Source organism: Mytilus trossulus, chromosome 14 (assembly GCF_036588685.1).
Source record: "Mytilus trossulus isolate FHL-02 chromosome 14, PNRI_Mtr1.1.1.hap1, whole genome shotgun sequence".
In the NCBI taxonomy this organism is placed as follows: domain Eukaryota; kingdom Metazoa; phylum Mollusca; class Bivalvia; order Mytilida; family Mytilidae; genus Mytilus; species Mytilus trossulus.
In genome coordinates this window covers 56,224,875-56,503,095 of record NC_086386.1, presented here as the reverse complement: position 1 = coordinate 56,503,095, position 278,221 = coordinate 56,224,875, and the positions used below count along the sequence as shown (strand labels likewise).

The 278,221-nt window shown below is 31.6% G+C and overlaps 5 protein-coding genes across 6 annotated transcripts; 2 read left to right on the top strand and 3 right to left on the bottom strand.

The window, feature by feature from the left end:
• Positions 1 to 60,490: 60,490 nt before the first annotated feature.
• Positions 60,491 to 66,581, bottom strand: LOC134697428 (lectin BRA-3-like). Its single transcript, XM_063559706.1, has 6 exons — positions 66,326 to 66,581; positions 65,224 to 65,339; positions 64,299 to 64,386; positions 62,471 to 62,581; positions 61,222 to 61,346; positions 60,491 to 60,591 (listed from the first exon to the last, which is right to left on the bottom strand). The coding sequence occupies exons 1-6, from the start codon at positions 66,498 to 66,500 to the stop codon at positions 60,577 to 60,579; spliced, it is 630 nt and encodes a 209-aa protein (XP_063415776.1). The 5' UTR covers positions 66,501 to 66,581; the 3' UTR covers positions 60,491 to 60,576.
• Positions 66,582 to 82,214: 15,633 nt separating this feature from the next.
• On the bottom strand, positions 82,215 to 235,473 carry LOC134695646 (gem-associated protein 5-like). Its single transcript, XM_063556963.1, has 27 exons — positions 235,068 to 235,473; positions 233,291 to 233,472; positions 232,388 to 232,557; positions 231,371 to 231,608; positions 230,362 to 230,521; positions 229,800 to 229,896; positions 227,820 to 227,935; positions 226,176 to 226,261; positions 221,328 to 221,404; positions 220,633 to 220,763; positions 216,924 to 216,997; positions 194,924 to 195,117; positions 192,093 to 192,238; positions 191,384 to 191,552; positions 187,993 to 188,211; positions 178,981 to 179,160; positions 172,638 to 172,775; positions 143,276 to 143,380; positions 98,860 to 98,997; positions 96,534 to 96,681; positions 93,811 to 93,930; positions 93,163 to 93,373; positions 92,094 to 92,229; positions 91,289 to 91,491; positions 88,682 to 88,844; positions 86,878 to 88,310; positions 82,215 to 86,370 (listed from the first exon to the last, which is right to left on the bottom strand). The coding sequence occupies exons 1-27, from the start codon at positions 235,365 to 235,367 to the stop codon at positions 86,179 to 86,181; spliced, it is 5,526 nt and encodes a 1,841-aa protein (XP_063413033.1). The 5' UTR covers positions 235,368 to 235,473; the 3' UTR covers positions 82,215 to 86,178.
• Positions 235,474 to 235,704: 231 nt separating this feature from the next.
• LOC134695963 (large ribosomal subunit protein uL22m-like) lies at positions 235,705 to 247,426 on the top strand. The gene is made up of 7 exons (XM_063557468.1): positions 235,705 to 235,743; positions 240,011 to 240,050; positions 240,998 to 241,271; positions 241,932 to 241,997; positions 244,107 to 244,184; positions 245,749 to 245,818; positions 247,157 to 247,426. The coding sequence occupies exons 1-7, from the start codon at positions 235,731 to 235,733 to the stop codon at positions 247,372 to 247,374; spliced, it is 759 nt and encodes a 252-aa protein (XP_063413538.1). The 5' UTR covers positions 235,705 to 235,730; the 3' UTR covers positions 247,375 to 247,426.
• A 2,533-nt stretch (positions 247,427 to 249,959) lies between these two features.
• Positions 249,960 to 261,181, bottom strand: LOC134695591 (uncharacterized). Of its 2 annotated transcripts, XM_063556867.1 has the most exons (8): positions 259,765 to 261,180; positions 257,976 to 258,056; positions 257,106 to 257,384; positions 256,353 to 256,545; positions 255,444 to 255,548; positions 254,619 to 254,803; positions 250,985 to 251,240; positions 249,960 to 250,428 (listed from the first exon to the last, which is right to left on the bottom strand). In XM_063556867.1, the coding sequence occupies exons 1-8, from the start codon at positions 261,106 to 261,108 to the stop codon at positions 250,103 to 250,105; spliced, it is 2,769 nt and encodes a 922-aa protein (XP_063412937.1). In that variant the 5' UTR covers positions 261,109 to 261,180; the 3' UTR covers positions 249,960 to 250,102. The 2 variants fall into 2 exon arrangements, with proteins under 2 accessions (XP_063412937.1, XP_063412938.1); XM_063556868.1 differs by lacking the exon at positions 255,444 to 255,548 and having other exon boundaries at positions 259,765 to 261,181.
• A 4,106-nt stretch (positions 261,182 to 265,287) lies between these two features.
• Positions 265,288 to 265,605, top strand: LOC134697905 (mitochondrial import inner membrane translocase subunit Tim8-like). Its single transcript, XM_063560192.1, has one exon. It carries the CDS (start codon positions 265,288 to 265,290, stop codon positions 265,603 to 265,605), a length of 318 nt encoding a protein of 105 aa, XP_063416262.1.
• The last annotated feature ends 12,616 nt before the right edge of the window (positions 265,606 to 278,221 follow it).

Genomic DNA, 278,221 nt, shown 5'->3' with positions numbered 1-278,221 from the left:
ACCACAACATGAGGTGCTATTTTTTACGCCATATCCGGATTTCGAGTCAAAATAGGATTAACGATGTATATGACCTGGAGGGAAAATATAATACAAGCCCAAACAAAATAAATATAAACAAGTCTAAATTGATAACTCCGTTCAAACACCACATACGGAATTCGACAATTAATGTCTCTTCAGTTATGTTACGGATCGAAACGTATTTGGAAGGCCATGTAATTTACCTCAATTTAGGATAGACTCTTGAATTTCAATAGAGTCAAAATAGGATGAACAGTTAAAATAAACAGGAGAGAAAATATACTACAAGCCCAAACGAAATATATATACAATAGTCGAAATTGGAAACAACGACAAATTTATGATTGCGTTGGATAAAAACCGCGATTTGTATTCGTGTGCATGTAACAAGTTTCGTTGTAGAGGCGTCTTAATACACCACAAACATGGATTTCTATATTTATCTTATACCAAGTAGAAAACAATAAACTTTTTATAGTCAAAGATGGTAAACTACAACATACAATCAAATATCTTCTTCGTTTTTGATCAAATCTGAAAGGAGTTGGGGTAACAAGGCCTTTATTTGGTCCAAATGATACAACAAATTTAGAAAATAAAAACAAATTTAACGTACCATGGTAACAAACCATGTGGAAATTAGTATAATCTGAAAAAATGTCAAATTATAAAAAAGTTTCCAATAAATTATTTGTTGTTCCTTGGCTGCGTACGATGTTTCCACAATTGAAACTATGTAAATCTGCATTAATTCTGTATTTTTCATTGTTTTCACGAAAACGGCACATAATATGACGTGACTGTGATTTCATCAGATAACAAATTTAAAGTTTTTCTTTGAAATTTCCCGACTCTTTACAGTTTCAAACACTATGTGCACATTTTAAAAAGTTGTCAAATATCTTATTTTCTTCGGCCAAAGCAGGCCTTAATACCCCTATTCCTTTAAATATACAAAGTTAGTATGTGCGGAAATTATTTCATAAGATTAACATATCTTACCCCAGAAAATGGATTTTGAAAATGTTTGATACAACAAACTAACAAACAAATAATTTATTAGAGTCTTACCTCTTTAAAACATTTAATATTGAACAGTATGTAATATTAACAGATCAATTTATAAAAAAAAAGCCGCTCTAAAACGCACCTTAAAATACATTTATATTACATCTATAACATATATCAATATATCTTAGGATAAAACACCATACTATTAAAAACAATTATAAACAAAATAAATAAACAACATTATATACACTTATTACGAGTATGTATAAAATACACTTTCTCTTATAAAGTACTTCATTGCAGATTTAGGCTGTAAGATTACAAACTCTGTCATCATGAAACTATTAAATTAATGATATAAATTAATAAACTAACCTTGTTATATTTCATCATCATTCTCTCAGGTCTGCGTTTTGGATAAAACATAGGAACAACTTCAATCTTAGTAATCACACATAAGCTAGAACACACCTTAAGGAGTTCAATTTGTTTGAAAATTAACCAATTGAATTGCGTTACTGGTGATAATTTAGACGTCCTACTGTGATCGATTTTAATTGCCAATGTCTGTATATTTGGACACCGCATGTCACTGCTACTAGCTATACATGCATGTTATGTTCAAACAGTAGGTAAAAAGTATTGAGTACACAAATGTTGGAGATATAATTGCAAGATTTTATAATGAATTATATGATGGTTATAATAAATAAAACCAAATCTACTTGTGATCACAATTTTTCGAATAGGACACACCTTTTTATAATAAAAAAAAAGACGAATAACGCAACTATGGCGTTCCATAATTTCATCTTGACAACCTATTTTGATTTTCAAATGCATTCAATGCAATGATGTCTGTTTATCTAGTCACCGCCTGTCACGGCTACTAGCTCTACATTCAATAGAAAACCACCATCGTATAATAGAAAACCACCTTCGTATAATAGAAAACTACATTCGTATAATAAAAAACCGTTATCTTATTGTATAAACCCACCTTCGTATAATAGAAAACCACCGTCGTATAATAAAAAAAGCACCTTCGTATAATATGTATAATACAAAAGCACCTTCGTATAATAAAAAAAAAACTTCTTATAATAGAAAAGTCAAATAAGTAAACGATAAGAGATGCTTGTAAATACACATAAAATTATGTTCCTCTTTATAGAGTCTTCAATTGATACATAAGATAAAAAATAAACAAAATATTTGTTTCAAAATTACTACGATTTCATTTTTATTTTATTTTATTAAATACGGTGACAGATCTTCACCATCTATAAACTTTAATCAAAGCACCAAAGTGCTGTAAAGGCAGTTAATTATATTTTGTGTGTATTGTTCGTCCAGTTATATCATTATCTTACAGATTCAGAGTTCTCTTGTACCTAGTTTATCTATGTTTACAACATTATTGTGACGTCATTCTATTGTTCACTTGTTCTTTATTTCAGTGATTAGACTATCAGTTACCTGTAAGAAACCATTATGTCACCTTTAGCTGTCCAATATTTTTTAAGAATAGCCCTCCTCTTTCTTAAAAATATTGGACAATTAAAGGTAGGATAACTGATTCTTACAGGTAATTGATAGTTCAATTCTCTAATTAAAAAAAGTAGTCATTACCCAAATTGTGTTCATCATGTAAACAAAAATACAACCAACGGAACAAATGACAATTAAAAAAAACTTTTTACTAAAGTCACCTTCTAATACAACATTAGTTTTAACACTTCTAAAACTTATATCACAGCCAATTTTCTCATGTTTTTGGTTGTCTCTTTTAGGACTAGTTCAATAAGTTGATTATGCTCGTTGTAAGTTTTGTTTTTGTTGCTTGTATGAATTTTTTTTCTTCAAAAGAGTAATCCTTGTCTGTCTTTAGGCTATCAACATTGACCTTTGGTGTTGCTCTTATTCTTTCTAAGATCATTTTCAACTACAATTGAATGAAAAAAAGCAATAAGTAATGCTTCTAAAGTTTGATATAGCATGCCGCAATACAAGGGTAATGAACAACCAAAACCTTATCCTGTATACATAGTGCGAATATAAAACTTCTTTCATGAACTAGAAGACTTTATTTTTTTTATAATTGATAGCATGATGTTATCTCTTCCTTCGATAATAATAATTATATATTTGAAATAAAATTGACTGCGATGCTTTCAGAAACAAGAAATAAATAGGCGAGGAATACATTGTAAAATTTAATTTATAACAACTTGCCTTTATTCGCTGCTTTGTAAGCCATACTGAATTAATGTATCTGAATAGATTTTAAATACACATTTGTTTTTAATGCAACACAATCACTGATAACGACATATCTTTCTTCGTTTTTACATTAAGAATATACTTATCCATTTTGGAACACAAACCGTATGTAAAGGTAATCACAAAAACTATATATGAGAGGAAAATATTAGTAGTCCTTTCTCTATTTTTTTTTAAGTTGAGCTACTGTTTAAAGGGACCCCCATGTAAAGAATCTTTATTCACAAAACAATTTACATACTTGATAAAAATAAAGATTTACTTGCTTTTTCTTTTGTTTTACCTCTTTCGACGTCTTAAACAATGTTTTAAGTACGATATAAGCCTCTTACAGTCCAACCTGGTTAATACTGAACAGGTCTTCGGTCTGTGGCCTTAGACCTGTCCAGAATTTTACTGAATGGACTGTTATCGGCTTGTATTCCTTACTTATAGTCCACTGTTCTTACAGTATATATGTTGTACCTCACCAGGGTACACAGTTTAAAGACTCACAATAACTTGTCCTTGTTAATATTAATAAACAATTCTTTATTATGTATAATATATATAATAAATTGAGAATGGAAATGGGGAATGTGTCAAAGAGACAACAACCCGACCATAGAAAAAACAACAGCAGAAGGTCACCAACAGGTCTTCAAAGTAGTGAGAAATTCCCGCACCCGGAGGCGTCCTTCAGCTGGCCCCTAAACAAATCTCTACTAGTTAAGTGATAATGAACGCCATCCAAATTGTACACAAGAAACTAAAATTAAAAAAATACAAGACTAACAAAGGCCAGATGCTCATGACTTGGGACTGGCGCAAAAATGCGGCGGGGTTAAACATATTTGCGAGATATCAAATCTCACCCTATACATCAAGCCAATGTAGAAAAGTAAAAGCATAACAATACGCACATTTAAAATTCAATTCAAGAGAAGTCCGAGTCTGATGTCAGAAGATATAACCAAAGCAAATAAACAAAATGACAATAATACATAAATAAAAACAGACTACTAGCAGTTAACAGACATGCCAGCTCCAGACTTCAATTAAACTGATTGAAAGATTATGATTTCATCATATGAATATCAGGCACAATCCTTCCCGTAAGGGGTTTAGTAATATATATAAGCATATTCAATGTCTCTAATCCTATCTTAAACCATGTTCGTAATTTCTATTTGCAAGCAAGAAACCTGTGCTTGTCATTTATGATAATCCAGAAAATAAAATATGTTTTCATACTCTATAACGTATTTATATATTCTGCGAGATATATTTGTTACGAACCATATTTCCTCATGTCAGGCTTTCGACACGAAGGGTAAATATCATACCATACGGTTGTTTTATTATCAAATAGATATACTTGAAATATTTTTTTTCCTACCAATATTGTTTCGAAAGCCCCTCCCCACTGTTTCATTCATGCTATGACAAAATTTGAATCATCGATAAATATGATCATTATCATAAATGGCCCTTGTAGGAATTCATTATCCGCTTTAAAATTATTTCCCTTTTATTGTTGTCTTTTCGACATGACCCCATAATTTTTTTTTCAAATATAGTACCATATTTGATACGAAGTTTTACCAGATGAGGCTGCGAAGGATTGTATCATCCACTTATTTTAGTTATATTCCTATTAAACAATTGTTTTTACTTGTATATATCTGAAAGATTGTTTAAGGTGTATCTTAAAAAGCCATATGTATAAGAACAGATGGTAAAGTTAATTAGCATTAAGATTATTTTGGTTTCAATTTTTTTAAGAGTTTTTCCATTGAAATATTTTTAATTATTTATCAAACTTTATCTTTGAAGCGGAAACATCAAACCTTCACCAACAATATAATGTTAATGTGACATTTCATTCGTATCCAAAGGTCAACGACAATAAGTGCAAAAATATATAAAGCTTAAATGTTAAGCTTGGATATTTAGAAAACGAGAAGAGATAGCTGGACCAACACAGCGTATAAAATGAAATAAGCACTTTCAGATTTTAATGGTTTCACTCTGAATTAGAAAGTTCTACATATCAATTGATATTGCTTTTTTTTATTAGGCTTTGCCAGATGAGGTAATGTGACATATCAAGTTAAACGTTTAAATGGCCTGTATTCAAAATGGAAAAACTCTACAACCCTTTCCATCCTTAACAGAATAAAAACAGTGTAAAAGTTGTAACTTCTAAGATAGTACGGCTATTGCATATCAAATAAAAGTCAATAAGGCGTGCCGTAGATTTCAAATACAATAGTTTTTGTCCCCAAAAATGGACTGAGGAAACCATTAAGGGAAAAATAAATTGTCTTAGAAAGTAGAGTTGTTTCATATCAAATGAAAGGTCATCAAGTAAACACTACAAATATCATTATTCCGATTTCAAACATTAATGTAGATAGTGTCTTCACGTTAAAAAAAGGAAAAAGTAAAGTGGTACCAAACACCTTCACCAAAATTAATTTGGCTCGTTTAATTTTCATAAAATTTTAACAAAGTATTTACTTTAACCCTTTGACAAACATGTAAAAATTTAAAAAAAAATTTGAACTAATCATTTCATCAGAAAAAATACACTGGTTATATAGCAGTTTGACAAACACTAATTTTGATCACTGAGAAGCTTAATATTGCCTCTACCACGCAATGTAATTTAAATGTTTATCTGATTTTATCTCCCTGCAGTGTTAGGTACCACCTTAAGAGGGTATTCTTGTCGTATATCAATTGAAAGGAGGTAAAAAGTACAAAAAAATATCCGACTGTATAAGGGGAAAATCCTTTTAATTGATTTATAAATAATTTGGTAGTTGTTTTTTTGTTTGGTTAATTCCGGATCCTTTCGGTTCCAATTTGTTTTTCTTAATTTTGTTATCATCTTTACATGCAGTAAGGTCAAATGAGATTTTATTACGTCGTTAACTTTTACTTAAAATGCTCTCCTCTGAAACTACTGAGGCAAAAATTAACTAAACTTTGTAACAACTATCATCAGGTGATTTAGTTTTAAATATGTGTCACATGACCCCGAAAGCCAAACAAGATAAACACTATGGCTAAAAATAGAAATATGGGGGTAAAATACAAGTTATGTTTTTAAAACCAAAATATGACAGTTTTGTATATTGTTTTGAGAACTGATATAGGAAGAGAAAATCTTATCTGAAGCGGGACGAACTGGCGAAAGGACAAACGACGAACGGACGGACGGACGTACAGACCAGAAAACATATGGCACATGAATGGGACATGAAAGAAGCTTTTACTATACACAAATATCAGGGAGACAATATATCTAAAGAAGTCAGACGACTCCTTATTGACCTTTTAACACGATCTTTTACCATATTTCACTTTTTGATGAATATCTTATCAAAATCTTCCCCTCTGAAACCACTTGCTAAATTTAATCGAAGTTTCTCTAAATCACCATTTTGGTATCTTGTTTAAAAAAAAATGTCCAATGTTCCCACAATTGCCAGACGACTTCTTCATGGAGTAATTGCTTTTTGATTACAATGTTAACATACTGCTCAAAACTATAATAGATAGATAAACATGTAAATTATACATAAACAAAATTATTAGCAAGACAAAATTCACAAATTCTCATATTTTCAATTGAGACAGTCTGTCTGATAACTGGTTGATATTTGACTGATGCTCTATTTTTGTATCTATTTGTGTAACGAAATATGCCAACTTCCTTTATCTGAAAACGACATTTCATGTTATACATGCATCATAAGTGTTAAAACTGAATGTTCCAAAGCTTTACATTTTTTTACCTACAGCTGTAGTTCTTCCTGGTACATGTCTTAGTACAGAATAAGTAGTTTGTTCGTCCTGGTACATATCTAAATACAGAATAAGTCATTTTCAAATCTATATAAGATAAATTATTACAACATATTCATGTCAATCAACATAATTACACGTTGAAACCTTTAAATCTGCAAACGCAATCTTCGCGTTAGCTCTAATCTGATTAAAAAGACTACTAGTATCTTATAAATCAGAATCATGTCTTGTAATGATTACTTTTACAAATTATAACTTGGATGGAGAGTTGTCTCATTGCATATGCACTCATACTACATTTCCATTATCTGTTTGATAATATTGTTTGTAATCGACAAAGGAAAAGAGAAATATACCAAAGGGACAGTCAAACTTATAGATCAAAAATAAACAGAACTAACCATCAACCAACTTTGAAGTGACCATCAAAACCGTAATTTTATCAGCAACATTTAAAGTTTGCTTTACATTAAAAAAAATCATTCTATTTTAAGGTTTATTATAAGAAAAAGATCTATTGATTAATTTAAATCATTTCATTCATCACATCAGCAGTTTATGTTATAAGTGAAGAAAGAGAATTAAGACAATATTTATGGTATAACAAGAGGCAGGGGTTATGTAAATAGATGATGTTTCAGGCAAAGCAAGTGTCAATAGAGACATATTCTGTGGCATTTAGGGGAGGGTCATATTATATGTAATATTATATATATTAAATATCCCTTTCATGCATGTGACCTACCGAATTTGACTATTTACCGGATTTGTTATAACATAAACGCGGTACGACGGATGACACATGTGGAGCAGGATCTGCTTACCATTCCGGAGCACCTGAAATCACCTCTTGTTTTTGGTAGAGTTCGTGTTGCTTATTCTTTAGGTTTTTTTTGTTGTGTCATGCGTACTATTGTTTGTCTGTTTGTCTTTTTTCATTTTTAGCCATGGCTTTGTCAGTTTATATTCAATATATGATTTTGACTGTCTCTCTGGTATATTTTCCGTCCCTCTTTTAGCAGACTTGTATTTATTCTTACTCAATTGAGGATAATTATATCTTTCTGTTGGTATGATACTACTAAATTTAATTGTAAAAATTATAATTTCAAGATGGTGTATCTTTTCTAACTATACATTGCAAATATGTGGCTTAGTAGTATTTTATTATAAAATATATTATTTGCATCTGACAATTATTTGTTACATGATTTCATTGCATGTTTACTTGCCTATAGCAACCAACGATAAATCATATTATGTACATGTAATTTTCATATCTTGAATTTGTCTGCAAGCATGTAACCGTTTCTTGTAATTCTTTATTATAAAGAAAATAAGATAACTGTTTTTTTATGGTTTTATAATTGGTTTCTGTTTTTCTACGTATTTTTCAAATGCCGTGTTTGTTTTATTTCAGGCTTTGCTTTTACCCGACCTCTTACAACACGGAATTAAAATTTCTAGTTTGGCATACAGTTGACTGCTTGAGATGCTAAATACTAATATATCTAAAGTTTATAAAACGACCGAATTATACTGATCGTTTCTTTTTTTCACAATGTAAATGAAATGAAAAAAAAAGTATTTTAAAGTTTTTCACACTCATCATTTTGGTATCTTGTTTTAAATAAATGTCATATGTCCAAACATAGCTGGTCGACAAAAAATGGGATAAAATTTATTGTATTGAAATTGCATTGCATAGAGACAATCTGCAAAGAGTTGAAATCATCAGAATGTTGCGGAGATCTGTCGTCTGCCTATTTACATCAAAAGTGTCCTATAACTCATTACAAGAGCAATTTTGAATCAATGTCTAATTCTAAAACTTCTTTCATTTTAACCTCAATACTTTGAAAACTATAACAGATAAAAAGATCTACATTTGAAATAATTGCTATGTGATTTCAACGTTAACCAATTGCTAACAATTATAATAGAAAGATATACATGTACACTATATATTACAAAAACCATCATCAAGAGAAGATCAACAAATATTTATTTTTTTGTTCAGACAGTTTGTCTGATAACTGATCGAATGTTGTCTGATGTACTATTTTCATTTCTATTGTGTAACGAAAATGGCATCTTTCTCAATATGAAAACGACACTTCATGTTAAACGTTTCATGAGTATTGAAAACTGATTGTTCTAAATCTTTACACTTTTTTACCTAGTTCGTCCTGGTACATATCTTAGTACAGCAAAAGTACTAAGTTTCTCCTGGTACATATCTAACTACAGAAAAAGCACTTTAATCGAGAATGGAAATGGGAAATGTGTCAAAGATACAACAACCAAACCATAGAATAGACAACAGCAGAAGGTCACCAATAGGTCTTCAATGCAGGGATAAATTCCCGCACCCGAGGCGTCTTTCAGCTGGCCCCTTTAAAAATATATATATACTAGTTCAGTGATAATGAACGCCATTCTAAACTCACAATTATACACAAGAAACTAAAATTAAAAATAATACAAGACTAACAAAGGTCAGAGGCTCCTGACTTCGGAAAGGCTCAAAAATGAGGCGGGGTCAAATCTAAACACTTCCAACCCGCTATTCCGCTAGCTAATGATGTAGAAAAGTAAACGCATTACAATACCCATATTAGAATTTAGTTCGAGATAATTCAGAGTCTGATGTCAGAAGATGTAACAAAACAAAATAAACAAAATGACAATAATACACAAAAAAACCTGAATACTAGCAGTTAACTGACATGCCAGCTCCAGACCTCAATTAAACTGATTGAAATAGTATGTCTCCATCATACGAATATCAGGCACAATCCCTCCCGTTAGGGGTTAAGTATCATACCATAATAACATATATGAAAAGAACATAACTCGTGTCATGCAAGCAACTGATTTTTGAATAAATTTGTCTAGTCCATATGTAAATACCCTATAATTGAATCAATATTAAAGCCAACATGTGCAATCTTTAATGACCTGACAATAGTATCGTAGCTATATTCCCTGTTAATAAGTTTATTTAAAGGTTTTGATTAACTTCTGAAGTGAATACTGACATTTTGTTTGCTTGATAACGAATATTACAATAAAAGATTGGATGTGCAATACCTGTTCGTCCTGGTACATAGAATATCTAAATACAGAAAAATCATTTTCAAACCTTAAAATATAAGATAAATAATTACAACATATTCATGTCAATTTACATAGTTACACAATAAAACCTTTTAATCTCCAAACGCAACATACGCGTAAAGGGCATACGGTACAGTTACAGGGGAGGTAGTGACGTTGCTAACACAATTGTTATTTTCGCGACGTCAAACTATGACCTAACGACTGTTTTTTATCTTTCAAATTTATCTTACCTGAAAACGAGTTCAAAGAACCCTCTTTCTTACAGTGCCGTTTGGTTTGATTACGTTAGAAGATAAGTTTTGCCAATTTTCATGAAAACGTAAAGGACGTGTTTTTGTACATTCGTGAACACTTGATTATTTTAAGATATCGAAAAAATATATTGCAAACATTTAAAGGACATTTATAGAAAACAGAATTAACAAATAATTTAACAGAAAACTGCTTGTGTTAGTCTTTGAAAACAAAAACGTTATGTATTTGAATCGAATGGAGAAATACATTCACAAATCCGAATTTTGAGCTAATGTAGAAAATTTCGACCTTATCTTACTAAAAAGGAAGAATATTAATGTATATCATTTTATTACACAATTGATTTAATCAGACACATAACAGCCTATATACAAGTTGTCAGCAAAATTTAAATATGTCGTATGACCTTAATTCTAATGGAATCTTAAAAACTTTTTAAAAGATTACCAATATAAATCAGAATCATGTACTGTAATGGATTATTTCTACAAAATATGACTTGGGTGGAGAGTTGTCTAATTGGCACTCATAACACATTTCCATTATCTATTGCTTGTAACCGATAAGTCATAGAGGAGGGGCAAAATCGACTAAAGGGACAGTCAACTTATCGCTGATAAATTGACATAACTTTTTGCGGCTAAAACTGTACCACTTTTACTATGAAGTTTTGAAAGATCTTATCATAGAATTGAAAGTTTATATGAACTACAATTTGTTTCAAAGGTCAAAATATAGGGTTGTGCGGCATCTTTTCAACGTTTTTATGCCCTGAACTTCTTAAAATTTAAAATAACACTAATTTATGTTAACTTTCACTACTTCGAATGAAGGGTTACAACATATTTTAATATAAACAATGCACATATACTGGTAACATTTCCAATGAAATGCAACAAAGAGAGCATAACTGAGAACCAGTATGAAAACAAAATTGATTTCATATGAATATTCTAGATCTCCCAAAAGAGGCGCGGTTTGAGAAATAGCTGTATGTACAAGGTGAAACCTATAGACCCTGATGGCGGTCACCATAGCATTTACCACATACAATAGACAATTTATTACTTTGAATAATTTATTTCATCATATAAACAAGTTATGTTATTGTTAAAGAAAGGTTCAATAACGACAATGTTCATGGTGCAACTAAAGGAGCTGTCATATAAGAATGTGTTGCTTTCTGCAAAGAAAGTATCAATTCAGAATAAGAATTTATTCGACATACTAGTATTCTGACTGACTCAGCAACACTCATTTTGGAGATGTTTTTCACCAAATTATGTTTGATCTTCATTCAACTACTATTCATGCTTATCATTCTTCTAACTCTTTCAAAAAAATTGACAACTGACTTACCTGCGGATTGTTCAGATTGCACGAATTTCAGAAAACGAAATTTCAAACCAATAAAAGATTTTGTGATTTGTCTTTCTTTGTGAAACTGTTCTTTCAATCTTCGGCCACACTTAAATCGATTAATCCACAACTACACTTAAATCAGTTAACAAATGTTGCATCTCCCTATTGCCAGGACTGAAAAATAAAAAAGTGAATCAACCCATTTAAATACTAAAAGAGGAAAACGTTGACCTGTTGCAACCACACAATTTGGCGTCAGACACTCGTCTTACTGTCCTTCCGACAATAATAATGATAGTCGGGATTTGTTGAAGATAATCAATGACCAGATCAATATGTAGTGACAATGCAAACGTCAAAAGAGTTTGATTACGAAACATTCATATTGAATCATCATAAATATTTATAAATCACCCTTACCTTCCATCCTGGTTACTGATTACTAGAATGAAGTTAATACTAATTTTGAAATACCTATGCATAACATTTGAAAAAATAATCAAACTGTTTCTTTTCAAATACTGACCTTTATACAAAGATAGGTAACTCAAAAATAACTAAGGTAACTTTTTGACATGTTAAAAATCTGCCAAGTTTTCATTTTGTCGCCCTCAACAAACAATATAAAAATGCACAACATGTTATAATGACCTAACACTAGTAGCACTATTTCAGTATGAAACGGTCATTTCGTTCCGCTCATATCTTGATTAACTGGATTTACCGCTAGAGAAAAACATCAAGATTTTTATTATCTTTATTTTTCATTTTTATTTAATTTCACAATTTCGCTTCATTTACTGAACTGTATACAAAGATAGATAACTCAAAAATAACTATGGTATTTATTGACATTTTAAGGTTATAATCTACCATTATCTCTTTTGGGACAAAAACATGGCTGATTTTGATTGGGTGGAGTATGTCACAAATAATATTTTTTTTCCAGAAACCTTATTGTTTCTTAGTTGTAGCAATGACAAAATAAAATTTGATTCCTCCTTCAGAAATAGTTGAGAAATTATTTTCTTCCTGTTGTTGAATGCCTAAATTTTACTGTTATTTTTGTGCGAGATTGACGGTCACCCTTGACAACTGTAAATTACACTTAGAAAAGCAACGCGACCATATAATTTTTATACGACCGCAAATTTTGAAAAAAATTCGTCGTATATTGCTATCACGTTGGCGTCGTCGTCTGCGTCGTCGTCGTCGGCGTCCGAATACTTTTAGTTTTCGCACTCTAACTTTAGTAAAAGTGAATAGAAATCTATGAAATTTTAACACAAGGTTAATGACCATGAAAGGAAGGTTGGTATTGATTTTGGGAATTTTGGTCCCAACATTTTAGGAATTAGGGGCCAAAAAGGGCCCAAATAAGCATTTTCTTGGTTTTCGCACTATAACTTTAGTTTAAGAAAATAGAAATCTATGAAATTTTGACACAAGGTTTATGACCACAAAAGAAAGGTTGGGATTGATTTTGGGAGTTTTGGTTTCAACAATTTAGGAATTAGGGGCCAAAAAAGGGCCCAAATAAGCATTATTCTTGGTTTTCGCACAATAACTTTAGTTTAAGTGAATAGAAATCAATGAAATTTAAACATCATGTTAATGACCACAAAAGGAAGATTGGTATTGATTTTGGGAGTTTAAGTCCCAACAGTTTAGAAATTGGGGGCCAAAAAGGGACCCAAATAAGCATTTTTCTTGGTTTTCGCACCATAACGTTAGTTTAAGTAAATAGAAATCTATGAAATTTAAACACAAGGTTTATGACCATAAAAGGAAGGTTGGTATTGATTTTGGTCCCAACAGTTTAGGAAAAAGGGGCCCAAAGGGTCCAAAATTAAACTTTGTTTGATTTCATCAAAATTGAATAATTGGGGTTCTTTGATATGCCGAATCTAACTGTGTATGTAGATTCTTAACTTTTGGTCATGTTTTCAAATTGGTCTACATTAAGGTCCAAAGGGTCCAAAATTAAACTTAGTTTGATTTTGACAAAAAATGAATCGGTTGGGTTCTTTGATATGTTGAATCTAAAAATGTACTTAGATTCTTGATTATTGGCCCAGTTTTCAAGTTGGTCCAAATCTGGGTCCAAAATTTAACTTTATTTGAATTCATCAAAAATTGAATAAATGGGGTTCTTTGATATGCCAAATCTAACTGTGTATGTAGATTCTTCATTTTTGGTCCCGTTTTCAAATTGGCCTACATTAAGGTCCAAAGGGTCCAAAATGAAACTAAGTTTGATTTTAACAAAAATTAAATTATTGGGCCTCTTTGATATGCTGAATCTAAACATGTACTTAGATTTTTGATTATGGGCCCAGTTTTCAAGTTGGTCCAAATCAGGATCTAAAATTATTATATTAAGTATTGTGCAATAGCAAGTCTTTTCAATTGCACAGTATTGTGCAGTGGCAAGAAATATCTAATTTCACAATATTGTGAAATAGCAAATTTTTTTTTCAATTAGAGTTATCTTTCTTTGTCCAGAATAGTAAGCAAGAAATATCTTATTGCAAGATTTTTTTTTTAATTGGAGTTAATGAATAACAGTACTGTTGTTGAAGAGTTGCCACCGTCAATTGTAGATTTGACGGTCGCAAATGCAGTTTTACTGGCGACGCGTAGCGGAGACAGTAAAACGGAGATTTGCGACCGTCAAATCAAAATTGACGGTGGCAACTCTTCAACTACAGTACTGTTATTCCGATTCTAATGCATTACAAAAAGAAAAAATACGTTAAAACTTTAAAAAATGTCTAAATTTGTCAAATAAAAAAAAATCCGCGAAACATCATGAACGATTTTGGCACAAAGACGTCATGGCTTAACGTGACGTCATACAAATGAAAACTTACAAACTGGAGGTTATTACGTTACATGTACGCTTCAAATTCGGATAAAATTACATTTAAACGGCGAATTCGAGGTATGTGTTGTTTTATTTTCGATTAAATAGTAGTAATCGAACATTTGTTGATTCATCAATTCAAAATGGCGGGTCCCTCCTTAGTTACGCCTGGTCAACTGTGGATTTGACGGCAACTTTTAGCCAATGAAAAACATTGTTACATCCAAATTGCATTAGAATTATCTTTCTTTGTCCAGAATTTACTTAAATCTTTGTTATATACAATATACAATGTATATTCACTTTTTACTACCAACTGATAAATTTTAATAATCTTTACCAGTCAGTGATAACAAGCAGTTTTCTTTACATCTTAATATTTTATGATGTATTTAAATGAGTAGTTATTGTTGCAAACTCCATTAGAATATTTTAATTGAGATTAGTTTTGGAATAAGGGAAAGGGGGATGTGATTAAAAAATTGGGTTAAATTTTTCTCATTTGAAATTTCATAAATACAAAGAAAATTTCTTCAATCATTTTTTTGAGAGGATTAATATTCAACAGCATAGTGAATTGCTCTAAGAGAAAACAAAAATTTTAAGTTCATTAGAACACATTCATTCTGTGTCAGAAACCTATGCTGTGTCAACTATTTAATCACAATCCAAATTTAGAGCTGAATCCAGCTTGAATGTTGTGTCCATACTTGCCCCAACCGTTCAGGGTTCAACCTCTGCGGTCGTATAAAGCTACGCCCTGTGGAGCATCTGTTTTTTTATGAAATATGTTAACACAATAAATATTCTTTATTTTAAAAAAGGTTTTATAATAAAAAATCAACTCAATAAAATCAGTACAGCAAGAACAATTACTATTTTCGGCAATGGAAAAATCAATTGTTTTTTACATTCTATATTGGGATGAAATTTACTTTCACTTTCATTTTAGAAAAGCAAGTTGCTGAATCAGACTTTTATTAAAACGTTTTTCTGATTGTGTCAGCATCATGAAAGACTTTTATAAAGATTTAGAGGAGAGATTTCTTAAGAAAACAAAAAAAATGGGCAATATTCATGGTTGTGTAGCATGGGACGACTATGTTGATAAATTGGGATACGGTGTCATGAATGTAAACTGGCCAAGGGAGTGTGCAAAAAAAGAAAGAGCACATAAACTAGCATATATGATTAAGGAAAGAATAAGCCACAATGATATGCCAAGACTTAATGAAAACAACAATCGCATAGAATGTAGTCACTTGTGCCATAATAAGACATGTGTCAATTCAGAGCATATTAAACTTGATCCCCATGCTACAAACCAGGAACGTATTCATTGTAAAGGGCAAAATTTATGTGCAAAATGTCATGAACCACACTGTATTATATAAAAGAGTGCTTTATTTACAAATTAACACTTCTTTGTCACTGCAACTCGTGGATTTTTGGCGTAGGGATGGTCCTCGGCTTGCGTTTTGGTACGTTTTACTGGCCGCATAAGCTTGTTTTTCTCATAACATTTTTCTTCCTGATTTTTTTCATAAATTTTATACAAATGTTTCCTAGTATTAGACCTCTCCTTTTTATATTTCATTGATTTCTTATAAGCTTTCTGCATTCTGTCTGTCTTTTGTATAGCTTTAAGTTCTTTTTCAGCAGCAGACCAAGGACTGATTTCTGCTCTATGTTGCTTACAGATCACTAGGAGAGACTCACCAGGACCAAGATTTACACTATGAATAGCTGAATGGACACGACCTTCAAAGTTTTTTGTATATGTAACATTTTTTGGTAGTGATCTACGCAGTGATCTGTTAAATCCCTCGACTTTTTGAGTATTTAGGTTCAATCTCGTCTTTTTTAAAGCGCTCGGACTGAGACGATGTAACACACACTTTCTTATGGCATTCAAATTTTCATCCAATTTTCTGATTTTGACACTATTTGGTAAGAAAGCTCTGTTGGACAACCAGAACTTTTTTCCACCCTTGCAAACAAAGGAATGTCTACGACAAAGTTCATGATTGCCAGTGTAACATGCGGGTATGGCATCAACGGTGATAGAGATTTTATTCTTCGCTTTGGTAAAGTCACCACCATATTTTTCCATGGCCTGGGTAAACTCTGACTGACATCTCTCAGCTAAATCCAAAGCAAAATTGTTCAAAAGCTTTTCACGGTCTTTTTTAGTTCTACCAGGCATTATTTCTCCCAATTCTTTATTATTCTTGATGTTTTTTCTGTGATTATTTAAAAAATGCCTGGTATCTTGAAAGTGTTGTGGTTCTGTAGATGTTGTATTTTCAAGATACAAGTCATCTGCAGCTCTATAAGCAGAGCTATCTGGATCTGTTGTTAAATTTTAGCCTCAATGCCATCACTTGCAAGATCTTGAAGAGCTTCTTTGCCCAGGTGTACTCATCTCCTATGCTTTTCATAAATGTTAAATTTGAACTACATGAAGATGTACACTTTTCACCAGACTTGTTTCGATGAATTGAGCAAAGTTTATTTTTGCAAACCACTCCTATTATACTTTTATCTTCTGTTTCAGCTTCTGCAACAGAGTATACCACTTGTGTAGTAGGCTGGAATGGGGTTTTTCCAATGCCGGAATATATTGCATTGATGTATGCACCGTCAGCCTGTAGATTTACAGAACCGGGATCTTTTCTCCCTCTGAGTGTGTTAATTTCAATCAACTGTTTGCGTCGCGCTTTCATGTCTTCCTTATTTATATTTACTATTTCAGGTAGAACTTTATTTGCCCTCTTTTGAAGTCCTGAAGCAGAAGGAGCTGGCATGTTATAGCCAAGTACTATCTTCCTCAAACCATTATATCCAAGTGGTGTTTGACTTAATGCTGCTTGAGCTGATACATTTATCTTGGCTGCCTTCCTTCCTGGTTTTTTGGTTTGGACTTCTTCGTACAGTTTGAACTTTCTTGATTGATAGTTGCATTTATCACACATGGCTTCCTCACGATTAACAAATCCAAATTTTTCTTCTCGTTCCATATTCCACTGTAAAAATCCATTACTGTTGGGATGAATTCTTTGGTGTTCTCTAAATATAGAATTCCACATTATTGCATTCAGTCTCACATTAACTGTTCTATTAGATGAATCTTCAGACCTAAAATTTAATAGAAAAAAATGCCATAAGAGAGTGTGTTTCTACCTAGCCTGTAACAGAAGTTTCTAAATGTACTTCAAAATATTTGTGAATTACCTCCCTTTGGTCACAATTTTTTTTGGGTACAAATATAAAATGGAATTTCTTGGTATTATGAAGCTAAGCAAGTTAAAGTGTCAATATTTTCTTGAAATTAAGCATATATTTTATAAATTCAAGAAGGTACACCAACAACATAGGATTATTTGAAGGAAAATTTGTAGATTTGATGTACTGATAGGCATTCTCAATCCGCTTTTAGAAAAATGATTTAAAATAGAGTTAATTAATACCTAGGTTCATATTAACTGGTATTTTAATATTTTATGTTATTACTTTAATTATCATTTAACCTACCTTTGATTTTTCTTTGCTGATTTCTTTGTTTTTGGAATTTTAGGAGCAGAATCCCTTGGTCGCAACAGAACAGCAGGTTTGGTGTCATTTACACATTGAGTATCCGTATCCTTATATGGAATGTTTTGCACAAGAGAAGTCATTTTTCTGGTAAGTCTTTTATAAACTGTTTGTGTTGTGTCACTTTTACTTGGTTTTACAGTTTTTCTTTGTCTATTGTAAGGCACAGTTCCAGTTGGAAAACCTGAATTATTTCCCTTTCTAAATTTGGTCATTTTTATATGTAGAATTTATTTTTAATCAGTGAATGTAACTGTTTAAGAAAAAAGTTTGTGAAAGTTTGGTATTCTGTCTTTACTTTTATATTGAAGATTTGGTTAAAATTTGCATCTTTTATTAGAAATAAAGGCACCAAACAGAACTCTCATAAAAACTTCTCATAAACAGAGAGAGATAGCAGTACAGATATAATTTTTTAATTCTTGCAGCTGCAGTGACAGATTTGATAAGATAATTGATTCATCATCTCTGGTCAATGTCTTATCTGTTTGGTGTAAAGTTAAGGTTTTTTAGTGCATTAAGTTGTTTCATATTAAACTTTTAATACTTCAAAATTAAGAAAATTGTCATTCTTTCCTGTAGTTTTCAATTCTTGGGTAGAATCTACCCCATTTATCTGACAGCTGATGTTAGTGTTTTATGTGAAAGTCCTATCCACTAGTGTACTGCACACACAGACTTATTGCTTTTGTATATTTAATAAGAAAATAAATAAGTTTTCTTTGTCAAAAAAATCAACTCTCAGCTTCACATTTCCTCTGCCGTCATTTGGGATACATGTTGAACTTTTCTTTTTTCTTCGCTTGTAAGTGATCGACATCTTTTTCCTACAACTTTTCCATTACTAGATAAAACAAGTATTCATTTGACCTAAAATTTGCTAGATTCTGGGCCCTTTTTTTTATTCTATAGGTTATAATCTACCATTAGCTCTTTTGGGACCAGTAAAAAATGAGCATAACATAGTATTCAGAAACAAAAACATGGCTGATTTTGATTGGGTGGAGTATGCCACAAATATTTTTTTTCCCTGAAACCTTATTGATTCTTAGTTGTAGCAATGACAAAATAAAATTTGATTCCTCCTTCAGAAATAGTTGAGAAATTTTTTCTTCCTGTTGTTGAATGCCTAAATTTTACTGTTATTTTTGTGCGAGATTGACGGTCACCCTTGACAACTGTAAATTACACCTAGAAAAGCAACGCGACCATATCATTTTTTTATGAAATATGTTAACACAATAAATATTCTTTATTTTAAAAAGGTTTTATAATAAAAATCAACTCAATAAAATCAGTACAGCAAGAAACATTACTATTGTCGGCAATGGAAAAATCAATTGTTTTTTTACATTCTTAAAAATCTGCCAGAATTTCATTTTGTTGCCCTCAACAAACAATATAATAATGCACAACCAAATATTCAATATCTGTATGTGTTTTTGTTAGAATCTGATAATGATCTAACATAACATAATATTCTGATCGTTTACCAATTAAACATATTTTCTCTCAAAAGTTTTTTTTGCAAAATAAATCTAATTATTTGACATATTATCCTTCAGGATATTTGTTCATAACTCTGTCCAAGACTAGTTCATAATGCAGCAATTGCTTCCCCCAATTGTTCAAATTTCTCTGGTTCTATGTCCTATGAGCATAAAAAACAACGTACTCATGTTTTGGTCCAATGCTTTACATCGTTTACCATATCTGACCATTAACATCGTTTAGGCAATATCACTAGCTTTCGTTCTGTTCCTTGGTGTCCGGATAAATTATGTAGTGTTTTAAAAAAAATAGTGTTTTAATGTTTCTGGTATAACTGACTCTTTATACCATTCAAATCATATGTCAACTTTTTTTGTATGAAACACCAATGAAACAAATTTCTTCAGTCACTTCTTCACTGGTTTGTTTGTTTGGTCAGCATCTTTGTAGTCAGTCTAACCTACTCTACACAAGTTAAAACAACTGAAGGAAAAACATTATCACTACTTTGTCAATGTATGATTTTATCTGCAGTATAGTCAAGAAATGTTGGCATTTTCTCTGTTTGATCAGCCAAATGAATTTGTTTTATATGCATGTATTGTACATAATATTTACTGTTTCACACTTTCGTAATTTACCTAAAGAAGAACTTCGTACTATTTGTCTGATATTTGATTCAATATCTTATAGATTGCTGCTAAGTACATCTCCATTGACATTTCGACATCCTGATCTTTATTTGACCTCAAAGGAAAATGGTGCAAGTTGAAAAACAAAACATATTCAGTTTTGCAGTTTGCAAGGAACACAAAGGATTGTTATCGATATAAATTATAAATTTACATCAGAGTTCTTTTTCATTTGTAGTGACTTTCCGATTTTGAACTAATTTTGTTTTGTCTGGTTTAATTCCGTCGTGTGACATAAGTTTCCTCAGTATCTTACCTCTTTCCCAAAAAAAAATGACATTTGGACAATTTTAAGTACAAAACCATAATGTATCATTAGTTGAAATATAAACTCCAGGCGTTCTATCCGTTCTTATACTGTCTTAGGAAATATAAGAATGTCATCTATATAAATTGGTAATATTTACAACTATTTGCCATGCTTCCACTATTTTTTAAAAATATAGACGTACTATTAGAAAGTCTAATTGACATTCGAAATTACTCCTAAAGACCCCCCTTTTAACATGAAATTCTGTATAAGGAATATCTCTTTCATCGACCGCCAATAGATAATTACCTTGCGATAAATCAAAAATTGTATAAAACTTTGTTCCGTGCAAGGTTCCTAATGCATTTTTGATCCTTGAATCGTTTTCATGCCGTCTTTAACGTGTCATAAATAGCTGTCTTGAAGAAATTACATTTATACAATTCAAAACTTTAATTCAAAACCATAAAGTCTTAGTTGTTGAAACACAAGCTCCACGCGTTTAAGCTGTTCTGTCTGCTGTCTTAGAAATCTAAAAACATGATCTAAATAAATTAGTAATATTTCAAAATGTTTTTCATTCAAACATTCTACCGTTATTCTATTAACTGTAGCCACACTTTTAGAAAGTCCCATCGGCTTCCAAAGACCTCTCGTTCAAACACGATATCCCTTTCATCAGTCACCACTTAACCTTTAGATAAATCTGAAATCATATAAACCTTTGTTTTGTGCAAAGTGTCTATGTCTCGTCAATCCTTGGAAGTGGATAAGCATCGCGTATTGTCTTTTATTCAATAATCTAAAGTCAACGCACAGTCCAATAGACTTGTCATGCTTGCGGCCTATTACTTTATGCTCAGAATAAGGACTAATACTTTTACGAAAAATGTTTTAATTAAACAATTCTTTAATATGTGCTCTAATTTCTTCCATTGTATTATGGTTAATATACGTATATGCGGAATCGCAATTGGTTTTTCATCTGTTGTAAGAATTCTGTGCTATACAATGTGTGTATCCTAAATCAAAATCGTTTTTACAAAATGTATCGACATTCTTGTTTAACAAGTCTCTGATTTGTTCTATATGTTCATGCGCTAAGTTGTCCTGTTCTATTTCAAGTCATTTTAAGTATTTTTTTTATTACTCCCTATATTTGTTGGGGCTTGCTTACAAACAGCACCATCTATTTACTTTATTTGAACATCAATTTGAGTCATATGTTTATCAATGTCAATTTTGTCTTGTGACAAATCCTAGACACAACTAAACCTGTCGATCAGTTGTTTATCAAGAGTGAAAAACATACAATATAGTGAACAATTTTTCATTTTTATTTAATATCCCAATTTCACTTCATTTACTACTCGATATACATAGAGAAATAACTCAAATATAACTAGTTACTACAACTGTAATTTTTGAAATGATCAACCAAAACTGTTGGGCTTGTCTTGAGTTCTGTTTTGCGCATTTTGTTTTTGTCTTTGCCCTATCTATTATAGTGTGTTTTAAAAATTATGCGGGTGACACGTTACAGCTTTAAATGATTGTTTATAGTAAATTTATTGAACTTCAGTTTTTGGGGAACATTTAAGACAAGATTCTGTGTGTCATCGCATTCGGCAATTTGATGATCAGTTTATGTTGCGTCCGTAAAAATATCAAGCGAATGACGTTACAAAAACAAAATCGATTGACCCGGCGTTGTCACTACATATTGATCTGGTCATTGATGGTCATCGTCAAATTCTGTTTGTCTGTATCGCAGTTTGAAGGATAGTAAGACGAGTTTCTGGTGTCAAATCGACTGGTTACAACCCATTCACGTTTTTTTATTTGCAATATTCGTATTGCCTGATTCCGTTTTTCAATGTTCAGACTTAGCAATTTGGAGATACAACAACTTTAATTGCTTTGATTGTGGGGATGGACTTAAACAAAGATTTCTCGAAGAAAATTTTAAACAAAAAAAATCAATTAAAGGTTTTAAATTTCGATTTGTAAAAGTCTTTAAATATCTGGTATGTTCAATAACCACAGACAAGTTAGATATCGTTGTTGTCCCAACAGAAAGGACTATGGTTAGCATAAATATTAGTTGTATGCATATGAGGATTAATCATGATTTAGTTAAAACAAAATATCCAGAAAAACGTGTGTTGCGTTTTTAAGTCCATCAATATGTCAAAGCAAACACGGCCGAATCGCTTTTCTTAATTTAACTTCACTGGTTAGCATGAATAGTAGTTGTATGCATATTAGAATTAATCGTGATTAAGTTAAAAACGATATCCACAAAAACGAGAGTTGCGCTCTTAAGTCCATCAATATGTCAAAGCAAACACGGCCGAATAGCTTTTCTTCATTTACCTTCACTAGTACACGGCCGACACTCGGCTTACCGAAAGATTGGTCGGTTAATCCATATTGAGTATGCGCCTATACGGGCGATTGGTCTGTTAATCGGATTAGTTATACGTCTGTTAAGAGTAAAACGCACAGTTTAATGTTAAACTGTATTAAATATACAGATTTTTGGCATATTATAAGAACCAAATAAAAAAATGAAAAGTGTCTGACAAAATGATATCTATCATAGAACATTTTCCACCTGTAAAATCATTTCATAGTCTGTGCAGTTTTCAGTAAAACAAAAAGGCGACGAAGAAGTATGTAGTATTTATGCTTATACGCATAGCATTTTTTAAATAAAAGTTGAAACAAACAATTTAGATATCATTTTAAGGACACAAAATAGTATTTCGGTTCTTTGGTTTTAAATTGACATTAGTAAATATTTCATAACTGTAATATACCGTGAGTAATACCATGTTTTAATGAAAATTATGGGGGGAAAGTCCGTTAATGGGTTGGACAATTAAAATGTTGTCAGTTCATATTTATGTAGCCACGACAATAGTTTTGCTACCTTTATATTTTCCCATTGAAAAAAGTAAGAATGAGATGTTCTTGAGTAAAAAAAAAAAAAACAATATGATGCAACATTATCCTTCTAGTAAGAGCATTTTTATTTTGACTTTATTTGCATTTTATTGAAGGGTGTGTCACTTCAATATAGTGTGATATGGATTGAACGCTGGAATATGCATGAATTTATTATTAACGTTTTCAGTCCGCCTTAGTTTTTGTGTCGGTTCAAAGAAGTACGTTCTCACATCCGACTGAAAGTATCTTTATAATACAACACAACGTACACATAACTTGTTGCCGTTCACATATACACATGATATTTGTCACTGGACGTTTAACCCTAATTCGTCAGTATCCTCCGATTGGTTCTTTTCATCTATTACTAAATCATCTGTTGTTTACAAATCATTCTAAAGAAATAAATGGAAGGGAACGAATTCAGCTACATTTGGTTATCATAACTTGTATTTCCTTTTATTCCGTTAATATAAAAAGACGATGTGGTATGATTGCCAATAAGACAACTATCCACAAAAGACCAAAATGACACAAACATTAACAACTATAGGTCATCGTACGGCCTTCAGCAATGAGCAAAGTCCATACCGCATAGTCAGCTATATAATGTCCCCGATAAGACAATGTAAAACAATTCAAACGAAAAAACCAACGGCCCTATTCATGTAAAAATGAAAGGAACACAAATATGTAACACATAAACAAACGAAAACCACTGAATTACAGGCTCCTGACTTGGGACAGACACATACATAAATAATGTGGCGGGGTTAAATAGTTCCTTTCTACATAAGTGCAGAGGAGAACTGCAGTTGTCCGCATGTAAACTTCAACCATTTGTCACCAATATGAGTACATCGCAATTCGTTACTGTTTCAACATCCAGGGGTGTTTTATGTCTGTATTCTTAAGCAATTATTATTTCATCGCTCTCTACTGTCCTTATCTATTATTCTCTATCCTGTGTCTCCATCCAGATTCTCGTGTATACCACGAGGGTCCGGATTGGGGGTGTTGTTTATTTCTGTTTTCTTAAAATTGATATGTTACTTTTCTCTACAATTTTTTTTTATCTTTTCTTCCTTTATTCTTTACATTTTAGCATCCCAATATATTCTAATTACTGATGTTTAGTTCTATTACGACGTTTATCTCTGATTTATATACTGGTTACCAACGTAGATGACAAACTATGTCGTTCGTGCTAATTAAACAAAATCCACATGATATATGCGACCATTATTGGATGAACTCAATATTACTTTAATATTACAATTTTTGAAACCATTTTTATAAATTTTCAATTTCTATTGCCTAAATTGTTCATTGTTCATGTGTTGTTCCCGTATATTTTATGATTCATTGCTCATGTGTTGTTTCCGTATATTTTAGCCGCTCGTCTTGATCCTACCCATTTGATCCGATAACATTCAATATAGCAATAACATTATACTTATATTGCCATTCATAACTCTTAACAGACCGATTAACAGACCGGGTTTTATACATCCGACCCATTAACAGACCAGGTTTGGAATAAAGATTGATTTATGTCAACAAAATACAGATTTTTGTCTCGATTTTCAAACAATGATACCAATATGGTCAATCAACATTATGCCTGTCTGTTTTCATTGTTAAAAATAATTCATGCATGTAAATTCAATCAACGTGTCATTGTGTGTACAATTTATGTGTGTAAAATGTGTATAAATGTATTGATGAGTAACCCGCCTTTTCATTTTATTGATCAAACATGGCAGCTAGAAAAATAATAATTACACCACTGGATTCAGCACATTGAAATGTTAGACATGAATAGTTTTTATGCTAAACATATATTTAAAAAGTTATTTAATGAAACATGCTGAATTTTCAATGATTTTCTGGATTACACTTGATAAACAGATTTTAGCCAATCCGATTAACAGACCAACTGCCGATATAGCCACATACTCAATATAGATTAACTGACCAATCTCTCGGTTAGCCCAGTGTCGGCCGTGTAGTAACGCCCAATAAATTCAGTAAATCTGTTTTAATCAATTCATATCTATTGTTCATTTTGTCTGCAAGAATGCACAAATTATTTTAAAAAATATTATCAGATATGTTCCCTGTGGCCATGTTATTACAGGGGACCTCAATATCGTCCAGGACAGAGAGGTTAAAATCTTTTTGAAAAAAAGGACCAACATATCGTACGTCCTCCATCTAAAATAGATTGGAAAGAGTGTCGTCAAGTCTCAAAGATGCTCTTTCCTCATTTTGTAAAAAATGGTGTAAACGGGAAAAATCTGATAAAAAATCTCTTGATTTTTATTTAAATGAATGTATGAATGTGGTAGATAAGAGATTATCATATACTTAGACTAAATAACTAATAAATTTTACCGTATGATAATAGCATTAAATTGACGTAAATTTCATATTTTTCGAATTGGTGCTTAGCGGGCTAATATGAAAAGTTTATCACATGCTTCGATTGTTATCACATGCCTTTCCGTAACGTTATTACATGGCATTCCGGTGATACTCGGCTAATTCCGGAAAATAAACTTCAATGCTACGTTTTCAATGAAAAACATTACAAAGTAGTGTACACAATAATTACAATGGAAAGTATATCGTGTAAAATAATAAAAATAATAAAAATAATTTAAATAATTTAAAAACTAACAAATAATTAAATAAATGCATTATTTGTTTTTTCTGAAACATAATTTAGAAAGTTTCTTTAAAAAAATTGTCTTTTCCAAACAAGGTTCATAATTATGTATATTGTTTAATATTTTTTTTTGGTCAATTCGTATATATTAAACTGTTGGTTTTTTTCTTCTCTCTGTTGAGGCATATGATAGAAAAATTCCATATTGAATGTATCAAATTTTGAGTCCGACGTCCGTGAACGTTTTAACTCTTTAAACTTCGGGAACCACGTAAAAGGATCAATACATTAATATGTTATTTTTCTTTACTGTTGAAGCATATGATCAAAAGATCATAACATGTCATTTTTCAAATCGCATGTATTACCGTATAGCGGGTTTTTTTCGCTTATTTTCGCCAAAATAAATTCCGCCAAATTAAAAGTGTACATACAAAGGTATTAATAAAAGTTTTTAATCCGCCAAAATAATAACCGCCAAAATATTTCATATACCTTGTTCAATGAAAATCGCGAAAATTTACACCCCCGAAAATAACCCGCTTTACGGTATCAGCCCTCGGTCAATATCAGCCCTCAAGCCATGCGGCTCTTGGGCTGATATTAAACCTAGGGCTGATAATACATGCGATATGAAAGATGACATGTAATAATCTGATAATATCACATTTTTTAAAATAATTAAGAAGTAAATAATAGAGTACATAAAACACCTATTTCCAGAATAAGAAATAAACTTCAAATACTTTCAAAGTGATTTGTGTTTGTACCGGCCGAAAAAGCAGCCAACAATGTGGTTGTGGTATGACGAAAATACTACACGGACGTTCTTAAGAATGAAATTTTAAATTCATCTACATACAAGTCCATCCGCTTCACAGAGAGTCATATAGTAAACAAGCATATCACAACCACATCAAGAGGCTTGAGGCTTCTTCTGAACATTTGAAGGTCCCTACTATGTATTGGCTACTTAAACTACACAAAAAAACATTTAAATATCGTTTCATATCGGCCTCAAGTAAGTTTTCTACAACTTATCTGTCAGTGCCCAGGATGCAAACTGTGGATTCCCGTTTACATTTAAACCAACTGTCCGGGAAGCAGGAGGCTGAAAAATGTGCACTATATTATCCGAAAAAAATAGTATACATGTAATAATAGTTATATTCTTTTATATGACAATGAGTGAAAAAGGAATATCTTTATAGAATGTACTACTAGCGGTAAATAATATAACATTATAAAAACATAATCGAGTGCACCTATAAACCAGATTCACATAACATTTTAACATAATCGAGTGCATCTTTAAACCATGGATTACTGTAATCAATATAAATTAAAGAGATATAAAAAAACAGACAACATGACTGCTATCTCCTGCAAGGTATGTACTTATAGTATGAAATTAATTAATGTGTTTATTTTCTCTTTGTCTAATGTATAAATTGAAAAGTAACAGGGTACATATTTCAGATGTGTTACCATGTATGATTTCCAAAGATTTTAAATATATGTAGAGGACATTTATATCCCGTCATATTTAATTTTGTTTCTTATTTTCCACAAGGACCATTTTGTCAAAATAAAAAATAGATTTACAAGTAAATTTTGGTTCGAGTGACCACTGCTATCTCCCAAAAGCATAAACTGTTTTAAATTATCATCATCTAATTGAATATTCCATAATGTAAAAATATCGTTGATTTTACTAATGATTAATTTTGTTGTATTGCATCGAAAAATAAATGTTGCAGATTTTTAGTATTATTTACAGTTTGGCAAATATAACATTTTCCGTTTGACAATTGCATTTTTTAAGTCTACTTTCCGTATATATGATATTGTGAATGCATTTCCATTGAAATTCTTTCATTTTATTGGTGATTTTAACTTTTTTCAAATTGCCCCATACTATTTTCCAATTAATTTCCTGGCCATAAAATTCTTGCCATTTAAGTTGACATTTTGGATATATATTCTTATTAATCATGTCTCGAATATATTTTAGTTTTAATTCTTTTGATTTGATTGTTTTCCCAAATCTGTCTAATATAACCGTTTCATTAGAAAGTTTCAATTCTATGTTTGTTTTTTTTTATTAATTTCATTATCAATTTCTAATTTGTAAGAAGTCAATTGGTATTGCACTTTTAATTCTTGAAAATTCCGATATGCAGTTTCTTTTATCTACAAGTTTTTCAAATAAAGAACAACAACTGTTAAATTTGTTGGTTTCTACATTCCATATGTCTTTGATATATTTCATGTTACTATTTAGAAAGGAAGAAGAAAACAATGGCTTTTTTTTAAATGAAATTTTTGAATTACCAAATAGTCTCATATTAAGTACCTCGTTCTTAGTTTTGGGATTATCTCCAATTTTTAGAAAATAAGCCATGTAAAAATAATTTTCTGATAAAATAAAGGAATATTTTTAATATTTAGTCCTTTTATATTTGAACATTTACATAAAAAATACTGATCATTATACTTGTTGTCAAAGTGTCGAAGCCAATACTTGCCAATCGCATTCCAGCTTTCTAATGGTTCATGGAGAATGCGATAAAGAGACTTTATTTGTTTACTTCGAATGAATAAGTCTATACTAATCATGCCCATTCCGCCCTTTGTTATATCAAGACAACAAACCTGTCTTTCTATTTGGTTAACTTTCCCATCCCATATAAAATTCCAAATAACATTTTTTATTTCTTTTGAATATTTTTCAAGAATTCCCCGCATTTCAATTTCATAACTACACATGGGCAATATGAAATTTTTTACAATTAAGGTTTTACCACTAAATGAAAGTTTCCTGCTTTTCCAAATGTGGACACAGTTTTTAATCTTTTCTATTATACTTTGCCATATAGCATCATTATCAATTTCATATCCGTGATTTACTCCGAGGGTTTTTACATTACCTGTAATCCATTTAATTTTATTAAATTTTAGTTTTTTTCCTTTTAAGAGATCCTATAAGTAAACCTTTGGTTTTATCAAAATTAATTTTAGATCCCGAAGCTTTTTCGTATAGCGTTAGGACATCAAAAGATTTTTCTACTGATTTCTCATTTTTGTTAAAAAGCTGAGTGTCATCAGCAAACATGCATAATTTAGTTTCTATACTTTTACCCCCCTCACCAGGTATTTGAATCCCTTCAATTTCCTTGTTACCTCGTATTGCACATGCCATTGGTTCTGCTTGCAAAATATATATAAGGGGTGCTATTGGACAGCCCTGTCTGGCCGAACGTGTTATCGAAAAATATTTTGAAACATGTCCATTTATTTTTATACAAGTAATAGCATCATAGAGTAACATTTTAATCCATTGTCTAAATTTCCCCCCAAAATTAAACTTTTCTAAAACAAAATCCACCCATTCCCATTCAACTCTATCAAAAGCTTTTTGTTGATCAAGAAATATTATTATTCCATCTTCATCTTCGTTGTCAATATAGTCTATTATATCTTGAATTAATCTGTTAGCATCACTAATGTTTCTTCCTTTTACAAACCCTTTTTGATCTGAATGTATTATTTTCGGTAAGACTTTTTTCAGTCTCATTGCGAGAAGTTTTGCTATGATTTTATAATCGCTGTTAAGTAATGTAAGAGGTCTCCAATTTTTAATATTTTCCCTTTCACCACCCTTATGTAATAACGTAAGAACCCCTTTATGTTGTAATTTACTTAAGACATTTTTATCAAATATTTTTTGAAGGAGTGTGAAAAAATCTTTTTTTATTATATCCCAATACATAATGTAAAATTCAGATATAATGCCATCCTCACCTGGCGATTTTTTAGTCTTGAGATCTTTGAGCACTTTTTCTAATTCTTATATATTTATATTACTATCAAGCATCTCCTTATCGTCCGAACTTACCTTATTTTCAATAAATTGGCAAAGCTTTTCACCGCTATTTTTGTCCCACACTTCAGCCGTAAAAAGTATGGAATAAAAAATTACTTGTTCTTTTAATATCGAATCAATATCATATTTATACTCACCCGTTTTTGTTTTTATACGATTCCATAACTTGTTTTGGCCATTTTTCTTTTCTAAACTAAAAAAAATATTTCGTTGATTTTTCACCTTCTTCTGACCATTTAATTTTTGCCCTAATTTTCGCAGATTCTGTCAAATTTGTATGAATATCCTTAATTTCGCTTTCAATTTCGGTTATTCTAGAATTGGTGATACTTGTTTTTTCCTCCACTAATTTTAATGCTTCGAGTTGTTTTTCAAGTTTTTTAATGTGATTGTTATTATATACTCGATTTAGTGTTTAACTTACATCAATTGTTACAAATTTTATTTTACTTTAGGTAATATCCCACCATTCTTGTATATCATTATATTTGTCTTTACTATTTTTCCATCCTTCCCAAAAGATTTTAAAAGCATTTGAAAACTGCTCAGATTTAATTGTATTTAAGTTCATAATCCACATACCCGGCCCTCTTTCTATATCATCTAACTTAATTTTTGATGTAACTATTTCGTGATCACTAAATGGGAAATGAGATTTTTTAATTCAATTGTACCGACGTCATTATTTTGATGTGATGGCATTCTGTCTATTTGTTTGTCTAAAGTACAATTAAAGTCTCCTAATAATACGGTGTAGTGTTCAACGCTATCATCGTCATACACTTTATTTAAGTTGCGCAAATTTTCGTAAAAAGTCTTTCTATCGGGACCGTTGTTCGGTGTATATACATTAGTAATATGATATACAGCATTATCTTTTTTTATGTCACACATTTGACATCTTCCGTTTTCATCGTGATTTATAAAAGTTACATTTTCGGAAAAAATCTTTTGCAAAAGGAATCCCACTCCCCTTGAATCAGAAGTTCCGCAATTCCAAGCTGATTCCCCTCCCCCAAATTTTTTCCAGTCATTACCCCAGTTATCAATATCAGATTTTGAACAATGCGTTTCTTGAAGACAAATAATATCGAACTTTTTTAAAACTAACCAATAAAAATCATATCTCGTTTTTTATTGTTTCGTAAACCATTTACGTTTATAGTAGCAATTGACAAAGACATATTAAGTTCGAATAGTTTTTTTGTTTCTTTCTTTCGTCATTTAAATGTTTCACTTGAATGCTTTGAACCTGATTATATGCCAGCTATGCTGGCACTTATGGTAGAAGCATCGTTTTGGGACAAAGAACGATAACTCTTGCTAGACGACCCATCTGAAAAGTTTCGTCACTCTCGTTAAATCTCGTACGATTAATTTTTTTAATGGCTGCCAAAATTCTCGTTTTAACGCGATCTTGAAAAAACGGGACAGATCGGAATAATTTCGATGTTAAATACGACATAAATTTTTATTCGTTTGCAAAAACAAGAATTCAGAAATTTTGGCTACTTGTGTAGCTTATTTAAATTTTATTGTACCACGGAAATTACCGAAGTTATGACAACAACATCTGACGCCATGTTTCGTCTGCTTCAACATTCCATTAACAGTGAGGTCAAAACAAATGTCCTAAATAATCACAGGTACTTCATTCAAAAGTCACAAAATCATAGTTCACGAAAACAAATTTAGCGTAAAAGTTCCGCCCAGCCATGGAAACTCAGAAAACAAACTCTGCAAGCAATACATTTCGCATTTATTTTTACAAATTGGCCAGGCCGGGCATGCGGGGTAAACTCCGGTGCACTGGTTGACCATGACTCCTTATGTTCATCTGCCACATATCATTATTCCACAAACCAAGGAACAGTGATAATTATACAGTTGAATGTTATCACGGTTATTCATGTAGTCAATGGCGAATCTAGCATTTTTCATAAAAAAAAAAGGGGGGGGGGGGTGACGGGGCGCTCCAGTCATGCTTCAGTTATTCCCTAAATAATCATCATTTTTTTTCTCAAGAAAAGGGTCTCCTTCTGGATCATGTGGTAGCCCACAGACTCATTCAAAACTTAACAAAAGTTAAAACATTCAAATAATTCACAATCTTCTAATTCTGTACTTCCTAAATGGCAAACTCTCAAGACATCTTTTCAAATTTCCATTCATTGATTATGTCACACCTTATACAGTCACAGGAAATGGAAACTGTTTTGTTTTCTCTCTTAGTTAAATCATAAAAGGAGACTTGAGTCTGAGTAGTACATTTAGAACTGACTCAGTGTTCTCCCCAGGGCCTTTTAGCATCAGGGTAATGTGATGCTATATTTTTGAATTTGATGCTATCTAAAGTGATTTTCTTATAGATTACATGTATGTTATGGATGTGATGCTATAATTTTTAGAAGCAAGATGGTATTTCTAATTTCCCTGTTAACCATGATGCTAAATGCAATTTCTGGGGAGAACACTGTGACAACTGTATATATTGTATGCTTCAATATTGTCCAAAATTGGATTTTATGGGAAGATGGAGTTATTATGAAAACTATGGAACGCCAACACTGTCTTGTTATGACCATTTTCATTATATGATGTGCATTTACCTTTATATGATGTGCATTTACCTTTATATGCTGTGCTTTTATCTTTATATGTTGTGCACTTGTCATTATATTATGTGCAAAGACCTGTATATGATGTGCAAATATCCTTATATGATGTGCAAATATCCTTATATGATGTGCAAATATCCTTATATGATGTGCAAACATACTTATAGTATGTGCAAACATACTTATATCATGTGCATATATACTTATATGATATGCAAATATACTTATATGATGTGCAAATATACTTATATGATGTGCAAACATTCTTATATGATGTGCAAATGTACTTATATTATGTTGAAAGATCCTTATATGCTGTGCACATATACTTATATGCTGTGCAAATATACTTATATGGTGTGTACATATCCTTATATTACGTGCAAACATCTTTATATGATGTGGTTGTGTCATTATATTATGTGCTTGTAATCTTATATTATGTGGTTAGGTTTACTTCATTATATGATGTCGAAACGTCATTATATGATGTGCTTTCATCGTCGTTATGGTCAATGAACATGATTACGATTAGAATGATTACTGTCTACGTCATAACTGATTCCGATCTGCTTCTGTAAACTATTAACCCGGCTTAAATATGTGTCTATCGCTAGCGAAAGTGCAATTTATAGGGAAAATGAGACAAAGCAATTTAACAAAATCGACGTTTCAAAAATTTCGGTTGAAGATTAAGATCAGTTTATATGTTGACAGTGTAGGAGCTAATTGAAGAAATTCCCGGCTGTGGAGAATATCATACCTGTCACCTGACCCGTATAAACATATTTCAACTAGACAGTTACTTCCCCTTATTTGTCACCATTCAAAATTATTCCTTATATTTACGTTTTATGGGTGAAAAAGGTAAAATCATAAAAATATAAAATTCAAATACATATTGAAACATAACTTTTCATTATTTTTATATCTTTATACAATATTTAAAAAAAAATTGAAAATTATTTTTTACATTTATACTTCCTTTAACTGTATTACTATATTTTATCATACTCTAATTTCCTCAGTATATATATGGTGGTATGTTCAAAAGCTACTTAGCCCGTATCTCATACATTTAAAAATAAATTCTTGTATTGACAAAAAGTAAACATTAAAAAATATTACATTTCAAAAATAAATTCATTAACAAAAAGTAAAGAACATAAGACTGTGTTACACAAAATTATAAAAATCCTTAAAAGTGCAATGAAATAATAATTAATAGGATTTAAAATGAATTAACCAATTGAACATGCATTGAATGATGTTTTGGTATCTTGATATACATTATAAGAAAATGTACCATAAATACTGAAATTCAGCTAAAAAAAGTTCGTACGCGTTATGACCTGAGATTTGATTCTTCAATGTAGGTCATGACCTGCATTTTCATCGTCACAGGTTGACAGGTATGGAATATTATAACAAAATTTAAGAGCCTTTTATAGCTTGCTTTTAAGGCTCCGTGTTGAAGGTCGTACAATGACCTTTAATTGTTTCCTCTTACAAATTATGACTTGGATGGAGAGTTGTCTCAGTGGCTGTCATACCACACCTGCTTATTTCTATTCATTGCAGAAGACACCATTGAAATCCCAGTCTGTTTCAAAAATATTTCATAACAATAGCTATAAAATTATCTACTGATGCATAATATGGCGAGATGATTTGTTTTATAAAATGTTATTGAATAATATTAATCTGTAAATGGTAAGATGTATAATGAAGTATTGAATATGTACAATGATATTAAATCTAGAATATCACATAATCTATGCTACTAAAGGAGTAGACCGATTTCATTGAGCCGCAACTCCTCTAAAACCATACCAAGTTGGAAATATTTGTGATATGTCGTTTACATGTAGTTTTTTTACTTTTAATTTGTCTTTGAACCAATCTTTTTTTCCACAGAAAACGCCAATTATGTGAGAAAGTACCCAATTTCGAAGACTGCAAGCTTAGTCGACGTAGTGTCCGCGAAATATGAAATGGCTATGTGGGTAGTTATAGAAAAAGAAAAAGTGGTATCTTTGCTAATGAGACAACTCTCCACAACAGACCAAATGACACAGAAATTAATACCTATATGTCACCATACGGTCTTCAACAATGAGCACATATTGACATATACAGATTGTTTATTTTTAACTTATTTTAATGGAGATTTTTTTAATTGCTAATAAAATTCTGAAACATGAGTACTAGTATGTCAACAGATTTGGAGTAGCGTCAACGATTTCTGAGATACAAGGGGTTGATTCCTGATGAAGTGTTTTAGACTTAATTTTTCGTCCGATTAGATCGGATTTTCCCTTTGTGGTACTTATTTTGATTCTTTTCGGTAATGGCATCGGAATTTACGTAGACGATACAGTTATTCAGTGAAAAGGGGGAAAAAATCACTGAAATCACACTTTGCCACACTTTTTCCAATTTAGGGTATTTAATATTTTTATTTTCCAACCGAGATGAATGGGGTGATGCCCGTCTTTTGCATTTTGTTCCTCTTTTTCGTCTCTTTAAAAAAATAGAATAAAAAGCATTAACTTTGTCATTACTATGTCATCTCTCTTTGTTTCAACTCTTGTCCATTCGTTGGCATCTCCATGAATCATCGGTATAGCGGATATAGGTACTAACCAAGGGATCGTGATCGATATTTCTTCTGACACGGTACGAAAATCTTTGTTTTGTTTACATTATATCAATGTTTATTTCAATCTAAACATATTTGTTGTTTTAAGAAATGATTTGGTCGTGGGTTGGTGATTAGAGAAGTCTCACTATTTGCCCAAAACAAGAACCCTTACTAAAAACATGAACAAATACTTGCCAAAGAAGTTGGCGTTCGTCTCATCCGATATGATTCTATATTCATTGCAACTCTTTTTCTGACAGAAGGCCACTGTTTGTGTTTAATAAGTATAGCTGTTTCAAAAATTGGCATTGAAATATTTTGTACATATGTTATTTTTCGATATTTTATTTCGACAAGAAGCATTGTGTATAGCTGACCACATGAATCCTTCTGTACGGTGCATAGTTAAATGAATGTACGGTATATTGTTTTTCGCGCTTCGAAGTACCTATAAAGCTATATCCGCTGTACCGATGATACACGGTAGTAATTATAATTCGGAATACTTTGCTCGCTTGTGACAATGGTGTTCGACAAGGAGAAAACTTATCACCTTTCCTATTTTATTTACTTTGATTGACTAAAATAATTTCTTTGTGACTAGAAATATTACAGGACTTAACAGAACTATACCAGAAGATCTTAAAAGAGAATTAGAAAATATATCTTAAGTTTTTTGTTATATTGTTTGCAGATGACACGGTGTTGTTGGATGGAACAGCACAGGACCTGCAGACTCACCTCAATGCTTTCCATGATTATTGTAAGTCTTGGAACTTGAAAGGAAAGTTGACAAAATTAAAGTCTTACTGGGGTTTTTTTTATGGACGGAAGCCAAAAAAATCTCCAATTTTCTTACAATGATACTAACATTGAGATGATAAAACAATATAACTATTTGGAAATTGTTGTTACTAAAACGGGAAATTTTAGTATGAGAAAAACATTTATCCGATAAGGCTTTAAGCCATGTACGAAAACTTGAAAACAGGAAGGATGTTTTTTTCTGTTTAATCCCAAAAATGTTTAATCCCAAATTTAATCCCAAATTCAATTCCAAAGATTTCTGTAAAATGTCAACTTTAGCTTGTTCGTTTATATAAAAAAAATAAAGTCACGTGCGTTTTTCCTCCAGCTGGCTTAATATTTTTGAAACCTCTCTCTCTTGTTTTGTATATACTGTAAGAAGTTATCATTTTTATCTCTGTATACTGATGTCAAACATTGACTTTGTGAGACTAAATATATAGATTTAGAGGCCATAAGTATACCGGTATGGAAGATTGATCGACTGTAATTTAGCGCCACTTTCAACACTTTCGTGCTATTTCGTGGCGGTGAGTTTATATTGGTGGAGAAAGCAGAAGTGCCCGGAGAGACCCCCTGACCTTCATTTGGAAAACAGACAATTCTGGTCAATTAAGATTGGAATCGAGCTTAACTGCCACGTTCGGGATTTGAAATCGCACACCTAAGTGTTGACATACTAGTGATACAGCAGTTCGACTACTTATAAAAAGAAAATGTGGTATGACTGCTAAAGAGACAACTCTCCACAAGAGGTCAAAATGACACAGAAATTGACAATTATAGGTCACCGTACGGCCTTCAACAATGATCAAAGCCCATACCGCATATTCAGCTATAAAAGGACCCGAAATGACAATGTAACCACTCGACCAACTAGCGCCCATCACTTTCACCCGAATTGGATTAAAGGAGATATGGAATGAACCTGAACTCAGTGCATTATATTTACGTGCAGCTTTTTATCATGGTTTTGTGCATATATTTCACAGTTTCAACTATAGATGATTATGGGTGGATTCTTGACATCCAGCGGCAAATTGATATATGCATATTCGTACAAGAACATGTTAATGTGATATGAATATTGACACTGTTTTGTAATAGACCGACACCCTGAGCCGGATTTTTTAACATGCTAGTTGAAAAGGTAGCATTCCGAAGGAAGACATTTATATCACCTTACTCAGACACATTTTTCTGAATCCGAGCCGACCAGCTTTTGCTCTTAATCCTTAATCCCGCGTGCTTATATAATTAGCCGGGAAGCAGCATGTAACTATGAATTTTAAAGTCTTTGGTTTTGACCCGACCTCCCTTACTCAAGGCAAACATGCTACGACAAAAGTACCACCACTAGACATGCAGTAACCCGCAATATAAAAGGTTTCGTGGGAAGCCGCTCATATACTAGTATACACCTCTAGACTCAATTAAACAGGGGTACGACCATTGATATTTTTATCATGTCAGTGGGGGTGGGGGCAAGTTGTTTTGTAAATGTTTGAATCTAAATTTCTTGAAAGAGATTTTATGTTTTTCAGAGGGGGAGCGAAATAGTTTGTTTCCATTTAAAATGAGGAAAAAATAAAACAATGATGAAAGTTAAAAAAATAAAAAAAATATTATTATTAATTTCGAACAAGAAAATACACGTGCTCCTTCCCTCAAACTAGAGTCGGTGTCTAACACATTTATTTATTAATATATAATTTACAGACCATCTGTTTAAGCTTTGGATACAAGGTTCTTACAACACGTCATTTTATTTTCCTTCCTTGTGTATATTATATCAGCCAATGAAATTTCAGCCTTCAAATTTTTGAAGGTGTGTATCATTCCAACAAAAGCAGAGAAATGAGCGTTTTTAATCTGGTGTCTAAATGAACTTAAAACACTGCATTTATTTATTTTTTACTGAGACCTGTTGTTCTCTTACAGATAGAGAGTGATGTTTTGAATTTTTCAAAGTGAAGATTTACGACAGCGGCCTTTAATATTGGGCGTTTATCTTCGAAACATAATAGATTTTTTTTTAAAAACAAATAGTGCAATGTGTCTGAATTATACTCTATAGTAAAGGTTCCTTTTGGGCACTTTTGGCTTTTCAGATATGTGTTGTTTTATTTGCTATTATCTTGATTACTAATAATAGAGAAACCTTTTCTTGCAAGGTATAGACAAGGACATTTATAATCAAAATACTGAAGTATGAAAGCTGTTTGCGACTTCAGGGAGCTTAGTTTGGATTTGCCGTTTGTGGTTTCATTAATAATTACCACACCTTCATTCAATAATTGCATCAGATGAAAAATTCTCTGCTAGAAGAAATTGTTGAAACTAATTTTTCAGGTTATAACAATTCAGATGAGCGAAACGAGGCGTAAAGATTGATGCCTACGGTTGACGAAGAATTCGCCAAAACATTATACCGCGGCAAATTTATAACTATATAAAATTGAATGCCACTTTTCCATTCCTAAAATGATAAAATGAAAGGCCCCCTTTATTTCTTACGGAAGCGTATTAGCGCCACACATTTTTTTTTTTTATTTTTCTTCCTATGTTTGCGTTATAACGCAAACCTTTGCGTTATAACGCAAACATTTGCGTTATAACGCAAACCTTTGCGATATAACGCAAACCTTTGCGTTATAACGCAAACCTTTGCGTTTTAACGCAAACCTTTTGCGTTATAACGCAAACCTTTGCGATATAACGCAAACCTTTGCGTTATAACGCAAACCTTTGCGATATAACGCAAACCTTTGCGTTATAACGCAAACATCTTTATTTCAATTATTCATTAAGTTTTGTATATATGTCCGTCTGTCATTCATTTCGGATGTGATTTACTAGTAGATAAAAAAAGAAACATACATACAAGGCCAAATCATTATAATAAATATGCATAGGAATAATGGAATAATTGAAGTGCAATTATACATAAATTAAGACTGATTTGTGCATCAGAAAAGTATATAATTTTACAAGAACATAGATATAGTATATAGTCATATTAAAATTGAAAGATCAAAAATAATGTCATACAATTGTGAAACCTCCAAGTCAAATAGACAAAATGATCTTTCTGCTTTAAAATGAATTATTAATAAGGAAACATTTTTTTTAAATCTCAGAATATGATCAAGATTCTTTGATAGAAAGTCATTGAATTTTCATTTCAATATAATGAAGTATTTTTAAGATGCTTGGGTAGCAATTTGAATAGAGAGAACATAATTTTATTAATGAAACATCTTCATTCTATACATTTATTGCCAAAGGGTAGCTTGTTTGAATGTAACCTACTTTACACAGTTCTCAAACGAGAGCTTACTTTGGAAGTATATTTATATTCGGTTATAGCTATATTAGCAGGGTTGATTTTTTTCTTAGGTATAACCTCAATTTACTCAATTTTCTTTGTAATATATATACTAGTAGTAACTTGGATATCGTTTTTGGGGACCTTATAGTTTGTTGTTTAGTGTGAGCCAATGCTCCGTGTTGAAGACCGTAATTCGGCCTATGATGGTTTACTTTTACGAATAGTGACTTAGATGGAGAGTTTTCTTATTGGCACTCATACCACATCTTCTTATATTATTATGCTCATTATTAGTCATTGATATGATCTAATTATTCAAGTAGTTTACTTTGCAATTACTACAAAGGTGATAAATTTTATTATATCCAGCCTCCTCCATTAATAACTACTGTTTCCTTTGAATCTTAAATAAGGAATAAGATAAAACAAATGTTTGCGTTATATCGCAAAGGTTTGCGTTATAACGCAAAGGTTTGCGTTATATCGCAAAGGTTTGCGTTATAACGCAAAGGTTTGCGTTATAACGCAAAGGTTTGCGTTATATCGCAAAGATTTGCGTTATAACGCAAAGGTTTGCGTTACAACGCAAAGGTTTGCGTTATAACGCAAAGGTTTGCGTTATATCGCAAAGGTTTGCGTTATAACGCAAATGTTTGCGTTATAACGCAAATGTTTGCGTTATAACGCAAAGGTTTGCGTTATAACGCAAACATAGGAAGAAAAATAAAAAAAAAAAAATGCGTGGCGCTAATACGCTTCCGTAATTTCTTCCTATCCCCCTCTTTTTTTTTTGGTTACAAATGACCGGTTTCTTATATGAGCCATTACTCTATCAGAGTCGGACTTTTTCCGAATTGTTTGTGTCTATCTTGAGAATATATAAAGAGAAACTCGAACAGCTAAAATGATCAGAAAGGCAATGTTAACATAAATGACAATACTAAACTTCGTGTATTTCTAATAGAAAAAATGCTAACGTTAGGTATACCGAAATTTACAAATATAATGCCTTCCCTCGTTAAAACGATCATATAGAGCATGACATAAAAGTATTATTTATTAAATTTAAAAACCTAAACCGTACTGTAGACTTCGTATGTTTATTATTAAAAACCCGTCGATTTAAACAAAACTTTGCAATTCATATATATTTTTACAATTTTCCAACTATATCAGATGTTATTTTTTGCATCTTAAAACGAGGTACTAACATGCCAAGGTTTATCTCAAGTCTCAACCATTTTCCAAACGGTAGCTACAGATTTGATCCTAATTACTAGTATTAGTAACGGTTATTCCACAGAAGCAGATCGGAATCAGTTATGACGTAGTTAAGTAATCATTCTAATCGTAATCATGTTCATTGACCATAACGACGATGAACGCACATAATATAATGACGTTTCGACATCATATAATGAAGTAAATAAAACAACATAATATAAGATTACAAGCACATAATATAATGACACAAACACATCATATAAAGATGTTTGCACATAATATAAAGGAAACTGCACACCATATAATGATATGTACACATCATATAAGTATATTTGCATAGCATATAAGTATATTTGCACAGCATATAAGTATATTTGCACATCATATAAGGATCTTTCAACATAATATAAGTATATTATCACATCATATAAGAATGTTTGCACATCATATAAGAACATTTGCACATTATATAAGTATATGTGCACATCACATAAGTATGTTTGCACATCATATAATGAAGTTTGCACATCATATAATGATGTTTGCTCATCATATAATGATGTTTGTACATCATACAAGGATGTTTGTACATCATATAAGGATATTTGCACATCATATAAAGGTGTTTGCACATCATATGATGACAAGTTCACATCATATAAAGGTAAATGCACATCAAATAAAGGTAAATGCACAACATATAATGAAAAATGGGCATAATAAGACAGTGTTGGCGTTCCATAGAAAACCCATGAGAATAAACCATGATAGGTATATACAGGGCATGTTACTTGGAAGAATGTGGGCTACATCCTTTAAAATTCAAGCTGCAGCAGTTGCCTGCATATTTTATGCATCAGTTTATCCCTGTTCAAAACATTTTCACTCTACTAAGTACTTTATCACTATATCACTATCAGGTTCATATTTCAACCTATTTAGCAAAACACACTTATGATATAACATCAAAGTACCAAAATTGTACTCAGTAACCAAATTGCACCTATTCAACAAAAAAATACCTGCAAAAATCTTACAAGTTTTGTTTCACCATGTGAAATAATCTTATTATCACCCTTTACTCTGGTAGATTAATTGATGAGTGCTAGATTTCTCTTAGAAGAAATTTAAAGGTCTGAGTGACTATAAAATATACAGAGAACAATACCTGTTGTATTTGTTCAAAGGGACAATAGAACTGCAAAAAGTTTAAATGGACAGGTAACTATCAGGTGAATCTATTGAAAGGTTCAATTGGGTTCCAATAAAATGAGCAAATTAAATCTGTTACCATGAACATCCTTTTCTTCCAAAAATAATAGTTACAGCATGAAATAAAACAAAATCTCTGTTTATATCCCAGTTTAAAGGATTTGAAATTAACCATACATTTGGGTACTGGCCTCATTACAGGATCATGGATTGTTTGGATGTAATTTCAAACTCATTTTTCAATGACTCTACATGGACTCAAAATTAAATTGGTGTAACTCTATTGTAAACAAGGAAAGTCTACAAAATAAGCACAGAATAAACTTTTGTCTGGTACATAAAAAAGTTGGGTAAAAAAATCAGACAATTTTGATAAAATTAGGGTATTCTCATGTTAGCAACTTCACAACAGACTTACAAATTCATTTTCATGGCCAAAACCCAAAAAAAAGTACAAACCTGAAGGCAATAAAATGCTTTGCCATGCACAGCCTGATACGACTGCAGATGTATATTGAGCATATAAATAACACCAATTTATTTATGTCAGTTGAAATCAAACAGGTTTTAATTTTGAATCCTTTAAACATCAATATGGACTAATTTGAAAACAGGTATCAGGTGAACCCAGATATTTTTATTCAGCAGAAGTTTCTAACTACAAATCTCTTTAATTTCAAATGATAGCAAGTCCTACAAAAGTATTGATAATGTTTACATTTATTTTTTTTCTAGTTTCTCTCATGTGAAAGCAGTACCTTTTTGGTCACTATTTATGTGTTGCGTCTAAATAAGAATTGTAACACTTTATAGTGACTGAGCAGGTTAAACAAATACTTCTCGAGAAACAGAAAAAGAAGACAACTTGAAACAGCACCAGCCATGCAAGTATACATGTATGTATGAATAAAAACTCAGATCAGAATAGCATAGACAATATATTAGTTCTATGTCCTTGTGCATATATTGTGAGGAAAGTTATCAATAATTCTGCAGATAATGCAATTTTATAAAATGTATGGTTACCTATAGTTGTTAATGTTTGTGTTATTTTGGTCTTTTGTGGATAGTTGTCTCATTGGCAATCATACCACATCTTCTTTTTTATATTTTGTACATTTTCTGTTAAAATTTTCATGCAATCAGTGAAACATTCAAAAAGGCTAAACTAAATTTAAATACTGAAAGTTTCAAACAATGATAAGTATTTTATTTACCAAATAATTCATGTTTCTGTGAAAGAAAAAAAATCAGGTGCAATTTTTGGAATTTAAGGGAAAGAAGATCCTTTTACAGCGCAATGGCGCATGTGAATTGGGAATATATACTTACCAAATATATTTTCTTTATCATGATACTGACATTGACATTATCATAGGAAAATACACAAATTACAGATAAATATTTAAAACACCCTATTTTGAGTGCATCTTCTTACTCGAAAGAAAATTTTTGACATGCCTGTATTTCCCATTTCCATTCTCAATTTTATTTTGCTTTCATATAAAAACTTGAAAAGAAAGCTACATCATGTAAATGTAACAAAAAATATATGCAAGCAATGACATAAAACTGACTCTGAATTAGTACATGAAATTGATGAAGAACTCCCAAACTGAAGATGATCTGAAATACAAATGTTTTTTTATTCGAGTCAGATTTTTTTTTAACAAAGCCCTTCAGTTCTATCAATTAAAATTATTTAGTCAAAATATGTAACACTAGTATTATGGTTTATCACAAAAAATTGGCAAATACGGCCTTATTATCACCTAAAAAACTACTGTGTTACTGTACAGACTGACATGTGCGGTTTGGGAAGTTTTTATGTTTTTAGATATATAAAAGTTAAATATTTTGCATATCTGAAAGATAAAATTATTTTTGGTGAAGATCTGGATTCAAAATATTTTTTTGTTCTATGCCTGACAGACTTTTGGCCTTCTTTTACAATAGGGTTCCCAACATTTTTGGATTTTACTTTAGGGGTCCCAGTCCATAAAAGTTTGTGGTATGTTATTATATAAAAAAAAGATAGTTCCCTAAATACCTGTTTTAAGTGTATTAATTTTTTAATTAATTTTCCAATCTTTTTTGGTGTTTTAAAATGCATTTGCTTTTAGTAAAATGACCTAACATTCTCTTTTTTTTATTTTTTGTAATACATTTGGACCCTTAAAGTAAAAGAGTGCTATAATGCTTTCATTTACTTTAGGGGTCCCACAACCTATATACAAGCCAAAACCCATATAAAGATTATTTGATTTGGACCCTAAAGTAAAAGAGTTCTATAATGCTTTCATTTACTTTAGGGGTCCCACAACCTATACACAAGCCAAAAACCATATAAAGATTATCTGATTTGGACCCTAGAGTAAAAGAGTGCTATAATGCTTTCATTTACTTTAGGGGTCCCACAACCTATACACAAGCCAAAAACCATATAAAGATTATTTGATTTGGACCCTAGAGTAAAAGAGTGCTATAATGCTTTCATTTACTTTAGGGGTCCCACAACCTATATACAACAAGCCAAAAACCATATAAAGATTATTTGACTTGGACCCTAAAGTAAAAGAGTGCTATAATGCTTTCATTTACTTTAGGGGTCCCACAACCTATATACAAGCCAAAAACCATATAAAGATTATTTGATTTGGACCCTAAGGTAAAAGAGTGCTATAATGCTTTCATTTACTTTAGGGGACTCACAACCTATACACAAGCCAAAAACCATATAAAGTTTATTTGATTGGGACCCCTAAAGTAAAAGAGTGCTATAATGCTTTGATTTACTTATTATAAGGAGTCGCACAACCTATATACAAGCCAAAAACCATATAAAGATTAGTTGATTGGGACCCCTAAAGTAAAAGAGTGCTATAATTCTTTCATTTACTTTAGGGTCCCACAACCTATATACAAGCCAAAACTATATAAACAGTTTTAATATAACGGACATATTTAAGCCTATAATATATAAACAATCAATACAATAGAATATTATTTAATATATCAATTACAAAATGTATTCAAACACATATATATAGTGGGACCCTCCATTTTTCAACAGTAATGTTGGGACTCCTAAGGAAAAGGAAGGCCAGATTTTTTATTCATCAATTTGGGAATCAGAATATTTTTTTCAGGAAAAATACTATAACCCTTCTGCCTTTTTCAGTTCAATGTTTGTTCCCTAAACATTATCCATCTGAACTTATAATTAGATTTTAGACATAAACAATATGTTAATTAGGGAGGGGTGTATGAGGGGTCCTGATCCCGAAATCCCGGGCTTAAAAAAACGAAATCCCGAAATCCCGGACTTAAAAACACGAAATCCCGATGTCCCGAAATTCGAATAAAGAATTTCCCGGATCTCGAAAGGTTCAATCCCGAAGTCCCGACCTAAAATCACCCGATCCCGGAGTCCCGATAAAGGTCCTGTCCCCCATCGTTAATGTAGCCTAGGACATTCGTTCTGAACATGCATGAAATATTTGCCACTAGACGTTAAACAACCAACAACCAATCTATATAGAGGACATTGTCTTAGTATAAAGCTGGCATTTAAGGTAGCGCCTTCCTCATATTATCTAATTAGTACAATAAACTTAACGGATCGTTTATGTGTATACCTTTGTGTAAACAAATCAGGTAAAACTTTAATCATAAAGCGTCGTTTAAAAACCGTATAAGGTGTAATAAACAGATACTCATTCATGTTCTCATCATATAACAATACTAAGCGTCGTTTAAAAACCGTAAAAGGTATAATAAACAGATACTTATTCATCTTCTCAATATTTAACAATACAGTTTGGTATAGCTTAGCAATGTTTGCACTTTTTGCAATATATACATATAGGCATATAAACGAATTATTTTTAAATAACATATAAATACGAAAAATATGTTTAAAAAAGTGGACATAATAATTACAGTGATACATTTGTGTTTTTTTGTTTATTTTTTTTTTTTTTTTTTTTTTAAATATTTTTTTTTTAACATTAAAATCAGATTAAGTAGTCTGAGTGTTTATTCACATGGGTTTAATCATGATCTATTCCTGTCTCTTTTCTTGATACTTTGGATGTCCTGTCTGCAGATGTTGGAGTAGTTTTGTCACTTCTGTTGCGTTTTCGATCAATCGGAGTGTTTGATACGACGACGTTTGTGTTTGGGCTATTTAGAAACTCACAAAGTTTACTGTTAATTCTTTGTGCACCCTCTGTGCTGACGTGTACCCCACTACTGTCATGTTTATCAAACAACAAATGCTACAAATTGTTCTCGAACACAAAGTTTTTTCATGAAACTATTTACGTTTTTGGTTGTTTCATTTATTTTCTGAAACTGAGCGCCGTTGCCTTTTCGCGGTATGATATTGCAAAGGCCTATCTGTGCCTCTGGAAAGCTAGACTTTACACGATTGACAGCGCTCTTAAATAGTTCATTAACTACTATTAAAGAGCTCATCATGAACCATTGTAATAAAATATATGAACATAGTGGTATAAAACATTTTTGGAGTGTACAAAATTCTTTGAATGTTTTTGATAAATTACGGGCTTTTGATGGTCCTTTTGATTCTGTTAATAGTTTTGATTTTTCTACTCTTTACACTACACTTCTACACTATCTTATTAAACAAAAGTTTTCCTATTTAATCAAATGGTCCGTCGGTAAAGCTGAATGTAAATATATTTGCTGCAACTCATTTAAAGCCTTCTTCTCTAATGAGAAAGGTAAATATGATAGATATACTTACTGGAGGTGTGAAGCTGTTAATTCTTTCCTTGATAATGTTTACGTACTTTTCGGCAACAAAGTTTATCGACAGGTTGTAGGTATACCCATGGGCACTAACTCTGCCCTTTTAATAACAGACTTGTTTTTGTACTGTTACGAGTCACAGTTTATGACTAAACTCAGTAAAGACCCGTCGAAATTGCATTTAATTGATAAATTCAACAACACTTACCGTTATCTTGATGATATTTTTTTCGTTAAATAATCAAGAATTTTCTCAATATACTGCTGACATTTACCCAAAGGGACTTACTTTAAATAAATCAAATGTATTCGGTAATAACTGACTTTACCTGGATTTAGATGTTTCGGTTGTAGACGGGAAACTACACACTAAAATTTACGACAAAAGAGACGATTTTTAGTTCCCTATTGTTAATTTTCCCTTTTTAGATGGTGATGTTCCTTTGGTACCATCTTACGGTGTTTATATTTCACAACTTGTTCGCTATGCCCGTGTCTGTTGTGACGTTTTTGATTTTAACGAACGCAGCCTATGTATTACTGGTAAATTATTAAACTAGGGATATCGTTACCATAAATTACTTAAAACCTTTACTAAACTTTTCCATAGATATAAAGATTTGATTTTGGAGTTTGGTTGTACCTGTAGAAAACTTATTTTAAACAAGATAGCACATCCTCATTTTTACGGAAATGTTATTAACCGTGCCCGGAAATTTAGAAATGACCAATGTAAACTTGTTGCTCCTTTAAATAAACTTTTTCTAAAAGGTTACCTAGTCAACACTATAATAAGATCATTGAATATTGTTTTTATTGGTATAAATATAATTGATTTTGTGATCAGTAAATCAAAAGCTAACTAAATATTACTAGTATGTTATATACATATACATTTTCATGGGTCTACATTCTGTCGATACCTGTAACCTGGCATTGCATAAGGTCATGTTCTTCTCTGGCTGTTTATGACGTCTTTACACTAAATCCATTGTATGTTGGATGTGTACGGATTGAATGTTTAGTCTTAGAGGCATGATTTTTTTATTAGTTGTTAGTGGCTTTGAACTAGCTGTCAGATAACATGCGAGTACTCTCAGATATGTTCATTGTGTCTTTTTGTATCGGGATGTATAAGTACCCGGCCACGACCAATTGTAATGTTTGTTAAGCCTTATTCAACTGATTTTTATAGTTCGTTCTTATGTTGTACTGTTATACCACTGTCCCAGATTAGGGGGAGGGTTGGTATCCCGCTAAAATGTTTAACCCCGCCACATTATTTATGTTTGTGTCTGTCCCAAATCAGGAGCCTGTAATTCAGTGGTTGTCATTTGTTCATGTGTTACATATTTGTTTTTCTTTCATTTTTTTACATAAATAAGGCCGTTAGTTTTCTCTCTTAAATTGTTTTGCATTGTCTTATCGGGGCCTTTTATAGCTGACTATGCGGAATGGGCTTTGCTCATCGTTGAAGGCCGTACAGTGACCTATAGGTGCTAATGTTTGTGTCATTTTGGTCTTTTGTTGATAGATGTCTCATTGGCAATCATACCACATCTTCTTTTTTATATATTCAATGTAACTGAATTGCACGGGTTATCATGTACTAACTGGTTAACACAATTGAAGTGTTTATCTTCCAATGTCCAAAACCTCAGACAAAAAAATACACGGCACTCTAAAATGAGTTTTTATTGTCATATAGAATACAAAATATATCACAACACATGATACCGTTACCTCGTAACAACAGTTAAAATGAAATAAATATTTTTTATTAACCAAAAAGCGTTGTTGAAGAAAATAAAGTTAATTGACGGAATTACATACGTCATTTTTTATTAATTTCATAGGGATTCAAAGCTTTCATAGTTCCAATACTATAGTATATGAAACACTTCATTCAAAATGTGCTCGGTTAACGCATGTTGACACGTATATATCGCCGAAGAAAATCTCCTGCTGAGCCATTAGATAGAGTTAACTGTCTGTCTACTTTACGGACGCCATTACGGGTTTGTTGAACGTTATGAAATTTCTGTTTCGCAACCGATGATGGATAATTTTCAATTGTCTCAACTACAGTCTAGTCTCTCCCCCCGATTGTGACCATCTGAATAAAACATATCACCGATCTTGTAGATACACCAGCAACACGACGGGTGTCCCATTTGAAGCGGAATCTGCCTACCCTTCAACAGCTCCTGAGATCACCATCCCAATTTTTGGTTTCTTAATCTTAAGTTGTCTTTGTTGTTTTGTATACAATTGTTTGTTTGTCTTTTTCTGTTCAAGCAATGACGTGTTCATTTTTTTGTAGACTTATTAGTTTAAATGGTCCTATGGTATTCTTCGCCTCTCTTGAAATAAGCCCAGAGATTATATGTTGTAATTTTTTAAATGGTCTGTTCATCAAACGATCTATAATATATCAAAGAAATGCTATGCTTTTTGTTTATTTATAAAAAAACAAAAGAAGATGTGGTATGATTGCCAATGAGACAACTGTCCACAAAAGACCAAAATGACAGACATCAACAACTATAGGTCACCACCGTACGGACTTCAACAATGAGCAAAACCCATACCGCAAAGTTAGCTGTAAAAGGCCCCCATATGACAATGTAAAACAAGTCAAACGAGAAAACTAACGGCTTTATTTATATATAAAAAAATGAACGAAACTCAACTTTGTAACACATAAACAATCGACAACCACTGAATTACAGGCGTCTGACTTGGGACAGGCACATATTACCTGTCTGTTTAGAAATTCAAATTGCGGATCAGAAAATTTTTGTAGGAAAAAAACCTAAGCTGCCCCTTTCCCTTAGAATTAAATGGTCGTTCCCTTATAAGATTTTAATTCGTTTTCGTCAATGTCTTGTTCAATTAACAGCTTTAAAAACATGTACCGAGTTAACTTCCTAAAAATGCGAAAACATTTTGATATTGCTTTCGATGTTATGTTCGTTGTTGAGATCAACGTTTTGAGGTGTGTTTAACTTAGTTTATTTTCAATGTAGATAGATAAAGGCAACAGTAGTATACCGCTGTTCAAAACTCATAAATCCATGGACAAAAACAAAATCGGGGTAACAAACCAAAACCGAGCGAAACGCATTAAATATAAGAGGAGACCAACGACACAACACCGAAACGCAACACACACAGAAACAGACCAATCATCAGACAAAACACCACGAGAATAACAAATGTAACATGAAAACCAAATACATGAATTTGGGATAGACAAGTACCGTGCCACGTCTTATCTCAATATCTCAAAAATAAGAGAAAACACAAATGACTCAACGTTAAAATGCAACACAAAGAGAAACGAACAATATTATAACAATGACCATCTTCCTGACTTGGTACAGGACACTTTAAAAGGGGAATAAAAGTGGTGGGTTGAACCTGGTTTTAAGGCATGCCAAACCTCGCACTTTAATGGCAAAGTTAAATTAACATTGAAATGACAACATAATATTACAGGACTACAATACAAATAAATAGGAAAACATATGAGACACAGAAAAACATGATTAATAGATAACAAAAAGCATCAGGTTTAAAATTCAATACGCCAAAAACGCGCCTTGTCCACACAAGACTCACCAGTGACGCCCAGATATAAAAGATCGAAAGTGAAAAAAGTACAAAGTTGTACAGCACTGAAGATCAAAAGTTGAAAAGGTTTCGCAAAATACGGCATTGTTTTTATGCCCGGGATAAGAACATTCTTATAATATAGAACAATTCATGCTATTGCAAACATTAAATTTTATCAAATGAATATGAAAGAGATATACACAAAGAAACTAAAGTATTTACTAATTACAGAAAACTAAACCTGAATACATAACGCCTAGATATAAAAGATCGAACGTGAAAAGGGTACAAAGTTGTACAACTCTGAAGTTCAAAAGTTGAAAAAGGTTTTGCCAAATACGGCATTGTTTTAATGCACGGGATAAGAACATCCTTATTATATAGAATACTTAATGCTATTGCAAACAGTAAATTTTAACAAATGAATATGAAAGAGATATACATAATGAAACTGAAATATTAACTAATTACAGAAAACTAAACCCAAGTTTATCACAAAATAGACACACATCCGAATCAGTCCAGGCGTCAACGTAATTAAAAAAATTGTGACGTCACATACGATGGCGAAAAGGCAGAAACGTTATGCCAAATTTAGAAACAGCATGACGTCACATATGAAAAACTATCATTCAAAAATGAGATAGAATTAGGATTGATTTAGAACTAAATACTGATAATTCATTTAAACAAAATGCATATTGCAATACTTATTAATAGCAATTAACTGTAATATATATATATGTCCAGTTTGTTATGAATCCAACTTCAAACGTAAATAATCGTACAAAATTTAATATAATTAATAAAGAGGAGGTGATTAATTTTTCTATACGTCATACCTAGATATATAATAAGAAGACGTCAACACATTTGACAAAATCTGAAGAGAATTACAAATATAACATTAAACATGTAAACTAAATACATGAATTTGGGATAAACAAGTACAGAAACACGTCTTATAGTAATGCGAATTCACATTCAGCAAAACGGTCAATAAGTCACGTTTGGTAATTAAAAGATTAGACGACATAATGAAAACCACAATCTACCATGTGGTAAAAATGTCCTTAGCTAGTTTGGTTAAAGAGACATCATATGGATCAACCAATTCGTGATGGTGTCCACAAAATTTACGGAGTGTCAATTTTAATCTGTCCTCCTCATAACTTTGTTGGAGCAGTTTCTGCGTAAGGAGCACACTCCTGTATATGAAGTCCGTATAGTGTGAACATGCACGTGAATAACGTATCAATTGTGATATGTAAACACCATACGAAGGGGCAGAGGGTATGTTACTGCTGAGAAATAGATAACCTTAACCCTTTTTTTAAGTAAGTTAACTTATTTAAAAGAAACCACCATTCTCTAATCTATTCGTAATTGACTTATTTAACTTAAACAAGTGCAAACTAACAGATAGGAGCATCCGTTGAAAACAATAAATTGTTCCTTCGCAATAAATAACGATGCAACACTTTTATAGGGTGTTTAAGTGAATGTATTGCAATAATTGCATGTATAATCGATTTTATCGGTCTTCCCCCTGCTCAGCTCTTGATAAAACGGCATCTCACGGCCTTTTGACGTCAAATACGTTCACCCGGCCTGAATAAATTTGACCCGGACATATCAGCCACGTCATACTGTTTGAACCGACGCTGATAAGTTATCAAATCGTGTTCCGGTTGCTTTATAAATTTAATTTCGGTTATTCAACAAATGTTGTCGCCATGGCTGAACATAAAACGTGCAGGTAAAATGCATTCATTATATAATCTTGAACACCATGAGAAATATAGAAAAATATTAGGGTAAAATCCTTAAAAAAAACGTGACTTTATTGTTTACTTTGTCAAAAATTATCAGATGACTCCATCAAGGATTTACTGCATCGAATTGACGTTTTTTGTCAATTTTTGTCTTTTATCTTTTAAAACTTTGAATGGCAACAACAAACAGCAATATAACGTGACGGTACCCAAATTGCACCTATTTTGACAGTTTTTTCACCTACGTTTTTTTATGATCAGGAAAAAAATGTCCATACTGTGTTTATTTTGTAGCCCTATCCTTCTTTGTCATATAGGTACACCAATTTAATTTTTAGTCCATATTGAGTCATTAAAAAATGGGTTTGAATCAACCTCCAAACTATCCATGATTCTGTAATGAGGAGTACCCAAATTGCATCCATGCTTAAATTTACATCATCAAAAGTCTAATAACCGAGCTTTTGTTTAATTTCTTCAAATATTTTGAACAATTGGATATTTGTCCATGCTTACTATTCATATTTTACGAAATGGATACTTATAATATATTGTATTTGCCAATTTTAAAAAGATGACGTTTTGATGACGTCGCATGGTGACGTTTTCGTACATTTTGTTTTTTTCAGTAAACAGTCCATCTGTTGATAAATACTGTGAACGTTTTGTGTATAACTAAATATGTTTACCTATGTTGAAAGACGGGCATAGTATCAAATCATAAAAATACAACTTGTTTAGTCTCTAGGAAATCTTGTAAGATTTTTATTGCTATTTTTTTCTAAATAGGTGCAATTTGGGTACTCGGTGCAATTTGGGTACCCTTACGTTAGATAGTTTATTCTCATAAAACCATGCAAGTACAAAGGTTACAGAGAAGTAAAAAAAAATATATATTGATGAAACTAAGAAAACAGCCCGATAAATCGATTTTCAGGTTACTTTCATATTGATATTGTAAAATATAAGCTGCACGACACAATATGAAGGCTTTTTGATCTCGTTCGCTTCGTTTACTCAATAAAAATCTTAAAATGTATTTGTGATTGCTTTAAAATCTACAATATGAGTTGCTACTTCCTATATACAAGGTAATAGGATGTGCTGCTGGAAAAAGTCACCTTTTCATGTTTAAAAATATGTGAATGGATCGAGAAAAATATCAAAAATATATGATAAGGCCAATAAGATTCGATGATCCTGTTTTCGTCTATTAAATTTCTTGGTGTTTCCTGCTGTGTTTTTTTAATACAATGAATTTTCTCTTTTTTGACACTGGTATTCCAATCAAACAAAACACACCACGAAACCAAAACAATATGGGAAAAGGGTTACATATTGACCTTCACAATACAGATGAGTGCGGTCCTAACCTTGACAAAAGTTAACTTAGAGTTAACTTGTTGACTGCTTTCTAAGTTAACTTGAGAATTTTTAAGCAGTCAAGCAAGTTAACTTCGTCGTCGGTGGACCAGACCTACGGTCTGCTTTTTTAGGACTGCTGCAGACCTATCGACAAGTCTGCTCCAGACCAGACCTGTGGACAAGTCTGCTTTTGACCAGTCCTGAGGACAGGTCTGCCCCAGACCAGACCTGTGGACAAGTCTGCTTTTGACCAGTCCTGAGGACAGGTCTGCCTCAGACCAGACCTGTGGACAGGTCTGCTCCTGACCAGACCTGAGGACAGGTCTGCTTTTGACCAGACATGTGGACAAGTCTGCTATTGACCAGACCTGAGGACAGGTCTGATTATGGCAGATTATCGTTATAAGAGTTTTCTTATCAGACTTGAGCTTTCATTAAAATATGTAAACAACATTCGCATTGTTTTTCCACAGATATCATTTATTATTTACTCGCTAGACTCTACTAGATATTATACAAATGCTCTCTTTTATTTGATATACATGTATTCTTATATAAATAAAAAATGGCTATACGATCACACAGAGTTTTTTTTATTAGAAGGCGGATAGAAAGGTTATCCAACGCATCGGAACAATATTCTTATATCACGGGATATCGGCAACATTGTCTACGTTACTTCGTTCCCCGTTGTTTACCTGTCCCTTCTAAATTTTACTTTATGCATACATTTATACTTGCATGGATATTTCATTGATATTCAACTTGTTTTCATTGGATTTACTATTCTATTTCCCGCAGAATATTCTAACAGAAATTGTACAGTGTCCGTAAGCATACGGTGTGGTAAAACTATCAACAATCTCGTCAAATTCGTCAGATTTGTCATTGCCGATATTTATATGGGACGTCCTAAAATTATACTCAATGCGCATTTTAATGAAATAGTTGCCACTTGACGTTTAACTATAAACAAAATCAATCAACCGACATAATAGATTCCAAGAAGAGAACCTCGTATACTTTTTTTTATTTAATCATTGTAAATAGTACAAATGAATTCAGACATGTCAGTGTTGGTACTTTGATGATGTGGCATATTATTTTTTTTAACACGTACACCATCATGAACTCCTATATATGATGTGACTGTTATTATGAATAAAGAGATGAAATTCTGACATTCTCAATTTATTCAGAATATTTTTTGCATTAATAGTTTTCCAATATTATTGATTACGTGTACATTTACGGTCCTACTAAAATGTGAACAGGAGCGCCAGGAGAAGACGTTAAGGCACTCAGTACAATGGTATGCGGGTATATAGATTTGCAAATAAAAGTGCACATATGATCAGTTTTGATCAAATAGTTTTGTTTTCCAAGTCAGCATGAGGTATTAAAACTACTGACATTTTGTTACGTATCAATATTTTGAATAAAAGGAGGACACGCTGGTATCCTTAATTTATGCGAACAAAAATTTGTTGTTATTAAATTGCAATATTGCTGTCCATTGTCATGATTATATTATACATTGATTCCTGACATAAAAAATATGGCTGATTAATACTATGTGGGTACGTCATGTTGTATATAGATTTACAAATTAAAGTGCACAAATGGTGAGTTTTGGTAATGCGGTCAAATAATTTTGTTGTACAAGTCAACTGGAGGCATCAAAACTACTGAAATTTTGTTACGTATCAGTATTTTAAGTAAAAAGAGGACATGCTGGCACCCTTAATTTAGGCGAACAAAAATTTGTTGTTATTATATTGCAATATTGCTGTCCATTGTCATGATTGTATTATACATTAATGCCTGACATAAAAAAAATGACTGATTTACTGTCGGGGTATATAGATTTTCAAATTAAAGTGCACATATTGTCAGTTTTGGTAATGCGGTCAAATAATTTTGTTGTACAAGTCAACTGGAGGTATCAAAACTACTGAAATTTTGTTACGTATCAGTATTTTAAGTAAAAAGAGGACATGCTGGTATCTTAAATTAGGCGAAAAAAAAATTGTTGTTATTATATTGCAATATTGCTGTCCATTGTCATGATTGTATTATACATTTAATCCTGACATAAAAAAATGACTGATTTACTGTCTGGGTATATAGATTTTCAAATTAAAGTGCACATATGGTCAGTTTTGGTAATGCGGTCAAATAATTTTGTTGTACAAGTCAACTGGAGGTATCAAAACTACTGAAATTTTGTTACGTATCAATATTTTGAAAAAAATGAGGACATGCTGGCATCCTAAATTTATGCGAACAAAAATTTGTTGTTATTATATTGCAATATTGCTGTCCATTGTCATGATTGTATTATACATTGAATCCTGACATAAAAAATATGACTGATTTACTATGTGTGTATACATGGTATATAGATTTACAAATTAAAGTGCACATATGGTCAGTTTTGGTGGATGCGGTCAAATAATTTTGCTGTACAAGTCAACTGGAGGTATCAAAACTACTGAAATTTTGTTACGTATCAATATTTTGAATAAAATGAGGACATGCTGGTATCCTAAATTTATGTGAACAAAAATTCGTTGTTATTATATTGCAATATTGCTGTGCATTGTCATGATTGTATTATACATTGAATCCTGACATAAAAAATATGGCTGATTTACTATGCTGGTATATAGATTTACAAATTAAAGTGCATATATGGTCAGTTTTGGTGGATGCGGTCAAATAATTTTGTTGTACAAGTCAACTGGAGGCATCAAAACTACTGAAATTTTGTTACGTATCAGTATTTTAAGTAAAAAGAGGACATGCTGGCACCCTTCATATAGGCGAACAAAAATTTGTTGTTATTATATTGCAATATTGCTGTCCATTGTCATGATTGTATTATACATTAAATCCTGACATAAAAAAAATGACTGATTTACTGTCTGGGTATATAGATTTTCAAATTAAAGTGCACATATTGTCAGTTTTGGTAATGCGGTCAAATAATTTTGTTGTACAAGTCAACTGGAGGTATCAAAACTACTGAAATTTTGTTACGTATCAGTATTTTAAGTAAAAAGAGGACATGCTGGTATCCTAAATTTAGGCGAACAAAAATTTGTTGTTATTATATTGCAATATTGCTGTCCATTGTCATGATTGTATTATACATTGAATCCTGACATAAAAAATATGGCTGATTTACTATGCTGGTATATAGATTTTCAAATTAAAGTGCACATATTGTCAGTTTTGGTAATGCGGTCAAATAATTTTGTTGTACAAGTCAACTGGAGGTATCAAAACTACTGAAATTTTGTTACGTATCAGTATTTTAAGTAAAAAGAGGACATGCTGGCACCCTTAATATAGGCGAACAAAAATTTGTTGTTATTATATTGCAATATTGCTGTCCATTGTCATGATTGTATTATGCATTAAATCCTGACATAAAAAAATGACTGATTTACTGTCTGGGTATATAGATTTTCAAATTAAAGTGCACATATGGTAAGTTTTGGTAATGCGGTCAAATAATTTTGTTGTACAAGTCAACTGGAGGTATCAAAACTACTGAAATTTTGTTACGTATCAGTATTTTAAGTAAAAAGAGGACATGCTGGTATCCTAAATTTAGGCGAACAAAAATTTGTTGTTATTATATTGCAATATTGCTGTGCATTGTCATGATTGTATTATACATTAAATCCTGACATAAAAAAATGACTGATTTACTGTCTGGGTATATAGATTTTCAAATTAAAGTGCACATATGGTAAGTTTTGGTAATGCGGTCAAATAATTTTGTTGTACAAGTCAACTGGAGGTATCAAAACTACTGAAATTTTGTTACGTATCAGTATTTTAAGTAAAAAGAGGACATGCTGGCACCCTTAATATAGGCGAACAAAAATTTGTTGTTATTATATTGCAATATTGCTGTCCATTGTCATGATTGTATTATACATTAAATCCTGACATAAAAAAAATGACTGATTTACTGTCTGGGTATATAGATTTTCAAATTAAAGTGCACATATGGTAAGTTTTGGTAATGCGGTACAAGTCAACTGGAGGTATCAAAACTACTGAAATTTTGTTACGTATCAATATTTTAAATAAAATGAGGACATGCTGGTATCCTAAATTTATGCGAACAAAAATTTGTTGTTATTATATTGCAATATTGCTGTTCATTGTCATGTTTGTCATACCTGTCAACTCACCCGTTTTTTGCGGGCGACACCCGTTATTTTCACCTCTCACCCGGGAGTTTTTCTTTACCCGGCGGGTCCCGGGAATTTCTAACATTACCCGTTTCACCCGGATTTCTGACCGGAATTGTTTCCGGTATTTAGAAGTAATACGACCTTCAGTTTTATCGGTCTTTTTCAATGTAACCAAAAGTCAAAATGTAGGACTGTTTATCTGAGCTACGTAACGATATTTTCAACAAGCTACAAGATGAGTTCAGTGACTATCAGTTGACCCCATTAGATGAACTTCCACTTTGCACTTCCCCTGAAACTGACATTGGTACATTTTGGGGAGAAATGTCCAAGTTGCATGACATTTTTCTTAACAAGCCAAGATTTTTTGTTTTGTCAAAACTTGCTAAAACATTACTGGTTTTGCCAAACAGCAATGCAGACAGTGAGAGGGCATTTTCTTTAGTAAAGAAAATAGCTACAGAGTTTAGGGCTGATCTTAATAAGGATACACTGTGTGCTCTTCTTTCTTGTAAAATGAATACACATTTGCATTGCTATGAACTGAAACCAAGTGCAGTTCTTTTAAAGAATGCCAAGTCTGCTACTATGGAATATAACAATAGTCTGAAATAAACTTGTATACATGTTCTAACTGTTTCATATACATATTGACTATATAAATTATATGTAAACATATTTTTGTTCTTCAATTGAGCCCGCAAAATGTTGTACGCGTTATGACCTGAGATTTTTTTTCTCAATGCAGGTCATGACCTGACTTTTCATTTTCAGAGGTTGACAGGTATGGTTTGTATTATACATTGATTCTGGCATAAAAAATATGGCTGATTAACTATGCTGGTACAATGTATATAGATTTACAAATTAAAGTGCACATATTGTCAGTTTTGGTGGATGCGTTCAAATAATTTTGTTGTACAAGTCAACTGGAGGTATCAAAACTACTGAAATTTTGTTATGTATCAATATTTTGAATAAAATGAGGACATGCTGGTATCCTAAATTTATGCGAAACAAAACTTTTTTGTTATTATATTGCAATTTTGCTGTCCATTGTCATGATTGTATTATACATTGAATCCTGACATAAAAAAATATGGCTGATTTACTATGCAGGTATATAGATTTACAAATTAAAGTGCATATATGGTCAGTTTTGGTGGATGCGGTCAAATAATTTTGTTGTACAGGTCAACTGGAGGCATCAAAACTGCTGAAATTTTGTTATGTATCAGTATTTTGAGTAAAAAGAGGACATGCTGGCACCCTTAATTTAGGCGAGCAAAAATTTTTAGTCATTATTTAAATGAATTAAACTTTTGCTAATTGTTGCTGCATAGTTCAAGGATGTATAACTAACAAGGACGTATACACCTAACATCAAATATACTTCTTTTCAAATATATACATAATATGATTGATTTTGATCTCGGAATATATATATATTCAGTGCCTGTTATCATTGTAACCGAGATCGTTTTAATAATACATAGATTGTCAGATCACAGAGAAATTTGTGTTACGTTCTGTGCGTACTTATTTTCAAATATTTGTATTTAATCCTGTTCATAAAACGGAAGTGTATTTATTTTCAAATTACTTCATTTTCGATGTTTATACTACGAAAAAAAGATTTTTTATTTATTTTTAAAATCAACGAAGAGCGGTCCTGGTTACAAGTTAACTTAGTGTAGAGCAGACCAGTCACAAGTTAACTTGGGAACAGGTCTGGTTTTGATCGGATGTGTTCAAGCAGAAGTTAACTTTGTGGCAGGACCGGTTTCCAAGTTAACTTATGTTAACTTTATGACAGGACTGGTTCCGAAGTTAACTTATGTTAACTTATGACAGGACTGGTTCGAAGTTAACTTATATCAATAGCGGACCTGTTTCCAAGTTAACTTTTTGGCAGACATAAAAACAGTCCTAGGACCAAGTCCGCTTTTCAAGTTAACTAGATTTTGGTCCTAGGACTGGTCAGAGCAGTCCTATATTCGGTCACAGGTTAACTTTGACCAGTCCAAATGACTGGTTATCAAGTTAACTTGCTGTACAGGTTAGAAGTGCACCCATCTGTATATGAAAAGGTACATTTTTAAGATTTTTATCCTATGAAAAGGGTTGGGTAACAGAACCACAGCAACACCCCTACAATTATGTAATGAAGCCCCCCCCCCCTTTCCCCCGAGAACTGATATCGGTTTAAAACTAACATGTTAGGTTCAAATGTGAATAATGAAGCCTTGCCAAGAAACCATGGAAAGGATATATGTTTCATTGTGTTCAGAATCTATGCACATTCTTCAAAGATGTTTTTTTTTAAATAAGCTGTTTTCGGAAGTGAATTATTTATAATTTTTATGTCGGTTCATATAATACATAGGTGATTATATTGGTTAATAAAATTTTTATAGTAATATACCACTATTATAAGTCTTATATCGATTTAAATATAACAAATCGGTATGTTTTTGTCACATTAGAGGCCGCTTGGTTGTCAATAATTGCTTATATCCACTTCATTTGAGCTTTGGTGGATAGTTGTCGACTCATTGGCAATCGCCCCATATCTCATATTTTTAAATTAAAGAGATTGGAGGAATAGCTGTCACTGGTTGATTAAGGCTAAGACAAATTAAAAAACACTAACAAAATGACTCTAGTTTGGTTGGTTTTTTTTTTTGCGCTAAGGATAAGAAATATGTGTCCATTGGAACGGCTACATACACTTCTACGGACAGGTTTTCTGAAAGAAAACAACATTATATAGTTAAATTTAAATATAACAACATATGTAAAATTAGCTCATATAATTAAATTGAAGTGAAATGTTCAACAATTATCAATATAATCAAATTTATTTTTGTTCAGAAATTCCGAAAACTCCTGAGCATTATCCATCTGATGGTGTACACGAGTGATCTTACTGCAGCATGTCAAATATAATATATAAGATGTATTCACTATTTTCAATAATTTCAAAAAGAATGATAAGCAAGTTCGCTTGTCAAGTTTTTGATTTTTTGTCACATTTTCGGAATCCTCTAGTTTTACCCATTTGAATGCCTTAAAAAAAATGCCCATTGACCCCCATTTTTCTTTTTATAAATTTTTTTCATGTATTATTATATTTTTTATTTTTCAATAGTTTTTGAGAGCTTAAACTTGTCAATGATAAAGCTTAGGAAAAATCAAGAGAGAACATTTTCCCGCAAAATTTCAATGGCTTATATATCGAAAACAAGCACTTTGACCTATATTTTTTTTTGTGTTCTTTTGATTCCTATATTAATCCCCTATCAATATATACATTTGTACTAGTGTTATAAACTGCTTGTTATTTTGAAACTGAGTAGCAAACTTCTTTAATACTAACCCTTGGAAGTTCACAAATATATCGTTCATCGTCATCACAGTCATCATTTTCCCATTCCCAGTCCAAGTCTCCTGTGTCAAATTCTATATCGACACAGTCGTCCCCGATATCACCACTACTGTCTACTATAAAAAAAAAAAGTATTTATCTATACATTAGTGTTAAAGGAAGTATGGGGTTCTGTCACCACCTTTGACGGTAAGTAGTAGAGAATCTAGCAAAATTTAGAATTTGACGAGAAGTGCAATCTACTTATGTGAATTGTCATTTAAAAGTACAAATGTATAAGATTTAAACTTATAAATATTAATAATTTTACAAGAGTTCAATGTAGATTGCATGATTAGTAATGTTTTAAATTGGCATTTTACAGAACAATAATGACCAATGATTTGCTTGATAATGAGCAGTGATCACATTATTGATTTGTCGATAGCCTATGAGCCTTTTTTTGTCTCACCTGACTTTTAGGCATGCAACAGATTCAATGCCATACGAACATATCAAATAGCTTCTGACCAATGTCTGGTAAATTGCAAGGAATCCATTTAAAACTTGATGATTTCAGATTTCCAATCGTCAACTTCCCATTTATCGACAGTAAAATACCCTCTGCTTTTACATACTTATTACTGTTGTCAAATGGAACAGTTTTGACTAATCTATTACTCGGATAATCGTTCGACCGATTAACCGGTTAACTGATTGTTCATGAAGTTGATGTTTGAGGACCTTATCTTTATTATCCTACAAATTTATGTATTTAATAATACGATAAATTGACATTTGTCCCTTGACATTGTCTGTGAGGATTCCTGGCGAGGTTTGACTATAAATAATATAGTACTACCTTATCTGTTACGGCTTTTGTGATAACTTCAGGGAATTTGATGGAAGTCTAACATACTTTGATTCTCTCATGTTAAAAAAAACTGACCCACTTATATTGGCTCAGGACCATTTAGTAAAATTGAGAATAAAAATGGAGCATACGTTTAAGAGACAAATACCCGACGAAATAGCAGATAACAGCAAAAATACTGTATACTTTGAAGACTTACTGTTGAAATTGTTGTGTCCATTTGTTTGAGTAAATTGGTCATTGTTTCGTTGACATGTATAAATCGTTTTGTTCCTACTTTTAGTATTTCTTGATTACACATCCAATAACACCAGAATATTAGTTGTATAAACAGAGCATTTTAACAACACATTTCTTTACTCGATCATCTTAGATAGTAAAACTTACAAATTCCAAATGGAAGATCTAACAACGAAAGAGCAGCATTGTCCACGGCAAATACAAAATTCTCGTCATGGGTAGGACTATTTGCGCCAGTCCATATATGTACATCATTTCCTTCAGAAGAATAGAATTGTAATTAGTATCATAGGAACATTTATTATTCAAGTCAGTTAAGCAATAAGGCGACTTAACTCGATACTACATAAGTGTTCACCATTATACATGTGTTAATATTTTAATAAAAACCAACTAGATTCTAGTCCAGTCTCTTTCATGATAACCCTTATGTGTGTGTACATAGTGAGCTATATTTTCAGGCCAAACTATTAAACTGACTCTAAGTGTGTCTGAAATAGTAGAAATATCCAAATTTAACTGCCAATATAATAGTTTCATTGTACTATGTTATAGGAAATCCTACTACGCATGGGTATCCCCTTACACTTTTGTTTTAAAAGTTTGTTATCAAAAGATATAGAGTCATGAATCACAACTCATCAATGAAATAGAAATGACATTCACAAACCATAGTGAAGATGAAACGACAAACTCTCTGTTTAAAGTTTTGAAAAAAAGAACAAGTATTGTCGAGGTCAGATGAACCATGTTAGACAGACATGTGCAGCTTACAATCCTTCCATACAACAAATATATCAATTGCTTATTGGTTAAGAAAAACAGACCAAAACACAAAAACTTAACATTGAACAATGAATCGTGAAAATAAGGTTAAGTTTAAATTAAACATGTGAGACTTACATGTACATCATTAAATATTTCCATACACCAAATATATTAGACCTTTTGCATATAGTATTAACAAAAAAGACCAAAAGTCAAAAATTAAACTTTGACCACTGAACCATGAAAATAAGTTGAAGGTCACATGACACCTGTCAGTTGGACATGTACATTTTACCATCATTCAATACACTGAATACATTTTCACCCATGTGGTTAAATTTTCAGGGTACGAAGTGAGATTACTTTTCCCGTAAATAAGCAAACCCCGAGTATCTTTTTGTGATGCGGCTCCTCGTGGTAAGAAAATCCCATTTTTAACACAATAAGTTCTATGAAAATTTGATACTTTGAAAACTTTTAATAGTTCCCTAGATTTTATTCTGTGTTCCCCTACTTTCTAAATTAACACAATTGGTCAAGCTCAGTCTCTTGTTTATCATAGAAAAGTGTCAAATATCACTACTTGAGATTTTTTGTTTACACGTCCTCATTTCAAAGCGCATTAGGGATATTGTCCCAACTATGGTTATCCTATTTCTCATAAGAAGAGAGAAATTAACATTACAAAAAATCTGAACTTATTTTTCAAGTAGTCACTTAACCATGACAATGAGGTCAAGGACAATGGTTATGTTACAGAAGGAAACTTCGTAACACCAGGCATCTATATACAAAGTATGAAACAATCCTGCTAAAAAAAAGCGTTTAATAAGAAGGCTAACCCAGCTACCGACGAATTAACTATCCCTGTGTCGAGCTTTCTGCGACAAAAGTCGAAGGCTCGATAAAAACTAGCTCAATGTTAGTTACAATATTTGCCTTCAGCCCATTTTTTAATCGAGATCCTGCAAACATCACGAAAAGATTACACATATATTAATGTGTTGCAATTCCTCTTTGAAGATCCAACAATTTTCATGTTATTCCTGTATTTAATTGGTATATGTATAATACTGATACAGGATTTTATTTTCCTTTTTAATAGAATATGTTATTGTGAGTGCTTTCTAAATAGATACATGGCATAGTCAAGTTTGATTTGCATACATAAATACAACAAAAATTAATTACTTTACTCTTAACTTACCGATAGCAAACGTAGTTTTGACAGCATCAGCTTCTGCTCGTGTATTTGGCCTCCATAGGTAGGCTCCTGGTGTCAAAGTACACACCTTCTGAAATTTGAAAACAAATACACATCTGCAGTTTCATACATAAAACAAGAAATGATACATTGATGTTATGACTTAAAATTAGAAAAGCATGATCAATAATTAATGCCGTACATTTTCAAGTATCTGTACTGCGAGTATTGATAATCGAATCTTTCAGTTTATATTGTTTGTTGTTTTTGAAATCATTTTTGATTTGTAAGTTTAAACGTATTTTATTGTTGAATGGATTTGACACAAGTTTTCCATTTTATAAGTGACGTTTTCTCCTATTTGTGTTTGTACTGATGTAAACATCCTATGTCTTGTAATTCACATTGCAAGAACCTACTTGTGAGAAGCATGCAACATCTAAAGGAATGACAGAAAAGGATGTATTTGATTGTATTATAAGGGTATGACACGTGATGATATTCGACTCTAAAAATATATACATCACTTATATTCATCAAAATATATGTAGGGGTTTATACTTTTTTTCAAATAATGAAGGCGAAAAGTATCTTAGGTAAAGTCATTTATTTAATTTGTGCTATCGATAAACATTGTTGTCGACATTCAGATAGCAATGCATGAATAATAGTTAATTTGAGTTCTTACAAATATGAAAGTTTTGAAAGCGAGTATCCATGGATTAGTTTTTTTTTAATATTTTCTCATTGGAATCAGAAAAGTCTAGAATCCTGCTTCATACATTCAAAATTGATAGCTTTCATAAAACGGAATGCTGTATTCAAGAAAGATGTTTTCAAAAACTAAAAGAATTGAATTACTAGGTATATCAAATTTGATCTCAAGTTGTAATTATTTTTTTTTAAGTCCGATAAAAAACATTCTCACCAGGGCGTCGGACCAAATTTTCTGAGTATTTCCGCTATAAAAGTAACAATTTGGACTTGCAGTTTGGTCAGCTAGCAACAGATAATCTGCAGGGCAAATTGTTGGAATACATGGTGCTATTCATATGACAAAAAAAATGAGTTAAGTTTTGAACGAAAAGCAATAACATAACGTTAAATTGATATTTAAATCATCTTAACAAAGTTAAGAATTATACAAAATTCATAGGATGGATTCAAATCAAAACTTAATTATGTTAGTAAGTTATCCCTTATATGAAAACAAAAGTTCATTTGACGACTGATAATCGATATAAATGTTTGAACTATACGGCGGAGTTCTTAGAAAAAGTCAGTGCAAACAAGATCTTAATTATAAATGCTGTTTTGCATTTTGTTTGATTTGATGTATTTCGGCTGCAACTCTGACCGTCAACGTTTCCTATCAGGCAACTGTGTTGAAATGTATGCAGACCGTAACGCATGTGTTTTGGTCGCCTTTTGTATGCGAACCGATTTACGTTTACTTAGGTCCCTTTGTTTTATTATATCAAATCTGTTTGACGGGGGAAAGGCGTATTTTAGTTTTAATATGAGACAATACATCCAAAGAAGTTGTTAAGACGAATGGAGAGAAAAAGAAGTTTTTTACCCCCACAAATGTTGAAAACAAAAATAGCAATGATTATTGGGGAGGAACGGCGAATGTGGCACGAACAGAGGTATACTTAGATATAGGAAGATGTGGTGTGAGTGCCAATGAGACAACTCTCCATCCAAATAACAATTTAAAAAGTAAACCATTATAGGTTAAAGTACGGCCTTCAACACGGAGCCTTGGCTCACACCGAACAACAAGCTATAAAGGGCCCCAAAATTACTAATGTAAAACCATTCAAACGGGAAAACCAACGGTACCCAAGAAATCCAGGAAAATTTGAATTCACAGTAACTAATGGAATTAAAGAAATCAGGGAGAAGTAAGTGAATGGCCGCGGTAATTACAAGCTGTAATAATTCTTGGTTTGTCGTTGAATTCGACTAAGAATGTAAATTGTTATCTCTGCAAACTATATGGAGAGTCATTGAACAAAAATACCTACTTGTTTGTGCAGGTGCTGGTGCAGTTGTTTGTGCAGCTGCTTGTGTTGCTAGAAATGATTGCACAGTAGCCGGAACAGTTGTTCGCACATCAAGTCTTGCCGCAATAGGTATTGGTTCAACACTTGCTCTACTAGTAACAGAATTTGGCATAATCAACATTCCAATTGCCATCATTAGTAGCGCTATCGATACAAAAGGAATGGGAAGAAATCCAAAAGCTGATCCTGTGTCGACTCCACTATTATTCACTAAGCTAAATGTTGTTTCTGAAAATTTGAAATAAAGGATGTATTAACATAACGCCATTCATAAACTCCATATGTCTCAGAATCTTTTATAAGTACTAGTACCATTTCAGGAGGACATGAAAACATATGCAAACAACCCCGGTTTTGCAGTGGAATACATGTTTACATTTGTTGTTACCTTTGGCGTATTAATTTTGTTTTCTTAAATTGAAAAACAAATGACAATTAAGCTTCTTTGTATTAAATTTATTATTTGTAAATCTTACAGAGAGAAAGGCTGACGGTTTTATGATTGTTGTGGGGAGAGCGTCGTCCAATAAGCTAAAAATAGCGCCCTTTACAACAACATATAAACCCAGATTCAAAAACTTGATGATTGTTACGTTGTGTAATTTGTCTTTTCGTTTTTCTGTTACTTTGTTTGATAGTGTATAATGCCGAACTTCAAAACAAAAATCTATCCAGCCAATATTTACAGCTTGGTCTTATATTGTGTTGTTACACATATGTAACGGTTCCAACATACAAGAAGGCTAATCACTTTAAACATAATGCATTACATATGTGCATGTCCAAAGTTACATTACATATCTGAACACGCTGAAAAAGAGAAAGACAAAAGAAATTATATTGTTAGTCGAGCTCATAATTTAAAAAGGAACAAAATATGCAATGACAATGATAGCAAAATATACCAAAAGACGAACAGCAGTTTACAGAAGAAGAAAAAAACAGACACCTAAAGACTGTACAACACGAACCCCACCATAATCCTGAGTTTGACTTTGAGTGGCATGACATCATGGGAGATATATCTGAGGACAGGATAGATATTTGAAGCTCGACATATATTTATATATTTGATTTTCATGACATCAGGCAACATAGATCTTAGGACAAGTGACTGAAATTTGAAGCTCGAAATAGATTTACATGCATGATTTTAATGACATCACGCATCATAAATCTGAGGACGGGACGGATATTTGAAGCTTGACATACATATATTTATATATTTGAGTTCCACGACATAAGATCTGAGGACTTGGCGAATATTGATGCACGATGTAGATTTATATATAAAAAATAGATTTTTTTTCGTATGGAACATAAAAATAAATTATTTGAAGGAACAGCAAGGTAATCTTCAAACATGAATTATTAGATATGTTTTCGAGTCCCTTAAAAGCGACATTTCCTTCTGATGTAATTTATGTATTTCACGTCTTTATACATCCATTCGTACACATTTAAGATATAAACTAGTCGCATATGAATACTGAATATGTTGACTTGAGTTATCATTGAAATGTTTATAATCATAAATTAACCGTTTAAAATATTTGAGTTTTTGAAGTTCTAAAGTATATCTACCCCAGGAATTGATTACCTCTTTTGGCAAAACTTTTAGGAATATTTGGTCCTAAATGCTTTTCAAAGTCGAACTTTATTTGGCCTTTTTATCATTTTTTATTCGAGTGTAACTGATAAGTCTTTAATAGACGAAACGCGCGTCTGTCGCAGATATAAAATGTCTTTCCTGGTATCTATGATGAGTTAATTTACATTGGTATTACGAGATGTATTCCTAAATGTGAATCGATTTTGAATAATTTTACCTAAATTTTCACTGTCATCAATAAACACAAAATCTGACCGCTGGTCAAATGGGTTGTCCTCTGGTATGATATTTGCTTTATATGTTCTTTGAACATGGCATAGCAGAATAATAATCAAATATAGCTGTAATTAAAATTAAAATTATATAAATATTGTTTATAATCAATAATTATCAAATAAAGATAAGTGATTTAGAAAGATATTTCAAGCTTGTCAATTGTCAATGCAGCACCTTACACTAAACTATCAAAACAAAAGTTTCAAGTGCTGAGATCGAAATCATCCCTTTTAAAGTTCTACTAACACAATCACAAGCTGGTTGACCCTCTTGGAATACATGACTCTGTTTCACAGATAATGACGAAATGAGTTTTTCGCCTCGGTGTTAAAATTCGTCACGTAAAAATATTTGTTATAACGGCATTACAATTAAGAGGATGCGTAAATGACTCTATTGCTTCCTATGAACTATTTCTAACTTAATAAAACATATGTATATATAAAATCAAATATGAACAAGTCTAAATTGAAAACAACGTTCAAACCTATGGTTGCGTTGGACAAAAACCGCACTTTTTATACGTTGCAGATAACAAATGGCATTGAAGAGGGGTCTAAATACAGCACAAACAACATTTTCCAAAAAACCAAAGAGTGAAAAAAACATATTTTAACAAAACGCATTTGACTAGCAAGTCGAACAACTGATGTTCTTTAACCCCGCTGACTGTCATTGGCAATTGCCAACTAAATATATATGACAAGGTGTAACAACATAGATCTCTATATTAATTTTATACCAATTAGAAAACAATAAACTTGCGGCAAAGATGGTAAACCACAACAAGAGCTGCTTTTTTTTTACGCCATATCCAGATTTCGACAATTAATGTCTCGTCAGTAATGTTAGGGATCAAAAAGTATTTGGAAGACCATTAGTTTACCTCAATTTAGGATAGACTCTTGAATTTTAAAGAGTCAAAATAGGATGAACGGATTATATGAACTGAAGGGAAAATATAATACAAGCCCAAACGAAATATATATAAACAAGTCTAAATTGATAACTCCGTTCAAACATCATATTCGGATTTCGACAATTAATGTCTCTTCAGTGGTGTTACAAATCGAAAAGTATTTGGAAGGCCATTTAATTTACATCAATTTAGGATAGACTCTTGAATTTCAATAGAGTCAAAATAGGATGAACGGATAAAATAAACAGGAGAGAAAATATAATACAAGCCCAAACGAAATACATATACACAGGTCTATATTGGAAACAACGATCAAATTTATGATTGCGTTGGATTTAAAAAACCGCAATTTTTATACGTGTGCGTGTAACAAGTTTCGTTGTAGAGCCGTCTTAATACAGCACAAACATGGATCTCTATATTTATCTTATACCAAGTAGAAAACAATAAACTTTTTAAAGTCAAAGATGGTAAACAACAACATAAAATCAAATGTATATATCCCTACTTCATAGTTGATCAAATATCAAAAGGAGATGGGGTAATAAGGCCCTTATTTGTTCCAAATGATACAGAATATTTAAGTCAGTTATAATATACATAATTACATTTGTCATATCTAGACTAAGGTATTATGTATTTAGAAAATAAAATAAAATTTCACGTACCATGGTAACAAACCATGAGGAAATTAGTATAATCTGAAAAATGTCAAATTATAAAAAAAGTTTCCCATAAATTATTTGTTGTTCCTTGGCTGCTCAAGAGGTTTCTACAATGGAAACAGCAATGTAAAACTGCATTAATTCTGTATTTTTCATTGTTTTCATGAAAACGGCTCATAATATGACGTGACTGTGATATTATCCGACGTTTTTCTTTGAAATTTCCCGACTCTTTACAGTTTCAAACACTATGTGCACATTTTAAATAATTGTCAAATATCTTATTTTCTTCAACCTAAACCAGGCCGTATTAACCCTAAACTTTTAAATATGCAAAGTTAGTATGTGTTGAAATTATTTAATGAGATTAACATATCTTACCCTGGCTTACGGATTTTGAAAATGTTTGACTAACAAACAAATAATTTATTAGAGTCTCACCTCTTTAAAACATTTAATAAACCCTTAAAATACATTTATATTGCATCTATAACGTGTATCAATATATCTTTACATAAAACACCATACTATAAAAACAATTATAAAAAAATAAAAAAATAAATAATAATAAATAAACAACTTTATATACACTCATTACGAGTATAAAATATACTTTCCCTTCAAAAGTACTTCATGGCAGATTTTGGCTGTAATATAACAAACTAAAAAATAATGATATAAAATAATAAACTAACCTTGTTATATTTCATCATCATTCTCTCAGGTCTGCGTTTTAGATAAAACATGGGAACAACTTTAATGTTAATAATCACACATAAGCTAGAACACCTTAAGTAGTTCAATTTGGTTGATAATTAACCAATTGAATTGCTTTACTGGTCATAATTAAGACGTCATACTGTGATCGATGAATCTTATTTTGTTTGTCAATATGCATTTAATTCAAAGCTAACGTATTCAGCTGTGATGTCTGCATGTCCGGACTCCGACTGTCACGGCTACTGGCTATACATGTTTGTCATGTAATAGTATATAGTGCATTAATGTCAAAGATATAATTCCAAACATTTACACTGTACTCTATGAAATGTACTTGTAAAACTAGTAATCATAATTTTGCGATTAGGACAAACTTCAAAATGTCTTACCAACAGCGTTCAATTAAATCTTCTCGAGTTTAAGAAATTTGAAACACTGAACCAATCAATTTTTTTTTCCTTTTTTAACCAATTGGTTTATACAATGGTAAAGAGGGAATATTCCAACATATTTTATGTTCCGAATTGTTAAAATACACTGACTGATGGTAGATATTATAATACAGAAAAGAATGTACCTTAATCAGGTCATGTGACAAAAAATAAAATTTGTCAGCCCCCTTTTTCTATATAAAACAGAAGGATTTGTAATTCAGTTCCAAAATTAAAACATCCAAAAGGGTGAGATTGTCTCATATAAAGCGTAAATTTCAAATGTCGAACTTCAGTCTCCTAAAATGGATTGGGCAGGATTATTTATTGCAAAATAAAACAGATGCTCCGCAGTACGCAGCTTAATTCGACCGCAGAGGAACTCTGAACAGTTGGGCAAGTATGGACACAAAATTCAAGCTTGATTCTGTCTGAATTTGTATTGTTATCAAATTTTTAGAGCCACCAATCGTATAATAGAAAAAAGTACCTTCAATAGAAAACCATCATCGTGTAATAGAAAACTACCTTCAATAGAAAACCATCATCGTGTAATAGAAAACTACCTTCAATAGAAAACCATCATCGTGTAATAGAAAAACTACCTTCAATAGAAAACCATCATCGTGTAATAGAAAACCACGTTCAATAGCAAACCATCATCGTGTAATAGAAAACCACGTTCAATAGGAAACCACCATCGTGTAATAGAAAACCACGTTCAATAGCAAACCACCATCGTATAATAGAAAACCACGTTCAATAGCAAACCACCATCGTATAATAGAAAACCACCTTCAATAGAAAACCACCTTCGTATATAGAAAACCATCTTCAATAGAAAACCACCTTCGTATAATAGAAAACCATCTTCAATAGAAAATCACCATCGTATAATAGAAAACCATCTTCAATAGAAAACCACCTTCAATAGAAAACTACCTTCGTATAATAGAAAACCACCTTCAATAGAAAACCACCATCGTATAATAGAAAACCACCTTCAATAGAAAACCACCATCGTATAATAGAAAATCACCTTCAATAGAAAACCACCATCGTATAATAGAAAACCATCTTCAATAGAAAACCACCTTCAATAGAAAACTACCTTCGTATAATAGAAAACCATCTTCAATAGAAAACCACCATCGTATAATAGAAAACCACCTTCAATAGAAAATAACCATCGTATAATAGAAACCCACCTTCAATAGAAAACCACCATCGTATAATAGAAAACCATCTTCAATAGAAAACCACCTTCAATGGAAAACTACCTTCGTATAATAGAAAACCACCTTCAATAGAAAACCACCATCGTATAATAGAAAACCACCTTCAATAGAAAACCACCATCGTATAATAGAAAACCACCTTCAATAGAAAACCACCTTCAATAGAAAACCACCATCGTATAAAAGAAAACCACGTTCAATAGAAAACCATCATCGTATAATAGAAAACCACCTTCGATAGAAAACCACCATCGTATAATATAAAAAAACACGTTCAATAGAAAACCATCAACGTATAATAGAAAACCACGTTCAATAGAAAACCACCTTCAATAGAAAACCACCTTCGTATAATAGAAAACCACCTTCAATAGAAAACTACCTTCGTATAATAGAAAACCACCTTCGAATAATAGAAAACCACCTTCGTATAATAGAAAACCACCTTAATATAATAAAAAAGCATCTTCGTATAACAGAAAACCACCTTCCTATAATAGAAAACCACCTTCGTATAATAAAAAAACCACCTTCGTATAATAGAAAAGCACCTTCGTATAATAAAAAAACACCTTTTATAATAAAAAAAAAAAAGACGAATAAGGCAACTATGGCGTCCCATAATTTCATCTTGACAACCTATTTTGTTTTTCAAATGCATTCAATGCAATGATGTCTGTATATTTAGACACCGCCTGTCACGGCTACTAGCTATACATTCAAAAGAAAACCACCATCGTATAATAGAAAAACCCATTCGTATGATGGAAAACTACCTTCGTATAGTAGAAAACCACCATCGTATTATATAAAACCACCTTCGTATAATAGAAAACCACCGTCGTATAATAAAACACCACCTTAGTATTATAGAAAAGCACCTTCGTATAATATGTATTATACAAAAGCACCTTCGTATAATAAAAAACACCTTCTTATAATAGAATAGACAAATAAGGCAACTATTGCGTTCCATAATTTCATCTTGACAACTTATTTAGTTTGTCAAATACATTCAATGCAGTGATGTCTGTATATCTAGATATACATTCATGTTATGTTCAAACAGTAGGTTAAAAGTATTGATTACACAAATGTCGAAGATATAATTACAAGCATTTATAATGTATTCTATGATGGTTATAATAAATAAAACCAAATCGTTATCATAAATTTGCGATAAGGACAAATTTAAAAATGTCTTAAGAAGAGCGTAAAATTAAAACATCTCGTTTTATTTTGGAATTTAAGAAATTTGAAACATTAAACCAACCATTGTTTTCCTTTTTTTAACCAATTGGTTTATACAATGGTTAAAGGGGAATAATACAATATATTTTATGTTCCGAATTGTTGAAGAACACTGACTGATGGTAGACATTATAATCCAGAAAAATTAAACTTTTGCCAAATCGGCTCATGTGACAAAAATATAAAATTTGACAACCCCCTTTTCTATTTATAAACAGAAGGGTTTGTAATTCAGTTCCAAAATTAAAACTTCTAAGAGGGTGATATTGTCTCGTATAAAGCGTATATTTCAAATGTCGAATTTCTGTCTCCTAAAATGGACTGGGTAGGATTATTGAATGCAAAAAAAAACAGAAGGTCCGCGGGGAGCAGCATTATACGACTATAGAGGTTAAACCTTAAACAGTTGGGCAAATATGAACACAACATTTTAGCTTGATACTGTCTGAATTTGGATAATGATTCAATTTTTGACATGCTATAGGTTTCTGACACAAAATAAATGTGGTCTAAAATCTTACAAATCTATTGTTCATCACTGTCAGTGTACAATTGAATATTTCATCTTGTTAACTTATTTTGTTTGTCAATATGCATTCAATGCAAAGCTAACGTATTCAGCTGTGATGTATGTATATCCAGACACTGCTACTGGCTATACATGCATGTTATGTTCGAACAGTAGGTTAAAAGTATTGACTACACAAATGTCGAAGATATAATTGCAAGAATTTATAATGTATTCTATGGTGGTTATAATAAATAGAGCCAAATCTACTTGTTATACTAGTTACTATCATTTTGCGATTAGGACACACTTAAAGGTGTTTTAAGAACAGCATTAAATTAAAACTTCTCGTTTTATTTTAAAATTAAGAAACATTGAACTCACCATTTTTTCCTTCTTTTTTAACCAATTGATTAATGGTAAAGAGGGAATATTCCAACATATTTTATGTTCCGAATTGTTGAATAACACTGACTGATGGTAGACATTGTAACCCCAAAAAATGAACTTTTGCCAAATCGGCTCATATGAAGAAAAAAAAATTTGTCAACCCCATTTCCTTTTTTAAACAGATGGGTTTGTAATTCAATTCCAAAATTAAAACTTCCAAGAGGGTGAGATTGTCTCATATAAAGCGTAAATATCAAATGTCAAATTTCTGTCTCCTAAAAAATCATTGAAATTGTAGTTGTCGCATATCAGCTGAAAGGTACATTTCAAATAAAAAAAAATATAGAATGGATATTCTAGTGTTTTTTTAATCTTGGCTAATTAGTAAACGATAAGAGATGCTTGTAAATACACATAAAATTATGTTCCTCTTAGTAGGGTCTTCAATTGATTCATAAGATAAAAAATACCCAAAACATCTGTTTCAAAATTTACTACGATTTCATTTTTATTTTATTTTATTAAATACGGTGACAGATCTTAACCTTCTATAAACTTTAATCAAAGCACCAAAGTGCTGTAAAGGCAGTTAATTATATTTTGTCTGTATTTTTCGTTGAGTTATATCATTATCTTGCAGATTCAGAGTTCTCTTGTACCTTGTTTATCTTTGTTTAAAACATTATTGTAACGTCATTCTATTGTTTTACCCGTTCTGTATTTCAGTGATTGGACTATCATTTACCTGTAAGAAACCATTATGTTACCTTTAGTTGTCCAATATTTTTAAGAATAGCCCTCCTCTTTCTTAAAAATATTTGACAATTAAAGGTAGGATAACTGATTCTTACAGGTAATTAATAGTTCAATCCTCTAATTAAAAAAAGTAGTCATTACCCAAATTGTGTTCATCATGTAAACAAAAATACAACTAAAAACAAATGACAATTGAAAAAAAAAAAACATTTGATTAAAGTCACCTTCCAATACAACAATAGTTTTAACACTTCCAAAACTTATATCACAGCCAATTTTCTCATGTTTTTTGGTTGTTTCTTTTAGGACTATTTAAATAAGTTGAATATGCTCGTTGTAAGTTTTGTTTTTTGTTGCTGGTATGAATTTCTTTTTTCAAAAGAGTTATCCTCGTCCGTCTTTAGGCTATCAACATTGACCTTGGTGTTGCTCTTATTTTTTGTAGGATCATTTTCAACTACAAATAAAATGAAAAAAAGCAATAAGTAATGCTTCTAAAGGTTGATAGATCATGCCGCAATACAAGGGCCATAAACAACCCAAACCTTATCTTGTATAAATAGTGCGAATGTAGAACTTCCTTCATAAACTAGAAGACTTTATTTTTTTTATATAATTGATCGCATGTAGTTATCTCTTCCTTTGATAATAATAATTATACATTTGAAATGAAATCGATATTGTTCAGCAAGAACCTGTCTTCATATTCCATTCTTTTCTCTTTCATTGACCGGGTAAAAAATAAAACCACAGGAGAAACAAGAAATAAGTAGGAGAGGAATACATTGTAAAATATAATTCATATACAACTTGCCTTTATTCGCTTCTTTGACTATATCATCTTTGTAATCTTTGTTCTCCTATTTATTTGTATTGTAGTCCAGTAATATTATGTTGTCATCTCAATGTTATATTTAACTTTGCATTTAAAGTGCGAGGTTTGGCATGTCACAAAACAAGGTTTAACCCACCACTTTTATTCCCCTCTAAAAGTGTCCTGTACCAAGTCAGGAAGATGGCCATTGTTATATTATTGTTCGTTTATGTGTGTGTTGCATTTTAACGTTGAGTCGTTTGTGTTTTCTCTTATTTTTGAGATATTGAGATAAGACGTGGCACGGTACTTGTCTATCCCAAATTCATGTATTTGGTTTTCATGTTATATTTGTTATTCTCGTTGTGTTTTGTCTGATGCTTGGTCCGTTTCTGTGTGTGTTACGTTTCGGTGTTATGTCGTTGTTCTCCTCTTATATTTAATGCGTTTCCCTCGGTTTTAGTTTGTTACCCCGATTTTGTTTTTTGTCCATGGATTTATGAGTTTTGAACAGCGGTATACTACTGTTGCCTTTATTAAGTCACACTGAATTAATGTATCTGAATAGATTTAAATACACATTTGATTTAAATCCAAACTTTGAAATAACACAATCACTGATAACGACATATCTTTCTTCGTTTTGGCACCCGTCGTGTTGCTTATATTATAACAAATTCGGTAAATAGTCTTATTCGGTAGGTCACCTTCATGAAAAGGAACGGGATTGTAATTACGACGTGAGGCATATATCCGATATCATATGTGAAATGGTTATTTTATAACGGTGAACCAACTCATGATGGCGTCTGTAAAATTCACGAAGGGATGATTTCAACTACACTATTTTGAACTCTTGATTTAATAGCTTCCTTGTGAGCAGCAACCCTCTATTAAAAATATCATAATAGGAAATACACGCACGAGAATATCGTATCAATTGGGAGATATATATCCCGTATGCAGGTGCTGCTGAAATGTTGCTACTTAGAAATGGGAAGTTCACGATTGGAAAGTTTTGATTTCAACCGACCCTCGTTGTCAATTTCTAGATGTAAGTCAAGATATGAGGCCGATTTTACTGCATCTGTTGTATCTGTAGTTAACGGATTTTGAAAATGTTTGAAATAACAAACTTACAAACAAATAACTTATTAAAGTCTCACCTCTTTAAAACATTTGATATTAAACACTCTATAATATTATAAGATCAATTTACGAAAAAGCCGCTCTAAAACGAGTTAGGAGGGACTGTAAAACACACATTAAAAATCATTTATATTACATCTATAACATATTTCAATATATCTCAACATAAAACACCATACTATTAAAAACAATTACAAAAAAAAATAAAAAAAAATAATAATAGATAAACATAGTTATCGAAGGTACCAGGATTATAATTTAATACGCCAGACGCGCGTTTCGTCTACATAAGACTCATCAGTTACGCTCAGATCAAAACAGTTTAAAAGCCAAACAAATACAAAGTTGAAGAGCATTGAGGACCCCAAATTCCCCAAAAAATTGTGCCAAATACGGCTAAGGTTATCTACTCCTGGGGGTAAGAAAATCCATAGTTTTTCGAAAAAATTAAAGTTTTGTTACAGAAAATTTATAAAAATGAACATATAGTTGATATTCATGTCAACACCGAAGTGCTGACTATTGGGCTAGTGATACCCTCGGGAACGAAACGTCCACCAGCAATTTCATACGCCAGACGCGCGTTTCGTTTTCATAAGACTCGTCAGTGACGCTCAGATCAAAACAGTTAAAAAGCCAAACAAATACAAAATTAAAGAGCATTGAGGACCCAGAATTCAAACACAAATTGTGCCAAATACGGCTAAGGTAATCATTATATACACTTATTACGAGTATAAAATACACTTTCCCTTCAAAAGTACTTCATGGCAGATTTTGGCTGTAATATAACAAACTTTGTCATCATGAAACTATTAAATTTATGATATAAATTAATAAACTAACCTTGTTATATTCCATCATCATTCTCTCAGGTCTGCGTTTTGGATAAAACATAGGAACAACTTCAATGCTAATATTCACACATAAGCTAGAACACACCTTAAGGAATTCAATTTGTTTGATAATTAACCAATTGAATTGCTTTACTGGTCATAATTAAGACGTCCTACTGTGATCGATGAATCTTATTTTGTTTGTCAATATGCATTTAATTCAAAGCTAACGTATTCAGCTGTGATATCTGCATGTCCGTACAGTGACTGTCACAGCTACTGGCTATACATGAATGTTATGTAAAAGTATATAGTACATTAATGTCAAAGATATAATTTCAATAATTTACACTTTACTCTATGAAGGTTTAATAAATAACACAAAATAAATTTGTAAAACTAGTAATCATAATTTTGCGATTAGGACAAACTTAAAATGTCTTAAGATCAGCGTTAAGTTTAATCTTCTCGTTTTATTTAAGAGTTTAAGAAATCTGAAACATTGAACCAACAATGTTTGTTACCAATTGTTTTTTACAATGGTAAAGAGGGAATATTCCAACATATTTTATGTTCTGAATTGTTGAATAACACTGACTTATGGTAGACATTATAATACAGAAAAATTAAACCGTTACCAAATCGGCTCATATGACAAAAAATAAAATGTGTCAACCCCCCTTTTCTATTTAAAACAGAAGGGTTTGTAATTCAGTTCCTAAATTAAAACTTCCAAGAGATTGAGGTTGTCTCATATGAAGCGTTAATTTCAAATGTCGAATGTCAGTCTCCAAAACGGGTTGGGTAGGATCATTGAATGCCAAAAATACATGATACCCCGCCGCAATTGGATAAGTGTAAAAATATGCAAGTGTTCGGTAAACAGGAAGTTATAGAGGGATGAATCTGAAAACACCAAACGGTAAAGCTGACTTTTATTAACCCTGAAACCAAATTTCAGAAATCCTTGTATTGTAGTACCTGAGAAAAATGTGACGAAAATTTTCAACTTGGCTATCATGTGTAAAATAATACAAGTTTTCGGTAAACACGAAGTTGTTGAGTGATGAATCTGAAAACGCACCACACAGTATAGCTGACTTATATAAACCCTGAAACCAAATTTCAGATATCCTTGTATTGTAGTACCTGAGAAAAATGCAACAAAATTCATGGGACGGGCGAACTGACGGATGGACAGACAGAGGTAAAACATTATACACCCTTTTTTAAATGAGGGTGACACAAAATATAAATAATATTGTTGTCGCATATCATCATCTAAAAGGTATATTTCAAACAACAAATTTTTAACAATGGATATTCTAGTGTTGTTTTAACTTTAATCTGGACTACTTAGAACACAATAAGAGGTACCTGTAAATACACATAAAATCATGTTCCTCTTTAAAGGATCTTCAATTGCATATAGCGCTTATAGTGATTTTATTTATCAATATCGGGAAGCGATTAACTTCGAACTCAAACCCAAACGTTATTAGCACGAATTTGTAATAGTGTGAATGGACTTGCTTTTCTGACAGAAGCACTAAGTTTGGTTCTACAGTACAAAGCTATTAGACTTAAATCAGCCAAAGGTTTAATTCTTCGGGGATCAAAGGTGAGGTCTGATAGATATGCCCATATGAAATGCAAATGACCATTACTTTCACCAAGTCCATGATGTCACTCCATCCCAAGTTTTAAATAAAATGACAGGTGATTATAAAACAGTTATAACGTTCTAGGGCTTTACACTGCTTGAAAGACTTGTGAGCTAGTGAAAGAAATGAAATGTGTCATCTGTATTTCATTAGTCTTTGTGTAAAAGACAGGAAGTGATATGACCATCCAGTGTGAGGCCAAATGTAGGGTAGTTCATATATTTATACATTTTCGTGCAATTATTATTACTTAAAACATAACAAGAGGCTGTCACGACAGCAAACCGGATTTATTAACATTTGTTTGTGTCCTGGCAATATCACAAGAACCATTACTGATGAATGGTGAAAATGTGACCTCCATTTTGTCATCAGTATCAACATATTAAAATTTGAAAAGCTTAGATTGAATGGTTCATGTGTAAATGCAACAACGTGAATGGAAACGCCATTTTATGATCTTTCAATAACAATTTCTCCTGAACGGTATAAGTCAAAATCGTCATTATTGAACTTGACCTCCATTTTGTCATCAGTATCAACATATTTAAATTTGGAAAGCTTTGGTAGAACAGTTCATGTGTATATGCACGGACACGACTGGAAACTCATTTTTTTAATCTTTCAAGAACCATAACTCCTAAACGGTAAAAGTCAAAATCGTCATTATTGAACTTGACCTCCATTTTGTCATCAGTAACAACATATTAAAATTTGGGAAGCTTTGGTAGAACAGTTCATGCGTAAATGAACGGACACAACTGGAAACTCCAGTTTTTAATCTTTCAAGAACCATAACTCCTGAACGGTAAAAGTTAAAATCGTCATTATTAAACTTGGCCTCCATTTTGTCATCAGTAACAACATATTAAAATTTCGGAAGCTTTGGTAGAACAGTTCATGCATAAATGCACGGACACGACTGGAAAATCCAGTTTTTAAATCTTTCAAGAACCATAACTCCTTGCCGCCCGCTCGACCGCCAGCCGTACATCTTTCAAATCAATAACCGAAATTTTTGTCACAAAAATCCGGTTAAAAATTGTAAATAAATAAAATATGGATAATCTTTTATTATAATATATATAAAATATTCAAGATATAGGTAATTAATAGTATTCCATTAGGGTTCTTTCAAACGAAATCAGATAACTCCTAATACAACCTCTAACACATTGAAAATTTGAACATGCAATTGATATGCAGGCAACAAACAAAGACGTCTTCTCTCCTGAATAAAAAGTTTACATTGTATGCAGATGAAATATTTCCAAATAGTTCTTGACATCGAATAACGCAGATTTATTCTCTGGTGACTTGCATTGACTGATGGGATAAGGAGCATATCTTATCATGAGGAAGAGATGAAACCTCCAAATAAAATGATTAATGCTGTTTTTCTACAAGATGGATTTACAGAAGCCTGGTGTTGTCAAAAGTGACATTCACAATCATAACTACTTGTGCAAACATATACCAATTTTGAAAGTTTTTGCTTGTTTATTGTATTTATCATAATTCATCAAATGAATTTGCATTAAAGGCTAAAATAATGGTTGAGTTTTATTGCTTTATATTACTGACTAGTGCAATACTCAAAAAGACCTTACCAAACTGAAAAAAGCTGGAAACATCACGGAAAAATTGAAAATCATTATATACGCTTATTGGACTGTAAACTTTGGGAGTAAAAAAGTCTAATTTGGCTTTAAAATTTGAAAGATCATATCATAAACAACAAGTGTACCAAGTTTCAAGTTGATTGGACTTCAGCTTCATCAAAAACTACCTTGACCAAAAACTTTAACCTGAATCTCCCACTTTCATTTTCTATGTTCAGTGGACCGTGAAATTGGGGTCAAAAGTATAATTTGGCTTTACAATTAGAAAGATCATATCATAAGCAACAAGTGTACTAAGTTTCAAGTTGTTTGGACTTCAGCTGTATCAAACTTTAACCTGAACGGACGCACAGACGAACGAACGAATGGAGCCACAGACCAGAAAACATAATGCCCCTCTCCTATCGAAGGTGGGGCATACAAAATACTAGATACTTTTAAACTAATTTAGCCAAAGTTTGGATGAAATTGATTCAACAATTTTAATAAGCTCAAAGGAATATTTTTGAATATAAACAAACTAGATGAACAAACTGTGAAAAAAGTTCCTTAAAGAGCAATAACTCCTTAAGGGATCAATTGACAGTTTTGGCTAAATTAAATTATTTGTAGATTGTATAAATTTCATGCGTCTGAAGCCCTTTCTGGATTTACCTTCATCAGAATTTAAACATTCACAGCCAAATACTTAAAAGCCAAGAATTTATAAGAACTGGAACAATTGAACTGCTATATAACCAAAAACAATAGCCAAATCCACCTAAGGCCAACTTTGCCTGAGGGAGTTGCAACTTTAGTTCCTTTATCATTTCAATAAATTATAAACGGACAGTGTTAAATGATGTCAGTACCAACCACCAATTGATGACTAGCTGGCTGGTGATACCATCAGGATTGATAGTCATCCAGCATAGGTTCAATTTAATGGCTTTTAGCCAAAACTAGTAAGCATTCTCTTTCAGAAGCCACTCCTCATAGTAAAGAATACAAACGTTTACAAATTCAATAATTTTATTTCAGTCATAATTAACACAACAATGAAGCAGTAACAACAATATAACATGCATATCCCCATGTTTGTTTCCATGTGTTATGACATTGCCATGAGAAACAGTGTCATGACAATGTTAGGTTATTCCCATGTGTTTTGACAATGTCATGTCTATCCCCTTGTGTTTTGACGATGGCATTTTTAGAGTGAAGACACTTTTTTGTTATGGTATATTTACAAATGTGAATAACATAGCACTTTTATACTAGGAGTCTTCAACATGATGGAGCACAATACATTTGTACTATAATAGAAGTTTGTTGAACTTTAATTGAGGCAAAAAAATATACAATTTATTTTATCGATATTTTGTGCATTTTTCCTTTGATATTTTTTTGGTGATAATTTTTAATATTAATTATGCTACTCGCTTGAGATGGAAAATTATCACCAGAAACTAAGCAGGCACGTGGCGTTGCTAACCAAATTGACATGAAATTGACAACACTTCATAGGTAAACTTAGCGATTAACAGATTATCTCTGGTCATCTTAACTTGATTGCCTTTCTCACTTTCCCCGTCCAGGCTCGAACGAGAAAATCAATCTTGTTGAGATGATCAATGATAACCTATAAGTATCTCAAACATATTATGGATCAGAAATATTAAAAATTTAGAATATGGAATTCCTGGCAAGTATTTATACATGAAGAGCAATTGGGTAGAAAAACTTAGCCTGTAAAGAATTGCCCAAGCTACCTTGGGTATACAAAGGGAGTTTTAACCTAGTGATTCTGTACCTACAGATGATCTATTTATGCATAAGTAATTTAAGATGTGTCCTAAAAATTACATTTTCACAGGGAAATTGAATTTTAGAACCCATCATAGTTGTATAAACACTGAAAAAAGTGTCATATAGAAAACGTGAAAAAAATAATATGATAGTTATACAAAGTGAGCAACTTGGATACGCTAAATCAACATTCGATTGGTTAAAACTATCCCATGTGACTTTGAACAAAACTTCATATTACCTTCTGAAGGTTGGAATTGCCTTATGTGACATTACCTGCTGTTGATGTTTCAAAAGCTTGATAGTTTTTAAAGATAGCATAGCATATCCCAAAACTAATAACTGCTTTTCTCTCAAATATCTGCTTAAAAACTTTGAAGAAATTGTTTCGTTAACTTATAAAAAAAATTCTACCTAAACTCCCCAAAAATGTATTGTTTTGACAATCTAAAATAAAATAAATAATTCTTAATTTCAAATCACTGTTCATTAGGCAGAATGATGTCAAATAAAAAAAGGCACTTATATCTTATCACTTTTGTTTAATCATTTTGAGCAATACATTCAAAATTAAATGTTTCCTTCTACAAAAAAATATGATTTTATATTTTTTATAATTGGGCTTGCTTCATTTATAAGCTCAACCTTCCATAATCACAGCCTAAAAAGACAAAATACATGTATATGATTCGATAATTGCTTAAATGTACAGGTAATAATAAATCAACAGTTTAGACATTCCAAACTAGAGGCTCTAAAGAGCCTGTGTGACTCACCTTGTGAATATTAAACAAGGACACAAATGGATTCATCAGAAAATTGTTTTTAAGTGATGTGTCTTACTTCACTAAACATTCTTGCTGCTTACAATTATTTATATCTATAATGAACTTGGCCCAGTAGTTTCAGTGGAAAATGTTAGTGAAAATTTACAAATTTTATGAAAATTGTTAAAAATTGACTGTAAAGGGCAATAAATCCTAAGGGGGTCAATTGACCATTTTGGTCATGTTGCCTTATTTTTAGGTCTTACTTTGCTGTACATTACTTCTGTTTACAGTTTATCTCTATCTATAATAGTATTAAAGAAAATATCAAAAAACAGCAAAATTTCCTTTAAATTACCAATTCAGGGGCAGCAACCTAACAACGGAAGGTCTGATTCATCTGAAAATATAAGAGCAGATAGATCTTGACCTGATACACAATTGTCAAATTTGCTCTAAATGCTTTGGTTTTTAAGTTATAAGCTAAAAACTGCATTTCACCTTATCTTTAGCCATTGTGGCCATCTTGGATGGTTGGCCGGGTCACCAGACACAATTTTAAAACTAGATACCCCAATGATGATTGTGGCCAAGTTTGGTTAAATTTGGCCCAGTAGTTTCAGAGGAGAAGATTTTTGAAAAAGTTACAAAGACAGAAGACAAATGCCAAGTGATGAAAAAAGCTCACTTGGCCCTGTGGGCCAGGTGAGCTAAAACGGCACTTGAAGAAATCCAGCTTTTTTTTTACATATGTGTCAACTAATCAAACCTCAAAAGTTGGAACATCTCCCTCTTGGAATTGTTTTTTCCCTTTAAGAATTCTAAGTAGGGACAGAAAGGTGTAACACAACTTATTCAGTCAAAATTTAATTTGAAGGAAATGAAAGTGAAAAAAGAAAGAAATATGCATTCCTTTTTTTCTTTTTCAAAAGAAGAACTTTTGACTCCTTGCCAAAATATTTGTCTTTAAAGGGAAATAACAATTTTCCATTTTAATATCTAGTTGAATCTAGTGGCGGCTGAAAAGTTGACACCTAAGCTTTTTATAAAGATAACCGACGTGTATTTATTGTCAGTCAGACCTGCAAAATATATACCAAGCATTCTGAAGGTTTCAAGGGATCTCAGTGGCCGTGTGGTCTAAGTAGTTACTACTGTTATCACTAGCCAGTCAACTCTCAGGTTGATAGTTCAAAACCCCGCTTGTGCAGGTGCACTTGACTCAAATCTTAATTGACTAAGATTGTAAGTTTTCCTATCGAAGGTTGGTGGTTTTCTCCCATCACAATGGCTTCTTTCCCCACTAATAAAAACTGAGGGCCACCGAATACCCAGAATGCAGTGCTTAAAAAGTGGTGTTAAGACACCAAAATTAAAAAAAAATGTTTCATTTTTGTGGAAAAAGTTTCCAATTGATTAAATGCCTTCCCTACGCTTGAAAAATGATGGAAATATAGATGATACAAAATTACAGTGTTAAATGAACAATACAGTTTTAAGAAATATACATATAGTTTATTGTCTCTCTGACATTATTCTAAGGCTAATAACATGTGAAAATGACAGATAAATACTGTGTGACCATGGCAATAGACAGGACTGAAATTATCCTGATATTTTTTTTCATAACACACTCAAATGTTACAAAATTGTTTTATACAATGCAAAGGAATATACAAATAGTTTTATATTTTATTGTCTTTTTGACATAATTTCGTGTGCTATCAATATGTGAAAATGGGTACTGTGTAATCATAGCAATAGAAAACAGGAAAGATTTTTTTCACCCACTCATAATACACAAGATAATAAAAGTACTAGATGCTGTCTTTAAATGAAATGCCTGATAAGTGCACATTTTTTGTGTGATTCTCACTAATAAAACACTAACTCAGCAAAATAAATAAATTTGCATATATTTTCAAAAAATATTAACTATTTTTAGTCAATTTAGTAAATTGTCAAATATTTGTCATGTGTTTTCAAGAATTGTAAAAAAAAAGCATCAATTTCACATATTTTTGACATTTTTTGGTCTTCATGACTAAAAGACCATTATTGCAGTAGGCCAAAGTGTAAATAGGCTACTGCAAATTTAGAAATTATTGTGTGCATTTATTATTGGGATTTTGTCTCTTTTGCTACTAAATTGCAATTGAATTTTTTGCGATATTGAAAAAAAAATATATTTTAATTCATATACAGAATTCAATTTCAAACTATTGTGATAATAATCTGTCACATTTTTCATAATAATAAAAATTTAGCAATAATTTCTGAATTTACAGTATTAAGATAAATACAACATCTAAAATTCAAAATTTAGGTTCTAAATCCCTATAGCTATTGCCATAGTCACAGTAAATATAAGCTTTTATACACGATTGATGAATTTATGATACAATATTTTACAAATGAGTCAAAGCTTGATGCATATGATCTATTATAGAGTCTTTCTGTTGTGATGACACAGCATATTTCATGGCCCATGTGACTATTTTCTCGGCAAACATATGTCTCTCGTTTTCTGTCAGGGAATTACTCTTTCCACACATCACTAGTAACAGTTTTACAGAATCCATTGGGTTAGGAAATGGTGTCTGATAAAAAAAAAACAACATAAATAACAGTGAAAGTTTATAATAAAATATATAAGTATTAATCTCATCAACTGCGAAATTAGTAAAAATTTCATACAACCGGATTTTTTTCAAGCAAAAAATAACATGTTTTTGTTCAAGACTGACAAACTGAGTCATCTTTTTAGTTTCTTTGCTCACAAGGTAACATAAAGCAGGAATACATGTCATTTTTTTTTTTGCTTTTACTTCTGAATGTTCGGGTTTTTTTGCTTTCACTTCTGAATGTTCAGTGCTAGTTTGACCTAACCAGATATTAAACCTATGGTTAGGAAATGGCTACGAAAACACTCTGGGTAGTAAATTAACTCATGTCATCAAGTTATGGATTCTTATATGCAAATTATAAATAACTACTTGTAAGTTAATTATTTTGTAAGTGGCAGTTTTATTGTGGTGTTTGAACAGCTTTTTAGAAAAGCTACAGCTGTAAAGATTACATAACTCTTGAAGAGATTAACTTATTACCTGTATAGCATCAGGACCGTTCTTCAACTCCTGCATCATGTACTCCTGTTCCTCTTTTAGTATTGCCATAGTTACATATTTCATTGTGTATTTTTGATCAGCAGGCATGTTGTACCATTCATCAGGCACATTAATGTATTTATTAGGATTAATAATGCTGGTTAAATTTTCTTTCCCAGAATGCACAATTGCTAATGGATGATGAGGCTCATCCTCCCATAAGACCTTCCTGGACTTGATCAACCAATCAGAAGACATGTATAAATCAGGATCATCCATCAGATCTTTATCAATGCTGGAGTATTGAAGAGACATGGCTTCCAGACTTGGTTGACTCCCTGTTGATGCTGAACGATGGCAAGAATCTAGTGTCTCGTGGGGTTGAAGTTTTTGAATGACAGGCTCACTGGAATGACGTTTTTTACCCATAGCTGACCCTTGAAAATCGATTAATGAACCAACAGACGATCTTGCAGAAACAGACTCTCCACCTACTTCAGGATATGACATTGGTATTGCCTGATGGTCCATAGGAAGATTTTCCGACATGGTTTGAGAATTAACTTCCGCTTGAGAAGGTGAAGGTGAAATTGAACTCGGTTTCAAGTCCAGCAGAAGTTGAGAAATTCCCTTGTATATATAACCTAATGTTTCAGTCAGTGCATAACGTTTGCCCTGTATATCCCAAAGTAAACCGCGAGCCACATGTGAAAGCTTGGAGACACTGAGACGATACTCAGGGGTTTCAAAGGACAAGAATCTAAAAGTTTTTGGCCTTGCCCCTTTTCCGCTCACTAAACTTTGATCAGCTGATTCAGCAACTGGATTCATGTCATCATCACATTTAACGTAAAATTTAACTTTTTCTGCCAAATTTTCCTCAATATCAGATGGTTTAATGTTCTCAAGTTGACCAGATAGGCTAATGCTGGTGTCAAAACTAGAGGCCAAAGCACTAACACTACTATCAGATGTGGAAGGCAAAATTTTACTTCTCAACTGAATGCTTGCTTCTAAATTTTCTTTATCACTTTTGGTATTGGAGATTTCTTCAGCTTTTGAATTGTTATTTTCACGTTCTCCAGTACCTTGTATATTTTCAACTGAATCAATTTTAACAACCTCCTGCACATCACTCTTATTTTCACTTTTGATTTCTAAATTTGAGCTTTCACTTTCATTTTGTTCATCTTCTTTTTTGCCTAAGTTCTTTCGCAAATAATTCAAAATGGCCACAAAATAATAAGCTCTAAGGCAGTCTAACTCCCTGCATCGTAAGCCTCCATTTGAAACAGAGTCTTCGTCCTTAAGTTCGGACATGTAACGTTTTATCGTGTGCATTTTTGAAGTATCAAAGTCAATATTATTTTCCATACTAATAACTACTCTCATGGCAGTAATCTCTTGTTGTAACTTCAGCATATATTTTGGCCCTACAATATACAAAAAGATTAATAAAATATTATTTAATGGAGCTTAACTGGTTCTCAATTATACTTTCTCTTATGATTACTTCCCCTGTTTAACATCAATAGATATATTTACACTTGTATGTAAATTCGTCAACCATAATGTAAAATCGAACTAGTTCCCATAAAATTTGACATCACAATCTAAAAAATTTGATGTCAAAATTAAAAGGTTTGTTGCTTGAGTCAGACAGATATTCGGAGCAGATCTCAGGCCATTCAGAGACAAAGCAAGTTCAATACCAAAAATGTAAATAAGTTAATTTCTCACATTGAGAGGTTTGTGAAAATATCAAAATCCAGTTTGTGTTTATCAAATTATCTCCATTACTCACCTTGTGGAAGGAACAGTTTGAGCAATATTTCCATTACTTGTAAGTGATTAGCTTCATGTAGACTACTGACAGCTTTCAGCAGATGTGAGATTGCCATGGGAGTCTCAGACATCAACAACGACAGCAGACATAGCACTAGGTCTATACTGATTTGTACCAGTAACTACAATAGATAATATTAACAGGTAATGAAAATTCAGAAATTATTGCATGTATTGAGGTTTTTTTTAATACAATTTTTTTTCCAAAGGGTGAGAATTGCAATAATAAGAACTCTTGTTTGTATATTGTAAATTCAGAGATTATTGTGTGCATTTATTAATCAATTTTGTAATTTTAGATTAAAATTGTGATATTGAGAGAAATCCTGTTTTAAAAAATACATTAAACATTTCAAAATGTGAGTTTAAAATTGTCGCAATTATAACATGTATAACCCATCACAATAATTTCTGATTTCACAGCATCTGTCTGTCATACATAGATGGGAATGTAGATTTACTGCAATCGCAATAATTTAAAATCTCAAATTATTGTCCATTTACTAAATCACAATAATAAATGCACCCAAAAAATTATTGGATTCACAGAACATGTTTTTATTTCTGAATTTACAGTATTTGTCAAGCTTGGAGATCATACTGTGATTCCTAGAATTTATTTTTTTATCTATTTGTCTCAGTTATTCAATATCTTATCAGTTTCAAATTAAAACGGTTTTTCTTATATTTTATTTATTGAAGTATCAGTTGGAATTTAAAATCAAACTAAATTTTTATTCTCGATTTTTTATAATTAAAAGTGTAACTGTTTGATCAGAAAAAAAATCAATTAATGCTTTTCATGGTACAGCTCTCAATTGAAATCTTTTCACAGCAAACAAAACATTAAATTCATTTTTCTTGTCATGCATAACACTTTTTTAATTTGTCATATATCAGGCGGGTCCTTTACAGTTAACTAGTTTGCATTGTATCACATTTTGTCATGTTTAGGTCTTTTAAAGTTGAATATACAGGTTTTTCTTCTCATTGTTGAAGGCCATATAGTGATCTATCATTTAGTTACATACATCCACATCATTTGATTTGTGGATAGATGTCTTATCGTCAATCATACAATATCTTCTTTTTTTTTTAACTTTTGCACTGATGCATATAAAAAATAACAAATGACAAAATAGGCTGAAAGACAATGACTGCAATCAGGCCCGTAGCCAGGAATTTCCAAAGGGGGGTTCGTTGGCCTCAAAAACTCGACTTTAACAGTCACTATTCGAACAGAACGTTGACTTTTTATTAACAGTCATTATTTGTTTTCAAGGGGGGTTCGGACAAACCCCCCAAAACCACCCCTGGTTACGGGTATGGCAATATTTGTAATGATGTGTGGTATTCTGGTGGTAAACCACAGACATAAATTATTGGAAATTAGCTATTAAAAATAAAATCTGTCACGTTTTTATTGCATTCCACAATCATTATCGAGGTAATTTTCCAATTTTTCCGATATAGGAGGTAAACTTGTTGATTTAATCTAGTATTTGTGGATAGATAATCTGGGCAATGATCATTAAATGATACAATCTTGTTTAATTCCTGCAACAGTGTTTAATTCTGTGGACAAACTTTTTCTTTCAAAGGGAGATAACTCATAAAGTATCAGATAATTCCACAAGTTCTTTTGGTTCCAGAACAAAACATTTCAATCGATTATTTCCAATACTGTAAGTGCAGAAACTTTTGCAAGCAGTTGAACAAGAGACAAGAATATGAGATTATTTTTTTCGATTTGGGTAAGGTTGATAACAACATTGTTATAAAATTTAATATTAAAATTTTACTTTATTTCGCTGTCTCTAAATAAATTGTATGAAAATTTTAATATTTTTTCGAAATAATTTAACATATCAGTCTTAAGTTGTTGTAAAAATGCTGCTCTGCCTAAAAATGTTAGAGTTCAATATTAATGTGTCCAAGAGAAGTTTGTCGTCCAAAGGAAGAAAACATTTTTTTTTTATAGTTTGAGGTATCAAAAACCCCAGAGAAAATCTAAGTTGCACGGAAAGACTTTCATGTTAGAATGTCATGACAAACATGGCCTTATTTAGAATTGAAATGCAGAAGCAAATCATATATATTCTTGGGTTATCTTTCCTTTATACATTTGTCTACTTAAATTCCTTAAGAGTTTTCTAAGAAAGGCATGGTTAATTTTGAGGGCTTTTTAAAAGAAAATGTTAACCTCTTTTGCCTTAGTTTAGAAAAGATTATGATATTTCTGTAAAAAGAAACAGTTTTTTTTCCACGCAAATCTTCAGGGCACCTCAATTATGCGTTTTAAAGAAATGAATGGCAATGAGGAATTTAGTTTTTTAAAAAGCAAGCAAAGCTCCTTTCTCAAAACGAATCGAACCTAAACCTTACCACAGTGTGACTCAGACACACTGGGGGACCAGAAAAAATGTTGGATTAAGCAGGGTGTTGGAATATTCAGGTTTTGTCTGCAAGGATAGGTATATTTGGGATCATGGAATACTCAGGTGTTGGATTAGGCATGTTACACTGTATTTACAATGTTAATCCTAGTCTTACACTTAAGGCTTACTTGTGGTAGTTCTGTTTGAGCTTGTCTTCCAGCATGCAACACACTCAAAGACTTGTACATTTCCTCAAGACTATTGGTATCCATAGTGATGCCTAGGTTACCATACCAGATTCTCAAAACATGGTGGGGAAAGGTATGACCTTCAACGATGTTTGGTTGCCATGGTGAGATTGGATCATTCTCATCGGGGTCTAAAATGAAATCTGAAGAAGAAAGCAATTTGTATTATTTTAGAGTTGTTTGTGTTTGTAATACATATGTATATTGTAAATGATTTCATATTATGAACTTTAGATATCAGTGGGAGCAGGGCCGTCAAAGGGTTAAATAATATATTTGGAAATCTTTGTCCTTGGATCAGTCTGCAAACAGGGAGTTAACACTTTTTATTTCATGAAAAATATCCAAAATTTCTCCCTATGTTACCATTATTTCATTTTTAAAAAAGATGCTCATTACCTGCTGTCTTGAATAACATAAAACATACATCCAAGTTTTGGTTTGGGAAAACCCCAATCATCCCACAGATCAAATTCAAAATAGCAGATGCAGAAACTTATGTCATGTAAAACAAATGATGCAAGTTAGGTAATAATCTAACAAGCTTTTTTCAATTGGTCATATATTTTAAACAAACTGTTCAAAGAAGAAATAGCTGAATCCATATTTTGGTATAGATACCAGAAACATCAGATTAAAAAATTAAAATAGCTGATGCAAAACTTCATGTCACATGTCTGTGAAAGTCTTGTGGAACGTTAACTCTGATTGATATTATTACAAGTAATTCTACACTTAGACAAACCTGGTAAAATAGGAGTAACTTGAAGCTTCTCTGACCAATCAGTCAGGTTGTCCTTTTCTATGGTGAGCAAATCATCACCACATTTTGTGACCTCTACTGCTAATAACTCATGCATAGCTGTAACTGCAGATAACAACTGAAATGGAGAGAAAAAAGTAAAATGATTACTGTAATATCAGAAATTATTGCAAAAAATGCAACAGTAATGCAATAATTCAAACTCACATTTTTAATTTTTAACATGAATTAAACAGGATTTTCTAAATATCTGGAAGATAAAAATCACAATTATAAATGCATGCAATAATTTCTGAATTTACAGTATGTATATGTTTTGCTGTAGGTAACATTATTTATTTAGAGGTAAGAATTTAACTCATTAACTTTTTTTTTACAGAAAGCAGCTAAAATATACAAGACTGTCACTCTTGACGGGGAAGGACCCTTTTAAGTTGTTTTTTTGGTCATATACACATGTAGCAATTTCGACTGTATTGGTTTTGAGACATTCTCAGCTTTCAATTTTGGCTTGAGCCTTCCTAATGGAGGTAAAATCAAGAAAAGAGCTTGGAACGCATGAAATTATTAAATGTATTGTTTTCATCTGTTTGCTTAGGTTTTACTGCAGAGTACCAGTTTTTGTGGTTCATTTTTTTTCAGTCTTTTAATTTATTTTTTGGTAGACTATATTGTTGCTTTTTTTTTTTGCCATGATTTTTTCAGTCTCTCTTAATTATGCTATTGATTTTCGTTTTGATATTTTTTGCCACAAATTGCAAACAATTTTTATACTAAGACTGGTGCTTATGTGTTATTGCTCAAGCATAAATATTCTTTATTTATTATTCAAACATTTTCCCTCATAACCAAGCACAAGCGAAATAAATTTTGTTATTTTAAGAGCAAGCATCCATAATTACAAAGCACTTTGATCCGGTTGTTGACTTTTTCACACATTTCTCTTTTCCATTCAAAATATTATTTTATACCACCTGTACATCTGAAAACAATGAATATTAGTTTCCAAAAAATAAAAAAATAAATCCACAGTAATCAGTAAAAAAAATACCTGAAGATGTTTGTCTTCCTTAAGGAAGCTGTATGCTTCTTTCCATTGGTTCTGTATAAGGTACTGCTGGACTACTTTCTGGGCGTATACCAACCCCTGCTGTTTGTCCTTAGCTATCATACAGACATGGGAGGCGGTACGGAGACTAGGCTGGTTATATCTACGAGCCAGAAGGTTAGCAGCATCCTGAACCTGTCTCATAGCCAAGTGACTGAAAGGAAACAAATACAATATTGAATTGAGCAGCAGTATTAAACTTCATAACATAGGTTTCGACTGATGACATAAGTAAACCTATGACCTCCATCCTTCACAGCAAGGGTATAATAAATGGATGAAATCTAATTTCACAGCTACAACAGTGGTCCTTGTATGTCTTCACAAAATTGTTTAAAGTCAAAAAGGATTTTCAAGACCAAATATGTGTATAAAGTTTTATCTTTTCACATATTTTTGTTGACTAATTTTTATCTTCCTAAAAGATTCCAAAATTTACATGATGATGATAGAATATTTTCAAGATTTTATCTTTTATAGCAAAATTAGCCAAAAGAAACATTCACAACAATTTTCGACTTTATAAAATCTGTTACAAAGGTGGTTATCTAAAATTCAGACTGTCCTTGTTTGACTGAACATTAATCATACCATTTAGCTGCTTGTTCGTAGTTGCCATCTTTAGTCAGCTGGTGTGCCCATAGTGTGTACAAATCTTCTAACACAGGGTCAAAGGGAGATAATCTGACTTTTGCCAAAGCTATAGCTTCTCTGTAATAAATAATGTAGAAATTTAATTTTATAGAACCCATACAAGTACTGTAAAAATCATTTTCAACAAAAATTGATGGGTATACGTAGCAATAGTAATTATTTTAGAAAGAATTTCATAGGACATATGCTGGGGTAAAATTAAAAGTGTGTTAATTCTGATAAATACATTTATTTCTTTGAAAGAAAATCTTGGAACCAAAAATTTTTCGTTCGGAACAGTGTGACTTCTTCATCCCCCTTCCTATTGAATATTTAAAAAGTTGACATCAATATGTTAATGCTTACAACATATATATTAGCTTTTGAAAAATAAACGTGGGTGTAATTATATAGTGCAAGCATAAAACTCATAACAAATGATACATCTCAATTGGGCTGTTCCAACATTAGTTGTAGGGGTGTTTGGAAGGCATGTTAATTAATTAGGAATGGTAGGGGTATTTTCAAACATTTTCAAAATTTCACACAATGCATTTGATTTCGATTGATATTTGTATGGGTGGGGATCTTCTGGAAATTAAGCCGTCAACAACCCACTCCCCTAAATTCAATAATGCCATAGAAATACCTAGATTTTGTGACATGACCATATGATCAATCAGCCTCTTAAAAACAAATAACAATTACTTTTTACACCTTATGATGGATATTTGTTTTTTTATCAATAGAAATAAGCATAAACCTTTTTCACACCAAGGAACAAAACAAATGTTAATTTTATTCAGTTTTCAGTAATTGATGCATCAAGGCACATGATAAATGCACTGCTGGTGTTTCAAACGGTTTAATTTACTACAGCAAAAAAACTTGGAATAAATCCTAAAAGTCACGATTTGTTTCCTATATAAATAAAGATCCTATGTTTTATGAATTGTATCGCTTTCTGTTCTTTTTTTTTCTTCATTCAGGTGATTCTTATCTTTTTTTTTATATAAAAATTAAAAATTAGAAAGACATACATCTACATGATTTTGAAAAAATGACCTTTTTGAACTAACATGATTTCCACACCTTATTTTTGACATATTATTCTAATAAACAATAAAATATATACACTACATTTCTTGATACAAAATATAACACCTCTCAATAAAATATAGAGGTTCAACCTAAAAATTTTAATTTTTCAAAAGCTTAATCAGAATACACAGAAACATTAACTGATTGTTAAAAGTGCACATAGTGATTTTGTCAAAAGTTATAAAATAAAAATGTTCTATTTACATCTTTTTAACAAAAAGGTCCTCACCTTTGTATTTTTATATGGCTCTCACAAGAAAACGTATAGTACATAAAGATGTTATTAGAAAAATACAACCTTAAAATAACTATAAAAGTTATTTTCTGAATCTATAATTGATATTTTCTGTAAAACTGTAAATGTTATTTTCTGTGACTATAAATGTTATTTTTCTGTAACTCTAAATGTTCATTTTTTAAAGCTATAATTGTTATTTTCTGTAACTATTAAATCAATTCAGAAAAAAAAATATGTAAGAGTTATCTCCCATTTGGTGAAGCTTTATTTTAAAAATAATAATTTTTGAAAGATTAAACGGCAACAACAAAATTAAAAATATCTATAGAACGTAATAATTTACTTCTAAAAAAATTAACATCATGAACATGTCATAGAGACAAACAAACAATTTTAATCAAATTTAAATTTATTAGAATAAACTACTGGCATAGTTGATTGATTTATGAAGATATTTTATCGTAACTGCAATATTTTCAATGAATGCTTTATTGATCAAAATCCCAAGTATTCTCTTAAATCTGTAATGAATTCTTTTATTTACCATAAAAATAAATTATTTATCTTTTTTATTACGTGTTTTTACATTTGTGACTGTAATTAAGAAAGATACAATCAGTTTTCTGCCATATCTTACATTTATTAGGTTTCTTTTTTATTGAAAGATTGAATAAAATGATGTAGGCAATAAATAATTTTTCTGGTGCAGGAAAACATGACTTTGTATTACTCATGTTCAACACATTATTTTAACTTTCATGTGGGGTAAAAAAAAAACTAAAGTTAGAGAATAGAAACAAAAATTCAGAAATCTTTTCATTTGTAAAGGGGCATAACTCTTAAAACTGAGTTTAGTTGTAAAAAAGTAAGCATTTAGTATAAGTTTTAAATCATTTGGTTGAGTCAAACGCAAGTTACAGAACAGGAACTGCATACCTGCCAACTATCACTTTTTGCAGGGGATTTCCTCCATTGAGGCTCCCAAATTGAAATTTTGAACGATCAAGTTTGTCTACAATTTTAAACATTACAGTTAATTTTACAATGACTCTAGGTTTATAACAGCATGAAGAAGCCAAAAAACAACATTAAAATGTATTTGAAGGCCCCCTTGAAGGTTATTTAGGACTATGACAGCCATCTTGCAAGCAAACCCCCATGGGCATTTTGAAAAATTGGCAGGTATGAAACTGGCTTTGGAATGTATGGATGGACATACAGACTGACACGGGAAAATGCCCCATGGCTAGAGCAGGAGGCATAAAATTTTCTGTATTTGGTGAAAATATTGCTACAACATGTTTATCTTTACAACGTTGAACAATAAGCCTTTTATACAAACTTGAAGAGTCTATGTTTCTTGAAGAGGTCTATCGCATCATAGACTTTATGTGCTGCCAAAAGGTAGGACACAGCCTTGTGGTATTGTCCCTCCAATTCTAACTGTATAGCATAGTCTGTACAGACAGTTACCCATGATTCAAAGGAAGCTAAAAATAGAAAAACCCAGGATTCAAGTGAAGCTAAAATAAGAAGTTATTTTACACTCAGTAAAGTTTTGAAAAGAATGATTCCTGGTGAAATTCAAAACAATGACATTTTTATAAAAGATTTTAATTTCAATTCGACAATAATAGTACATAATTCTTCAAAATAATAAAAAATGGATATGCATTTCACAATACTCTTGTGTCCTCTATAATTGCTGTTTTATGTGTAAAAGTATTATGCTGACTGCAAATACAAAATGATTGTGTTTCAGCCAGAGGACATGTATGCTAACCCTCAAACTTGCTTTTCAAACAAAAATGGGATGGAAGAAGGGTAACATTTAATGCCCCCTTTTCTTGCTGCAGGAGTATAAAATATAACTCCATTCATTAGTAAAACCATGATTGATATCATTGAGTTGAACACCACTTTTAGCATTTCACGAGAAAACTAACAATCCTTAGTCGATTTAGACGGGAACCATTAACACTGTCATTTGCAAGAAAACAAATAAGCACTGTTAATGTTCTATTAAAGTTAGTATGACTGTATTGAAAAAACACCTTGGTAATTCCTGGCTATGGGCCTGTCAAAGGCAAATTTCTAAAAGTTTTTCTTTCTGTTCCCCTTCTCACCATGGACAGGTGAAAAATACATTCATGTGATAGTTTTGTCTGTTACAATAAACAGTAGGTACCTTTCTGCACTAACATATATATTACATGTGTACTTGATTATTGACATTTTACACCTATACCACTGAATCTATAAAACAATAAAATATACAACCCAGTTCATATCACAACATATGACACCTATCAATAAAATATACAGGTTAAACCCAAAAGGAAATGTTACCAACCAAAAATATGTCAATTTTGTTATGAAACAAACTTCTGATTAGAAACAGGCTGACCTACAACCTGGCATATCAACAACAAAGAGCCTAGTACGACCATGAACTTTTAACTTGTTTGGTATTTTGATTGATCTCTTTAGTAATAAGTTTCGACTTTAAACATTCATCAAATACCTCTTTTCCTCCAAAATAAAATCATTCACCAATTGTTTGCCAGCTACTTGACAATAAAGAGTTTTTTTTCTGATAAATTAAGACAGATGAACACCTACTAAAGAAAACTCAAGGGCGCTTTTTTATTTTTTACGAGCTTTAACCATATTGCTTTAAAGTTAGTTTATATAAAACACAAACTCAACAAACCCAATCCAGAATTTCAATGTGGAAAGGTCTGACAGAATTCTAAAGATTAACATTTGACTGTCTTCCAAAAATTGTCTTCACCAATATGTGATATTATGTTTCTTTCAGTCCATTTTTGATTGCAATGTTTTATAAATAAACGACTTTTGAAAAATTATACTGGCATTCTAATTTGTAAATTTTGAAAGCATTATATATATGCAGCATTTTGAGAATTTCCAATAATTAATTGTGATTGGTTTACATTGTTCTAAACATTATGTTGTGATTGGTTATAAAACAACATTTTAAACTCAGTTTGACTCATCATGATGTTGGGATTGCAGTTAGTAATCTTCTTATAACAATGGGAATTCAACCAATGGTGTTAGCTTATTTCCATTATTTTCAATTTTGGTGTACCAACAGTAAAATTGCCATTTCAGAATCTAGAATGAGTAATTCAATTGTCCAAATAGAAAATAACATTACATCATCATCAGTTGAAGGACCATTGATATGTTCCTTATTTTGTCTGCTTTTCCTGAATGTGATCTACTGAATAAAAATATTATCAGGTTTGTTCTAACATAAGCAACTTCACAGGTGCCATATGTGGACCAGGATCTGCTTCCACTTCCCGGGGCACCTGACATCAACAACTTTTGTTAGAGGGGTTCGTGTAACTCAAGCAGTCTTTAGTTTTCTATGTTTATCTCTTTGTCTTTTTCTTTTTAAGCCATTGGCATTGTCAGTTAGTTTTTGACTTATGCATTTGAATGTCCTTCTGTTCTCTTTCTCTCCTTTTTTCTTTCTAGAATGTATATCGCGTTATTAGCCAATATTTAATCACACCATTTTGAAGAATTCTTATAAAATTAATGTCCATAATTCATTAGATTCTGAAATGGCAAATTACACGCTATCCTTCAGATTCAGAATGTAACAAACTTATATCTTTTAAATAATACCCTACCCATTGGTGCCATAGCAACAAGCCAGTCTGAAAGTTCTTCTCTTTCCCTTGCTATCCTAAGCGCTCCAGTGATGTTTCCCTTCCAGATTTCAAGCTGATAAAAATAATCCATGTTATCATTTTCTCTGTGATACTGGCCTGAAAAAAAAAAGATCAATTGATAAATTTTTATTCACAAATAGTTGTCAATATAATGGAATTTGATGCAACTGTCTTAGTGATAGGTTTAGCTAGCTATAAAACCAGGTTTAAAATATCATTTCCTACATAAGAAAATATCTGTACCAAGTCAGGAATATGACAGTTGTTATACATTCGTTTCATGTGTTTGAGCTTTTGATTTTGCCATTTGATTAGCGACTTTCTGTTTGAATTATCCTCGAAATTCAGGGTGTCTTTTTTATTTTATTTTTTTAACTTGGATAAAGCAATTTTAAATAGATGATATGGGTAACAATTGTCTTCTGTTGGAGGAGGGGCCTCGATGGCAAGTAATCTGAATAGATCATCTACTGTTTTAACTTTATATATTGTGACAATTTTCCTCTATTCTTGATATTGAATATTCAGGCAAGCACTCCATAATGTTTATTTTCTCTATCTTTTGCAATTTGTTTTTATTTGTTGGCATATTGTTCTAATATTAGGTAAACCACCATCAAGGTCCTCTCAATATTACATTCCTTCCTCAAGCAGGGGGACAAATGCAGTAAAACAATTTCTTTAAGTTTACTATATATAGTCTAAGGTCAGTGAAACAAAGGTTCCATAACTTCAATGAATCATTGCTCTAACAATGATGAGGAAAAGGAAAAAATAAAAACTATACAAATCTAACAAATTTAGTGACCAACATATTTACTAGGGTGAGTACCACAGGCACTTGTTTCTGTCAATATGGGGTTTTCTATCCATACCCGTACATTTTTGTGTACGTGTATGGATAGAAAAACCCATATTGACAGAAACAAGTGCCTGTGGTAAGTACAGAAAGTACTTCAACAATGAGAGAGAAAAAACTCTAAAATTTCAGAGTTTCCACAATGTCAAAGAAGAAATGTCATTGAGTCCAGATCATGTTGAGGGAAGCAAAAAACTTATAATTTGCCGATCTTATATTGTTTCACTAAATATCAGACTATTAGTTGATAAGTCATATTAAAACACAGACAAAATATTACATTATTATAGTTAAACGTTATAGGTTTGTTCCATTTCATAATCTCTTATTATGATATTATAAAGTTTGTGACGTCTATCATCACTATGATATAGCTGATCCTAAGTCATTTTCACAGAGCAATAATAGCCTGCAGTAAACAATACCAGTTCAACAACCGGTCATCAATAATTTCTATCTATTACATTAATATTTCCAATAAAGTATCAGATTAAGCATAATTATTTCATAAATAATATTTCAGTAACGAGTTGACCAATTTTCTTATCCAATATTAAAGCATATTTCTTTTTGACACATTCACTATTTCAATTTTCAATTTTCCTATATGTGTACTTAATTGTGGATTCATCCGTTATGCACGTGATAACAATTTCTGTGGGTACAAGTGAACCACAAATAGATATAAGAAGATGTGGTATGAGTGTCAATGAGACAACTCGGACTCTCCATTCAAATTACAATTTGTGAAAGTGAACCATTACAGGTCAAAGAAGGGTATTCAACACAGAGCCTTGGAAATTGGTACCCATAAAAATTAGGGAATTCACAGTATACTTATAATGCACTAAAATTTAGTACTTGTAACACCTTAATTATGCTTAAAAGTTTATATGGCAAAAAATATCTGAATTTGAATCAATCTTAAAGTTTGTTTTTTATTTGAAATCAATATGGTTAGATGAAACAGTAATTTCTCAGGATTTCAATATGAAGAGTAAGGTTTCAAAAGGTTTCAAAACCTGACATTATGCGTGGTTAAACCACCTGACCTTATATATGGGCTTCAAAACAGACCCATTGACCTATAATGGTTTACTTTTATATATTGTTATTTGGATGGAGAGTGGCTCATTTACACTCACACCACATCTTCCTATATCTATTATGCACAGGTTTCAAAAACCTGACATTATGCATAGGTTTCAAAACCTGAAATTATGCGTAGGTTTCAAAACCTGACATTATGCATAGGTTTCAAAACCTGAAAGTTTATGTGGGTGTTCATTTAAACCTGATATTATGCATGGGTTTCTGAAAACCTAAAATTTTATGTGGGGGTTCAAAACCTGATATTATGCATGGGTTTCAAAACCTGATAATGATATTATGCGTGGTTTATCAATATAAAAGTTCGCTTGGTAAAAGTAGGTTGTTGACTATCAAAGATTTCATCAAAAACTTAGTCACAGAAAAAGGACATCAAGGTTTCAAGAAAAGTAGGATAAGGTTCTATTCCATCTTAAAGTCTGTCAAAGTTTTTGATCAAACATTGTCTAGAGGTATTATAAGGGAGCCTCTGGCCTTTGTTAGTCTTGTATGATTTTTAATTTTAGTTTCTTGTGTATAATTGGGAGTTTAGTATGACGTCCATTATCACTATACTAGTATACATATTTGTAGGGGCCAGCTGAAGGACACCTACGGGTGTGGGAATTCTCGCTACATTGAAGACCCATTGGTGGCCTTCGGCTGTTGTCTGCTCTCTGGTCAGGTTGTTGTCGCTTTGACACGTTCACCATTTTCTTTCTCAATTTTATCTGATGTTAAAAAAAATGTATGAAAAACTTTGAGAAAGAAAAATTGTACAAGAACCTATATATAAATTGTTTTTGATAAGTTCCAAATAAAATTGGCCACTATATGAATGAACTCTTACATGAATGGGTTTTGATGTAACACACAGATGTTCATTAGTATATTTTTACAGTGGCAAAATGACATTTCCTAGATATATGCAGATATTTGTACTTTTAAACTATTTATATGTTACAGTATTGGACATAACTATTAAAATCTATTTGTAGATTGATGTTCTATATATGTGTTTTTTTTTCTTCTTTTAATCAGCCATGCAAGTGAACATCTGACTACTTTGTTTCAACTGTTAAATTGTTTTATTGCTTTGTTTATGTTTCTGTTTCACAATTTAAAATCAATTTGTCCTTTTAATGGTAAAAGATTTGAGAATTTATATAGTGGGAAATGTGATATATGTATTGGCTAATTTGTTTTTGTTCCCACAATTTTCAAATAAATTAACAACTTAGATTATAGCATACGAATATTTATTCCAAATGACTTTTAAAGAATGAAATAAATTTAACATATTTAACCTAGCTTCATTAAGCTATTTTGTAAAAACAACCTTGACCCCTGCCTCGATCCCTGTTTAAGTTTTTTTTCTAATTTAAAACAATGTCTTTTTCGTTGGAATAACAACTTTATGAAATTAATGGAATTGTTTGTAGTAAATAAGATCACATGTAAATTTACGTCAATGATCAACGATTCAATATAGTGAGTGTGTGAAATATACATTGATATAGTACAAGATATCATTAGCTTTGACGATTATTTCTTGTTGTTGTTATTGATGTCAAAATGAACAAATCACAAATCTGTCAGAATCATGTGTTAATAATTAAGAAATATCAAATTGACATCATGACAATTTTGTAAATCCAATACTTGAATTAGGGTTTACAATGTCAATTAATACAACAAAATATAATCTGGAAAAGAGAAAAAGTTGCTTTACTATGGATTCTATTAAAAATCATGGATTTTGCTAGAAAACCGAATTATGTGAACCACAAATTCAAATTTTTCTTTTATTAATTTTAAATTAGGCTCTAATGCAGATTTTCTGAAACCTAAAATAACAACAAAGGCAAATACCATGAAAGTTTATCCACAAAGAATGGTCAAGTCACCCACAAAAAGAAATAAATGCACAAAATATTTCAAATTATTTTTAAAAAGAACAAAAGGTTTTTTTTAAAATTCTTCTTGTTTTTCATTTTGTAAATTATATCATGCACAAGAGTTCAGAAGCAATAATTGTTTATCAAAAGTTTTACAGATTTCCAATTACTTTAAGGTCAAAGATCATATTCCATGACGTGATCTTTATCATGTATTTTAAAAATCAGAGATCAATTTCATAAATATGATATGATATTATCATAGCTCTGTTGTTTACTTTTCCTTGTTAATGCTTAATTAAGCTTAATGAAAAAGTATTAAGTTTAATAATGGAAGGATTAAAACTGTCTGAAGGTTGAAATTTACGTCTTATATAAATAAGTGTTTTAAAGAACTTCTTCGTTAAGAGATCAATTTAGTCTGTGATATTCAAAGTATGCACAAATCGATACAATGCCTTCTTGTAGTATTAACCTTGAAGCCTACAATAGCTTTTATATAAACACAAGACGTTTTTTTATATTTATCAAAAAATTTGCCAGCAAAATTTTACAAAGAAAAAAAAATCAAAATAATTTAAAAGACATACTAATTGTGCCTTGTAAATGTTTTTTTTCCAGTACTTTCAATAAATATTATGAATTTCTTAAATGGCTCAATTTTAGACTTAAGCATTTCAAAATAAAGATATAAACGTAAATGTCATTCTTTAAAACTTTTTTTCGGAGAAAAACAGACAAAGTAATTTCCTCTCAAACGAAAAAAACTAAAATATAATAAGAAAGCAAAAAAACCAAAACAATCGTAACTCACTATAATAGCATTAATTTCCTCAGAAGTCATTGACTGAGCTTGATATAAGACAAGAATCACTACTAGTCTATATATAAACTGCAAGAATTTCTACTTTACCTTGAGCAGAGCTAATAGAGTGGTAAAATAGCAATGCACTACAAATACTTCACATAACACGAGAAACCATTCATATACTTTCTGTTTTACCTAGTGCTTCTGTCTTATTCATGATATTCTGACCTTCTAACAAATTATGTTGAAACCTAAATTGCTAATTAAAATTCTGGTAAATCTATGGTTAAAAAATAACATATTTCAATTGCTAAAATTTGGTTTTCAATTAAATTTTAGTACTTGATTAAATGTTTTGGTAAGTTCTTTATTGCTGAAGATTTTATTAGCATTAGTTTCTGAGGCTAGGGTTACTATGACATGCTCTCCAAAAAAAATCAACTCAGAACTTCAGATAGAATATTAGATCATATTAACTGACTTACATTTTCAAGGATATATGGTGAATTCCTTACATAACTTGAAATAAATTGGGTTTTTGGTTTAAGTGGCAAAAACGGAAGGAATCTAACATTTTATCTCTGACACAGAATTGTTTTTACCAACTTCATATAAGTGCTGCTTCCGACTCTGGTCATTCCGACTCTGGTCAAGCAATGACAGCAAAGGTACAAGTTTCTTCTCACTGTTTCTATAAAGAACTCACTGGTTGATTGTTTGCTGATATATGTCCAGTGGCAACTATTTCTGCATATTCAGGAAGATTATTCTGCCTAACTTAACATTAAACTTATTTTCATTTTGTAACAACGATAAACACAGAAAATATTATTAAACTTTTATTACTTAAAGATTGCATATAAAAAGTCGATCTATTTTGGTATCGTTAATTTATTTTTCATGATTTATTAATTGTATTAGCTGCTGATTGTTTTTGTATAATAAGTAACAATATTAATGAGTTTTGTACAAAATGGTTAAATCAATGTAATTATCTGTGGTCAATTGTCTAATAATCCCTCAGATCACCAAGTTATGCATAACAGGCTTAAAGGTCAGAACCTCCATTAGTGGACTTAGGATTTCACAGGCCACATATGGGTATTTGTTGTTTCACAGCTTTCCTAAAGAAAGATATTAAAAATCTAATGTCCCCAAAATTTCAAAGCACTCTCCCCCTTCCCCTCCCCCCCCCCCCCCCCCCCAATTTTGTCAATTTCTAACAAATTTATCTTCCAATTAGATTTACATTCTGTATATATTTAGAAACAATTAAAATCGCCTAAAATGACACATTTGTAATTATAAACAATTTCTGAATTTACAGTATTACAAATTGTTTTTATGCTAGCTACATGTACTAATTAGAAGTTCAATAGTTCATCAGTTACAATAGCAGCTGCTAAATATAACTGACTCTACAGGAAACAATGAATACAAAAATATCAGATATTTGAAAATAATGGATCTCATGTCTGAGGAAGATGTCATAACCATATGAATATTGTATAAATGATTGGGTCAAATAGGTCAGTCTTATCTCCATGTAGATTTCATAATTAGATATTGATTTCATAGCTAATATTAAATTGACATACAAATAGGGGGAGATGTTATATTCTTCATTCAGGGTGCCAGTGCAACAAGGTCATACATTACTATCAACCAATACAAAAGGAAAAGAATATAAACTAGAGATACCTGCACACTGCCTTCAACAATGATAAAAACTCTAAATAGATATAAGAAGATGTGGTATGATTGCCAATGAGACAACTCTCCATCCTAGTCACAATTATAAAAGTAAAACATTATAGGTCAAGGTTACTGTCTTCAACAAGGAGCCCTAAGCCTCCCACTGAACAGCAAGCTTATAATAGAGGCCCCCAACAATTACTAGTGTAAAACCATTCAAACGGGAATACCAATTCTAATTTATATAAAAAACAAGAAACATTTAGAAACACTTGGACAACAACCACTGAACAGCATATTCCTGACTTAGGAAAGGCATGGGGCAAAAAAAAATTTAAAACAATTCAGAGCAAAATATATTGAGGGCCTGAGTATAATGTTAAGAACTGAACTGGCTGATACTTCAAATAACAAAAGACAAGTTGAACCAAGGTCTTATATAAAAAAAAGAAGATGTTGTATGATTGCCAATCAATTTTTGAGACAACTGTCCACAAGAGACCAAAATGACGTAGACATTAACAACTATAGGTCACTGTACGGCCTTCAACAATGAGCAAAAACCATACCACATAGTCAGCTATAAAAGGCCCCAATAAGACATTATGTAAAACAATTCAAACGAAAAAACTAACGGCCTTATTTATAAAAAAAAAATTGTTTACCAAATTTTTTTTTATAAGAACCAGTTTAAAATTACACAGAATTGTATCACAAGAAGTCTGAACAATATTGGTTGTTATTTTTGTATATCATAAAAATAATATATATTCAAATTTGAACTTTTTGAAATAAACATCTCTTATCACAATGCTTCACCGATATTCCTTTATCTTTGATAATTTTATAATGTAGATCGAGATTATAAAAATGATGTTCTTGAGTAAATAGTACTACAATTTTTTCAAAACAGATTTTTTTCACTGCATTCCATTATTGTAATGTATAATTAAGTATTTTGCATACATCAGGGGCGGATCCAGCCATTTTAAAAAGGAAAGGTTCCCAACCTAGAGTAAAGGGGTGTTCCAACTATATGCTCCCATTCAAATGCATATTGATTGTCCAAAAAAAAGGGGGGGTTCCAACCCCCAGAACCCCCTGGATCCGCCAATGTACATGTATATATTATAAAAACTATAAAGGTCCATCTGATAATGCTCCTTGTAATTGTCAACTTCTTGCTGAGGGTTTAACAAAACCTGCAATTAATCAGCTGAGCAACTTAAACTACTCCAAGACACCATCTCCTGTACTTCTGAGACCAAGGCATTGTAGGATTTTCCCATTTGATTCTACTTTGGTAACATAATTATGCTACTTAATAAAATAAATATGATATATTACAAGAAATAACAGTGTTAGAACTTCAGGCTTCAGGTTTACACTTCAATCATATAGAATATGCATTTCTTAATCTGATTTATAGAAATAAACATATTTATCACAATGCTTGGCTTGTATTTCTTCATCTTTGATAATTTGATAATGTATCTAGTTGTTTTTCTTAGAGGGTACACTCTGATAATCTAGCTGTTTTCTTAGAGATTATATCTGTTATTCAAGTTGTACTACAAATTTTTAAAAACCAGCTGGAACTTGTATGGTAGAAGAAAAACAAAATGAAAGAAAATAAATAGATGTGTGTGGTAGAATAAATGATTTGAAGGGAATTTGATAGGTTAATTTTACAGAAAAAACAGATTTCTGCTATAATTTGTTTTTCAAAATTCAATTGTGGATAATTTGTTGACCCATTTGTTCAAACTTTTCTTGCCCATTGTTTTTGCCTTATAAATAATAACAAAGAAGATGTGGTAATGATTGCCAATGAGAAAACTCTCCACAAGAGACCAAATGACACAGATATTAACAACTACTATAGATCACTGAGGCTGAGTACAGCCTTCAACAATGAGCTTTGACAATGAGCAAAGCTCATACAGATCTACTCTACCTTCTATAGTTTTAATAGGTGCTACAAAAATGTATCAAAATATATTGAGGTTAAAAAGCCTCAGTCTTTTAAAATAGAAAAGGGTCTAAACAAGAAATTAAGCTCAATGAAGACTTAAATTGTTTGTTAACATCAAATGGTTAAAAATACATGTATAATTCAGGAAAAGGAAATGTTAAACAATAAATCAAAAAGAACCTTCTGCACTGAAAATTAGGAGAAATTTATACAGTCAATTGAGTGATATAGAATTTTGAATACAGATAAGACACGCTCTACAATATTTTGTTGTGTCCTCCCAATATTTTCTCTCTTTCATAAGTCTAATAGTGAAATACCAAGACATCATAAGGTCAATTTCTTACTTTAATACAAGGGGAAAACAACTTCCCAATTTACACTCACTTTCATTTTAGCCTAGTAAAAATTGACAACATTTTGTCAATACTTGATATATTGTTCATGTGTCAATATGAATTCAATTGGATGTTTTTTTGGTAGTTTTGTTTGGTGCATTTTGGTAACTATGGGTAATAGTTCAATGACACAACAGCCCAACAACACAAAAAAGCAAATACGGTAACCAATATTTTAGTCTCCAATAAAAGTTTTCTAAAAGGTGTCATGAATTCAAAAACAATGACATTTAATTTCTATGGGTAAATTGTGTTTTTGTTCGTACATCTTTTTTCTACAGGGGACACATTTATGGGGTGTGGTTGCATGATGGTCTGCCCGCCCACCCGTAAGTGGTCTGTTGTACTGTTGTCTGATATATTGGTATTTTCTGTTATTTATTGTAAGAACTCAAGTATATGTTAATATGCTTTGTAGATTATTTTTAAACTGAAAAATATGTTAATTTATTCATCAATTTTATTTATGATACTCATGTAGCAGCCATATGAGAGATAAATAAATATAAATAAACAATTCAATTAGCCCCATGATCATATGATACCCCAAAAAATAGTTACAAACTTAATCTTCTAATGTGTTTTTAAATGACTTCTCTAATTCATGTAAATAATCCATAAACAAAATTGTAAAGAATACATTTATATATAGTTTATTATGAAGAATGTCACAATAACCTCTTGACCTTTTCCCTAAGTTGGTGTAAATCTTCATACCTATCATATTAAGAGCCTTGTGTAATCTTAATCCATCTTTTTATGATATTTGCATACCTCTTGAGAAAATCATCATGACCTAAAATAAAAATACTCAAGGCCACCTCCTATCATAAATCAGGGACGTCTATATAAGTCCTTGCATAAATGAAGCAAATTTTACTTCTACATTTCTGAATGGAACCTTTTATTTTGTAGGCTATAAGTTGTACAATTTACTAAGAAATGGAAAGATTTAAAATTCATAAAAATATGACGTCATTGATTTTTATCAGCCCTGAACTCAGGCATAATCAAAACACTTCATTTAAAAAATATAAATTTTTCATTTAACTAAATTTAAAAAAAAATCCTCCATTTATTCATCTGCATTATCTTTTTTTTTTATTTATAACAATTTCATTTTCCAAGGAAGCAAATTATTACCAAATAAAACCTCAAACATATATCTCCTTATCAATCTATAAGAAGTATTGCAAAATGACCATACATGTACCTTAAAAGTCCCTAAAATCTCCCAAAAAAACTTAGACACTGCATGGCATTAAGATATTATTAAATATTCAACTTAAACTTTACTAAATACTATTTTTCAAAAGAATCGATTGATATATTTTTTTTAAATTCTTAAAAATCCTTTGTAATTATTATGTAACACAATTCTATAAGTTTAAATCGTTCAATTAAATACAACATTATAAGTTTAAATCGTTTAATTAATTTAATTATGTATTACAACTGTCTATAAATGTTCATATTGTAACACTTGTTTCGTCTCCAATGAGTGATTGATTCAATTAATAATATAGATATTAAAATTCAAATGCTAAATAAACTATCTGACAATTTATGTATCAAAATCTGACATTCCCTTTGATGTACATGTATATACATTTCACTGAACTGATTAATTTGAATTTCAATGCTACATGTATGAGGGGGGATAGGAGGGGTCCTGATCCCGAAATCCCGGGCTTAAAAACAAGAAATCCCGAAATCCCAGGCTTAAAAACATGTCATCCCGAGGTCCTGAAATTCGAAAAATAGAATTCCCAGATCCCAAAATCCCAAGCTTAATAACACCTGGTCCAAAAGTCCCGATAAAGGTCCTATCCCCTCTCATGTATGTCAATTACAAAATTATTGAAACTCTGGACAAACCTAAATCTTAGCATTAATAAAGAAGTTCCATTGCTAAAAATATTCCGAGTCCTCTATTATTTCCTACTTCAAATAATTCAATTGAAAAATATATAGACATTAAAATTCAAATGCTATAAATAAGCTAAGTTATGTTTCAAAAACTGACATTGGCTCTTAGATGTGCATACATGTATGTAACGTATATTCATTTCATTGAACTATTATATATTGATTACAGGTCCAATGCCGTCATCAATTATGAAATCATCTAAACTGGACAAACCATTATATATTGTCATCTATTGGATAAAGTTATTTCATTGTTTATATTCTGAATCCTCTTTAATGCTGAGTTCACACATAATTCGAATTTGATTCGAATTTGATTCGAATTAACTAATTCGCATTCGAAATGTTTTATGTTCAAACATGCATCAATTCTAATTCAAATTGCAATGCACGTCACATTTGCTTCACAGTCCAAACTACGTTAACTTTTGATTCGTATTAACAAAAGTGTATTTCTAATGTGAATTGGATAATTCAAATTAGCCAATTCGAATCAATTTGAATTAATATAGAAGAGTGTGTGAATGCAATTAGCGAATTCGATTCGCATTCAATTCGAATTAAAGGTACGTGTGAACAAGGCATTAATCCTACTACTTCAAAGAAATCAATTAAAAAATACAATTTTAGAATAAAATATATAAACAAATTCTGTAAAAATATGAACATTTGTACCACAAATGACATTATCTTAAATATGCATGTTCTGTAGTACAAATGTACAATAATTTCATTGAAAAGTTTGATAAATATATCTGCATTTTGCTACATCAATTACAAAATGTGCAAATACAAATTGTATATATATATACATTTCATTGAAAAATTTAACTAATATCTCTTCAATGCTGCGTCAATTATAGAATTATCTAAATTGAACAAACCTTAATTTTGTCATTAATAAAGTTGTTCCATGCTTATTCTAAAGGCCTGCTATTAATATCCCTACTTCAAATAATTCAATAATATTCCGTACAAATATCTATTTCATTTACAATCCAATTTGACTATTCCTATATGTTTCATTGTCATCACAACTCATTCGTTATTAGAATAAGAACAAAAAAACGTAGACTGTTAATTATCCTTGGCAATCACTTTTCATCCTCCCCAGTATCTATATCTCCTGATAATAAGTTAAGACTTGTATGATATACAAAGTAATGTCAATAAACTTAAGCACTGCCGAACTATCAATCAATTCATTCAACAACACAATAATATTGTAGTCAATTTCCTCTCCGTTTAGCACTAACTTGAGTGTGGGCAGTTATCTAACAAGGTCTGTTTTACATGCAATAATGATTTTTATTGTCTTTTCGTTCTTGAGGGAATGTAAGGAAAATTTCGTTTTCTTCAAAAAAACAAATTTTAAAGTATCTCTCCTCAATTTTTCATTTACACACTAAATCTTTGACGTTAATAAAAAAATAGATTTCTTGAAATTTTTTCATAATTTTTCTGGTGACATTAAAATACAGGATTTTCAATCTGATATGCCATGTCCCCCCCACCCCCCAGATAGCTACCATTTTATTACCTTAATTAAAACTTTTTTCTGCATTTAATTTTAACCTTGAATTTCCGGAGATAAGATATATACACAACAGGTAGAGAGAATGTCTGAAAATCTATATAAGTTATGACAAAATTGACCTTGAGCAATGAATTGGCTTGTGATTTACAGCTAAGTTAGTCATATATATAGGAACTACCTATTTCTTTTATCAGTAAAAGATTGATAAAAATATGCATATTTTTTTTTATTGATCATAAGCCATGAGCAGTTGACTTGTGATTAGTCATATATCTACTAAAGTAACCTTTTTTTTTTTACATGTAAGAATAAGAGATTGATAATTTTTTTTTAATAAAGACTGACCTTGAACTTTTAAGAAAAAATACTGTACAGTGTAACCCATCCTAATACATACTTCTATTTTATTTATGGATAAAGTTTTCAAACATCGATGTATCAAATAATTTCCTTGAACTATAATAATCTGGTAGCCATTTCAAGTACATATAATTTTGCTCAACATTATGGAGTGCAAGGAAGTGACTTGGAATGAGTACCACATTCAGCCACCAAAAACTGAGAATGAAAACAGGAAATTTGTCAAAGAGACAACAACCAATGATCAGTAACAGCCCAAGGCCACCAATAAGTGACAAAATCCTGGACCCTGATGAGGATTTCATCTTATCCTCATTAAGACATAATGGACCAAATGATGAAGTCACAAACAACTTTACTATTTTTTGTAGAAAACTAAACTTATCCTTCAAATTAAGTTTTACTTACCGGTAAGTCCTGGGCTCAAGACTTATGGTTTTTTTTATACAAATTTTTTTATATTATTACATTATATTACTTTCTAAATCTAATTCAGAAAAAAATTTGGTCTAACCTTAATTTAATATCTGTGTTATGCAGTTTTCTTATTCAATTAAACTTGGGCAACATCAGAATTCTGCTACATATCATATAGTCATAAAAAAAAATCTGACCATTATTTGAAAACATCATAAAATTCAATGTTATTGTGCAGCAAATTTTATTATATTCTTTCATTTACAATATCCTTTAAAAAGCAATTGATGAAGAAAATTTTAATCATCATTCCTAATAGATAAAAGCTTGAATTCTTTACAGAAAAAAACATAGTTTTGGGTGAACATGAAACTTAGCAATACATGATGATGAGGGGTCTGGAATGGGGGTTGAGGAGGCAATCTGATTTAATTCTGTATTCTTGAACTTTTCAGGTAATTTTTCTATTTGTATTCTTAATTTTTTAGCCCATTTTTTTCTATTCTGTAAGTTGCAATAGACAATTTCTTGTTCCTCATACAGCATGCCAGATTTTCATCTTCCAAAACTTCAAATGAAATCAAAGAAAACAGGATTTAATGATATACATGTAAGGTGCAATACAACTTGTGAAAAAAGGGGGGTTTCAATTTGGCAAGTTTAGCGACTTTATAACATAAAAGCTGTCCTTCCCAAGTTGTTTTCTAACTCAAATGCTACCAAATTTCATGACTATAAATTCTTTAGACAATTTTCAGTGGCTGATCCAGGGGGTCCAGATTCTGGGTGTCGGAACTGACCCCCTCCCCTTTTTTTTTGATCAATGCATTTGGATGGGGACATATGGTTGTAACCACCTCCTTATTATCCTGGGTTAGGACCTCCCCCTTTTGAAAATGGCTTGATCTACCCTCAGATTTCATATGATTTTAAAAATAAGATTGATACAATTTAGTATTGCATTTAGCAGGAGCCATTTGATTGCACAATTTGTCTTAAATGCATTGCCCGACATCATTCAAATTTATTCAAAATATGTTTAAACTATGTTTCATTTATATCAACTGATTCACAATTCCACTAATAAAAGCATGCACTTACTTCTGAATCAACTCAGTACTTTTTAAATTCTAAAAGGTCAAATTTTCTAAGTGAACTATTTTTCACACTTGCAAATTATAAATAGATTGATATTTTGAAATCAAGGCACCTACATAATTTTGCACCATATAATAATCGAATTTTACAAATACTATTTATATTTTTTTAATAAATTTGTTAAAGAGATGCTCTTTTCTGGTGTTTATTCAATCACTGCACTTAAATATAACATTACAGAATTTCTCATGTGTTCTAATTTCATTTGAAAAGATTTCCTGACATTTGGATTGTTCTTAGAAACAGTGTTTTTACTAACGATTTCATAAACAAGTAAATTTCATTTCAGCTTCGAAAGCAATGTAAATTTCAACCCACGAATAAGACAAATGCAATTATACAACTTTAAACAATTCAGCTAAAATCTCTTCACAGAAAAAAAACAGAGAAAAAAATAATTTTAAGTCCTAAATTGATTATATGTTCTATATCAATGCTACTGAATCTTACATGACCTTAGCTTACAGTGATTTCGTTGTTTCATTGGATTTTTTGTAAAACGTGCAACTTGATATCTTTAGCATTTAAAAAAGCAGTCCTTCAATGCTTTACTTACAAATAAATCATTTTCTATTCTTTGGAATTACTGTACAATAAGTGAAATCTTAACAACTGTTTCTTTAAATACCCAAAGCTATTAAAAACCTACAATTAAAATGCTATTAGATACGAATAATTACTGCACTTTCCTTACAAAGGGCAAAAACCTAAAAAAAATCCATTAACAGGAATTTCAAAGTTCAGAACAGTAAATAGAATTGTATGTAAGATCTTAATGCACCCAAGGCATTATAAAATTTCAAGTAGTCAGCTAAGAATCTTTTATTGTAAAGAAAATAGTTAAAGCATAAAATCGACAGCGTTGCGTTGCATAATGATGAAGTTCAGCTTACAATAAGTCAGGAATGTTGAAATACAAAGGACGGTTGTTCAAATACGTCACCTCCCTCCACATTAGGCCACCCATAATGGCGATAAGAGTGAATTATGTTATTATTTAAAAGTAATGATTTCTATCCTAACAACAAGATATGGCCAAAGGAAACCATGCCCTGCTCATTCTTCTAGAAAGTTGAACGATCTGGTAGAATTTTACTGCATTCTTTATCTCTTCCAATATAGGAACACCTCCTTATTCAGTGTAAAAGTTAATCGAACATTCCTGGCCACCAGTGGATTTACACTTCAAAGATTGGCCATTATTTAACCTATTGAGTTTAAAGCATTGCTTTTTTAAAGCTTATATCTATATTTTTGAAATTACATTTGTTTTCATATCAGATCAATTTTTCTGCAACTGCAATGTTTCAAATTACACTTAGTAATATTACAGAAAATGTATTGCTTTCAAATATTACCAATAAAAGGAAAATGTATTATTTGAGCTGCGTCATATAGAAATCGACCTTATGCAAATGAATATCATTACATCTATTAACCTATTTCGGGTTAAAGAATTCTCTTCAGAAAGAGTGTAACTGTTTGAAAATTGAATTGTTATTAGAACCCTACAAAACCGACCAACATTCTGCTTTTATTTCGTATTTGAATGTTCCAAAATCAATCAAAGTCGTAAACATGTACATGTATATGTGTACTTGCATAAGGTCGATTTCTATCCGATCATGCAGCTCATTTCAAACAAGACAATATTTTTAAATTATGAAATGTTTCAAATCAGACCAATATTACAGAAAATGCTATGTTTCAATTGAGACCAATATAAAGGAAAATTCATTATTTCAATTAGACTATATATTAATAAAATAAATTGGAATTTTTCAAATTAGACAAATATTAAGGAAAATGAATTGTTTCAAATAAGACCAATATTTTACGAAAAAATGCAATATTTCTGAAATTTCATTGTTTCAATTAAAATTGGGAATGGAAATGGGGAATGTGTCAAATAGACAACAACCCGACCATAGAGCAGACAACAGCAGAAGGTCACCAACAGGTCTTCAATGCAGCTGGAAATTCCCGCACCCAGAGGCGTCCTTCAGCTAGCCCCTAAACAAATATATATACTAGTTCAGTGATACTGAACGCCATACTAAACTCCAAATTGTACACAAGAAACTAAAATTATACTATTTTTCTGCAAATGTTATTGTTTAAAATCATTAAACTTTCATTTCATTCATGATATTACACAATAATTAATGTAGCATAGTTGTCTATGGTTCAACAATCACATATATACATGTATGCTTAATTTCTGAATTTACAAATATAGGAAGGCACGTTCCAATCATGTACTGAGAGTTGACACAAAGATCAGACAACTGATGAAAAGGTGCAATTTCCTTACACTTAGAAAGTATATATTTACTTTTAAAGAGTGAAAATGACACCTTGTCAACACTATATTAAGTATGTCTATTTCATACTTGTATAAAGTGTCTATTTCACACATGCTTTATGATTTCCCTTCTTCCAAAAATGGACTTTCTATTGTGATTATAAAGTTGATGAATTACTTTTAAAGTCAAAGTTCAACTTTTTGGCACCAAAATAATCCTGGTTTCCTTTTTCTTCTGTCCGATATATTTTATAGAGTTATTTATTACTACAAGTTTATGCCAAGTAATTGAATATGAATAATTCATAAATCTATCTCATTTTAACACCTTTTTGGCATAAACGAAAATTCATTAGCATAAATTAAATCATGTTTAAGAAAATATATCTTCAAGCATTTACTTAATAACTGCACTTTTGGCTAATAAACTCTTGAAGGACAAAAAACAACTTATTATAATCTTTTAATTTATAACGATCCATTAAAGTTAATGTATGGCCTTGACAATAAAATTATACTGTATGATAATTATAACATGATAAATTTTTTATTTTTTATTTTTAATCCCTCAAAATAATGTCTAAAATACGTTACCTAAATATGTCTGCACACCTGTTACAAATTTATTGGAAACATCAATAGAATGTTTTATATAAAATTTTAGTTTTAAGCTGATTTTACTTGGAATTTTTTACAAATTCTGAACTTATTGGAAAAAGGATGCCAATTTTACAATAAAACTATTATTTTCAAAAGGGTCTACAGTGGGGTCCTTCAAGTTATTTTTCTAAGATATTTTTCTGTTTAAATTTTGCCAAATATCTTGTCTAATTTTTGGCATATTTTAAGCACCCAGCCATTAATCTTTCTTCTTCTTTTTGTTTTAGCTACTTCGAAAAGTAATTGCACTTTTTTACTGCACATGTTTTCCATTATCATGTGAACCCCACATGCAGACCCTATTTTATGAGGTCCATTTTATGTATATAAAAAAAGTCTCTAAGAGAAGGCAGCAAAACCTTGAAAAATATTTAAAGTTAATATAACATCTTAATAAAATATAATTATATGATTTGTTGTTACCCAATTGCCCATATTGGTGTTTAAGTGCTTTTCAATCAAGCATTATATTTTTATAAGTATTATAAATATTGTTAAAATATACAAAGTTAAATTAACATGATCAACATTTTCATCTTTATCTGGTATTTTATTACTTATATAAAAATATATATATGATTCTGATGAAATGTTTATAAATGATTTTTACCTTTATCAAGTTTATAATCCCAAAATCCAATATGCTACAAGCTACCACTTCAAATCCTTATTATAAACTAGATAAGAGTGAATTATACAAACGTAAACAAACATTTCGTAACTCACTATAAACAAACTTATTATACTTACAGCTATATTTGTAAAATAATCTTATAATAATCCAATAACAATATAGACTGTATGTAATTCCATAGGTCCAGGTACCAGAAATATCACGTCACAATCACGCCACTTCTGATATACTTACAATCAATGAGACAAAAGCTCGACAATGTGGCACTTGTTTGAGTTATAATTCAGGCGTAACAACGATGGGCTATTCTAGCTCTAGTAATGTCATTGCAAACTGTTTTCTTTCCACATGAATGACTCTTCCATAACGCTTCATTAAGGAAGACCAATTGCGGTATTTAAAAGTTCATATTCGGTTACAATGGATCTGTTTATCAAGATTTCAAGCTTATTAAGTGCTACAGAATCAACAAGATTAAAATAAGTATCGGTACGACACAACAATTGAAGAGGCAAACGAACCGAAAAAATTGCTCACTTAGAAGTCACTATGGCCTCGACCAAACTGACCTTGTAAATCGGTCCATTTTTAGGAATAATCAAGATATCTAACAAAGTCTATATTGGTATCATGAATGGATAAACATCAAATTTTTATCAATGTGCCGAGGAGCATTAACCCCATATGTCCTACATTTAGTGCAACCTTGGATCAAAAATGAAGGGCTAGGCTAGTTTATGGGTCTTCAGAATCATCATGTAATCATAAATAATCATCATTTACAAATAAATATGACATAAAATATGACAATTTGGGGGTGTTTTATATAATAATATTACATCACATGTCATATAAATTTATTCTTCTCCAAAACTTTTTGTAGCAATATTTTAACAGGTGTACTTATTATATGATCAACACTTATAGATTGAAAGTCGTAATCGATGGGTTTGCATGTTTGTTTATCAAATTTTTCCACACACAAAAATTAAGATTATTGTTTCGTTCCACTTTAATGAAAAGTGAAAAATGTAAATTGGAGAAAAAAAGGAGGAAAATTTCGTGGTGTTATGAACATTATTCTCTCTCGACAAATACAAAAAAAAATCAAGAAGAAAAACTAATGATAGGTGTATTTTGAAAGACCTTGACAGACTATAAAGCTCTCCCCCATTCCAGGTTATAAATCTGATAAAATAATAAAAAAATAATTCAAATAATCAAATCAGGAATAAATATTAAATAACATCTCAAATTCAATTTAAAAAAAAATATAAAATCAAAGCTATCAAGTTACCAATGCTTATATAAATTGTCATGAAACAAAATGCCTCCATATGTAATCATAGATTACAAATTAGTGGTCCTTTTTTGAAAAATACAGTTACTATGGTAAACTTATCTATCTCATGATACAAAACAACATATTGATCATTGAGAACACCATAATTCAGATAATTACAGTAAAGAAATAGGCAAGGTAACATTACACCTTGTAATTATCATTCCTTAGAGAACATAAGGGCGCATTTCAAAATGTGTATTTTTCTTTAAAGAAATATTTAGACAATTCTTCTACAGGGAAAAAAAACCTATCAACATCATATATAGCTTTTTTTATTTTTTCCCCCTTATATAATACAATTTTTGATGCTTGAAATGGTCCCTTATATGCCATTAAATAAAAGAATAAACATTTTTTCAGAGTTATCTCCCTTAACCTGGATCTACCCTCTCGAAAAATTAATTGATCTGTTCCTAGCAAGGAACAAATTGCTCTGCAATCTTTGAACAAATATTTTAAGGTTGACATATCTAGAGTAATTTTATGACCATAAGCCTACATACATGTTATGATTTAATGTCTATTTCTTTCTATATATAATATATGTTGATTTGATGTCTCAGAGCATTCATTTATATGATGATTTGATTGCTAGAATTCACCTATTTGTCACCTTACAATTTAGTTGCCAACATTCTTTCCATGTTCCTGCCTTAGTTTTGACTTATGAATCCAATTTAAAAAGTATGTGGGAAGGTCAATGAACCATGGATATATACTCCCAGATATTTTGTGTTGGTTAACAGTGACCTGATTATCTGTTATGGAATAAATGTTCAAGTTGCCTATTGCTGAATTACTGTTTAATAGGAGCTGTAGGCCTGTGGTTGGGTCTAAACTTTAACCCTTTTAAATTAATATAATTAAATTCAAAAGTCTAATTTACCCTTAATTAAACCTGATTCATCTGAATTCAAGAAGCTTTCAAGTCAACCAATGTTTGTGTTCTTCAAATCGAAACCGAAATCCCGGGCTTACAAACCCAAAATCCTGAGGTCCCGAATTTAAATAAAGTAAATCCTGACGTCCCGAAATCAGAGAATAAAGAATTCCGGTATCCCGAAATCCCCAGCTTAAAAACACCCAATCCTAGAGTCCCGAACAAGGTCCTATCCCCCTCATGGTTGCCTATAAATGCTCACCTCCACTAGTCTAATCATTTGAAAATTAGTAGATAGCCTTTATGAAAAGTGTACCATATCTCTGTATTTTTATAGAGAGCATTACTTCAGTACAAACAATCCTGCTGAAACCTGTATTCAGAAAAGTTAGCCATCTTGAACTTGAAATCCAGAAAATTTAACTTTCTCATTTTGTGTTAAAATATTTCATAAAACAGACATTCTGAAAAACTTGAATGGGAATTTTGGCAGGTCATGATAAGGTCAGACATTGTAAAGTTTAAAAGGTAGGACTAACTGACTTTTAACTTAGGGATATCAATTTTTTTTAAATTTGTCTTGTCAATGTTTATCTTAAGTCTATAAACATTCATATTATTACATGAGATTATTTCAACAATACTTTAATTTACAATAAGTCTTTTTAAAAACTTGTAGCCTTCATATGAAGTTATGACTATAATGCAAATGAATAATGCAGAGCGTAAAATGTCTGACAGCAACCCCAATATAACATAAGATTCAACAAATAAAGAAATCTAAGCTTACAAAGTACCAGAAAAGTAAGGCAAACAAGAATGTGTCTCCAGTACATGTGTGCCCCACTCACACTATCATGTGTGCAGTGGACCCTGAATTTGGGTAAAAAATCTAATTTGCCTTTAAATTTATAAGAAAGATCATAGACATATCATAGGGAACATGTGTACTAAGTTTCCAGTTGATTGGACTTCAACTTCATCAGAAACTACCTTGACCAAACTTTAACCTGAAGCGGGACAGGCCGTGGAACAGATGGATGCACAGACTAGATAACATAATGCCCCTCTGCTATCTTAGGTCTGGGGCATATCATAGGTAGGGCATACAAAACAGCAACCATACAACATCATTGAATAAGCTGTCTTGGGAAGACTTGTATCTTTTTTTATTCATTTTATTCATACAAAAATCCATCTATAAATAACTTACAACTTTGAATCGTTCTCTACATCTTTAAATGATTAAATGTTTAATTGGAAATCAATAAAATCAAAATTTATATTAAAAGTAATATTAAATATTCATTTAATGAGTTTTCTTTAAAATCAAGCTACAAAAAAACATACAACTTTTTTTTATCGATTAACAAGTTCACTTAAAATTCTAATACTAGCAAAACAGATGTGATATGCACAAAGTACTTTATTTCTTTACCTTTCATTCTGGTGAATTACTTTTTTAAAAATATCAATAAAATTTTAAAGATGAATGAACTTTCCATTACAGTTTAAAATGTCAGAAACATTTAGAGAAAAAAGTAACTGAAAAAGGTACAATCAATGAAGTTTTAATAAACCATTCATAATTTTTTTGTATGTCACAGAATTGATTCAGGCATTTACTAAAACATGAGATGTTCAAAATGTTAATGAAGATCTATCTTTGATCATACACCAAATTTCAGTAGCAAGTATAAGACAGTTTTAAGGACTTCACTTTGTTTGCGATTCCACCCAAATTTTGGAAACATGAATGTTCCCATTTTAAACCAATGTCAAACAATGTGATTCATGGTTATTTCGTAAGTTTTATATTCTCAAAGTAAATTATTTGTTAAAAAAAAGTCAGGTCCTCAGCTAAAGTCTACACTGAAATTATTATTTATTATTATTATTACAATTTTTCTATAGCGCTAAATCTAAAACAATATTACTCAAAGCGCTTTACATCATATGTTAAACGAAATATACACACAGACAGTGATAAAAATATAAAACATGAACACACAAAATAAAAATAAACTTTTCTAGATAAAAGGATTAATAATGTGGAAATTTTTACAAAAAAAGTGGAATATATATATCAATGAATCAAAATAAAATTATACTGAATAAAGTTGGTAAAATAAAATAGCCAAAAAAGTCTAAAATAAGATTGCTATTAAAAATTATCAAATATAAGTTAAAAATTTGAAAACGTATTCAAAAGATGAAAAAGGAATATTACCACGTAAAAATATAATTACTGAAATGAAAACATATGTGTGCTACTAAAACATACAATGTACATATTATAAATGAAACATATCTCCAGTTAAAAGAAAGGTTCGATAAATCAAAAGCAGGCTAACGTCTATGGCACAATGTATCACAGAAACGAATTTAAGGGATTAAAAATGCTTGTCGAAAAAAGTGAGTTTTTAAGTTCTTTTTGAATACAGGCACCGACTTTGCATTTTGAAGTTCTTTTGGTAATGCATTCCAAAGGATGGCCGCAGCTTGATCAAATCTTCTATTGCCGTAGGTTTTGGTTCGCACAATAGGAGTTACGAGTGTTAAGTTGTTTTCAGACCTTAATGATCTTGATGGCCTGTATAAATTTACAAGTTCACTAAGATATAATGGCGCTTCATGTTTCACGGACTTGAATACATATAATAATATTTTGTATTGCACCCTGTATTGCACAGGCAGCCAGTGAAGAGACTCAAGTGTCGAAGTAATGTGTTCGTGTTTCTTTTTTCTTGTAACCACTCGCGCAGCAGTGTTCTGAACCCTTTGTAGTCTCTGAATCATGTAAGCTGGTAGTCCATAAAGTCCATGATCAGAAGACCCCCGCAGTTCTTTACAAAAGTATTTCTGAAAACTTATTGTTGAATTTATTACCATTTAAGATTAAGAATCACCTGCTAAAACAAAAATATGTATCCATATGACAACATTAATGAATATGAGGACCCTCATTATCACATGCGAGAAAACCCCCCTCTTTCCTCCTCTATTATAATTTCTGTGCAAGCTTAAAGAACTCATATAAATGCAAACGAGTCTCAAGAATTAAGCAGTAGCACTAGACTAGGCTTAATTTTGTAGAGCCCCACAACTTGAAAGCCTACCATGGCCCTTTTCAGTGCTTTGAATTATTCAAAACCATATTGAGCAATATGGAACTTAATCTAAGATCTATAAAGTATGGACGCCTGGTCACAATTAACAAACTTTTCAAAAGTATTGCTGAATTGTACAATTAAGCCATACCAACGACGCCATACAATGTTTTAGAGTATGCCTCTATTTATAACTGCATGATCATACTTTACTTTAAACTTTCTATTATGTCTTTATATTTGGAATTAAATAACCTTGGAATAGTTGTACATGCCTTGTGGATATGATTCAAGGTCAAAGTTATAAAAAGTCAAATCACATATTTACTGCAGTTTTCACAATAGGTGGGGGAGAAAACAAAGTAAATCAAAAATCATTCAAAACTGAACTTCAATTGTATTTCAATGGAGTTAATACATGCAATTTTGTTTTACTTTCAAATATCTTGGTTAAATGTATTTTAATATCTAAGCCATGTGCTTCCAAAGATGTGACATGGGAAAATCAGTTTTCAAGCAGATAGACCCAAATATACCTGCCCCCTAAAAATTGCAAGTGGGGCATTATATATAATGAGGCCATAATTTAAGTTGTAATTATTTCGTAATACTTTAAACTAGAATGATATTTTTTTTATCTAGTATTCAAAAGTAAATATTGAAATACTTAAATCTTTCAATCTTTTTGCTACTAAAAATCCAGGGATCCCCTTTTCTTAAATCTCTCCCACAATCCCTGACTCCAAGGAAAAGAGCTTTTTACATGCTTTTTCTTCTTTTTCAATTGACCTTTCTATAATATAGCAACAATTAACCAAGAAACAAAATGTACTTATAGTCTATGTATATTTACCTTCTAATGTTTATATTTATTTATCCTAATGTGAGGTCATTATCAACATGCCCCATTTGCTTCACATGGATCAGGTTTTATCTACAGTTTGTATTACATAATATCAAAGTCAATATTATATTCAACTTAATACACTAACACCAATCTATTGTTACATAAAAAGCAATAAAAGCCATTTCCTTTATTGTCCTTAGATGCAAAGGTCTTCTTAGAAACCTATAAATTTCATATGAATAATCTGCATAGAAAAAGACATTTTAAGATTTTCAAGTTCATTTATGCAATTCTTTAATGTTTATTGTTCCTAAATGTAATAATTAAGCTTATAATAGGAAACCAATAAAATTCATATTAATTCTGTAAAGAAAAGTACATTTTCTTAAGATTTCCATGTTTATGCAATTATTAAGTATAATTGGACAAAATAGTAAGATTTTTTTCTCCATTGTAATCCTGACTCATACTCTTGACTACGAGACAAAAATAAATGGAATTGTAATGTCAGTAGCAAGCTCTGTGAGACAGCAAAACCATAATCAAATAGAATGTCACAAAAAAAAAAACTTAAAATATGCCACATTTTGAGACAATCACAAAAATTCACAATACATCTATTACTTAAGTTTATCTAGACTACCCCGGTACCATATTTGCAAGTGTTTTTTTTTTTAAATAACGTCAAATTTATCAAGTATAAATAAATCCCACCCAATCTGCCACTGTGCATTTTTTGCTTAAACAACAATTCAACATTGGTAGCTGAACTTCCAGTTGCAAATAGTTCATGCATGTTCAGGTAGAAAGACAGTTCTAAAAGAAAGGATGTTTGCATGAAATATAAATTTGGTGGGTTTAGATGGTAAGTGCTTTCCATGGATTTTCCTTCGCTAGAAACATTACATTTGGATCAGTATCATAGGCATTTTTTTTTTAGGTTTGAGTGTTAAACCTAAAAAAACAAAGATGTTTATAGGCTATGATGACCAATAGGGACCTAAGAAGAATAGCCAAATTCATCTGCATACCTGTCAACTTTCACGATTTAGGCGTGTACTACACGATTTTGACCCTTTGTCACGATTGCACGATGGTGTTCCTGAAAAACCCTCTAAAACACGATTTGGTGAAAATCTACACGAAAAATATTGTTGTTCCCGATTTTGAACTGTGTCCAATGGAGGAAAATCGTGTTCAGCCAATCAAATTGTGTGTTTCTCATGATCAAATTAATCAGCCAATCAAAAACGTTTTCTCTCAAGATTATTTCAACATGCTAGATATTGAACTTGTGTTGTATTCCTCTGTTTGTTGGTCAGAATTGTAAAACACGTGAACATGGCAAATGATTTTTCAACTGCAAAGAGGTTCTTATACAGAATAAGAATAAAAGCATGGCTGATTGACAAACTTCAATGATGCAGTACTACCCTGAAGATAATAAATAGTAGTTTATTCACTAATTTATTGACACTACCTGTACACTTGCTGTAACATAATTTTATTTATGTATTCAATCATTTTAAGTATAATGTACTATTTATTATTTTTCACATGGAACCCCCCCCCCCCCCCCCCCCCCCCCCATCAACATGAGGAATCCCTTAAATGAGGGACTACCCTCAGTCAAGGGGTCACTCTTGTAGAAAATAAAATAGAAAAATGTAGATTTATGAACTTAAAAATGGGTTATTCTGACATTATATTTGGAACAGCTTTTCTAAATGAAGAGAGTCCTATTATTTTGAATAATAAAGAAGATGTAAATTCTTGGACATGTGTTGACCATATAATACCAGATAGATCATAAGATGTATAGTTCTTTGGGAAAAGTTTCTTCAAATAATATGAATGTGTGCTCATTTGTACTTAAAAAGTGGTTTTAATGTCCTAACATTGAGGGGGGATCCCTATGTATTGTTCCCAACCTGATAAAGGTCCTTCTTTGTTTATAATTTTAAATTGGAAAAGTCAACAACTATTTAGTATCCTTACACATGAAAATAATGCCTGGTCTTACAGCTACATGTTCATAATTTCTGCTGATATAATAACTAGAATCATGCAAATAAACTTAAGAAAAAGGCATGTAAGCTCATCTTACAAATATGACACTTTTTCTAGACTACAAAACAGCACGCGCAAATTAGTCGTTGCAAAGAATTGTAACCTTTGAAATTGTTGTCGGGCGCTAAAACCCCCATGGGCATTTTCAAAAGTTGGCAGGTATGCATCTGACGTAAAAATTGCCTATGTGACTGATCCAAATGTAATCAATAATTCATGGACCAATTTATTTCAAATTTAAATACATATGCATATTATTTATTTTCATTGTTGTCTCAAGGTCAGTCTAGCTTTTTAGACAAACTAATTATCTTTAGACTAGAATTATTCCTTTTTAGAAATATTTGTCAGATTAGAATATATATAAATGATACACAATGTGTATTGCCTAAACGAAACTAATAGAGTCATTATAAGCTGATCACCAAATAATGAATAAAAACATTAACTGCAGTTTTATGAATGTGAATGTTCATTTTTTAAGGTGGTACCCAACACTACAGGGAGATAACTCTGTAAAATCAGCAGACCGTTTTAATGATGTTGTGTTGTTGAGGGAATATTTAGCATCTCAATGATCAAAATAAGTTTTTGTCAAACTACTATATAACCAGTATAATTTTTCTGATTAATTGGTTGGTTCAAAAATTTTGACATTTTTATATTTTTGTCAAAGGCTCAAACTAAATACTTTGTCAAAATTTAAAGAAAATTAAACGAGCCAAATTAATTTTAGTTCAGGTGTAACTGAGGTACCATCTTAATATACCAATATATCTCGAGTGCATATGAACTTAGTTCCTTTAAAAAAATTTAAATAAAGGATCAGACATTATTTAAATGTTTGTTTACATATATATATTAATGTATTTAATAATATTAATAAACCATAATTAAATGTCTAAGTATATTAAGAACTATTTTGTTTTGTATTGTTTAAATTGATCACAAAGTTATACTCTGGATATTTTGAATTAAAAGGCATGACTGTTGTTGAAACAAGTCTAAATTGAAAACTACGTTCAAACATGATGATTGAGTTGGATAAAAACAATATATATAAATAAAACAATTCATAATTTATAAAGATTTAATGAATAGAGACAACAAACAAAGGTTGTATTTTCCCTTTATCTATTCTTTTATTGATAAGGCTATCAATAAGTGAGTTTAACTGCAATGCAATATAAATCAACAATGATTAGACTACCATTTAACTGTTATGTCAAGGTTAATAGGTGATCAAAAGGTTCATAATACTTTGTTATAGAACACTGAAGTCCATTCAATTATGGTCCTTATCCATCAACTTTTTCTATTTAAGAGGTCAACACAAATATCTGTATTACACCTACTTTAAAAATACCATTGAAACTGGTCAATGAATAAAATATTCTCTATTCATCCACCCACCAAATAATTTACTTTTTTGGATAAACTTTTCACAGCATATTCATGCAGTTATAAAAGTTGTTTTAAATGTAAAAGATAACTGAGGTATAAAAAAATGCAATTCTTTATACCGCTACTAAAACTAATTTTTGTAGAAAAAAAATGTTCAGATCAAAAACAATTTTGCTGCATAAAACTAATTTTCAATTAAATCCTTTGATAGAATTAAGATAATAAATAAATTATAGTCTAAAAAACTCCAAATGTTTGATTTTGTCACTATTCATAACTTCCCCTTTTTCCATTTGAATTTTTGTTAATTCTTTTTTGAATGAATTTACATTATGTAAATAAGGAGTGAAATGATTCAAATTTTAATAAAAATATTTCTATTTAGATATGCTTATTTTTATTGAGATGATGATTATGTTACTTTCATTTTCATTTAAAAATGTCTAACAATAAGAGTTTCTAAGTTTTGAAATTTTTAACAAATAAAAGTTGCTCAACTAGACAAAATAGCTTCTAATTGTATCCAACTTCCTCAAAAATTATTTTTTAAGACAAATTATAATAATAATAATATTTTTTTTCTGATCAAAATCCAGTCTTCTGAAATATGAGATTCTCCACAGATATTCTACTACATAAATATCTGCATATAACAGGAAAATAAAGCCCACAAACAAAATATTTGATAAGAAGTTTACCATGGTATGGATTCATCCAGTACACTCAAACATTAACAATCCATAGATCTGATCAGCATCAATTGAAAGCTTGCAGAATCAGTATCCTCCAAGGTGAAGCACACAGAAAATTTCCCTGCAAATTCTCCAAAAACTATTTGAAAGTAAAGGCGAAGAAAAAAGGCGTCAAAATACTTTGCATTACTGCCTTACCTGTAAATAATTAGCGCCTATAGTTTTGTAAATAAACAAACGACAGCCATGATGGATGGTGACTGACACCTCAACCTGTCATATATGACAAGTAATAAACGCCCAAAGACTATCTTGTCTGTAATTAACAGAAATCTTTTCTAGATGAATATTATAAAAATACTTTCTAATTTTGTGACATTGTCTGCTATGAATTTTATGTCTCTCGCACTTACCAACCAATCAAATCACAAGTTTAAATTTTCTTAGAAAAAAAACAGAATTGGATAGTCCAGGAACATATATATTAACGGGACTTGACACTACCTAATTATCGCCGATTTCCTTGTCGTGAAGTTAGATATACTGTTCCCAGGATAGTCTTACTATTATACAAATCCTTGGATATAACTACAATAGATAAATGTTTTGATCCATTTATTTAAAAGGGTCTGGAAGGGGTTTATAGAAAAGAGAAAAAAAAGGTGTAAAATAAAGGGCAAAAAATTTAAAAGTTTTGGTGCTAAAATATAAAGAATTATACATGAATAGGGAAAAAATTAAAGAAATCAAGAACCCCCATATTATACAAAATTTTGAGAATTGAAATGGAAAATGTGTCGAAGAGACAACAACCTGACAATCGGGCATAAAACAGCTGAAGGCTTCCGATGAGTCTTTAACACAGTGAGAAAACCTGCACCTAGCGGTGTGCTTCAGATGGACCCTAACTCAAATGTGTCTTAGTTGATTTCAGTGAAAATGGATGTCACACTAATAACTCAACAACATATAAATGAAATAAATAAAAAATCTTTCTCTTTTGAAAAAATCGCTCGGGTGTTACCCGAGTGTAGTCTAAATGCTATTTCTATTAAAGTACATCTAGAAAATCACATCTCTCAACTCAATTCAATTATGAAAGTCAATTAGCTATAGCTGCTTCACTTGTATTACGTAAAGCATATTAGTCAAGGTCAGTTAAAGAACAAAATTTTTGTTAATTGATTGCAATTAAGATAAGTCGATAGATTTGTCAATAACATTCATTTGGATAATATACAGTCAAGGCAAAAAACAAATATACTGTGGATTCATTTATTTTCGTGGGTACCAATTTTTGTGGATTGTGGAAAACTTGTATATTCGTGGATATTTAAATTCGTTGTTTGAAAAATTTGCATACATTCCTGTTGAATTTTTTTTATTTCGTTGAACATTTAAATTCGTGGTTCCCCTGTTCCCACGAAAATTGGTATCCAACAAATATTAATGAATCCAAAGAAGCTGGTTTTTTTTTATTTAGCCTTTTTATTTCTTACCTAGATTTTCAAAATAAATTAAGTAATAATAAGACAGGTATTATATTGTACTTGAGACTGTCTCAGTCACAAGGTACTAATGAAGTAGGGAAGATGGTTTGAGCAACAAATTTGTCAACAACAAGCAAAACCCATACCATCGATATCTAATGCAAGCTATAAAAGGCTCAAGTTACTTGGGCAAGACATATACAGAATGTGGCCAGTTATATTTAATATTTTTATCCATATTTTTGGTCAAGTATCATTCATATCAAGTCATTATTAAATAAGCACAGTAGAAGTCAAGATCATAATCTATGCCAAAAAATCATACTAATTACTTTTCAAATTATCACAAATCATCATTTTTGAGCTAAATAAGCAATATATATATATATAACCAACTTGTAATGTAAAGTAACAGAAAGTAACAACAAAAATGTGTCCATAGTACAGACAGATGCCCCACTGACCCACTTCCATTTCTTTTGTTAAAGGTGATATTGGGGTAAAAACTCTAATTTGCATTAAAATTAAATTAGATCTCATTAAAGGCAACAATATGTTTGAACTTTAACTTCATAAAAAACTACCTTGACCTTGACCATTTTTTTTTTTAACCTGAAGTGGGACAGATGGAGGGAGTCACACAAACAAATGAACGAACGTACAAACCGAACAACATAATGTCCCTTGTTTAGGCATAAAAAACAAATATAGATATAGGAAGATGTGGTGTGAGTGCCAATGAGACAACTCTCCATCCAAATAACAATTTAAAAAGTAAACCATTATAGGTTAAAGTAAAGCCTTCAACACAGAGCCTTGGCTCACACCCAACAACAAGCTATAAAGGGCCCCAAAATTACTAGTGTAAAACCATTCAAACGGGAAAATCAACGGTCTAATCTATATAAACAAAACGAGAAACGAGAAACACGTATATATTACATAAACAAACATATACACATTTCAACTCATCTGCTGTTGACATAATGCAGTCATTCTAATAATTCAGTAAACCTTGAGAAATGTATGACAAAAAGTTTTCAAGGTCACTCATCATGTTCAAATATTCAAAGTATATACAGACGTCAGGCTATATAGGCTTCCAGAAGTTATATATAGCCTTTGCAAGGTCAGTTGGGTATTAACACACTATAAATTCATCACTCAGTCAAGCTGTTGACCAAGAAACCGGAAATTTTTTCACCTAATTTCGGTCATTTTCATATAATTTAAAAGTTGTTGCCCCTTTTCAGAAAAAGATTGTCAAAATCTCATTACTGCAGGAGTATGCTCATACTCTTAGCATCAACGAACTTGTTTCACTGTTGTATCGCATTAACTTCATGATTTCATATTATTTCTGTAAAAAAAGACCGAAATCAAAAAAAATCATTTAGGACTTTTGAGTTTCCAAATCAGTCATGACTGGCATATATGGCCATTTCCGGACCCTTGCTGTTGACCATATATGAGTCATTTTGTATTGCAGATCATTTGTACTTGCAAAAGTATGAAGACAAATTGCTTTAAGTCCAAAAGTGCTTAGAAAGTTTTATTGGAAATAAAAATTGGACAAGATGAATGCAATATCAAGTCTTCCTCATTTAGAGGTCCCCACTCCTTGAATGGTGGATTAATTGTAATACTCTTAGTCTAGTACGGTATTATTTCCACAAAATTAGTTTAAAAAAAAAAAAAAAAATGGTGAATCCTTTAAAATCAATCAAAATTTCAAATCACGTAGGATTTTATTAGCCACTTTTAACAACAATCTTTAAACAAGAAACGTTTGAAATCTGGACTATTTAGAGAACATTTATTTTTGGATCCGATTCTGACTTACAGGGGTTCACACGGGTTTACCTTCATGCATGGACAAACATAATGGATAAAGGGTTAGTTGAATACCCATAACCAGTTATGGATGGCTAATGGCCTTATACTTCCCTTACGTAGGATTAAAGTTTATATAGCAGAAAAAACATTTTCTTTTAAAGAAAACCATAATCCTTACTAAAATTATACATTCATAATTTCATATATAGCTGATATATAAAAAGGTCTTAAAAATAAACAAATATGCCTGTTTTTGTACAGAACAGATAAATAAATGTCCATTCAAGTCCATAAAATAAATTCCTTACAAGATAAATAGCCCATGTGAAATACACATTTATAACAGTATACTATCTCTTACTCCTGACTGCCCCATGGCAGTTAGTAAATATTTACATTTCTGTTTAATTATCTCAACAGGTCATAAAATCTTCTTACAAGAGACAGTAAACTACTACATGTATGTTGAAAGCATGTCTTTTCCGACAAAACATGGAGAACTTCAAAGTAAAGTTAAATTTAAGGTTAATTGACAGTGCATGTGTTTTGTTGTTGAGAAATGCATCTTTGTTGATTTTTAGACAGCTTTTAAAAATAGATTAATTATAGGTATGGTACACTTAAATTTTTCAAGTTATTAATTAATTGTCCAATTGTCTTTCAAATAAATGCTAATATTTACCTACAGACTGCAATTAAACCTGAATTAAGTAGTAAGAGGCGGAACCAGGGGGAGTTAAGAGCCTCTTTTGATTTAATAAAATGCAAAAAAAACTCTCATATTTCTTGTGCTTTATATGATATTGTAGCATAAAATCAACCAAAAAAATAAATATGTGAAATTATTTTTAGGAACTTTGCCGCCTATTTTTGAAAATCCTGGACCTGCCAATGTAATATAAGATAAATATAATTTTCATAAAATTTTCTTAAATGACTTTCCCTTTATAAGGTCCTGTGACAGCTTTATTTACTTGACTGGCTATCTTTAGATAGTGCATCACTCTAAAATGTCATGCCTATCTGAAGAAAGGTCTACTATGAGGTTAATTGCTATTCAAAGGCCCTTAAAAAGAAAGGCAATATCTCTAAGGCTCTTTTAAAACCACTTTAAAGGAAAGGGGAAATATCACTGGATCCACCATTTTATTTGAACTTGGAATCATGATTCCTGAACCATATCTCGGTCAGAGCCCTATCACTGGAGCCCTAGGGTGAAATAATGTGGAGCCTTCAGCCCAACTAATACAATTAGGGTATTACACACAGAGCCCATATTATCACCCACCTATATTATTGTAGACACTTTATATAACATTTTTTTTCAACTAGGGTGACAAAATAATTAGAATGATTGTATTTTGCACAATTAATTAGCAAATAAAGAATACTTTAATTTTACCTTCCATTAATTGTTTACATGATCCCTGAAGATAAAACAGGAGACGCTATAAGTCTGAAAAAATTAACCCCAGTATATTAAAACTAATATTTGCATTCCTTCATGTACATGCATTTACTTATTCAATAAAAGGTTTATTCAACCCAACAAAAATTTCTATTCTACAATAAAATTAATTTTCTTTTTTTAAATACCAAGGACATATTCCACAATAAAAATAAATTTGCATATATTATAATTCCAAGGATATGGTTTGAAAATTATGATTGATCAATAAGTCTAACAATATAAAATGGCCATATAAAATATTTTTTTATTGTCTTTTGAGTGATATTAAGTAATTGACTGTAAAAATTACTGTCAATCTCTCATTTTAATTTGTATATGGGAGGTGTACAGTGTTCAAAACAAATGGAAATTTATTTATTTTATAATTTACTATGTAATAATTTTTTTTATAGTTAATTTGGCGTTTTCAAAGATTTATTAGGTTAGCAGTAAAATATAAAGTAGTATTATCTAATTTATTGTTGATACTATATTTCTTATAAAGGTCAACATTATAAACAGTAATCCTCTAACTCAAAGGTCAACAGTAACAGGCGAACCCAGTGATTCTCTAACTCAAAGGCCAACAATAACAGAATTGAGTGAGTTGGTAACTCCAATGTCAACAATAAATAACTTATTATTCAAATTTCAGTGAAACTGATGAAAACATGCAAGCATGTATAAAAAAAATCTAACTGTTACAGGCATGCATTGTGCACTTTCAAACCTAGTTCAACCTTGCTACACTATCATGTCATATCTGTGTGTCTTTTGAAAGACAGGAACCTCTTCAGAAGTCAGGTTTTTTGTTTGCTATTAATTAAAAATGTTTTTCTTTTATTGCTTTGTAAAGTTTGCTCTTGTTTTGTGCTGTTGTGCTACTGATTGAGAATAAGGGGATGGATGGGTGCCCTCTAACAGGTTTCATCTCACCACATTATGTATGTGCTTGTGGTAAGTCAGGAGGCTGTAATTTAAGGTTGTTGTTAGTATTTGTATAACATTTAAAAAAGTTATATATTTGCCTCGCACATTAATCAGGGTTTTGTTTCTTGTTAGAATTTTTTGTCATTTTTGGATCTTTTGTAGCTTTCAATGCAGTAAGGATTATGCTCATTATTGAAGGCATTAATACAATGACCTATAGTTGATAACTTCTGTGTCATTTGGTCACTCCTGTAGATTTGTTTTGATTGGCAATCATTATACCACATCTTACTTGATTAAGAGTTGGACATACCACATAGACATGTTCTTTCATTGATAATCATCTTCTTGACCTCTAAATGGCTTTATTATATTTAAGGGCCAAATTTCTTTGCATTTATTGATATTAATTTTCTTGTAACTCTCTTTCCCTCTATTCTTTTGCAAATTTTACAACTAACCTTGCTTGTTGTTCGGTGTGAGCCAAGGCTCCGTGTTGAAGGCCATACATTGACCAATAATGGTTTACTTTTTTTTAAATTGTTATTTGGATGGAGAGTTGTCTCATTGGCACTCACACCACAGCTTCCTATATCTATTTGCAGCATATTCTTAAATAAAAAAAGATAAATGAACTTTTCACTCCCTATTTCAATATGTTCGGTAACATTTCAGCACACTGTGATCTGATTCCAGGACTTCAAACTAAAGGTTTCATAAGTCGCTAAAAGTCACACATTTTTGATTTAGGGTCATATCAACAACTTTTTGTATCTAAAAATAAAATATAAACATGCTCTGAAAATCAAATATAGAATATTAAATTCATTTTGAACAGGCGTGTTCTGGAAAAGCATGAATAAAATACATAATAATTCATCATTTTTTTTAAATTTTGATATTTTCTATAACGCCTATGCATATTCCTACACATGTTAGTATTTATCAAACATGCATATCTGAAAGGCATGTCAAACAACATTTGTTCAAAAGGGCAAATGCATATTTTTTATTAATGTAGTTATACAAGGACTTAAAATACGTCCCTGAGTTATATTATATCATCCTAAAATAATTGTTTCAAAGATGAAAACAATAAAATTTGACCTTCCATAATTCAGAGAAAAGCTTTTAAAGTAAGATCTTGGTTGGTAAATTAAGCTGAGAACCACCTTTAAACAATAACTAATTTGAAAGCTAATTTTCTTTTACAATCTGATTTAAATGGAGCTGAAAATAATCTTAAAAGTACAAATTGCAACTTTGAAAAAATTATTTTGAACGCGAGTTTTATATTCACATTTATTTTTTAATTAAGTATTGTACCAAGCATGCAGTATTTGGAATGTACCTTTCTAAACTGACTGAATAAAGACCATTTTATCTATATTGTACACTAATTGAAAGAAGCAACATTAAAGCAATGATCATTTAAACACAAACTATTAAAAAAAATTCAAACTATTTCAGAAAAAGAGAATGAGTGTGACACATTTTAACTAACCTATACAGTCCAGCATCTATGCCCGAGAAAACACATCAAAATGATGTTGGGCTTATCATCTGCATCACTTAGAAAATACCATAAATACAAATTAAACTGTCATTTCAATTAAAATTTGCAAGTTGACATAAACCACATGTTTTGTTAACCTGATTTTGAAGTGATAATTGTTGGCCAAATGTATTAATAGTAAATACACATCAATGATTCTTAATTGTGTCTTATTTAATAAATTATGTGTTAAGTTTATTTAAAAAAAAGGTATAATTTGAATTTTGAAGCTGAAATAGAAAATGTCATTTAACAGAAATTAACAACCACTTTCATGTTTGAAATATTTTTTATATCTTTAATGTACATGCAAATTATAACCAACATGAACAAACAATGAAATTGAATTCTTATACATAATCTAATAAAAATATATCATATATATATGGCATAAAAAGTTAACAATGATAAACCATATTTTTCTTTGAATAAAAACAAGGTGAAAATGAAAAATTGATTGATTGCTTAATTTAATGTGCTTATTGTCCAGCAACACATATTACATTCATATTAAGTATAAAAACATCTTTTACAATGTAAATGAACAATTGAAATAAATACCCAACTAATACTAAAAATGTTTTCAAAGATTTAGGAATACCCTATTGCTGACAAAAATGCAAATTTTTAAATTGTAATAATATTGATAATTCTATGTAAAGGCAAAACATAAGATCTTGCATTTTAACTTGTTGTTTTATCTGGTTATTTCTGTACTTGAGTGGTTATCAAAAATTTACACGCTTAGCTTTTGTTTTAAACATCTGTTTTGAAGCAATATTATCTGTCCCTAATCAGTTGTTGATGACAGATTTATGTATCTACTTAACCATTTTATAATTGAGAGAAGATATGAAATTTACCTTGTGTAGGGCTTAGTTTGAAGACTGTATAAGGCCATTTATCGCTATTTTGTGCATTTTTCCTTTGATCTTTTTGTGTGAAAATTTTCATTTCATGCTTCTCACTTGATATGGAAAAATGATCGCTAAGAACTAAGGAGGCCATGTGGTGTTGCTAACGAAAGTGACAATGAAATTAACAACGTCGTCATAGGTAAAACAGATTATCATTGGTCATCTCAACTCGATTGCTTTAAATCTCACTATTTTAATTCCCTGTATCAGCTCTGACAAGCGAGAAAATCAATCTCACTGAGATAATCAACATTAATCTATTAAACACAAGAGAATATTAAGAAAAATTTGATATAGACTTCAGAGACAAAAGGATTTTACCTTTATATACAGACTGAATAAGACCATTTATTTCATATTGTCCACTAATGGAAGGAAGCAATATAAGCAATCAGATGACACTAAGAGTTCATGACTCAAATCATCAGCAAACAATTTCAACCTTTTTAGAAAATAAGAATGGTTATTCAAACACATTTTAACTTAACCTTGGCTCCACAAAAGCGAATTTGAACATACCCACCAACTGTCACTATTTGAGGGGGATTTCCCCCATGGAGGCTCCCAAATTGAAATTTTATTAAGAGCAATTTTGTCCACTATTTTAAAGAAAACATTAATTTAACAACAACTATGAGCTTGTTAAGGCATGAAGAAGCCAAAAAACCACATTAGAAAATATTTGAAGGCTCCTTTGAAGGTTTTGTAGGACTATAAAATCCATCTTTCACGTAAAACCCCCATGGGCATTTTTGAAAAGTTGGCAGGTATGTTTGAAGGAAAAATTGATGAAGACTTCCCCTTAACATACTGACCGAGTTAAAGACCATATAAATTCAAATTGTCCACAAATGGGAGGAATCATAAGGAATGACCATTCACTTTTATATACGGACTTGATACCATTTACTTTTATATATGGACTTGATACCAAATTACTTTTATATATGGACTTGATACCAAATTACTTTTATATATGGACTTGATACCAAATTACTTTTATATACGGACTTGATACCATTACTTTTATATAGGGACTTGATACCATTTACTTTTATATACGGACTTGATACCAAATTACTTTTATATACGGACTTGATACCATTTACTTTTATATACGGACTTGATACCAAATTACTTTTATATACGGACTTGATACCAAATTACTTTTATATACGGACTTGATACCAAATTACTTTTATATACGGACTTGATACCATTTACTTTTATATACGGACTTGATACCAAATTACTTTTATATACGGACTTGATACCAAATTACTTTTATATACGGACTTGATACCATTACCTTTATATACGGACTTGATACCAAATTACTTTTATATACGGACTTGATACCATTTACTTTTATATACGGACTTGATACCATTTACTTTTATATACAGACTTGATACCATTTACTTTTATATACGGACTTGATACCATTTACTTTTATATACGGACTTGATACCATTTACTTTTATATACAGACTTGATACCATTTACTTTTATATACGGACTTGATACCATTTACTTTTATATACAGACTTGATACCATTTACTTTTATATACGGACTTGATACCATTTAATTCATATTGTCCACTAATGGAGAGAAGCAAATAAGTAATGTCAGATAGTGAACACATTCAGGGCTCTCATTATTGACAAACATTCAACTACTTTACTTAAGGTATGGCTGAAATATTTTTTCTGTCTATGAAGAAATAAATTAAAAAATTTGGTGCACACTGAATAACCCATTGTAGCGGGTTAATTAACAGTGTGCACCACATTTTTTATGTTATTTCAAATAGACAGAAAAAATATTACAGTCATTTCTTATAATTTAATTCTAAATTCCATTTTAAACTGTAGAAAACCACGAAAAAACGTTGATGATGTCATGGTCACATGACTAAAATATGTCTATGGGCTGCAAACAAAATCACATCACCCAATCAGAAGAAGCGTTACATCCAAAATTAAAATTATAAAACAAGAATTAAAATGGCACTTTTTACTAACCAAAAGATGGCCATAATAACATAGACAATTCCTAGACAGATAAAAACTGATTAGGATTTCATACCCCACAAAAAACTTTGACTCACGTACATGTACATCATCAGCAAACATTAAAACTCTTTAAGAAAATGAGAGTTAATATGCCACATTTTTAATAACATTGGCTATACTAGTATATATACATATATATCAGAGAATTTGTACACAGAGTAAAAACTGGTAAGGATTTCATTCATACACCAAAAAAAACTTTGACTCACGTACATCATTAGAAAACATTCAAACTCTTTAAGAAAACAAGAATGAAAATGACACATTGTTACTATATATAACCTTGGCTTTATAAGTATATAAGAGAATTTGTACAGAAAGCAAAAACTGATGAGAACTTCAGACACACAAAAATGTACCTTTATATAAACGATAGAATGTGACAATGACAGGACTCAATCATTAGCAAACATAAAAACTATTCCTGGAGACAAACATCAATTCTGACACATTTGTACTGACCTTGGCCAGTAATTAGGAAAATTTGTAGACGGAACTGAAATTGATGAAGACTCCAGAGAGACAAATCTTTAGAATGTGTCCTTAAAATGTGGTACCTATAACACTACAGGGAGATAACTCTGTAAAATCAGAAGAATGTTTTAATTACATTGTGTTTATAAGGGAATATTAAGCTTCTCTAATGATCAAAATAAGTGTATGTCAAACTGCTATATAACCTGTGAGTGTAGTTTTTCTGATAAAACGCTTGGTTCAAAATTTTTGAAATTTTTATATTTTTGTTAAAGATCTTAAAGGGTCAAAATAAATACTTTGTCAAAATTTTATCAAAATTAAACGAGTCAACTTGATTTTAGTGAAAGTGTTTGGTACCACCTTAACATTATACGCATACAGTCTGCTTAGAGCAGAGGGAAATATATTCACAGCTCATGATCAATGGCAAACATACAAACTATTTCAGAAGATATTAGTTTCAATTCTGACACATTTTTACTGACTTTGGCCTTACTTTGAAGATGGAACAAAAAATGATGAGGACTCTCAGAGAGACATAGCTTTAGAATGTGTAATATAAAATGTGAAAATGTGACCATTTCATTTATACAGTCTCAGCTTAGAGACAGAATATGTTGAAAGCATGACTTCTGCTATTTTATGGAATGAAACATAGCAATAATGACAATACATATTTATTATTAGGATCTGATCATTAGCAGAGCATTAATATTTTTACCTTTTTCTGGAGACAACATTCAATTCCAAAATAATTTACCGACCTTGACAATACTTGAGAGAATTTGTAGACAGAACAAAAATTGATGAGGACTTCAGAGAGATACAAGAAATCTACCTTTATATTTATTTTCAGAATTGCATCACACTTTCAGTAGCCTTGGCTATACAATAGAGAATTTATAGACAGAACAAAAAATTTATTAAGACTTCAAAGAGACATAAGGAAATAACCCTAATAAAACAACAGAATATAGCTATTTTAATCAAATCTTTGGCTAATGGAAAAGAAAAAAGCAATGATGACAATGGAAAAGAAAAAGCAATGATGACAAAACATCATCACAGACTCAAATCATTAGCAAACGTAGTAACTATTTCAGAAGACATTGAGTATCAATTCAATCCCACTTTTAGTAGCCTTGGCTATACATTAGAGAATTTGTAGACAGGGCAATAACCTGATAAGGATGTTTGAGAGACACAAGGAGATACCTTACTTCCCCAAGTACTGAAAGTATGGGAAAATAATTGCTTCTGACGTTTATCCATTTTTATATGGATTTTGACACCATATAATATAATTCAAATTCTTGGATTTTTTCTAAAGACTATATAACATAGATACCTTGTACTGAAAGTATGAGAAACATTTATCAATATTTCTAGGGATTATGACATAATATATAATTCAAATCTTGGATTTTTTTTTAAATAACAAAGATACCTTACTTCCCTCAGTACTGAAAGTATGAGAAAATAATTGCTTCTGACGTTTATCCATATTTATATGGATTTTGACACAATATATAATTCAAATTCTTGCATTTTTTTTATATAACATAGATATCAATTGTACTGAAAGTATGAGAAAATAATTGCTTTTGAAGTTTATCCATATTTTTATGGATTATGACAAAACATATAATTCAAATTCTTGCATTTTTTTTATATAACATAGATATCAATTGTACTGAAAGTATGAGAAAATAATTGCTTTTGAAGTTTATCCATATTTTTATGGATTATGACAAAACATATAATTCAAATTCTCGGATTTTTTAAAAAATAACATTGATACCCGGTTACTTTCCTCAGTACTGAAAGTACAGAAAATAATTGTTTCAGACATTTATCCATATTTATATGTATAATGCTACCTTATATAATGAATTTTTTTGGCATTTTTTTTATGTTACATCCACTTTTCATGAAAACAAAGTAGAAAATGAGGACAGAGTACTGGATATAAAGTACTAAATGGTGACCATATTGCTGGCAATTCTATTTTTAGCAATTATCTCCTTAAAAGGTGTTTTTAATAAACTAATCATGGAAAAACTTCTATTGTTTAAATCTATTTGTGATTTTACTGCACTCAAATATATATGGTCCCCAGACTATGGCTTTTCTTGGTGAATTTTGGGGGTTTTCACGATCCGTTACAATTTTGTAGAAAATTTTCCCTAATTTTGTTCAACATAAACAAATATTTCCAGCCCTTCATCATATACATTTAAGGACAATTTTGTGCTTGCATGAAACTTCATTCATAATGCTTTCCAGAAGAAAAACATATAAATGTTACAACAACTAATCACAGAGAGCCATCTATTTTTATCTCTATGTCATGTTCCCTTCATAAAATGCGCCCATGTAATTTATTTGGTACATTGTAACCTATAATCTTGCTCAGTCCATTTTGTTGCAACTTCAATGATGTATTATATTTTAGGAAAATTGAAAATATATACACATGTGATTTCGTTTCACAGGAGATTAAAATCAAGGTATTTTGTGGAAACAAATGTAATTGAATTTTGTATAACAGCTTGACAATTTTTAAGCATTTTCAGCTTTGTTGGCTATTTTATTATCTATAAATTTAGATTTAAAAGATGGAGATTATAAAGCCAGAGTGTCCATTTTAGAACACCACAACCTTCCAGTGGAAAACTGGAATTCCTAGCTATATATTCAATTCAGATATTCCAAAGAATCCAATTCACCTGCAATATAAAGGATCTCAGTGTTGACAGACCCATGGCAGAGGCGGAATTAGGGGGGGGATCCGCCACTGCATGGTACGATAGTAGAACTACTTACACCACTCTGCCACCAAGGCCACTAAGTGCATAACTCTCTATATGCTTTCATTAATGTGTAAATGTTTGTGGCCATTTTAAGACAAAATGTTTTAGTGTAGATTGACCCTGGGTAAGAAAATCTCCATTTATTTTCTAGTTCATTCACTTTTCTGATCGAAACTAACATTTTTCTGCTTCAAAAAGTTTTAAAATAGCTCTTTCATATGCAAATGTTTCTTTCTTCCACTAAATGTCCTACATTAAATATAAATATTTTTATAAGTCAGTTTCTAATAATTGTGTAAATAACTTATTATAATTATATGCAAACATGTCATAATAAACCTGCTTGAACCTTTTAAAATAATTAACATGGAATGTCTGCTAAATCACATGGTACAAATAGGTTAACCACCTTTAATATGACCCATTAAAGGGTAACGTCATCATGGAAGGCCCAAGAAAAAAGATGTGTGTTTCCTATTACAGTACCCACCCTATAAACTCTCCATGACAGTGAATCAGTGTCAAAAATCCCTACTGACAGTAAATCAGTGTTGAAAGTTCTCCTTCAAAGTGAATCAGTGTTGAAAATCTGCACTGACGGTAAACATGGTAAATCAGTGTTTAAAACCTTACTGACAGTAACTCAGTGTTGAAACCCTTACTGACAATAACTGAGTGATGAAACCCTATACTGACATTAACTCAGTGTTGAAACCCTTACTGACAGTTACTCAGTGTTGAAAATACTCACTGACAGTAACTCAGTGTTGAAAATCCTCACTGACAGTTACTCAGTGTTGAAAATACTCACTGACAGTAACTCGATCAGTGTTGAAAATCCTCACTGACAGTAAATCAGTGTTAAAATACTTGATTAAATCAGTGTTGAAAACCCTCCCTGACAGTAAATCAGTGTTGTAAAATTCTCCCTGTCAGTAAATCAGTGTTGAAAATCCTCACCAACATTAAATCAGTGTTGAACAACTTCTATGACAGTAATTCAAGGTTAAAAGTCTGCTGACAGTTAATCAGTATATATAAACCGTAAATCAGTGTTGAAGATCTTCAAACAGGAAATAAGTATTGAAAACCTTAAAGTTTGTTAATTCATACTGCTTGTTTTACAGAGCTATTGATTAATTAACTTTAACATTGACGAACACAAACATCTTCATTTATTCAATTAAAAAAACTAGAAAAAAATAATATCATTTTCCAACCTTCAAAATCAAAGATTCTATATGCCAAATTCTGATTAAGATAGCACCTAAAAAGTGAGGAGTAAATCATTTTCTGATAAGAAGTCAATAGACTGTTTAAGCAATTAATTAACTTGAGTTTTTACCCGAGAGAGAATACCTTTGATATCTGCAGGAGAATTCCCCTGTTCTCATAAATATTATTGTTTTAATCTTCACGATTGTAAAAGCACTATTTATATCTCACCAGTCATTGTAAGAATTAATTCCAGTATTCGTAAGATGTCATAACGCCAATTTTCTATGTAGGGAGGAGTGTAATATATCAATAAACAAGAGTTACAGTACCTGATTGATTTATGTAAATAAGTCACCTCTATATCTCGGTTGCATTTTCAGCAGAGACATACAGTAATGATATGAAAAGAATGACTAGACCTAATATGAATGCCAAGAACTGCTTTCAAATAGAAATTTTGCACAATTACAACCTTTAACTGTCATGATTGCTGCTTTATGTCTTTGGACGCATTGTGTTTGATTTATCTTCTTGATAATTGAACCTATTACAGTTTAGAAAGTCTGAATCCATTATTTCTGTTTTCTATATAAAATGCCTTCTGATTCCGCAAGTCTCCAGCATGTAAAATAAGATTGGCAGACATAGTAGCAATATTGGCTTTAATAAATCAAATGAAAGTAACTTAGATGCATGTCTGTAATAACCTTGCTTTTAGAAATAGTTTATTACACTGTTTCAAATTTTCTTTTCAGTAGGCTTCTTGTATGAAAATGACGGTATATACATTTTTACTAATTAAACAAATCATTGCTGACTTACTCTAAGTCATTTCGAATCCAGCCATTTTAAAATTGGAGGGTTCCTAAACCAGTACAAAGGGGAGGGTTCCAACTACATGTCCCCATTCAAATGCATTGATCGTCCAAAAAACAGGACAGGGTTACATGAGCTTGAACCCCCCCTCCCCCTACTTTGGATTCGCTCCGGCTTACTTATTTTGATCAATAACTAGCATACCTTTTAAACCAAATACTAAAAGATGAAATTTCAAATATTTCTTCAATAATTAGAATGTAACATGATGCACAATTAAAAAAAAAAAAATCTTTTTTGTATGTATTCTCCCTTTTACCATTTTTACAAAGATCTACTGACACTTAAAAATTTCTTACCACTTGCTAAGAAAAAATAGGTCCAGTTGTTCTGTTACTGATGGAATTATGTTTGATAGTGTTAAAAATATCATTTGCAACTTTTGACATAAATCAAATGTAATTTCCTGTTTTCTTTGCCATTCTCCTTAAATTTATGCCATATGTTTGCCCTACATCTAATATTTGACAAAATAATTCAGAATCAACTGCATGCATTGTAAACAAATCTGGAACATGACCTTGCTGTATATATATATATGTTGTACAAATGATGGATCTCAACCCTTACTTAATCGTGTGATTGCTTAACAATCTCTCCAAGCTGTCACAGTTGCATTATCTCCCTTTATGAACTAAGACCATGATTAATGATAACATACTGACCTTCTAGGTTAAGACACCTGTACATGGCTTTTCTGTCCAGGAAAAATCCCAAATGAGCACACTCCTCCCCCTCAACATCGTTAACCTCTTCAGGTGTTAATTTACCTGAAAAATTACAATAGTTTACAGTAAAATCTATGTAGTTCAGGAAAATGTCATGTAAACAAACTGAAACGCTAAAGGTATGGAATAGAAATCACAGTGATGCTGTATCATTCAGATTTATGTTAGATTGCAATATGAAATAAAAATTCTAATATGATTTGATATTTCTTGTTACATTCGATAGCAAATTCAGTATTTTTTTTATAGAATAATTATAAATGATAAAAAATTTGGCTATAATCATAAGATTTAAACAAGTGGGGGCCGGGGCATAAACAATCTAGTGGCATTGGTAAGCCAGTTGTCTAAGTAAGAGATCATGTAGAGATTGTGAGTTAGAACTCACTCGTTTTGACTCTGACCCTTATTGATTACCACTGCTTATTTTCCTGCCCTGGAGTCTTGAAAGTGGTATAAAACACGATCAATCAATCAAATAAAAGATGGACACAGATGTCCCTGCTCAAGCTTTGAAACTTTCTATGTCAGCAAAGGAAATCACTCTAGAATGGTAACTGACTCAAATTCCAACTCTGTATGTGAGTTGTGTTTCTCAGCATATTTTGTATGTCAGAGCTTCACAAAATTATATAGAATTGTATAGAAACGCAAATAATTTCAATCTTCCAAGTGATTAGAAGAGAACTCTAGAACTGTCAGTGATATATATATAGTCTACCCAATTTCAAACTCTATCTGTGAGTTTATGTTTTTAGCATTGTGTACAAGTTTCATAAAATTTGGAAACAAATAAAAGTGTGGAAACAGAAATAATTGCTATTTCCCATTTAATAAAGAGACATAACTCTAGAAAAGTAAGTGACTAACTGCCCAAATTCAAACTCGGTTTGTGAGTTATATTTTTTTAGAGATGTATATCAGTTTCATTATTTGCATGAGCTAAATTAAGTAGACTGCAGAAACGAAAATCGGACAAATTTTTGGCTTGAAAAATGATGGTTCATCTGTAATGAAAACAGGAAAACATTATATTCCATATAACTGTCAAATAATCTCACATTAGGATAAGAGATAAATTACGACCTTACTGTTTTCAGACATTTATTATTCATATTTGCATAAATTAGGATAAATATGACAGAAAAGTGTAGGGTTATTATATTATATATTTATAATAATAATATAAGTTAAATACACAAATAGACAATACATTTTCTAACTCATAATTGACATCAGTAACAAATTCCTTTGACAAGAAAATATCATTTTTACAGCAATAAAATTTTCATTTCTTTTTTAATATAAATGTTCTGCAAAAACAAAAAATCAGATTATTATGCCATGTTTATTTTTATCAACATAATAGCTCACAAGGTAACAGTTGCAAGGTAGAAATGTCATACTGCTTTTCAATTGCAACCATAGTTGATCATCGTAACCAAAGCTAACCATGGTCAACTATAGATGGATGTGCTTTAAACCATGGTCAACTAGTCTATGGTTTCCACATTTGTGAGCATGCTTGACCATGGTCATACATCTGACCATTGTTAAAAAAAGTTCAAATCACAAGTGATTGACCATGGTCAGTTTGACAACCATAGTTTTTTACCTTTCTGACCATGGTTGACCAAGCTCAAATCACAAGTGGTTCAGACCATGGTCAGTTTGACAACCATGGTTGACCAAGCTAAAATCGTAAGTAGTTGCAATGACCATGGTCAGTTTGACAACCATGTTTTTTTTTACCTTTGTGACCATGGTTGACCAGGTTCAAATCACAAAAGGTTGACCATGGTCAGTTTGACAACCATGGTTTTCTACCTTTGTGACCATGGTTGACCAGGTAACAAATCACAAAAGGTTGACCATGGTCAGTTTGACAACCATGGTTTTCTACCTTTATAACTATAGTTGACTAAGCTCAAATCATAAGTGGTTGACCATGGTCAGTTTGACAACCATGGTTTTCTACCTTTGTGATCATGGTAACCAAGCCCAAATCTCAAGTTGCTGACCATCATAAACTTTAAAATCATGGTGCCTTGTGCATGGCAATATCTAGAGCAGCATTGCCAGAATTATGTAGAATAGAGATTGTTTAAGCATGATTATACACCTTTTACGCTCACCTGGCCCATAGGGCCAAGTGAGCTTTTCCCATCACTTGGCGTTCCGCGTCCTTCGGTGTCCGGCGTCAACTTTTACAAAAATCTTCTCCTCTGAAACTACTGGGCCAAATAAAAACAAACTTGGCGACAATCATCATTGGGGTATCTAGTTTAAAAATTGTGTCTGGTGACACGGCCAACCAACCAAGATGGCCCCCATGGCTAAAAAAGAACATAGGGGTAAAATGCAGTTTTTTGCTTATAAATCAAAAACCGAAGCATTTAGAGCAAATCTGACTTGGGGTAAAATTGTTTTAACAGGTCAAGATCTACCTGCCCTGATGAATTGGACAACTGGTTGTTAGTTTGCTGCCCCTGAATTGGTAATTTTAAGGAAATTTTGCTGTGTTTGGTTATTATCTTGAATATTATTATAGATAGAGATAAACTGTAAACTGCAAAAATGTTCAGCAAAGTAAAGATTTACAAATAAATCAACAGGACCATAATGGTCAGTTGACCCTTTTAGGAGTTATTGCCCTTCATAGTCAATTTTTAACCATTTTTCGTAAATCTATGTAATCTTTTACAAAAATCTTCCCCTCTGAAACTACTGGGCCAAATAAATAATAAAACTTGGCAACAATCATCATTGGGGTATTTAGTTTTAAAATTGTGTCCTGTGACCTGGCCAATCAACCAAGATGGCAGCCATGGCTAAAAATAGAACATAGGGGTAAAATGCAGTTTTTTGCTTATAACTCAAAAACCAAAGCATGTAGAGCAAATCTGATGGGAGTTGATATTGTTTATCAGGTCAAGGTCTATTTGCTCTTAAATTTTCAGATGAATTGGACGGACAACTGGTTAGCACATGTAGGTTGCTGCCCCTGAATTGGTAATTTTCAGGAAATTTTGCCGTTTTTTGTTATTATCTTGAATATTATTATAGATAGAGATAAACTGTAAACAGCAATAATTTACAGCAAAGTAAGACCTAAAAATAAGTCAACATGACAAAAATGGTCAATTGACCCCCTTATTGCCCTTTATAGTAAATTTTTTACAATTTTCATAAAATTTGTAAATTTTTACTAACATTTTCCCCTGAAACAACTGGGCCAATCCTTATAGATAGGGATAATTGTACGCAGCAAGAATGTTCAGTAAAGTAAGATCTTCCTAGTGACAATTGAAATTCGTAAAATACAAAAATAAATAAAAAACCAATCCCCGAAAACAAAGCACAAATTGTGTTGTTCATTTATCTCATCTTTTCTGTTCTGGAACCTTGAATAAAATATACTCAGATGACTTACAAGTGAAACATAAATTTAGTTTCAGTTGGCCTTAATACACCAACAAGAAGGAAATGATATCTTCCAATTGATCATTTCAAATCTTATCACAATTATAGATTCAAGGTCGAAAAACAGATCACTGTTTGCTTTGTAGTTTTTATGTATGAGGAATATGTTCTTCCCATGTTAATTTTTTTCCTGGACAAAATCTCGTTTATTCTCATCTAATTCTATAAGTACATCTATTTTGTACTGAAATTAACAACCCGCTGCGTCTATTTCTGTCACGGAATCAATAAACTTTTTTTCTTCTTCTTGAAAAGAAAATCTATTTTCAAATCCTTAAGTAACAAAAGCCAAAACAAATATTGCTCTCGTCAGAAATACGTAACTTCAGCCAGCTTAGTTAGCACAAAAGTGCAATAAATTGTATGATTTTAAATTGGCTTAAGCTTTTGTAAATATGTTGCTGAATAAAAATATTGCTTTTTTCAAACTCAAAACAAAGTATGGAACTCTGAAAAGATGAAAATTGTCAAAATTATAGCTTCTGCTGGGAAATTTGAATGCATCTAAGCCCAAAAGCTGAGGGTGAAAGGTCACCAGTGTGTATTTCAATATGTCAATAAATAATTGGCTGCAGCATGAGTGAGTGAGTGAGCATGAGCCATGCACTTTCAGTTATTTATTTGCTAATTTAAATTAAATTTAATACCATTACCCTTGCTTTTGTAATACAATTCAATAAAAACAAATCATTCTAGTTTTCAATTTCAAGTTAAAGGAATAAAAAAAATATATTTCAATCATAGCTGAAGAAATTCATTTCCTCTTGAAATAATTTGAACTCTGTTCTAAGAAGTATTACAAATTCTGTTTATTATTGAAGTTTTCAATCAATTTTGTTCTGGCTATAAAATATAAATAACTGACAAATTTTCTGTTTATTGCTACATTTCTTTCACAAAGTTACCATTAAAATATAACAACTCACATATTTTTTTTTATCAATAATAGCATGATAGAAGTAATTAATTTCATACTTATCAATAAGTGTGATGTAATTTCCAGTCAAACCAATTTAAGAAAGTAAATAAACTATTTATGTAGTGCACTTTTAGTATATATAAATCATTTAGTGTCGTCCATAATGTAATCAAGGATACAACGACAGATTTAACCGAATTTCAGAAGCAAAACAAATTGTCTTTTTCTCATGTTATTGTTTTTTCAAAAATTTATTTTGTCACGCAATCAGACATTTTACAAAAACAAAGACAATAAAATTGAGAATGGAAATGGGGGATGTGTCTAAAAGAGACAACAACCTGACCATAGAAAAGACAACAGCAAACTTAGGCGCACTAAATATACCTGTGTGATAATATACATATATTGTCTTGTTACATGCTGTTTCTATTTTGAGAATATGGTACTGTGGATTCATTATTATTCGTTGGATACCAATTTTCGTGGATTTCGTGGGCACAGTCGAACCACGAAATTAAATATTCAACGAATGGTAATTTTTCAATAGGTTTGTGTGCAGACTTCAGCAAAACCACGAAATCAAATATCAACGAAGTTGCAAGTTTTTCTTAATCCACTAAAATTGGTACCCACGAAAATAAATGAATCCACAGTAATATTTTGTAAACATGATCAATTCATTTAGGTTTCCACTTCACTGTCAAAGTCAGACCAATGACACTTCCTCCCCCATAATAAAATAAAGGGCTGCGCTTTAGCACATGATACGCCAGTTGCTCTTTTAACTTGTCTTTTATGCTTTAAATGAATTTATATGATCAACTAGAAATAAATATACAAATCAAAAGGGATGTTACATTAATATATTCACCAAAGTTTCATAAAATCCCCCTTTTTTAAGTATAAAAATTCATTACTTAAGAAAACGTAAAATCTAAAATTCATAAAAATGGAAAGGGAGCTTATGTCAATAGATATAAACAATTTATCAAAGTTGCATAAAATTTTGTGAAAGTGTTAGTTATTGCCAAAAATTGGACAATCCCCCCTTTTTTAAGCATAAAAATTTATAACACGGAAATGTAAAATCTGAAATTTATAAAAATTGAAAGGGAGCTTACATCAATAGATATAAACAATTCACCAAAGTTTCATGGACATAGGTGAAAGCCTTTTTGATTTATTGTCCAAAGTGTTGAAAATCCCCCTTTTTTTTATGAATAAAGCCCCATAAATCCAAAACTTAAAATCTGAAATTTATAAAAATTGAAAGGGAGCTTACATCAATAGATATAAACAATTCACAAAAGTTTCATGGACATTGATGAAAGCCTTTTTGAGTTATTGTCCAAAGTGTTGAAAATCCCCCCTTTTTTTTATGAATAAAGCCCCATAAATCCAAAACTTAAAAAAAACCGAAAGGGAGCTTATGACAATAGATATAAACAATTCACTTAAGTTTCATGGAAATTGGTGAAAGTGTTTTCGAGTTATTGTCCGAAGTGTGGACGACGGATGGACGGACAACGGTATACCATAATACGTCCCGTCTTTTAGACGGGTGTATAAAAATCAGAGGTACTGTGAGGAAAATCATAACATCCACCTTTTAAATTCATCTATTACTCAATTACATCAGTGAAGCATCGATTGACATTAATTTGGGAGACTTGAGTAGTGGGGGAGCCCCCCCCCAGCCCGGAAATGTGCGCATAAATATGTTCCTTTCTCTTAATGTTTCAAATTGCTAGAAGCAGAAGCAGAAATAGCAATTCTTATGGTCTTTTTGGTTAATCTCTATATCTAGCCAGGGTCTAATTGAGTGATATAAATGTATATAATATCTGAACTTTTAGTGTCATGGTAAAACTAAATCATTGAAAGTCAGTTCATTGTCCTTGAAAACCATAAAAAAAATATGTCTTTAATGAAATTTTTGAAATGCAATAGGAAATAAACAAACAAAGTTTGCACTGGTCTGACTTTTAAAATCTTTTGTAAGTATATCAAAATAAATTTTATCTCATTAAAAAGCATCAACTGTTATATAATTCCATAAAGATAGAATTTTCGCAGTCTAAGACTCAAAATTAAGCCATTTTGTTTACTTCCGAGTTTAGTGCAAGTACTTCTTTGACATTTCCAATATATAATTAATTGATATGTCCAACATAAACAATACAATGGTATTTTGATTCTACATAACAGGGGAGACTGATTGAGTTCTTTTATGTTCTGATTTACAGAGAAATTCATGATAAAAGAAGATTCCTTGATCGTGATTAAATCTATTTTAGTCTCATTTTCGTGCGTATTAGGTAAACAAACTTAGCTTTTTTTAGAAATATTTATAGAAACAGTTTAAGAAAATTCAATAAAAAGTTCAAGGTTAATGAGAAAATATTTATTTCAAAGATAATCAATTAACTTTACAGGTGTTTTTGGAATTTCAGGTAAAAAAAACTTTTACAAAAGAAATTTTGAAATGACGTTTTTGTTTAGAGGATGCTAATGTCTGAGACTCCAAATATAGAAACTACTTTAAAAATCTACTTGAAGACATGACTCATTAAGCACTTGAAAAGGAAATACCATATTATCCCATGCAAAAAGAAAAAAAAATCCTTCACAATCCTTTTTTTTAATTTAAATTCCACAATTATAAGTTCAATATGAGATTTTATACTTTTCAGAGGAGGAAATATTTGAACAAATGATAAACGAAGGACATTATAACTCTCCTGCTCACGATGTCAATAAGTTTCATGATACTTGCAAACTAAAGTATGAGTGCAGAAACTGCTAATTTAGCAAATTTTTCATTTATAAAGGGACACAACTCAAAAATTGAAAAGAGATTCCACCCAAATTTGTACTTGATATGTGTATTTGATGGTAAATAAGCAGTGTGTATAAGTTACAAAACACTTGGTTGAGGACTTTTTATAATTTTCTATATGGTCAATCATATAAGTTTTGCTCATTGATGAAGGCTATCAATGGCCTATATTGTCAACTTCTATATGTCATTTGGACTCTGGGGGAAAGTTGTCTTATTGATAACAGATATCACACATCTTCCAATTGTTATTTCAATTGTTGAATTTGGGTGGGCTGGTAAAAAGAGGGTGGTTATGGGGGTTATTTATGTAACCTTCATGACGAATAACAGTGAAATTTCTTCCCAAATAACGTAAATGGTAATTTTTGGTGCATGACGATAAAATGTCTTTTAGACAATAAAAATATCGACTGATTTTGGAGAATCACATTCAATTTATAGACATAATGATAGTAACAATAATTATTTGAGACCTTTGACAAATCATGATAAGGACATTTTGAAGATTCATGGTAAAATTTTAATCAATTTCATGCTAACGGTAGCTGAAAATGACGCCTGACGGTAAAGGGCATTGAACCACCCTCATAAAATAAATGAAATAAAAGCAAAAACTTAAAAGCCACAATGCAAAACAATTGATATATCTGACAAAAGTGAAATCTTGTGAACATCTGAAGGATAATCATTTGATAGATTGTATAATGACTTTTTTAATTTAGAATTCAAAAGGCAATTAAGTTACATGGCCTTAATTTTATATCAAAAAAATACTTTCATTACCTTTTTTTGTTTCAGAATCAAACTTCCATCAAACAATTTATATTAACTCTTTTAATTACTAGATTAAGGCCATAGTTTATATATTTTTTGTTTTACGAAATTTTAAGACATAACCAATGGGTAGGAGGACGAAAAAAATAAAGATAAAAAACTACTGCTGCTGATTTTTTTTTTAATACCAACCGTCAATATCAAAATATTTTTTTTTTTTATTTCACCAGGAGATTTTCTACTAGTGTAACAACTATTTTTTTTTTCTTGACAAGGTTTGAATTGAAAATCAATGTGCAACAACTAACTAAATCACCAAGAGCATAAATTTAGATTCTTTCATGCAGTTATGAACTAAAATTATTTTTTTTTGCATGAAAAACACTGGGTCGGAGGAGAAAAATAAAATAAAAATCAACATTTTTAATTTTATTTTTTTTCCTATTTAGCAAAAATTTATAAGGGTAGGAGGGTTCGTAAAACTAAAAATAAAAAAACTACGGCCTAAACACTATTATTATTAATAAATATTTCATTGATATATTTTTTTATGATGTTTTAATGATTTCTGTTATTATTAAGTAATTATTTTTAAATTAAATATATATTACTTTTTATCTGATGGCGTTTTTAAAGTTTCTTGATGAATCTAATTATCCACATTTTGATCTTTCCAACTTTTTTCTAAATGAGATTTAAACACAATTTGCTTTATACTGATCGATTACATGGGTAAATATGGCTAACAAGAGTGCACACGCTGATATGTCCCGCCTTTTACTTGTCATTGATATTATGTTGATAGTCTTCAATATAAAGCTTTATTACAACTGTCACATAAACTTTGTCAAGAAAATTAAGCATCGACTAATGAACCATGAAAATGAGGTCAAGGTCAGATGAACCATGCCAAGAAGGCATGTACAGCTAACAATTTTTCCATACAACAAATATAGATGACCGTGAGGCTGAGACATTGCTAATATATAGTTTAGGAAAAAACAGACCATTTAACACAAAAAGAAAACAGAACAATGAACAGTGAAAATGAGGTTCAAGAAATCAAGAACTCGCATATCAACGATTAAAAAAATACTTGGTACCCAGGAAAATAATATAAAGTCATTGTCTCTTTTAAGCAATCATACCAGGGATCTTTCAGAAAGTTCAATGACCCTATAACTTGATTTACTTTCTTTACATCTCAATAACAATTATTTATAAATTGGATTCCATAAATTGTTTTCCTTTATTTCAATAATGACTTCAGCAATTGTTGATAAAGTTATTGTAATGAAAAAAGAAAATTTACTGAAAGAACCACACGAACAATTAGCAAATCTTAAGATTAAAGAATCAATTGTCATTTGAATAATTCATATAAGTTAAAGGTTTAAAGCAGGGGCCAATTTTAAAAAGATGGTTAGAAATAGCACAACAGTGAATAATAGTTAATTGTGAACCTAATGACATTTTTCCACAGATTAATCTGTTGCTCAATCTATCTTATCATTTGTCAGTTCTATTCTCTGTATCAAGCAATTCGGATATTGAACAAATACAACATGTCATGAACACGTAGTTTATCTATTTAAAAGATATTCTGACAATTTTACCTATCAAGTTTTGTTCACACATTAATTGATATAAATATAATGGAATGTGATGCGTCTGTCATACAAGTGAGAGGTTTAGAGCTATAAAAGCAGGTTCAATTCACCCTTTTTTGCATTTGAGAATGCCTATAACAAGTCAGGAATATGACAGTTGCTGTTCATTCGTTAGATGTGTTAATTTATGTATATTAATTATCGTCTGATTTTGCCATTTGATTAGGGACTTATGTTAAAATGTCATAGATTTCTGTTTACTTATACTAAAGTTAGTGTGCGAAAACCAAGAAAAATGCTTATTTGGGCCCTTTTTTGGCCCTTAGTAAATTTCCTAACCATTGGGACCAAAACACCTAAAATCAATCCCAATCTTCCTTCTATGGTCATAAACCTTGTGTTTGAATATCATAGATTTCTATTTACTTTTACTAAAGTTCGAGTGCGAAAACCAAATGTCTTTGGAGTTTGGACAAGGACGACGACAACGCCAACGTGATACCAATATACAACCAAAACATTTCCAATTTTTGCGGTCGTAAAAAACAAAATAAATACAAAAAATTTTTTCAAAATTTGCGGTCGTATAAAAATTATAGACCTGTCGTTAAATATGTACACGAAACATATGATCAAACATTTTTAAAATTGAAAAGGTACATTCTATCTATCATGTTGTAAAATTGATTGCATGATCCACGCAACCCTTCTTAATAGGCAAATATTTACTACATTCCTGCCTTTTTGATCTTACATCAATATTTATCAATATTTATGATGTATATACAACTTATTTTTGGCTTTAGGTATAATCTAAAAAAAACTACGAAATAAACACTTCAATGATTCATTGGTGCAAAATAAATCATGAAATTTGTAACAAGATCAAATTCAAGGATTTCAAGTTTTTACAGACTCTCAATTATCTTCAGACCAAATTATTTTCAAATCTGTTTTAATCCTATCTTGAGTGGAATTATATAGCACTGCACTACAATTTAAGAGTCAAATTTATAAAAAGAAACAAGACGTTTTCAAAGAAGGATCTTTTATTTAACATACTTAAACGGATTGATTTACTAAAGATCAGAACAAACATGGAAATACACATGGAAAAAATATTGCTGAACAGAGCATTTAACCTGACTTCCTGGTAGCATGCCAAATAAACTCATCATAGATACCAGGACAAAATTTAGTATATACGCCAGACGTGCGTTTCGTCTACAAAAGACTCATCAGTGACGCTCGAATCCAAAAAAGTTAAAAAGCCCAAATAAGGTACGAAGTTGAAGAGCATTGAGGACCAAAGTTCCTAAAAGTTTTGCCAAATACAGCTACAGTAATCTATGCCTGAGGTAGAAAAGCCTTTAAGTATTTCAAAAAATTCAAAAATTTGTAAACAATTAATTTATAAATATAACCCTATCAATGACTATATATATAAGACATGAGCTGATGATAAATAAAAATTAACCGTGGGAGACCTGATCCACTTAAAAGACTCAAAACTATTTTCTCCCTCTATTTGCATGACTATAGCACAGGACATTAATAGTATAAGTCAGAGACTGGTTGACTCAGTACCAGAACAATGAGTCTGAGTGGGGTGATATATCTTCCTACAGACATTTCCCTTGTGAACTATCACTTTCAATTTATGACAGACCATATGAAGGTCTTTGACAAAGAAGAGTATATTTATATCTCGTTATTGTCTAATATGGCTGCTTAATTGACATTACACATCCAAACGTCAAATTTCATTTTTTTTTAAAGTTATTTATAACAAGCCTGAAATTTTAAAGCCTGAATATGAAATATGTTTTTACATATTCTATTATCAGCTGTGCACTTTGTAGATATTTCATAACATGTATGATGTATGTGGAAATAATAGTTTAAGTTAAGTCCGCAATGCATTTGTAAAACTAGTTTAATCCCAACACATACTGTGGGTGTACAGGAGTCACAAACCACTGAAGATATATGCTCATGAGTTGTTTGTTGTTATCAAGATATATGCTCATGTGTTGTTTGTTGTTATCAAGATATATGATCATGTGTTGTTTGTTGTTATCAAGATGTGTTGTTTGTTGTTATCAAGATATGCTCATGTGTTGTTTCTTGGTATCAAGAGATATACTCGTGTGTTGTTTGTTGTTATCAAGATATATGCTCATGTGTTGTTTGTTGTTATCAAGATATATGATCATGTGTTGTTTGTTGTTATCAAGATATATATACTCATGTGTTTTTTGCTGTTCACAAATCTAAATATATGCGCATGTGTTGTTTGTTGCTATCAAGATATATGCTCATGTGTTGTTTGCTGTTCACAAATCTAAATATATGTTCATGTGTTGTTTGTTGTTATCAAGATATATGATCATGTGTTGTTTGTTGTTCAGGAATCAAAATATATGATCATGTGTTGTTTGTTGATATCAAGATATATGATCCTGTGTTGTTTGTTGCTATCAAGATATATGATCATGTGTTGTTTGCTGTTCACAAATCTAAATATATGTTCATGTGTTGTTTGTTGTTATCAAGATATATGATCCTGTGTTGTTTGTTGCTATCAAGATATATGATCGTGTGTTGTTTGTTGATATCAAGATATATGCTCATGTGTTGTTTGCTGTTCACAAATCTAAATATATGTTCATGTGTTGTTTGTTGTTATCAAGATATATGATCATGTGATGTTTGTTGTTCAGGAATCAAAATATATGATCATGTGTTGTTTGTTGATATCAAGATATATGTGCATGTGTGTTGTTTGTTGTTATCAAGATATATGATCATGTGTTGTTTGTTGTTATCAAGATATATGATCGTGTGTTGTTATCAAGATATATGATCATGTGTTGTTTGTTGTTATCTAGATATATGATCGTGTGTTGTTTGTTGTTATCAAGATATATGATCATGTGTTGTTTGTTGTTATCAAGATATATGTGCATGTGTTGTTTGTTGTTATCAAGATATATGATCATGTGTTGTTTGTTGTTATCAAGATATATGATCGTGTGTTGTTTGTTGTTATCAAGATATATGATCGTGTGTTGTTTGTTGTTATCAAGGTATATGATCATGTGTTGTTTGTTGTTATCAAGATATATGATCGTGTGTTGTTTGTTGTTATCAAGGTATATGATCGTGTGTTGTTTGTTGTTATCAAGATATATGATCGTGTGTTGTTTGTTGTTATCAAGATATATGATCATGTGTTGTTTGTTGTTATCAAGATATATGTGCATGTGTTGTTGTTGTTATCAAGATATATGATCATGTGTTGTTTGTTGTTATCAAGATATATGATCGTGTGTTGTTTGTTGTTATCAAGGTATATGATCATGTGTTGTTTGCTGTCCAAAAATCTAGATATATGATCGTGTGTTGTTTGTTGTTATCAAGATATTGATCGTGTGTTGTTTGTTGTCCAAAAATCTAGATATAATATCATGTGTTGGTTGTTGTTATCACGATATATGATCATGTGTTGGTTGTTGTTATCAAGATATATGATAGTGTGTTGTGTTTGTTATCAAGATATTTGATCGTGTGTTGTTTGTTGTTATCAAGATATGATCATGTGTTGTTTTTTGTTATCAAGGTAAATGATCATGTGTTGTTTTTGTTATCAAGGTATATGATCATGTGTTGTTTTCTGTTATCAAGATATATAATCTTGTGTTGTTTGTTGTTATCACGATATATAATCGTGTGTTGTTTGTTGTTATCAAGATATATATGATCGTGTGTAACGTGCTTGTTGTTCACAAATCAAGATATATAATCGTGTGTTGCTTGTTGTTATCAAGATATATGATTGTGTGTTGTTTGTTGTTATCTAGATATTTGATCGTGTGTTGTTTGTTGTTATCAAGATATATGATCGTGTGTTGTTTGTTGTTTTCAAGATATATGATTGTGTGTTGTTTGTTGTTATCTAGATATTTGATTGTGTGTTGTTTGTTGTTATCAAGATATATGATCGTGTGTTGTTTGTTGTTTTCAAGATATATGATTGTGTGTTGTTTGTTGTTATTAAGATATATGATCCTGTGTTGTTTGTTGTTATCTAGATATATGATCGTGTGTTGTTTGTTGTTATCAAGATATATGATCCTGTGTTGTTTGTTGTTATTAAGATATATGATCATGTGTTGGTTGTTGTTATCAAGATATATGATCCTGTGTTGTTTGTTGTTATCAAGATATATGATCCTGTGTTGTTTGTTGTTATTAAGATATATGATCATGTGTTGTTTGTTGCTATCAAGATATATGATCATGTGTTGTTTGTTGTTATTAAGATATATGATCATGTGTTGGTTGTTGTTATCAAGATATATGATCGTGTGTAATGTTTGTTGTTATCAAGATATATGATCCTGTGTTGTTTGTTGCTATCAAGATATATGTGCATGTGTTGTTTGTTGTTATTAAGATATATGATCATGTGTTGGTTGTTGTTATCAAGATATATGATCGTGTGTAATGTTTGTTGTTATCAAGATATATGATCCTGTGTTGTTTGTTGCTATCAAGATATATGTGCATGTGTTGTTTGTTGTTATCAAGATATATGATCATGTGTTGTTTGTTGTTATCAAGATATATGATCATGTGGTGTTTGTTGTTATCAAGATATATGATTGTGTGTTGTTTGTTGTTATCTAGATATATGATCATGTGTTGTTTGTTGTTATCAAGATATATGATCATGTGTTGTTTGTTGTTATCAAGATATATGATCATGTGTTGTTTGTTGTTATCAAGATATATGATCATGTGTTGTTTGTTGTTATCAAGATATATGATCATGTGTTGTTTGTTGTTATCAAGATATATGATCCTGTGTTGTTTGTTGTTATTAAGATATATGATCATGTGTTGTTTGTTGCTATCAAGATATATGATCATGTGTTGTTTGTTGTTATTAAGATATATGATCATGTGTTGGTTGTTGTTATCAAGATATATGATCGTGTGTAATGTTTGTTGTTATCAAGATATATGATCCTGTGTTGTTTGTTGCTATCAAGATATATGTGCATGTGTTGTTTGTTGTTATTAAGATATATGATCATGTGTTGGTTGTTGTTATCAAGATATATGATCGTGTGTAATGTTTGTTGTTATCAAGATATATGATCCTGTGTTGTTTGTTGCTATCAAGATATATGTGCATGTGTTGTTTGTTGTTATCAAGATATATGATCATGTGTTGTTTGTTGTTATCAAGATATATGATCATGTGGTGTTTGTTGTTATCAAGATATATGATTGTGTGTTGTTTGTTGTTATCTAGATATATGATCATGTGTTGTTTGTTGTTATCAAGATATATGATCATGTGTTGTTTGTTGTTATCAAGATATATGATCATGTGTTGTTTGTTGTTATCAAGATATATGATCATGTGTTGTTTGTTGTTATCAAGATATATGATCATGTGTTGTTTGTTGTTATCAAGATATATGATCATGTGTTGTTTGTTGTTATCAAGATATATGATCATGTGTTGGTTGTTGTTATCAAGATATATGATCATGTGGTGTTTGTTGTTATTAAGATATATGATCATGTGTTGTTTGTTGTTATCTGTCTGTGTTTTCCAGAGGAGTTGGTGTTGGTGGTTGATGTTTGCTGTATTTTTTGTGATTGCTTTTTATGTAACATAAAATTATGAAGATCTGGTATGATTACCAATGAGACAACCTTCAACCAGAGACCAAGTGTCACAAAGATTATCAACTGAAAGTCACCTTACAGCCTTCAACAATGAGGAGCTATAAAGGACCTCCAAATAATAGTTTATTGTGGTACTGGATCCTACACAAAACATATTATTTTCATCTAATCCACAATGATTAGTTTAATCCTTGAAAATAAACAAATCTGCTGTAAATGACTTTTTTGAAAAGTCTTACAAGTGTGTTCAATATGTCATACATGATTCAATCGAGGTGTTTTTATTTTAAATTTTCTCTCACATTTATATGATATACCTAAAGCCAGAGATCCATCAAATAATCAGGAAATATTAACAAATATATCATCAGACAGGTTTATACTGGTAATTTCTAGTCTTCAATCTGACTGCAAGGCATATACAGATTCATTTTAAGGTGAATTTATTTGGCCAACATAAACATTTTCAACCAGCACTATCATGCATGAAGGTCAGCCATGACAGATGACTTCCAATCTTTCAATAATTTTGGTAGGTAATTTTCCTTTAATCTTTTTATTTTTGACCATTATTACTTTTTTCTTTATATTTTTGCACATTCATAATTTTTATTCTTTATATTTTTGAACATATCAATTCTTTATTCTATATATTTTTGCACATTACAATTCTTTATCCTTATATTTTTTCACATCACAGTTCTTTTTCTTTATAATTTTGGACTTTATAATTATTTATTCTTTGTATTCTATATTTAAGCACATTGTAGTACAATCTTTATTCTTTATATTTTTGCACATTAAATGATTATAATTCTTTATTCTTTATTTTTGTTGCAAATTAGAATTCTTTATTCTTAATATTTTTTCACATTATTATTCTTTATTCTTTATTTTTTTGCACATTAAAATTCTTTTAAATTATTTTTTTGCACATTCAAATTCTTTTAAATTATTGTTTATCTGTTTGCACATTATAATTCTTTATTCTTTATATCTTAATACTTTTTGCACTTTATAATTCTTTATTTTATTGCTTCATTCTTTATATGTTTGCACATTATAATTCTTATTCTTTATTCTTTGCACATTATAATTCTTATTCTTTATATTTTCGCACATTAAAATGCTTTATATTTTTGCATATTATAATTATTTATTCTTAATTATTTTGCATATTAAAATTCTTTATAAGTTAAATTTTTGCACATATATAATAATTCTTTATTCTTTACATTTTTAAACATGTTTCTCTTTTCTTTATATTTTTGTTCATGATAAATATTCTCTATTCTTTATAATTTTATTAGTTTTATGTACCTATTTATTTTCTATCCTATATATTTTGGCCAATCATTTTTTTGCTTTTCTTTATTCGTTTGCTCAATCTTTCTGTGGTATTGACCCATTATTCTCTATTCTGTTGAATCCCATCCCACTCCCACTAATTTCTTTCCCTAAATTTTATTCATTATTAGACTGGAATCTGAAGTTAAGTCTTTCAATCAGAAAAAAACTGAAATAGTCAAATTTCACCCTCGAAAAAAAAAAAAAATATAAAAAATTTGAGATATACAATGATAAAGTATTTTTGGCCTTGAATTGACTTTTGGAAGAGTCCGATTTCAATTAAAAGTAAGAATTTCATTTAAGATAATGGTTGAACTTACAGTCTTGCGTAAGATTTTAACTTAATGCACTTAAAAATTAATGGATTAAAAAATCTGAAAAGTGCATAAAAACCAAATGTCTTTCTATCAAAACTGTGACAACTCGTTCATCTAAAACCAGTGGCGAATCCAGAGGGGGGGTTCCGGGGGTGCACACCCCCCTTTATTTTTGCCAATCAATGCATTTGTATCGGGACATATGTTTTGCACCCCCCCCCCCCTTTTGCCCAGGGTTAACACCCCCCTTTTGAAAATTCCTGCATCCGCCACTGAAAACACAAGCAATAAACCTATTTAATACCATAAGTTTGACATTTTATTCAAGATTAATTTCTAACTAAAATGCCTTATAAAGTTGTCAACATTACAACACTGACAACAAGCCTTGAGAAAGAGAAATTACATGTCTCTGGTGCATTTTTAACGATTCGTCAAAACAATAAATGATGAAATAGCTTTTGATTTAAATCCAAAATAGAAATAAATGTCTCCTGGGTTGAAATTTACGACTTTCCCTTTTTTAACGAAAATATTACATATCCTAAATGAATAATATTAGGATAAAGAACTTCCGTTATATTCAGTGTAAATGGCGCCCTCTAGGACAATGAACTGATAATAGGCACTTTTCAACAAGAATAAAGATTTGTTGATTTCTCTGCATAATTAAAGCTTTGAATTAAATCCTTTTTTATCCTCTTCCAGTTGTGTAATTGCAAATAATAAATCTAAATACCTTGCATTCATTTCTGTCATTTAGGTACTAATGGTAATGAAGTAATATCTGCTTAGAAATAAGATTACTGTTCCTTAAAATGAAATTGATATTTAACAAATCAACATAAATTTACCGAAGAGTTAAATATCTCCAAGGAAAATTCAAAACAAAAAGTCGCTTTTCAAATGACAAATTCAAAAGCTCAAAAATATCAAACGAATGGAAAAAAAGTTGTCCTTTTAATATTCCTAATTAGGAACATGCATTTTCTTATGTAAAAAATAGTGGATTTAAAACCTGGTTTTATTATAAGCTAGCTAAACCTTCCACTTGTATGACTTTTAACATCAAACTATCTAGACACATTTAAATGGGCCACAAACCATTGTTTTCTCTCAAGAGATTTTCATCCCAAACGGGAATCGAACCAGGAACCTTTGTGTTAGTAGTCCGATGCACTAACCACTACACCACGGCTCTTCTTGGTCATCAATAACACAATAACTTGTAAAAGTATGCAAATGCATACCGTAACTCAGATTTCAATGCAAAGCCTTGAATAACTTTTTAATTCCAACCCAATCAGTGCATTTTCAAAAAAAGGAATAAATGAGTGAAAAAAAGAAAGAAAGTCAAACATTATCTAATTGCCAGGATGAAGAACCCACATAGACTTAAGTTAAGAAATATTGAGTTATTATTAAAATTGTGTTTATATCAGTGGCAGATCCAGAAATTTTCATAAATGTGGGCCCACTAACTGACCTAAGAGGGGGCCCGCTTCCCTTTATAAGCAACAATTTTTTTTAAAGGGGGGGGGGGGGGGGGAAGGCCCCCCTAAATCTGCCTCTGCATATTTCAATTTTCCTTCAAGGGCAATGACAGACCTCTAATAATCAGCAGAGATACAAACATTACAAGAAAATATAATCTCTGAGAAAATTGCTTACTAATATTTAATTTGAGATCTTTATTCACCGATATTTTTCCATCTACTAATAGAATATCATTGGCGGATCCCTTGGGGTGGCTGAGGAGGGGGAGGGGGGGTTCCGGAGGTTGGAACACCCCCTTTTTTTTTGGACAATCAATGCATTTAAATGGGAGCACATAGTTGGAAGCCCCCCTTTACTCTGGGTTGGGAACCCCCCCCTTTTTAAAATGGCTGTTCTTTACTAAATGACATATTGAATACCCTTAGTTAAGTACCTAAACTGTAGGTCTTTCACTCACGGTATTCAAAATGTCATTTAGTACCTTCACTAGTTGTTTACACAAATGCACTGAGAAATCAGACCACATAAATAAGAGTGTTTTCCCTAGAATATTTTTAGAACTGGGAGTCTGAGGATGGTTAAATACATCATTAACTTTGAGGGCTTACATATACAATGAATAAAGCATTGCAAACTTGATGCAGTGGCAGATCCAAGGGAACCCCCCCTTTTTTTTTAAATTTCTGGATCCACCCCTGTTGATGCATGATTAAAGGCCCAAGTTAAATAATAAAAATTATTCTCATTAGAAAATTGCTGTCTCGGCATAATCAATTCTTATTTCTAATACCTCCACAAAATTATAAGTGTAATTATAAATTGTGTCAGAATGGCTGCATGTAGATGCACCAAATCTGTATGCATGGTTGGATGTATCTTTTATAATGGAATTTATCCCTTTTATAATCCATAAAATTCCAAAATAACACAAAACTACAGTTCTATCCTAGAAATTGAAAAGGAAGTTTATTGTATCCCACTCAGCACAGTTCAGGAAATTTTGAAACCAGTGTTCAGAAAATTTCTTTTAATTTTCGAAATATAATAAATTTCAAGGCAATCCAAAGTCTAATATAAGAAAGAAGATATGGAATGATTGCCAATGAGACAACTATCCACAAAAGACCAAAATGAGACAGAAATTAACAACTATAGGTCACTGTACGGCCTTCAACAATGAGCAAAGCCCATACCCCATAGTCAGCTGTATATCACTTGGTTGAAGAATAGCAATCCGTATGATAAAACATGATTCAAGTGCAATATGATCTAACATCTATTTTTGCCTGATTATGTTTTCAACAAGAACTTCTGGAAGACCAATTTTGTGTCTTCAATTTTATTACATACAATTAAATCCACTCCTTAGGAATCTATTTCGAGCTCTATCTGACCTTCAGACAGTCATTTACTTCTAAATTAAATTCTCTAAACTTATAGTAAGTTATAAGGTAATGATTCTTAACCAGGAAGGCCGTAATGTTTTATCAAGGAGCAAAATCCCTTATTTTGAAGTATTAATGTCTTAAGTTTTTGGTAGGATTATTTTTAACCAATGCAGAGTCAGGAATTCTTTTATTTGTTTGTTTACATTTTTATTTAAGTGAAAACATTAGATTGGTCAGTATGGACAAAGAGAGAAAATAAAAATCTTATAACTCATTTAAGACATAAATATGTACTTATTTTTCATTTATTTAAAAAAAAAAACATTCATGGTAAAATATGAAAAAATATAACTGTAATATTTTGGTAAAGAGTAATACAAAATGAAGTCTTGCGTAGGATTTTAATTTTATTTCCAAACACGGAAGTACATGGCTTATTTTATGTCTTCCATCATTAAGTATAATTTTATCAATTCATTTTATTGCAAGCTGAGACTGACCTTCAGATAGCACTTATTTCTAATAATTCTTCCAAGTAATTCTCTAAAATCTCTAAAGATAAACAGCCACCAGGAAGAAAATTAAAAGTACTGAGAAAATACAAAACAAATTGATGTACTTTGGATTCATTATTATTCGTGGGATACCAATTTTTGTGGCTTTCGTGGGGTGGGTACTGGCGAACCACGAAATTAAATGTTCAAAGAATAACAAATTTTCTATAGGCTTGTATGTAGACTTCAGCAAAACCACGAAATTAAATATCCACAAACTTGGAAGTTTTCCATAATCCATGAAAATTGGTACCCACGAAAATAAATGAATCCACAGTATAACTTTTTTTGCTTGGTTTATAATTTGGAAGTAAAAATGATAAAATTTGTGTCTCAAATAATTACACAAATAATCAATTCCATGAATCTTAGAATTTACTCGTTGGTCCTTAAGGACAGGAATTTTCTAAATCTAATCATTTTTACTATTTCTTTAACTTCTCTGATCATTAAAAGTTTCATAGATTCAACTAAGAAAGGAAATATAAAACATATTGATGAATAAGTGCAATACAAAATGATCATGTCAAACATTTTTCACTGGATCAATTTCAAGAAAAAGAAATGTATTTTTCTTGTACAGTGAAATGAACAGCTGCCAATCAAATCCCCAAGGAGCACCTGCATCAAATAACTGATACATGCTGATTATCAATTATAAACTATAAGATTACAGATAACAGATGACTTTTATTACATTTTAACAAGAAGACAAGATGGTTTTATTGAGGGATATATGCTTTCAGACAGTAATTTCAAGTTGACCTTTTTCTGTTTTAATCAAGTTATCTAGATCAGTCTGATGGGTATATTGGAGTATATATGTATTTGTGTTTAATGCAACAACCAGTGGTGAATTGGGGACTGGGGACGAAGAGGGCTTTAATGCCCCTGACCCTCTGACCTTGGACAAAACTGAATTCAATTGTCTCAATTGTGTTTCTCTTAAGACTTAACTAATATGACATAGGCTTGGAGGTTATTTTACTATTAATGACGTCTTTACTCCTGTACTCAAACCCTGAATGTTATAAAATTAAGTTTTGTTCCTGAGTTTAATCTCATTGCATGATGATGACAATATTGAAAGGTTGGTTCATGTCCAGTGGCAAGTTATAATGTAAATTCAGGACAGGAAGATATTGATGTGGTAATTAATTTAAGATTCCTGCTTCCTTTCAGATTAACATAAAATTGAGAATGGAAATGGGGAATATGTCAAAGAGACAACAGCCCATCAAAGAGCAGATAACACCAATGGGTCTTCAACTCAGCAAGAAAATTCAGCACCTGGAGGTGGGCTTCAGCTGGTCCTTAAATAAAAATAGCATGTACAAATGTAGGTTTGTATGTCTCAATTGTTTCAAAACATAAAAAGCAGTCACTGAACCACGGACATAAGGTCATATAATAGATGGATACTTTGTAACATAAGTTTTTTTTATATAGAATCCAATTTTTTTTAACTTAGTCTGACAAAGTATATAAACTTAATTTTATACAAATTCAAACTGTCCCCTCATCTCTATGTTTTGCATCTTGGCATCTTCGTCACAGACGAGACAAACATACTTGTATATAATTATTGCACTAATGTGTACCCATACTTAACCTTCCATCTTTTTTCAGTATTATAATCAAATATTTGAAATTATCTTTGCACAGCAGACATTACTTAAAAAGAGGTTGCGTTGCATTGGAAATTATTGTATTATAAGTAGTTTAATATTGTGGTATATTGTAATACTGTATAAAGTGATAAAAGTCAAGCTGGAAATAAATAATTATATAATACTCTATATGCAAATCAGCTAAGAATTTTTATTGTTACTGTTATAAAATTTGCAAGTAAAATTTCAAAGGAACTACACACAAAAAGATGTAAATCAATTCAGCAGTGCCTCAACTTTTATGAGGGTAAAGACCTTGTAATAAACCGAATTACGAACTATGTTACATGCTTGTCTATCATGCAATTAGTATGCATGTAAATTCCAAGTTGTGTAATTCTTTTCAAGGAATAGAAGTGTTTAATTAAAACTGACAGAAGCTCAATAAACCATTCAAAAACCATTGCTCTCAGAACTTAAATAATTCAAAGCACTCAAAGCACTGTAGGCCAAAGAGAACATTATTCATTAACAATCAGATTTGACTTGCTAAGTAGGCTGTTTTCCCTGTTACATGATATTATGTGAGTTTTCATTTTGCTTTTCATGTTGAGTAATTCCATCTGCTTGTATTTTTTTTCTCCTGGCCAAAAATCAAGACATTGTACAAGTAAAGAAGTATGCATTTTATCTGTAATAAAGTTACAATACAATCAATTGAATATCTGTTTATCTTAAACTGTGTGTGTTGTAGGAGTTTATAAAAGCTGCGATCATTGGGAGAAGATCTTAGGTATGGCTACTTCCCAAACTTTGCAACACCAATGAACAACAGTGATGTATGCCACATATCTCATGTTACACTTAAGACATATCTTATGTTACAGTTAGACCATATCTTACATTATAGATAAGACATATCTCATGTTACACTAAAGACATATCTCCTGTTACACTTAAGACATATCTTATGTAACAGTAAAGACATACATTATGTTACAATTAAGACATATCTCATGTTACACTTACATTGTATATCATGTTACAGTTAAGACAAATCTCATTTTACAGTTAAGACATATCTCATGTTACACTTAAATTGTATACCATAGTATGTTACGTTATGACAAATCTCATGTTACACTTAAGATGATCTCATGTTACACTAAACATATATCTATGTTACACTAAAGACATATCTCATGTAACACTAAAATGGTATATCATGTTACAGTTAATTAAGACATTTCTTATGTTACACTTTTTAAACTTGTCTCATAGTATAGTGAAGACATATCTCATGTTACACTAAAGACACATCTCATGTTACAGATAAGATATATATCATGTTACACTTATATCGTATCTTAAGTTTCACTTATAATGTATCTTATGTTACACTTATATCATATCTTATGTTACACTTATATCGTATCTTATGTTACACTTATAATGTATCATATGTTACACTTATATCGTATCTTATGTTACACTTATATCATATCTTATGTTACACTTATATTGTATTTTATGTTACACTTATATCATATCTTATGTTACACTTAAATCATATCTTAAGTTACACTCATATTGTATCTCATTTAACACTTAAAAGACACATCTCATGTTACAGATAAGACATACATCATGTTACACTAATACATATCCTATGTTGCAGTTAAGACAAATCTCATGTTACACTAAGACAAATATAATGTTACAGTTAAGACATATATAGTGTTAAACTTAAATTGTATATCATGTTGCACTAAAATTGTATATCGTTGTACAGTTGAGACGTTTCTTATGTTACTGTTCAGACATTTCTTATGCTACACTTTAAACATAACTTATAGTACAGTTAAGACAAATCTCATGTTACAGTTAAGACATATATCATGTTACACTTAAGATATATCTCATGTTACACTTAAGACATATATCTCTTGTTACAGTTAAGATATATCTCTTGTTAAAGTTTAGACATATCTTATGTTACACTTATATCGTATCATTTGTTACATTTATATCGTATCTTATGTTACACTTATATTGTATCTTATGTTACACTTCTATCGTATTTTATGTTTCATTTATATTGTATCTTTTATGTCATACTTATATAGTATCTCATGTCACACTTAAAAGACATATCACATGTTACAGTTAAAAGATATATCTCATGTCACAGTTAAAACATATCTCATGTCACACTTAAAAGACATATCACATGTTACAGTTAAAAGATATATCTCATGTCACAGTTAAAACATATCTCATGTCACACTTAAAAGACATATTGCATGTTAAAGTTAAAAGATATATCTCATGTCACAGTTTAAACATATTTCATGTCACACTTAAAAGACATATCGCATGTTACAGTAAAAAGATATATCTCATGTCACAGTTAAAACATATCTCATGTAACAGTTAAGCCATATCTTATGTTATAGTAAAGACATATCTTATGTTATACTTAGACATGTTCCATGTTACATTTAAGACCTGTATAATCTTACAGTTAACAAATATCTCATATTATTGGGACGAAGTCCCCTATGAAAGTAAAAAAATCAATAAAAAAATAATTGAGAAAATTTCCTTGTAGACTACTTAAAATTATGAACTCAAAATTGTTCAAACTTTTTTTTGTCATGTTTTGAATTCCCGCATTTGCGCAGAATGCAGAAATCTACTTCCTTTTTCTGGTCTTGTTGTCGTGTTATTATGAACTAACGTTACCTGATGCATTGCGTTTCTTTGCTTACATTGAACATGACGTCATCATTACTTAACCCTTACCATGCGGAATTGTTTTTAGAAAATGTCTAATTTTCGTTTATTTGCAAAAATATGCAAATTATATGCAAATGAGCTCAGCCCTGTTGCTGTAGCATATTGATTTCTTTAAATCTAACATAGGTGATCACGGGGTGGGGTGGTCGGGGTGAGGAGGCGGAATTTTTTTGGCAGGAATTTGCCCCAAAGTGGGTCAACAGGTGGAAAAAGCGTCAATTTTGCCGATTTTTCACCCCTTCTCTTGACCCAGAAGACCCAGGGTTGCTGGTTAAGGTATCCAGCTGTAGCCTGCGTGTAAAGTGGACCCTAGTGAACAAATTGACCCCAACAGTTGTTAGGTCGGAGTGAATCTGATCTTGATGCATCAGTCTACAGAAGGTCATTTGGACCCAAAATACTGAATTTCACGATTTTTGCCGATTTTTGACTTCGAATGGACCCAAAACCGGAAGTAGTTGTTTTCTATGCGTATTTCAATAATAATTATGATCAGCAGTTATATGGCTGTGGGTTTGCACTATCTTTGCCAGTTTTATGCCTCTGAACTTCTTGTGTAAGATACAGATGTGAAGCCTACCCCTCCAGAAAACCGATTTTTAGCCAATTTCAATTTTCCAAGTCCGTATTTGTGCTCAAAATGCTACTTATACATGAGAAACGTGAATATGGATAGCCTGAGGTTGACGGAACATGCATAACTTTTAAAATAAGTATCATAAAGTGGACTTCTAAAAGTATGGAACGCCATTGGAGCCAAATAACGGTTATTAGGGTCCGCCCGTCAAAAGACGGGTACCGCATGGTAAGGGTTAAATAGCGTCACAAGAAAAATTCCTAACAACGGAACCAAAATCAGAAATGTTACGATATATCCGTTTCTTTTCTTTAAACAAATATTTAAGTTACAAAAAAAATAATTCATACAGACATTCATCCCATTTCACAGGTGATGCCTGCCTCATATTAACAATTAAGACGAATCTCAAGTTGCAGTTTAGACAAAGCTCATGTTACAATTAAGACATATCTCATGATAGAGTTAAGAAATGTCTCATTTTAGAGATATGACAAAAATCATGTTTTAGTTAAGTCATATCTCATGTAACAGTTCAGATATATCTCATATTACACTAAAGACATACATCATGTTAAAGCTATTACATATCCATGCTATACATCTCATGTTCTAGTTAAAACACATCTCATATTACAATTAAGACATATATTGCATATAACAGTTGACACCAATGCACAAAAAAGCTGTCAGAAACATGCCCTTTTGGAGATATAAAAAACATATTTTTTCAATAATACCCAAGGTTCATTTCTTTATTACTAAGTTAATTTATATTATTTTAGAGTTCGTAATAAAATACTTGTTAAAAAGAAAAATCTGTAGAAACAGTGATTTTTCTTTTTTCCATTTGCAACAGAAGGGTAATGCATAAATCTACATGCTGATTTCAGATCTACTATTAAAAAATTAATCGACTTTTCCTGAAAAGAAACAAACCCTGAACGGACGCACAGACCAGAAAACAACTAAAACCAATTATGACAGACAGCAACGACTGGCTCATTCTAAGCTGACATGACAAAATGTTAAACATTTCAAACAAGTACACAAGTCAATAAATTACTTGTTAACTTTTTTTGTTAGACCAGACATTAACTCAAAACAAATGGCTAATGGCCTACCGACTTACGAAGAATAGAAAACTAATAGCCTGAACCATTGAACAAAGTACTCAATCACTGTATTATAAATAACCTATAATAGCCATGGAAATTGGAAACAATTAAAGGCGAGGAAAACAGTCTACAAAGAAACGGCTTCCCTTCTCTTATCATTTTTATATTTATATGACATTTACATTTGAAATATTACATCTAAAAGTGCACCTACACTCTAGGTTGTTGTTATCATGTTCAATTTCAAAGAATTTATACTATCAATATTTTGCCATTAATAGCTATAAAAACAAATGTCCAAGGGTGGTTACATGGGTTGATAAGTTGAAGGTACCCTTGCTTGCATATTTTACTGCCATTTTGTTTTTGGTTGTTGGAAAAGGGGGGTGTCATTTCAATATTTTCAGCTAACTTTTATTTTCAATTTTACCATTTATTACTTCTTCTAAATATTACAGTATTCCATTTTGGCACTATTTTTTTATCCTGTTATTCTCAATTATGGAAACCCAAATCCTTTTATACAGAATATTTTAACATTGAAAATTTAGTATCGTTTCAAAATTTGACAATAAGAATTAATCAAGTTATACAATAAACCATAATTAAAAACAAAAATACCAATATTTGTCAAAGTACTTTGGCAAAATAACAAATAAAAAGAGGTTTGTTTAAAAGGAATATTCATTGTTCTGAGAAAGTGTCAGTTTCTTAATGGAAATGTACTCCATAAAGATGTTATATCTTTTGTAGAAGATATATTGGAAATCTTGAATGGAACATTACTGCTGTAATGGAACAGTAGAGCTCTTTAACATTTGGTCGCTACAATCTTTCAATTATAAACAAATCTTTAGTGTGGACGAAAATAGTGTGACTTCATTATCATTCTAAATGTACTTTAGTGTTTAAAGACTTCTTGATTAAAATTGAGAAAGGAAATGGTGAATATGTCAAAGCGACAACCACCCGACCATAGAGCAGACAACAGCCGAAGGCAACCAATGAATAGATTCAGAATGAGATTTAAGTGAAGTTTTACTTTGGTTATAACAGATAAAAAAGTGACAAATTTCAGATACTTAATGGACATGTAAACTTATCAGTTGCAAACAAACTGACAACACCATGGCTAAAAAACAACAACAAACAAACTAGACAAACAAACAAAGAAAATGACAACACCATGGCTAAAAAAGAAAAAAGAAAACAACAGACAAACCACAGTACACAAAAAACACTTAAGTAAAACTCAAGACAGAGCAACAAGAACTCCGAAAACAAAAAAAGAGGGGTAATAACAGGTGTTCCAAAAAGTAAGCAGATTCTGTTCCACATGTGGCACCACCAGTCATGTTGCTCATATTAGTACAAACATAGTGAAAAGTCACATTTGGGGAAAAGTCAGATCTATACGGAATATAGAGATAAGAGCTTATAATAACTTCTGCCAGCTATTGAAGTTTTCACATGGCCTGGGCCAATATATTATTATTTCATAGAGCAAAATCTAAAACTTTATACTCAGTATATCTCAACTAAACTAAGTTTTATTTGTGTTTAATATAGTGTAAGACAAAACCAAAGATTTTATTATAAGTTTATAGATGTCAAGTGCTAAATAACTTGAACAGTTCACATTGTTTAGACAATCTTAACGCAATTAATCATGGTGTTTGTAAGGAAAAAAAAACATATTTACCATAAATGTAGGTAAAACATATTTTGAATTGAGTTATCTATCTTTTACCATAACTAAAGATAGAACATATTTTCAATTGAGTTATCTATCTTTGACCATAACTGCAGGTAGAACATTTTAAGTACAGAGTTATCTTTCTTTAGATTCATTACTGCAGGTAAGTCATATTTTGAATTGAGTTATTTATCTTTGACCATAAGGGAAGGTACAACAAATAGATGCATTCACTTCCTTTTGCAACTGGTGTTATTCATGACAAATATTATTATAATACTATATACACATTCATAGTTTATTGAACATCTGACTATATATCATTAATACATTGCGTTAACATGCAAAATTCACTGTAATACATAATGTTTTGTTAGTGCATAAAATATGATTCTGTAGTTATTTGGTAAACTTTTTGGGAATATTTAAGGTATGAACGCAAAGGAACTTTATGCAAGCTGAAATAAACAGAAATACAATTTACTGTGTGACAACTGGCATAACTGAATTGTGATTTTCTTTGGTTGATACTTTCAAAAGTATATATATACAATCTTAGTAACCATGGTAACTGAGCAAAAATCCATAAGGGATCTCCTTCTCATCATATGTTACCATATCTCTCAGTTTGATTCTAATCCAATGTAGGGTCCTGTCAATTATCTTATGAAAAAGCTTTCTTCTTAGTAACAATGACCTTGATTAATGACCTCAGAACCAAACTTTATATTTCACACATTGTATGTTACCATATATATACATTTTATATATATACAGTCTGGTTTTATTTAAACCTGAAAATCTGTTTTTAATCATTCTATTTCAAGTAACTTTGACCTTGACCTTCAAAAAAATATTGAAGAGAACTTCAATAAATTTAAAAAAAAAAAGGTCAAAAAAGTGGTTGATCTTCAAATTTAGTAATTATTCAAAACAATGCTTATTTGACTTTTGATTCTCCTGTAGTCTGGTTATTCAACATTTTGAACAAAATTGAGAGCGACTCAAATCTATCAACACAAATTAACTAACATGTCTGTCGCCATACACACTTACCAAATATATGCTTGGCCAGGATCAAAATGTCGTTCAGTACTGGTTCTTTTCCTCTAGCCTCTTTCCTACCAGACAATGGGAAAAAGGATTTTGGTTTCCATGGTTTCTTCTTTGGTTCTTTTCCATGTGTTTGGCTATCTATAAATAAAACAATTGTTTGGAGATTACTTCTGACAATGAAATAAAATTGAGAATGGAAATGGGGAATGTGTCCAAGAGACAACAACCAAAGAAAAAAACAACAGCAGAAGGTCACCAACAGGTCTTCAATGTAGCAAGAAATTCCGGCACCCAGAGGCGTCCTTCAGCTGGCCCCTAAACAAATGTATACTAGTTCAGTGATAATGAACGCCATACTAATTTCCAAATTGTACACAAGAAACCAAAATTAAAATAATACAAGACTAACAAAGGCCAGAGGCTCCTGACTTGGGACGGGCGCAAACATGTGTGTGTGTGGGGGGGGGTTAAACAAGGTTGTTTTCATGTTGCTACAGAACTGTTGGGTGACTACAGTGTAAAGATTGCTATCCAGAATTCTTCTGTCAAGCAGTATCTTCTATGACACAGGAATAGGGTGAAATTTTGTTTATCCAGAATGTATTTACTGTAAATTCAGAAATTATTGCAATGTTTTTATTATTGCAAAAAATTAGACCGGATAATAAACACAATTATTATTAGCTCTTATCATTTATGTTCCCCTTTTTTCATTTGCAGTCTAAACTTCAATCCCAGTCTTTCGATTTTGCATTGACAACTTAAACTATCTATTTCAAACAAGTTCATCTGGTCAGTTTTATTTGACCACGTTAACTTTGATAGTACAATCTGGCTTAAGTCTAGACCTTTGCCCATAAAAGTAATTATAAATGAAAATGTAGCAGACATTCCATTACCAGAACCAGGAACTTAGATCATTTATACATAATTGTTTTTGCCTCACTATTTTTATTTTCTCTCACTAATTGAACAACACTTTAATTCAAAGTAAACAAACAACAACAAACATTTAGAAATGTCTGTTATCATTAACTTTTACTCATCAAATTATCTTGGCGGTCTAGTCTTTAAATTAATTTATTCCAAAAAAACAGCCCACCGAAAACTTATATGCATAATCTAATAGTAAATCTTCAAATTAAGAAGTATCACCTTTTAAATAGGAAGAAGTGTCTAGACATAAAGAACTGTAAGCAATACAGCAATTACCATTAAACAAGAATCATTAAGCTTTGAACTTCCTTCTTGCCTTTTTCTTTATTAGAAATAGCTAAGTCCGTTTATTTTTTAGTTTGAATGTCCCTCTGGTATCTTTCGCCCCTCTTTTCTTTTCAGTAGCTTCTTAGAAGTGTAAAGGAGATATAGTAATATTATTTTAAGAAAAACAACAGGAACCTTAATTTTTGGGACAAAAAACTGCTGTTGTACTAACTTTTCTTCAGTTCTAGCAAAATTCCATTCTAAATACCAACTTTCTAAAGTCTGTTATATGAGAGAAAAAAAGGATACTAATGTTGCTTTAGGGAAAATGAAAGAGTTTTTTTTTTTGCAATCTTAAGAATTTATTGTTCATAGTTCATAACTCTGAACAGATGATTAAACCCAAACAAAACAAAAAAAGAAATGTACATATGAAATAAATATAAATAATGTTCTCATCTCTTATTCAAACATGACTGCTTTTTTCTTTCAATGAAATCAACCTCTCAAATAATGCCTCCCAAAAGAATTTTGTTTTTTGATAAACACAATAAAAATATTACAATCGTTTTAAAATATCATCTATTATTGAAGCAATGATTTTACAAATATCAATTAGTCATTGTTTTTTGTCCAATGGGTATTCTAATACAAAAGATTAACTGCCCTTAGAGGAAAACCATAAAATAAAGATTACTTTTTTGTTGACATTAATTCAGATTATAATTCATTTCCACCCACAACTGTCACTTCAATACACATTCTACAATGGCATTCAGTCATAAAAAATCATGTTTTTACTTAATCTATTGATGGATTTCTATTTGCTTAAACAACAGGGCAAACAGTTCATGCATATTCAGGATGAGAATAAAATAGTTCATGCATATTCAGAATGATAATAAAATAGTTCATGCATATTCAGGATGAAAATAAAATACATTATGCATATGGACCATAATTTGCTATTGGGCTCCGTTTCCTATAACTATAGAAAAGTGATAAAATGTGAATTACTGTAAGAAAAGTTGCAACTACATCTAAAGATGCCATTATTTTTATCAACATACAAGTGTATGCTACTCTTCCCTAGAAAAAAAATTAAAATATAAGAATTTCAAAGATTCTACAACCGTATTTTTGTGTTGTTTCTCGCGTTACTTATTGCTTCCAAAGAGCATAACGCTGACTGATTTATAGATAATCGTCACCGGCAAATTCGTAACTTTTGCTTTCAAATAACAAAGAACATCGACCAATAAGAATAGTGAGAAGAAAATGCCGAGAACTATAAGTATTTATGTAGCAGATGTAAGAACAGTGGCGTGATTTTTGTGTCCGATTTCGTAACGCAATTTTTAGATGATGTAATCTGCTTTGTTGTAATAGAATTCTTAAAAACAATATGCAAATATGAACTCTCGCGAGATGTTCAAACAGGTAAATCCGAGATGATTTACATTCTTGTTTTGATCTTCGTAATAATTAAGCAAGAAAATTACGTTGTCGTTATGCGTTATATTTCACACGAAACAGAAGTCCAATTATTTATTAAAACTGTTTTTGTCCTTAAGTTCTAACCATTTCCGGTCATACGTGAAACACGTGACTAACATGTGATAACGCCATTACGGCCGGATGTACGAAATACTAGGTCTAAACATTGTTTTTGTTTCCAACGGGATGTTAGCAAACATAATATGTAGACTTGTTTCGTCTTGTTAAAAAGAGAAAAATACAATTGTCAAAGAGATTGCGCCAGTGGTCTGTTATTTTTCCTATGTGCATAATGCTACATACGATCCTGTGTGAAAATAAATGCCCAATGACTTGACAAAATCGATTTCATATTTGACAGACGTTAGAACACACTTCGTTTCCCGATAATGACGTGAAGAGTCCTTGGAAAAATCAATCGAAATTACGTCTCTTATCATTGTACCAATGCTCGTTGGATTGATTTAACTTCAGCAGTAAATATTACTGGATATTTTAGGTGAATAAATATAATTTAATAACAAATACATGTTAATATACCGTTACACTTAGAATGTACAAAGTTGGAATCCTGTCACAGTTTTTAATTAATATTTTTTATTCATGTTCTGCAAACACTTATCAGAAACGCAATAAACTTGTCAAAGGAGAAGTAAACTTTTACCATGCATGACTTGAAAGGAAGTACTTTACTGATTTTAGCCCACTAAACTAGGTTAAAATGTGGAAACCATGTAGATGGTGAACAGGTCACAAGCATGACAAGTATCACATTGTGCCTATTTTAAAGATTTTAATTCCAAGTTAAAAGTTTTTTTCTTTACTGGATTTAAAGAATGTTACATTACCAATGATTTGGAATAAATTGTATATAACTGGAATATCAAAACCAAATATAAATACATTTTTTTTGCTTAAACATCAAGATACAACAATTATGGTATCCTGTATTAATGGAGAAAATATGGAAAATTCTGAATAAATTGTACTAATTGTTTTCAAAACAAGCACATATTTAGGAGTTTTATAATACTGTTACATTTAAGGAGGCTCGCGGGTATAAAAAAATCGGCCAAAAATTAAACATTTGTTTTTTCATTAAAAAAATTATTTATTACACAATTAGCTATTACTTTATAATATGGCACAGAAATCACCAAGACAAATCGATTTGATTTTGCCACAGATGACTTTTAAAATGCTCATATCATTGAAAAAGCTCCAAATTATCTCCCTTTGGTGCAAAAATGTCATTTTTGGACGTTTAAATTGAAATATCTTTTTTAACTCATCGGTGACCTATATTTTTTATTATTGATTTCAAACAAGCTGTACATAAACTAAATAATTGTAAAATTTTAGGGATTTCTGTAATTTAGTTCTTTTTTTATTTCGATATTACCAATATTTCTCCTATTAGTTCAACAGAAAAAAAGGACGTTAACAAAAATGTATGCTTCTTTCGGAGGCAAATTGTGAGCTTAAATGAACAGTGACCCCATATTTTTGATTTATATTTCCATTAGGTATAAGATAAGGTTTAATCATAGAAAAACATAGGAAAATCCTATATTAGAAAAAAAAAGTTGATTTAGACCCGCGAGCCCCCTTAAGATGGATTTTAAGAAAAAGTATACTGTTCAGATTATTTTAAGCAGATTTTGCAATAAAATAAAACTAAAAAAATGCTTTCGGTTTCTTATGGTTTCCTGTCAGGTTTAAAAAAACCTTTAATATAACATTGAAAAAAGATTTTAAATATTAACATGAAGCAAGTTACACTAGTAATGGTGTTTATTTACGCCTTTTGAATTATATTGTGCAAAATAAAGAAAATAAAGATTGGTTTCCTGTTTGGTTTCATGTCACGTAAACGGTGAATCAAAATGTATTAATTTTTTCTCGAAAAACTCAATTGTTCCATTCATACTATTCTAACACCAACACAACCCATCAAATAAAAGTTAAAATTTTAGAACTTATAAAAAAGGATACAAAAAGAAACCAAAGGCCGAATTCCAAATTATAGTCCATATTCATGATGAGAATAACATAAAGTCTTCAACAATAGTCAACTGTCCCTAACTAATTTGTGCTAGATCAAATTATAGTACATGTGAATCTCGGCTGTACTGTAAGGAAATTTTTGAAATTAGAGGTCAACAACAAGCACATTGCAAAATTATTCTCTTGCCAAAATTTCAACTTGTAATCGGGCATCGGGCGAGGACGTTTGAATATTTTTATCCTCGGGTTCGTACCAGTTTCCTGGGATTTGAAAAGCAATTCAAAAGTTCTAAATTCAATAAAAAGTTCACACTTTTACTATCAAATATGAAACAAATACTATACTCTTTAAAACGATTTTCAACACCTATCAACCTAACCCGAACTTGTTGAATTTAAACTGTTTAAAACCCTTTCTGTCCGATACTGTTTAAACCAACTGTTTGAAACTATAGTCTGGAACCTAAATGTATAGAACTGGTTTGAAACCTAAATGTATGAAACGGGCCAGACAGTTTGGAACTATTGGCTGAAACCTAAATGTTTGGAACCTGTCTGGAACCTAAATGTATGAAACTGGTCAGACGGTTTGGAACTATTGTCTGAAACCTAAATGTTTGGAACCTGTCTAGAAGGACTAAACCTTAATGTATCAAACGGGCTAGAACCTGAATGTATCATACGGGCTGGAACCTGAATAAAAACAAATGTATGGAAACTATTCAAACTGTTGTAAACTTTCGACGTATAAAACTTAATTAAAATATATATGTCTATAACTGTCTGAACAACAGGGCAGCACTAAGGTATGGTATGTCAGCAAACACTCACTGCAATAGTGAGAGATGTGAGACGCCAAACCTTAGCACCAGCCCTGTTTGGACAATCTGTACCGAACCAACAGTCTCAGCCTTTCTATATTCTTTCCGCAGGTTCCAAGCACTTCACTTTACTTAAACCTTACCGACTGCCTGCTATGAACTACTTCATTTCCATCCTTTCCGATGTTCACTGTCTGCTGTCTTCGGTACAAATGACAATTTACACTGAATAGCTACCCACTATTTATACTTCTAACGCGGACCTCAAAGAGAGCACCCTAGCAACAACTGTACAGGTAAAGCGTCTGATAGCAACCAAGGATAAAGGGATGATTTTAGATAGTTTTCAACGATAAAAAGATGATATGGGAAACTAATAGAGATATCAGAAAATATATAACTGTAGAACTCTTTTTATATTCTTAAGCAGTAAATTCGTAACACTAGTAAAACTTCAACATCTTTAAAAAAAATATATACTATATCACTTTTATTTACTGCGCTAGGCTTGACAGTGACTTCTATGGGTGTCCATCTGATCCATTTGTCTCTGATAAACATTTTCTCCTAAGCAATCATGCAGCATCTTCTTGTTTCTATAGTTTATGTGAACCACAAGTTGAATTGTGAGTGAAAGAAAAAACTAATTTGCTATAGTCTTTAACCCATAAAAACATAACCGAGTATGCTTTAAAAGATGCAACTTTAAATCCTGCATCCAAGAAAATTGGTACTTGGAAAAATACATAAAACTTAAGTACAGATTTCAATCACAGTCATAGTTAGTAAAAGAAATAATATATTTAAATACTCACAAGGTTTAAGAACTTTTCTCTCCTTTATTTTAGTAAATTCAGGCTGAACTTCAGTTACTTTAGTACAGTTTGGTGAACTAGCTTCCTTGGACACAGGTGTGACCTCTGACCCTGTACTGTCGTCTGCTTTGGGTGATGATGTGCTTTTCAACACTTCTTGAACATCATTGTATACTGAACCTAAAATAAAATGAGACCTTTCAAATTCCACTGAAGATATTGATTCCAGGAAAAGATTTCCCAATCACTTCAGATATCAGTTTGCAATTAAGGTTGAACATAGTCATGATAGTACAACAGTTCAAAAACAGAAACTGAACTCCTTATAAAGTACATTAATTTAATTTGCACAATAAATGTAAAACATCTTTATTTTAAAAATACAAATTTCTTTTTTTTCTGAAAGTGTCAGTTCATCAATTCTTACGATTTAACAAGCATGTTATATATTGATAAGTTAATGAACAGAGAGCACTTCACGTAAACAGATCGACAGCCTGATCTATAATTGTCATTTCTGATTAGAGGTTTTATCCTTTCAAAGTTTTGACGATTATTAAAACTTCATTAAAATTAACATTTCAATACAATAAGTTTAGGTCCTGATACATCATGATACTATTGGCATTTATCAATAGTTTTAACGAATAGAATTGTGCAATGTATTTTGTACATTGTACATGGTGATCACACTATTAAGTATATTATGCATTGATAACACTTAATGTTTCTAATAGATTGAAATTTTTTGTCTTCTTTTCATTTAAAAAACACAGAAAAGAGCCATAAGTAATGCAGAATAGCTTTTTCCTCATAAAGAGCTCAGAGGATACAGAGGGACGATAAATGCATGTCACATGGGGACATATTGTTAAAAAACACTCTTTATCCTGGGTTAGGAACCCACCCCCTTTTCGAAAAAATGCTGTGATTACTGGAAACAACATGCCTATATAAGAGTCTCTCTTTTATTTAACTTTATTGAAGCTAGACTAAAACTAAGAATTTTTTTTTTAAATAACAAAGAATGAAAAAAAGAAAAATTCTCATCCATTGAACTCGCAACAAAACATATGCAACTCATTGTCTTTAAAAGACATGTTAAAGCATAATTATCTAGATCAATAGATCTCTAGTTGATAATTGAATAAAATCTCTATCTTTAGTAGATTACGGAAACAGATATCTAAAATGTCAATGGCAATTCATTGTGCATTTAATGCATACCATAATCATGGCGCAATGTATCTTATATCTTTATTACAACAAAATGTAGAAACTACATAATCGTTTAATATTCCAATAATCTGCATGTACTTATCTTGTAATATCTGACCTACTTTTATAAACTGTTAGAACAATTTAAACGAATGACACAGAACACAATTTAATAACGTCTGCCGATGTTTAAAAGATAATAGAACTTCCTGTTAGTAGGAAGTCTAAAGTGCTAATTCGGAAGCATAATACGGTGACAAGAACTTTAACAGCTATATTGCAAAGATGAGGAAATATTAACCTTATTTTCAAACCATTCTCATTAGTATTTAACCTAGTTGTAAAATTAATTGAATAGCTGATTCAGCAAAAAAAAATTAAAAGTCATGGCCAAGCATTAGCAGCAAATACGACTTCTTAAGCATTTTGACTGTTCAAGTTCAATTCCAATTATTGCTCTTTCTTAATTAGTTAAAAAAAAATGATGAAAACAATCAGAACAACTCTTTTAAAAAGTCATTCAAAAACAAGAATGTGTCAATGTAGGACATGGATGCCCCATCTGCAATATCATTTTCTATGTTCAGTTGACCATGAAATAGGGGTCAAAACTCTAATTTTGGCATTGCAAATGTTCAAGGCTGAAGATGAGGTTTGGTTTTTTTTCAAGACAACCATGACAAAAAAACATAAAAGAGAGGTGTAAGAAACCAAAGGAAAATTCAAACCTATAAGTCTAAAATATTTTGACAATGCCATGGCAAAAGAAGAAAAAATACAAAACAACAACAAACAACAGTATACAAAACACAACATATACAACTAAGGATCACTGAGCAACACAAACCCCACCATAAAGACTAACTACAATAATAATTAAAGCTTTTTTTTCAAATATCTTTTCAAACTTTTTTATTTTCTACTTTCATTTTAATGAAATTCTATCCTAGTTAGACATAAATGCAGTGTTTGTAAGTTATTTTTTCTAAGTGTAACTTAAGAGCCAATCCGCCAAAAAAGGCTTATTTTTGATGTTTTTGAGCAATTTCAGCTGTTACAAGATGGCGCCCCAAAAAAATCAAGATCGGTTTAAAATTTCCAGAAATTTTTTTGTGTGTTTAAATTACATTAATAAGGTGCACCAATGTGCCAAATATGAACTTATTTGGCAAAAATGGCATTCGGACGGTTTTGCATGGTTTTCTGGCAGATTGGCTCCTAACTATCATGAAGACTGAAGTACAAACTGCCACTGTATACACTGTGATTATTGATGCTGTAGTTGTAACATTTGAACATGCTGTAATTAACCGATTTATTTGTCGCAAATATAAACATTACACATGCAATCAACAAGTACGTGTGATGGGATAAATACCTCATGACAGAAATAAATTCCGTGTAAAAAATGGAATTTAGAGAGTTGTAAAGTAAAAAAACAAACATTTCAAAATGGCAAATTGCAGAAAATCCAATCAAAAAGTCATCAATTAAACTCTTAAGTGATCATTAGCTTAGAAAATAGCAAATGAAATTATACTGCTTTCATTTAACATGTTTTAATCAATAGAAATGAACCACTTGCAGCAGAAACGTATGCACTAGAAAAATATCAATTGATCATTTTTACAGTGAAATTAATATTTTACAAATCGTCATATTCATTCAAACCTGTATGAAATTTTATAAAATACTGTCATAATGGTCAACATTCTATTGATTATTCAAATGAATTTTCTCTCGATGTCCAAGGGCAATAACTTTGCACAAAAGAATCAGGCCTAAAAATTTTGAACTAGATCTGTAACTTGTCATGATAAATTATTTACCAAATGTTAAATCAATATCTTCAATCAAGAAGAAAAAATGTGGAAATTGATTTGCTGGACTGATGGGTGGACAGACAAGACGGACAGACGGACAGAGTGCACACCTAAAGTCTCCTTCAATACACTCTGCATCATCTAACGATTGACCGGTTTCTTTGTAGCAGTTATTGGTGCAAAACTGACTCTCCTGTATCTTGTCAATCAACTACTGAGGTGCCATTATTATTTGTGGGATTCCAGTTATTGTGGATTTTGTTGTTACAGTTGATTCATGAAATTAAATGTTCAACAAATTACAAATTTCCTATATAGTCTTATATGCATCTCTACTACTTTGGTATGACCACGAAATCAAATTTCCATAAAAATGCAAATAGTCCCCAATCCAGGAAAAATGTGAACCAATGAAAATAAATGAATCCACAGTATATACCATCCATAGAAATTCCTGGAACAAGGTTAATGTAAATAGATATAGGAAAATGTGGTATGATCCAAGTAACAATGTATAAAAGCAAACCATTATAGGTCAAGGTATGAACCAGACACATTTTGTATGAGCCTATCTAAAGACATGGTCTGTATCGGTACTTGTGGTTGTTGTGTGTTGCTGAGTTTCATACTTGCACCTGACCCCAAGTCATAAATCTGTAGCCCTTTTCACAAAAAATCTTTAAGTGTAAAATTAATCTTAAGCCCTTTGTAGCTTGCTGTTTGGTTTTAGCCAAAGCTCTGTGTTGGAGATCGTACTTTGAAATATAATGGTTTACTTTTAAAAATTGTGACTTGGATGGAGAGTTGTCTCATTGGCACTCCTACCACATCTTCTATATCTATTGTTTATATTTTATTTATTTCTCTTTTTTTGCATAAATCAAGCTGTTCATTTCCTCACTTTTTTATGATATTTTCCATTTTGTTCTGTCTGAGTCTGTTAAAGCTTGCTGTACAGTTTGGGAAGGCTCATTGTTGAAGGCAATGCTGTTGACACTCAGTTGCTAACATTTACATCAATTAATTCTGGTAGTTATTTGTCTCTTTTGCAATCATACTACATCTAATGATTTTCATATTGATAGTTGGACATCATTATACAATTCAATGGCATTTTTAAACTAAATGTACCATTAATTCAAGACTGATTTACCAGAAAAATCACATTATACAATTCAATGGTATATTTAAACTAGTTGTACCATAAATTCATGACTGATTTACCAGAAAAATCTCTTTTCATTATTTTGTCTGCAGCATTTTGTTTGTCATAATGGTTTTGTCCCACTTAAGAAATCTATGTTGGCACCAGAAAGTCCACATTAAATCGACTTTTATTTGAATATGATATATTGGTAATACAAGCAATTACATAACTCTGTTATTACATTACCATAGCATACTTTCCATATCTAATCAAACTGCTCTACACTGTATTAAGTGTGATACAACATTTCTATACTTAAAAGATCTTAAGACATTTCAATTATCACCTTAAAGACACAAAAATTGCTGAGCTTTATACAAATGTAAATATAGAAAAGTAAGATGCCAAATTTTACAGGAACTTTTGTGATTTTTTAAGAAATGGAGGACAAAACGCTATATTTTGGGGCAAAAAAGGGGTCTTAAACAGGCCTACTCCTTTGAATAAGAGAATTAGACTGAGAAAATACATCTATTCGTGACCCTTCCAGAGCACATGAGTTCATCCCTGGTTGTTATGAGCTCAATATCTCTCAATCTGTAGCTTCATTATGATGTCTTTTGTATCTGTTATAACTCATTCATTTGTCAGAAATAATTTAACACAATACTTTCATTGACAAGGTTGAATAAATTGATATAAATACAACCATCATTTTTTCATTCTAGACAAATAAAATATCAGATTATTTTTATAGTTAGAAAAAACAACCTTGAAATGTCTTTCAGATTAGATTGAAATTCAAGAACCTTGTAAGATTTCTCACAAAGGATTACAAAATTGCTTTTTCTTGATGATATGATCTTTGTGGCCAATAAAACTCACTTTTTTATAATTTAGATAAATGGTTAATACTATAATAGAAAAAGGTCAATCTAGCCTCAAGGTCAGTACTAACTTTTGTAATGCTAAAAAGTGGTATGTACCTCAACATGGCTGTTCCTACCGCCTCAAATATGTCTTTATTCGAACTTCTAGCATATAAAAAGTGTGATTTTGTTCTTTTTGTAAATTGCCTAACAATCAAAACTTTCACCTCAACTATATACTCGCCAGAAAATTTGTTGAAAAAGTTGTCTGTATTAAGGTGGTACCTAACACTACATGGAGATAACTCTGTAAAATTAGCAGAACGTTTTAATGACGTTGTATTGTTAAGGAAATGTTAAGCTTCTCAATGATCAAAACAAGTGTTTGTCAAACTGCTATATAACCAGTGTAATTTTTCTGACTAAAGGGTTGGTAAAAAATTTTTGATTTTTTTTTATATTTTTGTCAGAGGGTCAAAGTAAATACTTTGTAAAAATTTTATGAAAATTAAACGAGCCAAATTTATTTTAGGGAAAGTGTTGGGTACCACCTTAAGCAAAAAATTGGTCGAACTTTAAAAAATAGTCCTATATCAATGAACTCATAACAGATATAAGGATTAATATTTTTTTTATGGCAGACAAGTTTTTCATCTTCAAATTATTTGCTTCATAGAGCAGGATACAGCCAGAGAGGTCTTTCCCTGAACTGTTGGGACAAAAATGGACACAATATTCACGCTGGATATAGGACTGAATTTGGATTGTAATGAAATATTTGACACATCATAGGTACTGTAGTCAAAGAACTTTGAATTGTTTATATGATTTGAATTTATACTCAATGTTTTGCTTTTGTGCAAAACACTATTCTGATGTGAATTGCCCTGCCCCCCTTTATTTGTGCAATACACTATATGCTGTTTCATATTGACCCCAACCTAAAAAAAAAAAATACCCCCCCCCCTTTTCCTTGCAAAAAAAAAGTATATGAATCAATTTTCTTTTAATCTGATATGAAAAAAAAACCATTATGTTTGGATAACCTCCCTTACACTGCTTTTTACAATTGTCAATTGTCCTTTAACCAAGAAACTCTTGTTTTTTCCCCTTTTTGCCCCTATTTCTAAATGGTTTGAGCCATAACCCCCCATTGCCAATCCTAAACATCCCTTTGTGGTATGGAAACTTGTGGTATAATTTCAAAGAGATCCATACACTTAAACAAAACTTATTGTCTGGAAACTAGAAAAATGTCTTTTGGGTCTCTTTTTGGTCCCTTGTTCCGAACCTGTTGGGATCATAACCCCCAAAATTAATCCCAACCTTCCTTTTGTGGTTATAAACCTTATGTTTAAATTTCATATTTTCTTTTTTACTAATACTTAAGTCCAGAAACCAACTTTCTTGGGACGAGGCTGATGAAGACAATGACATGATACCAATATACAACCACAATTTTTTTTTTGCTGCTGTATTAAAACTAATCAGTGAGGCTTGAATCAAACAGTTGAAAAGACCAAATAAAGTACGAAATTGAAGAGCATTAAGGATTCAAATTTTTAAAAGGTTATGCCAACAACAGCTATGGTGATCTACATGTCTGGAAATATACCTTTATACGTGTGATCAGAAAGGAAATCACATGTTGTTAAGTAGAATTAGAGCTTGCTGTATTGTGTTGAACATATAGCAGTTTGGCAAACACTAATTTTGTTCATTGAGATGCTTAATATTTTCTTAAAAATAGAACAATATTAACACATTCAGCTGATTTTTAGAGTTATCTTCCTGTAGTGTTATCAACAACCTTAAATGGAGTAAGAACAGATGACCCTTGACCATTGATCCTCAGCACCTGACCTCACCCGCAGTTTATGTTGTCCAATATTTAAATGGATGTGTAGAGTTTTTCTGAACTATGATTCCCCCCTCCCTGTTATCCATATTTATTTTTCTTTGATTCCAGTATTCTTTATTTGCCCCCTTAGTACCTTATTCCTTCTTTTATTTCAAATTTTAAAAGAAAAACGAAAAATGAAATAGTTCTTTAATTATACATGAAAAAAAATTTAGTTTCAATCCAAAATCCCTTGAACATTTTAGTATCATCCAAATTACAAAATTAATCAACTATCTATATATACCTCTTTTGAGTGAAGTTTAATATGCTAAAATTTCAAAAAAAATCATCCTAAAAGTAAATTAGGTTTGTCAAAAACATCTTCCTTTTTATCACAGACAGATTCTGTCCAAATCTCAATCAATATATCCACACTTCAAATTAACTGTAATAACACGGTAATCAAAGTTATGCAATTCTAATAATTTCATAAAAAAGTTGACATCTGTCAAATACATCATTATCATCTAAAAATGGATCTAGCACTTTATTATTGTAATAGGCCACATAATTGAAGAAGATGTCAATCAAGGTCCACAGGGATTAATGATATGGTTTAAACTTAGTTTATTGTTGTTGTTGTTGTTATTGGTTTTGGAAGGCGGCTTACTTATGTAGTAATTGCGCCTTAAATTCATATAACATAATTTAAGATATTATGTATATATAATTATACTTTCAGTCTTTAATTTATTTTTAGTATTACGTTTTGGCGAGTAATCTTATGAAACTTTGACGAACATGGTTGCTGAATTACTAGAATATATATATATGTTGAGAGACAAAAAAAAAAAAAAAAAAAAAAAAAAAAAAACACATATCAGAAGGTACATGTACTATGAAAATGGAAGAAAAAAAATCAAGAGCAAATGATAGTCCCTAATGAAATGTACATTATAAATTGATAGGTGTCATAAAATTGTTCAGAAAATTTATATGGTTGTTCACCTTAAACTTGTTTATACAAAGATCCATAATAACATCACTTATGACGCAATCAGTGAAAATATGTTTACACTAAAACTGAAATTGGCCATTTTAACTTACATGTATTTAAACAAAGTTTTCACCTTATTATTACAATTTCAGATTTTAGGACTAAAACTATGAGTTAGTGAACCAACTCTGTTTCAGTATAAATAGATATGGCAGGAACCAATCAAAACAAAATATCAAAACAAAAATATTAACACACAAAACATGCATGCATTTCTGCATGTCATACCTTTGGATACCTATGGATCTTCAGAACACTGGCACTGTTGCACCAATATATTCTGCTCTACTTCATCGTTATATTTAATTGTTCGTTTCTCACTTCCGGATAGAATTTGGTATTCTGCTTCAAAAGCATACATTAATGGTTGGTTGGCCCAAAATTTATCTAATCTGTTTTTGAAAGTGTTTAAGGTTTTTGTTGAAATAACTTCTTCAGGGAGGCTGTTCCATATGTCTACTACTCTGTTGGTGAAAAAGTACTTTCTGAGATCCAGACGACTTCGTTGTTTTATAAGTTTCTTCGAGTGGCCTCTTATTGTGTTTGTTGTATATTTTCCCGCATTTTAACACGTCATGTATTTGAACAGGCATTTTGGCATGTGGTGCATTTTTTTTACACATTTTGACATGCCATGTGTTTTTACACACATTTTGACATGTCATGTGTTTTTACACACATTTTGACATGTCATGTGTTTTTACACACATTTGGGCATGTCATGTGTTTTACAAGTATTTTGGCATGTCATGTGTTTTACAAGTATTTTGGCTTGTCACGTGTTTTTACATGCATTTTGGCATATTATGCTTTAGTACATGTATTTTGGCATATCATGTGTTTTTACAAGCATTTTGGCATGTTGTGTGTTTTTACACACATTTTGGAATGTCATGCAATTTTACACAATTTTGGCATGTCCAATGATTTTTCATTGTCAGAGGTTGAAAACTAAAAGCAGCAGTTTATTGTATACCCTTATATATGAAAAAACACATTCCTCCCTTGTAACAAGCTTAAAAGTACAACATGACAGGTACAAGTATTCAACTTACTTTGAGAATTATCTCCCTTTTCATCTACTTCCTGTTTTTGTAGCAGCTGTTTCTTGCTATTAATCAGAGCTTCCATTGACTCCTGCTCATCTACATTCAGATCCAACCCATTTTCTTTGACCATGACAACATTTTCGGCATCTTCCTGCTCAGTGGCTCCATCTGTTGCTTTTTTGTTTTTTCCTCCTCCTCTTGTCTTTACTCTTTTCTTCCTCACCACTGAAAATTAACCATAACATGCGACTTATTTGAAAAGCATTGGTGATGGTAGATTTAAGGCACATATGAGGGACAGAAGGACCTTGTTTAGAATTACCAAATCGTGTCTTTTTTTGCAGGAATTCAGGATTGACCTTTTTTTTTCTTGGTTAACACCTATTGTAATCAGGAGTTATCCTGGATTAACAGATATTTTATTGTTGATAAACTTTTTACCTACTGATTCATATATTTTCATGAGTATCTATGTATAACTTTTATATTCATGAATATTTGATTTCCTACATGTAAGCTGACCTACAGTTGTTAAATTCTGCAACATCAGAGCTAAAGGGAAAATATGACATACATTCAAGACCTGATTTGATTTCCTACATGTAAGCTGACCTACAGTTGTTAAATTCTGCAACATCAGAGCTAAAGGGAAAATAGGAAATACATTCAAGACCTGATTTGATTTCCTACAAGTAAGCTGACCTACAGTTGTTAAATTCTGCAACATCAGAGCTAAAGGGAAAATAGGAAATACATTCAAGACCTGATTTGATTTCCTACATGTAAGCTGACCTACAGTTTTTTATTTCTGCAACATCAGAGCTAAAGGGAAAATATGACATACATTCAAGACCTGATTTGATTTCCTACATGTAAGCTGACCTACAGTTGTTAATATCTGCAACATCAGAGCTAAAGGGAAAATATGACATACATTCAAGACCTGATTTGATTTCCTACATGTAAGCTGACCTACAGTTGTTAATATCTGCAACATCAGAGCTAAAGGGAAAATATGACATACATTCAAGACCTGATTTGATTTCCTACAAATAAGCTGACCTACAGTTGTTAATTTCTGCAACATCAGAGCTAAAGGGAAAATATGACATACATTCAAGACCTGATTTGATTTCCTACATGTAAGCTGACCGTAACAGTTGTTAATTTCTGCAACATCAGAGCTAAAGGGAAAATATGACATACATTCAAGACCTGATTTGATTTCCTACAAGTAAGCTGACCTACAGTTGTTAATTTCTGCAACATCAGAGCTAAAGGGAAAATAGGAAATACATTCAAGACCTGATTTTATTTCCTACAAGTAAGCTGACCTACAGTTGTTAAATTCTGCAACATCAGAGCTAAAGGGAAAATAGGAAATACATTCAAGACCTGATTTGATTTCCTACAAGTAAGCTGACCTACAGTTGTTAATTTCTGCAACATCAGAGCTAAAGGGAAAATAGGAAATACATTCAAGACCTGATTTTATTTCCTACATGTAAGCTGACCTACAGTTGTTAAATTCTGCAACATCAGAGCTAAAGGGAAAATAGGAAATACATTTAAGACCTGTTGGTGACCTTCTGCTGTTGTCTTCTCTATGATCGTGCTGTTGTCTCTATGGCACATTCCTTATTTCTATCCTCAGTTTTATTCAAGTAGTCCAGAAAAGAGTAACACAATTCCTGTTATCCTACATTTACAGTGACCTACAGTTGTTAATTTGTGTCACATGATACTGTGGATAGTTGTCTCATTAGCAATCATACCACATCTTCTTATTTATATATACAGAAAACTTAAGCCTGAGCAACCTGAAAGGTACCAAAAATGATGGTGGACCCTGGTGCACTGGAAGGGTAGGTAGGGCTTAACTTAAAATATTATTTGTTTGCAGTTTACAAACAGACCTTCAAAAATCAGCCCAGCTATGAAAATTGTATTGCTTTTAATTTGAAGAAATTATTTTCAATACTTCTATTGAAACGATCCAGAATTTTGGGTCGTTTCCAGAATTCATAATATTTTTATGTCATAAATTGTAAAATGACACTATGTAAAGTTTCAGTTTTAATAAAAGGTTTTTACCTGAAAATGCCTGTTCATTTCATGTTGGTTATCAGTGTATTTGTTGTTTTGAAATGTTTTTTCTTCACAAGACACTTGGTTTGCATACTACCGGGTACTAGTTTAAACTTAATTTTGGCTGATAGAATAAAATATTTTTCCTACCTACTGACCATGCAGTCTTAAGGTACAATAGAAAAAATTCGTAAGGGTTCCGCGGAACCCAGTGTCTCTCCTACTTTTGCTGTTAATCACAGGCTCAACAAAAATGAGGAAAAAAATCAATAAAATTATTCCTGTTGATACTATCTTTTGATCGTAAAAAGCTTCTGTCCAGGTTTGGTAAAAATCCAAGATAGTTTATGAATCTAATAAATGTTTTAAAACTTTAACTGCAGACTGTATGTAATGTTAACTGGAAGAAAAACTAAGTCCATTTATAAGTATAATACAGATACACAGGTACAAAATTTTAACAAAATTTCCTTCTCGATACTAGCTTTTGATCATAAAAAAGCTTCTGTCCAAGTTTGGTACAAATCCAAAATGGTATAGGAAAGAAGAAAGTTATTTAAAAAATTCAAACTTTAACTACAAAGTGCATGTGTTGTTTCCTGGTAGAAAATCTTAAGTCCATTTAAAAGTAAAATACTGAAAAAATTGAAATTTATTTTTAAAAAATTTACTTCTGGATACTATCTTATGATCATAAACAAGCTTCTGTCCAAGTTTGGTAGAAATCAAGTATAGTTTAAGAAAGTTATTAAAATTTCAAAAACTTTAACCACAGAGTGAATGTAATGTTTCCCGGCAGAAAAACTAAGTCCATTTATAAGTAAAATACGGAAAAAATGGAAATTTATTTTAAAAAAATTTACTTCTGGATACTATCTTATGATCATAAACAAGCTTCTGTCCAAGTTTGGTACAAACCCAGGATAGTTTACGAAAGTTATTCAAATTTTAAAAACTTTAACCACAGAGTGAATGTAATGTTTCCCGGCAGAAAAACTAAGTCCATTTATAAGTAAAATACTGAAAAAATGGAATTTTATTTTTACAAAATTCACTTCTGGATACTATCTTATGATCATAAACAAGCTTCTGTCCAAGTTTGGTAGAAATCCAGTATAGTTTAAGAAAGTTATTAAAATTTTAAAAACTTTAACCACAGAGTGAATATTTGTGGACGCCGCCGACGACGACGCCGACGGAAAGTAGGATCGCTATGTCTCGCTTTTTCGACTAAAGTCGAAGGCTCGACAAAAATGCATACAAACATATTTTTAAGGTTGGCCTAGTTTATGTTCTTCTAATATCTTACCATTAGTTTCAGATGGTAGGTGATCTGTTAACCTCCATTTATGGAAAGAAAAATCCTCTCCCCCTGTAAACACCACATCTTTTTCCTGACCACTCCACTGTATTGTGAGTAACCTCCCCTTGTGTCCACGGTAACATGCTAACATCTGCTCTGTTTCTATGCTCCACACCTGAAACAAATAATGACATTTTTTTATGATAAAAATGTTAAAGCCCCACTTTCCAAAAATTTTAGAAAGCATGGAGTTCTGTGAATAAAGAACTGTATTATGCCAGCTGCCAGCAAGGACTCAGGTTAGGGTTGTTCCAAAAGTAAATGATGGGGGAGGAAGGCACTTTTATTTGACCCCACCATGCAAACATCGTAAATTTGATATCTAATTTAAATGTTCAAGCAATTTCTCTAAAATAACCACCACCCATCAAATTTTAATAAAAGTACCTTCCTCCCCCCTCCTTAGAACAATAAAATCTGGAAAAAAACCTTATTCAGAATACATCAAAATATCTAAATGCTAAAAAGTATGAATTTTATTACCAGTCAGTCATACAATGTTGTAAGAAATTTGTATTTTGGTGAATACAAACGTTTTCAACATGTTCTATTGTCGAGGAAATATCAAGATTCTCGATGATCAAAATTATATTTTATCAAACTGCTGATAGACAGCACCTCCACCGATGAATATCCTTGACCACTGAGTACTAACCATTGCCTGTCCATCATAGGACGAAGATGCTATAAATCCATCACAGTGTGTACTCCACGACAGACCTGTAATTCTGTGACAGTGACCTCTCAAGGACTTCCAGGGTTCAGTTATAATCAGGAGTTCTTTTCCATCTTTATCAGCTTCTGAAAATAGTGAATATAAATTCATGTAACTTAAACTCTTCAATATAAAAAAGAAGATATGGTATGATAGCCAATGAGACAACTATCCACAAAAGGCCAAAATGACACAAACATTAACAATTATAGTTCACTGTACGGCCTTCAACAATGAGCAAAGCCCATACCGCATAAAGTCAGCTATAAAAGGCCCCAATAAGACAATGTAAAACAATTCAATCGAAAGTTTGTTTATTCATACTTTACCAAATTTGTTTATTCATGACTTTATAGTACTGCAATTATTTTAACATTATAAATCTCTTTTCTGTTCTTTAATTGCCAATGATGCAGAATGGGGAAAAACATTCATGAAAGATTATCCAGAATATTTTTTTTTAATTTTGTATAGAAAAGAAAACACCAACAATGACTTCTAATTGCCTGTAATTCTACAGTGTACATCATTTAATTTATGGTGCAGAGCTCATTGCCAATGAGAAAAATGTCATTTAAAAATCCAAATAAAGTGGATGTAAACAATTATAGTTAATCTTACAGCCTTTGAGATGAAATGCATGCCCTTACAGTCTTCTATAAAAGTCCCAAACATGAAAAAATGAAACAAATCAATTGATTTTTTTTCTTCAGTTTCATCAAATAAATTGTTCTAAATTTGTCTTTTCATAGCCTTTTATAACTACTATTAGGTGTGGGCTTTGCTCATTGTTGAAGGCAGTACAGTTACCTATAGTTTTTAATTTCTGTGTCATTGGCAATCATACCCCATCTTCTTTTTATATATAAACACGTTAGATCACTTCAAGACCAAACATAAATGTTGATTTCTTTTCCTTTCACAAATTCTGTGGTGTCCAAGTTGAAAAATAAATTTATCATTCATTTTCAATGTTCCATATTGACAAAATAATTTCAGTTACAATTTCATCATGCCACAAGGGAGATAACTCAATTTCAATTTTTACTTTAAAATGAACAGTAGCTACTTCCTTTTAATAGCTTAGAGCTTTCCAGAATTGTTTTTTATGCCCCACCTACGATAGTAGAGGGGCATTATGTTTTCTTGTCTGTGTGACCGTTCGTTTGTTCATTCGTCTGTTTATTCGTCCCTCTGTCCCCCTTCAGGTTAAAGTTATTGGTCAAGGTAGTTTTTGATGAAGTTGAAGTTCAATCAACTTGAAACTTAGTATACATGTGCCCTGTGATATGATCTTTCTAATTTTAATGCCAAATTATAGTTTTGACCCCAATTTTACGGTTCACTAAACATAGAAAATGATAGTGCAAATTTTAGGTTAAAGTTTTTGGTCAAGGTAGTTTTTGATAAAGTCAAAGTCCAATCAACTTGAAACTTAGTATACATGTTCCCTTTGATAAGATCATTCTAATTTTTATGCCAAATTAGAGAATTTTTCGATTTTCACGGTCCACTAAACATGGAAAATGATAGTGGGAGTGAGGCATCCGTGTACTGTGGACACATTCTTGTTTGTGACAGCCGGGAGGGCACTTTATATTTCATTATACAGGGATATCAGCTTTTTAAACACATCAATGCATCCAGTTTCAGGGGCAGCAATCCAACAACCAGTATACTGATTTGTCTGAAAATTTCAGGGCAGATAGAGCTAAAACTGATCAACATTTTAACCCCATGTCAGATTTGCTCTAAATGCTACAGTTTTAGAGATATAAGCCAAAAACTGCATTATACCCCTGTTCTGTTTTTAGCAATGTTGGTCATGTTGGTTGGCAGGAGCAGTCATAGGACACATTTTCTAATCTAGATACCCTAATGATGATTATGGTCAACTTTTGTTAAATTTGGCCACATAGTTTAGAGGAGAATATTTTTGTAAACAATTTAACGATGACGATGATGGTGACGGACAACGGACACCAAGTATGAAAAGTTCACTTAAGGGCCAGGTGAGCTAAAAATGAAACATTTCAGTTGAGAAAACTGATGGCCAAATTTATAACAAAACAATTTACTAAAAACAAATATGACCAACAGAAACCAAGGACCAACACTGAATTACAGGCTCCTGAATTGGGACAGGCACATAAAGAATGTGGCAGGGTTAAACATGTTTGTGAGTGCTCAACCCTCCCCCTAACTTGGGACAGTGATGAAACAGCAAACCATAATCAAAGTGTTATAGCGCTGGAAAAAGCAGTTGCTATAAAGCTTCCAGAAATCTATTTAACATTTTTACTCTGTTAGATTTGCTCTACATGCTTTACTTTTTGAGATATAAGCCAAAAACTGCATTTGACCCCAATGTTCTTTTTAAGCCATGGAAGCCATGTTTGTAGATGGATCAAAACTTTGGATACAATGTATAAACAAAATACCCCACGGAACATTCAGTTAATGTTTGAAGGTATTGAGCCAAATAGTTGCAGAGGAGTAGATTCTTGAAATAGTTAATGACAACAACGACGACGGAGGACTATGGACGCCAAGTGATGATATAAGCTCACATGGGGACCGTCGGGCCTGGTGAGCTAAAAATGAGAAACGAGAAACACTTATGAACCATATCAACAAATGACAACCACTGAACATCAGGTTCCTGACTTAGGAAAGGGGCAACAAAATATAGCGGGTTCAAACGCTCAATCAGCTTATACATGTATAAAGTCAAAGATAAACTACAAATACCAGGGCAAATAACAACATACCTATTATTGGTTTCAAATCAATGATATTGATACTGGATTCATTGGAACCAGTTGCTATCAGGTTCTTGTATGGTGAACCAGCGCTGGAGGTTGTTGTGTACTGTGGATGCCAGACAATAGCATTGATCAACTTCTTATGAACATGGACAGTTCCTCTCAGTTTCAGGTCGGGTAGATCCAGAATTTCTATGGACCTGAAATTAGATAAACAAAATGTAAATGCATTTTAATTTGAAACTTATTTTTATCACAAAAATGATACTTTATAATTAATGGAACTCGTTAACAGTTATCTTAAATCTTCCAAGATTTTTCAAAATTATACAAAAAACAGCTCAAGGCAGAATTTTACCCCTGAAAAATAAATGATACAATGATCATGATGATATTTACATTATAAAAATTTCTCGAAACATTTTCCAAGCTTTTTTAGTTAAAATTTCAGGCCCAACCAAAGAATTAGTAACCTGGCCAACTAGGACTTTCATAAACTTTTTTCTTTGCTGTCCAGTCTATCATACTTTTCCTAAACATTAGGCTTGTGTTGACCTTTAGCCATTTTAGAATGGTTCCTTCATGCTCTACAAACTCAGAGATGGGTTAGATTACTTTCAATGTAATTGATTAAATTACAATTACTTTTGTCATTTGTACGATTAAATTAAATTAATGATAACATCATTTCTGCAAGTGTCTGATTAAATTAATAATTACTTTGGCAAAGTAATCATGATTACATCTGATTACAATTCAATTCAATTCAATATTCTACTGGAAAGAGCACAATAGAGGCGTGATCCAAATACAGTAGACACTTATAATATGAAAACAACATATAAATGAAATAAAGATGCATGTAACAAGTCATAAGCCAATTCTGTGTATACCAATACATTATAAACTGATATTGATACATGTACCATAAACTTAAACATCAGTATTATTCTAGATTTTCATAAATTTACTTAAAGCACACAATATAATTGATATGTATATAATATATATGTATATGCAAGAGCTACTGTAAAATATTATTATTATCTGATGAAACGGTATGGTGGTCTCTCAAATCAAGAGCTTCTTCAATATACATGCAAATAGATTTAAATTCTTTTTCAGACATAAGATTTAACATTTTGGTAAAATTTTCATCCAAATTGTTTGAATTAATATCATTAATTTTATATTTAGATCTAATTTTGATAAAATTGCGGACAATTTCAATCAAGAAATGTATCTCAATTTCAATTTTTCCTGTGCAAAATTTACAAAATCTCTCATTAGAGGGTATTTTTGGTCTTGCATACCTACCAGTTTCTATTGCTAATGAGTGTGCACTTATTCTTAATTTAGTGAGTTTTTTTCTAAGGTTTTTAAGAATATTTAAGTTTAAATATTCTTGTTGTTTGAATTTAGTGTAAATTTTACTAAAAAAAAAAGTTTACCACAGTTTCCATCTTTTATCTTAGATAGTTCAAATACAATTTTATTTTTGTAGAAATCTTCTAGTTTCTGTTTGAAATTACTATTACAATGTTTGCTTAAGGGTATTCCAATATGTTTCATTAATTCAGATAGTTTATATTAGACCATGAATTTTCTCTATTTGCAAGAGTTTTGTCCACTTCAAAAGCAGCCTTGAGAGTTTCATGAGGACCACCAGACAAGGATCACCAGACCGTTCACCAATAGCAATGAGACGCACATAGTATTTATACATAAGTTGATAACATTTAATGCTAATGGGTAAAGTGCCCAATTCACACCGCACTGCTAGATTGGAAGACTTTCCATGAACCCCAAGTATGTTTTTAAATATCATGAATATGGAGTTTTGTGTTTTTTCAATTTACTTTTGTCTAATGCTTCAAAATTTGGTTTGAATTCTGGTATCCATACTTCTGTTCCATAAGTTAAAATAGGAATTATCATTAAATTAAAAAGCTTGAGACAAGTCTTAACAGACAAATTTTCACTATATGGTAGTTTTGACTTCAATGCAAAATATGCTTTTTTTTAGCTTTATCTGAGAGGCTTGACACTGGCTGTATAAATTTTCCAGAGCTATGAAAATCAACTCCTAAAAGTATTTACAATGAATTTAAAAAAAAAATCATTTTGAATGATGTTTAATATATATCTTCAGCATTTTTAGAAAGGATTTTGTTGATAGATAATAAAATGATAACTTCAAACTTCATCTATTTAATAAACTACAAAAGTTTACTACATACATGTACATGACCATTGTTTCACTGGTTATGATCCATTACACTTTATCATCATTGATCTCTGAATTATTTTGACTTCAATTGATTATAGCTTTAAAAAGAGTTTGTTGTTTACCTTCTGACCAGTCTTCCAGGCATATATGTATTTCAAGATGCTGTTCATGGAAGTTAAAATATGGATGAAATAAATTTACTGCGCCAATAAGGAAAATCACTACACAAATGTACGACTTGAGATATTGTCTATTTATTGACTAACATAGTAAAACATGACAGGTTATATTCGTTAAACAGGAAGAGAGAGAGTCAATGTTAAATGTCCAACACACATCGGAAAACCATTTCCGGAATATGAAACTACCTGGCGCTTGTTAAAATTTTTAATAGAAATAAGTAATCAAATTGTAAACATATACAAGTACCAAAATCATTGCATCTTACATGTCCAGTCCAAATACATACAAAAATTTGCTTATTTTAAACAAAATATTTGTCAAAATTTTAATTTAGTTTTTGCTAATTAGATAAGTTTCAGATGTTGTTTTCAATATTTTTTACATCACTGGGTCGATACCTCTGCTGGTGGACTATCAGTCCCCGAGGGTATCATCAGCTCAGTAGTCAGTATTTCGGTACTGACATGATTAAACAAACTTTTCTAAAATTGTCCGTTTATAAATTTATAAATTATTAAGAAACTAAGGTTTCAACTCCCTCAGGCAAAGTTGGCTTTAGATGAATTTGGCTATTCATTTTAGGTATTTTTGACATACAGCTCTTCAACGGTTTCGATACTTATACATCTTTGGATTTCAAATATTTGGCTTTGAGCGTTCCTGATGAAGGTAAATCCAGAAAAGCGCTTTGGACGCAAGAAATTAATAATGTGTTGTTTTCAATATTTTATACATCACTGGGTCGATACCTCTGCTGGTGGACTATCAGTTCCCGATGGTATCATCAGCTCAGTAGTCAGTATTTCGGTACTGACATGATTAAACAAACTTTTCTAAAATTGTCCGTTTATAAATTTATAAATTATTAAGAAACTGTGGTTTCAACTCCCTCAGGCAAAGTTGGCTTTAGATGAATTTGGCTATTTATTTTAGGTATTTTTGACATACAGCTCTTCAACGGTTTCGGTACTTATACATCTTCAGATTTCAAATGTTTGGCTTTGAACGTTCCTGATGAAGGTAAATCCAGAAAAGCGCTTCGGACGCAAGAAATTAATAATGTGTTGTTTTCAATATTTTTTTCAACCATGTCCACATGTCTGATTAATCTCTTATCATATATATTGTCCTACAGCTATATTCAATTGGTAATTGCAATAAAAACAAACCTTAATTATATCAACGGAATGTAACAAATGGACTATTCGGGTTACTTTGCACGTATATATGACAAAAACTTGTCTGTTCGTAATTCTCTGTGAACACAAAAATGACCAAAAAGTGTCAGTGATTTGATTGATCACATTCAGAGATTCAACTTCCATGCCAGATATCAAACCAATAAACGAGTTATCGAAAAATGGGTGATAATGCAGATGAAACCTTTGAAGTAACGACGTCATTATTCCTTTCAATATTACTTCCATGTTTGAAAAGAAATTATAAATTATTCTTAGTTATTTCATTAATGTCAAAATATTTAGTGGTAATTAAGTTATATATATTTTGTATTTGGTTAATTTTAAGTAGACTGGACCTGACTGGTATCTAATGTCTCTTTATGTAAAGGGTTTGATATCACACAACAGGACAAAGCTCTTATGTTTTCCTGTTTCCCAATTTACTTATATGACGAAATATACAAGTTAAAAATAAGATTATTTTCTTCCTACTTACAGAAACATTATCACTTTTGATGTTGACACTTCAATTAACAGTAAGTTTGTATTTTTACTTTTAAGGACTCATTCATAAAAACAAAAGCATGACATAATTATATATAGCTTCAATAGACTAAAATGAGCAATAATCCCTTAATTTTTTTTTAATGAAAACCTGCACTTAGGTAAAAAAAAAATATAATTTTTTGGCTGATATAATTTATGACAAAAGTTTCTTCATATAAACATGTTGTTTGAACTGTATTTAGACCGAAATTTGTTTTAAATGCACACATATAAAAATTGCAGTTTAATTCAAGGCAATCATAGGTTTTGCAACATGTACACAGGGTAAGCGTTCAATTTCTATTCTAGAATGAGTCCTTTACCAGTTTGATACTGGATTCAAAATGTTTTATTCACAAAATATAAAAGCAAGTTAACTTTATTCATAAAGTGAAATCAATGAACTAAAATATATACAACTGCTCTTGCTTCAACGGTCCAATTTATCTATTTATTATTCATTCCACTTTTAAATATATACAAAAAATACAAATTTGTACAAACAGCATTTTGCTTTTGGTCTGGAACAAACTGGTCCTCTTGGTACAATTATGTACCCTACAAGTTAATAGTTATCAAAGGTACCAGGATTATAATTTAGTACGCCAGACGTGCGTTTTGTCTACATAAGACTCATCAGTGACGCTCACATCAAAATATTTATAAAGCCAAACAATTACAAAGTTGAAGAGCATTGAGGATCCAAAATTCCAAATACGGCTAAGGAAACTATGCCTGGAATAAGAAAATCCTTACTTTTTGGATAATTTCAACTTTTGTGAAGAGAAAATTTATACAAAATGACCACATTATTGAAATTCATGTCAACACCTTAGTGTTGACTACTGGGCTGGTGATACCCTCGGGGACGAAATTTCCACCAGCAGTGGCATCGACCCAGTGGTGTAAATAGTTATCAAAGGTATCAGGATTATAATTTAGTACACCAGACGAGTGTTTCGTCTACATATGACTCATAAAACATATGACCAAAATGTCACTTGTTCTCTTGGTACAATAATGTACTGACAAGTTGTTCACACAGACTCACACTTGTCATATACTGCACTACAATACGGCTCAGCTTGTCAACTCCAACAAGTACAAGTAATTATATCTAATATATAAATGGCAGCAATCTTTAATATCAACGAACCGTACCATGGTCTTATGTCAACCCTGAGCAAATATTCGTTCCTGCTTTTATGGCTCCAATGGTAGCCGTACCATTCTTAAAGGAAGGGTGTTCTACTAAAGTGCATTGTTGTTAGTATTAGAGTTCCCTTTGGAACACCCCTTTACATTTGACCTGACCTAAATTTTACCCACAAAACATCTCATTCTTTCATATGTTTTATGTAAGTATATACAATGTTTAGATATAGGCTTCTGCCAAACTGTAACTAATGTAAACAATCTAACCTAAGATTAAAAATCATCAAAGTTTGAATATTGTTTTCAATATAGACTTGTTAACATATATATATCAATTCAAAAAGGGTACAACATCACCATTAAATTAAACTATGAAACACAAAAATATTAGATATTTAGGATAACAGATACCCTTCTTCGGTAATAGCACCATGTCAAATGAATCATGTCAATATATTCAAATTGAGACACTATCAAAATCTTGAAGTTTATACAATTTAAGCGGACACCACAGACGCTGGTACAATTTTTACAATTTCAAACACACGCAAAGATTACAAAGATATGCCAAATAAAAATAGCTAATTGCGATGTGAACTAGCACAACTCTAAATTTCCAAAGGTTGTGACAGGTTAAATGGGAAAACTGCATTGAGGGCAGTCATCAACAAAAATATCAAAAATGCCCTAACTGATCCAAGTTGGTATATTATTTCAAATTTGACAACGGTAGGGCAATGGCGACAGAAACTACATATTTAAGCCTCCCAAACGAATAGTAGTTTAACAATGATTAACTAAGTTTTATCTAATAAGGTAAAATAATTGAACGTGGCTACGTACTTAAACATCCATCCCAAATGAATGGAGCCGTTATTTAAGCTAGTAATTTAAAAATATCTTCAGACTGTAAAGCCAGTACGGAAGCTGGAGTTACTGGAAACAAGTGATGACAGGAAAATGAGTGACTCATTCTATGCTTTTTTCATTGATGCCCTCTGGGGAAACTGTCCTTAACTTTCTTTTCCAAAATCTTTCCCAAGCGACTCTGTAGACCTTCGACCAACCCTCCTTGTGGTTTATGATTGTGATAGTAAGGTTTTTGAGATCAGCTTTGGAGTGACCAGGTGATCTCAAATGACGACTTACAGGTAGGTCGGACTTGCAAGTGTAGTCACTTCGATGACCATTCTGCATTCATGCATTTGTTGAATATATACTTCAAATTGAGTTCTGTGTTTACTGAACTCTTTGACGTGTGCATCAGGATATAGTTTATGTACAAAAATATAATTGGTGCCAAAAAGATTGTATTGGCCAAACAGAACAGAAATATACAGGTCAACATCAACACATCCAACATACAGAAACTGGAATGATTAACTTTTGTTTTATGTGCTACCAATAAATTACCAAAATACTGAAGAAATGAGAATAAATAAAGCAAATATGTTCATCCATAAGATCAAACCAATTAAATTTTATATAAATATATAAAAAAAAAAGTAAAATCACAAAAAAACTAAACTCGGAGGATAATCTATTTGAATATTCTGAAAGTCCCTAATCACATGGCAAAATCAAATGACAAAACACATCAAAAAATTTTGGACAAGAGCTGTCATATTCCTGACTTGGTACAGGCAACATCAGTTGTTTGACCGCAGCTAGTCTAATGCGTTTTATTAAAATTTACTTTTTCACTTTTTTTGGTCTTTTGGAAAATGTTGTTTGTGCTGTGTTTAGACCCATCTACCAAGAAATTTGTTTTGCATGCACACATATGACAATAATATTAAATATCTGCCCAAAAGAGCCTGAGGCGTGATTAAAAACTTTTTGAATTCTAATTGTTTTTTCGCTGAATCTTTGTAAATAGATGTGGTTTGTGAAATAGTTGTATTTAGAATTTTTCAAAAAACTAAGGATTTTCTTATCCCAGGAATAGATTACCTTGGCACAACTTTTTGGAATTTGGATCCTCAATGCTCTTCAATTTTTTACTTTTTTGGCTTTATAACTATTTTGAACTGAGTGTCACTGATGAGTCTTATGTAGACAAAACATGCGTCAGGCGTATTAAATTATAATCCTGAAACCTTTGATAACTTTTTACAAAGTGCAACCTATAATGTGAAGTTGGATCAATTTATTGAAGTAGTTTCTTCAGAATTTTTTTTAACCAACGAATACTGGAATATTTAGTCAAATGTGGCATGATGAAATTGTACTACATACATGTAAATATGGGAATGGTGTATTTGTAGTGATCTCAAGAACTGATCTATGAACAAATTTACTACAGTTGATGAATAAGCTAAATATTTGTATCTATATCACTAACAGAAAGCTGAATACTAAAATTTATGATAAACTTACAAAACCTTTGAATAGACTTATTAAGAAGGGATATAATTACGATACTGTTGTCAAGTCATTAAAGATTGCATATTTTGGCGTTAATATTGAGTCACTGATAAGGTCTTTGCATCGGAACTAAACACATTTATTCTAAAAACAGTTGTTGGCATGACACAAGTTATGTTCTTCTCATATATGTTATGATGGTATGATACTAAACCCCTAACGGGAAGGATTGTGCTTGATAGATATAGGAAGATGTGGTGTGAGTTTAATTAAACTGACTGAAAGATTATGATGTTCATATGATGAAATCATAATCTTTCAGTCAGTTTAATTAAAGTCTGGAGCTGGCAATTATGTCAGTTAACTGCTAGTAGTCTGTTGTTATTTATGTATTATTTTCATTTTGTTTATTTTCTTTGGTTACATCTTCTGACATCAGACTCGGACTTCTCTTGAACTGAAATTTAAATGTGCGTATTGTTATGCGTTTACTTTTCTATATTGGTTAGAGGTAAAGGAGGAGGGTTGAGATCTCACAAACATGTTTAACCCTGCCGCATTTTTACGCCTGTCCCAAGTCAGGAGCCTCTGGCCTTTGTTAGTCTTGTATTATTTTAATTTTAGTTTCTTGTGTACAATTTGGAAATTAGTATGGCGTTCATTATCACTGAACTAGTATATATTTGTTTAGGGGCCAGCTGAAGGACGCCTCCGGGTGCGGGAATTTCTCGCTAAATTGAAGACCTGTTGGTGACCTTCTGCTGTTGTTTTTTTTATATGGTCGGGTTGTTGTCTCTTTGACACATTCCTCATTTCCATTCTCAATTTTATCATACATGTATCTATAACTTTAAAATGCTGGTATTTTTTTTTATAATAAATGCATTTTAGACTATCAGGGAACAAGCTTGATCAAATTCTATATTTTACAGATAATATCCTGGCAGAACATGATGAAACATGCTCTACTGTACAACTTTGTGCTGATGTTATTTGTATCATGCAGTTACATTTTAAATGACAAGGAGAGTGCACACATGTGTAAAGAAAATTATGACAACGGAGACCTCTATGTTGATTGTTCAAACATGAGATTATCTGATATTCCCCTATCACCATCAAACACTTTTTCTCTGAACTTGCAACACAACTTTTTTACTTCTATCTACTTTAATCAGTTTAACAATATGACGATTCTTACAGTACTGGATTTATCTTTCAATAAACTATATTCAATACTTGATGGAGCCTTTAATGGACTTGAGAAGCTGCAGCAACTAAGGCTCAATGATAACAACCTGTTTTATGGTTCCAACCAATTTCCAAACATTATTTTTCAGCCACTCAAATCACTGAAACTACTTTCAATTGAAAACAATGGTGCTCGCTTTACAAGTATTTTTCAAGATAAAACAATAGCACATTTAACAAAGCTTGAAATTTTGAAGATGGATGTACATGAACTAGAAGATTCTACAACAGGTTTTGGAAAAGAATATTGCAAACTTCCTCACCTTTATTCACTCTATTTATTTATAAAGAGTTCAAGTCGGGGAATAGAATTAAGCAATACCTTCTTTCAATATACACCTAACTTAACACATTTACACATCTTTTTTTCACTAAATTTCAAGTTTGATACTTTTACATTGTCAACACTTGACAAGTTAAAATTGTTACAAATTGATTATGGAGGAATAAATAAAATATTTTTGGATGATGAATTTCATCCTCATACTCTTTTATGGTTGCTACAATTGCTACAAAATTCTATCATAAAATTGATTTCAAAAATTTCAAATTCATCAACTGAAATTCTTATAATACAAAATTTGTTAAATAATAATCAAAAAGGTAAAATGTTTCCCATCTGTGTACAGAACTTATTAGATGAATGTTTGATTAACACATCTTTTCGTCAATTACATGTAACAAATATCTTTGGTTTAAACCAATATTGTACTACTACACAAGTAGTTATTAATGCACCACCAAGTCTTCAACTTCTAAATTTGACTAGGAATAATTTATCTTGGATAGCTTTAAATCTTTCTTCTGTTGTAACACTAGATTTAAAACATAACAGACTTGGAAATTACTTGGTTAACAATAGTTATTTGATAACACAATCAAGTAAACTTGAAAACATATCTCTGTCCCATAATTATATATACAAGCTCAATACAGAAATTTTCAATGGTCAGCCTTACCTAAAAAACATCGACCTGAGTTTTAATAATATTTCAAACATCAGTTTTGATCTTTCACACTTGAAAGAATTACAAGCTTTAAACCTTGCAAACAATGAAATAAAATTTTTAACAAAAACATCAATGAAAGAAATTGATACACTGCTTCAAAAAAACAATAATACAAAAATTGATCTTGGTAACAACCCATTTCAATGCACATGCAACACATTTTCATTTTTACAGTGGATGAGACAACTTCGTCATCATTTTATCCGATTCTCTAAATATCAATGCATTTCTGGACATGTCCCCATATCAAAAGCCAACATTTTTAATAAAGCAATATTTTATCTTGAACAAGAATGTTTTAAACTGAAACCAAAGACAAAGAATACTACTTATTTGACTCTTAGTGTGTCATTGACTGTTTTTGGCATTATAACAGCTATGCTACTTTCCTCAGCTGTAGTTATCTATAAACAACGATGGAAACTTCGCTACATGTACTATACAGCTAGGATGAAATACATTTCTAAAGAGAAAAAGGATGAAGACTCAAGGGAATATGATTATGATGCATTCATATCTTATTCAGATGGGAATCGGATGTTTGTTATAGACCACTGCATCAAAAATCTTGAAGAAGACAGAAACTTGAAGCTGTGTATTCATGAAAGAGATTTCATTCCAGGTCATGACATCAATAACAACATGGTAACAGCCATCCAAACAAGTCGGAAAACAATCTGCATCATAACCAGATCTTTTCTTGAATCAGATCTTTGTATGTTTGAGTTAAACATGGCAAGAATGGAAAGTACTCATTCAAGGAAAGGAAAAAACATTCTTTTTCTTGTCTTTTATGAGAAACTGTCATCAAAAGATTTACCACTTTTATTGTGTGAACATATTCAAAAGCAGTCATATATTCAATATCCAAGCAATGAAATCGGCATTGCGATTTTTTGGAATAAAATCAGTGATGCTATCAATGCATAACTCATGGATTAAAATTGATTCATAAATTATGAGAAACATTTCTGGATCCAAGACTATTACTAAAAGTTAACTTTCTATAATGGGGAATTTTCTAGAAGTTTATTTGCTAGTTGAATCTATCTTTCAGACTTTCAGCACTACATCTAGAACATCTGAAGGACCATCAAAGTTAGTCATAGACTAGCACATCTAATGAAGCAGTGAATTAAGTGAGGGACTATTACAAAGTCCAGTATTTCTGGTCGAAGACAACAACATCTGAAGGGTCAATAAAGTTTGTCAGAAACTAGTACATCTGATGACCAAGAGAGCCGCTCAGAGACTTTTATCTGTAAAGGACTAATGAAGCTGGTTATAGACTTTTTTTATTTGAACTGTCAGTAAAGCTAGCCAGGGACTAGTACTCCAGTGGAGTTGGTCACAGTATTATCAGTTGAATTTGAAAGAATAAGGACATTTTTAAAATACAAAATATGAAAACTGTTCAGTGGCTATTGTAGAACTAAAAGAATCAAATTGTTTACAATGATTAGTGAGAAAATCAAATCGAAAGTGATCTATCTTTACACTAGACTAACTTCAAGTATCTTACAAAAATATAAAAGGAAAAAGCATAGTTAAAAACACTTGCCTTATAAGGACATATAAGCAGTGTAAAAATGAAATATAGAATTTTCACTTACTAAGAAATCTGAAAACTTCCTGGTTCTATGTTGTTTGTATGTGTTCAATAAGAATTTCAAACAATGTTAATCTTTTCATCATCTAATACTTGTTATCTTTTCCCTTGACCCTCTACTCTACATCCAAACTAACCTTAAATATTTGATGGCAGGGAAGAGGGATTTGCAAGACAGTTAATTCACCATTTTATATCTTTTATCATATATTTTTTAATTGTTATATATCATATTATATGTAGGTATTCTACCTTCTTAAGTATCAACCTTTACACAAATAATCAAACTGTTAAATGCACCAACAATCTCATGATTGGCATCACCTAGGTCTCTAACTTACAACTTTAATCACCAACTATACCAAAAATGTGTCATGTTAATTCCAGGGTAAAATTTTAAGTCAAACAAACTTTAAGTCCCCTTTGACTTTGTCAGTTGTGGACTCAAAAAAAATTATTCATATATAAAGTTAATCTAAATCAGATGGTTACTAACATGACTTAATTTCTCAATCTGATTTATTCTATTCAAGAAAAAGTCAACCCATTCTGCTTTCACCCTTTTTTACAGTACGGTTTTGATTGCTTTTGTTTTATCATTTTTCAACATTTTAACTAAGCAAAATAAAAAAAAAATATGTGTGTTTCCTATTTCGCTATATTCTTTTGTGTACATAATGTATATTATTTTGTTTTTTCCTTCTCATTACCGTATTTATTCTATTTAAAGCCCCCCTTCTAATTAACGACCCCTACCGAAAATCGTGCGTTCAGATCTTTTGACTTATATTAAACGCCCCATTTTGTAGTTAAAAAAATAAAATTGAAACTTAACCATTACAATATTGCAAAGACATCGCCCCGGTCACTCAGAAACATGAAACGTAAAATCAATAATGCCCATGTTTTAATCCACTCTGATAATCCAACACAGTGTGTAAAAGTTCCAAAAATATATCTTTCAGTTACACAGTACGCTGTTGAAATTATGTTCCATTGATGTGCACGCTTGTTCATTCGAAAATTTTAACAAATTATTTGATGAGGTCACATTACCGATAAACGCTATTTATAGATTATGGAGACAATAAGAAACACGTGTATGTTACTATAGTCTGTTTCAACAAAATTCAGGTAAAGGTCAATGAAGTAAGGTACGAAATTTGTTTCTCTAATTGACGCCCCCTTTGGGAAATTGTCTTCACCCCCGGGGTGCTTATTAGAATAAATACGGTATGTACAAAGTTGCTTTGACTGAACAGATTTTTATTGTCTTCCTAGAACCTTCCCATTGTCCACTGAGAGGGTTTATGGTGACTTGAGTAACACCGGTATCACTCAGATTACAATTTTACCTTGACAGGTAAGTTTGTATTTAGCCTATAAAATACTTATTAAGCCTTGAGAATTGAAAGGTCAGTTTATCCCATTCATACAATAGAAATTGATAAATTTGGGGTCATGCCATTTACCTTGTCCAAAAATTCAGGTCACTTTATTGTTATTGTGATACATGTATTGCTAAAGTACAAAAGAACCCTATAATCTGACAAATACTCAAAACTTTGTGCATCTTGATTTAATTGTTAAAAATCTGATAATGTTGAATTTTTGGAGTTATTTTAGGATTTTTAATTGCATATTTCTGTACATAATAGTTTTTTATTCAGATAGACTTTTTTTTTTATCTTAAATGTACATTGAAGGTTAAAATCATCTTAATGTTAACAAGAATGAAGAAAACATCTTGGTCCCAAAAAAAAAACATCATCAACCAGGATATCAAATTCCAAATATTAATTTATTATACGAATATCAGTTGAAATCTTAAGCCACTGTTTTGCATGTTAACAATGTAGGTCATGTCCCAACAGAAAATCAATAAATATGACAATACAATGTACTCTAAGAACAAACACATATGGTCACTGTGAAATATACAGACATCTAGGGCAAGAAACAGTCAGTTATACCAAGCCAGTTTGACTAGATATCTAGTTTAAAACCAGTTTGACTAGATGTGTCCTATATTTTTGATATTGTAAATTACATGAGGACCTGTATGGTTTATTTTAATATCTGTATTCTCTAAATGTTTAGGGCATTTTTCTTTTAATAGCCTTGAAAATAACTCTCATTCGGTAAAATTCTCATGAAAATGATTTTACTATTTAGTCTTTCTGTAACAAGATTATTTATCAATTCTGTGCATTGATCATTACATTATCAGTATTGCATTACAATTAACTAAAGTTACCTTTTTATTTTGCACAGTTATTCTTTATACTTTTGCACTGCAGTATATTATGCTCTTTTCTTTATTTTGTTGTTCATTTTCTCTATTTTCTATTTTTTGTTGCTATTACATGTATTCTCTATTCTGTAAACCCATTCAGAACCTCATAGGTAAACTTCTATTGTATGAATGGGATAAACTGACCTTTCAATTCTCAAGGCTAAATAAGTATTTTGTAGGCTAAATACAAACTTACCTGTCAAGGTAGAATTGTCATCTGAGTGATACCGGTGTTACTCAAGTCACCATAAAACATTTTGTTAAGACATCTGTTGCTTGTTGAAACTATGTATTTTATGTGTCTTCAAATTGCTGTCATTGATATTAAGGCCAAATAAAAACTTTGTGTGTTTTCTATTTCCCTTACTACCCTATTTTTGAAGCTTAGAAATAGCCTAATGTTACCTTAATGTTTGTTTGGTAATTTTTCAATAAGCACTGTTAAAGTCAAAATTTCTCTCCCATAGACTCAATGTAGAACAAAATTGTAAAAGATATAATAGTAATATTAATAAAAATTCCCTACCTACCTACAATATTATTTTCAAAGATGTTATAGGCAACACACATATTATTTTATTTGATCTTATTTTGTACATCATTTTTTGTTTATTTTACTGTTTTTGTTGTCTTTATACTGTTGTCTTGTTTATGTTTTTTGTGTACATAATGTATATTTCTTTATTTGTACTTATTAGTATGTACTTATAGGTGCTTTGACTGAACACATGTTTATTGTCCTTGTAAAACCTTTCCATTGTTCACTGAAAGGGTTTTGAAAATTTTGTTAAGACAACTGTTTCTTGTTAAAATCATGTATTTATCTTATTTTTATATGTGTCTTCAAGTTGCTGTCATTAATATTTAGGGCAAATAAAAAACTATGTGTTTTCTATTTCCCTACCTAGCCTATATTTTAAGCTTAGAAATAGCCTACTGTTAAATTTTGGGTCATGTAAAAGTACTGTTCAAGTTAGAATTCTCTCCCATTGACTTAATGTAAAAAAAAGTTCCCTAACCTAGATCTGGATGTAATAAGAAACACAAGTGTAATTTCATTCAGCCTTATTTTGTAAATTTATTTTGTTATCTATTTTACTGTGTTTGTGTACCTAATGTATATTATTTTGTATTTTATTCTCATTATGTACTTGGGTGCTTTGACTAAACACATTTTTATTGTCCTTCTAGAAACTTTCCAAAGTTCAATGAAATACAAATAGGAAGTATAATATCTTAAAAGAGTAAGTGTATAATTTAATTAGCCACTATTATAAAACAATTCAATATGTACTAAATTGAAACTTTTATCCAACAGTTTTTTTGTGTTATTTTGATAATTACTAAACTAGGAAAATTATATTGTAAATCAAACCTAAAAGAACTCTCAAGAATCACGAAAAGAAAGGAATAAACAAAACTATACAAAATAAGAAAATAACAAAAAGATTTTTATCAGCACAAGAAAGACTCCAGTTACCAATGAGAGTTTCCTGACTAAAACAATATAAGATAAGAAAATACAATATACTTGAGCAAAAAGTCTATTTACAAATGAGGCGTTAACTTTTTTACTGAGAATGTTCACTTCCTAAGTAATCTTACAGCTTCCTGAGTCAATATTAAGATGTTGTAATGGAAATAAAAATCTTAAATAAATCGGAAATATTTTTGTTAGTCAGTTTAGTCAATGAGTTTTTAGAAATCCTTATTATACACTAGCACAAAATTAAAACTATGAGGGATCTAATGTAATTGTGCATATTAACATTAAACAATGTATGTGTCCTGTGTGAAGGACCTGACTAGCAATCAGCAAACACATTGCACAAACAAGTGGCTGTCAAAATTACAGCATACATGTTTTTCATTACATTTATTTATGGGCCATTACACCTCAATGCAATATTAAAATATTGTCAATATAGAAGTAGACATCAATTTGACCTATTAAAATTTGAAATATGATTAGTGAATTATTTCTAAAAGTTATTGCCCTTAAGGTGGTACCTAACACTAAAAATAATGTGGCTCATTTAATTTTCCTAAAAATTAGACAAAGTAATCACTTTGACCCTTTGACAACAATATAAAAATTTCAAAAAATTTGAACCGACTATTTTATCAGAAAATTACACTGGTTTGACAAACACTAGTTTTGATCATGGAGAAGCTTAATATTCCCTTAACAATGCAACGTAATTAAAACGTTTACCTGATTTTACAGAGTTATCTCCCTGTAGTGTTAGGTACCACCTTAATCAATAAGAATCATAACTCCTGAACGACAAAAGTGAAAATTATCAATATCAAAATTAATCTCATTTTTTCATCAGTTATATTACATACTTACATGTTAAAAAGCATTTGTTAAACAGTTCATATAAAGTAATTACATGGAAACAATATAAAGTGCCTTTTTTCCAATCAAGGACCATATAAATTCCTGAACGACAAAAGTGAATATTGAATCGACCTCAATTTTGTCATCAGTAACACACTATATTAAAATTTAAATAGCACAGGTTGAATTATTCATAATTTATTGCAATGAAACAATTGCAACCTAAAGCCAACTGACCTCCCGCAAGCCTGTCGCCAATGAGTTCTAAAATCTTATTAGACAAACCCAGTAAAAAATATTAAGTAAATGCCACATTAATAGACATTCAATGTGGTAGACTTATTCACATGGAAGTTAATAATACATCAGTGATGTTATTAATTTCATTCTAACAAAATTGCCAAAGATTGGCTGCTTGAGGTGAATAAGTATTTCACTATATTATTTTCATTAATCATTGAACTCTCATAGCTAAAAGTAATTCTCTTGCCTTATATACAATTTTACTAAATTGAAGTTTTAATCAATACCAAGTTGGGTTTAACAACCAGTTGAATTTTTAGAGAAATCCCTGAGTGAAAAAGGAAGTTTTTAAAATACAAAAGAAAAAAATATATGAAAATTCCAGTGTATCAAAATAGACAGAACAATTAAAAAGAATCTTCCAAAAAAATACTAAAAAGGAAAAACAGAAAAATACAAAGAGATTTTTATCTTTCAAAAGAAAGACTCAAGTTTCCTTTGAGAGGTGCATGACTAAAGTACAGAACACTTGAGCACAAGTGTATTGGTGTAGTTACAAATAAGGCTTTTAAACATAAACTTTTTAACTGAGAATTTTCATTTTCTATGTAATATGACAGCCTACTTGGTCACAATTAAGATGTGTTTCATTTGTACATAATGTATATAATCTAGTATTTCCTTAAGGGTATCTTATAACTATATTGTGTATTACAAAAACCTCATTTCATTTCAAATGCCTCATTTCATTTAGAACTGTTCTAGTAGGGTTGGAAACCCTTTTTTTATTTGAGTTCACCATGCAAAAATTTAATTGATTATTTCAAATTAATTATTTTTACTATTAGGACCACACAAGCTACCAACTTATTGATTTATTTTTTTGACATGATCATTAATGACTCTTCTATTTGTAATTGCCACTCTTAAATGCTTAATGAATAAACAATGTAAATAGAATTTTTCATCTATTTCATTAAAAAATAATAGTTGAGAAAGATGAACAGTACTACAGTGTATCTTGCCTTTTCAAACATCCTGCTTTAACTGACACATTTTCATAGGCCCCAAATGTGCTATCCTTGCAGAAAAACCTGAGTATTCCAACACCCTGTAAATTTTTTCTGGTCCCCCAGTGTGTCGGATAACACAGGTTACACTGTATGTTTAAAGGTACATGTGGTATGATTACCATTGAGACAACTATCCAATGTAAAGCCAAACAAAATAGGGAACTCCAAGGAAAATTCAAAAAGGAAAATCCCTTATAAAATGGCAAAATCAAAAGCTGAAACACATCAAACAAATGGATAACAACAGAGTTTACATGACATTGATTAAAGCAATTATAGGTCATTGTACAGCCTTCAATAATGAGGAAAACCTATATTGTATTCAAGTCAGGCATAATAAAATGAGAAATAATTCATACAAAAAACCAACAGACTGCTTTGTGACATAATGATTAACAGAAAAACAGAAATTTCAGACAGGAACTAACAATTACAGGATTAAGAAATCCAAAATAATATTGTTGCAGGGATAAGCATGTTAGTGAATGCTACAATACCTTATAATTTGGTTCCTCATTACTACATATTAAAGTGTTGGGGTCAGGGGAGCAAAAAGTATTTCCAAAAAATCTTTGGAAATGTTAAGCAAAAGACAAAAGCTGATATCCTTTGGATCTTAAGAGTAAATGACATAAGACCATAGAAAGATGTGTTTTAATATTTCTTTGCTAAATCAAAGGGTGGGGAGGTCTCAATTTTTTCTGGATTCTGAAAATTTAAATTGTCTTAACCAAATCCTGGTCAAGAATTTACCCTTTATAAGAAACTCCTGGAGTTTTTCATGGTGGCCAGTTTTTATCAATGGAGGACGCTGGAGTGCGTATGAAAAACCATTGACCTTTGATAGGAAAACTGACAATTCTCATCAATTAAGATTGGAGTCGAGAGCACCTGCATGAGTGAGGTTCAAGATCACCTTAGTGTTGACAGGCTTGTGATACAGCAGATGGACTACTAAGAACACTTGGAAAGCAAGGCCTTCAAGTTTCCTAGAAACAAGTCGTTAAAGAATAAATATGTGCTAATGCAGAAAGTACATAGAAAGAATTGGATTAAATGTTCCCATACCAAGCTTGGTATTTAAACATATATATATATATATATATAAACTAGTCTAAATTGAAAACTACGTTCAAACCTATGACTGCGTTGGATAAAAACCGCAATTTTTATACGTGTGCATGTCAAACAAATTTCGTTGTAGAAGGGTCTAAAAACTGCACAAACAACATTTTCCAAAAGACCAAAAGCGTGAAAAAGTATATTTAAACAAAACGCATTTGACTAACAGGTCGAACAACTGATGTTCTTTAACCCTGCTGACTGCCATTGACGATTGCCAAATAAAATTGATCACAAGATGTTAATATAAATTTAATACGTCACAGAAAAAAAATATTTGTTAACTTGTGGACAGGATGTTGTGCCACAAACATTCGGTGTCAATATTTCTTTAGTACACCATATCCGGATTTCGACAATAAATGTCTCTTCAGTGATGTTAGGGATCGAAACGGTATTTGGAAGGCCATATAAAAAGTACCCTCATTTTTTAGAGAAAGTACCCTCATTTTTAGATTAACTCTTGAATTTTAAGAGTCAATATATAGGATGAACGGATCATATAAACCGGAGGGAAAATATGATACATGCCCAAACAAAAAATATAAACTAGTCTAAATTGAAAACTACGTTCAAACCTATGACTGCGTTGGATAAAAACCGCAATTTTTATACGTGTGCATGTCAAACAAATTTCGTTGTAGAAGGGTCTAAAAACTGCACAAACAACATTTTCCAAAAGACCAAAAGCGTGAAAAAGTATATTTAAACAAAACGCATTTGACTAACAGGTCGAACAACTGATGTTCTTTAACCCTGCTGACTGCCATTGACGATTGCCAAATAAAATTGATCACAAGATGTTAATATAAATTTAATACGTCACAGAAAAAAAATATTTGTTAACTTGTGGACAGGATGTTGTGCCACAAACATTCGGTGTCAATATTTCTTTAGTACACATACTTTTTCACGCTTTTGGTCTTTTGGAAAATGTTGTTTGTGCAGTTTTTAGACCCTTCTACAACGAAATTTGTTTGACATGCACACGTATAAAAATTGCGGTTTTTATCCAACGCAGTCATAGGTTTGAACGTAGTTTTCAATTTAGACTAGTTTATATTTTTTGTTTGGGCATGTATCATATTTTCCCTCCGGTTTATATGATCCGTTCATCCTATATATTGACTCTTAAAATTCAAGAGTTAATCTAAAAATGAGGGTACTTTCTCTAAAAAATGAGGGTACTTTTTATATGGCCTTCCAAATACCGTTTCGATCCCTAACATCACTGAAGAGACATTTATTGTCGAAATCCGGATATGGTGTACTAAAGAAATATTGACACCGAATGTTTGTGGCACAACATCCTGTCCACAAGTTAACAAATATTTTTTTTCTGTGACGTATTAAATTTATATTAACATCTTGTGATCAATTTTATTTGGCAATCGTCAATGGCAGTCAGCAGGGTTAAAGAACATCAGTTGTTCGACCTGTTAGTCAAATGCGTTTTGTTTAAATATACTTTTTCACGCTTTTGGTCTTTTGGAAAATGTTGTTTGTGCAGTTTATATATATATATATATATATATAACTCGTCTAAACATCAACCCAACAATGTTAGATCTGTAAATTTGCTTTCGCAAATTTTTGGTTCTTCCCTCGCCGGGATTCGAACCCATGCTACTGTGATATCGTGACACCAAATCGCCTGCACTGCAGCCGTCCCGCTAGACCACACGACCACACGACCACCTGGGCTCTCAAAAAAAAGCTTACGGTGGCCATATGTTACCTTTCCACGTCAGTTTTAATCTAGCGGCGTACTACAGTACATGATATATAAGGCATGAAGATGTTATTGTTACAGATCAGCTAAATTATCTATAGTAAAGGATCCTTCAAATTAATGTAAGATACAGTCACAGAAAATAATTATATTCATAAATATATATATATGCAGCAATGGCATACTGATCATGACACCTACATATCAGAAGAAGAAAAAAATGAATAAATAAATTTCACCACAGTAATCCTTAACAATTTAAAAGTTACTGCTCAAGTACATATATATATAAATGCAAATTTTAAAATATAAAGTTTAAGAGGTCTAATAACTAATAGTCAAAATTGAAGGGTTGCTTCTTGTCATAACACTAAACACGAATTCATGCATTGTCAAGCTAAGCATATCCACACTTGTAATTTAAAGTACAGGAAAACAGGAAGTATGTGTCTAACAAATACAAGAGTGCTAACACTTCACAACTCATGATTCCCCAGCTGTTGACCTAATATCAGTAGTACTTGAGAAAGGTGTGATGAAATATCTTTAGATTCATTCAACATTGAAAGTGTTCGCACAATACAACTTATCAATGCCAAAATACTATAGTTTAGTTTAAACACATTCATTAATAGTGGAATGGGAAACAAGTTTTGCAACTTATATTTATCCCTTTCCACTTTGTGGGTGTGAGTCAGTTGCCTTGTAGCGGCTTAGCCTGCTCTTTTTTAAATCAACAGGAGTGTCTTTAATGTGCAAGAGATATTGCCTCTCTCTTAACACAGGTCAGTTATTTATCGTCCCCTTTGGCCACCAAAACCATACTCACAACTGGTGTCAAGGGAGAGCCCAAAATTCAGTCCCTGAAATTTTCATGTCAAGATACTGACTAAATATAGTCATTCTATTCAGTAATACCTGAGAAAGTGTAATGGCAATATAAGTGGTACAAATGGATGAATGGACAGAAGTAAAGACAAACAGACAAAGTGACTGTATTACAGCCTCACTGGTCTTGCAGTCATTAAAATTTCTTAGTACAATCATGGTACTAGATTTAGTGTTTTGAGCACAATTTTCGTATTCCAAGTAAAGAGTACAGTTCTATGACCAATAACCAGGGTACAGTGTTGGTACAAATTGTTCAGAAAGGTTTTCAATATATTCAACAATTGATGAAATGAGGGGGATTAAGCATGTTACCAATATCCCACCAGCTAAAGGTTAAAACTATTGTGTTATGGAAGCAATATTGTATGAACAAATTAAGAATTCTGTCCTTTAACTAGAAAATCAATATCTCATGACCCATGACATGAGCATATAATTATTTACATTGAGAAGATCCTGTCATGACAACCAAGAATATATATAAGGTATTGAGGACAATTTAAACGTAATTAGAAAAGGCATAACTACTGATTTCATGTGATTACACTGCAGAATATTATCATTTATAGCTGATTACCATTACTGATTACGATTACCCCCTTGCCTGGTTGAGGTGGACACACACAAATTAAATATTTGACCTTCAAGGTCAAACAGCAGATATAATTTTTGTCAGTTCTAATTGCTTTAAAAGACCAATGAATTCCAGATAATAGTGTACCATAAAGTGTTTGCCATTGATTAATCACATAAATATTGTATAATTGATTTACCCATCATCGTTTCCAATGGCAACCACAGAAAAGTCTGGACTCCAACTGATCTCACTTCTTACTGGTACCCTAGGCTGCAAAAAAAAACAAGAGGCTTTCAAGAGCCTGAATCGCTCACCTTAATTTTTTGGTTAAATCTCTCATCAATGATTATTTTGGCTTTTCAATTTATTTAAATGTTCTTTGAATCGTCCTATTTTCGTCAAAAGCAAAAAAAAAAATCATTTTCTCCTATGTTCTATTTTAGCCATAGGAGCTATGTTTCTTGACATACAAGGAAATAAAATATAAAATTTATACTAGATACTCTGAAACTCATTTAGCCTAAGTTTGGCTGAAATTGATACAGCAGTTTCAAAGGAGAAGATTTTTTAAAGTAAGTCAACATGATGAACAAATTGTGAAAAAAGTCTTTAAAGGGCAATAACTCCTTAAGGGGTCAATTGACAATTTTGGTCAAATTGACTAATTTGTAGATCTTACTTTGCTTAACATTTTTGCTATTAACAGTTTATCTGTATCTATAATAATATTCAAGATAATAACCAAAAGCTGCAAAATTTCTTTAAAATCATCAATTCAGGGGCATTATACCTGAAAAACCAGTTACCCAATTTGGCTGAAAATTTCAGGACAGGTAGACCTTGACCTAATAAATACTTTAACTTCAGTCTTATTTGCTCTTAATACTGGAGTTTTTGAGATATAAGCCAAAAACTGCATTTTACTCTGTGTTCTATTTTTAGCCATGACAGCCATGTTTTTTGACGAAATAGAAAATAAAACACAAACTTTATTTTATACACCCTACTGATCATTCAGTTGAAGTTTGGTTGAATTTGGTTGAGTAGTTTTAGAGGAGAAGATTTTTTAAAGTTAGCAAATATGATGAACAAATTGTGAAAAATTGTCATTAAAGGACAATAACTCCTTAAGGGGTCAATTGACAATTTTGGTCATATTGACTTATTTGTAGATCTTACTTTGCTGATAGTTTTTGCTGTTTACAGTTTATCTTTATCTATAATAATATTCAAGATAATGACCAAAAACTGCAAAATTTCATTAAAATTACCAATTAAGTGGCAGCAACCCAACAATGGGTTGTTTGATTCCTCTGAAAATTTCAGGGCTGATAAATCTTGACCTAATGAACATTTTTACCCCCATGTCAGATTTGCTCTAAATGCTTTCGTTTTTGAGATATATGCCAAAAACTGCATTTGACCCCTATGTACTATTTTAAGTAACGGTTGCCATGTTTTTTGACAGATCAAAAATCTAAGCTCACACTTTGTGCAGGATAATCTAAGGAACAATCATGCTAAGTTTCTCCAAATCTGTTCAGTAGTTTCAGAGGAGAAGATGTTTGAAAAATTGTTAACGACAACAGAAGACGGACGCCAAGTGATGAGAAAAGCTCACATTTCCTTTTAGGAAAGGTGAGCTAAAAAGGAGCATGTTGCACATGGTTAGGACTGTAGTAAATAATAGAGTGGCCATACACATCAGACTCCTTTGTTGGTTTGGTGTTTTGAGATGTATAGCAAAATAGATTGATTTATTGATTGTTGGTGTTTTATGCACCATTTTGGGCTATTTTTGTAACAGCCAGTTTTTTTTTGGTGGAGGAAGCTTGAGTGCCCAAAGAAAACCACTAACCTTCTGTAGGAAAACTGATAATTTTAGTCAATTAAAATTTGAGTTGTGTGCACCATCATGGGTGGTGTTTGAAATCTCAACACCAGGTTGACTGGCTAGTGATTAAAGTAGTGGAATTACATAAACCACTTGGCCACTCCCTTATAAAAATATATGTTGATTGAATAAGCAGTTAATAGAAGAATAAAAAGAAAAAACATTATTGATCTAACACATTTCAACTGAAAATGATACAAAAATGTCCACATCTAAGCATGAAAAACCCAAATTCTGGTAATTTGTCATTAGTATACCCATGATGGTAAGACAAAATTTAGATAAGGCCAAAAAAAAAATATGCCTGTTTAAGGTTACATGTTTTAAAAAAATAGGGGAGGTAGATCGGTATTTTTATTTTGTTTTTTGTGACATGATTTTGAGTGTGCGTTTTCTTCTTGTCGTGGTCAGAGTTGATCTTTGGCCGAGTTTACCTGTAATTTTGATGATTGAATAATTTCCTTTTGTTATTGATTGGAATAAAAAGGTGGCAAAATGTTTATTTCATCACACAAGTCGCGAATTTTCTTAAAACAGCTATCATATTCAAGATTATGAACATTGGAATGTATTAAGCAACACTATCTTCACCTTGAACCCGAATTCAGTTTATTTTTCACTTTACGACAGAAATAAAATGGCATAGGTTTGGCGCTCAAAATAAGGTCTGTCGGGTAACCATAAATAGACAAATATTTTTTTTAGGTTCATTTCAAGATATAATCCTCTGTTCTGGTATGAAATACAGTAAATTTGCAACTATGAACCTAGTTTTTCTAATATTTTTTATTTCAAGGGTTGTCTCCCCTTCAACCATTCAGATTTCTTAAATTTGAAAAAATAAGGATATGTTGTATGATTCCCTTTTGGTCGTTTAACATGGGTTTTTTTTATAATGAAACACCAAATTTATGTAAAAAATTTGTAAGGGTTCCGCAGAACCCAGTGTCTCGCCTATTTTTGCTGTAAATCACAGGCTCAACAACAATGGGGAAAAAAATCAATAAAATATTCCTCGTTACTATTTTATGATTGTAAGAAAATCTAAGTCCATTAAAAAGTAAATTACAGAAAAAACAGAGTAATCTTTTTACAAACTTTACTTCTGGACACAATCTTATGATCATAAATAAGCTTCTGTCCAAGTTTGGTACAAACTCAGGATAGTTTAAGAAAGTTATTAAAATTCTAAAAACTTTAACCACAGAGTGAATGTAATGTTTCCCCGCAGAAAAAACTAAGTCCATTTATAAGTAAAATACGGAAAAAATGGAATTTTATTTTTACAAAATTTACTTCTGGATACTATCTTATGATCATAAACAAGCTTCTGTCCTAGTTTGGTACAAACCCAGGATAGTTTGAGAAAGTTATTAAAATTCTAAAAACTTTAACCATAGAGTGAATTTTTTGTTTCCCCGCAGAAAAAACTAAGTCCATTTATAGTAAAATACGGAAAAATGGAATTTTATTTTTACAAAATTTACTTCTGGATACTATCTTATGATCATAAACAAGCTTCTGTCCTAGTTTGGTACAAACCCAGGATAGTTTGAGAAAGTTATTAAAATTTCAAAAACTTTAACCACAGAGTGAATATTTGTTGACGCCGCCAACGACACTGACGGAATGTAGGATTGCTTAGTCTCGCTTTTTCGACTAAAGTCGAAGGCTCGACAAAAAGCCACAATTTTTTAATCTCAGGGAATCATTCTAATATTTTGTAAAATCCTACCAGTAATAGCAAGCAGAAAGCTTTATTTACGAAGGGGTCTAACCAACAGAGACTTTAGTTTAAATAATAAAGGTATTGTCATTGAAGCATTTATTGTCCTCATTTCAAAGTTGCTAAATGAGTAATGAACCCATTCTGTTCTATATTTCATGACATCCATGCAATACATTACAATGTCTTGTGAACAGAAAACTCTTTTTTTACCATTTTTTTTTTATTAATTGTACTTTACTTCATGAGCTTCATTTTCATTGTATTGATCATGCAGCAACTTACTTTTCTCCCATTGGACTGTTCTATAAGGTCATTGAGGTCATGAGCCTCATCTTCAAGTTTGTATGGATCATGCTGCATTACTACACCATCTCCAATACTGTATAGGAAGTAAGCAGCAGAACTGGTACCTTCTATCAATAAATTTCAATAAAAATGAGAACATCACACAATGCCAAACTAAAATTAGAACATAACTGAATTTGATTTGTAAATTCAGAAACTATTGCCTGTATATTGCTCTCAGTCTTTATTTTTCTATGTTGTGTTTGTCGTATGGTTGTTTTTCGTTATTTTGCCTTAATATTGTCAACTCATTTTCGACGTCCAAGTATGAATCTTCAGCCTCTGTTTTAGGAGTTATTGTTTGTGTAGTTATTTCAACAGACTTTATTTCTGTAAATTAAAAAAAATATATGGCTGGGATTTTACACCATATTTACGATCAAGATAAACATGATGAAATAGTGAAAAATTTCCCTTTCTTTAAACATTTTTTTAAAGATTTGAATCAGAGACAGGAAAAACAGGAAACATAATACTCGTCAACAGGTTTAACATTTGAAATTGCTTTATTTAATCTCAACAAAAATACCCCCAATGTATAGCGGTATAAAAGCTAAGTGTATTCTCTAAATTAGATTAAATTGATATTTAAAGTTCAAACTCTTCATCTATTTTGTGTGATTTATACCTACCTGTCTTTATACACTGTGGACCCCAGGATACAACATAGACTGTACGTTTGTGGTAGTTGGATGAAACACTCGGAGGCCTTTAAAAAACAATCAAAAAATATAAATGTCATACAAAAGTAATACCGTATAGCGGGTTATTTTCGCGGGTGTAAAATTTCGCGATTTTCATTGAATAAGGTATACGAAATATTTTGGCGGTTATTATTTTAGCGGATTCAACATTTTTAACATTACCTTTGCATGTACATTTTTAAATTGGCGGAATTTATTTTGGCGATTTTGTTCAATCCGCGAAAATAAGCGAAAATTTACACCCCGCGAAAATAACCCGCTATACGGTAACTGATGGATACATAGACAAAAAACATTAAATATGAGTCACTACTATCATAAGCAAGACATTAAAACAATTTGGTGATTTGAAGTGCTTCCAACATAAGCAGATTTGAACAGAGCCTGTGTTTAAAGCCATACTTTGATTGTTTACTTTTAAAAATTGTGACTTATATGGAGAATGGTCTCATTGGCAATCATACCACATCTTCATATATCGCTTAAACAAGAAAAGTTTTACATTTGTTTTTGCTTCTTGATTTGTTGAATTTAAAAAACATCATCTTAAAAAACTTTTAGTTCCAAAATCAACTATTTTTATTTGTTTAAAGACTGATAACATATTTGAGGATAACAAGAATATGTCCATAGTACACGAATGCCCCAATGGCACTATCATTTTCTTTGTTCCAGGACCGTGAAATTGGGGTCAGAACTCTTTAATTTGGTATTTAAATTAGAAAGATCATATTTTAAGGAACATGTACTGTGGATTCATTATTATTTGTTGGATACCAATTTTTGTGGATTTCGTGGGAACAGACGAACAACGAAATTAAATGATCAACGAATATCAAATTGTCTGTAGGCTTGTTTGCAGATTTCTCTAAAACCACCAAAATTAAATATCCACGAACATGAAAATTTTCCTCAATCCACGAAAATTGGTACCCACGAAAATTAATGAATCCACAGTATACCAAGTTTCAAGTTGATTGGACTTTAACTTCATTAAAGACTACCTCTACCTAAATCTTTAACCTGAAGTGGGACAGACAGACGAATGAATGGACGAACAAATGGACAAACGAACGAACAGATGAACGGATGCACAGACCAGAAAACATAATGCCCATAAATAGGGAATAAAAGGCCTTACAGCATTATATCAAAGTATTTAGTAAATTATCTCCCTTGACTGAATATCTGCTTGAAGACTTTGATGCTTATAATCAAATGTTCCATGAAAAAAAAAAACTTAATGAGCCACTTCTATTGTACGCTGGGCATTAAAACAATTAGGTGGCCTGAAACACATATCAGGTATTGGAGGTTCTAACCTCAGCAGCATTAAACAAGACAAGTTTTACATTAGTTTTTGATACTTTCCTTAATTTGTCATCATCATTATACATATTTGATAGACAAAATCTTCTACTGTTACTTTGATTTTTGATAAGTCTAAAAACATATTTGGGATTACAATCCTTACAACATTGGTTATACTTTTCTCCCTTGATTAATTTTGTTTGAAAGCTCCATAATGCTAATAATCATATATGTTTTCAATGATCAACATAAAATGAAAATAAGTGTATTTATTCCAAAGGAACAGAGCAAGAGAAAATAAGCTACATTTAGCTACAAGAGTAGCAAGCTACAATTTCTGAAAACGATTTGCCTCTCTCTACACAAATACTATCAGTGTTTTTATTTTCTAGATTCAGATATTTGTTGGTTGATGAGAAAAAAAGAAGATATAAGATACAAGTCAATCAAACAGTATCACAACAGACAAAAGACATCTTGAAGAGATTTATCCTTCAAAAGATGTCAGTACAGATAAGGAATGTTATGATACATGGGAGATAACTCTGAAATTATTGACTTTAAAAATCTATGACTATATTTATTGTGATTGATAATTGTTATCAAATTTGTTTAGCTCATGTTTAACTTCAGGGCTTTTCAAGAAAAACCTAATTAAAGGAGGGTTGGCAGACACTTTATATGAATATAATTATAATTGGGTGTTGGGACAAGGGGCAACGTCGCATTAAATTGCTGCTATATAAAAATTGTATTGTTAGCCTTTGCTCCCGATACAGCCCTTATTCTATTTACCTTTAGAATCAACATTCATTTATTTTATTTGTGCCTCAATGACAAATTAGAAACCTTCACTCCTTTAAAACTTTAAAAAAAAAATAATAATAATAATAATAATAATAAATGACATGACATGACATAGGGAAATATTTTACCTTTTTTCTGTGGAAAAATGAAATACTTTATTGTTCTTTGGATACCAATTTTCATGGATTTCATAGGTTCAGGTCAACCTCAAATTAAATGTTCAATGAATGACAATTTTTTTGTAGGCTTGTGATGCAGGTTTCAGTGAAATCAAGAAATTAACTAGAGGCTCTAAAGAGCCTGTGTCGCTCACCTTGGTCTATGTTAATATTAAACATTTTACACAAATGAATTCATGACAAAATTGTGTTTTAATGATGGTGATGTTTTTGAAGATCTTACTTTAATAAACATTTTTGCTGTTACAATTATCTCTATCTATAACAGTAGTTTCTGTGGAAAATGTTAGTGAAAATCTACAAATTTTGTGAAAATTGTTAAAAAATGACTATAAAGGGCAATAACTCCTCAGGGGGTCATTTGACTATTTTGGTCATGTTGACTTATTTTTAGTTCTTACTTTACTGTACATTATTGCTGTTTACAGTTTATCTCTATCTATAATAATATTCAAGATAATAACAAAAAAACAGCAAAATTTCCTTAAAATTACCAATTTAGGGGCAGCAACCCAACAATGGGTTGTCAGATTCATCTGAAAATTATAGGGCAGATAGATCTTGATCTGATTAATAATTTTACCCCGTGTTGGATTTGCTCTAAATGCTTTGGTTTTTGAGTTATAAGCCAAAAACTGCATTTTACCCCTATGTTCTATTTTTAGCTGTGGCGGCCATCTTGATTTGATAGTCGGGTCATCGGACACATTTTTAAAACAAGATACCCCAAAGATGATGATTGCCAAGTCTGGATTAATTTGGCCCAGTAGTTTCAGAGGAGAAGATTTTTTGTAAAAGATAACTAAGATTTACGAAAAATGGTTAAAAATTGACTATAAAGGGCAATAACTCCTAAACAGGTCAACTGACCATTTCGGTCATGTTGACTTATTTGTAAATCCTACTTTACTAAACATTATTGCTGTTTACAGTTTATCTCTATCTATAAAAATATACAAGATAATAACCAAAAACTGCAAAATTTCCACAAAATTACCAATTCAGGGGCAGCAACCCAACAACGGGTTGACCGATTCATCTGAAAATTTCAGGGCAGATAGATCTTGACCTGATAAACATTTTTACCCCATGTCAGATTTCCTCTAAATGCTTTGGTTTTTGAGTTATAAGCCAAAAACTGCAGTTTACCCCTATGTTCTATTTTTTGCCGTGGCGGCCATCTTGGTTGGATGACCGGGTCACGCCACACATTTTTTAAACTAGATACCCCAATGATGATTGTGGCCAAGTTTGGTTCAATTTGGCCCAGTAGTTTCAGAGGAGAAGATTTTTGTAAAAGATAACTAAGATTTACGAAAAATGGTTAAAAATTGACTATAAAGGGCAATAACTCCTAAACGGGTCAACTGACCATTTCGGTCATGTTGACTTATTTGTAAATCCTACTTTACTAAACATTCTTGCTGTTTACAGTTTATCTCTATCTATAATAATATTCAAGATAACAACCAAAAACTGCAAAATTTCCACAAAATTACCAATTCAGGGGCAGCAACCCAACAACGGGTTGACCGATTCATCTGAAAATTTCAGGGCAGATAGATCTTGACCTGATAAACATTTTTACCCCATGTCAGATTTCCTCTAAATGCTTTGGTTTTTGAGTTATAAGCCAAAAACTGCAGTTTACCCCTATGTTCTATTTTTTGCCGTGGCGGCCATCTTGGTTGGATGACCGGGTCACGCCACACATTTTTTAAACTAGATACCCCAATGATGATTGTGGCCAAGTTTGGTTCAATTTGGCCCAGTAGTTTCAGAGGAGAAGATTTTTGTAAAAGATAACTAAGATTTACGAAAAATGGTTAAAAATTGACTATAAAGGGCAATAACTCCTAAACGGGTCAACTGACCATTTCGGTCATGTTGACTTATTTGTAAATACTACTATACTAAACATTATTGCTGTTTACAGTTTATCTCTATCTATAATAATATTCAAGATAATAACCAAAAACTGCAAAATTTCCACAAAATTACCAATTCAGGGGCAGCAACCCAACAACGGGTTGACCGATTCATCTGAAAATTTCAGGGCAGATAGATCTTGACCTGATAAACATTTTTACCCCATGTCAGATTTCCTCTAAATGCTTTGGTTTTTGAGTTATAAGCCAAAAACTGCATTTTACCCCTATGTTCTATTTTTAGCCGTGGCGGCCATCTTGGTTGGTTGACCGGGTCACGCCACACATTTTTTAAACTAGATACCCCAATGATGATTGTGGCCAAGTTTGGTTCAATTTGGCCCAGTAGTTTCAGAGGAGAAGATTTTTGTAAAAGTTAACGACGACGGACGACGGACGACGGACGACAGACGACGGACGACGGACGCCGGACGCAAAGTGATGGGAAAAGCTCACTTGGCCCTTCGGGCCAGGTGAGCTAAATATCCATGAACATTTTCTTTAATCCATGAAAATTGGTACCCATGAATATAAGTGAATCTGCTACTTACTTATTTGCCAAAGTATCATATATTCCAACTCTTCCATCATCAGTACCATAAGCCAACAAACCCTCTTTCTTCGGATGCCAACATAGCTAAAATTTAAAAACAAGACAGTTTTTGTGGGTTTTTTTTATATTGGTTTAAATTTAACAAGAATGGGTCCTCAGTAAACGAATGCCCCACTCGCACTATCATTTTCCATGTTCATTGGACCGTGAAATTGGGGTAAAAACACTAATTTGGCATTAAAACAAGAAAGATCATATCATAGGGAACATGTGTACTAAGTTTGAAGTCGATTGGACTTCAACTTCATCAAAAATTACCTTGACCAAAAACTTTAACCTGAAGCTGGACAGACGGACGGACGAACAGACGCACAGACCAGAAAACATAATGCCCCTCTACTATCGTAAGTGGTGCATAAAAAACAAGAATTGATTGATTGATTGTTGTGTGACAAATATTTTGTGCATATTCAGGAGCTTAAGGATCTGACACAAGATTGAATCATAACAGCGGAAACACTCCAATTGTTGGTATGTTTTCTTCAAACTGATCCAATTAAACTTAATTTTTATAAAAGCTGCCTAAAACTTTGTTAGCTGCAGATATCAATATAGACGGTGACATAATAATTCAATTTTGGTAATATAAGAATTGAGAACAAATGAATCACAGACATTAAGCAAATAATAAACAAGGAGTCAGTGGCCAGGACAGACAATTCAGCTCAAAATAAAATAAATGGGAAAAGTGTCTATGGAACACAGATGATGACCCCACTGCATATCATGTAAAGTCATAAAGGGAAATAACTCAAAAACTGTAAACATGACTCTATCCAAATATGTACTTCATCTAAGTTTTGTGGTGATAAATATTGTGAGAAGTCTCATAATAATTGTTTTTGACTTACTAAGGTAAGAGAACAGAAATGACAAAAGTCAGCAATTTTCCTGTTAATAAAGGGGCATAACTCAATAGCATTAAAAGTGAAGCCACCAAGTTTCTAACTTGATCTGTATTATGTGATAATAAGTATTGTGTACAACTCTCATAACATTTGGTTGAGGCAAACTAAAGAACAGAAACCAACTTTCGGAAGTACGTACAGATGGACAGAGGGAGGTATGTACAGACAAACAAGGGTAAAGCTTAATGCTCCGTCCACTATGAAGGGAACATAAATAAAAATTGACCTATATAAAAAAGAAGATGTGGTATGATTGCCAATGAGACAACTATCCACAAAAGACCAAAATGACACAGACATTTACAACTATAGGTCACTGTAGGGCCTTCAACAATGAGCAAAGCCCATACCGCATAGTCAGCTATAAAAGGCCCCTATAAGACAATGTAAAACAATTCAAACGTGAAAAATAACGGCCTTATTTATGTAAAAAAATGAACGAAAAACAAATATGTAACACATAAACAAACGACAACCACTGAATTACAGGCTCCTGACTTGGGACAGGCACATACATAAATAATGTGGCGGGGTTAAACATGTTAGCGGGATCATGAGTCAAGAATTTAAACATCATTATTGACTATTTTTCTTAAACACATAATTTCTAACTAGGTTACACATAACTGATATTGATTGACTTGGACCATCATATCAATTTCTTTTAAACTTACTGCAGTGACCTTTGATCTAATCCCCTGCCACAACGTGACAACATCAAAAGGATTATTACTGTTGTTAAGGTTCCATACTCTGATCATATTGTCCCCAACTCCTAAAGCTATTCTTCCTGAAAAATAAAAAAGGCTAGATGAAATTATAAGTGAATTAAATAAAGTCCTCACTTTTAGAGTGGGTGGATATAATAAAGTGGGGCTGTAAAAAGCTATTTCTCAAAATTTGTAATTTATTCCTTGTTTTCAAAATTCCAATAGGGAACATACTTTATATAATTGTTTAAATAAACCAATTTTTCAAGACGTTTCGGCCAATGGCCTTCTTCAGTTCTTTATTTTTCCTCTCAACTACATGGCTGACATTACATTCAATCATTGATAAGATGTTATAGCTAATTGTCCTTGTATTGTGACGTCATGTTATTATGACGTTAAAGTATTATGACGTCACGACATTTCCAAGGACAATTAGCTATAACATCTTATCAATGATTGAATGTAATGTCAGCCATGTAGTTGAGAGGAAAAATAAAGAACTGAAGAAGGCCATTGGCCGAAACGTCTTGAAAAATATTGTAATTTATTAACAAAAACAGAGTTGTTTTTTTTAATGCACTTTTGTGCTCGTCCCAATGAAGGAACCTCTGGCCTTTGTTAGTTTCTGTCAGAGTAAAATGTGATGTCCATTTTCATATACAATGTTTTCAGGTGCCAGGTGTAGCCCCCTCTGGGGGTTGGATTTTCTTGCTGTATTGAAGACCTATTGGTGACCTTCATCTGTTTTCTGCTCTTTCATCCAGTTGTCTCTTTTGACACATTCCTTTGCTCCATTCTCCATTCTATACTGTATAGTTCCATATAGCCATTTTTTATTGGAAGTCTGCTGTCAATTTTAAAGTCATAAGAAACCTCAAATCAAAAAAAAATAATGCATATGTTTTTTATAACTCAATGGATAGTTTTCATTGTAAAACTTATGAACATATACTTTTTTCTGAAGAAAATTCTTTAATCTATTCATATTTAGAAGAAGTATACTTTATTTGAATTGCTTCCTTCCAGCAAGCAATTCCCCGATATATTTTCCGTATGCAAGGTGACCTCAGTGTGACCCATCTCGTAAAAATCCGGTGACCACAATACGCATGGATGTCCTTAAAATAAACTATTATCTGAATTTACATGTTAAACACGTGCCTAATTTCCATGCTTTTTTGTTTATTTTTCGTCAATTGTTGACAAACAGGTGACAATCGTTAAACTTCGGCTTCAAAACACGAACTTTAATTACCTGCCATATTTTCACAACAACACTGACCGATTGAAAAAAAAATTGACGATTATACGAAATTTACACGAAAAAAATGATAAATTCGAGCACAGAAAACTAAGTTTATGATGTTTGTATGCATTGGTTTAAGAATTGGAAGAACATTATTTTTCACCGGTCACTCGTTTCTTATGACTTTAAGGGTGATGGTTAAAAGTCATTGACAACAATGGTAGTCCATGTTATTAAAATACAAAAAAAATCGTTATTTAAATTTTTTACTCCTATTGCAGTAGGATCAGAATAGCAGTATTTTGTTTAAATAGAGAAACTGATACCAATAATTGATTTGACTGTCACAAAAACATAATATGTTTGTCCTTCTCTGATCTGCAAGGCCATCTTCATTTGTAACCGCCAAATTCCCAGTTAACAGTTGCATGACAGTGGCATCTCTTCAACACATAATCGGTCTAAATCAAACACCTGTGTAAACTTTTCAAACTGTTTTAGTCACAAATTTGTTTGGTTCAGACAGATTTCACTGTAATCCCAAATTTGTTTGATTCAGACATATTTCACTGTAATCCCAAATTTGTTTGGTTCATACAGATTTCACTGTAATCCCAAATTTGTTCAGTTCATACAGATTTCACTGTAATCCCAAATTTGTTCAGTTAATACAGATCTCACTGTAATCCACTTACCTGGATCTATTGGAGATGTCCTGGCACAATATACATATCCTCCTAGGGTTGGCTGACAGTGAACTGGTCTGCGCTTTTTCACATCCCAAATTATCAACTGTTGAAATATATCAAAATAAAAATATAACGAGCTCAAATGATGTAATTCCCAATGTCAACAAAAACAGTTATCACATTATTTCATTGAAATGTAACAAGTTTAATTTAACCTTCTGTATATCCAGATGGTTATGAAAAACTATGAATTCAAAGCTCAACAATTTTTATTAAAAAAAAATAACAAATAAAAGACTATTTTGATGATACAATTATTCATGGGGTACATGTAACATATTTTCATGATATGCAACCAGTTATTAACTTGGAGATACATGTACAATTTTTTTCTCCAGAAATTCTGTGGCAATAATTTGAACTTTATAAAATAAATTAGCACATAAAACAAACTCCATTGAAAATACAGATATCTTTCGTTCAAAATCTTAAACCCAATCAAATTTCATGAATAAATTTTTCCCTTAATTTTTTATTTGAAAACTTAAGTGTAACGGCCAATATTTACCTGTCTGTCCATAGACGTTGTTGCCATAAGATTGTTGTCAGTGAATCCTAACCTCAGGTTAAATATTATTCTGTTATGTTGTTGACGTTTGTCTGTGGCAGAAAATGGCTGCCATTTCTGTTGTCCTGTAGCTGCTAAATCCCATAGCAACAAGTCACCACTACAATGAGAGATGGTTAAAAATTTTACAATTTTTAAATTAAAAAAAAAATTATTTGCTAGCCTATAAATAAAAAGAGATATAAATATATTATTCTTTTTCTTCAAAAGTTTCAAGGTGACTGACAGATGTTTTTTTCAAATCAAAAACCTTCATAAACAAAATTTGAGGTGCCTTCTTTCTCATTTACCTTTATTTTGTGTGTTGGTTAAATTCTCTTCCTTCCAAACAATTTTGAAACAAGTATTTGTAGGAATTAATTTTCTCCATTCATATATTTGAATGGCAGAGTGCTTTTAGGTGCTAGTACATGGACTTCCAGTGACTTAGGATGGTTGCACCACATTCAAGGACAGAGAAATTGCCTACAAAGTTCTCAACTTTGTTTGCAGGGTATACATCTAAGATATACTTTTGTACTAAAGGAGATAACCACATTACATTTGAATAATTTGCTGTTTACAAATAACAATTTGCAGACAAAGAGAAAAGGTATTTGTGAACATCAAATAGGACAATGACACCTGAAAACTCTATATAAATGTTAAGTTAATTCTATTAAAACTGAAAGTAAATACTGTCATGACTGTAATTTATATACTTTTTAAATAATAAAATGCAAAATTTCAGAGCATCAATTGAATAGATGTCTTGAAATTTGTTGCATTATCCAATGAAAATTGAACTTTCAAATAATGTTGCATATCATTGAGCTTTAATGTTGACATTTCTAATAAGCTTAATTTAATTAGTCATCTGTGTAGTGTTATTGATATATTTCTCTTCAATATCAACGTTTTTGTTAAATATAAATTTGTCGTTTATTTCTCAGATAAGCAGCTAACCTACCCAAAGGAACTAGAGACAATATTATGTGGATCAGAGTATGACCAAACAATGGCTGCCCATAGTTTGCCTCTTCCTGAATCACCTGGTGGGCCTCCAGTTTTGGGTAACCTCATTGATGCAAGTTGTCTCCCTTTAACTGTACTCCATATTCTAATAGTTCTGTCTTTACTTGCTGAGGCTAATAGGTGCCCTTCTTCCCCAAAGTCATTACTTCTTTCTGTTTCACTCACATTAGTTTCTAAAAAGATATCATACAGCTATAATTTCCATTAAGATGAGGTGAGTGAGGTACAAAAGAACCCTGTACTTTAGTGGTTGTCTTTGGTTTCTGTATATCACATTTGTTTATTTGGGAATTGTTTTGTTATAAATTAAGTTCATAGTTTTCTCAGTTGAATTGTTTCACATGTTTAATGTGGGAGGTTTTTAATTGCCAACCATACAGTCATGACAGTATGTTTTTTTTCATTAATGTCTAATGACTAATGTCTATTGTGTATGCTTATCATATGCATTGTTATGATGTTTTAACATTGCTTATCATGCTTATCATGTTTGGAAAACTTTTCAAGTTAATAGTAGTCAATTCATTTCATTAATGTGATTAGGCCAAAAAATATATATATGTATATATGTCTATTTCCTGCTGCCAAGGCAAATAAATCAGGGTCGGTAGGTCAGGTTTTTTTTTTTTTGGTTTTTTTTTTGCACTCCCTGTCAGATTTGCAGTCGGTTAAATGTCATGTTTGGTTAGGGTCCTGTACCCCAAAATGATTTAATCTCTTTAAATAAGCTTTAATTGAATAATCCTCCCATTGCCAACATTTTTTAAACCTTAAGTGTAGCACATTTGTGCTGGGAGCATCCATTTTGATTGTTTGGGCATAGTAAGATACGGATCTGGATCGGAAACTATTTTTTACGGATTTGAATAAAAAGATCTAGGGTCAGGGGGTTTGAGTCAGGGTCGGTCGGGAAACAGGAAACAGACATATATTTTTTTTTTGGCCTTATTACCATTCTCCTCCTCAGGTCTGTCCAGGTCTTTGTATGTTTTCTGTGGTTTAAAATTCTCCCCTGGTATAGGACACCATGCTATAGAATGGACCTCATCGTCATGTCCTCGCAAACGATGAATTAAACTTCCATCTCTTATATCATACAAGTTCACAACACCAGACTTGTACCTACATGTATAAAAAAAAAAGGTGACTCTATTTTCTAATTGTATTTAGAATATGAACAATATTTGCAATTGTTTTAAACAATATCTGCTTTATATACTATGTCTTCTTTTGTAATATGCTCTTTGCAAGACCATTTGATAAATGAAGTTATATGATTTAGGACTGGACCATATAGTTTGTTGAAATTGATCTCTTTCCTTTACAGGTTATTTTTTTTCAGTTTCAGGCTGCCATGTTAAACGTTTGAATCTAAGATAACTCAGGGTTCCTGCAGAACACTCAGTGACAATTGAAAATCACTTTTGATGATAACCTTCTATATGTTCTATTGAAAGAGGGTTCTCATCAATAAGTAATGCCCACTAAAAGAATTATGCTTGTTGTTTGGGTGAGTGAAAGTACATGTATATATTATTGTTTACTTTTATAAATAGTGACTTGGACGGAGAGTTGTCTCATTGGCACTCAAACCACATCTTCTTATATCTATCTGTTAAATAATGTTCATCCAGCTATATAATTCATACATGTAACATCAGATTATCTTTTCCATAGTGGATTTGTTTTGTTGGGATTCTGTCACATTAATGTCCATCTTACTCTAATTTTTTTTTGGAACACATTAACTTTTTATTCTTTCAGTTTTGTTGAAAACGCAGCTCTAGGAAATCTTAAAATATTAATTTCATACATGTACACCATGGCATGTGACAAAATAAAATGTGATACAAACCCAACAGCTAAGGTAAATTCTTCTAAATTTGAAAATTCAGTTGTCAAAACAGGTGACTTCTCTCCCTTGAAACTTGCAATCCTGCTGTCACAGAAGTTCCAGCAAGTTACCTCCCCTTTATCGTCTCCAAATACAATAAGCATGTGGTTGGAAGCTGACCATGTCAGTGCTGTGACCTTACTCTGAAAAAAAGTTTGTAATCTTCATCTTTATTCATACACCATTTACACTGTTAATTTATGTTATGTATCTGAAAGTGTTTTTTATTCTCCTTTAATGAAGTTGAATTGGTGTCAACGGCAAGTATGTATTATTGGGCCATAAAAAAGAATAGGTTTGTTTGCCCAAACCCTACCTACCCAGAAAAAAGCTGCCTACTCAAATTCTATTTTTGTCCTGATTTGAAGAAGTTGTTTTTTTAATTAAAATGTAGATAGGCATGAAGACTAATAAACATCTTATGCTTCAATTTCTTTGAAAAAAAAATGCCTACCTTCAGCTACCTACCCACTGTCTCAACCTTGAGTAGGGTTTGGGCAAACCAAAATATTTCTAATCGTGGCCTTGTCTTTTAAATTTATACACAACATTGTAAAAATACATAATATTGTGCATTTAGAGTTATTCTTGTTTTATTGTTTACTGTGTTTAAATGTTTCATTCTTAGTCAGCAACCATTTGATTTTCTGGGGGGGGGGGGGGGGGGGGGTATGGTTTTTTAACAACAAACATTTTCTTTTTCTCAGAATCAAAAACAAATTATTTTTTTCTCTAAAAACTGGAAACAAACTCCCCCCCCCCCCCCCCGAAAATTTGCTGCCTTACTTGATTTCTAACCACTAATCTTGTTATGCATTAGATACATGTATCATTAAAAAAAAATCATGACAGAGGCTGTCATGGTACATGTACATAAATTAATGTTAATTGCAACATTTTTCCTTTTGAGACAATAGTCCAAATGAAAGCTAAATAAAAGTTACAGGCTTACAAAAATCTATTTATTGAAGACCATAAAGTTTAATCCAGACAATGTAATAACAGTAATAACATGTATTTAAGTCTTTGGGTAAACAAATGGGGGTCTCTTCATGATGATCATAAATGGTTATCATTCTTAACAAATGATGTTAACAGTATTGTTTGAAGCATGTCAATAAAATGTACTATAGACTGTAAAAATAAACGGCTGATTTTGAGGAATCAGGCTAAATTTTTTCCAACAATAATTGTAGCGATACTTTTTTGAGATCTCTGACAAATCCCTATAAGTATATTTTGACTGTAAATCACTGATTTTTTTTTTACTAGGTTGACACTTAAGGTAGCCCAATACGACCGTTTGACACCTGACAATAAAAGACATTAATACTCTCCTGTACATGTAACATATATGTAGGACTGTTTGTGCCATGGAAATCAATAGTTCAACCTTTTCACAGGAATCGGAAGTTCTATCAATAAAAATCTGTAAATAATAAAGTTGACTATCAACAGAGCTTCTCGTACGCTGTACGCTCTATTGATAGTCGACTTTATTATTTGCAGATTTTTATTGATAGAACTTCCGATTCCTGTGACCTTTTGTATACCAGAGACAATACAATATGTCTCTGTGTATACTAAACAATTTGACGGGTAAATGTATGCCCATTCATTTAATGAATTTAATATAAAATTAGGTAGGGAGTTCGCAAATGCTGCAACAGAGTCCAACAGGGGTATGGAAATGCGATCTGATTTGGACACAGGATTATAATATTTGATTTAAACTCACATGAGCTTCAGTTTCATAGAGTAACTCGTACGAGTTGACATCCCAGATAAACACTTTACCGTCCTCTGAACCACTGCAACATAGTATCTGGTTTGGATCTACTGCTGTAGATGGCAATGTGACACACGTCACTTTTTCTCTGTGTCCACAATAAACTCCTTTATGAGCTATTGGGAACGTTGATGCATCGTATATGAAAACGTCATGTCGAGCAGCAAAAACTAGCAGACCACTTTTATTGAAGCCCACTGTATGGCTAATGTACCAGTTTGGTGACGCTGGTAAAGTCAATAGTGCCATGCTATGATAAGTTTGTTAAGGTATCAATATTCAGTAATATCCTATATTTTAGTACATTTTGGATTTTCCCGCAAAATCGTCAAATGCACGTTGATTTATTTTTCCCAAGTTGCCATAAGTTGGTCGCAGCCAATAGCGACAACACCTTTTTTGCAAATACTCATAACTAGATATCACACTTGCTTAATGTCTGTTTACGATTACTGAATGTACCGAACGCTACAGAACAATTTATAAAACATTTTACATTTTAAAAGAGAGAGTTGCAAAAAGCAACAATGACCAAATCTTCCTAACGCTTATAACAGGTAATTTGTCATTTGCAATTTCAAGCATCTACATGACCAAGGTCAATTAGAAAATATGAGCCTGAAAAGTAATGATCTCTGCAACTTTAAGAAAAAACACAATTTACACTGAAAGCTTAACAATATTGGTGCATTTAAAAACAAAAACCTTTTTTGTTAATTGATTTAAACAATCGGGGAACAATCATTTAACTCACAGGTCATGCAGGTGGGGGTTATTTATTTTTTTTCTAAAAAAAATAATATTCTGATCCCCAAATGAATTAGATGTTAAAAATATTCTGGTCATGCAGATAAGAAAACGAAAAAATAATTCTGAATTCAAATTCCTCCAATACATCTTATGGCTATTTGTCGGCCATTACTGGATATCACACAGGTGCCCATAAAATTTTGAGGTCTTAAAACAAAATATCTGAAGCCACATTAGAAAAGTGATTGTTACATTGTATATGCTTCTAAAGTTCAAGCAACCGGGGCAGCCGCGATTAGCAATGAGGTGTATACCTTATACTGTGAAATTTTGGAAACACTAAAATCTAGTTGATCACCTTGAAAAAACTGAATAGACTAAGACATGTAAGATAAGAATAGAAAAATAATCCCCTTTGAAGGTAAATGGTTGCTCCCTTATACATATGAACCCTTTAACAAAAATTTGCTAGTCTACTGGAAAGTGAAAACATGACGACAAATTAGTTATTGAAGTCTTGAAAGACTACATGTATGGTTGGACATTGTTGGAAGGAGTAACAGCAAATAAATATAATACCCTTTCAAAATGACATTATTATTGGGATTAGTGTTTTTGTCGATGCTTGCAAGTTTGTGACATATCAGGATTTCCAATTTAATCATGACGTCATGAAAAAATATTTATCATCAATAACGTGTTACTACAAGAAACATACACTACAAAAGTAAAAAAGTCTGAAAAGACCAGTTTTTGTCTGAATTTGCATGAATTTTTACTTGACATTCTTAATTTGTCTGCATAATTTTTGAAAATTCTTGACATAGTATTAGTTTGTCTAAAAAGATTCTTGATTTTTCTTGACAAGTGTCTTGACAGTATTAACATTGTCTTAAAATTTCTCGACACTTCCTGTATCATCTGATAAGAGTCTGGATTAGTCTCGACCAATTCTTGACTGTCTTAAATTTGTCTCGATCTGTCTTGACATATTCTTGACATTCTTAATAATGTCTGAATTTGTCTTGACATATTCTTGACATTCTTAATAATGTCTGAATATGTCTTGAGACATTCTTGACAGTATTAAATATGTCTTGACACTATCTCAACAGTATAAATTTCGCCTGAACGGTTTATGAAATCTTTTGGGTTTGTGTGGCTAAAAAAGAGGAGGGGGCTTTCGTGTTGGTCAAATAATTTGTTCTCGTCTTGATTCAAACTCTGTATTTTTAGAACAACCCCTAAACATTTTTGTTTTATATTTTGGGTGTTGAGTTTTATATTTTTTTATCAACAAAAATTTGTGATAACGGGCTCCTTTCTGAAAAGAAAAAAAATGTTTAGATCTATATTATGTATGTTTGTTTGAGACCAATGAAATTATTGATTTATAATTATAAAATTCAACACTCAAATTTGTATAGTAAATAGAAATCATCGATGGGACCAATTATGATTCCTTTTTTTATTATTATTCCTTGAGTAGATAATAATTTTCTTTAAATCTTTGGAATGTTTATGGCAGGTCAACTGATAAGTTGTATGGCTGATTACAGGTAAATCAGTAATTTCTATTTGACAGTTGTGTGTATTCTGGGGTGTGTTATAACTTAATTTCATGGGGAACTTCTGTCCATGTATATTACTTAATATATATTCCAACAGATGGCATTACACAAATTTTTCTTCTGTTAAATGAATGATTTTATATTTCATATTTGCATTTGTGAAACTATTTAAATACCCAAATTTTCAATTGTTTTACATGTCCAACTTTCATATTTGTTGTAAGGAATGTAACTTAAAAACAACAGTATATTATGTAAAAAGAAATAAAGATTAAAGTTATATTATGAATATTGGTCATGATTTGTAAAACTCAGAACTGTCAAGTAAATTTAAGACACAATTCAAAATGTTCAGAATATGTCAAGCCAAACTGAGAAAGAATAAGAATGTCGAGAATATGTCGAGAAATTTCAAGACAGTATTCAAATGTTAAGAATTTGTCAAGAAATTTTAAGACCATATTCAGAATGTCAAGAATATGTCAAGTAAATTTCATACAAATTTGTTATAAATGAGAATTTGTCAAGAAAAATTAAGACACGAGTCATACTTTTGGAGAATGTCAAGTAAAAGTTCATGCAAATCAAGACAAAAACTGGTCTTTTCAGACTTTTTGACTTTTGTAGTGATAGCCGCATATTTTTTCAATTCATGGCATTTTTACTAGTATCGGCTTCAAAAAGAGAAGTTGAAAATGCTCTTCAATATTATTTGTTGAAAAGTCTATTTCCACTATGACCGTTTTGTTCCTCTCCTAGAATTTGGTTGAATTCTTGGGAAGATCCTTTCAGCAACTTTATTGACATCGAAATAATATTTCATCGTCTATTTTTAGGTTATGTGTACATGTCCTCTTTTTCCTTTTTAAGGCCAAAAGTATTATTATTTTGGAAATCTGGTTGGAAGCAGACTTTTTATGATCAAAAAATTATTTCATATATTTTGATAAAATAAAATCTGCCAAGTATTTGCTCGTAAAAGCAATTAAATTCTATGCCATTGAATGCAAATGGAATGAAAAAAAGGTTGATGCATGTATGACATTGTGGCATCGTTAAAGCTATCTTAAACATGTTTTAGTTTAAAGTGTTAAAAATACTGGATTTTTAATTGACCATCGAAAGTCACATGTAAAAATTCTAATATTTTTTGTACATGTATTTAGATAAAATAAGTTAAAATGTCTCAAATTATCTAATTAACGAGATATTGATTTGTTAATGTTAAACTACATAATACATTAGGCCTGACCTATAAACTGTTGCACATGCGCAAATGTCACTGTCCAATACAACGGTCACAAACTTACAAACATCATCATGTCTACTTATTTTACAGAATCTGGTCACAATAGTAATTTAGACAGATTGGCTATATTTCTGAAACTATTCATTAATTAAGTGTATCAGATTGTTTGCAAATAAGTAAAGAATATTTCCATTCACAGTGGATAACATTTGCTCCAAGGTTTTGCTTTTTTTCCTTCCGTTTCGAGTTAGGGTAACGAACTTCCAACCATCAAGGATTCATTAGTCCAAATAATTAGTATGATGTGTTGAAAGATTGACACAGGAAGGTGTCAAGACAAAAATAAAAATAATCAACTTTTTAAGACATCATAATTATTTAGATTAGTGTTACATGTGGTCATCATAGTCAAAATCTTTCTGCACTATTATGTTTCATCTTACCGCACTTACACCTCTGCTCTGTGTAATTTCTCATTGAACTAACAAGATTGTTTGTTTAGGGGCAAGATCAGAATTCAAGGTTTACCAGGCGTAAATTAATATATTATTTGTTTCCCCAATCCCGACCTTGCCAAGCCATCTGTGGGTAGGTAGATACATGTAGGGAAATAATTTTATTTTTCCAAAAAGCTTGAACAATATCATACAATCCAGCAAGCCAGGAAATTGGAAATGAATAAAATAATATTTGACTTAGTTTTGACAATAAAATTTTATGAGTAGCACTGTTTTTGCAGGGTCGGTCAGGATTGGGGAAACAAACAATATTTTATTTTAGGCCCCAGTTCTTGAAATTGCCTTGTGTGGATAGTATATTGCATTGCCAGCTGTGATAGAGGACTAAGTCTGTAATATAAGGGAGACACTTGTGTGAAAAAGGATAACGTCTTTAACAACAATAATTTTGATGCAGAACGTTTCTGCAAAATTCTCACATAATACTGAAAAATTAACTAAGGTTGTAATTTTTATCTTCAATTTCTTCAATTTTATAATTTCATCATTTATCATGAATATACATGTACATATAAAAAAAAGAAGACTTGGTTGTGGTATATATGATTGCCAATGAGACAACTCTCTACAAATGACAAAATGACACAGAAATTAACAACTATAGGTCACTGTATGGCCTTCAGCAATGAGCAACGCCCATACTGCATAGTCAGCTATAATAGGAAATGACAATGTTATTTATGAAAAAAAAATGTATGAAAAAAAAAATATAACCCATAAACATTTTATAATCATTATATATTTTAAAATGTTATCAAAATGTTTATCTTTTCAAATCCTGTCAACTTACTTTTGATTTTACAGATTTGTGTAGGCTTTTGAGGCACGGGTCATTACAAACAAGGTAAGTAAAGTATACATGGTAGGCGCCACCCTAGTTCCCAAAACTGATCTGACATATGTGGATCTCATTGTGGTCTAAGTGTGACATGGGATAGGCTGAACTTGCAAACTTTTGGAAATCTCCACGGGTATTTTAAGTGCAAAAGGAACTTATTAATGCTCCTCTTATATTGTCATAAGTGTTTTAAATCTACTACTCAATAACTGTATTGTTTGAAAAAGTATTACATGTTCTTAAAAATTCTTTTAATTCATTTGAATATCTGTTTTTAGGTGTTCTTTTGATAAAACAGTGTAACCTGCCTTATCTGAGTATTCCAACATCCTGCTTCAAACAACACAATTTTTCCTGGTATCAAAATAAGCCTTTCCTTGCAGAAAAACATGAGTAGTCCTACACCCTGATTTATCCAAAAATATTTTCCTGTCCCCCAGTCAGCAGTGTGTGGTCAAAAATTCTGGTTAACACCTGATTATGGATATCCCCATAAATATGTATAGTTGACAGGTCTGCCCAGTTCTTATACTTCTGTAATTTTACGGTTTACCTCGTGCCATACATTGTAGGTTTAATTTAAAGACAGCTGGTTTTAATTATTTATGTTCACTAAGATTTTATTGTTTTTCCAGTACATGTACTTGTCAATGTTAATATTTAAAAGAAGATGTGGTATAATACCCAATGAGACAACTCTCCACAAGAGACCAAATGACACAGAAATTAACAACTATAGGTCACTTTACTGCTTTCAACAGTGAGCAAAGCCAATACTGCATATAAGTCAGCTATAAAAGGCCCTGAAATGACAAATGTAAAACAATTCAAACGAGAAGACTAACAGCCTTATTTATGTGCAAAAAATGAAAGAAAAACAAATATGTAACACATCATCAAACGACAACCACTGAATTAATGTTTTTAATGATTGTTCTGTTCTTTCTTTTAAGATTACTAGCCAATGAAAGCTTAGGATCAAGACTATATCAATCATCTTCTGCAATAAAGCAGTCTGTCGTCTGCTGTGGTTCAACGGTCAACCCATCTACTCACAAACTATCAGGATGTAGACAGTTCCACACCAGTATTCCAAGAAATGATGAAAATGAATCTATGCCAGATCCAGAAACAGGTTGGCCTAAGCTCAAAGAAGAAAAAGAATGGTTAGACTATAATAATATTGTTTATCCACCACAAAAGCCTGGAGATCCTAAAAGACCAGCCGTAAGTATTGTTTTTTACCAAGACCCATGGTGATTCAGTTAGAAACGCATCGTTTGATTGGTTAAATGATTGGTTTCTAAGGTTGGTTATAAAGTGATTCAGTTAAAAACCAATCTCTATTGTTTGGTTGAGTGATTAACTATTTAACAGGGGGATTGCTGATGTTTGAAGATGAACACTGAAACACTATATATGGCTTAATAACTTGTTATATCTTTGTAATGCAGGGTTTGAAATTAGCAGTGGCTCACTTGTAAATAGCCCCTTATTTTAAATGGGTTACTCGAATGTCTGCTTTTCTTGTAAAGAAATATATAGGTATATTTGCTACAAAATTTAAGCTGTTGGCTTCCATGCCAAAATTTAACTTTAATCCCTGCAGTATGGAGTGTATACATCAATATGAAGCAATAATTGTTGGTCGCATTTTAAATACCCATGCTGTAATTTTAATTCTTATCTTCCATATTTAATATCTTCTCCAAAACCGTATTGTTCCCAATTCTATATTACATTCCAGCCAAATAAACCTTATCTACCTAATAAGGCCACCCATCATTAAGGATATCTTTTATGCATGAATATTGTATTAAACGAATATATAGCTTTGACCATGAATTATGATATTTTAGCAAATAGAAGATGTTTTTTCTTTTGTAGGAAATTTGTCATCTGAGAAAGCACATAAAATACAGTCCAAAAAAACTTTGGTATCATGCACTTATGGTAAGTAGTTAATATCATGTCTACTATGTACCGGTAGATGAGAATTGACTCTTTTCTCTAATTTTTCCCCAATTTATCCTTTTTCTGACCTATTGACTATTTTAAGTTCTGTTTGTTTGATCTTATAAAAAAGAAGATGTGGTATGATTGCCAATGAGACAACTATATCTACAAAAGACCAAAATGACACAAACATTAACAACTATAGGTCACCGTACTGCCTTCAACAATGAGCAAAGCCCATACCGCACAGTCAGCTATAAGACTTAGTTCTTTATCAGGTCCAATTTTATTGCTTTCCTCTGAATTTCCTTTTGTGGCATCATAAAAAAGGCAACCTTGCCTAATGACATAACATAGAAAGAACATATTTTTACATATCATTGGAACAGAAGTGTTACTGTAAATTCAGAAATTATTGTAAGTTTTTTATTATTGCGAAAAATGCGACAGGGTTATCATTGTTATAATTAAAAATCGCATTTTGAAATATTTTATATGAAAAACAAACAGGATTTTTCTGAATATCGCAAAAATTAAAATCACATTTTAGTCAAAAATGACAAAATCACAATAATAAATACATGCAATAATTTCTGAATTTACAGTATCTGTATATAAATTGTTTTAAAAAAAGTCATAAGAGAAACAGATTCAACCACCAAATTTCATGCAGTAGGATATTTCACCACTTATAACAATTAAATTTCAAATGTTTAAAAGCTTTTCTTAAAAAATTTTGCTTTCCTGATTTTAAGCAAGTACAATTTGGTGGAAAATGTATTCTCAAATTTAAAGAGTTTGATACAAATACACTTATGTCCTTTCCAATTTTAAGTTCTTTCTGTTGAAAGAATTTGACATCGCTTCAATATAGTCTATTGACATCAGAGCAAAATGAACTGTTTCAGGAACAGGAATAAGTCTCAGTACAGGAACACCAAGAGTTGTCTGTCACTGCTTGTAAACTAAAGTTACTGTCTTTTTAGCTTTTCTCATCACTTGGCGTCCGTCGTCCGTCGTCCGTCGTCCGTAAACTTTTACAAAAATCTTCTCCTCTGAAACTACTGGACCAAGTTCTACCAAACTTGGCCACAATCATCCTTGGGGTATCTAGTTTAAAAAATGTGTGGCGTGACCTGTCAAACCAACTAAGATGGCCGCCATGGCTAAAAATAGAACATAGGGGTAAAATGCAGTTTTTGGCTTATAACTCAAAAACCAAAGCATTTAGAGCAAATCTGACATAGGGTCAAATTGTTGATCAGGTCAAGATCTAACTGCCCTGAAATTTTCAGAAGAATCAGACAACCTGTTGTTGGGTTGCTGCCCCTGAAATGGTTATTTTAAGGAAATTTTGCAGTTTTTGGTTATTATCTTGAATACTATTATAGATAGAGATTAACTGTAAACAGCAATAATGTTTAGCAAAGTAAGATCTACAAATAAGTCAGCATGATCAAAATTGTTAGAGGACCCCATAAGGAGTTATTGCCCTTTATAGTCAATATTTAAGAACTTTTTGTCATTTTTGTAACTTGAAAACTAAAACTACTTGGCCAAATGTAACCAAACTTGGCCACAATCATAATACTAGGGTATCTATTTTTTTTAAAAGTGTCTAATGACCCCTCCTACCAACGAAGATGGCCGACATCAGTAAACACATTAACAGGTGAGCGACACAGGCTCTTGAGAGCCTCTAGTTTAGTATTATGTGTTGCCTTCCACTTTTTCATGGATTGTGCGGGTACAGGAGAACCACAAATTAAAATGTTCAATGAATTAAAAAATTTCTGAAGGAATGTGTGCAAACTTTGTCAAAACATAAAATTACATAAAATTGAATATCCACGAAAATGGTAGTTATCCTCAATTCAAGAAAATTGTTATCTGCCTAAATATATGTGAGTCCACAGTATCTTGTGGTGTTTGTTTTAATTGTGTTATGTAAAATTGTTTTTAGAAATTGACCATAAAGAAAGGTTAACAATTAATATATGAACCAATAAAAATACATATTATGTAATCAGTAATTTAAATTTCAAGTATCATATTCTATAAGTTATACCTCAAATATCATATTCTGTTTTCATATATTTATTTCAGATTCGTGGTATGTCAGTAGATGAGGCTATCAAACAGTTATCATTTCAAAAGCACAAAGGGGCACACATCATTAAAGAGGTATGCAGTGTATTTTGTTTTAAACTATGAACTTTGTTTTGATGATTCTTTCTGTCTTTCTGTCTTTCTGTCCTGTCTTTCTGTCCTTCTGTCTTTCTGTCTTTCTGTCTTTCTGTCCGTCTGTCTTTCTGTCCTTCCTGTCTTTCTGCCTTTCTGTCCTTGTCTTTCTGTCCTTCTGTCCTTCTGTCTTTCTGTCCTTGTCTTTCTGTCCTTCTGTCTTTCTGTCCTTCTGTCTTTCTGTCCTTCTGTCCTTCTGTCTTTCTTTCCTTCTTTCTTTCCATCGTCCCACTTTTGTTTCAGCACTCTAGCTTAAGGGGTAAATTCAGTTAAAAATCTCCCATTGACTTTAATGCTAATCTATGTGTGGCAATAAATTTATACCTGATTTACCTTTAGAAATTTAAATCTTTCATATATCATTCATGAAAGTACAAATGTAGCCCTATCTTTTGCAACAATAAAAACATAGGGTCATGTGGCATTTTTGGGCATTCACATGGCCTTTTTTACAAACAATGTAGATTCACACTGAATTCCTATACTGACCCCCATTCCTTTTCAACCCTGAAGGGGAAAAAATAGTACATTCAGCATATATTTTTTTTTTTCAATTCAGTTTTGATCCATCTACCAAAAAATATTTATTACAAACATTATCTGCCAATCAGAAGAGCATATAACTTCAGTGTTATACAGAAAGCTCTCCCCTAAATGGGCGGTCCCTGATGACGTATATTTATTTACTGAATTTACCCCTTAAGTTAGCCACATGTTTTAATGTAATCCATACACAATGCTAAGAACCACAACACACAGCGTTCAACTTCAGAAATCAAATTTGGGCAATGAGTTATTTACCATTTTCGCTTTTTGACTTGGAAATTTGCAATGCTTTATCAGGGAATTGTCGTCCTCAGACACATTCCTTTTTTTTATTCTTTAAATGAAAATGAAGTTAACAAAATTTTGAAATTAATAATTTATAGATAATGGAATTACTGGGTAAAATTACAATGTCATAGGTTTTTGCATGTTTGTTATATTCTTATAATTTAATTTTGGATGTAATGAGACCATAGATATAATTTCGAAATAACATAGAAAATGTGGTGACACTGTTAAATAACCCGCTACACACGTTATTCAGTGTGCACCAAATATTTTATGTTATTTCTTCATAGACAGAAAAAATATTACAGTCATTCCTTAATTAAAATAAATAGATAAAAGTATGGATGCAGCTAAAACATGTCCATGAAAAAAAAACATAGTGGAGAAAAATTGGCATAGGCGGGAATATAGCAATAGGGGAGAATATTAAGGCAAACACAATTAAAGAATACAGAATAATAGGGTGCTGACTTGAAAAGAGACAATTTGCCTAAAAAAAATTAAAAAATGGGGAGTCTATCCAGACCCTTATATGAAGCAAAAGCACCTATCAGGAATCAAAATGGAATTATATGAAAATACCCATAAGAAAGTATGTTGGAATAGACCCAAAAATAATTTTAATCAAACCTACATTTAGTTGAATTGAAATAACTACTTTTGTTTTTATTAGACAATAGAAGAATGCCAGGAAATTGCTGTCAAGGATCACAATGTAGAGTTTAAATCAAATCTGTGGGTTGGTAAGTATACTATATTTAAGTTAACCAAGTATTTCTGATGGTCCAAATCTAGGGTAGCTTTCCTGAAAACTTTAAGTTATTTCTTTTTGTCAAAATAAAGGCTTTTTGGTACATGTGCATCAGACTAAGCATTTTCTATTTTTAAAAAACAGTAACACCATTTTTTATTGACAAACAAAGTTAAAAAAAAAAAAAAAAAGGGATTATATATAATTTTTGACATATTGAAGTGATCATTCAATGTGGACTTTACAATAAAATATTGCCATTTGGTTATGTGATTTGGTGTATAATGATTTTTACCACAATTTCTGTAAATTCAGAAATTATTGTGAAAAAATTTGACAGAGTTATTATCACAATAATTCAAAGTCGCATTTTGATAAAAAAAATATATAATTTAACAGGATTTTTCTCAATTTCACAATAATTAAAAACGCATTTTAGTCTTAAATAACAAAATTCCAATTATTTCCGAATTTACAGTACATTGAACTAATTGTGGATCCAAAGAGTGCAAATGAGGGATATTCCCTCTAAATGTGATGCTATATTTTCTAGGTATTTCATGATTTCCATATATTTATTAGGATGGTTTAAGAAGTTCTGAGGAAAACCCTGAATTTCTGAAATGTTTCATATTTATAACCCCGCTTTTAAAAAGGGGGGGTATACTGTTTTACCTCTGTCAGTCCGTCAGTCAGTCTGTCCGTCCCATGAATATTTTTCTTTGCATTTTTCTCAGGAACTACAATACAAAATGTACAAGGATTTCTGAAATTTGGTTTCAGGGTTTATCTAAGCCAGCTATACCGTGTGATGCGTTTTCAGATTGATCACTTGACAACTTCCTGTTTACCGAACACTTGCATATTTTTTATTCATGCTAGTATCTTTTATAGCATACTATATTGCATGAGTTTTTCTCATTATTGAAGGCTGTACATTTGCCTACAATTGCTAACATCCACTCCATTTTAACTTTGGTGAAAAGCTGTCTCATTGTCAATTATAACACATCTTATTATTTTTACATTGACCTCTACTTGGCAAATTTTTGTTTACTGTTTTTTGCTTTTGGATGGAAAATAAGGAACAATAAATGAATGATGCTCCATATTGATTTTCCCCAAAAATAACAGTTATTTTGATAATTATTGGGTCACTTTCCCCTAAAAAAAACTTTGCTTAGATCACTTTTTCCAGTCTGAATTGATAAATGTAAAATTAATGATTTAAAAATATTGACTACAAAATATTGGAAACAAAATGAAAACATGAATTGTGAAAATTTCATGCATTGTAAATCATTAATCCTTTTTCCATCTTTCTTTTCAGAGGATTCTTTTATGAAACAGTCTGCAATAGTAAAAGGCTTTCGTATCATGGGTCGAGGTCGTGGATCTAGAGTCCGATATCGTTATGTTCATTACTTTCTACGATTACGAGAAGGGAAACCACCCAAGCATTACTATCCACCGCCAGAAACAGGATATGAAAAAATGGAGAACTATATTAAAGACCAGAGAAAAAGGAGAATTTTCCTTGCATTATGATATGTTTAACCAATAAAATGCTTTTAAAATAAAAAGATGTTATGTTGGATGATCTGATTGATGTGTACGGCATTTTTACTTACATGTGTACCCAATCCTCTTACTGTCTACCCTTTTAGAGCACCTGAGATCACCCCCCAATTTTTCGATGGGTTTTTGTTGCAATAAAATAAAAAAATATATATCACAAACAACCACATCCACATCACAGGATTTCTAAATTGGACAGGCACATACCAAATGTTAAAAGGTTAACCACTTTGCTTGACTAAACCAATGAAGGTTTATAAAAAGGTCTTTTGGCCATTCATTTTAAAGCCTTTTGCTTCAAATATACCAGTACATAGATCTGATTTTCCAACTTTTGAACATAAATTCCCTAATGGATTTGTATGCAGCATAATCAATCTGTTCCTCTTTTTAGCTCACCTGGCCCGAAGGGACAAGTCAGCTTTTCCCATCACTTTGCGTCCGTCGTCCGTCGTCCGTCGTCCGTCGTCGTTAACTTTTACAAAAATCTTCTCCTCTGAAACTACTGGGCCAAATTGAACCAAACTTGGCCACAATCATCATTGGGGTATCTAGTTTAAAAAATGTGTGGCGTGACCCGGTCAACCAACCAAGATGGCCGCCAAGGCTAAAAATAGAACATAGGGGTAAAATGCAGTTTTTGGCTTATAACTCAAAAACCAAAGCATTTAGAGGAAATCTGACATGGGGTAAAAATGTTTATCAGGTCAAGATCTATCTGCCCTGAAATTTTCAGATGAATCGGTCAACCCGTTGTTGGGTTGCTGCCCCTGAATTGGTAATTTTGTGGAAATTTTGCAGTTTTTGGTTATTATCTTGAATATTATTATAGATAGAGATAAACTGTAAAGAGCAATAATGTTTAGTAAAGTAGGATTTACAAATAAGTCAACAGGACCGAAATGGTCAGTTGACCCGTTTAGGAGTTATTGCCCTTTATAGTAAATTTTTAACCATTTTTCGTAAATCTTAGTAATCTTTTACAAAAATCTTCTCCTCTGAAACTACTGGGCCAAATTCAACCAAACTTGGCCACAATCATCATTGGGGTATCTAGTTTAAAAAATGTGTGGCGTGACCCGGTCAACCAACCAAGATGGCCGCCACGGCTAAAAATAGAACATAGGGGTAAAATGCAGTTTTTGGCTTATAACTCAAAAACCAAAGCATTTAAAGGAAATTTGACAGGGGTAAAAATGTTTATCAGGTCAAGATCTATCTGCCCTGAAATTTTCAGATGAATCGGTCAACCCGTTGTTGGGTTGCTGCCCCTGAATTGGTAATTTTTGTGGAAATTTTGCAGTTTTTGGTTATTATCTTGAATATTATTATAGATAGAGATAAACTGTAAACAGCAATAATGTTAAGTAAAGTAGGATTTACAAATAAGTCAACATGACCGAAATGGTCAGTTGACCCGTTTAGGAGTTATTGCCCTTTATAGTCAATTTTTAACCATTTTTCGTAAATCTTAGTTATCTTTTACAAAAAATCTTCTCCTCTGAAACTACTGGGCCAAATTAATCCAGACTTGGCAATCATCATCTTTGGGGTATCTTGTTTTAAAAATGTGTCCGATGACCCGACTATCAAATCAAGATGGCCGCCACAGCTAAAAATAGAACATAGGGGTAAAATGCAGTTTTTGGCTTATAACTCAAAAACCAAAGCATTTAGAGCAAATCCAACACGGGGTAAAATTAATCAGATCAAGATCCATCTGCCCTATAATTTTCAGTTAAATTTGACAACTGCCCCTGAATCGGTAATTTTAAGGAAATTTTGCTGTTTTTGGTTATTATCTTAAATTTTATTATAGATAGAGATAAACTGTAAACAGCAATTATGTTCAGCAAAGTAAGATTTACAAATAAGTCAACATGACCGAAATTGTCAATTGACCCCCTAAGGAGTTATTGTCCTTTATAGTCAATTTTTAACAATTTTCATAAAATTTGTAAATTTTTATTAACATTTTCCACTGAAACTACTGGGCCAAGTTCATTATAGATAGAGATAAATGTAAGCAGCAAGACTAGTAAAGTAAGATTTACAAACACATCACCATCACCAAAACACAATTTTGTCATGAATCCATCTGCTTCATTCACATAGACCAAGGTGAGCGACACAGGCTCTTTGGAGCCTCTAGTTTACTGAAACTTATTTCAGCAATAACTTTGCATTGCCTAAATGTTAAGCTGTTATTTTCACTGTGTTGAAGTTTTGAAACTTCTAGGAGTAAACCTGTAAGCAAGATTTTCTTTTTGCATTATTTTGATTCATGATACTGATCGCCTCTGAAAATTTTTACAAAAGGGGATATTTATATATTTTTCAAGAAAAAATATAAATATTACAAATTAGAGATTTGAGATTTTAAAACATATTATAAAGTTTTTTCACAAATTTTTAATGTGCTTCCTATACAAATGTTCACCTGTTTTGAAAGAATTCAATCAGTAATATTTCAACAAGCAAAGCATGTATATAACATAGCCCATTTAAAACTGTAATTTGACCTCAAAATATAATATGACAGAAAAAATAACAACTTGTTCATAGTGCTCCTGTTTTATTGATTTATAAAAATCTTTTATTGCATTGAGACTTTCTTTTCTCTCCAAAACAAGTCTTCAAAATGGAATGCTCCATTGCTTAAACCTTTGTGTGATCTTGATTTGTAACATATTCAAAACTAAGCCGGTTTGTCTTTCCACAACAAGTCTGCTGGAATGGAAGGTGACATTGTTAAAATCTTTGGAATATCCTCTTCTGTCGTAACATTTGGGATTCTTTTTCGGCTGACTACATTTTCAACAAGACTTTTCTTATATTCCGTCCACTTCCTGTTTGCTTCAAACTTAAGATACAGATTTTGATTAGAGGGTATTTTTTCCTCATTCTTGTTCTTCATCTCGTCCAGTTGATCCATCATTAGATTTATTGCAAAGAATGCAGAGTTGATCACCAAGCATTCTACTTTACCATTTGTAATGATATAAGTATCCTGAAGATTTTCACCTGCGGATAAAAAAATTAGATAAGTGTCTGGCTGTTAGTATATATACTGTCAAGTAACTTTATTGTTTGAACTAATAGTAATACATTCGCATAACATCACCAAAATAATCATCAGGATTTAGAGACAGGAATATTGTATATAATTTGATTTGTACTATAAACTCACTATCATATTATGTACTTATAGTAATAAATTCACATACCAACACCAAAATAGTAATCAGGATATATAGGTATATAGATATAAAAAGATGTGGTATGAGTGTCAACGAGACAACTCTCCATCTAAGACACAATTTGTAAAAGTAAACCATTGTATGTTTCAGCATTTAACACCGAGCCTTTGCTCCCTCTGCACAGCAAGCTATAAAGGTCCCAAAAATAACTAATGTAGTGCCTATTGGATCTGCATACGAGTTGCTAGGATAGAGAGACATGACTATATATCTAGCTTACTTAGTACAGAAATTTTTGAGCTGCAAATACAGTCCTTTATGTCCATTTGTTATGATTACAAACTATTATAGTATGTACCAATACTGATAAATTAACATACCAACACCAAAATAGTCACCAGGATAGAGAGACATGACTGTCAGCATGTGGTTTTCTGTTCTACATATCCTAGTGTGTTTTCCATATGGTTTGTTCAGAAATTCAGAATGATCTTTTTTGTTATCTGACAAAAACAGGGACGGTCGCAGGTAAGGGGACTGAGTCCTGAGCAGTGATATTTTCTTTATCATGTCACATTTTCCTTTTCTGATAAAGTAAACAGCTTCTGTCAACTGTGTCTTGTCTCCAAATATAACCTAAAAAAATACAACACGTTTAAAAATTTCAATGAAAAATATCAATATTTTTCAATTACTTTCAAGACTGTTCGTAGCAAGTTATCGCAATTAGTGTTATCACATGACAATTTTTTTATCGCGGGATTTGTACTTGCAAGATCCATGTGACAGGTGCTACATTTGTAGCAGGAATTTGAATTTCTTAATCTGCATACATTTGCATTCATTCCCAAGTGACCAGGCTCCTGATTCACAATCGATAGTTTTCTTTCCAGGAACCAGTTAAATTTCCCCTTGACATCCTCCGGCGAATCTGTATTTCTGTTGCGTAGATGATTTATTGTACTATAAAGTTGAACTCATGTATTTCAGTATTTCTGTATTGAAAACATATATATTGAGCAAAAAACTAAAGGCTCCGAAGAGCTTGTGTCGCTCACCTGAATCTATTTTTGGTTTCATTCCATTTAGTGATTCTCAACATGCAGACATGTGTATGTATTGTCCATAGGGTCCTATCATACGAAGTCCCCCGCATGGTGGCAATCTTAGATGATGGATCGGCTAACGACATAGTAACAACACTAAGTCAGGCTCGTATTAGGAATAATCATGCTATGTTTGGTTTCATTCAATTTAGTGGTTCTTTGGAAGACGTTCAAATTATAAAAAGTGAACGACGACGACGGACGATGGACTCCAAGTGATGATTATAGCTAGCTCACTTGGACCTTCGGGCAAGATAAGTTAAACTTTAAGACTTACATGTATAAGACTTGAATGGCTAAAAAGGCTCATCATAGATACTAGGATTAATTTTGTTTACACCAGATCGACGCGCGTTAGTGTTACGTACTATAAAATACATGCATGCTATATAGATAGACATATTTTTCAAAAAATTACTTGTCTTATGCATATTTCAGAATTGTAAATTGCTATAATGAATAATCATGGTATAGTGTGCTCCGTACTTTAATTTCCCGAGCCGATAGCTTTCAATTTGCAGCGACCTTAACCACGAAACCTCTCGTTGGTACTTCGGCAACCACACAGCGTAACTACATGCATGTCTGAAGGGAAATCCGTGATCGGAAAGTCATGTTTATACGGTCAATGCAATTTGACTGTGTAAATAACCTTCGGGAGTGGGATGGGGTGGGCTTCCTAAACACAATGTGATAGAACGTGCTGCTTGGATTGGTTACCTTTTCATCAGAAATATATACGGAAAGTCATGAAATAATCGGTTAACAAAGTTAACGTGGAAATAAGATTGTGTTTATTGATTCTGAAAGCTCATCAAATAATTTAATAATTTCACTGTTAGAAAATCATTGCATTTTTGCATATCTATCAGCTCACTTCAGTTTTATTCACGTCCTCTATGATTCTTTTTATTGACGGTAAACTTCAGCAATAGAATACGAAAGTTTATAAATCTTCATCTTCATGTAGAAAAATACACATTTAGTTGTGTTTTATATCTACATGTTCTGAAGGATTTGTATTCGCACTTTACATGCATGATATACATTGTCGGATACCGTTAGCGTCAAATTAGTTAAAATTTTACTGTGATTTGTCAAAATATCCTTATCATGATTCGTCAGAGGTCTAAGGTAATTATTTTAGGCGTCATTTTTGGAGAGAAAAAATTACGTGAAGCGTCAAATTCAGCCGCAAAAAAAATATCATCTAAAAGTTCACATTGTTTCGGCATACACCAAAAATTACTGTTGAATTGGCCAGCAACAATTTTTACCGTTATTTATCATGAACTTGAGGTACCCCAAATACTACCCTCGTTCATTGTCTCCGACAAATTGTCTTTATACAAGGCTGAGAAACAAGTTGAAATATATCCTGTTTTTGAATCGGGTACTAATCAAATGTATATGTAGAGACAATGTATGATTATTCTTTATATACTGGAACTCCTACAACCGTTCCAAATGAAATATTTCTAAAGGGTAAAAATCATTATTTTGTGCAAACTACGTAAAAATTCCGTGAACCTGTACCGTTGTAATGACTTCATAAATAAAACTAAGGAAACGCATTGTCAACGTCATAAACAAGTCGATAATATACGGTCAGTGACTGTTTTAATATACGGTAAGTGATTGTATATACGCTCAATGCAATTTGACTGTGTAAATAACCTTCCGATGTGGGGTGGGGTGGGCTACTTCCTATATCCAAGGTGATAGAACGCTTGAATAGGTTACCCTTCCATGAAGTTGAAATATGTTAGTAGGTCGGGGAAACTAGAAATATACGATAAGGTCAATAATTATCCCCCCCCTTTTTCCCCAACACCCTCATAATGTTCCTATAACTTTAAGTCTGTTAACCTCCCCCCAACCACCCCTTTAGTATTTCTGCGGGTTTTTTAGCGACCAATTTTCTCTCTTTTGACACTTTCAAGTTTGGTATTCAACTTTTACATATTACATTACATGAATCCCAAACAATATGGGAAAACTCTTCAAAGGGAAAATTTGGGATTTTTCCGACGTAGTCGGTAAAGTTTCGGTTTGTGCCCTTTGAACTTAAGGAGGCTTAACTATGGCAACAGAATACGTATGCTCGAAAATCCTTTCTGTGATTGGACAAAATGCTGTCATGATGGGTGATTTGGTTGTGTTTCAAAAACGTCTCGTTAATTATATCGTGATGGAAAGCAAGTGTAAAACTATAAATATTTGAAGTAGATCTTACAAAGATTTATAATTTTTTTTATATAATTGTTTCTCCAATAGCTCTTTGCGTCCATGACAGCTGTTTATTCGGGACAATTATATAATTTTTCATGTAAACTTCGTTGTACGAAGGTACGTGCATTTTAGAACGCACTTACGCATGTGAGATTTCCACGGGGTTTTGGTGAATGTATAGGACCGAGCATACTGAACACAAACAGAGAAAACGTTATTCATATGGAGATTTTAAAATTAAAGATGTCCTGCATCATTAAATCATTGTGCTACTGAAGGTTATCGAAATGATAGTTTTAAACATATACTCAAATTTAAATACGTCGGATTTCTTTTATAAAGACAGTTCTTGTTTTCTTATAATTTAAAAATGTTCATTTGGCCAGAGGCACCCGTATCAATTAAGTATTGAAGTGCCCCAACCTGGGAGCAAATAGCACAGCTGCAGCATATACATCATTTGTACATCATATGCACTGGCATACATAACATTCTTTAACCGTGATTGTTTCATTGGACTTTTAAAATTGAATTTTGCTAAAACTAATTTATATGATAGGGTCCCCCACTGTCTTGGTCCCTTTAGTCCGAACTCCCCGCTATAATATCACAGCATTTCGGTTTGCCATCCAGTTAAATGTAAAACAAGTTTTGCGGCATGTTTAATAAGGCTTACGGTGTTGTCTGGGAAAGACTTCATATCTGACATATCTGTTACGCTCTTCATCTGGTCAATGGAGGCTCCTTCGAAACTTTGTTGGCTCCTAATAAATGTATTTCGTTGCTGCCAGTTCTCTTCATATTGGTGACGTAAAACATTATTAAACTCGTCCTTACTTAGACTTAAAAACTCGCTATCACCTAAAAGATGTAGATAAGAAGAGAGAAAGGGACGAAACAAACGAAAAAATCATTTTAAGGGGGTCACTAAACAAGAAGCAGTAATAAAAGTGTACATTGAGTAAAAGAAAGGCTCATTTATTATTCTATAAATATCAGTAAACGCAAATCAAATTTTATACTGTACGTGTGCATTGTCACTGAATCGTATCAGTATAGATGATCTACTGTTAAAATTACCAAAGTATTTCTTGACCTGTCAAAGTAACTAAATAAAATGACTCAAAACTGCAAATGAAATTAATGCGCAGTCTTTTACCATTTTGAGGTATGGGCGAGCATGTTAGCCAATCAGTAACTCATACTTTTATATATGTTTTATTAACAAATGTATACAGATTTACTTTTACAATTCTTAAATTTTGTATATGTTTTGACAAAGTATACATATTAAGTAACCCTGATTACACTATTCCATGGAGAGAAACATTTACAACTATGATTTTGAGTTCATCTATGGAAAATGTCGAAATCTGGATCATCTCTACCATTCATTATTTATAGTAAGAGAACAGCCCCCCCTCTTTTTTTTACTACCCCAGATGATAAGGGAGAGACTGTTCTAATCCATTAAAAGATCCCCGTTATTAGAGTTATTTACCTTTGCAAACTGCCGTATAGTTTCTTTTCATGTCTCTAATGAGAGCAAGTTCTCCAAAGGTAGCACCGGATTTGACATCTTTTAGATGAATAACATGTTTGATGCCTGAAAGAATAAAGACATTACGCGAGAGACCGTGTATCATAAATGTACCTGCTCTTTGATACGGTTGTTGACACATTTCCCATCTCAACTTTAATTTACTTTAAATACTAAGTCAGTGGCCCGAAACACAGTTTCTTGATATTTGGCAAGCGCTCAAGATTTTTCAGCAGCAAATTAGTCATGAGTTGTTAGTAGCGCGTGTGTGCTTTTTGGATCTGTCAGCCTACATTTACCTATACCCCCTGTTTTTTTTTATAATTTGGTTTACGATCATGGGTATTCTAAGCATGCACGAAAACACGTACATCTTGTTTTCTTGATTTACTTTTATATAAAAGTGTTCCGTTCTTCGAAAAACTACACCCAATATTTGATGGCTCTTAATATGTGTACCTTAAATGCAATACAAGTATTATGTTGGTGTGTTTATCTGATAAAAGGTGCGTCGGAAGCCTGCATATGAAAGTTGAAAAGTGTTACTTAAATTGAAAACTTAAACGTGTTAGGAACAAATTAACTTTAAAAGTTATGGTTTTTTCCTTTAAAATATTCTGATTACTGATTTGGTGAAAAAAATATTGTGGTCTAGAAGATGAAAAATTTTTTATTCTAAATCCTTATTTTTCCCAAATTTTATAGTGGTGCTACATTTTGAAAAAAAATAATTTGGTCGATAGCGTCGGAAAACGACAAAACATGTTCCCGCTTTCGGCGCAAAAAATATCTGACTATAACCCCCCTTTTTTAAAGTTTAATAAGACAGTTGTCCCCTTACAGTTCCATGCAATATATGTTAAAACGTACCACTCCTAGGATCTATATCGGTCGTCTGCAAACTTACACACCCAGAAACAACAAAATACATCCGGGTTCCGATGTCTCCCTGCTTTATGATAATTCTCTGGTCTTCAAAGCGGTCATACCATAACATTCTGGCCAGATCTGCTTTTATCGACTTGGGATACTTGTGAAAGAAGGGGAGACGATCCATAACTTCCTGAAAAAAGACCAAGGAAAATTAACTGTTATAAGTCATAAGATTTTTTACTTTTAAAGTATGTTTTTTTTAAATGCCCATTATCAAATGTCTCATGCAAACTCAGACATACCCAAGGGACATTCAAATTCTGAAGTTGAAAATAAACCGACAAAGCAATGGATGATTGCTTTTAGTTCTGTGTAAAGATGCTTTAATGAAATGGATGACATGCATTGACTGTCGTTTAAAACCACGAAATAGAATTGTGTGTCATGCACGCTTATTGGTATAAACCCTACTTCGGACTCCTATCAGAAAAGCCTAGAATCTTATCAGTGAAAACAGTGACTCTTTTTCACGAAGAATCTCACGATTAGATATTAAAATTGAACATAAGTTATACTGGAATGATCAGTAACATGTTAAATGACTTACGAGTATATTTACATTTCAGCTATTTGTGAAAGGAGTCCAAGGATCCCAAACTGAGGCTTGTAGGCCCTAATGTTCAAACTGGGCTACTCCAACAATAAAACTTTTACGTGATTGAGCCGTGCTATCCCCTTATGACTATATACCTCAAGAGTTCTGATGTCTCTTTCTGTACGCTGGTGAACCATTTTCCATAAGGCATCCCTAGCTCTATGAGAGAGTCCACCGTATGAAGTTGTCGCACTTCTGAAATAGCTGACATCAAAATCTAATACATTACTTTTGTGGCCCTTTTCGTCTTCTTTCTTTACCGAACTAATCTCCTCTCTTGTTTGCATTTTCATTTTTGCCTTCACAGCATTGAGAAGACGAGACACACATATAAATTTATTCGTAAACCGTCGAAACCTTTCCAAAACAACCGCCTACAAAAAATTAACATAAATGAATAAAAACTTGTTCTTTCGAATTCATTTATATCTTCGTTCATCCATTCGCTATATATTCACTCGAAGCTCTCCGAAATACAATACTTGTATATCATTTAAAACAAACGTGTGCAATGTGGTGTCAAAAATAAATCGAAATGATTTCTTTTTGGTTCAGTTGAAAAGCCCGGGTCCAGGAATTTGAGAAAGAAAGTGAGGCGGTGAACGTTTGAAGTAAATTAAATACTTGTTACATAAAATTATATGCATTTATCATGTAGCTCCGTAAGGGGTCTGAAAAAGTAATGAAATCTGAATGATTGCTGATTCGTCTGGTCAAAATTGAGCCATTAATTAGACTGTTTGTTTTCTTATGTAAAATCGGGTATCTAATTAAAAAAACGGTGTCCAAGCCTCAATTGCTTATTAATAATGATCTGACAACGCCAAGTTTGTTCTAGTTTTCTGGTGTCGAGACTTTTCGGTATCCTTTGGTGTTGTCGGATTAATACACACGTTTAATCATTTGAAGGTTGAAATTTCATTGGCTGACACGAAATCTGTATGATAAAAGGATTCAATTCTTACCTTTCTGTCGTCTGCAACAGAGACATTAGTTGAACTTGGAACTCCGCCTGGAAACCTGCGACTGACAGTTCGGGATAATAACTGAAAAGAGCATTTTGAAAACGTGTTAATAGGTTGTGGGTTGGCCAGAATAGAGAACAACGGTGCATTACATTTGCGCGCACAAATCCTTACATTTGCACCGATAAATACAGGTAGAATGATATTCATGTATTTATTTAACTATTTTTCTAGCGCGACAAGTGCGCCAGTCCTATTATAACTAAGCACACGCAATTAGTCCTGGAATTAGATACAGCCGATACAAATGTAAAAATATAGTAAATGTTAAAGAACAAATACTAAAAGTACCGATTATACATGTCGTAACGTTGTAAACTACTCGTTGTAGTGAGAATGAAATGAATCTGGGTCTTTAAAGCAGAAACGACCCCCCCCCCCCCCCCCCCAGCTTTCCACAATTTGTTTCTGTTAAGCGAAACTCCATGTGAGTGACCTGACGCAACTTTTCGAATTGACTTTGCACATTTATTCAGTAATCGCTATTCAGTAAAATTATGAAAGAGAATACTTCTTACTCTGCAATATTCGCAACTAATTTACATGTATACATGGCTAAAGCTATTACGAGTTTAATGTTATCATGGATAACTGTTTTTAAAAATAAAAAAATAGATTCAATATGCAATAAATACAATTTTAAAGTTGTTCGCTTGTCATGTTTGGGAATTTTTGTCAGATTTTTAGAATCCTCTGGTTTTACCCATTTGAATTCCTTAAAAATTTTGCCACTTGACCCCCTTTTTTCTTTTTATAAATCTTTTGCATGTATTATAAGCCATTTGTAAAGTCTTATAAGGTAAAATCTTATTTAAGGGAGACAGATTTATAAAAAAAAAATCAAACTTGTTTCCGAATCCCATATTTGAACTTTATGTAACATTGTAATATTTGTCTTGACATTTTTCATTAATAAATACTGTTTAAACTAAAATCTTTTTTTTATTTTTTAATAGTGTTTAAGACATTTAACTTTTCAATAATAAAGCTATGAAAAATCAAGAGAGAACAGTTTTCCGTCCAAATTTCAATGGCTAATATCTCGAAAACAAGCGCATTGAGCTCTATACATATGTTTTTGCTTTTTTATTCCTTGAGTATTCCCTATCAAACAATATATACTAGTTGTATGAAAAGCTATTTATTTTGAAAATGAGTCGCGAACTTCCATAATTTGCAAATTGAATATTTTCTAAATTCATTTTAGATATAGTCATATTCAATCTAATTAAAAACCGATCTCTCATGCTCCCGTTTTCTGATATGTCGCGTGGGAGCGACATATCAGAAAACGGGAGCATGAGAGATCGGTTTTATATTAGATTGAGTCATATTTAAAATAAATTTTCTTTATTTTACTTGTGTTACCTGCAAAAAAAATGCGCGCAAATGTAAACAAAAGCTGCGAGCAAATGTTTTTTTTAATACCCAAATATAAAAATAAGTTAATAAAACACGACACTGGCTTTTCTATTTAAATCGAGATTGATGGAACGATTTTATTTTTTAGTGATTGCAGATCTTGAGCGTTTTGCATTATGCATTCCATATTTCCCTCCCATAGACAAATATACTGTCTTTATTTTATTTTATCCTTGTGAAAATATGTCAACTTTATTTTTAACCCACAATAAAGTCCCCCCTTAACATTCTGGATGCACGACTACGTCTGATGAAGGATATAAATTTCCCCTGCAGTACCCTTTTTATTCTTTACAAATAGATTTACCGTAGAGGATTTTCCCGTGCGTAAGATGGAAGAAGGTGTCGTTGAAAGATTAATACGGCTCAGACGCGATTTGTTTCTTTTCAATCCCAACGATAATGGAGCTAGCTCAAGTTTATGCGATGGTTTATGAGTGTTTATTTCACTTCGCGATGGCCTCAGTGCTAAAGGAGATGTTGTCGGAGACCACAATGCAAAAGATGAGTGTGCTCTTGTTTCGTCAGCTATTGTTGGTGGTTCATTGGCAAATGGAGAATTCGATCTTTTAACGTATTCATTTACAGAATTGGTGTCTATGGTGAAAGTCACGGGAATTTGAGAAAATAATGTTGAAGGGGGTCTAGACATAGAACCGGGTGGCGGCGTCTCTGTAGATATCTGTATGGTTATTGGTGAAGTACATGTACGATTTAGTTCTCTGAAAGGAATATCTGTTGAAATTTGAAAAGATGCCCTTGGTAATCTCATTGATTCTAACGTTCCTTCCGAACTTGATCTGTCTTCCTCTGATATGCATTCAGTTCCGGATGGCATTTTGATTTTCTTGCGTCTATCTTTGTTTCCTACCACTTTACTCATTCCTGGTTTAAAATATTCACTTTTGTCATATTCATAAAATGTTTTTTCTGCCTTTGCTATTGTATTAACATTCGATTTTTCTATCTGAAACCTCTTTGGTAATTTCAGCGGATCAAACCTGGACTTAGTTCCCATCTTTGTTGAACAGACCTTCTTTGATATCTTTGTTTTTGTTGTATCGGTAAATTGCAAGAAACTAAGGTCGGATCCTTTAAATTTATCTAATTTTCCCTGAATATGAAATCCACCCAAATTATTCTCTTTAGGTTCGTCACACATCAGTGAAATGGCATCCATACTGCAGACACTGCTTTTGAATGAACTTCTATTGTGCGAACTTCTGTTGTTCATTTCTCTAAAAATTGATGCGCTATCTCTGTATTTTCGTGTTGAATCTGATTGGAAATCCATGGTATGCCGACTGATAGAATCCTCCCTGCCTTTGCTACTTTTGGTGGACTTTCTTGGGGATTTTGTGTCTCCTTTCTCCTTCTTCTTGTGATCGATTTCCCTTGTTCTATTATCGAAAGATTTCTTCTGAATTTCCACATCCTTTTTATGTTTCAACGGTCTCAATCTTGAAGGAACTGCATTTTTTTCTTTTTTCTGTGTCTCATCTTTTTTATACTCTATCCTTTTAAAATTTGCAGTTCCATATTGGTCATAAAGGCGAGTGATTCCAGCAGTTTGACAACTTTCAATCCAGTCTGTGATTCTTTCCTCTGCTTTGATCTTTACTTTATCTAATTTATCTTTTGTTAGATCCATCTAATTGCCGGCTTCAGGCATCACAACACGTGTGGTATCCATGTGCTATTGTTTACGTTTTGTGTCAGAGGTCAACGCCATGCGCAGTCAGTCTTTGCTACAATTTCGTCAACTTCCGACATAAGAAAACACGAGGAACGAAGGTTAACATGTTAATATAGTTATGATAAGCTAGTTTTATATACATGTGGAGTCAAAGTTTAACCAAAAAAATAGTAAATATGTAAACTTACACCTGACCTGATTGAGATCTTCAAATAACGACACCTAGTCCAATATGATTTTCCTATTTCTTCCTATTTATCTGTTAATGACGTCTGGCAAGGGGTTTTTTCCTACTTGCAAGTCTATTTTATTTATTTTTCTGGGACGCCTTCTCACTTCCAAGGCTATCTTAATTTTTTTCTGGGACGTATTGCCAGACCTCGTAATTATTTAGACTAGGTTTGCTTTGCAGTCCAAATAATTTTGACATCTTGTAAGGCCATTTTATTTATTTTTTATATTTTTAAAAAGGCACCTTTTAAAAATAGCCTTACAAGATGTCATTATTATATAGAAGCTTCTCAGAAACAAATTAAAATAGCCATGCAAGATGTCATAACTATTTGAACTAGGGTTGTCTAACTTTGAACACCTGATCACAAGGTTAGCAAAAAAAGTGGACAGTACTACTACTAGAAGGGAGTATCAGGAGAATTCATCCTGAGTTCTTTCACCTGACTTTTAAAAAAGAAATATCTATATTTAGGTTCCACTTTAGTCAAAATATAGGACACTACATAAACATCTAAACTTTGCCTGTATTTTCCCACACGGTATCAGGTCCGTTCTCGCCCAATATACTTTCGCACCCTACACGTTCGCACCTTTCACGTTCGCACCCAAGGTCTGTTCGCACTCTACACATTCGCACCCAATTTTAATTCAAATCAAGTTGAATAATTGGAAAATCATGATTGTTGTTTTTCAAATAGTTTCGTGTAAATATACTGAATGTATTTATAGCTTGTTATGAGTAAAAGATTGAAGATTTTAAATGAAAAACACGAAAGATAATTGTTTTTAACAGCTTGGTCCCTTTGATCTGAAACAATGAAAAAATCATATATAGCAAAACACTATTGTAACCAAAACATCAAACATGATAAAACTTATTCAACACACAAACAAAAAACATAGTGAATTAAACAAAGTTATAGCAATACACTCACCAAAACATGATTAGGAGTTATTCAACACAAAATAAAACGTTGACAGAATCCCACTTTATTAGAAAGAAATACTAATTTTTTTTAACAATACACTGTATAAAACATGATTAAGATATTTATTCAACACAAAAAAAAATACTGTCTCACTTTATTTTGAGACAATGAAAACAATTATACTTATAAGAATACTACTTGTCAAAACTTGATTACAAAATTATCAAACACAAAACCAATAAAATTGGGCGCGAACACGTAGGGTGTGAACAGACTTTGACTGCGAACATGTAGGGTGCGAAAGTGAAAGGGGGCGAATATGAGTGGGTGCGAACGTGAATGGGCGCGAACGGACCACGATTCTTCCCACACTGAGTACAGTCCTCAACTCTGGGAACATTAAATTCTTCATTTAAACATGCTCAACTTTATGGCAAGCCAAAGTGGACAAAAAGAGCTATTTTCTAATTTTAAAAAATCATTTTCTAATATTAAAAAATAAGGTACTTTTTAATATTAGAAAATGATTTTTTAATATTAAAAAATCATTTCTTAATATTAGAAAATCATTTTTTAATATTAGAAAATGATTTTTTAATATTAGAAAATCATTTTTTAATATTAGAAAACCATTTTTTAATATTAGAAAATCATTTTCTAATATTAAAAAGTACCTTATTTTTTAATATTAAAAATGATTTTCTAATATTAAAAAATGATTTTCTAATATTAAAAAATGATTTTCTAATATTAAAAAATGATTTTCTAATATTAAAAAATGATTTTCTAATAGTAGAAAATGATTTTTTAATATTAGAAAATGATTTATTAATATTAGAAAATGAATTTCTAATATAAGAAATTACTTTTGATTTTGTAATATTAGAAAATGATTTTCTAATATTAGAAAATGATTTTCTAATATCAGAAAATGATTTTCTAATATTAAAAAATGATTTTCTAATATTAAAAAATGAATTTCTAATATTAAAAAATCATTTATTAATATAAGAAAATGGATTTCTAATATAAGAAATTAGTTTTGATTCTCATTTTCTAATATTAATAAATAGACTTTTTCTTTTTTAATATTAGAAAATGATTTTTTAATATTAGAAAATGATTTTCTAATATTAGAAAATAGCTCTTTTTGTCCACTTTGGCTTGCCATACAACTTAACATATACACATTGTCAATGATTGTAGTCTCAGTTGTTAAAGTAAACTTAAAATTGTTATGTTGTGGCCAAATCTGTTCTAAGGGTGAACACTTAACTTTCTAAAAAATCTGGAGGCCTATGTAACATGTATGACAATGTATGAGGCGACTTAATTTGATTAAAATTGATATGCAATGTTCTCCCTGGCGAATTTTCAACAAACTTTTACATGCATGTATTTTGTTCAAATAGAAGACAATAAGAACAAAATAATGATTCTTAACTTATTGTGACAAAATTGAACCATGCTCAAAGGATACCCTCTGCTAATAGTGAATTATTTTTTCACAAACAAACAAAAATCACAATTTAATTTGTTATGCATGAATTAGCTAATGACCTCTAAGTTATGTTCCCTTTATAAATTTATATGCAAAATAAAGGGGGGAGGGGGCAGGGGCATCATCTGTGTTCCACACATTCACCATTTATTTTCATATTTATATATATTTACCAATCTTTAACCTATTGTTGACAAATAATACTTCATTCAGTGATTTTTACTTACTTACTAAATCCTCTTCGTGCGTACTTGCACCGCCAAAGTTTACCAGCATGTGACATTGATAAACAATCAACACAGAGCAGTGACTGTGCCTGACAGGGTTCTCCCTAAGGCAAGTCTATCAGGGGGATCTCATTGGGGGGTTCCCATTCCGGATCCCGCTTACTGTTTTGTCAGATTCCCGTATACCGCTTACACTATGAACGTAAACAACTCTCATTTTTTTGTCATTTCCCAGGTTTGGCAAGACCTCATTTCCCGTTTTCACATGTCACGCTTACAAAAAATCAGCAATCCCCTGTCACACTTAGACCCCAAAGAGACCCACTATCAGTCCTGGACTTTGTTAAATACATGTATCTGTCAGGACTCCAAATTTTCTAAACTGGTGTAGAGTCCTAAGATGCATTAAGATTGAAATATTTGGTAGAAACTGAACACATATACATTTGTACATGTATTATCATTTTCATTGATTTTTATAACAAAAGTTTAAAAGTAATCAAAATTTATTGTCATTTCATTGCTCTATTACAAAATGTAGGTCATTGAGACTAAAATAATACATGTAAATAATATTACAAGAAAATATCTTCCACTTACTGTTGGACTCATGATCACCATGGTCAAAAATGATGAGTCCCTAGACTTGCCTTAAAAAATCCTTAGCGAGAGCCATGAGCACTTGGATACCTTATTACTAGTGGTAAACATTTAGTTAAGACTACCTCTGCCATGACTGTCAAAAGTTTCCAAGGGATAATCAACTTATTTGCTGCATCTGCACACAAGAACAAATGTAAATTGACATTTTTTTCCTCTTTTTTTTGTCAAAAATTATTTCACACGCAAAATGCCATGAACACAAGATGAACGTACAAATAAACTATTTGAAGAAAGACATATTCACCTCGAGATTCAATGTATATCCTTTGTACTGCATAGAGACAGGAGCTGTGGTGATGCTTCAGGGACAGATCCAGCCATTTTAAAAAGGGGGGTTTCAAGTATATGCCCCCATTCAAATGCATTGATCGTCCCAAAAAAAGGGGTTCTAACCCCCGTGACACCCCTCCCCCTTTTGGACCCGCCACAGGCCACTGTGCTTACTTTCTTTTTTTTCCACATGTAAATAGGCTAAATTAGCAACAATTTGGTGTCCAGATCTTACATGTAACACACTTTTTATTGTCTTTCAGATAAAACCTTATTAGCCATCAGAATCAAAAAGTGATTTATTAGAACAATGAGCTACGATACAGGATTCGGTGCTTCATCATTTGGAAAGCCACCACCATCATCATTTGGTGCTCCACCACCAGGAGGTCAAGGACAAGTGGATTCAGAAATGAAATCATTCTTAGAAATGGAATCACAGAAGGCACAACTTCAACAACAAATACACAAACTAAATGACGTCTGTTGGGATCTATGTGTCGACAAACCGAGAGAAAAAATGGACGGACGTACAGAAACATGTTTATGTAATTGTGTGGATAGATTCGTAGACACTTTATTATTAGTTGCAGGACGATTTCAGAATTTGATAAATAAACATCAATGAGGATAGATTCTATAAAGATTTTTACACCAAATTCATCATTTAGACTGGAATTTTTTATATTAAAAATGTTTATTTATAGTGAGATGTTTAAAATGTGTTTGCCATACTCTTCATATTATTAAATTACAGTAAAAATACTGTGTTAAAATACTATAAAATTGTCAGCTCAGCAGGAAAGCATACAATGTATATTCCAGTCGTGCCAGAAGCATCAATAAACAAATCTATACAGTTTTAATGATCATAGTTAATAGAAAAATCAATATTTTATTAACTTCAATTTGAAATTTTCACTTACTGAAAATGGAACATATTGACTCCTACAGGTGAAAACAATCAAATAAGTCACCTTCAAATGAACTTTATTCTCACAAAACTACATGTCATAGTTACAGAGAAAATATATATTTACAATATATAATAATCTTCAGACGAAGTCAAAGTGGACCTAAGTTTGCACTCTGTCCGTCTGTCTGTCCATCTATCCATCTGTCAGTGCTGAAAATCAGTTATTCAGACTTTTTTTCTTCATGCTTGAAGAGATTGATTTGATATTTGATTTTAATATTAGTTTATTACGACAAGTTACAGGTCGAATTCTAATTTCACGTTTTAGCCTTTCTCCTTGTTCAGTTGAACTCTTTCCCTAGAATTAAAGTTTGGATGAAATACGTGTACTTATTAATTTATACTAGATTTCTGTTGAAAGGGAAATAACTCAATATTGTTTATGAAGATTTGTAAAAGATATTGTATCAAGATAATTGACACTTTGGATTTTTTCCTTTTCTTTAGTTTCTTTTGTTTACGTTCATAGTGTAAAGTTTTAGTTTCTTTTGTTTACGTTCATAGTGTAAAGTTTTAACGGCAACTTCTTAATATTGTAGAAAATGAAATAATCTGCTTATATTTATTTGGTTGCAGCTAATATACACTATACAGTAGTAACACACATATTCATGTCGTCCTATATATATATGAACTATTAGTCACTGGATGTATAAGTGGCAGGTTTGTTTGTTATTTGATGTAGTTTACACCATGACAAACTATAGATCAAGTTGGAATTTGTATTAATTACAATAAATGTTTAACCGGTAGTGGTCTATGTTTTGCCATGCAATACTCACAGAATGCTTGTTCTATTTTACTAGTATATAGTAGTATCCAATAAAAATTGAAAAGAGTAAAACAGTTTGATCATTCTGTCAGTTCATCGGCTCTTCATGAAGTCTGGTCTGTTAATGTTACCATATCCTGCCAATAACTTTGTTTTGTCTGTCTGCTTGAAATAAGGATCAAATGAGGGTTTCTTATCTGCGAGTTTAGAAAGTCGAGTTGCAAGTTACGAAAGTCCAGTTATGAGTTACAAAAGTCGAGTTGCCAGTTCAGAAAGTCCATTTGTGAGTTACATAAGTCGAGTTGCAAGTTGAGAAAGTGGAGTTGCGAGTTAAGAAAGTCCAGTTGCAAGTTACAAAAGTCGAGTTGTGAGTTACAATAGTCGAGTTGCTAGTTACAAAAGTCGAGTTGCAAGTTACAAAAGTCGAGTTGCAAGTTACGAAAGTCGAGTTGCAAGTTACAAAAGTCGAGTTGCAAGTTACGAAAGTCGAGTTACGAGTTACAAAAGTCGAGTTGCGAGTTACAAAAGTCGAGTTGCAAGTTACGAAGTCGAGTTGCGAGTTAAGAAGGTCGAGTTGCGAGTTACGAAAGTCAAGTTGCGAGTTGTAAAAGTCAAGTTGCGAGTTATGAAAGTCGAGTTACAAGTAACAAAAGTCGAGTTGTGTTTGAGTGTGTTGAGTATATTATGTTTATTTGGTTTTGTGGTAGTTAGTCATTAGTAATAGACATTGTAATAGTTTCTTTCCCTTTTCTTTATAGACTCCTGTAATCATGAACGATGGTTTGGATTTAAGTTGATAAATAAATCATGTATCTACTTGAGAACTCTTTTGAATGATTATTAACTACACTACAGTTTTATCAACTTAAATCATCATGCATAAATATCTCAGGCCCGAACGATTGGATGCCAATCCTGATTCACCTACAGCAGCAAAAGAATGGTTTCACTGGAAACGAACTTTTACGAATTTTCTAACCTCTGCCGGAGAAGAAGTTCCAGACAAACTATTAATGTTGATCAATTTTGTTTCACCACGTATATATGAGTATATTGGTGAATGTGAAACTTACGATACCGCTTTATCACTGTTAGAAGCTGTGTATGTTCGACCAAAAAACGAGGTTCTGGCTAGGCACTTGTTAATAACACGCAGACAACAGACAGGTGAGACACTTGACCAGTTTCTACAAGAGCTTAAAGTATTGGCAAAGGATTGTAACTTTCAACCAGTGACGGCCGATAAATATAAGGAAGAATACACAAGGGACGCGTTTATAAATGGACTTTGCTCACAAATTGTTCGACAGCGTTTGTTGGAAAATAAAACTCTTGACCTTAAGACAATGTTTGATCAGGCGCGAACATTAGATCTAGCTCAACGCAGTAATGAAGTGTATGTTCAACCATATTCTGTGACAGCCGCGATTGGACAAAAACCAGATGAAAGTGTTCCAGATACCACAACAAAACTTCAATTCGTTACTGAAGAAGACAAGATTACAGCAGCTGCTGCACAACGACCCGGAAGTAAACAAAAGTGCTTCTTTTGTGGGAATAATGCTCACGCGAGACGTTTTTGTCCGGCAAAGGATGCCTCTTGTCATAACTGTAGTAAGAAAGGACACTTTTCGAAAGTGTGTAAATCTAATACAACAAGTACTGGGACATCTGCCTCTTGTACTCCTATATTAGCAACTGTAACTGCTGCATCTCCGTAATGTTTAAAGAAAGCAGTCATAAATGTGCGTGTGAATGAACGTCCGTGCAAAGCCTTGATAGACACAGGTAGTTCTGAAAGTTTCATTGATAGACAATTTGCAAAATTAATGTCATTAAATATAAATGACGCTACCGGAAGTGTATCGATGGCAACCAGTGCTCTCAGTAGTCCTATAGTAGGAATTTGCAATGTAAACTTAAACATTGATGGACATTTCTATCGGAATATGCAGTTATCTGTCCTCAATAAACTCTGTTGTGACATTATCTTGGGACAGGACTTCATGAAAAGACACGACAGTATAAAAATAAGTTTCGGTGGAAGCAGACCAGCCGTAGAAATAAATGACTCAAATACAGTTTGTGGTTTAGCTGCTTCAAGTGTTGATCCGCCGGAATTATTTGCCACCTTGACAAGTGAATGCCGACCTATTGCTACAAAATCAAGGAAGTACAGTGCAGTCGATAGAGAATTCATAGAAAAGGGAAAGAAACTATTACAATGTCTATTACTAATGACTAACTACCACAAAACCAAATAAACATAATATACTACATTCACCCCCTCTTAAAGTCAACACAATAGTTCAATTAAAAATTTCAGTTAATCGTCAAAACGTCTCGCGTGAGCATTATTCCCACAAAAGAAGTACTTTTGTTTTCTTCCGGGTCGTTGTGCAGCAGCTGCTGTAATCTTGTCTTCTTCAGTAACGAATTGAAGTTTTGTTGTGGTATCTGGAACACTTTCATCTGGTTTTTGTCCAATCGCGGCTGTCACAGAATATGGTTGAACATACACTTCATTACTGAGTTGAGCTAGATCTAATGTTCGCGCCTGATCAAACATTGTCCTAAGGTCAAGAGTTTATATCAATTTCGGCGAGTCCCCTTTGGCGTTACAAACGGAGTTGCTTGTTTTCAAAGGGTAATTGACCGTCTAGTGGCCGAAAACAAATTAGAAGCAGTATTTGTGTATATCGACAATATCACAATAGGCGGAATGGACCAAACCGAACATGACGAAAACTTACGTCGATTTCTTGATGTTGCCGACAAACATCAGCTAACATTTAATGAGGACAAATGTGTGTACTCTGTCGAGTCAGTTGATCTACTTGGATATACCATCAGTCAAGGTGTTTTACGACCGGACCCTGATCGAATGAAGCCGCTAAAGGAACTCCCTGTGCCCCACAGTCCTAAATCGGTGAAAAGAGCCATGGAAATGTTTTCGTATTATAGTCAATGGATACCAAGATTCTCAGACAAAATCAAACCGTTAGCTAACGCTACTTCTTTTCCGTTAGAATCTATTGCAGTGAAAGCATTCGATGATTTGAAATCCGACCTTGAAAACGCAAGCATAAGTGCAATTGATGAAGCTATTCCTTTTGTCGTAGAAACCGATGCCTCGGATTCTGCAGTAGCCGGAAGTCTCAATCAGGGTGGAAGGCCTGTTGCTTTCTTTTCGAGAACTTTAAATGCTCATGAATTAGGACACTCATCTGTAGAAAAGGAAGCATGTGCCATTATAGATGCGGTTCGCAGATGGAGACACTTACTTAGTGGGAAACATTTCACTCTTGTCACTGATCAGGAAGCAGTTTCTTATATGTTTGATTCAAAGAAGCACGGTAAAGTGAAAAATGACAAAATAATTCGATGGAGAACTGAATTGAGCTGTTACAGCTATGACATAAAATATCGTCCTGGACAAGACAATGCATCAGCCGATTGCTTTTCTCGAGCGTACTGCGCATCCATCAGCTCCGATTCTCTTTCTGAACTACATAGTGCACTTTGCCATCCGGGCATCAATCGACTTCTTCACTTCGTCCGTTCAAAGAACTTACCTTTCTCAGTTGATGACGTCAAGAGAGCAATCAAACAGTGTGAGATTTGTGCAAAAGTAAAACCTCAGTATGCTAAACCGAATGCATCACCTCTTGTGAAAGCTACACAACCATTTGAACGCTTAAGCATTGATTTTAAAGGACCACTGCCGTCTGTTAGTGCAAAGAAGTATATTCTTACCGTTGTTGACGAATACTCAAGATTCCCGTTTGCCTTTCCTTGTTCCGATATGACAAGCGCAACAGTTATTCAGTGTTTACGACAGTTATTTGCTCTTTTTGGTATGCCTGCTTATATTCACTCGGACCGTGGTCAATCTTTCATGAGTGCCGAACTCAAAACTTTTCTACAATCGCATGGAGTAGCTACTAGCAGGAAAACGCCATACAGCCCACAGAGCAATGGGCAATGTGAACGCTATAACGGTATCATCTGGAAAGCCGTGACTCTAGCATTAGTATCTTTGGGAGTTAAAGAGACGCAGTGGGAGAGTGTATTGCCAGATGCACTGCACTCTGTTCGAAGTTTGTTATGTACATCAATAAACTGTACTCCACATGAAAGGTTTTTCAATTTTACAAGAAGATCATCATCTGGCCAATCTATTCCGTCGTGGTTAGCCAATCCTGGACCAGTTTTAATGAAAAAGCATGTGCGTGCGACTAAAAATGATCCTCTCGTCGAGGAAGTAGATCTTTTGGAAGCTAATCCAACCTATGCTCATGTTAGATTGCCCGACGGACGCGAAACTACTGTATCAGTCCGACATCTAGCACCAAGAGGACAATCAATAAGCAATGACAATCTTGCTCATTCCGTTTTGAACGATCATCCAACTATGGACATTTCCGAAACCGATGTTGAAAATACAATACAGGAAGCAACCAACAACATGGACAACACTATGGAAACATCTCCCGTTATTAGACGTTCTACACGTGAAGTTAAGAAACCATCTAGATTTGGATTTGACGATTAACTGAAATTTTTAATTGAACTATTGTGTTGACTTTAAGAGGGGGTGAATGTAGTATATTATGTTTATTTGGTTTTGTGGTAGTTAGTCATTAGTAATAGACATTGTAATAGTTTCTTTCTCTTTTCTTTATAGACTCCTGTAATCATGAATGATGGTTTGGATTTAAGTTGATAAATAAATCATGTATCTACTTGAGAACTCTTTTGAATGATTATTAACTACACTACAAGTTACAAAAATATTTTGACACCAAATTTTCAGGTTTGATTCCCATTTGATAAACAAAGGCTTTAAGGTTCATCATAACAAACGGACAAATATGGCTGTATTTACATGCCAAAAATTACTCTGAGTGCAGACTTACCTGTAATGTTGGAAAAGTTTTAATGCCTAGCATCCACTAGATATAAAAAAGTTAAATCCATTTTGTGTTTCAGAAAGATAAAATCTCTTTTGCATTTTGATGGGCATTTTTTTTCCTTCATGCAAAAGGTGTGAAAATTGACTAAGTTGTGGAACAACTATGAGATGCTCCCTCAGGTAAAAAACCTGTTTGTATTGTTTTCATTGTCCTTAATTGACATAGACACCAGGTATCTTCAGAACTATAGGTGAGTTAAAGAGTTTATCTGAGTCAGTGAGTGGACAGTATCAAAGTAATGCAGGTGTTTGTTTATTTTTGCACCTTCTTAAGAAAGGAAAAAAAATGCCCAGCAAAAACCAAGAAAGATTTTATCTTTCTTAAACACAAAATGCATTTAACTTTTATATATCTAGTGGATGCTAGGCATTAAAACTTTTCAAACCGCACAGGTAAGTCTGTACACAGAGTAGTTTTTGAGGTAAAAATACGGCCATATTTGTCCATTTGTTATGATGAACCTTAAGCATGCATGTATCGGAACTAAGTTATTCCCGTGATTGCGGGATGTGAAAGAGTTATTTGTGGTACTTTTTATAATAAGAGTAATATAAGTTAGTTCTTAATTTACCAGATCGATCTTGACATTTCAACATAAAAAGAAACGGTCTGATCATAAATGACCTTATAACCTTATATTTCATAAACATATAATCCAAAAAAATAGAAAAATAAAGGAAATTATGCATCACGAGCGGACTATAACAAAATCATTGGAACTTTGTATGGATTTATTAATCATTTTTTTGGTTCATACATGTGTAACAAGTTAAGACATGTGTGTAGAACTAGACTCAAGCTGGCAGCCATTTTTATCGGCCAATCAATATAGCAGCCACTTTTTTCCAGCAGCCAATTTTGACGATATGTCAAAAACCAAAAAAACTGTCATTCAGTCCAGTCATTAGTGTAACCCATTTTTAAGTTCCTTAACATTGGAAGGGGAGACAACTCTTGCAAAAAATGAATCTTATTTGGTCAGTTTTTGGTTGTTTTTCTTAATTTTTTTGTAAAGTATGATACTTTGATGGGGTTATAAGCTTGTATTTGACTAAAATATAAACTCTTAAGTTCTGCTCATGAAATGTACAAAACGGAAGTGATATGGATAGCTTTATTTTTTTCGTGTATTTTTCATTAAAGAAATTGCAAATTTGAAGCTTTGTGACCGTTTTGAAAAAATAATGTGAAAACTTGGTATTGTTTATATATCTGTATTTTATATTCTTTCAGCAACTAAATTATCTAACGAAACTTTAAACCACAAAAAGAAGTATACATGCATAATTAATTTTACTAAATTTGAGATTCTTTACCTTGACATGTTGAAAAATTCAATAAATCGTCAACTAATTAATTATGAAATCTAGATTATAGCTTGATAAAAGATATGAAAACACCTTTAGAGTTGTTTGTTATACTCTTAAGACCGCTAAAAAATCAAAAATCAATTAATTCTGGTGTAAAGAAGTGGTAAAGTTATAGTTTTGTATCAATTTTTATTGATATTTCTGCTTTTTTAGCTCACCTGGCCCAAAGGGCCAAGTGAGCTTTTCACATCACTTGGCGTCCGGCGTCCGTCGTCCGTCGTCCGTCGTCTGTCGTCCGGCGTTAGCTTTTACAAAAATCTTCTCCTCTGAAACTACTGGGCCAAATTTAACGAAACTAGGCCACAATCATCCTTGGGGTATCTAGTTTAAAAAATGTGTGGCTTGACCCGGTCAACCAACCAAGATGGCCGCCATGGCTAAAAATAGAAGATAGGGGTAAAATGTAGATTTTGGCTTATAACTCTGAAATCAAAGCATTTAGAGCAATTCTGACAAAGGGTAAAATTGTTTATCAGGTAAAGATCTATTTGCCCTGAAATTTTCGGACAAATCGGACAACCGATTGTTGGGTTGCTGCCCCTGAATTGGCAATTTTAAGGAAATTTTACTGTTTTTTGGCTATTATCTCGAATATTATTATAGATAGAGATAAACTGTAAAGAGCAATAATGTTCAGCAAAGTAAGATCTACAAATAAGTTAATATGACTAAAATGGTCAGTTGACCCCTTAAGGAGTTATTGCCCTTTATAGTCATTTTTTACCAATTTTTCCTAAATTTTTGTTATCTTTTACAAAATTCTTCTCCTCTGAAACTACTGGGCCAAATCAAACCAAACTTGGCCACAATCATCATTGGGGTATCTAGTTTAACAAATGTGTGGCGTGACCCGGCCAACCAACCAAGATGGCTGCCATGGCTAAAAATAGAACATAGGGGTAAAATTTAGATTTTGGCTTATAACTCAGAAACCAAAGCAATTAGAGCAAATCTGACATGGGTAAATTTGTTAGTCAGGTAAAGATCTATCTGCCCTGAAATTTTCAGACAAATCGGACAACTTGGTGTTGGGTTGCTGCCCCTGAATTGGCAATTTTAAGGAAATTTTACTGTTTTTTGGCTATTATCTTGAATATTATTAGAGATAGAGATAAACTATAAACAGCAATTAGTTCAGCAAAGTAAGATCTACAAATAAGTTTATATGACTAAAATTATTGTATTATATGACTAAAATGGTCAGTTGACCCCTTAAGGAGTTATTGCCCTTTATAGTCAATTTTTGTCAATTTTTCGTAAATTTTTGTTATCTTGTACAAAAATCTTCTCCTTTGAAACTTCTAAAACAAATTTAACCAAACTGGTCCACAATCATCATTAGGGTATCTAGTTTAAAAAATGTGTCCGATGACAATGTCTGCTTTCCAAGATGGGCGACATTACTAAAAATAGTACACAGGGTAAAATGCAGTTTTTGGCTAAAATTTCAGAAAACAAAACATTAAAAGCAAATCTATCGAGGATAAATTTGTTTGATAGGTCAAAGTCTATCTGCCCTGAAATTTTCAGACCAATCAGTTCTTTATTTAATATGTATATTAGAAGTTTTAGGATTTTTTTTTTAATTTGATCTTGTCCCTTGTTCTCATTTCCTAGGATAAAGCTATTAGAAAGTATTGGTATTGAATTAATATTTGCGAAATTTATTATACTAAAAATAAAAATATTACTTGATACAAAAATGAAGACCATGTTTTCAGTGTTATGAGTTTCAGTAATCATATTTGTTGGACTTTGTTGTTTAAAAGTTTTTTTGTAGTAATAAGATATAGCAAAAAGGAACTCTTCAATGAGAAGTCAGAATACTTCCTTAATGGCGGCAATCTTGAAGGTACAGTAATGGAAGAGTTTGCTCAAGTTTAAAACTATAAATTAATTGGGACTCACAAAGTGCTTTGTATTTTCAGATATGATATAGATGAATAGGATCAATAGAGTTTAAAGAAAAATCTAATTAGCCTGCTAGCATTCTAAATTTAGAATGTAAATAAGTCTAAAAGTAAAATAAAAATGACCATGAAAGGGAAGAAAACAGATAAACGACAGCAAATAATAAATAGCTTACACATTATTTTGCTGTTAATATTAATTTTGGATCCTCAATGCTCTTCAACTTTGTATTTGTTTGGTTTATAACTATTTCGATATATAACTATTTCGATATGAGCGTCACTGATGAGTCTTATGTAGATGAAACGCGCGTCTGGCGTACTAAATTATAATCCTGGCACCTTTGATAACTATTAATTAACTGTGTTATGCAGATCTTTAAAAATGTATTAGCACACAACTAAATTTGTCTAATTAGCAAACACTTTTACTCTCAATGTTTTGCATGCATGTTCTAAACAATGATCAATGATGGTGTTGAGAAAACATTCTTGTAAAAGAGAAGGATGAAGCTCAAAACAAGTTTTCAATGGAAATATTAAATTCATTAAAAATATTTTAACCATGTGTGTTTTGTTTGTTGAAACTTGTGTACTGATATACTTTATTTGTAGTTCTATAGAATAAAAATTGAAACATTTGTTATTTATTAAATCAGGAACTTTTGTATTGACAGGACACCAAACTACCTAATATTATAGCAGATTCTTTCCTATCACAGTAAATAAATCATGACAAGAATTATCTGAATTATTTCTAATAAAACGTCATTCAACTTATGTTATACACCTTATCGCTATTAGCCTACTTGGCCGGCCAGGTTAGGGGGAGGTTTGGGATCCCGTTAACATGTTTAACCCCGCCACATTATTTTTGTATGTGCCTGTCCCAAGTCAGGAGCCTGTTATTCAGTGGTTGTCGTTTGTTTATGTGTTACATATTTGTTTTTCGTTAATTTTTTTACATAAATAAGGCCGTTAGTTTTCTCGTTTCAATTGTTTTAAATTGTCTTATCAGGGCCTTTTATAGCTGACTATATGCGGTATGTGCTTTGCTCATTGTTGAAGGTCGTACGGTGACCTATAATTGTTAATGTTTGTGTCATTTTTGTCTTTTGTGGATAGTTTTCTCATTGGCAATCATACCACATCTTCTTTTTTTATATGTTTAGCAATTAACTATAATTGCACTTTGATATATATTATTTTATCCCACTACACTGTAAATGAAGCATATCAGTATTCTAGATAAATATATAGGTATATCTATAAGAAAACAAGTGACAACTCGACGACAGAAAACACATATAATAATCATGATATATATAAAGGTACTATGTCTACCCCAATCATATTAGCTCTCATTATGTTATTGTTCATCTAGCCTTTCTTTTATCACATTATGCATTTATAACATTTTGTCCTCATTATTGTGCATTATTTACATATGTATTTATAGATTTTTAAAGATGCCAAGAAGAAAAAAATAGAGGGCAGCTGAGGCTAAACGTGGTGTGAAAAACCCAAAGAAACAGACTGACGGACTTGACTGGGGATACTGGCCCCATTAACAGTACAAAATCTGACCTTGACATAGGTGATACTGACACCTTCAACAACAGTAACTCAAATAATATGGGGGATACTGACCTCCACACAAATATAAACAACAGTAACTCAAATAGCATGGGGGATACTGACCTCCACTCAAATTCAAACAACAGTAACTTGAAACTACTTGAAAAATCTGAATTGAATAAACTTGAAATATCTGAACTGAATATACTTGAAATATCTGAATTGAAAAAACTTGAAAAATCTGAATTGTATAAACATGAACAATCTGAATTGAATCAAAACAGTAACAATAACTCTGCAAATCAATGCAGTAAAACTAACTGTGCAAAAGAAACTTGTCATATACAAACAGATATTCTGTCAAATGAATCAAACAATAGTTATGCCAAAAAAGATTCTCATTGTATTATCCAAACTAATCTGTTGCAAGACCAAAAGGAACAATTTCAAACTGATTCAGAACAAGGAGTATCAAAATACTACAATTCCTTTAATGCAAACTTCATTAAATTTGGAACTTTTGACCAGTATGCCACAAAATTTGCTGATCAAAGCAGGGGAAACCAATGTACTTGTAATTGCTTAGTTTTCTTATCACTCTCTACTTTAAATTTTGATTCAAACACACTGAACCTGGATTACATTTTGAATAAAGGCGATGAAATTTACAGGAAGCATGTTCAAGAATTAACAACACAGGGATTATTTAAAAATATGCTTTTAAATATTGATGAAATTCCCGTCAAAATAGAAATTCCTGAAGGGATTTTTATAATTAACAAACAAAATATTCTGTTTGGTATAGCTTTACAGTACCAAGAGTTGACTGGATTTCTGACATTACAAGAAGCAATTCAAATTTGTATAAAGCAGTCCAACAAATTCCTTATTATGATTGGAGCCATATGTTCGGCAGTTTATTATCATAATCATACATACTTTTTTTTTGACAGTCATTCTCATTCAGAATGTACACTGAATAATCCATAAGATTCTTCTGGCAAAAGCATTTTGATTGGATTTTCTGACTTACATGACCTCCTCAGTTACTTGTATAATTTTTACACCAGTTTACAAATTGATTTAGACTCTCAATATGAAATTTTACCTGTATGTATAAGTAGTAAAGATGCTGACAAAGATGTGACCAAGCAGATTGAGAATTACTTCGACGATCAGAAACTAAGGAACACAAAACAAAAAAAAGTTTCCTACCAGTATATGAAGGTACCCAAGTTTGTTTATATGAAATACTACATGCAAAAAAGAAGAAAAGATAAGAATCATAGAAAAACAGAAACTCATAGAAAGAAGTCTCAGAGAGATGATCCTGATATAAGACAGAAAGAGAGACAAAGAGAACTTGCTTCTAAAAGAAAGGCTAGAAAGAATGAAGATTTCAAAAAACAGAACTTGCTGCTAAAAGAGAAGTTAGAAAGGATAAAAATTATAAAAGAGCTGAAGCAGAAAGTAAGAAGTCCCAAAGAGAAAATTCTGATTTTAGACAGATAGAAAGGCAAAGAGAACTTGCTGCTAAAAGAGAAGTTAGAAAGGATAAAAATTATAAAAGGGCTGAAGCAGAAAGTAAGAAGTCCCAAAGAGAAAATTCTGATTTAAGACAGATAGAAAGACAAAGAGAACTTGTTGCTAAAAGAGAAGTAA

What these genes read in the sequence shown, in the direction of transcription:
- LOC134697905 (XM_063560192.1), top strand. Translation starts at nt 265,288, where the DNA reads ATGAGCTACGATACAGGATTCGGTGCTTCATCATTTGGAAAGCCACCA.
- LOC134695963 (XM_063557468.1), top strand. An exon ending in CACGGGTCATTACAAACAAG is followed by an intron (nt 240,051 to 240,997) that starts GTAAGTAAAGTA and finishes CTTTCTTTTAAG; the next exon opens with ATTACTAGCCAATGAAAGCT. An exon ending in GAGATCCTAAAAGACCAGCC is followed by an intron (nt 241,272 to 241,931) that starts GTAAGTATTGTT and finishes TTTCTTTTGTAG; the next exon opens with GAAATTTGTCATCTGAGAAA.
- LOC134695591 (XM_063556867.1), bottom strand. Translation starts at nt 261,108, where the DNA reads ATGGATCTAACAAAAGATAAATTAGATAAAGTAAAGATCAAAGCAGAG. An exon ending in GAGACATCAGAACTCTTGAG is followed by an intron (nt 256,546 to 257,105) that starts GTATATAGTCAT and finishes GTCTTTTTTCAG; the next exon opens with GAAGTTATGGATCGTCTCCC. An exon ending in CTATACGGCAGTTTGCAAAG is followed by an intron (nt 254,804 to 255,443) that starts GTAAATAACTCT and finishes TACATCTTTTAG; the next exon opens with GTGATAGCGAGTTTTTAAGT.
- LOC134697428 (XM_063559706.1), bottom strand. Translation starts at nt 66,500, where the DNA reads ATGATGGCAATTGGAATGTTGATTATGCCAAATTCTGTTACTAGTAGA. An exon ending in AAATTTGGTCCGACGCCCTG is followed by an intron (nt 64,387 to 65,223) that starts GTGAGAATGTTT and finishes TTCAAATTTCAG; the next exon opens with AAGGTGTGTACTTTGACACC. An exon ending in AGATCTTCCATTTGGAATTT is followed by an intron (nt 61,347 to 62,470) that starts GTAAGTTTTACT and finishes TTTTTTTTATAG; the next exon opens with TAGACAGTAGTGGTGATATC.
- LOC134695646 (XM_063556963.1), bottom strand. Translation starts at nt 235,367, where the DNA reads ATGGCACTATTGACTTTACCAGCGTCACCAAACTGGTACATTAGCCAT. An exon ending in CAACGTCTATGGACAGACAG is followed by an intron (nt 229,897 to 230,361) that starts GTAAATATTGGC and finishes ATATTTCAACAG; the next exon opens with TTGATAATTTGGGATGTGAA. An exon ending in GAGAAAAGTTCTTAAACCTT is followed by an intron (nt 172,776 to 178,980) that starts GTGAGTATTTAA and finishes TTTTATTTATAG; the next exon opens with ATAGCCAAACACATGGAAAA.